Source organism: Acomys russatus, chromosome 26 (genome assembly GCF_903995435.1).
Source record: "Acomys russatus chromosome 26, mAcoRus1.1, whole genome shotgun sequence".
In the NCBI taxonomy this organism is placed as follows: domain Eukaryota; kingdom Metazoa; phylum Chordata; class Mammalia; order Rodentia; family Muridae; genus Acomys; species Acomys russatus.
In genome coordinates this window covers 38159797-38448154 of record NC_067162.1, presented here as the reverse complement: position 1 = coordinate 38448154, position 288358 = coordinate 38159797, and the positions used below count along the sequence as shown (strand labels likewise).

The following is a 288358-nucleotide window of genomic DNA, read 5'->3' as shown; positions in this document are numbered from 1 at the left end:
TGAGGCAGGGGAGTTTCTTGGGCAATTCAGTGAGAGCCTGTTTCAAAATCTTTAGAAATCTCTGAGAATACACCTTGGTGGTTTGGTATTGTGCTCACTCACCATGCGTTGAGGGTTCAGGTTCAATTCTTAGCACCAAGAGATATAAATCTATACAGTATCGGGGGATTGATGAATATGGGGGGACCTATAATTGACAGCTTTGTTTTAGTCAGATTGCCCTTGTCCTGTGGTTAGGTGAATAATGACCCCTGCGGAGGGGGTTGGGGTGGGGGGGGGAGGGGGAAGTTCATATCAACCCCTCAGAACCTGCGAGGCTAGGACATGGAAGCGGGCTATTGGTCCAGATATTTGGTGTGATCTCAGCACTTTTTGTAAGGCAGTGGATGTACAGTAGAAGAAACTGAGGAACAGTCGAAGATCCCCCTAGAAACCAGATACATCAGGTAAGAAAATTGTCTCCTGGATCCCCTAGAAGGCGTACAGCTCTAGGGACACCTTGCCTTTAGGACTGCATAGATGGAGGGTCTTATGTATGTGCCAGGCTGACGTCACACCAGCTGTGTGTGTAGCCAACCATGACATTGAACTTCTGATTCGTCTGCCTCCACCCTCTGAGTGATGAGCGATGATGGCATTTGAGCTGGGCACGGCCGTGTCCAGTTTTATGCTGTACTAGGGGTTGAACCTGGGCATTTGTTCCTGATAGATAAACACTCTTATCGACTGGGTTACATCCCCGACCCGTGACTTTAGGGCTTCTGACTTTCAGGCCGCGCACCTGTCCTTCCTGCTTTCAGCCACTGTCGATGGCAGCCACGGTAGCAAGCAAGTCCACCTGTATTGGGTTTGTACTGTGAGTTTGTCCTCTTCACTCAGGGGAGGGCTTTAGTGATGCTTGAAGGTCACTGGGATGGGTGGCGCTTGAGGTCGATTTCAGTTCCAAATAATTAATGATTTCTTACTATCAAAAGACAATTCAAGGGACAATGAACATGGATGTTTTTCACATGGTAACTCACGTAGCATGCTTGCATGTCCTGAACTCGCTTAGTCACACCCTTCTCTGCAAAGTCTGTCAACTTTCCCAAAACACTGCAAGCTGCAGGAAGGCAGATGGCTGTCCCTTCTACTTCAAAGTGTTCCCTATGCTGGGCCTACCATAAATGCTCAGGCATTCTTTTTAAACTGAATGAGTAAAATAAATACATAAATGGCCAGTGGCTTTCATACAAATGCAAAATTAGAAGGTGACTTTGTAATTTCTTACAAAAAAAGTAAACATAACCTTACCATGTGATCCAAGCATCACACTTTTAAAAATTCAGCCATTAATCCACAAAAACATAAGAAAGTACCTTAAGGGCATGTTATCAGATGAAAAGGCTACCCTAGTCAGGGTTCTCTGGAGGAACAGAACTGTCACCCTCCAATAGGCCTTCCCTCCATGTTCTTACCTACTCAACAGTCCTGCCTTGCTATTTGCAGCTCTGCTGAGGCCCCCCAGGCCTGCCCTCTCCATTGTTATCCAGTCTGTCCTGTGTTATCTCTTCCTTGGTACCTCCTTAGCTAACCTTTTTCTTACCACAGATCCACACTTGCCACAAACAAACCCTTGCCACAAATTGATGCTTGTCATAGACCCGTGCTCACAACAGATTCATGCTTGCTACAGATCCACACTTGCCACAGACCCACGCTTGCCACTGATCCATGCTTGTAACAGATCCATGCTTGCCACAGATCCATGCTTGTGACAGATGCATGCTTGTCACAGATCTGTGCCTGTAGCAGATCCATGCTTGCCACAGATCCATGCTTGTGACAGATGCATGCTTGTCACAGATCTGTGCTTGTAACAGATCCATGCTTGCCACAGATCCATGCTTGTGACAGATGCATGCTTGTCACAGATCTGTGCCTGTAGCAGATCCATGCTTGTCACAGATCCACACTTGCCACAGACCCATACTTGTAGCAGATCCATACTTGCCACAGATCCACGCTCAACCATCACTGTCATACTTACTCATGAGACCTGGTAGTCTGGAAGCTCCTGAGGGAGACAAAGAGCTCTTTTATGTGTGAGCTCTGAATTTCCAGGCAATTTCCAGGTGATTCTTCACGTGTGACAGATCCCCATATGTGTTTACTGGCTGGGTGGTTGAAATAAAAAGACACAAATGTGCATTGCAACCTCTGTCCAGCTTTGCCTAAACTGCTCCAATCTTTTCTTTTTCAAGTTGCTGCATCTCTTCCACAGTTATTCCCTCTCTCCGTGCATGTCAGACTCTTCTCTTCCAGTTCTGAGGCAGAGAGCAGTGGTTTCTGTTCTCTACCAAGATAGGCTCCAGCTTCGAGAGTCTGGAAGACATTGCGGTGGCTACTTAAAAGACTGTGTCTCTTAGTTGTATTACGCTTGGTGCTGACGTGAGTATTTGGCTTTTCCTACTTGTTTTGGGCTCCTTCCTTTTAGTCTTCATCCTTGCGAATTGTATTTGCAACTTTAAACAGAAACAGATCCTTCTGGAGTTATTTGCAATGCCTGCATACCCAGGCAAGAAGAGAATACAGGTGCCCTTTCGGGGGTACATGACTGATGGTGAAGCATGGGATATAACCCCATGAGAACACTGAAGGACTGAGGATTCTAAGTTGGGGACACTACTTTTACTAGCCTGTGAGAAATGGGAAACAGTTGTGTTAAAGGATGGGCAGACATCTCCTCATGGGGCTTTTTGTTGCATAGAACTCATTTCCTCTTGTTATGGATGGATGGTTAACTCTTCACCAAGGGCAGCCATCATATCATCTACAGCCCTTTCTTCCAGTAGTTACACAACTGTCTTCTCAAAGTATTCAGAAAACAGTGGTCACCTGTAATATTTTGGTTTTTATAATTTTCCCCTCCTTCTTTACTTCCTTCTTTCTTTCCTTCCTTCTTTTTCCTCTCTCTCTCTGTCTCTCTCTCTGTGTCTCTGTCTCTGTCTCTCTCTGTCTCTGTCTCTCTCTGTCTCTCTCTGTCTCTGCCTCTCTCTCTCTCTCTCTCTCTCTCTCTCTCTCTCTCTCTCTCTCTCATTTGTGTCCATATTTTTGTGACTAGAAAGAATAAGAAAAGAGAAGAGCCGGGAACAGTTAGAAAAGGATTTAAGAAAGCAAAGTTTAAAGCACACTGATTTCTGTTAACGTGCTTTTGATTCCGTTGGTCTAGAATGCTATGGAAAGAGTGAGATCTCATGTTCCTGTCACTCAGTGATGCCACAGCATCTAAAACGTGGACCATGATGAAGACTGAGGCTGATGTTCACACAAGTGACTGGGATGAGCTTTCTCTGATAGGCTGTGTTTGACATGCCACCGACAGTGTGAAACTGTGAAAGATATGGCCACGAGGAACCTGGAGCCCTTCCAGAGGGAGGAGATACAGACAGCTCTCTGCTGACAGTTGAGGGAGACAGCAGATGTGTGGGGTGTGACTCCAGAGAGCAGAATGGGTCTGGTAGTTGGGAAAGGATTCCAGATCTTTGTAAGGCGTGGCTTTCTCTGACAGGATACCATGGATGGCTGTTTACTGGAGATGTCCATGCTGATGTTGAGGTCAGAGCCAAATATCAAGGGGCTGGAGAGCTTGGGACCATCTTTTAATTATATGTTCTCACAAGGTGTGCTGTGCAAGTGGTCTAGACAGGATCTTAGGGACAAGACTCAATTTCATCTCCAGAAACTGACCATGCACTGCCTTTATACATCTGAGAGTGCCCATACTTTAGAGTCAGGCAATGCGAGTTTCCAATTGTGACTCCTCTGGATGCCATCTCAAGTAACTGAGGGAACCAGGGCCAGGAACGTTAACTAGCATGGATTGTGTGAATGGGAGGGGAATGCGCAAGTATAAACACATGCCTACTGCACAGTAGTTCCTTAAAGTCAGTTTCCTTGATGCTTCACAGAGCACCTGCTGTATGCCTGGAGCGTTCGTGTGACCCTGCCTCTTGAGGGACTCACATATGAGGGTCCCAAACTGGTAAAGCTTCATTTCTTGTAATGAATGAAGAGTGCAGGCATGGGGGAAGAAGGCTGAGCCAGGGTCTTAACCCAGCACGGTGCCTTCAACAAATAGTGTACACCTCAGCTTTATCTATCTGTGTTTCTTCAAGCCACTACTTGCTGTTACTTTAAGAGATAAAAAGTAACCTCTTATAGGTCTCTATTCTAATGCAATATATTTAATTTTTAAAATGTAAGTGTGTGTGTGTGTGTGTGTGTGTGTGTGTGTGTGTGTGTGTGTGTGTGTGTGTGTGTATACCTGAGTGTAAGGACCACTGGATGGGACTGATCTTTGTAGGGGAAATACACACTTATTTTACTGCTGAGCCATCACCCCTTAACTTGCTTATTTTAGACAAGCTTTCATGAAGCCCATGCTGGTCATGATCTCACTATGTAATAAGGGCTGTCCTTGAACTCCAGATCCTCCTGCCTCAACATTCCAAATGCAAGGATTACAGGCCTAAGGCATCATTCCTGACCATTTTAATTCTTTAGTAGGATCAAAAGACAAGCTTAAGCATTTGACATATTTTTGGCAGAGCATAGGGCTGATTTTTTTTTCCTGGTAAACTTTTTAACTAAAATGTTCTGTATTTCTAATTTCGTAATAACACACTTGTCTGTCTGTGTCTGTCTGTCTTTCCCTCTCCCTTGTCTCCTACAGAAGTATCACACATAGGTCTTTCCCATTGCTTTCTGCTATGTCTCAAGGACACAGTGTGTAAACAGATTTAAAATAAATGCAGCCGGACATGGCAGTGCTTTAATCCCAGGACTCAGGAGGCAGAGGCAGGTGATCTCTGTGAGTTTGAGGCCAACCTGATCTTCATTACATAATGAATTCTAGGACAGCTAGGGCTATATATAGAGACCCTGTCTCAAAATACCAAAGTAAATAAATATAAATAAATACATGCTAAGACACTTTCATTGTCCTTTCTACTTTGTGATACCTACTAAATACTGAAAAGCATTTTATAGATTGGAATTTGGCTCTTTACATAAACTCACACTGAATCCCATTTGTAAAACATCTTTCCCCACTACAAATACAAGCAATTTTAAAATCTCAATATGACAATACTAAAACTAAATATCTTGATTTTTCCTGTTCCTTCCAGAAAACGCTGAGGAATCTCTCAGCTTTGTGTCCTTATTCTCCTTCTCTCAATCTGTTTTAAACTTCGATCTGCAGACTGTAGCATGTGAACAGCATGCGCAGTTCTGCCGCCCTAACCTGTGACCTGAGCATGCGCAGTTCTGCTGACCTAACCTTTTAGGTTCAGTGGCTAATGTTAGGTTGGTTTTGTTGATACAGAGCTCACCATGTAGCTCAGGTTTTGCCTCAGCCTTCCAGGTGCTGGGATTCCAGCTGTATCCTTCTAGGCCCAGCTCTATCTTAATATTTGGCATGTTGTAAAGAAATTATTTAAAAGAAATTTAGAAAAAGAAACAATGGGCATTACAAGCTCACACGTATTCAATGATAATAATGTAATTTTGTTTCTCTTGTGTAAGAGTAGGGCTACTAGTAGGGACAACAGGAAAATATGCATGGCTGGATGCAGTAAGGGGTTGATATCCATAATGAGGTCAAAGGGCCACAAGCAATTGGAGGTAACTAATCAAAACTACTGAACTAGAGCCTTGTAGAGAGATTAGGATATCTGATGGGATGTGGGACCAGGGAGGTCACTAAAGTTCTCTCCATTCCTGAGAGTCTACAATCCTAATAAAACATCTGTCCAATCCAGAGACTAGAACACTCAGATAGGATACTTCTCAAAGTACTTGACCCTCATAACCACAGCAGTTCTTGTCTTTTAGGACTTTATTAGCCTAATTCCATCCAGGTGTGTGTGTGTGTGTGTGTGTGTGTGTGTGTGTGTGTGTGTGTGTGTGTGTTTTAATGGAGCTTTTATGATTCCAATTCAAAGCACATTGGGAAAAGCCAAGTCTTTGCTGGGCTTGAGAGTGTAACTAGGAAAAAGGCCGCTGCGCTGAGATTGCCAAGCAAAAGAAGTCTCTGATACCAAATCTAATGGGAGAAACTATAAAGATAGAGTCCTGTCCTTTTGAGAGGAACATAAGGCTTTCTTCACACTCTTGCAGGAAGGCCCTTGCAGAGCTTAGCAGTGGCTTTTAAAAAAGAAACAGCTATTCACCAATCAGAAGAACCTTCTCCCTCTGCCAGTGAGAGGTCATTCTCTTTTTCCCTGGGACCATGCAAAAAGAGGTGGCCTCTCAATGTTAAATGTCCTTTGGCAGCCAATGAAACTTTTAATCCCATTGAGAAACCTAAACCCAACAATGGGGTCTCCAAGGCAATAGTGAGGTGCCACAGTGAGGCTGTCACAAGTCACGAGGGTTAGGCACATGCCACCTTTTCGTCACCTGGACTGTTACTTCTCCATGTCCCACTCTAGTCAAGGCCTACAAGGGCAGGTGAACAGGGTCCCTTTCCAGGAGGTCTAAGAGGAAGCCCATGAGACAGAGAACCCACCTGCCCATTTCCCTTGTAAAGTGAGGAGTCATTTTTGCCAAATAGGAGGTCATTCCTGTATCTTTGCCTTCTGAGTACCAAAGAGTCACAGAACTGTGCACAGTTGTGCACATGAATGCCCCAGGTAAATTCATGCGAGTCACAGTTCCTTCATGAAATGTATGGAGTCTACAGAATAGTCGTGGGCTGCCTAGAGACCTCGAAGCTATCATCTGTTCCTGGTTGAAATATAGATCCTCTTCCTATGGCTTTAGGATGATTTTCTCTTCAGGTGTCTTTTAGTGTCTCACACCTGCCCTGCTTCCTCCATCTGCATAAAGGATTTCTCATTCACAGGCCTCCACTCACCTGCACCATTCCTCCTCTTCACTGATCAGCAGGTGTTTACTCTTCAAACATAAAGTCAGATCCCCACACCCATAAAATGTATGCACCTTGCTGTAGGAGGACCACATACATCTATGAAAGCATTTTCTATTCTTCTGACTGACAGGTTGCATTTCAGCTATGCTGTGATTGACACAAAGGCACCTCTCATGTGTATCTTTTTTTCTTCCTATACCTATATTGCATTCAGCATATCCTCAAGATTAATAAATATTCTTTCTTGAATGGAAGAAAGAAGGAGTGAGCAAATGCATGGGTGTTATAGTCTCATTTCTGTCACTGTCATCAACTGATTGATTGACAGTTTCTTCCTACAAAATAAGGATAATAGTCTGTTCAGGAAGTTGTCTCCTATGCCAATGAGTTCAAGGTTCCTTCCCACTTTCCCTTTTAATATATTTATTGTTTCTGGTTTTATGTTGAGGTATTTGATCCACTTAGACTTGAATTTTGTTCAGAGTGATAAATATGGATCTACTTGCATTTTTCTACATGTGGACACCTAGTTAGACTGGCACCATTTATTGAAGATGCTGTCTTTTTTCCATTGTATGGCTTTTGCTCCTTTGTCAAAAATCAAGTGTCCAAAGGTGTGTGGATTTATTTCTGCATCTTCAGTCTGATTCCATTCATCCACCAGTGTATGCCCATGCAAGTACTATACCGTTTTTATTACTATGGGTCTGTAGTACAGCTTGAAGTCAGGGATGGAGATACCTCCAGAATTTCTTTTATTATATAATATTGTCTTAGCTATTCTGGATTTTTTGTTTTTCCATATGAAGTTTAGAATTATTCTTTAGGATTTGTAAAAAGATTGTGTTGGTTTTTGGTGGGATTGCATTGAATCTGTAGATTGGTTTTGGTAAGATGGCCATTATTACTATGTTAATCCTACTGATCTATGATCTTGAGAGATCTTTCCATCTTCTGATATCTTCTTCAATTTCTTTCTTCAGAGACTTGAAATTCTTGTCATACAAGTCTTTGACTTGCTTGGGTAGAGTTACACCAAGACACTTTATATTATTTATATGGCTATTGTGAAGGGTGTAGTTTCCCTAATTTCTTTCTCAGACCATTTGTCATTTGTATACGGGAGTGCTACTGATATTTTAAAATTAATCTTGTATCCAGTCACTTTGCTGAGGGTGTTTATCAGCTGTAGGAGTTCTCTGCTAGAATTTTTGGGGTCACTTGTGTATACTATCATGTCATCTGCAAATAGCGAAACTTTGACTTCTTCCTTTCCAATTTGTATCCCCTTGATCTCCTTTAGTTGTCTTATTGCTCTAGCTAGAACTTCTAGTACTATATTGAAGAGATATGGAAGAGTGGACAGCCTTGCCTTATTCCTGATTTTAGTAGAATTTCTTTGAGTTCTCTCCATTTAACTTAAAGTGAGTGGGGGCATCTCTGACGACATGGGAACCTAAGTCAGGGTAGGCTTCTGGGAGGATATGAGGAGCACTCTAGTTGAGACTCCTAGTAGCAGGGGCCATGGACACTAAAGAGGACACCATCTAACTAGACAAGACTCCTAGTGGATGGAGAAGAACACCAACACACTCACAAAAACTTCAACCCAGAATTTACCCTGCCTGCAAGATGTGCAGGGATACAGAATTTACCCTGCCTGGAAGATGTGCAAGGCTAAAGATAGAGCAGCTAGAGCAGTGATGGAGGGAATATCCAACCAATGCCTGGCCCAACCCAAGACCCACCCCATGGAAGAGAGCCAATCCCATAACAAGAGCCTAGCATCGCTGTCCTCTGAGAGGGTCCACCCAACAGCATTTCAAAACAGATGTTGAGACTCACAGCCAAACACTGAGTGAATTACAGGGTGTCTTGTGGAAAAGTAGAGGGGGAAATGAAAGGAACTGGAGGTGACAGGAGCTTTACAAGAAGACAAACAGAGCCAACTAACCAGGGCCCAAAGAGGCTTGTGGGGCTGAAACATCAACCAAGGACATGCATGGACCAAACTTAGGCTATCTATATAGATGTAGCCAATGGGCAACTGAAGCTTCATGTGGGCCGTCTAGTAAGGGGAGTGGAGGCTGTCTCTGACATGGATTTTTTTTTTTTGCCTGCTTTTTGATAATTTCTACCTGATGGGACTGCCTTGCCAGGCCACACAGGAAGAGGACATGCTCCATCCTGGTGTGATGTGATGAGCTGGGGGTGGGTGGGGAGTTTCTCTCCTCTCTGCAGGCCTTCTGATCTCCTGCCCTGCTCTCCCCAGGTTTGATCTCAACCCTCATTTCTCTCATTGTCTCCCCTCAACCACTGCTGCTGTCTATTCTATTTCCCCCTCTGAGTGGGATTTAAGCATCCTCCCTTGGGTCCTCCTTGTTACTTATCTTCTTTGGGTCTGTAAAATGTACTATAGTTATCCTGTACTATATGACTAAAATCCACTTACAAGTGAGTACATATCATGTTTGTCTTTCGGGGTCTGGGTTGCCTCTGACAGGATGATCTTTCCTAGTTCCATCTATTTGCCTGAAAAATTCATGATTCCTTTGTTTTTAGTTGAGTAGTAATCCATTGTGTAAATGTACCACAGTTTCTTTATACATTCTTCAGTTGAGGGACATCTGGGTTGTTTCCAGTTTCTGGCTAACACAAATAAATCTGCTATGAATATAGTTGAGAAAATGTCCTTGTTGTACGGTGAGACATCTTTTTGGTATATGACCAGGAGTGGTATAACGGGGTTTGAGATAGAGCTATTTCCAACTTTCTGAGAAAGTGCCAGATTGATTTCCAAAGTGGTTGTACAAGTTTGCACTTCCAGCAATAGAGGAGTGTTCTCCTTTCTCCACATCCTTGCTAGCATGTGCTGTCACTGGAGTTTTTGATCTTAGACATTCTGATAGGTGTAAGATGAAATCTCAGAGTCCTTTTGATTTTCATTTCCCTGATGACTAAGGGCATTGAACATTTCTTTAAGTGTTTCTCAGTCATTTGACATTCCTCTGTTGAGACTTCTATTTAGCTCTGTGCCTTATTTTTAAAATTGGATTATTTTCTTTGTTGGTATTACATTTTTGAGTTCTTTATATATCTTGGATGTTAGTCCTTTGTCAGATGTAGGACTGGTAAAGATCTTTTCCCAGTCTGTAGGCTTCCCAGTTTTGTTCTGTTGACAGTGTCCTTTGCCTTACAGAAGCTTTTCAGTTTCATGAGGTCCCGTTTGTTAATTATTGATCTTAGAGCCTGAGCTGTGGGTGTTCTATACAGGAAGTTGTCCTCTGTGCCCATGAATTCAAGGCTCTTCCCACGTTTTTCTTTTCACTCCCAGTGACACAGCTCTTTTGACAAGGCTACTCCTACCTTAATAAGGCCATACCTCCTAATCCTTCCCAAATAGTTCATCAACTAAGGACTGAGCTTGCAAATATATGAGCCCATGGGGGCCATTTTTATTCAAACGACCACACATAGGAGGCTTTAACATCTCAACTTTCACCCCCCAGTTATGTACTTTCTCCAGTAAGGCCACACTTCCTAACCCTCTCCAAATACCGCCACCAAGTGACCACTAAGTATTCAAATATTAGAGCCTATGGGGGACATTTCTCACTCACTCTGCCACATGCCTCAATGGAGTGTTTACAAACTGCTTTTCACTTTTCGGATATACATGTATGTGACATTTTGTATGTATGTGTAGGTATGTGTGCACATGTGTGTATGGAGGACAGAGATTGATGACAGTTGTCTTCCTTATCACTCTCTTTGTATAAGAAGCAAGGTCTTTTAGTTGAGCTCAGAGCTCACCGATCAGTTAGTCTAGCTAAGGACTTGGCCTTTGAGATACACTGTGTTTGTGTCCTGAATGCTAGGATTACTAGTGGAGTACTACACCCACTTAGTGTTTGTATGGATACTGTGGATGCAAAGTTCCTTCCTCGTGCTCTCATGGCAAATTCTTTATCCACCAAGCCACCCCAGCCCCTCTGCTTTTCCAAACATGATTTGATCTAATCTCTACCTCAACTCTGGGGAATTGCTAGGCCAAGCACTTTTGACTCAATCTTGGAGAATAAAGTTATATTTGGAGAGTAAACGCTTTCATGGAGCTAACATCTACAGCGCGTGTTTCAGCTGAGATTAAAAGTCAGTTTTTGTTTTTTGTTTGTTTGTTTTTTGGCTGTTGTTATAGATCTCTTTCTGATAGACTGCAACATCCTCACTAGGTAGCAAGACACTTTTAAAATGTGCACATCTAGAGACTCAGAAGTGGAATGAAAGTCAAAAAGCTTAGGGAGTTACTTAAAATCTGAAGGATTCATTTTGGGGAGACTTCTTGCTGGACACCAAAGGCCACACTATGTAGGTGGCCATTTGGTTTGAGGCCTCTTTTCTAGTTGGACTAGAGTAAAAAGGTATGTGTGATGAACTGGTCTTTTCCCTTACACCCCCACCCCACATGAGTTCTGATAGCTGCATAGAGAGCACCCAATGAGTCCCAAAGACAGGAGCAGTGATGTTGAAGACATAGTCAAAGCAGGACACATTGTAGCACATGTTCAACATCTGGAGCCACTCTAGCATAGCCGGGCAAGCCTCCTCCGACGAGCGGATTCTGTCTGTTCCATATCCCATGCGCTAATCCTTGCAATGGGAAGACAGAGCCGTGGCTCACACCTCATCACCCGGCATTTAATAGGGGAGATGAGATTTAGCAAGGCTCTTTAAAAACACGAGGGGCGTGGGGGTTGATGGGAAGAAAAAGGTTCCAGATGTAAGTTCACTGCAGGAGTGGTCAGGTTCACAGGAAAACTAGTTACAGGGTTCCACAGGTTCACAATGCATATAAAGGGGGCAGAAATCACAGTAGGAGTTTGCCTCTGAAGGCAGAAAATGAGATTTTACTTAAGGCATACAGTCTGAGCCTATCAGCTACAGGGGTAGAGCCTTTTATCCTCAGAACAGTGAGGTCCACTTAAATAATCAGCCATGTGACCTCAGGTGAGACATCATACCTTTCTGAGCATGGGCCACACAGATGCCATCCTGCTGGTGCACTAGAACCTGTGGTCATGGCCCTGGTGGATTTGATAATGTATCTTAGCAACCGAGGTCTTGTTTGTGGATGGGAACTAGAAAAACAAGTCGGAGGACTCACTAGAGTATGTTCTACCAAACATTCCGCACTGCTTTTGTAAAACTCACCGCAAGATATCCGACACGTCACATCTTTATGGAACCCTCGTTAAAGATAAGTGCATGACATTCTTTGGGCTCTCTCCTTTTGGAAATTAGGACTTTTATTTGCTTCAGCATTGTTTGGTTTTCTTACTGTTTCTGAAGTTACATCGTGTCCTGGAATTTGATTTGGACCCATTTTCTGCAAGTTGGTTGTTTTGAAGATATATATATGTATATATATATATCTTCACATGTATGTACATATGGAAATATATGTATATTGGAAAATTGACATTTATTAACATAGTGTTTTATTTTCCAAATAAAATACCCCCAAATCTATATCTTGGTTTTATTTTCATATATTTTTGCCAATCTTTGTCTACCTTAAAATATTCTCTGTGCTAAAGAAAAAATGTGCCAACACCTCTCACCAAAGTTTGCTCACCAGAGCTCATCTCCTTTTCACACGAATGTTCCAATCTGCCAGGCTTGCAGTATGCTTAGAGCAGCCCGTCATGTGCTGTGTGGACATTCGTCTTCTGTTTGGGGCAGGATACCGGAGCGCTTGTCTGTAAGTGTCACATGCCTCAGAGCCTGTGCTTGCACCTCTGGATGCCTTCAATCACCATGATGCACACAAAGGCACTGGCTGCTGAAAGTGGGCTCCCCTCCCGTGGACCACTGTTTATTTTGGACTCGCTTCTCCCTTGCAGGCTCATATTTTATGAAGTGCATAATTTTCTATCAGCTTCAGACACCAGCGTCATCAGTTCAGTGAGACTGGGGAGGACGGGGTTTGACAGTGGTAAATTTGACTGTGCTTTAAAAAAAAAGAAAAACCTTAGCCAACACACACCATGTGCTGCCATGCAGAGGGAGACCTATTTCATGGTTTCGACTTTATGGCCTTAGATTTTAGCATGACATGACGGATGCAAAAGGGAAGTGTGTTTGCATGATAAAATGGGGATAATTTGCTCTGGGAAATTATTTGGAATTGTGATAAATAATCCCTGGCACACAATAACAGAGAAAGTTCAAACCTCAGACTGGATTATATATGTTTGTGTCTCATAAACAAGGTAGAAAATACATTTTTTAAAAAGCCGTGTTTTCAAAGTCCTTTCACGTCCAAGCCACCCTCGTTAACAACCATAAAGAAACACATTTCCAAGCTCAGCCTCACATTAATCTCTCTGCACGTGACCTGATCGTGCACTTTGGGGAGAATGGATGGAAGGCAGTTGCCTTCGTGTGTACTCTGCTTTTCCTCGTTTTCTTAGTAGATAGCTTAGAAACTCAGAGTCTAGTGGCCAGCAAAGGCACTCAGTGGGTAAAGGCACTTGCTGCCACACCTGACAGCTTGAGTTGGATCCCTGAGTCCTACTTGGTGAAAAGAGATAAGCGGCTCTTGCAAGGCATCCTTTGACCTTCATGTGTGTAGTATGGCAAGAACATACATACATACATACATACATACATACATACATACACACACACACACACACACACACACACACACACACACACACACAAGCACCAGTTAATACATTTTTAGAGAAAAATGTAGAGTCTGGGAGAATAATGGAAATCCAATAAAATTTAAAATGTCTCAGGAATATTAGACTTTTTGAGGTTTATCAGTGAAATAATGATGGAATGAAGGGTTTTCTTTTTCTTGTCTCTTTCCTTTCTTTCTTTCTTTTTCTTTTTGCCTTCCTTCTTCCTACACTTAGAGAAGTTAGGGTTTCTGTTCCAACTCATGAACCATGCCATCATATCTGGAAGTTAATGGAGGAGACCTGACAGGGCTTTCCTTCTGGAAGCCTGTGCTTATGAATGTTACAGAGATGGCTTTTCCACCAGGGGGAGGTTATCCAAGGGTTGGTGCATTCGGGAATGGTTGTTTACAGGGGGGAATGTGAGGACCCTTCCAGAGGGAAGCAAGGGCATTAATGGGGAAGGAGAAAGGAGGACAGAAGGAGAAGAAAGATGAGCTAAACAGGCAACGTGGGACCATGTCTCTTTTTAAGGCTACCTCCTACAGGAAATAGGCTGTGATGGTCAGGTGAGAATCGTAGCAGTTGGACAAGAGTTTGGGACCTTGAGTGATATAAGCGAAGGTTCTTTGAGGTCAAATGTGCTCAGCAGAGAGTCTTTTGAAAGGTCATTTCTGCTAGCCATCTGCCTGATGCTTACCAATAGCAGCACATATGACCTAGCAGAACAAAGGAGCAGTGGCGATCATGGATGCAGTGGTGACAGATGAAAGCAGGTGAGGGACCCACCACCCAAGTGCCACATACCCACCCACCACCGCCCCTCTGCTGTGGGAACTCTCCTGTCATCTGTTTATTATGTGAAAGTTCCGGGTTAAATTCTGCCTTTGGAAGAGATTCTTTTAATAAAAGCCAAACTTGGAAAACCATTGATAGGGTTTAATCTCTCTGGGGTCTTGGGATACAGAAGACTGAGGCTGAAAATGACCATTCCTTATCTTTACAGAGGGTCACTGGGGTGGAGGAGGATCAGGAGAAAATGAAGGGAGTAGGTGGAGAGACCTAGAAAGACATGTGACATCATCTTGATCTCTCAAGGCTTTTTAAAATTATTGATTTAAAAAAATGTGTGTATGTGTCTGCTTGTTTATATGTGCACTATGTGTGTGCAGGAGCCCACAGAGGCCAAGGGATATTACCCACTGAGCCCCTTTATTTTATTTGTTGGAGATAGGGTCTCATTACATAGTCTAGGCTGGCTTCAACTCCTGACAATCTCCTACCTCTGCCTCCAGAGTCCTGGGATTACAACCATAAGCCACAGTGCCCAACTCTTCGTGGGTTGTTATTAGGGTCAGAAAACATTAAGAGTATGAAGTAACTGGGTACACACCCAAGTTTTATTTCCTCTGGCGTAATGCCGCCGAGCAAGCTTATTCAACGTGTATTTATTAAGTATTTACAACTATTGTATAATCTGTTTTGAGTGACCAGAAAGAGCTGACACAATAGAATTCCTACTTCAGGGAATTTAGGGTGAAATGTTTTGGAACTGAAGTCCACAAACAGACCCCCCCAAAAAATATATATATATATGGGATTATTCTGGGGCCAGTGTACAACTGAAGGCCCTAGAATTCTCCAGAACACAGTCACCAGTAAGTAGAAGACAAGGAAAGACTCAGGCCATCTTGGACGAGAGGAGGATTGAACGGCACCCTGAAGAACTGCTGACTGTGTCTAAGCTCTGGAGTGCTGGATTTAGAAGACGGTCTGCCAGCCTGCAGTCCACCTTCTGCTCAGCTGTAGACATTTCCTGGGTGTTCACGGCATGGCCCATCTGTTTCACTTCCTTCAGCTTTTGGACGGAGCCAGACGGAGCCTGGGTTTGCTGGTGCGGGAAATGGGGGCGGGGCTTATTATCTACCCAGAGAAGACTTACCGTTAGACTTGACTTTGACCTATTGGACAGTGCTGGGAAGCATGTGGAAATGTGTTTAGTGCGGTGAGTGGTTAATCCATGACCACTGACGTGATTTTTTTAAGTATTAGGGAAGAGGGAGATTATGTCGACGCCACTGGTCACATGGGGCCATGAGGAAGGAAGTGCTGCCGTCATAAATGGGATCCTAGATTGGATGCTAAGCAGTTAGCAGTGAGCTCACCTCTGTCCATTCTTTGTTCAGTGTCACTCAGCTTTAGCAATATCGATATTTATTTGAGCCTGGGTTAATCCCTTTCAGGGGTTCAGGATGGTGACATTGCAGGATATGTATTTCTTTACCCATTAGAGGAGTCGCTTTTTACCAATCAGCAACCCCGCACCCCTCCCCAACTGTGACAGTCATAACTATCCTCGGATTCTGTTGAGTGTCCAAGAGGGAACAAAGCTTACAAGGCTCAGAAACACTAGATTAGCCATCGTCTCGGCTCTCTTCCTCCACTGCTGCTCGCATGCATGCATCCTGGCTCAGCCAGCAGCAGCTCACAGCTGGAAAAGGCTGGCAGGACTTCACCAAGAACACATAGTAACACAATCCAAGACTGCCTCCTCCCGCCCCCCCCCCACCCCCAGTTCCCATGAGTTTGCAATGTTTCTCTTTAGCTTTCAGCTCTGGGAATTTGTCTCTTCTCGCTCTCCAAAGCCCACAGCTCAGAGTAACCATCAGAAGATGATTACCACCGTCTCTCAGTGCCGAAGCTGCCGGGACATCACAAGGCATATCTGTCCCTGTACAGGTTGAACTTACTATGCAATCCCTGTTAAAGATGAACAGAGTTTATACTTTCACCTTATGGATTTTTGTGTGTGTGTGTGTCGGGGGGGGAATGTTTTTTTTCCTCACTTTTATTTTTTATTTTTTCCAGCAGCTAGAAAAACTCACAATCTTTGTCTTCACAGCCTGTCATTGTTTTCATGGGGGTCATTTAAGACAATCATTGGGAATTTCAAGAAGGGTTTGGTCGGGGAAGGGGAGTCTGGGTGAGGTCACCTGAGTCAGGTGTGTCTGTGGGAACACAGAACACAGCAAACTTGTGGAGTGTGTGGAGAGGTGCCTGTCGGGGTCTAGTTGTCTGGATATGAAATCTCAGAAAGGAGAAGAAAACGTGAAGGGACATCACCGAAGGAGATGGAGACCTGATCTTCATTAAGCACTAAGTGAGGCATCTCCCAGTGCTTCCTTATTGAACTCTCTTGAAGGTCCTGTGTGATGGGGATGATGGTGGTCCCACTGCAGAAAAAGCCAACACAGCTCAGGACAGCTGCCTCCTGTTGCTTATAATCCCAGCTTGGAGTCAAACTCTGGTGCCAAAGCTCGTCTCTTTTGCAGGAAGAAATGGGAGGTTCTCTCTCCACAGAGAGAAGGACTTACTTGTACAGATTTTTATCCAATTAGCTCATGCCACTGCTTCCAACGTACGTTAATCACACAAATATCTAAATCTACAAGTATGAGCTAGAGAGATGGCTCGGTGGTTAATTACAGGTTGATTGTCCAGAAGACCCTTGCTCGCTTCCCAGAACTCACTCTAGGTGACTCACAAACATCTCTAGGTCTAGCTCTAGCGGATCCAATGCCTTCCCCATGCCACCATAGACACTTGCACGCGCGTGCACACACACACACACACACACACACACACACACACACACACACACACACACACACAATCTTAGAAACAAAAAAATATCTCTAAGTAGACTTTCTGTGATGGCTGGCCAGGAAGATCAAACAGGAAGTTTAGCTTGTATACAGGAAATTTGAAAATGATTACGCAAGCAGGTCAAGGCTTACCTCATGTCAGCTGACATTGTCTGCTACAGCTATGCTCCATGTCCGGGGTGCTCTGACAATGAATGACCTTGGGATGTGCAACGTCGACAGAAAAGTAAGATCTCGGAATAGGATTGCAGTATAACTTCGGACTTTATATCTCTCAGACTTTAAATAAGAGATGAGTCCATTACATGAGCCTGGAGAGTTCCCAGCACAAAAAGAAACCTTCCACACATGGGTCTACATCTCTTCCCACAGCACCTCACTGTTTTTATGAGACACCTTTGTAGGTATCGCCATCCACCTCCTCACACTCAGTCCCTCAACCTGGGCAGGTCAGGCACCCTGCATTTTCCCCTCGTTGTGTCATTGTCATTGTTGATGACACCAGTAACTCCCAATGCTCCCAGAAGCCAGCTCATTCCCTTGGCATCCTGCCCTCCCAAATTGTCTCCCATTCCAAGTACAGAAGACCTGGTCTCTCCCAACGTCAGTCGCTACTCTTCTGGGATCTTCTCTCAATCTCTGCTTAGTAGTCTTCTGTATGTGAGCTTCCTTTACCTGGGTGCTGAGATCACCAAAACCTACGTTAACAATAATTGTACTTTAAAAATTATTTATATTTGAGTTAACAAACAGAATTTTTTTTGCTTTGTTTTATGGTAGTGGTAGTGTTCATTTCTTTTCTTATCAACATGGGCAAATGCTTGACAAGAAGCAAGTCGAGGAAGAAGGCGTTGGAAGGCAGCAGCATCCCTAGTGGTGAGAGATGGTAGCACAGCTAGTTCACATCTCAGCCTGCCAGGAAGCAGAGAGCTCAGGCTAGAAGCAGAGTGGGTCTAGAACCAGAATCTCCGCCCCTACAGGCCTAAGCCTACCAGGTAGACCCCATGGCTACTCCCCCAAAATAGTATCATCTCTTGTTAAAACACAGGAGCCTACGGGGGATAGTTCACATTCAAGCTATAACAGCATTCCATATAACATGGATCCCAAAGATTGGTTTCTGGTTTATTTTGCACTACTGGGTTCTAGGCACTGTTCTGAACACCCAATATATTTTCACTTTTGTACTCCTCAGAAGAAAGCCAAAAAGGCAGGTCTTCTGATCTGCATTTTGAGGAAGCATCCAGAAGAGAGGAAATGGCTATCTGAGGCCATATAGTTAGATTGGAACAGACAGTCAAGTCTAGGACCCAGACCTCTGTGTGCACGTGGGCCCACAGAAGACAGTCCCTTGAAAAGTCCTGAAATGCCATGAAGGCTACCAACTCACTACTAGATATAAAACACAATTTAATAGCGTTAGTTTTAATTAGCTTATTTATTGTTCTCTTTCCACCATTTTGTCAGGCTTGGTGACAAGCACCTTTACCCAATGGGTCATCTTACTGGCCTGATAACATTACTATATTTTAATTGGCCAGTGACACAGCTCGGCAGTGGGTAAAGGTACTTGCCATGCAAACCTGATGATCTGACTCCAACCCCCGAGCTTTCAAGTCTCCCTCTAGTCCCTCCTCTGCCTGGCCAGAGCTCCTCAAACAGATGTGTGGCTGCTGTCCTTGGATCTAATTAGTTGGCCATTTGGATGCAAGACATCCAAAGCAATTCAGTACTTCAGTAGAACAAAAGAAAATTATGAAACATTTACTTTTTCTTTTATAGGTGGCAGCCTCATTGTAAATGGTTGAAGAAATATCAAAGGGTCCAAGAAAGTGAAACTTAAGTGTAGTTTAAGGAATCAGAACTAGTCTCCATTAGAGTGTGGGAGTCAATCTCCCTGTTATTTTCTTCCTCCTATTCTCTTCTTACGGCCCCCCTGCCCCCCTTGGTCTACATTGTGTGTGTGCTATACAGATTTAATTGTACAATCTTGCTTCAGTTCTACCTCTTAAACGCAATTTTTTTCTTTCTAAATTAATTTTACTAATTTATTCATATTACATCTCGATTGTTAGCTCTTCCCCTGTTTCCTCCCATTCTTCCCTCCCTCCCACTTCTCCCCTTCTCCCCTCCCCTATGTCTGTGATTGAGGGAGACCTCCTCCCCTTATATATGCTCTTAGAACATCAAGTCTTTTCTTGGTAACTTGCTATCCTTCCTCTGAGTGCCACCAGGTCTCCCCATCCAGGGGACGTGGTCAGAAAAGGGGCACCAGAGTTCGTGTGAGAGTCAGATCTCACTCTCCACTCAACGGTGGAGAATATTCTGTTTGTCGGCTAGGTCTTGGTAGGAGTTCGAAGCTTACTGCCTATATTCTTTTTTTTATCAACCACAACTCTTCATTTCATTGACTCATCTCTTAAAACACCCTTTGAGGATGGTGGAAGAGAGTCCAGTGTGCAAAGTACTTGCCAGAGCTGGGAAAGCAGAGAAAGGTGGATCCCCAGGGCTCACTGGGCAGCCGGCTAGTTTCCTCAGGGAGTTCCAGGCCAGTATGTATCAAAAAACCACTGTGGATGGTACCCGAGGAACACCTGAGGTTGGTGTCTGGCGTCTACACACACATGTACTCATACCCACACACACGTGCACTGACACCAATACACACACGTAAAAAGGGAAAACAGCACACTTTTGGATGGCTGAATCACAATTTTTGTTAAACCTTTGCTCATCTGTTGGATGTCTAGTTTATTTCCTATGTTTATACCCGAATAGTAAACATTTTTCTACATAAGTTTCTGCCCGTGCTCTTTTTAATTCCTTTTTTTTTTCCATCCGTATAAATATTTTTGTTATAAATTACATTGAAGGAGATCTAAGTTTTATTTTCTTAGGAGAGCCAGGCCAGGAGGTTTTTTTTTTTTTTGTTTTGTTTTTTTTTTTTGAAGAAGTTTCTGTGTATTTTGAAATCATTTTTCCACATAATTTGTACCAGTGTGCACTTCTCTGAGACCAACAGTGTCTGGTAGGGTGTTCCTTTGCCAAAATGAACCATTTCAACCTTTAAAAACTTAATTTATTTGGTAAATAAGAAAGAGTCTCACTGAGAAATTTGATTTTCTAGAAATTACTGGTAAGGTTTATATATTTATTTGTGTCAAATACCTCTTATATTTTCTATGTAATCTTTACTTTTTATTTAATAATGTTTATTTATATGTGTTCTGAGTTTAGATTTTTGCTGGGGTTTTTTTTCCATTGAGATTCTGAGTGTTTTCTCAATGTCAACATATATACTTCCTTGCTTTACTTTGTTGATTACTTTTTACATTTATTTAGTGTGTGTGTGTGTGTGTGTGTGTGTGTGTGTGTGTGTGTGTGTGTGAGCATACACTAGGCATGCATGCCAGTATACACGTGGAGGCTGGTGGACAGCTGTGAGGATTGGTTCTTCCATTCTACCATGTGGGTCCTTGAGATTGAATTCAGGTCATCTAACTTGGTAACAAATACCTTTACCCTCTGAGTACCTTGCTGGCATTTTATCTGTTATTCTTAAATACATGTTTCTAGATTTTAAAAAATGCCCACTGATAGCCTCTTATAGTGAACTATCATGACTTGGTTAAATGTAGAACCAATAAAGGTATTTCTGAGTATGGATAATTCTATTTTCTCAATCCTTGAAGGATTTCTTTATTCTCTATAATATTTTGTATAATTTTCATGGATAATATGTATGACCAAACCTTTCCAAAATATTAACAGGGATTTGCTTTCTATGTTATTTTATGTTCCCTGCATTAGATCTACTTCTTCTGGGGTAAATTCTTATGAAGTTTCTTTTCTCTGGATTTTATACTGGTTGTTGACCTCTCTAATGATCAATATTTAACATAGATTAAGAGTTCTGTGTGTTGGGATGGGATTTGTGATGAGATTGGCTTTTCTTCCATGGGGGGTTAGCTATTCTACTGAAAGGTGCTGGAACATTAAGTTTTGCTACATAGGACAGATGGTGTCTGAATACAATATTTAAATTAAAGTCACTTTCCACCACATGCCTGTCCTTACAGTTTCCACTCATCTTTTGGTTTTATTTTTGAAACAGCATCATGCAGCCCAAACTGGCCTCAAACTTGCCACGGCCGTAAGCTTCTGACCCTCTCCATATTTGGTGACCACAGGTGGAGAGCGTCATGCTCACTATGCAGAGCACTAGGGTCCAAATCCAGGGCTTCGCAAATGTGAGATAAGCACTCCACCAAGTGAGGTACGCCTCCAGCTCCTCAATTCATCTTTTTTCTCCCCATCCCTTAATCAGACTTGATATTTACAAGTTACAAGACTCCATAAGGTTTTCCAACGCCAGCAGGCACCCTTCTCTTCTGGTGCCTGGGCACACAATAGGGTGGAATGTTCTTAATTGATTATTAATTAATTAAAAAATAATTAACAAGGAGCACACAGCAGGTGCTCCTGATCCGTGGCTTCTTGGCCTCGGTGCTGAATTCATGCCTCCTGTGAATTCTGTGAATTCTGTGAATTTAAGCTTCTTTCACACAGTTAGTGAGTGAGTCATCTCAAACACATACAAATAAATTTCACATTTTTTTCCTAGAGTGAGTGACTCGTTATTTGCAGGTGCAGGCACCATTCATTAGGCAGTGGTGAGATGTCCATGAGTTTATGGAAAATAATGTGTCCATGGTTAGAACTGGTCCTTCTATTGGTCAGTCTTGACAATAAAGTAAGTCTACACCAAACTCCAAAGATTTGGGTAGGATTGAGTTTTTACTCTACAAGTTATACCTTGATATCATTTTAACCTACTCATTTACTGGCTTTCTCTTTCCCTTCTCTTTCTCTCTTCCTCGCTTCTTTTCTCTGACCTCTCCATCTTATTTTCAGCATAATCCACAATCTTCAATACCCATCCTCTCCTCTACTTGTTCTTTGGTCTTTTCTGAGGCCCCCTCCCCCACCCCCATGTTAATTTGCTGTTGCCGCTGCCGTGATAAATGTCTGCGAGAATAACTTAAAAGGAAGAAAGTTTTATTTGAGGTAATTAATTAAGAGGTGTGGTTCATGGTCAGAGGGCTCCATTGCTGTGGGCCTTTGGTGAGGCAAAGCACCACAGCAGTGCACCTCCCCCACTTAGATAACCCTCCCTGGAAATGCCTTCACAGACACTTCCAGAAGTGCACTTTACAAATCTCCTAGGTGGTTCTTAGTGCAGCCATGTTGACAATCAAGGCTGGCACATCTCCTCTCTCCTTCTGTTCAGTGTATCTAATTGCACTCAGAAGTTGTGTGCGCTTTGATTTGGGTATGAACTTAGCAGTTGGAGCTTTGAACATGTATGTTATTAAGCCTCTTGGTATTTTCTCATTGTGTTTCTTAAATTTCTTTCCTATTCACCTTTTATAGGTGTTCATATCAGTTTCTACAGAGAAAGCCAAGTTCACTGATGTAACTCAGAAATCATCACCAAATACCTAGTCTCACTGCTCTTCCAAGACCACCAGAAACACACTGATCACGTACAAAGTTCAGTTTTCTAAAGTGCTCATCAGGGAGACTGGGTAGTCTTGCTAACTTTTCATAGTATGATAAAATACTCAGAGAGATACAGCTTAAGGTAGGAAGTACTTATTTTAGCTCACAGTTTGAAGGTGCAGTCTATTATGGTAGAGAAATCAAACCATCAAGAGCTTGAAGCAGCTTGTCACATGGCATCTGTAGTCAGGAAGGGGAGAGCAATGAGTGCTGGCACTCAGCTCACTTTCTCCCTTTTTCATAAAGGATCCTAGCTCAAGGAATGATGCAACTCACTATGGGCAGGTATTCCCACCTCAGTTATCCCAACCAAGGTAACAACCAACAGGCATATCTCCTATGGTTGAGGCATCATCAGGTTGACAACTGAGAGTAACTGTCCTGCCATCCAAAAAGTAATTTTTTTTTTTTTTGGTAAGAAGGTAGCCTTATTTCATTGCTGTCACTGTGATAAAATACCCTGACAAAAATCCAGTTTATGGAAGAAATGGACTTATTTCACCTTGCAATTCCAGATTACGGTCTACCATTGTAGAGAAACCTAGGCAAGAAACTCAATACAGCTGGCCACATCGCATTCACATCCAAGAATCGAGAAAAAGGAACATGTGCACATTTGTTTATTTATTTATTTATTTATTTATTTATTTATTTATTTATTTGTGCTCATCTTAGTTTCTCCCTTCCTATAAAGTTCAGGACCCCCTGTCTAGGGAATGGCACCACCCATGGTGGGCAGTACATTTCCCCATCAATTAGATGGGTTAGGACAACCCCCCTCCCCCACAGACATACTCACGAGACAACCCCCATGTAGACATCCCTCATTGAGACTGTCTTCCCATGTGATTCTAGGTTGTATAAAATTGACAACTTAAGCTAGCCATCACAGCGTGTATGTGGAAAGCCCTGCTGTTAGTTTAGGTGGCTCCGGGGGGAAAGTTAGAAGTAGTTGCTGTCACACCAGTTTGATCTTCTCAGGAAGTCAAGGGAACTCAGTGATAATTATCTTCAAGATCCTCATCTGCACCACATATAGGGCAGTGCAGTGCTTGAGCTGAAGTGGACAAAGAAGTTGAAGTAACAGTTATTGTTGCCAGCATAAGATTTTTTTAAATGATCTTTTTAATGAATTTTTAATGAATTATTACTGAGTTTGTACTTTGCACCTTAAAAAGAAATATTTCCTCAATCAGAATTGGAGAATAATCTTATCTTTTGTTGCTTTAATCTGTTCATGTTTCTATCATTACTTTCCCCAAATATTGATGGTCTTTGACATTGTGTTTGACATGAAAATATTACAGGGTGGCCATGAGTGCTGGGTTTTCTTTACCAATGCTGAGACATGGCTGATATAGCCAAGCTAGTCCCCAAGTGTCATAACCTGCCTTTTGGTCTCTCAACCTCACTGAATGCTTCTTTTTGGATTTACAAGATGTCTCAGTGAGTTTCTGCCAAGCCTGGAAACCCGAATTGATAGTTAGGACCTACATGATGGAAGGAGAGAACAGACTTCCACAGGTTGCCCTCTGACCTCCATGCCTCCTCACCTGAAATAAAACAGTTATAAAAGTTAAAAGAAAAGAAAGCTCCTTGCAAACCATAATGTAGTGAAATATTCGTCCCCTTTATATTCTAAGGTCAATAGTAATAAATAAGTTAAGGAGAACCAATGATACTGCAAATCTCAAGAAACTGCAACCTGTTTTCCTTTTTTTTTTTTTTTTTTTTTTTTTTTTTTTTTTTTTTGTAGCAAAGTAAGTTCATTTAACCTCTTTAACATTCAGAAAGTGGTACAGAAAAATCGGAAAGGAAACAAGGTTTAAATCAATGATCTTCCCCTGCACTGGTTGCGTGGTGCAGCCCCTTGCTCCCTTCTCAGGCAACAACTAGATATCAAGGGCTGTGTGTACAAAGATGATATATCTGTCACCACTTTCAATTGCTCAGAATAGAAGGCAACAATTGCAAAGGACCACTAGTGGGCTGGGGGGAAGTGACTGAGATAAAAGACCTTGATTTTATTCTACTGAAATCTGTTCTGATAAGATGGCTCCATGGATAATTTCAAGTACATCAATCCTAGGGACCAGTATTCTTTTGGATAGTCTTTGAGCATGGTCATTGATGAGTAATCACCCTCCTCTTTCTTTCTCTGTCACCGGTTTGAGATACCATTTAAGTTGTAGCCAAAGGAACCTTCTAGTACGACTGTTGCTAATGGTTTAGCAGTTACTCCTTTTACTACTGCTAATACTGGCTCTGTGAATGAAGAAGATGATGTTGGTGGTGATGGTGGTGGTGGTGGTGATGATGATGATATTGGTATAACCATGAATAGACTAGATATTTCTACTGCTGCTACTAATATGGAGTACGGTGGCAATGCTGTTATGGCTGCTACTAATGTTGTAGCTAGAACCACGGATGCTACTAGTACTACTGATGCTGATACTGGATGATGACAATCATTACTCCTACTATTGTGAGTGGTAAAACTGCTCCTTCTATTTGTAGTCTGCTACTACCAATGTTGCTACTGATACGGTAATTACTTTTGCTTCTAATTCTGCTATTGCTGCCGCTGCCACCACTTCTCATTGTGCTGGTGCTGGTTGTAGGTAATGTGTGCAAACTATCTGTGTTTGGAGTGTTTAGCATCAAAATAATATTAGGGAGATGTCACTGTGTTTGGTCTATTTCACAGGCAAGGGGCCAGTCACTCACGAGCCCATTATCAAGAGGCAGAATTGGAATTTAATTTTTAGTTTGCTTGATGACCATACTGTGTGTGTGTGTGTGTGTGTGTGTGTGCTTGCATGTATGTGTACATGTGTATGTGTGAGTGCATATAAGTAATATGTGGGTGTAGGTGTGGATGTAGGTGTTCAGGTATTACGGAATACATGGAAAGGTCAGAGGACAACCTCTGCTGTCAGTTCTCACCTCCTACCTTGCTGAGAAAGGGTCTCTTTTTTACTGCAGTTCTGTGTGTACAGGAATAGCTGACCTTCAAGCTCCTAAGGATCCTTTTGTCTTAGCTTCCCATCTGGGATTACAGACACATGCTACCACACTGTCTTCTATGTGGGTGTTGGGGTAAAACTCACGTCCTCGTGTTTGCACACAAACTTTCCCCACTAGTATCCCCCACCCCCAAGTCTCCATGCTTAGTTTTAAGTGCACTGAGACTGGTGTTGGTGGTGTGACTCGTGACACTTATTGCTCATTTAACTACAGAACAATAAGGAATGTGGCTATAGTGGTAGCAACAGGGAAGGTGCACCAACAGCAAAAAGCAAAGGCTGGCAAAGCAACACAGCTTCCCCCGCTCTCAAATTGCTTTATCTAGGCCTCTAGTAAAAGCTGATGCCCACTCTGAGGGACAGACTTCTAAATTAATCCTTGCTGGCATGGGAAGACCACAGTGTTCCTAAGTATGGTCAATTTGGACCTCTGCTTTCTCTTGGTTAAATCTCTTCACTTCTCTGGACCCCAGTCATCCAGATCCATCATCATGAAATAACATGTGACTTGCAGATTTGCCCTATTGATCACAAGGACGAAGCCCCAACCCCCTGTGAAACCATTCTGTAAACTGTAATCATTCGCACTGTAAGCTGTTACCACTCTAGTAGCTGCCTGCTGACTAAACCAAACCTTGTTAAGTGGAGCTCATAAAAGACAACTCCAGGAGAAGAACGGATAGAGAAACTGTGGTACATCTATACTATGGAATACTACTCAGCTATTAAAAACAAGGAATTCCTGAAATTCGTGGACAAATGGATTGAACTAGAAATGTTCATAATGAGTGAGTTAACCCAGAAGCAGAAAGACTCAAATGGTATATACTCACTTACAACTAGACACTAGCCCAAGGGACATGTCCCATGAAAGTCTTCACCTACCAGGAAAGTGGGATAAATGCGAGGACATCCTTTTGGGACTCTAGGTGAGAGAAGCATGGGAGAATGGGGAAATAGAAGGATCCAGAGGGTCCTAGAAACCTACAAGTAGAACATTATGATGGGCAGATGTGGGTCCAAGGTTTCTGCACAAACTATGGCACCAACCAAGGACAATGCGTGCAGTAAACATTGAACCCCTACCCAGATCTAGGTCGTTATCTACAGATGAGTGAAGAGTGGGGACTGACTTTCACATGAACTCTGGTGCCCCATATTTGACCATGTCCCCTTGATGAGGAGGCCCGGTGGCACTCAGGAGAAGTATAGCAGGCTACCAAGAAGAGACTTTATACCCTATGATCATATACAAGGGGAGGAGGTCCCCCTCAGTCACAGTTGTAGGGGAGGCAAATAAGGAGGAGGGAGGGAAGAATGGGAGGATAGAAGGGAAGGAATAACAATTGAGATGTAATATGAATGGATTAATAAATAAATTAATTAAAAAAGACAACTAAGTGCTAACTCAAAACAGATGGTTTTATTTTTGTTATTTTGTTTGTCATTCCAAGGTCAGTTTTTACATGGCGACCCATGGTACCTGTCATCTTATGCTAGTTGTGGTTATGCCCAGATCGAGTTTAGCTTATGGTTTGCATATGGAATGTGGTTCTCCACAGGCCCAGGTATTGGGAATGTGGCTTTCAGAGTAAGATGGGTTAAGGAAGTCATTGGAGCATGAAGGCTCCAACCAGATCAATGGTTGATGCCTTGAGGGATTCCTAACATAGCCACATCATAAAGAGGTGGTAAAGAGAGATAAGAGTTAGCTGGAGAAAGACAACCCTGGGGATTTGCCCTGGAAAGGCTATCATGGCCCTAACTGATCCTATCCTACCTCTCTGTCTTCTGGCCCACCTTGATGTAAACTGTTCTGCTTTGTGACACTCTCCCCTCTTCCTTAATGAACTGAGCCAACTGAAACTGTGAAGACAACAAACCTTTCTCCTTACATTGTTTGTGCCAAGCATTTTGTCATTGTATTAGTCAGGGTCCTCTATAGGAACATAATCAATAGAACAAATATATGTTACAAAGGGTATTTATTGGATTGGTTTAGGTGAGTTGGGCTGGGTAGTCCAACAGTGGCCATCTGCACGGTTGAGAGGCCGAGAACTCAGTCTATTATACTAGATGCCTCAGCTTTCTGTCTGGTGTTGAAAACCTGTAGGAGTCCCAGAGAGCTGTTGATATTTAGCCCAAGTTGGACATCCAAAGTGGCTGGGTTCTGACATAGTGAAGAATATAACAACCACAGCATTGGGAGAAATTGGGTAGATGCACACACAGCAAGGAGTGAAGGCAGGCAATAGCAGCTCAGCTTTTCCCATGGACCACTTTGTTTCTGGGACCATGATGGAAGGTGCCATCTACTCTATGGCAGTTAATCCTTCCTGGAGGGTCCTCACATACCCACTCACAGGTATGTCTTTTAACAGCCCCCCCCCCAAATCCAGGCAAATCAACAGCCAACATTAGCCACTATAGTCCCAGTCACATATAATCTAAAGTATTCCATCTTTCCCCTAGGTGCCTACCTCATCTGTTAAGCTTCCACAGACCTCCTTATATGTAGAAATTCAGAGCATCAGGATGCTCTGGGAAGGGTGGAAGTCTGAAACACAGATCTCTGTTTCTGGTGCTTGCCCTAAACTAACTGGTTTGTTAAAAGAATCAGTATTTGTACTACTCCTTTAAAAAGAGACTTGGTATCCTCTTTTTGCCGTCACGAATAAAGCATATATTAGCTGGCTTGGTATGTATTCAGCAGTGGAAGACTGTACAGTACAATTATTTATTTCACATTCAGATCCTGCTTTCCAACTGACACAGGACCTATGGTAAAAGAGGATGAAAGTGACATGGGATAGTCTTCAGTTGACCCAAGCTTCACCTGCAAGGTTCGTGGGCCATGTGATGGATGGTCCTCGTGCGACTATCCTTTCCCCACAATCGACAGCAGAAATTTTCTAGATCATTTTAATTTTCTCCCCAGTTTTACTTCTATGACCAAATGGACTACCAAGTTATCCAGTTCCTCTTCATGGAATTCCACACTTAGGTGGGTTTTCTGTCATCTGCTTTCACTTTGGGTAGACTTGTGTTGGGGTAGAAAGCGAGACCTATACAAGTTCCAGGAAGAATGCTGAACATCTTCACTGTCATGCCCATCTTCCCTTCTTGAGGTAAAAGCATCATCTGTTTGATACCAGAGAGTTGAGTCTGTGGTCAAGAGCACTGGCTAACCTTCCAAAAGAACCAGGTTCAACTCCCAGCACTTACATGGCAGCTTCTGATCATTGGGCACCAGGCATGCAGGTACCCAGACATTCATGCAGGTAAAACACTCATACACATAAAATAATAAAATAAAATAATTTAAAATAGAGATCTTACAGCTAAGATATGGTTATATGTTTAGACTTTCTTGTTGACCTTGAGTGACATTTTTATAGGGAATGCTAAAAGAAACACAACAACATTTAAAATAATATTCCATGAAAAAGCCACTTAAGAAAAATGTCCCTTATATAAGTTGACATCTCAGCTTTATCCTCAAATACTTCAATGTGGGAGAGCCTAGCTTTTAAAATAAATGTAGACCTGAAACTCAAGGGTATGCATGTAGCAGAGAGTCATGAAAAAAAAAATAATGTTTGGGTTTTCTTTTTACTCCTCTGAATTAATTTCACAGATGAGCGATCTAAATTTTGTGTGTAGTCCTGACATTGTCTTACAAATACTTTTAGTGCTGATAGATAAAACTGGCCAAGCACTTTAGTGATCGTTTTCCCAAATCTGCTGATGTATAGGCTGAGGCACCTACTAAGCATTTCCCTCCTCTGTTCCATTCTCTGGATAAGCTTAGCTTCTGCTTCTCAAAAACAAAACAGCCCTGTGTCTCCTGTGTGGGCAGCTGGGATGGGCTCGCTTCTCGTTTCTCTCTCAGTGTCGCTCCCTCACACAGCTCCCTCACACAGCTCCCTCACTTCTGAGTTACAGCCCTGCCCCTCCACGGAGCTGTAAATCACAGGTGGGAAGTTAAAAGATCATAAGGGAAACACAAGACACAGCTCCCCCCGCCCCAGCTTCCAATTTGTCTTGTGCTTTATTGAGAGGCAGCATCTCAGAAACTCTGTGAAGATGTTGCTGGAGCTCCGGGAGGGGCTGTGGGATGCTGAAAGGCATGCCTGCCAGGAAATAGACCAGAGACTTGAGTGCACTATGGCTTAGCAGTGTTAGCAGCTCCAAATGGGAGGCCTTTCTGAGGGTCTTCCCTATTTCAACAGGTAAGGAGTTGGCTTTCAGAGACACTGGGAGTAAAGAAAGGCTTAGGGTCTCAGCAGACGTCTCACCAAGTCATGGTCTTATATGGCGACTTTCCAAGTTGCACTTAAACATGGCCCATCATGAAAACTCAAGTTTCTCCCAAACATCTTAAATGAAAGCCGTGTTAGCTAGTGCTCGGTAGTAATACTTACAATACTAAGAAAAAGGGAAACAAACAAAGAACAAAACACAGGTGACATTTATTGAATCACTTTGGGAAAAAATCATTTATTTTATTTACATGAATGTATGTGTGTGTGTGTGTGTGTGTATGTGTGTGTGTGTATGTGTGTGTGTGTGTGTGTGTGTGTGTGCGTGTGTGTATGTATGTGCCCATGGTGTGTGCTGGAGCCTGCATAGGCAAGAAGAGGACGTTGGATCTCCTGGAACTGGAGTTATAAGTGGTCCATAGCCACATTATGTGGGCGCTGGGAACTAAACCCAGGAACGCTACAAGAGCAGCCAGTGCTCCTAACCATTGAGCCATCTCACCAGCCCTGAGCCCCTGTTCATCTATCCAACCTAGTCTAAAATAAACAGTTTGCTTTGTATAAAGTCCTCACTAAAAAGGGTCAGATACCTCTTTATTTCTATTCTGTCTCTAGAAGGCAACTGAAGACATCAACATACCTACCCAAGGATACACAAGACTAGATTTCTGAGTCTACTTTATCTATGATAGCTTACATGCCCCAGTGGAAATCACAGCTCTCTTACTTTTTCACCTCTACGAGTCCCAAATCTCTGCTCTGGGATGACAGGTAACAAGCACCTCTCTTGGTTCTAACTTGCATTCTGCTCTGGTCTGTGTGTTTGCGTCCCCTCAAATTCCATATGGTAAAAATCCTAGTCCTCAGTATGATGTTAAGAAATGAGGCCTCTGTGGAGGTGATGTTTCATAGATCAGACACCCCATAGATGGGGGTCTCTTTTGACAGAAGTGGCCTCAGAGAGCTGACTTGCTTCTTCATATGCCAACACAAGGAGACGTTTCCACCTATGAATCAGAAAATAGGTTCTCTCCATATAACCAAGCAATTGGAACCTGCATTTTAGATTTTCTAGCTTCCTGAACTGTGAGAAATATATTTCTCTTCTTTATAAACTGTCTAGATTCTAGCGTTTTCTTATAGTAACTTATAGTAGACTAAGACACACTAGTTCTGGAATCTTGATAGAGCATGTCTGTATTCCAGCCCCTTTCATAGAGTATCTTGCTGAGCTTTTACAGCTAGCCTGTGAAATACATATTAATACCTTCATGTTGCAGAAATTCTGTAACTCCATTTCTCATCAGGGGTGATCAATGACTCTTAATCTAAAGGAAGGGCTAGTCTACCTCCCTCCCTCCCTCCTTCCCTCCATCCCTCCCTTTTTCCTTTATCTTCCTCTGTGTGTTCCTTTCCTTTTTAAAGATTTACTTATACATATAAGTTTTCTATTTGCACGTATGCCCAAATAATAAAAGAGGGCATCAGACCTCGTTATATATGGTTGTGAGTTAGCATGGGTTGCTGGGAATTGAACTTAGGACCTCTGGTAGAATAGCCAGTGCTTTAAACCATTGAGCCATCACTGTGGCCCTCCTTATTTTTTCAGTTGCTATGAAGAAACACAATGACTAAATCAGATTATTTTTAAAAAAAACATTTAATTGGGGTTTCTTACCATTTCAGAGGGTTAGATCATTACTGCCATGGTGGAAAGCATGGCAGCAGGTGTCAGGCATGGTGCTGGAGCAGTAGCTGAGAGCTCCTTTTAAACCTGAAAGGTTCTGGTGATGCACCTCCTCCAACAAGGCCACACCTTCTAGTCCTTCCTGAACAACTGGGAAGCAAACATTCAAATATATGATCCTTTGGAGGGAGGAGAGTCTTTTCTCCTTCAACCCACTTCCTCCTTTCTCTGCTCCTTCACCCCCCCCCCTTTCTCTCTCTCTCCTTTGCCCATTTCTTGCTTTTCTACCTCTCTTCCTCTCCCTGTCCCATCCAGTTCTCATCCAAGCTGACCTTGAACTTGTGGCCTACCTGTCTCAGCCTCCAGAGTCCTGAGATTACAGGCATGTGCCACCACAACTTGGTTCCCTTCTTTCCCACATCCCTCTTTGTTGGGCGTTTTGTATATGACTCGTTGGATACTTCATATATAAGGACTTTTACTTCCAAGAATCATGTGTGGAAGACAGAAGACATGCCCGGTCCTTTCCACACTGTGATTTAAAACTATTTCCCCCCATATCAAACTGTTTTTATTTTGATGCATGCAAATCGGATTGTCTGTAGGTATCTTTGATTGGGAGAGCAAAAAGAAAATGCTGTGATCTCCTTGCCAGCCCTGTCTCCTCTTCCTCCGTGCTGAAAGTGTGCTTATAACGTTGCTGTTGGGCTGTGCACATTCAGCTGCTTTCCCCCTCTTGTGAAACAGTGTCTGTGTGAGGCCAGCGCAGCCTTCAGAAGTTATAAGTCATTTTTTCCTACTGCTTCTCTTGGATTCCCACAGCAAGGCAAGCTAGAGGAGTTTCTGCTAAATGCAAAATTTACAGTCTTCTCACAGATGATGGATTTACAGTTTGGTGGTGAAAACAGGCCCTTCATCCTACCTACCATGCGCCTAAATGTAGCACTCTGGAGAAACGGACCTGGGTCTACAGTGATCATCAGCTTAGATTTAATGTAGCTTTGAGTTTCAAGGCTTACAAATTATTTGTATTATAATTATATTACTAGTTTACCGAAGTGATAACGTCTTAAAGATTTTGGTAACTCTTAAAGAATCTATTTGGAGCTTTTTTCTTTTTTTTTTTAACATATGACAGAGTAATAAGAAAAAAGTCCCCAAAGTGTACTTTGATCTCGTATCTGGAAGTGCTAGTATATGTAATAGTCTAGAAGGTAATCTTCTTTGATATTTTCTTGTCATCTAGTAATCTACGTTTACGTTTCTATATTCCTCATGGCATCATAGATAGGATAAATAGTCCACAAATAGGTTTCCTATTGTGTCACAGAGTCTGAGAATACCGGGTACTCAAAATTAGTAAGAAAAATGTAGCTTTAAAATGAATTTCTGAATGCTGTGGTTCAATTTTTTCTAGTCATTACCCATGTAAATATGTGAAATATATCTTAACAATCTCTTAGAAGACATTTCCTTGCTGTTTCAGAGCCGTCGGAGCCATCTTGTAAGTCTGACAATAGCAACCTATATTCCTTTTTTCCCCCTCTTTATCCCAGATGTAATTTTTCTAGACTGGATTTTTCTGAACTCCATACCATGGACACTGTGGAAGAGATAATTTGATGTTGTTATAAGGAGCTGTCTGCACTCTATAGAATGCTTAGCAGCACCTCTGGCCCCTACCCATTAGATGACAGTAGCACCTGCCTCTGAACTGTGACTACAAAGATGTCGTTAGACACTCCCACAGATGCCCACAATTCCAGAATCACCCTTGACTGAGAACCACTAGTTTACCCGCTCCTGTCCTTGCTATTTTGAATTAGCAGAGACACCATTTAGAACCCCATTCGTTGGAATTGCTGGCAAACTGAACTTTTTTTTTTTATTTAAAGCTCATGAATGAATTCTTCTTCTCTGGCTTTTGCCAAGGTGAGATGGCAATACAGCCCAGAATTTGGAAGCACATCTGCCTTATCACTCCAGAGTCCCCAGTAAACATTCTGTGTCCCTTTGGTACGTCCTTGGTGGGTGAGGCCATTGCTGACTCATTTGGTTGATTTTTTTTTTTCATCACAATGACAGGCTTGTATGTGTGTGTAGTGCAAATGAGCACCAGCAGTCGGTGTCCTTTACATAATGTAATTGTAAAAACCACACTAGTTCCCCTGTCTTTTCAGGGACTCTATTTCCTTTGCTTGAGCTCAGGGATAATAGGAATATCTCTGATATGCCATGGCTCATCGTCTGCTGCCCATGTGAATAACAGACTGCATATGAAAACTACACAAACTCTAATGTATTTCACTGATGGTCTCACGTCTAAGAAATAGAAAGGTTGTCAAAGTCAAAGGTGTAATGACAGAACACTCCTCCTGTGCTTTCAGCACTTCTTGCCAGGCCCCAAAGAAACTGTTTATGTGTGAAAATGAACCCTATATTTTTGCCACTGTGGCTCAGAAATAAACAAGCCAACCTGCATGCCTAAGAGTTGATAAAGACAGAACTCACAGAACCCTGTTGAAACAAGAAAAAACCAGGCTTGGGGAGGCACTCGTATAGTCTCAGTGTTCTGGAAGAAGAGACAGGTGGAGTACGATCTTGAGGTCAGCCTGGAAGCTTTAGTACATTTCAAGCCAGATGGGCTACACTGTGGGACCCTGTCTCCAAATGAAAGGAGCAAAGCCTGAATCTAGATATAGAGATTCAGTTCTCGGGTTCCACTTATGACTCTTATAAGTCTTCAAGTGAGTGGATGAGGCTGGGAGTGTCTAAGCCAGCCCTCAGTATTAGAAAACTGCACCTGGCACGTCACCTGAGAGGCCCCAGGTCTATGCGCTTCTACTATGCCCTTGGTAGGTAAAGTCATTTTGGATTCATTTGGTTGATTTTTTTTTTCCCTCACAATGACCAGCTTGGATGCATGTATAAAGTGTGTACTTAAGTGTACTGAGACCCTGCGGGTCTTCCTCAGAAGGTTGTGGCTACCTTCCCTTGAAACGGGGCCTGCCACTGCATCATTTCAGTTAGACTAACCTGTCTCTGCCTCCAACACTGAGATTTCAGACCGGGGATTTGAACTCAGGTCCTCATGCTTGCATGGCTAGTGCTCTTACCTGAGGAGTTCTTGCCACAGTCCAACGCCCAGCATTTTAAAAACTCTATGAGAAAGATCACCATCAGCTTCCTGGTTACAAAAAGGCAAATGGCATGAAACTTGGGATGATGTGCAATTCAGACGTAATACCAAGACTCTCGCCCCATGGTTGGTCTCCATCATGTCCTATTAAAATAATTGAAGGTAAATTAGCTCAGTTTTCTCCACTTATCAATTCATTTAAATCTTACTCTTTTGAATTTAAGGACAGGAAGTTCCTGAAAAATCAGCTGGCAGGGGGCTGGGAGCCTACAAATAAAACCACAGAAGAGAGCCCCCGTGAACTTTTTTTTTTTTCCAATTCATTTGAGCAGATTGAAGTAAATGGGTCGAAGGTAAGTGTGTAGAGATTCAACACCTAACTTGGAAGGAGTTTCAGAAGTTGGCTCAGAGGGAGCTTGTAATTTTCATGTTCCTGCGCCTTTAAGGGAGCTAGTCAGCTAAACTCAAGGCAACAAGGATGCTAATTAACTCTGATTAGAGAATTTACTTCCAGCCCTTTGTAGAGGTTTAGGTAATTATAATGTTGTAGAGAACAAATTACTTATTATCTCTCTGAGGCATTCTCAGTTGGCCAAGAGCCCTTTGATCATGAGGACAGACACACATAGGCGACGGTGTATTAGTTTTACATATGAAAGTCTTGAGTTCCTTTAATCCAGCAAGATTTATCAGTGGAAAACAGATCTGAACTCTCCTGACCTCCCCTCAACACAGAAATCCTTAATTCGGGTATAACGACAGGCTGGAAAGAGCAAATGCTTTTAACTAACGTCAACACGCTCTGGCAGTCTTTGTAATTAATCAGGGCAGAAAATTCGCAGACAAGAGAGTAGCATTGGCTGTTGCAAGTCATATTCCTGTGGACTCAGCAATAGCATACACTTCTTCTTCACTCCACTTGGCGTTTGAAAAGGACCATCATCTGAAAATGACAACCGCGATTGTTGGGAATCACTGGAAACTGGCTCAGCCTTTGAAGACCCAAAGGCTGATTGTCACAAGCCAGGAATGGTGATGGACTTGGTTTTCTGCTGGTTGTCTCGAATCATTCCATTCCCAGAAACCACAAAGTCTGGCCGTCTCACAGTGGTAGGCCCTGTCTCCATTAACTCTATGCATTATTTTATAACATGTATGCATTTATTTATATAAAGGCATGACTATGATTTGAAAATGCAAGTGTGAGAGCTGGAATGTATGAGTGAATAATTTTATGAATGCATCAGGGTGGCAGTGACGTCATAGTCCCTGCCCATGAGACAAAACTCCCTATTGTAGCGAGAAGCCATCGGGATATTATTGGCGGAAGAGTCTGGGTACTTTCATAACTTTGTCAGGAATGGGTAAATGCATTAAAAGCAACATCTTAAAAATGAAAAGTGGCTAGGATGCTAAAATGATTAGGAACAGGTAAGGATAGATCCCACACTTGTAATGGGGAATTTGTTTTTAAATACCTTTCGTTACACAAAATGGGAAAGATGACGATGATACACAATGAGGCATTAGCTGAAAGGGGTCCAGATACTGAATTAGGGGAAGTTAGTCAACCACTCTTGAGCCCCTGTCTCTTTCTTCCTTTGTAAAACACACCATTTATGGACCCCAAAGCTTACCCTGCAGGTTTATTTAGGGATTATATGAAATCGTTCTCATAAAGAGTGAGACTATGGCAGGTACTTAATAAATGCTGGAGGCCAGGAAGTTATTTTACAGCTACAGGAAGCCCACAGATGGGAGCCTAGGAAGGAGCAGGGGGACCTGGAAGTTCTCAGAAGTGCCTGTCAGGAAAGGAAACATCGCTAAAATATTTCTATAGGAAAATTGTGGTATTGAAGACAACTGGTCGGCCATGGCTACAAAGCAACATGGATAAAGGCCTGCAGGCCTGAGTTTGAAAATTGGGTACAGCTGTGCCAGGCTCTACCGCTCTGGTTGCTGGACATGTAGAAGCATTGTTGGGTATAGCTGGGCCAGCTAGAGACTTCCTAGGACAAGGGAAAACATTGGGGGAAAGGCCTGTTTTAGGAAGCCACGTGTTTTCTGTCACAAAAGAAGTATTTCAATATTTAAATGAGGACAGCAATACTTATACCTGTCAACCAGGTAGGATCATGTGATGTGCTGGGTTAGCAGAGCTCCACCCACTGGGTCCTCACAGAGCCTGAGCTCCATGTAGAACACAGAACATGAATGTCTGCTCCGGTGGGGGTGTTTGGGTTTCTGTATTTCAGAGAACTTCATAACAGATGAAGCAACACAGCCAAGGAAAGGTCTGACTTGATGTGATAATGAGTCAGGTCACAACAGAATCTGATCTGACTTCCATGTAGCATCAGCGTCCGCATTAGGGATTATAGTTCACCGTGTACAAGCATTGCAAGAATCAGGGGAGGATGCTGACAGTCATTTGAGTACATGGACCACAGTGATGAAAGGCATCCAGGTGTATGAACCGACAGTGGTAAGGGGGAAGTCTAGGTGCATTGGCTGCAGTGGTGAGGGGCATCCAGGTACATGGACCACAGTGACAAGTGTTAACAGCCTAAAGTAAGAGTGTAAGGGAAACGTAGAACAAAGCGAAGCTCCACACTATGATTAAAGAGATGCTTAATAGCATGGATGAGGTCATCTCACTCTGCTATTTACTGTGTTTGAAGTGCACTGTAGGAGAGAATTCATCTACAGTACAGGAATACTGAGTAAGGAACTCAGAGAGTTGTTTTATAAAGGACAGAGCATGTGCTACATAGAAAATGCTTCGAGAACAGAGGCTGCACAGTCCCAGGTCCAAGCTTTCAAAGAATTGAACTTGGAGCACTTTGAGAATTTCTTTTTCTTCAGTTTGGTTAGTGATGATCAATTAGAAAGCCCATGCAAGTATTTTCCAAGTCTGGAAAAAAAAAAATCCCGAATCCCATTTCAGATTTCAAATATTTTGGATAAGGAGTGCTTAACCTCTGCTAGCAGTCTCGTTTACTTCTCCCCTCATCGGTGCCCTCCCTCTCTCTTTCTTTCTTCTCCTTCCTTCCTCAGTTCCACCCACACCGTTTTCTACTTAACAGTTCTGTGCTGGTTTCTCCTTTTCACTCTGCCAGTGCTAATCATAGCCAACATGTAAATGGCCATTGTATGTCAACGTGTCTAGTCTCTGGGGTCTCTTAGTGAGGGACTCTTAAGATGAGCTGTGCTTTGACTTCATGAAGGATTGGTCTCTGGGGACAGACTTTTTCTATACAGTAGACTTTGAAAGAAAGCTGTTATTAATTAGCCCAATGTATTCTTGGCTGGGGAAATGTTATAACCATTTATTTAGTAGAAAAACAAACATAAATCTCCAGATAGGCACTCATTATTAATCAGACAAGTGGAATTTGAAGCTTTCTTCTCCGTGTTTAGTCTTTGTTGCTGGGGGTGGGGTGGGAGGGCGGCTAGGCAGCATTTGTGGAAAGAGCATCACCTTTTGAGAGAAGCAGACACTGGCTTAAATAACACCACTGGTGAGCTGTGTGGCAGGGAGCTGTTAACCTTACATTCTTGGGACAGTTTGATGTTTGAAAATGAGGCATTCAAGAGAGATGTGACCTGGCCTCAAAAGAGTTCTCATTCTAGAGTAAACGAAGATGTTTCAATCCCCTGGTAAGGTCAGAATTCTATCTGGAGCTCCAACTAACCAGGAAATATGTGGCCGTTTGAATGGATCGATGCCAGGAATCTGTTTTCATTTTTATTTCCTACTTTTTTTTTTTTTTTAAGTAAATAGAGGTATGCAAGGGACAGTCCTTGGGTAACTGCTTGGTTAGTTGGTCAATGGATGGTATTCTAGACATGCCTCAGAAATAAGTTCTAAACCTGTTGCTGTGATAAAAATACAATAACCAAAAGCCACTTAGAAGAGAAAGGAGTTGATTTTAGCTCATAATCACAGGCTAATCATCGAGGAGGGTGGTGGTGGTGGTGGTGGTGAGGGGTTTCCAGGCAGCAACTTAAAACAACTAGCCTCATCATATCCACAGTCAAAGAGAGAGAGGTTAATGCATTCATGTACATTTAACTGCTTGTATGGGTTCAGGTTGATTTCTTCACTCTTACACAGATTGGGAAGTCCTGTATAGGGAAGCCCACTTGTAAGGGCTGGGTGTTCCTGTATCAGTGAACTTAACTAAGACACTTTTCCAGAGACATGCCACAGACCAACCAAATATAGGCAGTTCCTCATGGGGACTCCATTCTCAGGTGATTTTTCCAAAGATGGTTAGAACAAAAACTCAGGAATTCTTCCGCGTTGGGATTTAAGGATACCATTCATTTGTGTTTTCAATATGCACGAACAGTTAGATGTGCATAAGAGCTGTCAAGATTCATAGCTGGGTCAGTTCTCATGGCACAGACCTGCCATCCCTGCTGCTCAGAGGCTGACACAGAATCACAATGTGAAGGCCAGCCTGGACTGCAGTTCAAGTTAGGGTTTTATTGCTGTGAAGAGGCACCAGGACCATGGCAACTCTTAGAAGGGAAAACATTTAGTTGGGGCTGGCTTACAGTTCAGAGGTTTAGTCCATTGTCATTATAGCAGAAAGCAAGGCAGGGTGCAGCAGACACAGTACTGGGGAGGGAGGTAGCTGAGAGTTCTGCATCTGGATCCACAGGCAGCAGGAATAGACAGAGACACACTAGGTCTGGCTTGAGCTTCTGAGACCTCAGAGCCTCTAGTAATTCACCTCCTCCAACAAAGCCACACCTACTCCAACAAGGCCATGCCTCTTAATAGTGCTGCTCCCTGTGGGCCTAGGTGGGCAATTTATTTATTTATTTTTTGACTGCTATTTGTTTGTTTATTTATTTTTAATATATTTTATTAATTTATTCATATTACATTTCAATTGTTATCCCATCTCTTGTATCCTCCCCTTCCTCCCCTCCCCTATGACTGTGACTGAGGGGATCTCTTCCCCCTGTATATGCTCATAGGGGATCAAGCCTCTTCTTAGTAGCCTGCTATCCTTCCTCTGAGTGCCACCAGGGCACCCCATCCAGTAGGTGGGCAATTTAATTCAAACCACCATAGCCACAAAATAAGTTCAAGGCCAGTCCCAGCAACCTAGTAACACTTTGACTCAAAATGAGAGAGCTAGAGCTACGGTTCATGGTTAGAGTGGGGTGTGTGTGTGTGTGTGTGTGTGTGTGTGTGTGTGTGTGTGTGTGTGTGTGTTTAATTTACAGGAGGCCCTAGGTTCCATCTTCAGCACCATGAAACAGTAGCTTCTTAGTGGGAAAGGATGGCTTTGTATTTTTATCCTTTTTCATTAGATGATATCTTTTTTTTTTTTTCCTCTGAAAGATGTGATATTTAGAACCATCCTTTGCCTTGTGGGTAGAGCCAAACATTTATAGGTCTGAGTGAGTCAGGTGTTAGACTCAGGTCATCTCAACTTCAGGTGCAAAAGCCTCTTTGCAAAGGGCACACAACAGAGCTTCGTGGTGGCAGCAGCCGGGCTCCTGGAACAGTGATAGGACCTGGGCGACCAGTTCTGGTATGAGGTTATGCATTTGGATATCATTTGCAGGCTTTTTATTGTTAAGTCTCTTCACCACTTACAATGACTTTCTGTGAGAAATGAAACATATAATTCCTAGTCTGTGATAATCACTCACAAATGATGACTTAGTCAACCCCGCCCCCCCGCACTCTTATTCTTTCTATATAGTAGATGGTGTCCTCTAGAACAGAACCAAGAGAATGGTGTGGTTAGTTCAACAATATCTGTCTTTACAGTGGAGATTCTAAGAACCTGGGAGCTGTGCAGTCTGAGAGGCTAGATGCCTCCCCACCCCCAGACTAGCACTGAAGGTTTGGAGGTTCCAAGAATTGTTTGTTTTCAATCTACATTTGAAACCCAAAGAAGCTTGGTTCTCATATCAGTAAAGGGATGCTGCAGCAGCAGAGGCAGCAACAGCATGGATGAAATTGCCAATGAGAGTAAATGCCAGCAGGCAAATGCAAAGGTTCTTTCTTGAACCCCGATTTTGTCTGGATGCCACTGGAAGGCGTTGTCCATACTGTGGGGTTGCCTTCCTGCCACAGATAACCTCATACTGTGGGAGTGCCTTCCCACTGCAGATAACCTACTCAAGAAAGCCCATTACAGGTGTGCCTAGTGGCTTACCTTTGAGTTGGTTGCAGATATGGTCAAATTGATAGCCAAGAGTAAACATGATGACTGTCTTAGTTAGGGTTACCATGCTGTGATGAAACACCATGACTGAAGCAATGTGGGGAAGAAAGAGTTTATTGGTCTTATACTTTCACATCACTGCTCATTATCAAAGCAAGTCAGGACAGGAACGCAAATAGGGTAGGAACTTAGAGGCAGGAGCTGATGCAGAGGCTGTGGAGGGGTGTTGTTTAGTCACTTGCTCCCCATGGCTTGCTCAGCCTGGTGATGCCAGGACCACCAGCCTAGGTTTGCTCCCACCCACAGCAGGCTGGGCCCTCCTACATCAATCACTAGTTAAGAAAATACCTTACACATTTGCCGGCAGCTAGATCTTATGGAGACATTTTCTCATTTGAGGCTCCCTCCACTCTGATGACTTTAGCTTGTGTTAAACTGACATAAAACTAGTCAGCGCACAGTGACCTCCGTACTCAATTCTTCCCCAGACTCATTGGAAGGGAAGGAAGAACCAGGAGAAGTTGACAGAGACCCATTCCTGCATTCTGTCTTGGTGAACACTAGACAGAGAGAGGTGAATACAGAAAGGGACCAGGGCAAGATATAGTCCGAAGGACATGCCGCCCGTGGCCTGCCTCCTCAAAAGACTCCACTTTCTACTTCTCACCACATACCAACGTTGCTGTCAGATTGTGATTCCATCAAATGATTAATCTACTAACCAGGTCAAAGTCTTCCTGGTGTGCTTGTCTGTAGTAACATCTGTAATGGATGCACCCAGAGATCTGCTTTTCTGGTCTCTCGGGCATTTCTTTGTCTCATCTAGTTGATAGCGAAATTAGCCATGATGGTAAATTCCCAGAGAAGGACTAAATGTATGGAGGTAGACTCATGGAAACAATATTACACGCCTAGTTTTCCTGGTGGGCTTAGGTACAATGTGTCAGTAAAAGATTTTGACCTCAGAAGTCGATGAGGAAAACTGGTGTTGAACAATATTAGTTCTTAGAGTGTCACTATGTATGCATGAGTACTTTTAATTCCTGATTTAGTTAAAATTCAATATATAACTACTATCTTGAATATTCTACTTAACTATCAGTGTGGTTGGTGCTGGATCAAGAGGTGAAGAACAATACAGAATAATTTGAGATCTTTATCTTGGCCTAGCTTGGGGAGAGCCAAGAAATACTATGGAAATCAGCAGTCTGTGCTTTAGAGTCTGGGTTTGTATAGCTTTGGCACCACTGGAATTCACTTCATGGATAAAATAGAAGAATCCAATGGAATCATAGGACTCATGACCACATCATCATCTCAGCATCCCCATCCCTGGCAGTCAGGGCTATGTCGGCCAAGCCTCAGGCTCTCAGGACAGCATCCAATCTGTACTATGATTCTCCTACATCCCTTGCCCTGTCCTCCATCACCCGTAATTCACATGCTTTCAAAATGGCATTTCAAAGCCATTGTCTAATAAATGATTTGCTGTTTATGTGGTGACTTTAGAACCTTAGTCTTGTAGCACGGGATGATGGCACACACCTGCAATCACAGAAATGAAGTGGCTAAGGCAGAAGAGCAGCAGGTTACAGGCCAGCATGGGCTACAGAATGAGATGCTATTTTTTTTTAAGCTGGATTGATGGCAGGAAGGTGGCGTAATGGGGAAAGGCCCAAACGATGCACTCTTAAGGCAGGAGGCACTGAAGGTCACATCCTTCGCTGCCTGGACTCTTCCTGCTTTCCACGTCAGCTCTCATGTCTCTTCGTTTTGTTCTCTCAGCTACACCCACTGGAAACTTCCAGAATGTTTTTTCTCAGTGTGAGGACTCTGCACCTGTGTTAACTTTGTCTGGCTGCCTGCTTCTTTCAGATTATCCTCAGCTTACTCCAATTTGTCCCTAATGATTTTCTCACTACATTTTTGGTTTAAAAGCTTTCTGGAGCCTTCCATGTGGGATGAATATTTCTCCTCCAGGTTCTGTTAATAAGCTGTTTGTACCACTATGGAAAATTGATTCAACACACTTGAGGGAAATTGCTTGTTTTTCTTTGTAAATTCTATGAATGGGACTCTGTCCTCAGAACAGAACCCTGGGAATTCTTACTGGAGAAGGTACTAGAAAAATCATGTTATGTAGCTCCAGAGTTTAGACTCCACAGCTGCCTGATCCTGGATAGATTACTGAATGTCTCTAAATCAGCTGCTTTGCTTTGAAAATAGTGTTGGCACTCACTTATCTCTGAGTGTATTGTACATAAAATGAAGAAGAAATCATTGACATAAGAAACTGACAGCCACTATTCACAAATATCGAGGAGGACCTGTTCCCGTGAAGAGAGAAGCACCATTTTAAAGTTAGTCTCTCTCGTTGTCTAGATTGTCAAACATGGGTACTGCAGAAGCTAAGCAGTAGCCCTATGAAAAATAAGTTCCCACCTGCTGCACTCTCTCATGTTTACAGCGACATGGTACAAGTGAATACCCATATTCTGTACATGATCAGAGTTGCAGTAGCCTGTGCCAATCCCAGGGCCACCAACGTTGTAGACTGAGAATCTGAATATGTTTGACTAGTTTACTATTTTACAATTAAGTGCTTGTGCCTCCTTCTAAGAGCTTTTCCCTTTGCCAGTAAATTCACATAATGATATACCCTATGAAAAATGATAGGACAGCACTAGCCCTGCCGACATTTATACATTGATAAATAAAATAAATGTGAGCTCATTGGAACTCTGGCTTGCTCGTGTGCTAAAGGTCCACTGCCAGGAACCTCGGGTGTAGGACGCATGCCAAGAGCTGTGACTAGAAGGAATACAGGCTTCCACTTCTTGTTCCATGTAGGAGCTGGTTGTACCGGAAAGTTACTAGCCTCCCAGGACTCACTGTCCACATCTGCAGAGTGAGGATATGAAACCCTATCTTGTTCATATGTTGCCTGTTCATGGGGCCATGGACATAGTGAGTGTTCAATGCTACCACTGAAGGAAAATCCTGGTGGTGACGTGTTTCACATTCTGCCTGCAAGGGACAGAAGCTCCGAAGCCTCTGCACTCCATCCCTCTCTCTACTCGCCTTCAGCAGAGTAAATGAAAGCTCTGTAGTTCATGATAGCACCTTTCCCACCCCACTCCTCTTCTACAGCATGGTGACAAATGAGGCCTCACTTGGGTGATGCTTCCTTATATATATGCCCGCCCCCCCATCTTCCCTCCAGCTTTGGAATAGAAACGTTTGGGTTTCAGTGTGTCAGAGTGGAACCCCTGCAAGGCCAAGGATGCTGAGCATATTAGGCCCCTCTGGCCTCCTGCATCTCCTCTTCTTACAGATATTAGATATTTAACTGAGCAAAAGCATCCTCTGTATTCCAGGAACGTTGCTAAGAATTTTATGTGTCTCGTTTATCATGGCCTCCAAGCAGGCATTCATCAGACTTTGGTATATGACTAGCCCCTCATTAGTTTTATGAAGCAAAATAACCCAGTTGTATCATACCGTGTACCAGAGAGGCTAAGAGTCATGGTGAAGGTACAAGGGATGGTGTAGAAAGAGTCCCCGGATGCCTCTCTGAGTAAATTCTTAACGAGGATGGAATATGGGGTATACAGCATGTAGGAATGTCATAGAGCAACCAGGGTGTATGGGCAACAGAGGTCATTCTGCAAGTGTTAGTTTTAAAGTGCATCTTCCTTTTGGCTCCTAAAAAACAAACAAAAAAACAAAAAACAAAAACAAAAAAAAACCGTCCTCTGCATATGCTCACTTGCTCATCAGGTACATACTGAACTTCTGTGTGCTCAGGTCCTGTGCTTGGCAAACACAGACTGTCTCCATATCACTAACACAGAAGATGGATGTGAGCGATGAAATACAATATGCACACGATGGATGCTACTGATGCAAGTGGGAATGAAGGGCGCTGTGTGGGAAAGCCTCAGCGAAGAGACGGTATTTATGCAGAGACCACGAAGGACAGAGATGCAGCCATACAAAGAACCAATCTGTGCAGCAAGGAGCAAAGGGCTGTAAAGCGAGAAAGATCTGGCTTTGAGGAAGTGAAAGGGGGAAGTGAGCGCAGGGCATAAAGGAGAGGATATGACGATTATGATGCTCTTGCTGTTTGGAGACTTGGTCTCCCTCTGTAGCTTCAGCTAGCTTGGAACTCACAATGTAGCTCACACTGACCTACAGCTGCGATGCCTCTGCCTCAGTTCCCAAGGGCTGGGGTTACAGATGTGTGTCACATCTGGCTTTCGTTTTTGTTTTACTATAGCAGTGCCTGGATAATTTTGTCACAGGCTTCATGTTGTATCATCAGTGAAGCTTACAGTTTGAATTTTATGCCCCGACCCCAAACCTTAAGCCTTGCAAGGTACGCGTGGCTGTGACCTTGTTGCGGGGATGGGTTTCTGAAGATATAATGCAGATGTCGTCTGAAGCGAGGTGATTCCTACTGAGGTAGGATGGACCTTTAGTTCAATGTGACCGATGTTACAAAAAGAAGAAAAGTCACAAATATAGGCCATGTGAAGGATCTGGGGGGAGAGAGACCATGTGAAGACATAAGCAGAGGAGAGATGAGTATGATGGGATGGCAGAGCTGCTAGGATGAGGCATGGCTCTATCAATGCCTTATTTTAGACTTCTAGCCTACAGGGTCATAAGAGTTTCCATTTGTCTCATCACCTACTGTTTTGTAGGGTGTTGGGGGCAGTTCTGGGAAGCAACCATGATAATTCCTTATTTCTACTTGTCACTCTTCTAGGATTTTGTGTTGGCTTTTTACTGCTGTGACAAGTCCCTGAGGGGAAAACATCAGGACCAAAGATTCACTTGGGCTCACGGATACAGAGATCTATGTATATTGTCAGTCGGTTCCAGCCAGGACCCTAAGGTGAGGCTGACCACCATGAAGCCAGGGGTGTGGGACAGAGGCTGTTCTCATGACCTCATGGCAGTGGGGAGGCAGGGGTCAGGGGATAGGAAGGATGTCAAGATGTGACGTCATGTTACTAGGGGAGAAGCCTCTTTGATCGACATCCCATAGCTTAAGGATGCTATGGAATTAGGAATTCGTCAATGGGTTTCTCCATTGAACCATTGAGTCAGAGTTCTCATTACTCAACCTCTCTAAGAGCCCCACTTCTGAATGCTTTCAAACTGCGACTGGAACCTTCATCCAACATGTGATCTTTTGAGGGTGAGCAAAAATTTTTTTTTGAGACAGGGTTTCTCTGTATAGCCTTGGCTGTCTTGGACTCACTTTGTAGACCAGGCTGGCCTTGAACTCACAGCAATCTTCTTGCCTCTGCCTCCTGAGTGGAAGAGTGATTCTTTATGTCGAATCCACAATAGACCTCCTGGCAATTTTTCCTCAAAGTGGGTTTATCAGAGAGCATCCCTCCTGGAAGAACGGAGCCATGCTTCCCTAGTAGTTACATGAGTAACCGGCTGTCCTGTATTTGCAGCCTGGCCTTTATCCCTAACGTAGTGTGAACTGAGGACTCCATGAAATTACTTGACACAGTGGAAAATATTCCCACTACTCAGGCTCACCGGAGCCGTGTCTCCCTTCCTTGCAGAGAAATGAGTGACCTGGGTCAGTCCAAGGTGCAAGGGGGAAATGGATTCCCTAAGACTCTATCCTCTCTGTGGGGGAATTTGGATTACCCCATCATGGAGTTCAGATAATTAAGGGGGAAAACAAAGTTTCCTTTCTCCCCCAAGTACTTCATTGCTTGAACAAGTCAAGTGGTCCTTGTTAACTAAACAAGGGTATCACACCCCCCCACCCCCTGCTCTTCCCCCTGACTGGTAATTACCTCTTTTTACTAAGACAAAATTCCTTGCTTAAGGAACCAAAAAGGGGTGTGTTTTGAGAATGGTGATGGAGTCTCTGGTGGCAAGAGACAGATGGAATCTCCCAAAAGCGGCCGTGATGGACATGGATTCAGAACCACTTGGGCCCTGATTCTGTGACCTTCATGAGTGTGTTACATTCCCGAGAGCACTGATGCCTCAGTCACAGAGCTGTTGTCAACTTTTGGTGAGATGATGTGGGTAAGGCTCTCAGAAATATGCACTCTTCTGAAGCCAAACTGTACCATTCAAGTTTAGCACCTACTATGGTCTAGTTACTCCCCTTCTTGCCGTGACAGAGGATGTGACAGAGCCACTTAAGAGAGGAGTTGGTGCCAGGCATGGTGGCGCATGCCTTTAATCCCAGCACTCGGGAGGCAGAGGTAGGCAGATCGCTGTGAGTTCGAAGCCAGCCTGGTCTACAAAGCGAGTCTAGGACAGCCAAGGCTACACAGAGAACCCCTGGCTTGAAAAACCAAGAAAAACGAAAAAGAAAAACGAGAGAGGAGTTGGTTTGGGCTCATGGGTTTCAAGAGTCCATCCTGGTGAAGGTCTGGTGGCTGGAACTGCTTTGTCCCCTGTAGTGGGAACTTGATAACCAGTTGGACAACAGGAAAGCAGAGAGATTCAGGTTGGAAGCAGGGCGGGGCTGTGACGTGCTTCATGGTGCCAGCTAGACCCCACGGAATGCGAAACCAGCACCAGCTGTTTGGCCAAGTGGCCAAATCCATGAACTGGTGGGGAAGCATTTAAATGTAAGCCACAGCCTGAAGAATGACTGTGCACATGCCGATGATGAGATGGGCTTGGTAGCCTCCAAGATGGTTTCTAGGTAGCTCCACCCAAAGGTACACCAGGTGTCTGCTCAAGCTTAGCACACTGTATAGGGGTATCTAGGATATATGTGAGTACCAGAGGAGAAGAAGAAGGAGGAGGAGAAGAAGAAGAAGAGGAAGAGGTGTGTGTGTGTGTGTGTGTGTGTGTGTGTGTGTATGTGTGTGTCCATTCCATGCTTTCCCAGGAAGCCTCCTGTGCTGAGGGGTGATATTTGACTCAGTTTACAAGCTAAAAGTCATCTCCTATGGCTTTGTGAATGTCAGAAGAGCAACAAAGGGCTTGATGGCTCCTGGGACAGGAAGTAACATGAGCTCAGGTTTGTGCCAGCTCCCCTTGTCTTGTTCCCCACAGGATGGTACAAAGTGGTGGGTCTGTCACAGATGAGAAAAAGGATGGGAATGGGAAGACACAAGTGAGGGGATAACAATCAGGATGTAATCTGAATAAATTATAATAAATTTAAAAAACAGAAAGGAGAAATGTAATTCTAATCTCAAAAATAAAACAAGCAAAACAAAACAAAAAAACAAAAAACCCAGAGTGAAATTGTTATAACACACAGTAAGCATGCCCACCAAATGCTCCAGAGGGAAATACTATGTCTTTTTCCTGAATCACATTATTTGTTTATTTATTAACTTGGATTTAATATTTTTTATCACATTTATCTGTGTGGTGGGGGTGTGCATGTGTGGAGGTCAGAGGACACCTATGGAAATCAGTGCTATCCCTTTACCATGTATGTCCCAGGGATGACAGGCTTGGTGGCAAGCATCCTTACTCAGTAAGCCATCTTATCAGCCTTTTTAAAAACATGTATCATATATATATATATATTTTTTTTTTATTTTATTTTTTTACATGCTACTTCAGTACATTCATATTGAGAGTGGATCAAATCCAGTCTCTCTTTATCTATCCTTATTCCCCACTATATTCAGCTCAACATTTCTTAATCATCTCTGCTTGTTTGTTTTTGTAAAACAGGCTGTCGCTGTGTAGCTCTGGCTGGCCTGGAACTTGCAATGTAGACCAGACTGGCCTGGAACTCACAGATATCCACCTGCCTCTGCTTTCTGGGCATTGGGATTAAAAATATGCACTACTACTGTGTCTGGCCTGATCAACATTTCAGCATATGGTAATAGTGTTTCTGTAGCCCGCATATTTCACTTAACATCGCGCCCTCCAGTTCCATGCCTTCGGTAACAATGACAATATCACATTTTTAGAATCACTGAGTAAAATTCCATTGCATCTATATTCTACTGTTTGTAAAAATGTATTTATTTATTCACTTCACATCCCAGTTGTAGCCCCTTTCCTCCTCTCTTCCCAGTCCTACCAACCCTCCTTCTTCCCCCTACCCCCCTTCCCTACTCCTCAGAAAAGGGGAGCCCCCCACCAACCCACCTCAGCACATCAAGTCCCATCTGGACCGAGCATCTTCTTTCCCTATGGTCTGGTGAGGTAGCCCCACCAGGGGGAAATGGTCAATAAGCAGGCAACAGAGTCCATGTCAGAGACAGCCCCCATCCCCTTATGAGGGACCCACATGAAGCCTGAGCTGTCCATCAGCTGCATCTATGTAAGGGGCCTAAGTCCAGTCCATGCACAGTCCTTGGTTGGTGCTTCCATCTCCGCAAGCCCCCCTGGGTCCTGGTTAGTTGACACTGTTGGTCTTCTTGTGGAGCTCTTGTCCCCTCCAGGTCCTTCTATTCTCACTCCTACTCTTCCACAAAGCTCTCTGCACTCTGCCCAATATTTGTCTGTAAGTCCCAGCATCTATTTCAATCCACTGCTGGGTGGAGCCTCTCAGAGAACAGCTAGGCTAGGCTCCTGTCTGCAAGCATGGCAGAGTATTTTTAATAGTATCAGGGGTTGGCTCTCTCCCATGGAGTGGGTCTCAGGTTGGGATAGGCATTGGTTGGCCATTCCCTCAATCTCTGCTCTATTTTTATGCCCACATATCTTGTAGGCCGGGTAAATTTTGGGTTGAAGATTTTGTGGGTAGGTTGGCATTCCTGTCCCTACAGTAAGAGTCCGGTCTAGTTAGAGTGTGGCCTCATCAGTCTCCATGACGCCTGCTACTAGGAACCTCAGCAAGAGTCATCCCCATACCCTCCCAGGAGTCTACCCTGTTGGATTTCTCCAGCTTGTCACAGAGATGCCCCTACTCATGGTTTCTCCTCTCTCTGCACCCTCTGTCCTCTTGCTCCTGCTCTCCCCCATCTGATCTCCACCCTCATTTTTCTCCGTTCCATCTCCTATGCTGTTCCCTCTCTTCATCCACTTCCCCTGCCTATTGTATTTCTTATTCTGGGTGAGATTTAAGCATTCTGCCTTGGGTCCTCCTTGTTACTTATCTTCTTTTGGTCTGTGAATTGGTATGGTTATTCTGTACTACATGGCTAAAATCTGCTTCTGAGTGAGTACATACCATCTTTGTCTTTCTGGGTCTGAGTTACCTCACTCGGGATATTTTCTAGTTCCATCCGTTTGCCTGTAGATTTCATGATGTCCTTGTTTTTAATAGCTGAGCATTCCATTGTATAAATGTACCACAGTTTCTTTATCCATTCTTTGGTTGAGGAAAATCTGAGTTGTTTCCAGTTTCTGACTATTACAAATAAAGCTCCTATGACCATAGCTGAGCAAATGTCCTTCTTGTGTTTTAGAGCAACTTTTGGGCATATGCCTAGGAGTGGTATAGCTGGGTCTTGAGGTAAAGCTATTTGCTTGAGAAAGCACCAGATTGGTTTCTGAAGTATTTGTACAAATTTGTACTCTCACCAGCAATGGAGATTTCCCCTTTCTGTATATCCTTGCCAGCATGTGTTGTCACTTGAATTTTTGATCTTAGCCATTTTGATGGGTATAAGATGGAATCTTAGAATCTTTTTGATTTTCATTTTGCTGATGACTAAGGACACTGAGACCAAGTGGATCAAAGACTTCAACATAAATCCAGAAATACTAAATTTATTAGACAAGAAATTGGGGAAGATCCTTGAACTCGTTGGCACAGGAAAGAACTTCCTGAACAGCTTAGGTTCTAAGATCAACAATTAATAAGTGGGACCTCATGAAATTGAAAAACTTCTGTAAGGCAAAGGACACTGTCAACAGAACAAAACAGCAGCCTACAAATTGGGAAAAGATCTTTATCAACCTTATATCTGACAAAGGGCTAATATCCAAAATATATAAAGAACTCAAAAAAAAATCAAACACCAATAAACCAAATAATCCACTTTAAAAAGGAGTACAGAGCTAAACAGAAAATTCTCAACAGAGGAATCTTGAAAGGCCAAGAAGCTCTTAAAGAAATGCTCAATGTCCATAGTCCACTGTTTTTCAAATCTATTCACATACATTTAGATACCTTGGATATTCTAAATGGTGGCCCCTCGTGGGCATAGGCGTGCAGCTACTTCCTCCTTGGTCAGCAGGTTTCTTACCTGCTTTCTTACTTTCATAGTGAGCAGTTTGGATAAATATCCAAAAGTTGAGTAGCTGCATCAAGTGATATATCTGGTTTTAGTTGGCTTTTATTTTTGTTTTTTGAGAGTCCTACCCACTATTATTCACAGCGGCTGTGCTAATTTACACTGCCACCAACAGTGTCATGACAGTTCTTTTTGGGAGGCGCTCTGTCTACCTTCTGGATCTGTTTGTAATACATGCTTGAAAACAGAGCACAGAACAAAAAAAAAAAAGAAAAGAAAAAGAAAAAAAGAAGGAAAAAGAAAAAAATCTGTGCCTGCCCTCTCAAGATGCACAGAAATGCTTAAGACCCGTGGAAAACTGTCTCAACAAAGCTACCGATGTCTGTTTCTTGTTAAAAATTAAAGCAGTAGTAGTCATTTAGAAGGCACTCTGTGTTACTTTTCTTTCCCCTCCCTTTTCTCAGTTTTCTTCTGCTTTTAATTCAGAGACCAGGCTCTGGTAGAAAGAACACGGCCTTGGAACTTGGTCCAGCTGACATGTCTGCTATCAGCTTTGGCCTGCTTGTAATTTGTTTAGAAATGTCGGGCAAATAGCTTCTTATCTCTGAGTTTAAACCTTCTCATTCATGAAACAGGGATGCAACTACTTACGTCACGGTGGGATGATCAGTTTGGCATGTATTTGGGTTACGTTTCTTCCTGCAACTTTAGGCAGAAGAAGAGGAGTATAGTAGTTCAAGCTTCAGGGAATTCAGGGCAGAATGGTGGGGGATGGCACTGTGGGGAGTGGCACCATCTCTGACTGCAACACCTTATGGCAAGGCTTGCTCACATACTACTGGGCTAGGGAACAGAGAGAAAGCTTGAGCTAGATGTAAGGGTCCTAGCTATAAGCCAAGGCCCACAGCCAGTGGCCTGCTTCTACCAGGTCTCCACTCTCAAGGGTTCAACAACCTCCACAAAGAGTGCCAGCGTTTGTGGGCAAACATTCAAGTGTGAGCCCACAAGATACATTTCCCATTCAAACCATAGCAGCACGTAAGCCCTCTGAAGACTGGTGTCTTGTGTTTATAACTCATGTGTGATTGGTGTTCTTGCCTGGGTCGGTCAAGAGGAAAGCACACATTTTGACTATCTGTGTCTCTGCAGAGATTGTGTCAGGACCGAAGATCTCCCAAAGGTAAGTGACAGGTTTTTGTGCAAAGTTGCTCAGTCAAGACCTTGCCCTCCCAAACTCTCCTTCCAGATTTCCTCAAGAAAGAGAGATGTCTGACAGTCAACAGCCCCCACCCCCCAGGAACAAACTTATTCCTCCTGAGCTGGAAGAAGGCGATTTCTTTGATTTTGCTGTAGACTCTGTATCCTGTGCTGTGTGGATATTCCTTTACCTTCCCAGTCCCACCTCCATTAATCTGATGGGCAACATCCTCCACTCATCTACCTCCTCCTCCCTGGACCACTTCCTGCATCATCTTTACTTCCAGGAGTCTGAATCTCAGGTTTTCTTCCGTAGCTGCTGCCTTTTTAGTATGGGACGCCATCGCTCGTTGTCGGCACCTCCTCCTTTGCCCTCCTTCCCAGCAATTCTTTCTTCACTTCCAAATGGGCCTTGGCCGGCTTTGGAGAAGCACATAGCGTTCAGAACAAGGGGGGGATGAATCTCTCCCTCTGAGTCTCAGTTCTGCTCAGCTCATTGCTGTTACTTTAAAGTTCTCAGGCAGGGAGAACTTTACTAAGCCTTGGCTGCTGGGAGAAGGGTCCAAAGTCAGGAGGAGCTAGAAGGCTGGATGGCTGGAAGGCCAGGGCTCTGATTCCACATACTGTGATGGGCAGCCCTGCCCCCCCCACCTTGTGTATAGCATCTGTTTCTTTAGCTTTCATATTAATATCCAGATCAGTGGCTGTGCTTGGAAAATATGATGCAGCTCCTTGAGTTGCAATCTCTCTTCTCATATTTGGCTGTTGTGTACGGTTGTATTTCTTTTATGATGACTTCTGAGTACTGGTAGTGATGGAGACAGAAAATGCTATTTCACCCAAACAAAACCAAATACCATTTATCTTGACTGTATATCCATCCACCCACCTAAATATCTTGTATCTATCTATTCACTTATCTTTCTACCCATTTATATTTTATTTATCCTGTTTGTCAGTCTATTTTATGTTATAACAAGATATTTGAGGCTTTGTGCTTTATAAAGAAGAGAGATTCCTTCAGTTTACAGTTCTGTAACTCAGGGAACTTGATACCAGGGCTCAGGGAATAAAGACACTGGTCCCAAGCCTGACACCTTGAGCTCAATCCCTGAGGTACACATGGTAGAAGGAGAGAACCAACTCTTTCACATTAGCCTCTGACCTCCACATGCATGTTGGTGATATATGTGCATGTATGTGTGCCTACACACAGTAAAAGAATATTTAAAAAACAGTATAGTGCCAGAATTCTGTGGAGGGTTCTCTAATTGTGTGATTACATGGAAAAGACATGGAAAGAAAACCAGCAGCATGCAGAAGTGTGTGGAACAAACCAGCAGCATGCAGAAGTGCATGAGTAGCCTTGTTTTTAAACAGCCTGCCTTGCCAAAACTAATTTGCTCTGACATCTAACTACTTCCCATAGAACCCAACCTCTGATGGTTCCACTCCCAACACCACCATGCTGGAGGCCCAGCTTCCAGTGCAGGATCTCTTGAAAGGCACACTCTAGTCACATCTAAACCACAGCACCTCCCTCTCTCTTTCCTCCGCTCTTATCTTATTCTGCATTCCCTGCTCCTTCGCCCTTTCCATGTCCCTGCTTTCTCCCCTTGTTCGCTCTCTCACTTTCCCGTTCTCTCACCTCCTCTCTCCCTACCTTCCTCCACCTCTTCTTCTTTTGATCTAGTAGGCATCCCGTAGGCATCTGCGCGCGCACACACACCACAATTGAAAAACTTTTTTTTTTTTTTTTTTTTTTGGGTTAAGGACAAACAGAGAGGTTATAAGTTATTTTCTCACTGTAATAAGATACCTGGCAGAAGCAACTTAAGAGAGGAGGGGCTTACTTTGGCCCGTGGTTTCATTCCATCATAGGGAAGCCAAGGTGGTGTTCATGGTAGCAGGAACATAAGCCTACACCTTGTCAAACCTTGGCAGATCAGAGTGTAGGGAGTAGGACCAGAGTGGGACAAGCTATAACAGTCAAATCTCACCTTTGTGGCGCACCTGTATGGCCCATGCTTCCTGTTCAAAGGGTCCCGAGTCTCCCACAATAACACCACCATGTGGGGCTCTGGTAGTCAGGCACATGACCCTGTGGGAGGCATTTCCTATTCAAACTGTAACAGTTCTGGTAGCAATCCTGGGGTAGTCACGTAAGTCAAAGCAGGGCCAGGCAGCAGTCTAGTTCTTAGGGCAAAGCAGAGAGTTTGTATTTTGAGAAGGGCCTCTTGGAAGGCTCAGAACATGAACCTTGTACTATGGGCTCATTGAGTCTTCTCTTTGGTGGCTCTGGCATGTTCTGTCCTGCTGTGGGCTCAAGTGATTTGGTTACACACAGAGGAAGCAGAGGAAGGTTAGAGTTCATACTAGGAAACTTTCCAGGGCTCTGCAAACTGTCACATAACTGTTTGTGTGTGTGTTTATTCTTTGCTAACAATGGATAGACCTAATAGGTAAGTTTCTTTACTTGCAAATATAGAAGCAACATGATTCGGTCATTTTAAAAAAAGATTTCTAGAAACTTCCCATTGGCTTTGCTGAAAGGTGTTTGCTGAGGTTGGCCACTTTTACCTTGTCCCATACAATGGGAAGATCCACCGAAGGGTGAAATAATGAATAGTAAAAGAGAAATGCTTTTGAATTAGTGTCTCACTGTGTAGCCCAGGGTGACCTTGAACGTGTGATAATCCTCTGTCTTAACCTTTCACATGCTAGGCTTATGAGTGTGAGCCATGTGACACCAGGAATAAAGGAGAATTGGTTGCCATCAATCTTCATTTGAACATACAGCATCCTTTGAGTGGTTTCTTTTTGAATTTTGGTGTGTGTGTGTGTGTGTGTGTGTGTGTACATGCAGGTAATCACAGAGGCCAGAGGAGTGCATAAGATCCCCTGGAGCTGGAGTTATAGGTGATTGTAAGCTGCCCACATGGTTGCTAGGAACTGATCTCAGGTCCTTGGAAGAGCACCAGGTGACCTTGACCTCTGAACTGTCTTTCCAGTTCCATTAGGGTGCTTTTCTAGAGAAGAGAGATTGTCTTTTTCTTGCTTGCTAGTCATCTTGAATTTGTGTTTTGACTCTCTAGCCATTTTTCATTCCTCTTACCACCCACTTTTAGGAATTGAAATCCATCCTCAAAAGAGACACAGTTATTGGTGCTTGCCTTCCTGTGTGAGTTACTGATTCTGCCGTCGATGGCACCTTTATTTTATCAGTCACTGATGAACAGAATGCATCATACCCAAGGGACTGCATGTGAGGACCCAGGCTGGGAAGGGTGATCTTCAACCATATAGGAGTAAAGGTCGTTTTCTGGCTTCCTAAATTCACCCTCCAAGTCTTGGAGACCACATTTTCCCATTTTCAAAACACAGATATTATCAATTGGAGATAGCGCTGACAATCAGGATAAGAGAAACAGCATGGCAGTGTCGAAAACAGGGAGTAAGGTTCTTGCCCCAGGTGGCAATTACTGATATTCCTCTCTTTTCACTAACACTCTTAACATTGCATACTAAGTTGGGACAGAAATCATCATAGACTGAGACTCCCAATATATTTAATTTTAAAGCCTTGAAAAGATGCGTCTTTAAAAAAATAACTGGGTTAGTTTACTTATTTATCTGTTTGGTGATTTATTCATTTTGTGTTGGGATAGTACATGTGCACGCCATGCTATGCATGAGGAGGTCAGGGGACAATTTAAGGGGTGACTTCTCTCTTTCTGCCTTTTTAGGTTCTGAGGATTGAACTCAAGTCATCAGGCTTAGCCAAAAAGTGTCTTTACCCACCTCCCTATGTCACCAGCCCCAGGATATGTCTTCACTAAAGTAAAATACTGAAATAGCATGGGAAATATGACTCTATGCAAGTTAGTGATGTATTGACCAGAGAGGCCCTGGCCTTCCAGTGGTTCATCTGAGAACACTGGTGATGTGGCCTAAGCGACAGTCTGGACCAAACAGATTCTTCATCTAAGAGCCTGCCTTCTGCATATGAAGACAATGCCCACCCCCGACCCACTGGCATGGTAGAACTTAAGTTCTTTTGAAGACAGATGTATCCAATTCAGACTGGGGTTCAAAGACTAAGCCAGCCTCTCTGAAGAGTCAGGGACCAGGTTTTCAGTGTCTGGGTGGGCATGTTGGAGTTTCTCACCAACTATGGGATAGCTAAAGACAATAGACATTCCTGCTGTGGTCCATTTAGTCCTAGGTTCAGGGGGACATTTCTAGCAGATGAAAGGAAAGATCAAGGTGGGAGGAGGTGCTCAGGAGGATCCAAGAAGGGCCTCCCTGCTCCTCCTTGGAGTTTTGTGGGCTCATGTATACTTCACAGATGATACTGAGAAGCTGCTGGTGCCAGCTGTGTCCTAAGGAGACAGCAGTGAAGAAGATATGGTCTGCCATCAAATGGTTCGAAATCTAATAAAAGAGTCACTTTCTCAACTGTGAGTAGCGTGGAATATCCAAGCAGGGAGATGGTGGTTATAGAAGTGATGGGGGCAGGAGGTTGTTTTATTGCTGAAAATACCCTTCTTGTCCATTGAACGTGTTGATTGGACTTACTTGTATATAGTTTCTCTGCTTCAAATAGATCCTTGACAGTCAACAGTGGGTGTGGGAAATAAACTTGGAGAAGGTCCCATGCTTTTCACGTCTGGATACCAACACCCTTGTGTAATCCACCACTGAGTGTGGGCATAGCCTGTGACCTGCTTCCTGCCAAAGGCTTATGGCAAAGGCAAGGGGATGTCATTCCCAAGATCATGATGTAGGAGACTGTGACACCAACCTGGCACCCTCTCTTTCCCTGGTGCTTCTGGACTTCTTCCTGTGAAGAAGCAAGCCACCTGCTGTGCTTTGAGTTTGCCAAAAGACAATGATCTTAAACGTCCTGTGACTCCAGGAACTCAACTCTGCCAACAACCACATGGCTTGGGAGAAATTTCAAATACAGCCCCAGCCTTAGCCTGTGCCTTCATGGCAGCCTTGGGAGAGACCCTGAAGCAAGAGGTCCAGTCCATCTGGGCCTAGACTCCTAATTCACAGGGTGTCTCTGATAATAATTGTGCATGGTCGTTTGTTGTATCGCTATTAAGAACTAATATATCATAAGGAGAGAAGCCCCAAGGTGGGTAAGGCAGGCCAACTGCTTCCTGGAGCCTTAGGCCTAGTACATTTTGAAGTGTAGCTCTACTGTGATGTTGGTGCAGACTTGCCGCAGACAACTCAGGCTTTGTGGAAACGTGGGAAAGAAGTTTCTAGAAGGCAGCATTCTGAATCTAAATCTTTGCTCCAACCCTTACAATCCTTAATAGAAACGTTGTATGGAATTTTCTGTGGTTCTCACTTATAGTCCAGTAAGGATTTCAAAGAACAACACTGCTCTCCACATTGGCCAAGAGAGTCAAAGCAAGGACTTGGCAAGCCAGAGACATGATGTTCAGGAGGAGTATCAGAGAGTTCATGACAAAAAGGTTCTGTTTTCCACTAACTGCGTCTTGGGGTCCAAACAAATATGAAGATAAATGAAGCAATTACTAGTGGCCTCTTCTCTTTCCGCTCTGTTTTGTGTCTGACACTTAGGCCCGAGGGACCAATCACAAAACGCCTCCCCTGGCTGTATCGCATGCATCTGGCTTTAAAGGAAACCACAGCCCAGTGGATACTCTAAGTATTTTCTTCTTTAATATACTTTGGAACTTCCAGAGCATATTGAGATTATTTCTGCAAATCATGTTTAACTAATGTTTTACCATTTTAATTAAGATTTATATAGAGGGCTGGTGTTTGAGTTTGCCTCCAAGCAATGCATCAGAGTCTCAATCTGTGTTTTATAGGTCCTGCAAAGGCTGTGAGGTTTCCTCCAGCTGTGTGCGCTGCTTTTGCCTGTTTTATATATCAGTGTTCTGTGTAAAATTATATTTGAGAAGCATAAAATGAGGTAGCATGAAAAACTAATGATAAGGACCAGGGAGATGGCTTAACAGGTCAGAGAAATTGATGTGCAAGCATGAAGACCTGAGTTCAAATCCCCAGCACCCTGTGAAAAGCTGGGCCTATGGAGAGATGATGATGTGGGCATTTCTGGGGCATGCTAGTCACAGCCAATCTCCAGGTACTATGAGAAACCCCGTCTCAAGAGTAATAGAGCATGGGGCTGGAAAGGTTGCTCCATGGCTAAGAGCTCTTGCTATAGAGTTATTTCAGTTCCTGGCACTCATGTGGAGTGGCTCACAACTACCTGTATCTCCAGCTCCAGGACATCCCAAGCCTCTGTACTATGTGGGCATTTGTACTGATGTGTGCATATTCACACATCTGGGATGGAGCAGGCAAGACACAGTGATCACCATGCACATTTAGAGTCACTGTGCGGGGAACATCCCTTGTCATATAACCTTTGAGAGTCCGGTTGCTTTCAGGAAGAGCTCTGTGTGGAAGATGTGCACTCTACCCTAGCTAAGACAGATAGGCTGAAAATCCCATGTCTTAAATAAAGCAAAAAACAAGAACACACTGGTAAAAATTGATCACGGTTTCTACTTGCACTTAATGTCAACAGAATTTGAGTACCAATGTGCATCTGTTTTAATTTACATCTTGGTAGCTAAGATTTGTTATGGGGATGCTCGGTGCCATAAATTATTGATGGATTTCTAATTCTCCTGACCATTATGTAAAAGTCGTTTTGCCTTACACAGGTCAAGGGAGAACAAGCCTTGGTTGACTCACTTCTTCTGTCTGGGACACTTTCCCAGTTGCCATGGATCATATTCATCCATCACAAAGCTTTCCTATATGGACACTGTGACTGCTGTGCATTTCTAGGGAGGGGACCTACCACCCACACTGTACTTTCGTTCACTTCTCATCCCTCTAAGGGATAGTAGTGAATCAGAGAAGAGCTATATGGAAATCAGAGCTGAGATAGCCTATAAATCACAGTTGTCATCATCTCCTCGAACTGTGGTTGATTTATGATACAGTCTCATGCCTCATGGCCATGGCCACATCATTCTCATGATATGAAATCACATCTCCACACCATCAGGGACCACTTACAGATCATATATAGGGAGAAGCAGAAACAAAACTAAATCAAAACTAGGGAAGGCCAAGGCATGTATGTGATAGAAAACCATTGCTGGAAAATCTAGGTTTGCGGAGAACGATAAGCAAAAGGGACAGGCATTTTTAGTCCACACTAGACTTTCTAATTTGATGGAGGAGGTGGGATAGTCAAATGCTGACATAATTGGGTGTTCATCTCCAGAGGCACAGGGGCTCCCATAATCTCATCCTTTTTTACTCTGAGCTGAAAAAGAATGATCAAGGTTAGCTTCCATCAGAGCTGAGTGAAGGTCCCTTAGACATACAGTAGGAGAATATGGTAGGAGAAAGAGTAGAGAAAAGAGTGCGATGAGGAAAGAGAATGCAAAAGATAGTGAAGCTGGCTAATGGTTCCTTCTCTTTGTTATCAGAGCTAGACATCCAGGTATGTCATCAACCTTGCTATCCCAGCCCATCTCCATGTCCAGTGAAAGTTGTATAGTGGACAGCTAACTTCCGGTATCCATTGACAAACCCTGAGGACACACATCTCTAATGAGTCAGTATTTAAGCTTGCTGCAATGGAAATGTCCATTTTACACATCTCTGTGTCCTATATATTCCAGAAATGTGCCAGGAGTTATTTTCATTTTCTAAACTATTTCAAAACACACACACACACACACACACACACAGTGATAGTCTCCGATGAAGTTACAAGAGCAGTTGGTGTGACACAGAATTGTCCTTCTTTTGGACAGTGGATTTTCTTTTCCTCCCTGGCACAGCCAGATAAAAGCGCAAGGAAGCCATGTGGGGAGTAGTGTTGGCCAGAGAGAGGCTGCGGCACTGGCTTCTTCCAGCAGCCCGTCTTTCCCAATTATGGCTGATGTCTTTGGTGGTGGTTGTTGGGAGATAATTCCTTGCTTGTAGTCTTCTCCCTCTTCATGCTCTGCCACTTAATTAGCTCCAATTTCTCTCATTACTTGTCATCACTTTGGGCTCAGAGAACAAGCTCTGGGTCAGACAGATGGGAGTTTAGGTCCTAGCCTTGTCTCTTATTCAGCGGATGACCATACAGTCTCCAATCTCATCGCTACCCTGGGTCCCATTGTTACACAAGCTGAGATTCGAGCAGAAGCCAATGGATGCTGTTTGCTGTCTGATTGACAGACATGAAGAAACAAGCACTGTGCTCTGTCACATCCTTATTTTAAAAATTCACTCATGTTCTTGTGTGAAGGTGGCTTAGCACCATCCTGAGGGCCATATGTACTTTGGTGACATCAGCAGACATTACAGCCTGAGAAGCAAAGTGAGGAAGTCAAAACTAGTGGCTCAGGATCCGCAGACAGGCTTGAGGAGCACAACCATGAGGTTGTATATAGCCAGAACTGGTGTTCATCCTGGCAAGCTGTTCCGTTCTGGATCAGAGCTATCTTTCCTTATTGGCTCCTCAACAGTGGTGTGGCTCGCTCCTGAAATAGCTCATTCTACAAAAGAATAGTTTATGATGATGGTGGGATACCGAGATGAAAAACAGGCTAAATTCCACTGAGTTCTTAGAACCCTAGAGCTGGCTTTGATTAAGAGTAGAGATGGATGTGACTTGTAGCTACTGAGTAGATAGCTATCCAGGACAATGGGTTGGGTTTGAAAGTAAAATAATTGGTTTTGGATCTTGGGTCCACCATCTCCCCTAAGTCAGTTGCCTGTGTACTACACCCCGAATAGATGCTACCTGCTGCAGTGATGAGTAGATGTACCCACGCTGCTCCTTTATAAGTCAAAGTGGCTCAATCTCGTGAATTTTCTAATTAGATGATACTGCATGGATGGCATTAAACCTAAGCAGTAAGAAAGTGTTTCTAATGTGTGAAAATATGTGAATACATGTCCCTTTGAGAAATGGACAAGCATCTTTCTATCTTTTATGCATACATAGCAAGTAAAAAATCCCTGCCCAAGACAGTGTCTGTTTTCTCTCTTTGCCTGAGTAAAAAACAAGCAGTGGGAGTCATAACTCAAAAATCATTGTAGACATTTGTTCATCTTTCAGAAAAATAAGAAAATATACTTCAGAAAGATAGTAACATAATGGTCCTTCATAAGCCCTTTCAATGGTCTACATAAGTATTAAGTGAGTGGAATGTAAACTTGGGGTGTCAGAGTTGGTATCTATTCCTTTAAAATCCCATGTAGCCACTGCACTGTGGTGTTTTCATGTTATCTACTCCACAAAGAGTTGAAGAATCATTAAGCCCACAAAAATTCCATTTGTCCACTGTGTCTACACCTTTTCCTCCTTCTTCACCCTTGCCTCAACCTCTCTGTCTTTCCTTTCTTATCAGATCCTGTTTCATACCTGAGCCCATCTCAGACTGGATGCCGGAAGGAGACTTGCAAATACATAAACAGCTGGGCCAGGTGAGTTCTCACCTCAGGCTCCCCCAAGGCTGCCTCTGTGCCCCACGTTTCCTTGGCTCCCACCAAGTGCTGCAAAAGAAACAATGGTTGTCAGTCTCAGCCAAACTGGGTCTTTCTGAGACACAGCTGAACAATCAATTACTGGGTGAGTATATCTGAATTTCCCTGGCCGCCTTCCACATGCCTGAAGACATCAAAGCTGCTCCGCCCTCCTCTCAGGCTGTCTCACTCTCTTACCATTCAACTGGATTCTCTCAGGGAGCTTCTATCCTTGCCAGCCCCCCAGTGGCTTCCTCCAGACTTCCCACAAGGTCGCTGGAAAGAAAAGCCATTGTTCCTTTTATAACCTGATCTGTTGGAAGGGAAAGTACAGATAACTGTACTTGGCGACTTGGTGGCTGAAGAAGGCAAGAGATTGTGAGCTATGAGATAGATAGTTAAGTAATCAAAGTTTCCATTTTGGTACAAGAAGTGGGAAGCGGCTGTGTTAAAAATGCAACATATAAGATAGCTAGACTGGTGAAGTCCTCCTAAGGTAAAGAAAGGGACCTTAGCTTGATCCCCAGCGAAAAGGCAAGGTGGTGCTGTGCTCGTAATCCCAGCACAGAAGGATCCATGGGGCTCACTGGCTAGCTAGTGTAGCCCACTTGGTGAACCCCTGGTCACGGTGAGACCTTGCGTCAAAAATAAGATGGCTATCTCCAGAGAAATAACACTTGAGGTTGAGGTTGAATCCTGACCTCTATCTGCCTTTGCCTCTGCTTCTCTCTCTCTCTCTCTCTCTCTCTCTCTCTCTCTCTCTCTCTCTCTCTCTCTCTCTCTCTCTCTCATCTGTCTCTGTCTCTCTCTCTCTCTCTCCAGCAAACACACCCACACTGTAAGGACCTTTTATGAGGAATCAAAAAAGTCAGACCCCCAAGCATACTCCAGTAACCCTGGACCAAAAGTCCCTCTCAGTGCACCAGTGCTGGCGGGATTTCAAAGTCTATAGTAAGCGAACTCAGGCTATCACCAACCGAGGCAGCGTGCTAGCTCTGACACCAAGCTGGGAAATAGCTTAAGAAGTTGAAACTTCTTGTCTGTGAAGATGTCCGGTTCTTTGGAGTGCTGGTCTGCATAGTTTTGTCCTTTCGGGAACGTGGTGGCGAGAGTCTGAAATGAAGGTGGCTGGCAGGCTGATCAGATAGTCGAGGCAGTGGTTCATTCTTCAATATTGTTTCTATAGCAAACAGAGCCTCAGGGCTCAGAGAAGCCCTGTGAGGACAGTATTTTCTAATAGGTAGGGATTTGCATGGCTGAGACTGAAGACTGGAGCAGACCTGTATTAGAAAGTATGTTGACGGTTCTCAAATCAAGGGTCTCGGTATGATAAGGGAGGCAAACTTGAAAGTCCCCATCTATGAAACAAGAAGTGCAGTTGGACCTTAAATATCTGCAGTGGAGACAAAATGAAAAATGACTATCGGCTAAGTCACAAGACAGTGAGGGCTTATTGCAGTATTTTATTCTGGGCTCCAAGGTAAAGTGATGACACCCACAAAGGAGTAAGAAGCATCTAGAAAAATCTCTGAAGGGGGTTTGGAACCTCTAGGCTGTCTGGTGACAGCTTACAGAGATGAGGTTTCTCTTACGGGGACAAAATATTTTAAATTTTGATTTTGGCGGTGGCTGAGAAATCCCTACAAACACACAAAGAAACATGGAATTGTATATTTAATTGTGTGACTTGAGTGACTTGTGGGTTGTGTGTTAATGAAAAGAATAGGCAGGCCAAAGCAGTCTATTAAAGGACAGAGGAAGGATGGAAAAGAAGGAGGGGGGGGGTCTTGGTGTGGGGATAAACCAGGTACCTGGGCGCTGTCCCCCTGGGAACTTAGTTCTATAGGTAGCTATGTGGTTTTTTTTTTTTTTTTTTTCTAATTGATCACATAGAGAGAAATAGCTCGCTGTGGCAGCCGTTGGTAACCACTCCACTATATAGATGCCTTTGTCATGTATCAGTCTCCCTGAGGTCAGAGGTTATGCTTGCAGGCATCCTTCTAACAGGTTTGGTCCTGTTCTGGCCAGTGGGGTATGAGCTGAGGTAATATGTATTTTCCAAGCCACGCATGCTATAGGAAACAGTTTCTTACCATGCCGTGGACTGAGAAGCCAAGTTCAATCTCACGAAGGAGGCTGTTACCTTGAGAGTGGCTTTGCCATTGGCTAAATATTTGTGTCCTCTTCAAGCTTTGAGTCATCAGGGCAGTGGCATGGGGAGGTGGTGCCCTTCTAGAGGTGAGTAGATCATCATGTTTTGAATACTCATGAACGGTATTAGTGAGAAGCCAAGAAAAGGTCTAGGCACTAGAAAGCAGGCCCTCACCAGGACAGCCAATGACTGTCATCCGTTATGAAGTTAATTTTCAATTAGTGGATATATTCCTACAAGTGCTCCTAGGATTTCTCTGCACTGCAGAGAAGGTATGTGGGAACATTTTAAGCACTCTGGGTGTCTTTGTTGTACAATTTTTAAGGCACGTCTGGGGGCGGGGTTCTCAGTCTAGCGTTGATTATTTCCTACCATTGAGGTGAGAGTTCTCTGGAGGTGCTACCAAACACCCTATGAAGTGTGGGTCATACCTGAGGGAAAGGAGGCTTTTTCCATCCCAGACAACATTCCCTTTAGTCCTTTCGAATGCTTCTCTCACTCTTATCTGGGATGGTTTCCTTACATGTCTGTATGCATGACTAAAACTGCACGCAGTAGGACCATCTGCGCATAGATCTTTGAAGCTCCCTCCACACACAGTTCTTTCCTCTCTGGGATCCTGCCCTACACACTGCAGCCACTCAGGTCTCCCAAGAGGTGGATGCTCCACTCTTCGGTTCAGTTTCCCAGGGTTCACCTGTGTCCTCGACCACCTCACACACTGCTGCAAAACCATCCGAAAAAGCAAACTGGGCTGTAGTAGTGTTGCCATCTTTCTAACATTTCACTCATAGTTTTAGGTATAAAAAGATCACTTTTTCCATACATTTGGCCTCACTTTATTTTGTTGAAGCCCTTCAGATAGTGGCATACATGTGTTTGCCTTGTTCATCTAGTTTATCTGTAAGAGACACCCTCTCTTTCTAATATTTTATAGACTCTCACCGCTAGTCTTTGCAATAGTCAGTCATTCTCTATTTTATAGTAGAGAAGAAGGAAAGATTCACACAGGCATAATGGTTCTCTGATTTCAGATAGTTTATAGTGATAGAGCGCAAAGTCTACCTTACATGTTGTCCCTAGAAAGTATAGGAATGTCAGTTTGCCTGTGTGGTTTCCTCTGCTTCGTAGTCCCTTGACTTAAATACTCTGGGTGGAGTAGGAGGTGGAGGGAGACTAGAGTGGAAAACAGGGTCCGTAATAATTCTTTGGAGCCACTGCAAGCTAGTTCCCTTGGTATGTAAAAATTAAGAGAGGGTGGAAATGTGCACATATGTCCCAGATCTCGGGGCCACACCAGGAAGAATCACTCATCTTTTCTTCCTTCTTGGCAATCTTTCTGCCAAATTGGAAGTTTCACTGAGGATCTTGTGCCTCTGCCAGCCTCAAAAACAAGCAAGCAAGCAAAAACTGTTCTGTGGGAAGAATATATACAAATCTGAGTTACAAAGCACTGTAACATGTTCAGTTCCCTCTTGTTGGCTTAGGGATGTGCCTCAGGCAGGAAAGCTGATGTACAGGCATGGATTCTTCAACACAGAGAGGGGAAAAAACATCCCTTTAATGTCCCCTTTTCTTGTGGAGATACAATTCATTCAAGCAGGGCAACTGGTTGGTTATGGAATGTAGACTCTGACAATTATTAGCATCATGGTTTCCCAAGCAAGATCGATCATATAAAGATCTTGAAGAGCTGGGGGATGGTGCTGCTCTCCTTTAATCCCCGCACTTGAGAGGCAGAGGCTGGCAGATCTTTGAGTTCGAGGCCAGCCTGGTCTACAAAGTGAGTCCCAGGACAGTCAGGGCTACACAGAAAAACCATATCTTGGAAAAAAAAAAAACCAATAACAACAAATCTTCTTGAGGGTCCCCTTTATGCGGAGCTGAAAAGGTTCTGTGTTAGGAACACAGGATTGGGAGGCAGGAATCAACATTATCTGTGAGTACGCAAGCCGTGGGAAAGAAACACCTGGCCAACAGAGAAGAGTGAGGTGAGGCAGAGCAGAAACACAGCTGAGAATCAAGAATAGACAAAGGAAGAGAGGCCATCCCCCAAAAGGAAGGAGCTTCAGAGTGCACTTACCCAGAATCCTCAAGTGTGAGTCTTGGATTTTTTTTTTTTTCATCTGAATCCAGTACCTGGACCTCTCAACTGCGTGGTTCAATAAACCTTGCTTGATCTGAGGTTCTGTCACCTGTAACCAAGCACCCTGATAAACACAGAGGAAGTAAGTTGTCCCCCTGAGTTAGCAGAGGAGCCAAGAGGAGAGTTCCATTCATTGTGTTTCAAATTCACCAGGCAGGGAGAGAATTTAAGAGTCTCTATCCAACTTGAAGTGAGAAAAGACCGCTCCATTCACACATACCAAAAAACCATAATAGTTTAGTACCAGGTGATGAAACTGTTATCACAATCTCTCCTTAAAAAAAAAAAAAAAGAATTGTCAGGCCACTCAGGAGTATTGTTATTATTAATAGTATTAGTATTAACCTTTGCTTCTATTTGGGAAAATAGGGTCATTAATGCATTCTAAGTTGGCCTTGAACTCACTGTCTGGCCCAGGCTGGCTTAATAGTCAGGACAATCTCTGTGCCTAAAGCCCCAGAGTGCTGGGATTATGTGTGTGAGCCACAGTGCCCTGCATAAAGAAACAGGGCCTGGAGAGGTTGAGCTGGGTGAACCATGTGAAGACTGAGCTGGTTTAGATTGAGGTCAGGATTCTCAGAAGAGGGCAGCCTGGCTTCTAGCAATGCCCTTGGCTAGTGTGCCTTCCTCTCCTGGGCTCATATGTCAACGCCCTTCTGTGTGTGCACCAGGGTATCCTTGAGATGATCTTCAGCCAGCTGGAAGTAGCACAGCATGAGTATTTAGTTTGTCTGTATGTTTTCATTCAGATTTCTCACTGAAGAGTGAGAGCAGATGGAAGTCTAATTTTAGGATAAAGAAATGTGTGATTTCACAGGTTTTTTTTTTTTTTAATTCAAATGATTTTCCTATCTAATCTATGTTATTTGTTCTAATTAACAGATTGTTAATAAAAGCTACTGAAGGTGAATTCTGATGCACAGGGCCTATCCTTCCGTGTGTACTCTATGCATTGAGAGCAGGCCTCCCTCTGAACCTGAAAATCACACACTGGCTTTCCTGGCCTTTCTTGGATCTCTAGTATAAGCACACACTGACATGACTCAGTTCTTAGGTGGGAGCTGGAGATCTGAACTTAGGTCCTTGTGCTTTTTCAGCGAATACTTTATCCACTGAGCCATCCCCTTAGCCCCTCCACACATGGGGAATGACCTTAACCTAAGATTGCAGAGGGACTTTCGATAGTACAGTCGGTGACCATTTATACAGAGCTCTTGCTGAATCTGGAAATCACTTCAATGAGCGTAATCCAAATCCATGCGCCTTTCAAACAAGCTTGACTTGACAGGATTCTAGTTACCATGATTAGAAAGTGTGGTGAGGGAGCCCAAAGGGTATGAATTTAGGACAGTGCAAGCTTTGAAAGCTTTGATGTCTGAAGGGGTACTGCAGCTACATGCCACCATACTGGACAGATTCCTGTTTGGACAAGTAAAGCAATTTCCCTATGGTGATCTTCTTTTTCCTTTTTTTTTTTTTTTTTTTTTTCTGTTGTTCAAAAGTTAGTAGACCTTCAATTATCAGTGGGACCAGATCCAATAAACAAAATGACACAGACACTTCTGGCATCTGGTACTCTGACTTTTGGTTTTTTTTCCCAGCAGTAGGGTTGAGTGCAGTGTTCCTAGGGTAACTGAGCAGTCCTTGGTAGGGACTGCATGTTTAGACAGGGTGGGTCTGGGAAGCATTCACAGAAGGCCCACCCTGGGCCTGGCCTGTGGAAACAGTAAACACAGGGAAGTCTATGTGATAGGAAGAAAGAGGCCATCTTCCAATTCTTTGGAAAAACAGAACTGCGTGGTCTCCTGTGGCTTGAGGCTGGTGTCATCTCATCCCCAAAGCCGTTGTCACATGGGTCTTTCTCACATACCAGATGGTCTCTGCCTTGGAATTGGCAGACTGACGCTTCTCTTGTCCCATTTGGCAACTACTTACTGGGTAGAGCGTATGGGCTGAGAGTATGGCTGCAACTGGGAAAAGTAGAATACCACCTGCAACCTGCTTCTCAGAGTCCGCAGTGGGAGCTCAGGGTGCCATGGATCCTTGCTGGGTTTGCCGCTTCCAGGACCTGGGCAGTGGCAAAGATTCTGTCTTGTCTCAGAGCCTGAGGGATTATCGAATTAAATCAAACTGTGACTCCAAAAATGAAGAGGCTCTCTAAGGAACTGTTGTTCTGTGTCTTATAGAAGTTTCAGGATATCTGAGACACTGCATGCTTGTTCTGGACTTTAGGAGGGAAAAGCACAAAAACAAAAGCAACAACAAAACAACAACAACAAACAAGGTTATAGGATGAAGTTAGGCCCTTTGCGGGGAAAATGGGTTCTGTAGGAGATTAGCATATCAAGCCAGTTAAATGCATCCCTGGAAGACAAGTAGCTCATCTCTCCCCTCACCTGTAGGCCCTAGTCCTTATAGATACACACTTATACCCATACAGGCGATATAATTAGAAGTGAAGGGAACAAATAAGACTAATGGAAGGGTGGGGCGAGGGAGAAGGCATATGGCATATGCATAAAGGATCTTTAATATTATGTGGATGAAAATTGTCTTATATAACCCTACCTAATAAAATTTATATGAAACAAAGTAACATACAGGAAAAAGTAGGTTGTAGGACAGACAGAATGATTAACCCAACTAGGAGAGCCCCCCCCCCCAACTCTCTCCAGCCAGCTCCCGAACTGACAGCCCCTTCCTCTTCGTCTTGAAGTCAATCACTGTTACCTCCCATCCCCAGATACAAGTGCATAAAAGAAGTCCTTTATGTCATTTGCCGCAAAAAGAGTTCTTCAATACTAAATTATTTTCACTGTTTGATTATTATTTTTTAATCGCTGTCTAATTAGATACTTTTGCCTGCCAATGGTTCTCCCCTGAAGCCTGCTCTTCCCCCAGTGCTCACTTAATCACCATTTTAAAAGAGAAAGATGTAAAAGACAGGCTGGGGCTGAGCCCAAGCAGAACATCCATCCCCTTGATGCAGTGGCAAGTGAGATAGCACAGTTCTCAGTTGTGTTCGGTCCCTGGGATGGCACTGTTTTTTTGTTCGGGGCAGGGAAAGCCGTCTCTAGAAACTGCTGGTAGTACTTGGTCCTCCTCTCCTGAATAGGAATGGGGGAATTGTAGGCACTCTCCTACCTGGCCAGCCACTCAGGCAAACATTTTTCTCCTGGACTGGATGAAGCCTAGCCTGTATATTGCAGAGCTTTCTTGCTAAGGGGCTGGATCTTATACTTTCGCCACTGTTGTCACTGGTGTGTTCTTCATAAGTGCTCTCCATGAAAATGAACTATTTCCTAACACTTAAGCGCCCTGTAGTCAATCATTATAACCCACATCAACCAACAGGCTTGAAGCACTAGCATATACTGAGAATCCTAGTCCTGGGGACGTGGAGTCGGCTTTCTGACTAGCCACCTAAGTCTTCTTGCCTAGCTCAAGTCATTGAGAGGCCCTGCTATAGAACATATAACATATTTGGAATAAGGAAGTTTATTTGGGGGAAGGAAAGGGGAGGGGAGTTAGGGCCTCCAGGAGGAGGAGTAGAGGCGGGTGATTGAACACATAGACAGACAGACAAACAGACTAGGGCAGAGCTGTGAGGGCAGAAAAGGCCAGAGGGAGGTGGTCAGAGTCCCTTTATCAGGCACACACCTGGGGCGCACCTGGCCCTGGAGGCAAGTGATAATGTAAGGGGTTTCTAGGACCCAGGAGGCAGGCTAGGGGGATCCTCTGTACACTAACAGACCATGCCTCTAGAGCACATGGCTAGGATCTGAGGAATAACATCCAAGGTTGTCCTCTGCCTTCTACAGGACACATACCCCAACACACACACACACGCACACACGCACGCACGCACGCACGCACGCACGCACGCACATGCATGCACTCATTGACATGTGTACCTTCGTGTATACAAACACCTACTGATTAAAGTAGGACTGAGCATTATACACTTACTCCTTGGGGTTTGGCTTGTACTTTGGTTCTGGGGCTTGAACCCATAGTGTTTGCATGCCGAACAAGCATAAGACTCCTACCACTGAACCATATGCTCGGTTCTGTTTTTACTGTTTGAGCTAGTCTCACTGAATTGGTGAGGCTGGCTTCAAGCTCCCTCTGTAGCCTCTGTTGGTCTGCAAGCTGAGACTCGATTGCCTCAGCTGCCCATGGAGCTGGAACGACAGGCATGGGTCCACTAGTCTTTGCTTATGGACTGTCCATGGAAAGCCACGCTTCTTATGAAGTGGAGAGGTCTACATTCATCTGTGACTACAGAAACCAAGCTGTTTCTGACCACACAGAATAACCCAGAACAAGTCTCTGAGGAAGAGGAAAAAGAGTATGGGGGAAATAGAAGCTGGGAAGGAGGCAAAACAAAGAAACCACCATCACCAAATGAGGCATTATGGTAAGATCAAAGGCTTGGTAGGAAAAGCTCTGGTTTTCTTTTGTTTTTCAAAGGGTTTAATATCGAGTGTTTGGTGGGCACCAATGGGAGGCAGGTGGCTGTTGAGAGTTGCACAGCTGGAAATGCCTGTCTTATAAAGAGTGATGGGCAGGTGGCCCAAGGGAATGGGTTGTGCTGTCTCTAAAGGACATGTCATCCTTTAGATCTAAGTGCTTGGGCACTACACAGACTTGAGGACCCTGATTACAGGGAAGCGCCATCCTCACTGTCACTGTTTCATGTACGTTATCACAGAGGAAATGGCGAAGGGTGGGAATTACCTAATTAACCACCAAACTTGGCTGAGATCAAAGCGAACAGGTCAAATGAGCAAATGGTCTGTGCTGGGACAGGCAGGACTCCAAGGCTCAAGGAGAGGGAGTGGACAGTGAGCTCAGCCTTCAACAGCTTTCCTTCTCCCTTGGGCTTTCTGAATCTGCAATTTCAGATGAATTCTGCCTCCCCTGCTTCTCCTGTTCCCGTATCACATGTCTTGGTTCTGGAGTAACTACAAACTGAATTGTGATCATTGACAAAAATAGGCTTTTTAAAAGTTCTGTCTCTCTCTCTCTGTCTGTCTCTGTCTCTGTCTCTGTCTCTCTATCTCTCTCTCTGTCTCTGTGTGTGTGTGTGTGTGTGTGTGTGTGTGTGTTTCCCTCCATCCTTTCCTCCATCTCTATCTCAGCTAGATATATTTGCAAGAAATGTGTTTCCTGGGGTTCTTGAGTAGAACCTTGACTACATCGTATGAACACAGTATTCTCCCTGCCCACCATGGGCATTCCAAAGAAACCCACGCTATTTTGCATACCACAGCGAAACCCACACTACTTTGAAGATGACAGCGATCTTTGTGCACACTTCACATCTGATGAGGGTGCCTTGTGAAGACAGGAAAGAAGCAGCGTGTTCTAATTAGTCAAACTGACTAGTCCCCCTAATGATCTATGTGATCTAAACTGTGGTAGTCAGTTGTGATATTCCAGAAGGAATGGGGTGCCCTAGCTACACTCACTCCTGGTGTCCTCTGACTTGGTTTTATTGAGGACCTACTGTGTGCCTCATCTTGTGCTAGAGACATCTGTGGGAATGAGCTTCATGCAGAAGACACAGGCTTCAAGGATCCCCTTTGCTGGAATCTTAACCTAGTGTAGGTGTCAAGGAAGTGTCCTCAGATGAAGTGACTTTAAAACATCCCCCAAGGACAAAGATGTACAGAGTCAGAAATCCCTGATGGACAGACATCTTTTCCAACAACTGCCTTGGGAATTTATTATTTCCTTCTCTAGGGGAAAATATTTTGAGCAATAATTTCTGTTTACTTAAATCAACTTAGCATCTTCTCGCCTCTGGCCTATAGCAACCGATGGGTGTTGACTGTTAGCCCTCTGTCCTGTAGGTTGACTGTTAGCCCTCTGTCCTGTAGGCTTTGCTAAGATGTTTAGCCATTTTGTCATGCATTCCTCAATACTACCATTATAGAAGAACTTTATTGAACCAGGCTTGGTGTCACAGATCTGCAGTCACAGCTACTGGGGAACCTGTGACATGAGGATCACAAATCTAGTCCAATCTAGGCTACAGAATAAGTTCAAAAACAACCTGAGAAACTTGGTGAGGCCATGTGCCAAAATCAAATGTTAAAAGAGCTGGGCATATAGCTCAGTGGTAGGGTTCTAGACTGGCATATAGGATGAAGCTCTGAGTTCAAACCTCAATACTTACTTCTTGCAACAAATATTGTATCATAAAAATGTCATATAGAGGGTTGGGGATTTAGCTCAGTGGTAGAGCGCTTGCCTAGAAAGCACAAGGCCCTGGGTTCAGTCCTCAGCTCTGAAAAAAAAATGTCATATAGGAAATGATAAGGACTGTCAACATAAACCATTTCTTCATTTAAATTCTGACTTTCTGTAGTAAAGATACACCTAAAGCATTAATTTTTATTATTTTATGCTTTTGAAGTATTCAGTTCAGAGTCATTAATTACATGCATAACCACCATCTAGTTCCCTTTCTTCTTAAGGTTCCTTGTAGTTTGCATTTATTTATGTATTACTTATCTATATAGTGTGGGGGGGTCAGGAGTCAATTTGTGGGAGTCACTTCTCCCTTCCCACTGTGTGGGTTCCAGGCATGGAACTCATGACATCATGCTTGCAGTAAGCACTGTTACCTAGCAGCCTACCGCCATTTCTGAGATGTGAAAAAAAAAAAAAAAAAAAAATTCCCAGCCAGAACTACTAATCATTTAAGCCCTCTATTTCTTCTCTCCCTGGGTCCACTTACTGTTCTTTTCTGTGGCTTTGCCTGTGCTAAAGACTCTGTGTTAGTGGAGTCAGGCAATACCATCCTTTAACTTACTTCATCTAGCATAATGTTATAAGGTTCATTGTGTGTTAACATATATTGTAACTTCCTGTTTTACGACTGAATGACATAACATTGTATCACTGTCACATTGTATTTGTCTCTCTGTTGACAGATACTGGGCTGTCTTCACCATTTATTTCCTGTAAATAACATTGTACAAAGAGGTGTCTAGGTTTCTCTTTTAGCTGTAAGTCTTTTGTGCATGGACTTAGGTGTGGAAATGCTGACAATTAGATATTGAGATTTTTGTGGGGGACCCCTAGACTATTTTCTACAGGAGCTATACCAATCAACATCCCAGCCAGCCATGTACAAAAGTTTTAATGTCTCCACACCTTCACCAACACTGCTCTTCCATGTTTAAAAATGCAGCCATCCCAGGTGATGTGAGATGGTATCGTACTATGGCTGGGTTTGTATCTCTTTAATAACTTATTGTCTATGTGGCTGTTAGCTATATATACATCTTAGTTTGACTATCGATTTAAATCATTTACCCATTTTTTGGAGATCAAGATACTATCAGTTTTATTCGTTTATTTATTTTTACTTTTTAAGCACATATTAATTGTACAAAATCAAGGGCTTTATTGTGACATTTTCAACATATTATACATTGTAGATCCCATCTTTGAATTGTATCACGTCTTTTTTGTTATTGGTTTGTGATTTTTATATATTCTGGGCATTAAACCCTTACCAAGCATATTGTTGGAAATATTTCTTCTCATTTTGTTGGTCATCTTTCCTTTTTCTGGAAAATACCTTTTTTTTTTGTTTTGTAAAGATTTACTTGTTTTATTAATGCATATGAGTATTTTGCCTGCATGTATGTTATGCACCATGTGCATTCAGTGTCCAAGGAAGCTACATGATGGGATTTGGGTTCTTGAGCCTCCAGGAACTGGTACTAGGGATAGTTGTGCTCTACCATGCAGATGCTGTAAACTAACCCTGGGTCCTCTGCAAGAACAAGCAGTGCTTTTAACTGCTGAGCCACCAGTCTAGCCTGGAAAATATCTTCTGATGAATGAACAGTTTGAATATGGGAGAAGCATTTCTTGCTTATTATTTTTCCTGTTGTTATAGCTTGGGCATTTGGGGGTCATACTCAAGAGCGCCTTTTTAAAAATCCCACTCACTTAACCTCACCCCCAGCAGGTATTCATTGACCATGAATGTGTGCAGCACTGAAGGTAACAAAGCTTTTGTCCATGTGGAGTCTACATTCTCGCTAAAAAGAAGCAAATAAAGGGCAATGTCTATCATGAAAAGCTAAGTCTCAGAATTTGGTGTGATAAAGAATTACTAGGTCAAGAATACGGTGTCTTTCTTCAGAAAACCCCTTTGGGAAACTGCTATTTCACCTGACAGCTGAGTGGTAGCAGGGGTCAATATTTTAAGCATGCACAAGATTATCATTGCCTGAGAAGCCGTACGCCTCCATTACTGTGGTGGGACCAACGTGTGTGTGCCCCCCATCTCCTTTGCTTTGTCTGTGTTTCATGATTAATCAGCAATGTGGAGTGGCTTAATGGGCAAACACCAGTGGGAGGAAATGGAGAAGGGGAGAAGGGGATATTATTTATATTTTATATGTGTCAAAGTTACGGACACTTTGGCCACCATGAGGGGGTAATCAAGTGACATATTAATTTGACCAGTATTTTGACAAGCTGCCCTGGAATGTAGGCTCCCACTGTTACTCAAGATCAATAAACACTGTTTCTCAAGGGGCGAGGCAGCAGGCACCCAAACAGCTATTCTAGAAAGGAATGCAGAGTATACATTCCTTTCCCCAGACCCAGGACCCGGCTGCTGCTGTGGGATTTCTGGGTGGCGGGGAGGAAAGAAGAAGCCAACGCTTGGTCTTCAGTGGGACTTGCCTGATAAATAGCAGAATGACAAATTGTCTTTCACAATCCCTAGCACTAGACGGGCAAGGCACAGCCGCAGCTCATAGGAGAAATCACATTCCATGCTTGCAAGATGAGGGGGGAAGCAAGCCCAGTTCCCAGAGTTCTTCTGGACCCCGGACCAAACTCTCCTTCTTGGGAAAACGCAACGCAAAAGCAAACACGCCCCAAACATCAGGCAGTCTCCCACAGAACGGCTCCCAGACAGTTGCGATGCTCAGCAAAATCCCGGGCTCCTAACAAACAAAGCATAGAGAAGACCTTTCCCAAGGGAGCAGACATCGTGTCTGTTTCCCTAGGAATTAGCCTTATTTGGCACGATCTTCTAATTTGAGCAGCACACCAAATATGTCTATTTGTGGGCTCAGTAAGTCTTCATCTCTCTAAACTCCATCACTCCGGCTTGCCCCAAGGAGGGAGTTAAAAGTCCCTTCTTCAACCCCCAAATGTCAAGAGTGACGTGACGGCATTTTCTACGAGTAGGCTCCTGTTTTGGTGGGGATTGCTTGTTTGCCTGGCCTATTGTTTTGGTGGAAGGTAGGGTCTTCTTCTGTAGCCAAGGCTGGTCTGAAATGTACTTTGTACAGCGAGACTGACCTTGGTGTTTTGTTTTGATTTGTCTAAAAGTATGCGAACCGCTCTCCCGCTCTGTGGTTCTATGTCTTTGAATATCCTCGCTCGTTTCTGCGTCTGTGGCGTCATCCATCACGCTTCGCAAGCGTGGGAGTGTGAATAATTATTTTACGACAGAAATATGTAGTAAAGTTTGAAAGCTGTCCCATGTTGCGTGCATTGTCACAAACCTTGAAGATATTGATAGTGTTGAAATTAAGTTAATATTACAATCAATCCTTCGATAAATGCATTAGATGACAAGGACAGGGGAAGGGAACAAAAAAAAGCAAGGACGGTTTCCAGGTTCCAGATGCTACACACGCCATTTTAATAGGAGGGATAAAACTAACAAGCCAATTCTTAGAATAATTTTTAAATCTAAATGAGAATGTTAATAAGGCAAATGTCACAACTTAAGTATTGTCTAAATAGATACAAGTCACAAATGAAGGCTTGGTGAAATTAAAAAAACAAACAAACAAACAAACAAAAACAAAAAAAGCCTTTCTTTCACAGAGACTGAACCATCAACCAGGGAACCTGCATTGGCCTGACCCCTATAGGCCTTCTGTATACATGTTACAGTTGTGTAGCTTGGTCTTCTTGTAGAACTTCTCACAGTGGGAGCAGGGGCTGTCTCTGACTCTTTTACATTTAGAACCCTTTCCCCCTACTGGGTTGCCTTGTCCAGCCTTAATAGAAGAGGAGGCGCTTAGTGTTACTGCAACGTGAGATGTCATGGCTGGTCGATATCCATAGAGGCCAGTTCTTTTCACAGAGCAACGAAGCCAGGTTACGTTACAATCCCAGCTTAAAACTTAAAAATATGCATGAATCCAGGTAGGTCAGAGGTAAATATCTTTGAGCAACATTTACTTGGATTTAGCCCTGAGATTCCTGAAGCTTGTGTAAGTCCGAAGATGAGAAGATAGGTTTCCATCTAAAGCATCACAAACGAATCAGACAAGACCTAAGGAAAGGGAGGGAAGATGAAACAGCTGGCTTCCCCTACCCACCACCCCTGACTCCGCCATCTCCCGTCACAACCGTGCTGTGCACTCCTTTCCTTGTCTATTTTAGGGTGAGGCCTGTGTTGCCTGTAACAGCAGAGAGAAGATCAAATGGGCTTTTGAGGAGCAGAAACGACTATTCTAGAAAGGAAAGAAGATGCCAGCCACACACGTAAAAGCAAAACTAGTCCGTCAGCGCTCGCAAAAACAGTTCTTGAGGTCCAAGGATTCATTAGAGAAATTCCCTAGACCTTTTGATTCTCATTAGTGTAGAGAAAGGATGCTGCTAGCTCAAGCCAGCCACACTCGTGCTTCTTAAACAAAATGTACTTCGCGAAGTCACTTGGGCCCTCCCAGATGGCTTCTTCTTTCTTTGGCAATTTATCTCTGAAGAGTAGTGTGTTTATTCTATCAGGGACTATGTATGAAAGGGAGCTGATATTAACGAGGTTTGTGTCAGAACAACTTCACATCCTGTATTGATGGTGTCACCACGAGGCTGGTAGACCAGAGGCCATATGCCTTTTGGTTTCAGAGAAGCATTTGATAATGTTTCTCTGATGGCCACGTGAGCAGGATTATGACACGGGAACTAGATGGTGGGAAGACTGGATACAATCTTAAGTGTCTGAGGAACTCCTCCTAGCCACGCTTGATTAATGATGCCTTGTCAACTCAGTGGGAGGTCCCTGGCCATTGACATAGGGCTCTTTCCCTGGCCGAGTTCTGTTTGTCATTTTTTATCAATTCCTTAGGTTGAAAGTATGCATATCATGTCTGTAGCTGCCACAAAGTGGAGGGGTATTGTTGATGCAGAGCTGACAGAACTAAGACATGGTGAGACAGACAGGCAGGAACGAACAATGGACTGAAAACTAGAGATCAGTCTTTTGTAGAGACAGGAGGTCGTTTTACTCAGTGTGTGTTTGTGTGTGTGTTGGGAGGGTTGCTAATAATTACTTCTAATCATTGTAACATGGCAGACACGAGACTTTTAATAGGAAAAAAAAAGCAAAAGATCTTATTTTTTAAAAAAGCGCTACTTCCAGAAGATAGATGCACTTTTGGATTGATGAAGGCACTGAATTCAAAACCAGAGAGTATGTATCATAGGGTCTGACATTTCTGTGTCCCTTAGCCTACAAAGATACCTAGAGTGTTATGTCTAGCTTAAAGCCCCATATCTCGAGAGAGTCACCAAAACACTAGAGAGCAATCAAAGGAGGCTTGACACAACCTTGAAGAAAAGAAAACCAATCATTAAGCTAATTGAATCAGTTTCAGAAAAGACAAATATGACATTCCCTCTCCTTTAGGGGCCCTATCCGCTATAGATATATGTAAGATATGTACTGATGACATAAAAGCAGAAGCCAGGCTGTCTGACAAACACAGGAGACTAGTGGAAATTGGAGAGGGTAAAAGTTGTAGGGTATGTGGGCATTGTGCTCAGGGTATATTATAAATGCACATGAAAAATGCCCTTAGATAGCTATGTATAATTTTTTAAAAGAAGGAAAAGAAAAAGGAATTATAAAAGAGAAGAAAAATAGAACCCAAATGGTTTTACATATTCCCTAGCAGTGAGCCATGCTAGGAAGTTGACCTCGGTTGTCATGTACCCAAAGGCATGGGTACTGTATGCATTCATTTGTTGATGGCAAGACTAGTAAGGTTCAGCATTTAAAGAACTTGCCCCAAACTGAATGACTGGAGAAAGTCCAAAATGACTTAGGATTGTAAGTTCTTAAACTCAAGATCCATCCAAACGTATTACAGAGATGCATATTGTCTTCATGTATTGCCAGCGCCACGTTATCCTACAGAACATTTGACTCTGTGGGTCTCCAGAAAGAAGAAGAACTAAAGTTTTGGGGTGCAATTTTATAGGGCAACCTATTTCGCCTGCTGCAAGGGAAAGCGTGTGATGAGTCGTAACACAGAGGTGTGCTCACATTATGTCATGGGTTCCCCTACTCAGGAGCAGTTGAAGCAAGGAACACGGGAAAGCTTCAGCTTAAGGACCTGAGCCGCACTGGACACAGTGAAAATCCCGAGCCTATAAGTCAAGCCAACAACAAGAAATCCAAATGCATTCAGAAAGTGCTAATCTGCCAGCTTTGCAGCTTACTCACTGTCGGGCCCTGCTGCTTAACTCCATGTCACATTCCAGATTGCTGGATCCCGTTTCTGGCTTTGCTACTTGCTAACTCTGTGGACTCCCTGGATCAGACACCCAAACTCTACAGCACCATCTGTCCCATGTACAAAGTGGGGGGGTGGGGTGGGGAGAAGAGGGCCAGTATTGAGTGTCTGTGTAAGTATGACACGCCACATTCACACAGACCACACGAAGCTCAGTTTCAAGAAATCCTAATAAATGCGACGGGCTGATAGAAATGCTGCCGTGGGTCATACTTGCGATAAACTCAAACATCCTTCTCTTCCATTCTTCAGTGTGTTGAGCGGGAAATAACGCTGCTCAATGAGGGAATCTGAGCCTCAGACAGGCCAAGATTTCTGAGCTTTTGCCAATCACAAGTTACCCTAGAATCCAGGAACCCTCTAACATGTCCGGCGGCTTTAGGGCAAAAAGACACAGATATGGGTTCCTCTTATTGTCACCTGGATCAGGATATAAATCATCCACCCCCCCCCAAACTTTTCCTCCTCTAAGATAAAAGAACTTGGCTGAGAAGCCGTATATAACCCTTCAAAATGTTTTTATTTTCTGAACCACAGAAAACAGGCATTTACCTCTTTCCTACAATGAGCACTTGTGCCGGATGTTGTTGCTTCACCTGACTAGACACCAAGGTCAGATAGGCAGCCTGTAGGTAGTGAGTAGCAGTCACGGCTTGGACTGTCTAAATGGTTTTTTTTTTTTTTTTTTTTTCATTTTCATTTTTCTTAATTAATTAATGTTTATCTTTTGTGCATGAGTGTTTGCCTTCATTCTTTGTGGTACCCAAAGAGGGAGTTGGATCACCCTGGGACTGAGGTTATAGGGGATTGTGAGGCATTTAGTGCAGGTGCTGGGAACCCACATCAGTTTCTCTGCAAGAGTCACAAACACTGGTAACTGATGAGCAATCTCTCTAGCCGTTAACTCAGTTGCTTTTGTTGTTCTTGAGACAGAGCTTCTCTGTGTGTGGCCCTGGCTGTCCTTGAACTCTTTTTGTAGACCAGGCTGGCCTTGAACTCACAGAGATCTGCCTGCCTTTTGAGTGCTGGTATTAAAGGCCTGTGCTACCCTTGCCCAGCTAACTCAGTTGCTTTTCATCCTTGAGACTGTTTGGACTAGTCTGAATTATGGCATAAATAACCAATGGAAAAGACCATGAAATCAGAACTTTAGTGTATCTAGTTATCCAGACTCTTCCATCACAGAGTGAACATACGTCATTGTGCCCTACTAGGAAGCATATAACCCATGCAGGTAGCACTCAGGGGTGTGTCACAACTGTTTGCTTTAGTATGAAAGGCAAAGCGAATAACACTCCTAGGTTTTTAAGAGGCAATCTACACGTTTTGATATTTTATGTGTAGAGATAAATCTTCAATTTCTAGTGAGTTTAATCTTTTCCTAGTATCAGATTTTAGGAAGTTTTAAACACTCCAGTTTAGGGGGAGAAAATGTCTCCATAATGCTTCTCCTTTAGGGGTCGTCTGTTTAATAAGAATCACTTTTTTTTTTTTCTAGGCTTGACAAATGGTCACCGGTTTGAAATCTTTTCTGATTTGATTCATTGGATGGCAGAGGACCACCACCAATGGAGACGGGCTTGATTAGATCATTTCATTTGGAAAAAGCCGAGTGTTTGGTCTTTGTGGTAATCTGTTTTGCTTTCTCTCCCCTTTCTGTGTGTGAGACCAATATATTATAAGTTCTTGAATCCACTTGTAGGAGTCACACTTATTTTGAGTCCTTCCCTTCCTGATAAGTAACTGCTTGTTTCATTTGTTTGTTTGTGAAGATGTGGAAAGGGTTAGACCTTGGTGTGGTTCAGTAGCCTTCCCATGTGACACAGTCGTGTAGCATGTGCTCAGCCCCTACAGACCAGAGTTTCCTGCCTCGTGGGGCTTCCTTGGAAGGTTGGAAGAAGATATTGAAGTGAGCTTCTTGGAGCACCCTGTCTCCCAACCATTGCTCACTTTCTTTTGTGTTCCTTTCTTCATGCCCTGCTATTCTAACCGAAGGGTGCTAGGTAAGGGAAAAGAACTCCATGTGGGTGTTCCAGAGGGTTCTCGGGGACGTGGGGAGCCTTTTAAAGTTCCAACAGCTCGATGTTTTAGCTGTTAATGCAGTCTCTTACAATAATAGCATTTCAGTTCACGGAGTGAGTCAGGTTACATAAGTAAAGAGTTCAAGTGCACCCAGATTTGTTAAAAGACACAAACATGCTCAGCTTGGCATCTCACATTGGACCATCCACAGCAGTCTCTCAGCCAGGTTTTTCTGTTTATAGTATTTTCCTTATTCCTTAACCACAGCAAGGAGAATGATATCTAACACGTTGTTTCCTTTTGAATTTGGATCTATACATCTATTTTTAATTAACTATTTATTTACTTTATATCCCAATTGTAGTCCCCTTCCTCCACTCCTCCGGGCCCTACTCTCCCTCCCTCTTCACCCATGTCTCCTCCCCTCCTCCTCTGAAAAACGGAGCCATCCCCACCACCACCAAACCACCTCAGCCCATCAAGTAGTATCAGGACTGAGTGCATCCTCTAACCCAGTGGCCTGGCAAGGCAGTCCCCACCTGGGAGAAGTAATAAAAAAAAAACAGGCAATAGAGTCCATGTCAGAGATAGCCCCGATTCCCTTACTAGGGGACCCACATGAAGCTAGGGCTGCCTGTCAGTACTCCATGCATGGCCCTTGGTTGCTGCTTCAGTCTCTACAAGCCCCTCTGGACCCTGGTTAGTTGGCTCTATTGGTCTTGTGGAGCTCCTGTCCCCTCCAGGTCCTTTTCTCCTCCCTGCCCGCCCCCCAACTCTTCCACAAAGCTCCCTACACTTCGTCGATTGCTTGTCTGGTCTGCTGTTAGGTGGAGCTTCTCAGAGGACAGCTATGCTAGGCTCCTGTCTGTAAGCATACCAGATAAAGATGGAGCAGAGATTGAGGGAATATCCAACATCTGCGTGGCCCAACCTGAGACCCACCCTATGGGAGAGAGCCAACCCCTGACACTATTATGTATCTATTTTTTTAACTTTTTTTAATCAAAGAAGAGAAGTCATTGGCTAGAGAGAGATTTATAAAACTGCTTTTTGTTTATGTTTAGAGAACAGACAAGAATCCAATAATCTTTCTCTCTCTCTCTCTCTCTCTCTCTCTCTCTCTCTCTCTCTCTCTCTGTCTTTCTCTCTGTCTGTCTCTCTGTCTCTCTCTGTCTCTCTCTGTCTCTGTCTCTGTGTGTGTATGTGAGAGACAGAGAGAGAGAGAGACAGAGAGAGACAGACAGACACACACACCACACACACACACACACACAGCGAGGAGAGAGAGAGAGGAGTGAGAGAGAGAGAGAGAGAGAGAGAGAGAGAGAGAGAGAGAGAGAGAGAGAGAGAGCTTTCTGTCAATCTCAGCTTCCTCATTCACTAGTCATATGTACATGGCCTTGGCTGAGTGGTCTCAGGTTCACATACTTCTCCCTGCACCTCAATGTATTTCTCTGTAAAACAGAGAGACCAACATAGTGAGGACTGAGTGGCTTGAACACCAAGTGTAAACACAGTTCCCAGTGAGCACCCGCTTACTTCTAGCTGCTTCTTATCCTCCTTCTGTTTCTAAGGGGCCGTCAATGATTGTGCAGTTCCTTCCTATTTTGCAGGGGTAAAATGTGGAGAGAGGCATGTTTCAGAACAGTGGTATTTGATCCCCCAACAGAAAGGTTTCTGGGCTATTCTTTGATACTTAAGACTACAGATGATACCTATTGTTTCCATAGCTTTCCTCAAGCCCAACTCCTGGTTGTTGGGTGGGGACAGCTTTGGACTTTATCTTCTCATCATTCTTTAGGGTGTGCACTTTATGACAAGCTTTGTCTCTGCTCTTGGTTGGTCAAGGAGGGTGGTATTCTTTGAATTAATCTTAAGAATTTACTTATTTCTATCCAAAGATTCAGTAGGGACATTAAGTATTTTTAGATTTTTTTGTTTGTTTTGGGTTTTTTTTCTCTTTTTTTTTCTTTTTTTTTTAATACTGATTCTGCTTTTTTCTTTCTTTTAACATATTTTTTAGTTTTTTCTTCAGTAATTCCATACATGAATACAATATGTTAGGTCATGACCACTCCCACTCTACTGTCTGCTTTCCTTCTCCAAGTCCTCCAACACTCCCTCTACATCTTCCTCTTGTCTTTATGTCTTCCATATCTCCCACTGAGTCTAATTAGTGATGCCTGTGTGCCCATGGGTACAGCGCACCAGACACTGGAGCAAGAGCTACCTACCATAGGCCAACCTTTAAAGCAAACACCCTCGCACAGTGGCCATCAAATGCAAGAGCTCCTCCATTGGCAATGGACTCCCTGAATCCCTTATTGTGCTGGGGTGTTGACTGCTTTGACCTTGTGCTGGTCTTGTTTGCCAACCACAGCTTCTTCATTGTTGAACTTTGGGCCACTTAACAGACTACTCAGTAAGATGCAAGGGCCACCATTCTCAATACCCTTCCATGACTGGCTAGGCTGTAATCCATACAGCTCTTTCATGCTGATTTATTCAGTGTTAATGCAGAGATGGCTGCTTGTGCTTCAGGGAGAGGCTCTTCTACCGCATCAGTGGACAGACTGTAAAGCTCTGTAGGAGAAGAACAAAGAAAGAAGCCAATTGGCAGAGAAAGGCTGGAAGCCCTTCTTCACCTGGGCAAAACACCGAGTATGCTCCATTGCTGTGAAACTGTCTTCTAGAAGGCCTTAAGCCTCCTGGTGGGAGCTTTTTGGACTCTTCCCTCACTGGCCCCCTCTTAATTCTTAGAAGTGCTTCTTCTTTTTAAATACACATTCTCTAATTCTATGCCCTATTTCGACGTGGAACAATGGGGTGCTGAACTCGGTCGGATCTGCAGCTGAGCACTAAGCATGTTTTTCATTTGCCTTCTCTCTCATTGCCGATACTGGCCAGAAGCCTAAACATGCTCTGAAACTCGGAGTTTTCTCTCTCCTTGTGGAAGCCCCCCTCCCTTTCCACAACACAGCTGCTTGCAGATCTCCTGGCTGAGTGTGCCAGCTTTCTCAGGCCCTGGCTCCAAGAGGCATGGCTTTCTCCCCGCTTTGCCTCCCCTCTTAGCAGCTACTCAGATTTACAACCCACCTGCCCTGTTGCCTTTCCCCTCCTCCTCCTCCTGAATTCATCTTTCCATTCTCTTATTGATGAGACCAAGAGCACAGAAGGGAAGCCCAGCTTCCCAGGTAATCGTGCTGCGGCTTTTCTTTAGTTAATTGTAAAAATGCCCATGAGATGATAGTTCTGAGAGACATGGGGCTTTGAGGGGACTATGGGCTTCTAAAAATGATGAGGTCAAATGGGGTGAGAGGGGCCAGATGGAGTAACCGGCATATTTGGTGCATGCCTCATTGGGCCATATAGGGCTACTCTCATGTTTCCTTGAGAATATAAAAACAGCAAAGATCAAGTCATCTGTCGTTTTAAAATGTGTGCCGTGTTTAAATCTTACCCCACCCTTTTCCACTTTCTTCAGTGAACTAGAAGCTCACCCCAGTGCACAAGCCAAATGGAAGACGGGGGTAGGGGCACGAAGATACCCCGTCCTCTCCACCTCTGATGCCATTATGGGAAAATTGGATTTCAGGAGAATAAATAACAAAACAGCAAGTCGGTCTCATGGATTCAATCGATGACTTGTTCAGTCGCGATCCCCATAATACCTAAGATGAGTATGTAAGCTCAGGATTATATGAGTGGCTCTTAGGAAAAGGCACATCATCTCATCCACACAGTCAATGCAGGAAGATATGGGAAACTGTGGCTGGAAGGATAAAAATGTATGTTCAGAAGGCAGAGCTATATTGTGACCCTAATGTTCTGGACTCTTCTCTCTTCTGTCTGTTCCCCTCATCTTCTTTCCTCTCTGCGTTGTTACATAAACTTTAATGAAGCTCCTGCTGCATCAGACTCACACAGGATAGATAGAGCCTTTCCTGGCTGGACTCTGAGCCCCAGCTTCTTTAATCCATTCCTTTTGGAGCCTTCATCTCCAAGGCTTAGAACCTTGCATTAGATACCTTTTAGCGTCCTCAGTCTGACATTCGGGTTTGCCAGCTTCCCAAGTCTCAAGGGAGAGAGACGACCAACCTGTGAAAAGATTAGTTCTTGGGGCTTAACCACCCACCCTTTCTGAATCCCCATGGCTTTTAGAGACGGTCCTCTAGCCATGCTAGCTAGGTGCTGGGAACCTTCTAGACACTCAGGGGAACCTTCCCAACCCCTCCCAAGTCCCTAAATCTCCACCTTCCCCATCTTGGTCTCCTTGAACTCACTGCCTCTAGCCTGGACACCTAGGATTCCTGGTTGCATTTTCTGTCCTTGATTTTTATTCTCTTCCCCACTCTGTACTCATTGTGGGATTTAGTCTCCTTGCCTTGTCCCGGCCCTTCTTCTGAACACACGTCAGCGAATGCCTGAAGGTCTCGTTACAGTGTTCAGCCTTTTAAACCCACCTCCAAGCATCTGTTGCTTCACCTCTCTCTCTCTTAAGTCACTATCCTTTAATCCCTACATCTGGCCACCCGAGTCATTTTTCTCCAAGAAGCCAATGCTGGCCAGATGCTGGGCTTTGAGGCGTGTTCCCTTTCTTTACATAAAAAAAAAAAAAAAGTCTCTGTCCAGGATTCTTCATTGCAACTCTTCCATTAATATCCATCTCAACTCAGACACCATCTGCTTCACAACAGCTCATCTTCCATTTGCTAGTATGTGAGAAACTTTGTTTGATTCAAAGCATTTTACAAATCAGTGCTTACGCAGTTAGTCATTCATTTATTGAAATAATATCAGTTTTGGTTTGGTTTTTGGTTTTTGGTTTGGTTTTGTTTTGTTTTGTTTACTAAAAATCAAGCTCTTGGAATCAGTTCTCTTTCTATTTGCTACGGTGCTCTCCTACTGTATAGCCCAGTGCATGGGAGTCATTCAATAAGCATTTGAATGAATACACCATGACAAGATATTGTAGGATCATCTCATATGGACACCCACTTGTATTATAGTTATTTGCGCTAATACAACCCAGTCTTTGTCTTTATATTATAACAGGGAAAATGGTGGCTGTGGCTGGAACTTTCAGCTTCTTTAAGAAATATGGGAGCCCACTGTCATAATCTCTGCTTTGGTAGGGGGCTTATCAAAACTACATTTCTGATGAGTTCCCTATGGTGGTGGTGGTGGTGGGCGGACCACATGTTAAGAGCTACAGCTCATCTGTGTTTTGGGGAGAGAGCTCCTAGATCTGTGTGCCCAGTATTTTGGGGAAATCACCCATTCCTCCTTTGCCACAGGTCTGGCTTTGGATGCACTGGGACACTGTGGCACTTTGAATAGGAACGGCCCCATAGCCTCATGTGTTTGAATGTTTGGCCCATAGGGAGAGGCACTATTAGGAGGTGTGACCTTGTTGGAGGAAGTGTGTCGCTGTGGGGGCGGGCTTTGAGGTGTCCTATGTTCAATCTATGCCCAGTGTAGCACACAGCCTCCTCCTGCTGCCTGCAGATCAGGATGTAGAATTCTCAGCTCCTTCTCCAGCACCATGTCTGCCTGTTTTCATGCCACCATGTTTGCCACCATGATGATAATGGACTAAACTTCTGAACTGTAAGCCAGCCTCGGTTAAATATTTTCCTTCGTAAGAGTTGCAGTGGTCATGGCGTCTCTTCACAGCAATAGACACACTAACTAAGACAGACACGGAACAATTTTGTTCTTTTCCTGAAAGACTTGTGGAGAGGGTCTCTATTTCAGCGCGGGGCATTGCTCCAGGATCTAGTTTCCCCCAAGTGATTGGCTGACTAGCAAGACTCTCCTCAGTTTCAACATGGACAAGAGCCTGCAACTGCAAATAAGATGGGGAGGGAGGCTCCGGAGGCTTAGGTTTCAGACGTCTTTCAGTGAGGAATTAATTTTAAGGAGTCGCACAACAATAAAGCATAAAATGAGCCCAGACACCATCATTCAGGGCGAGCTTACCCACTGAATCTGGCACCATGCCAGCGTGCAGCCAGGTGCCTCTCTTGGATCTGAGTCAATTGCCCTGCGGCCACCTACAGAGCACTCAGGTAGGATCCTAAAGCCCATCACCTCTGTCTACCCTGCTTGATTACTATTTCAGGCTCTACCTGAGGACTCCCAGCTGGCTGGCCATGGTCCAGCGTCCCAGGCTCAACTTTCCCGTATCCTCTGGGCCATTCTGAGGATGGGTAGTGCTATGGGATGAATGGTATCTACTTGCCGGGCTCCTTGGCTTAGGTTCACCTTAAGTGAGGTATCATTGACCTGTGACTACAGAACTTACAGTTTGAGATGGTAGGAGGAACAGTGGCCACGGAAAGAAATAGGAGGTCCATAACAGCACAATTGAGTTTTTAATATGAAACAAAGGGCAAAATGGGTGGTGGGCAACAGTGGTGAGGGTAGGGGTAGGGGAGAAGAGCTGCTGCACGGAGTAAGAGGCATTTGTAGTGTTCCCGGGGAGCAGACAAGTTTGGTGGCTTTAAACCAGTACCACAAAGGTATGCACAAATATAACCCAGAGAGTGGATTCTGTTTGAGTTAAATCAAATGCAAAGGGTTTGTGCTTAAGAAATGTAAATATTGTTATATTTATTTATTTGTGTGTGTGTGTGTGTGTGTGTGTGTGTGTGTGTGTGTGTGTGTGTGTGCTATAGTACATGCATGGAGGTCAGAGGGCAGCTTACAGGAGTCAGTTGTCTTCTTCTACCATGTGTGCTCCCAGAATTGACCTCAGATGATCAGGCTTTGTAGCGAGCACCCATCTCTCTGGCCCCAGTAAAACCTTCTTCATGCCTTGTTTTTATGGTGTCATTTGTTGTCCATCACTATAGGTTTCATAAAAAAAATTTTTTTTCAAATATGTCACCTATTTTTATCTTATTCACTCCCCATCCTGCCTTCTCACTCCTCTCTTCTGCCTCCCACTCATCAGTCCTGCTTCTGCTTTCAGCCATCCACACATGAGAGAAAATGCACATTTGCCCTTCTGAGTCTCCCTCATTTTAATTAGCATCATGATCTCCAGCCACACTCTTTCTTCCAGTCATTAGCATCCTTTCAGTCTTCTTTTGGGCTGAACAAAATTCCACTGTGTGTTTATATCACATTTCCTTTGTCCATTTATTTGTTGACGGACACCTAAGCTGATTCCATAACTTGGCTATTGTGAACAGCTTGCCACAGTAAGAGCAGATACACAGGCATCTCTGTGTTTCCTTGACTTTTAGCAAATGTTCAGCAGAGCTGGAGTTGAGTCGTGTGGACCTTTTATTTACAGTTTTATGAGGAACCTCCATTCAGAGCTCCACAGTGGCTGGATGAATTTCTATGTCGCCAGTAGTATATGAGCATACATCCTCCACGCACCCTTGTGAGTATTGATTACATTTTCTTAGGTTGCATTAAGTGTTTGAAAGTGCATAAAGTGAGACCCAACACTCAACTACAAGAAAGGCAATTTGACCAGTTGTGTATGGAGTTCCCTCCTACATCTCTGGCCAGGTCAGTCCCCAGCAGACAGATCCCAGCCATAGATTTTAAGTTTAGCCAAGATACTAAGATGGGCATCTTTCTAAGGGATGCAAAGATCTTCAATGGCTGCTGTGGCTCAAGGCTTCTTCAGTGGTTTCTAGAACCTTCCGTTGACTGGCGAGAAGGCTAATTTAAGCCTTAGTCTGTAGGTCTATTTAATGATCCTCTTCCCTTGCTGCTCTTGGAGTCAACTTATATCACAGTCTAATGGGTTTTCTGTTCCCCCGATTCCTTTCCCATTTTTCTTGCAGACAGATCCCTATGAAGCCCCCAGTGCGGATTTTCTCTTGCTCATTGGGATCCTGGTAAAGCTAGAAGCACTCCCATGTGCAAATCTACATACACTGACACAAAAGCAGTGGATGCACAGCATGAGCCACTCTCTTCAGACTCTCGTTTGCAAAACCCACCAGGGTCCCCTTTCCTGACTTTTTTCACTGCTATCTATTGAATTCTTGATCCCCTTTCTCTCCCTCATTTTCCTCTCCCTCTTCTCCATCCTCATCCCTCCCCACTTCTTCCTTTGCTGAAGATTTCCAGGAAGCCAACATCCCTCTGAACTAACTTGGCATCCGAGATCCCTAGACTCCTGGCCTCAGTAGTAGGCTTCCTGATCCTCTCCTGTCTCAAGGGACAGCCTTCTATCTCTAAGACTGTTGATACAGAGAGGCTGATAGTCTACTATATTGCTGGAATCACTCCATGCAACAAGCAAACAAACCCCAAAGCTTGGCAATCTTTTCAGCAATCCTTTGATCAGATAGTAAGATTACCAATTGCTTTTTTTTTTTTTTTTTTTTTGCTTGCCAACCACTGTGTGTGGACATTTTGAACGAGAAGCATTAAGTCTCATACTGCATCACCTTAGGAAGGTGATGCATGCTTTCTGCACTTCCATTCTATCCTGTGTTTTAAAAGGGAAAGGTGGGAAGAGAAGATAACTATGCCACAGAGCTACTATAAACATCATAGTAATAATGTTATATGTGTGAAGGAGAAAACACTTCACCCGGTTCATCCTTACTATTATTAGCCCCAAAATAGCGGTAAGGAAAAGGGTGCAGTTCCAACTCTTAGCATAAGGCAAAACACACAGAAAGTACCTAGTAAATACTTGCTACACAAGGAACTTTAAACTGGACTGAACCCACCTCTCCGTCATGGGCTCCTGCCCTGTGCAGTGTGGGACACTCAACAGCCAGTTGACCTCTACACATTCCTAGCCCAATGTAATCACTGGGCTTTGTTCCTTATCCCCATTTGGAAAATGCATCCAGTTAGAGATAAGCAGGCTACCAAGATGAGACTTGATAGCCTATGATCATATAGTGGGAGAGGAGGTCCCCTCGGTCATAGACTTAGGGGAGGGGAATAGCGTGAAAGAGGGAGGGAGCAAGGAACAGGAGGATACAAGGGATGGGATAACAATTGAGATGTAAACTGAATACATTAGTTAAATAAAAATTAATAAAGAATATCATGGAAAAAAAAAAGAACTACAGTTAAGAATGAAGGAGACAATTTGCACACGTCTTTAATCCAGGGATCTTGGGAGGCAGAGGCAGACAGATGTCCAAGAGTTCCAGGCCAACCTGGTGTACAAAGTGAATCCAGGACAACCAAGGCTACAGAGAAAGACCCTGTCTTGAAAAATCACAATAAATAATATGAAAGAAATATGAAATAAACACAGCCCTGGATCTCCAGGTCTCAAATCCATCAAGGCAGCCTTCCCATTTTACCAGTTTGGGTTTTTTAAAAAGATTATTTTATTTTAGATTGTGCTTATGTGGGCATGTGTATGTGAGGATAGGTGCCTATGGACGTCAGAAGACTTCATCCGAACCCTTGGGGCTGGAGTTACAGGCAGCTGTGAGCCATCTAACATGGGGACTGGGAAGCCAACTTAAGTCATTTGAGGAGCAGGTCACTCTTAGCGGCTGAGCCATTTTCTGCCCTATTTTTATGTTCATTTCATTTTTTATTATTTTTGGTTTTGTTGTTTGTTTGTTTGTTTGTTTTAGTTTGTTTGTTTGTTTAGTAGTCTGCTGGTTATGACAGGGAGAGGATGTCAACCCACAGGAGAAACTTGAACTCCCTGATGGCAACCCAAGTTTTCCTCTGATCGTGAGGCTCTACGGATTTCTTTTGTAAACAGACCCACTAGGTCACCTAGAATCAGAGGGGAAAACCTGAGGCTTGGGGCCTCCCTGCTCCATGGCTGAAAGAAGCCGTTTCACACTGACAATACTTAGGGGTGGTTTTTAAGCCTAAGCCGACACAACTGTTGCTTTCCAGGAGGACACTTGCCTCCTCTGGATGGCTTTCACTGTTGGACACCAGCTAAGCAGTAGGGAGATGGAAGCCCTCCGTTGACTCTCCTGCTCTGCTGAGGAAGGAGGCGAGAAATGGACCATCTTTCAGACCTTCTGAGCATTTTAACAAGCCATTTATTTACTCAGCTAGGCCTAGGACAGAACAGAAGTGGGGCTAGATCGTTCTATATAAAGTGCAAAAGAGCAGAGGGAGGGGGCAGCCTTCCGGGCCTTGGAAGCCTTAAGGCCCGTGGTGGGTGGCCAAAACACTTGAAAGGATACCTGATATTCCCTTTAAATCACTTCCCACCTGTGGGATATAAAACTCATTCCATGGCAGCGATGGTTGCACACGGCCTGGTGAATGCACTTAGCGCCACCAAACTGGATGCTCTCAAACGGTTGGAATGGCAAGTTTTATGGGTTGTGTGTTTTAGTACAATCATAAAATCAGTTGGGGCCTCCCAACTTTTGTAACAGCGTCTACCCATACACGCGCCTCCCTTGAGCACTTGGGAGCAAAGGAAGCTGGCTCCTTTGCGTATCTGGGTCGGTGCAGTCAGGGGAGGGGTATTGCTAATGGCTCAGAACAAGCCAAGGGCACATGAGAGGCTCTCTGGAGAGATCACCATCTCATAGAGATGGTTTGTTTCCATTGTGTTGCCCCTCCCCCACCTGTAAAGTGGCTTGGTTTTGCTCACAGTTTGAGGGGCCCTGTCCATCCCAGTGGAGATGGCATGGCGGCAGGAGTGGTTCCCGGCGGTCACAGTGAGAACTTAACTCACAACTAGGGGACGCATGAAGCAGAGAAAGGACAGACAGGAAGTGATGCCTCAAGGCTTACTTCCAGTAACCACTTCCTCCCGCTGGGCTCCGCCTCCCAAAAGCACCACCTTCTGGGGTTCATGTGAAGTGTGGTCATCTTCGAGGAGTGGATGTTGAGTGTCTCCGTTTCTCTTGTCGAGATAAAATACCCTGACAGAAGCTGCTTAAGGGAGAAAAGGCTTATTTGGCTCATGATTTGGCTCATGATTTGACTCAGGTTGCAATGTGTGGTGGTCTGAATAGGAAATGCGCCCCTCGCCCCCTGCGCCCCCCCCCCCACATCTACCCCCAGCATAGGCTCAAGTATTTCAACACTTGATCCACATCCAATGCTGCTGCCGCCGAGGGAGGTGATACAGCCTTGTGGAAGCACATCGCTAGGGACAGGCGTTGGGAGTGTGTAGGATAAGGTATTCCCACTTCAATGGAGGTGATGAAGACACCTCCTACAAGTATGTTCCATGGGCCAATCTAATCTAGATGAACACCCACAAAGATGCCTTTACCTGAGTCCAGTTGACAATCAGAAGTCTGCATTGCACCAGACTGCTCTCGTCACCTCTGGACTTTTCTATATTTTCAAAGGTTGCCAAAAGAGCTTATTTGGCTTTATCATGATGAAAACAAACAAACATATTTAAGGTAGATAATCACCATAGTCCTTTTCTACACCAGTCAACCCGCCCATCTTGTCATGTGTGTGTGTGTGTGTGTGGTTGTGTATTTGACTTGATCCTGAGGATTTTTTCATGTGTGTGTGTGTGTGTGTGTGTGTGTGTGTGTGTGTGTGTGTGTGTGTGTACACTTTTTGTCTTCTTCATATGCTTTCAAACCAAGTAACCATTTCATGATTAAAGCAGCATGCTCCCAGGTTGTAAGTTTGAAAGAGAGCTGCCATTTACCATGCAGTCAAGCCTCTGAGCAGAGAGATACTCAGGCAGTTCTGAAGAAGTGTGCGCACTTTTTAAACGGGGGTAGGCACTTCAATTGTAATGATTTTTCCTCTGTGTCATTTAGTAGCTTTCCAGGGCTTTTTCATTATGGTAAGGCCGGGCCATTTGACGTACCTGCTCTCTAATCAGGCCTGGCTGACTTCCAGCCAGCCTAGGCGGAAACTCACTAGGCATGGGGGTTTAATTGGGGCCACCCACCGAGGAAATGCGTCTCCTTTTCTGTCCAGAGAGATGGAAGCTCCTCGTGTCATATACATTAAATCTCCCAGGCTTTCACAGTTCAAGGTTAGCTTTCTGGACTTTTCCTTGATAATCCCCCAAATGAAGCACTCCAACCAATTGCAGAGGGAAACGGGTCTGGTAGCTGGAGGGTCATGTTATTTGACTGCTGTCTGGGCATCTCCAAGTAGATCCCAGACTGCTTTAAAAATAAGAAATACACTCTTACTCACATCTCATGCCTCTAGAACCTTGGACTCCCTAAATCAATTCCTCACATAAGCTGCCCCGAGTTCTAATCATTGGTTCGAAATATCCAATTCTTGAAACTAGCCATTGGGCCCTATGGAACAGGCAGCTTTTAGTAGAGCAGGCTCAGCAGCCACAGAACTAGTAGAAAGAAAGCCTAAATAATGGAAAACAGTCCTCATGTAACATGCTCTGTAAGATGGGGCCTGGGACACTGAGTGGACAGGGAATCAGAGAGGGCAGATCATTAGGGGAAGCTGGGTAAAGGGAACCTTTATTTTCTTCACCCTTAAAATTGGAAATGTATCATTTAGATAGGAATCTGACATCTAGAGGCCTTTTCCTTTTGGCTGTACTTCTCAGGGCACAAGTACAGCATTCTGGGACTGGAAGCTCCTGTCTCACACTGCCACAGTAGTGAGACAAGGAATATTTGGGACAGAGAAAAGATGGTAACGAGACCACTACTTAGCAAGTGCCTATCCTGGCTTGATAGCTGCGGTTATATTAATCAGAGTCTAGGTTGTTAGTCAAAGTTAAATAGCACAGAAGCTGATTTCCTTTGCTCTTTCATTCATGTGAGCCAGCACTATTTATTATCTTCATTATCTTGTTGATATGGACACGGACACTGATTGAGGACAAGAGACTTTCCATCTATACCCCAACTACTGTCAAAGTTCCATCTGTTTGATTCTAAAACAGTGGTTCTCAACCTGTGGGTCACAGCCCCTTTGGGGGCCAAATGGCCTTTTCACAGGGGTTATATATCAGATATTTACATTATGATTAATAACAGTAGTAGAATTACAGTTGTGAAGTAGTGAACGAAATCATTTTTTGGTGGGTGGGGAGGGTCACCACCACATGAGGAACTTATTAAAGGGTCTCAGGGTTAGGAAGGTTGAGAACCACAGCTCTCAAATGACACTACCCAAACTGTAATGTCCATGCATTCACTAGGAATCTAGAGCTAATGAAAGTGGGGGGCAGCAGTAGGGTGGGCGGGGCCGGGGACTGTGCCCGCCCTTCCTGAAGCACAGTGATGCTAATGCTGCTGGGGTCGGGACCATACACTGACTGTGGAGGTGCTGCTGGGTGATGACTGCTTCTCAACTGGCTGCTCCTTAGGTTCACCTGAAGCCAGGGGACTTTAAAAATCAACCCTGCTGCCCATCCGCGGCCATCAACTCATACCTCTGGGACAGGCACTTGGCCAGAGTGCACCTTAGGTGTGCACATCTTCAGTGGAGGTAGTTAAAGGAAGTCAGAGTGAGCTTCACAGACAGTTCACCTAGAAAGGGAAGGAAGCAAAAACCAGAGAACGAGTTACAGAGAACGAGTGAGGGAACGAAGGTGAGGAAAACCGGGGGGATTACAGAGGAAGTTAAAGCAAATGAAACAGCTGGATGTGGCGCACAGGCAGCTATGGAACCTACGGAGCTGTGGAAATGGTCTTTTCCAGGGAGCCATGAGTGTGCTTTCTGTTGCTCCAATACACACCCTGAGCAAAAGCAATTTGGAGAGGGTAGGGCTTATTTCATCTTATAACTTAAACCCATCTTGGGGACCAAGGCAAGAACTCAAGCAGGAACCTGGAGACAGAAATTAAAGCAGAGGTCATGGAGGAATGCTGGTTACTGACCTGTTTTCCCCACACTTGCCTGCTACCTTTTAGACAGCTCAGGCCCATCTTCCTATAAATAGCACCACCTACAGTGTGTTGGCCCTTCTTTCATCAATTAGCAATTAATCAATAGAGGTTCCTTCTTCCCAGGTGGTTCTGGGTTGTGTCCAGTTGTGGCTGCAGCTACTACCTCTAACGGTGGGTTGAGTGACTCTGTGCTAGGTTCAGTGGGCTGGATGGCGTCCCTTCTGGTTTCCATGCAGTGTGCTATGAAGGCATGTCTGTGCTCGTCCTGGTCTTGGTACTAGGAGCAGAGGCATCTCCTTCAAACAGCTGGCAGCACAGTTGGGTGGAACCTCTGGCTTCTCATGCATTGTCTTGGTGGCCTGACAGATGCCAAGGAAGGACTGGCAACTGTGGGCAGCCTTGAAAATGTTATTTCATCCAGCCTAGTCCAGTCAGAACAATCAGGGTGTTCTGCCTAGATGGGGCACCTCCATTGTTAGGCCCTACAGAGTACAGACACAAATAGCCAGGAATAAGACAGCTATGATTGGATACAGAGAGGAAACTGGGATTGCTTAAAGGGAAGATTTGGGGATTAATTGACTCCCTTTCTTTCTTTCTTTCTTTCTTCTCATTTTAAAAAGCATATATCTCCTTTACCCAAGAGTCTAGGATTCTGGGAAGATGGGACATAGAGTGTGCTTGCTGGTGTGTACTCAGTGTCTGTGACATTTCGTCCACTTCAGATACATCAGAAAAAAAAAAAAAAGTCTTCTAAATGTTTTGGGAATGTGTGTGTAGAGCACAGGAGAAATCTGAGCTGGGACAACAGTCTCGGAGTTACCAACTCATGGTGCTGCCAAAATTCCATCTCTATGAGAGACTTCAAGTCCCCTCTTGCCCCATTAAGGTCCCAGTGACAACCTGAGATGCAGTGTATCAAAGTTCACTCTGGGGAACCAGTGCTATTACTGGGTTTACAGAGCAGTGGGTGAGAGGTCACAGTCAGGAGCAGGGGTGACCTAAGAGCCGACATACTGGAGGGTGTGCACCCAACATGGATGATGGCTTTCCCACGGCCATGGAGATGGAGCCTCCTCCTTGGTCCTTCCTCGCCTGTATCCTCTAGACTCCCCCAAAGACCCAGAGACAGTGAGAAATTGTGCCCAAATTGTACACATCTGGTGTGGATGGGGAGCTGGATGCCCATGAGAGCTCCCATAAGAGAAGGTCAACAGCCAGTGGGTGCATCTGTATAATCTTTGGGGATCAGGCACAGGGAACTGCAGATGGCGGTAGTGCACTCAGGGCTTAGACTTGTATTCTGTATGGAGGTTATTCTATGAAGAAAGAGAAGAGAAGCAAGAAAGATGCGCATCTGTGGGCATCAATGTTTAAAAGACACAAAAGCAAAGACTTGATTGATACAAATTAAATGTGACAAGAGAATGAAAAGAGGGTAGTGGAGTGGGCAACTGAGGATGACAGATTTTGAGAGGGGGTAAGCAGCTTGCAGTTTCTAATGCTACAGTTCTACTTTCTAATTCTTTCATGTTTATATGTCGGGGGGGTGGGTGTGGGTGTGTACACACACATGTGCCCATCAGGAAAAGGGCATCAGATCCTTTGGAATCTGGAGCTGGAATTACTGGTTGTTGTAAGCTGCCCACCATGGTTGCTGAAAATGGAACTCGGGTCCTCTGAAAGAGGAGCAAGTGCTGTTAACCACCGAGGCTTCCTTCAAGCTTGCTCGAACCTATTCCTCTTTAAAGATGAACTGTGTCAGAGGGTGGCTCACTCTCCCTTCTTTGTCTGCTTCAACCTGTCTAGAATTTGTAATGGTTGCATTTGAACACTTTCTATTCTCTATAGTTATTCATTAATTTATAGGTTTTATTGCACTTTTATTTGAACGAAGTGTGACTATGTTTAGCACCTCATTGCAGGTAGGTGGGAAGTGAAAGGTTGTGCCTGCCTATCTTGCCCAGACTTTCCAGTGAGCCCTGAGGTCGTAGGCACACACGAAAAAGAGGCTGGTTAGCCACTGAGATGCTTCAGCGGGTTAAGGGAATTGTCCCTAAGTGTGATGACCTGAGTTTAAACTCCAGGATCCTCATATTGGTTGGAGAGAGCAGCTTGCTGCAAGCTGTCCTCTGATCTCCACACATATGTCCAACAGCCCCACAACCACCACACAGTACAAACTTGGGGAGATCAATAGGAGTGAAAGAGTATAGCAGGTCTTCCTTGGGCCCACCTGTTGGGCCAACAATTTTGTCCAACATGAAAGTGTTACTATGTAGAGATAATTAATTCCTTTAATTATAGGTTTCACTGTGACGTTTTTATACATGTCTACCCCATTTTGGCCTCTCTTATTCCCCCATGGCTCATCCCCTGAAAGTCTCACTCAAGCATTTCTTGTCATGAGCGTTCGTGTGCGTATAAACTTAGATTCTCCACATGAGAATCATGACATTCACCTCTGTCCCCAAAATAAGGTTTTCATGTCATACAGATTTAGACAGAGATAAATCCAGAAGGGAGGAAGTGATAAGCTGGAGAGTATTACTCCCTCTCTCAACTGCCAAATCAATCAAATCAAATCAAATCAAACCATAGACACCAGTCCTCACCACTCATTACTTCATGCCGCAGCAAGGATTCCATCCCATTTCCCTATATTCTACAGTGCTAGGCTTCCTTTACACGTAAAAGAGTGAAAAGGATGAATCCGGAAGCTTTACATCCTCTTCAGAAGGAAGTGGTGCTGGCATCCAAACAGAAGCGGAAGTACAGTGAGTCCCAATTACTGTTTCGTTATATATTTAGTTACATTGGAAACCCAGACACACTTAATTGGGCTATTCACAGTGATGCCAAGAATGTATAGTTACAACATTGTTCCAGGTGATTCTGATTAATGGTGGTTACCAGTTCCCACTGCTCCAGGCCCGAGGCTCAGGGGGAGCTGGTGTCTAAACTCCCCCTGGTGCATGATGGGTAAAGAAGGAGAGAATGGTGCCTGCACACAAACGTTATTTGTCCTTCCTAGGCGACTTGATATTTTCCAGAGCTTTTGAAAAGTACGGATTCCGTATTCCACTCTTCCATGAGCTCGGAACTTGGCCTTGAATTTGTTTGTGGAAATAAGTAGCCTCATTTTAATACTACTTCTCTAGCCTCTGGCAAGTAAGGAACTTTTAATAGTAGAGCTTGGGAAAGGGCTAAAAATAGAACTAGGGAAGCAGGCGTACCACACGCAGAGTAAGGTCCACGGCGGAAAACAGAGAGAGGAGACCCTCCTATATAGGTAATCAGAGTGCCCTGGCTCAATGTCTATATAATAAGAAAACAAAATGTGATGCCAAATTGAACGTGAGAAGGATCCACTGGGAATTTCTGAGTCATAGTTGATTGGAGAGTGGGGCTCTCCAGGTAGCCTCCATGGCATCGTGCATGGGAGGCAAGTGGTACCCTCTGCCCGCTCTTTACTGTTTATTTTGAGACCAAGTCTCACTAGCTCAGGCTGGCCTTGAACTTGCGGTCCCGCAAGTCAGCCTTCAGCTAGAATTACAGGCCTTTTTGCCAAGGCCTGACTTTGTAAATTGCTTTGGACAACCTCTAGTTAGAAAACTGGTTGTTAAACTCCAAAGCTCTGTCTCCTATACTTCTACTAATTTGTCGTAAAAGGCCGCTGTCGTTGGTTTGAATCTGAGCCTTTATTTTGTGTTCTTTAGCTTTCTGAGAGATGTGATTATAAAAGGAGGCAGAGTCGGGAACTCTCTTCCCTCTGCACTGATTCTGAGGACAGCTTTGCTACCTACGCCTCATTTCCGAGACGCTGAACAGGAAGCGATGCTACTTCTCAGCTCTTCTCAGCTCTGTCTCTGAGGAGGTGCATCCATGTCAGGGTGGGATTATTATGGGGTAGGAAGAATTGTTTTCTATATACTCACGTGTTGTGGAATGTTCATGGGTTTGGGTACAGCATACATGGAGAAGTCAGAGGTCAACCTTAGATGTCCCCCACCCCACCACTCTCCCCACCTTTTGTTTAGGACAGGGTCTTTCTCTGTTACCTGAAACTGTTGCTCACCTATCAGGCTAGCTGTGTAGTGTGCTTTGCGAGTTCTTCTTGTCTCCACGTCCAGTCTTAGAGTGGACAACAACAACACTGACTACAACGACAAGCATTACATTGCTTCATCTAGCTGTTTACAGGGTTTCTGGAGATCTGAAATCAGGTCACCACTCAGGAGCTCTACTAACGGTCTGCCTAGTGTCCCCTGTCTGGGTTGTCTTCTTCCTTTGGATACCAGGCTGAAATAAGTCCTGGGTTTGATTCATCCTTTTCATCACTTAGGGATGGTGGGAAAATCCCTCAAGATATGAAAGCCCAGCTGGGAGATACACACCGACCCCCTGAAACCTAGCAAGCTATCCCACACAGCTTTCGAGAGGCCGGGGAGAAGCTGTGCGCCCACTCTGTGCCTGTAGGAGAGGAGGAAAATCAAGAGGTGGCCAACTCAGAAAGCTAACCATGGTGAGAGCTAGGGAACATTCCAGTCTGTAGGAGATATGCGCATCTTTGTAGATCAGGGACAAAGGGCAACATAAGCAGAGAACAGGGTTTACCTCCTAGTTCTTGACTGGACAGGAAGAGTTAATATTCCTAAAGATATAATGCTTTGCAGAATAAGAAGGTTAAACTTGTGTCACTGGAAATAAAGTCAACACTTAGACTTTACCACTGATTTTAAATCTGGGACAATAAGAAAAAAATTTAAGTATTTCTTTTCTATATATCAAATGTTTTTGTTTTCTATTTCCTTGCTTCTAGCTCTTCCTTCCTTCTTCCTCTATATTTGAATATCATCTGCACGCCATGTTCTGAGCTACGTTCGAAGACATTTATTGACACGTTATGAACTTTAATGGTTCTTACAATGTCTTATATTACAGTTTTAAAATACGCTAAACATTTCAAAGTTTTTCCAAGTGACTCAGAAGCGCTACTAAATCCCCACCTTTAAGTCATCACTCTGATGACTCTCTGTCACCATCTAGAGGTGATACACATGTATTGCAGGCCCAGTTCTTAGGAAATTTGAGTATCTAGTCAGCCCAGAAGTTATGGCTTTGCAAATGTTTGTGTTTCAGCCCTGCGGGAGAGATTGGACACATTCACCTGTAAATGAATACAACTGGAATTTTGATTGTTATATTTATATGAGAAATGGGTCTCAGAAACTGAACCAGTTTTTTTGTTTGTTTGTTGGGTTTTTGTTGTTGTTGTTGTTTTGAAACTGAAACTTATTGAGTTACAAGAACTGGAAAGACACTTAGGGGGATGAACCACCTATGTTAGGTCCATAAGGAGGCTGAGGACCTTAATGGATGGGCACTTAATAACTCCATGTTGATGAAGAAAATATTAAGATTAGAAGTACACTTTTCATTCGTGTTCTCGGGAAACCCCTTCCTCAGCCCCACCCTCGGAACATGTGGAAATCTGTCCCAACTGTGTGTATGTTGGTAGTTAATATGGGCTGCCAATTTGACACAATCTAGAATCACCAAGAGATAAACCTCTGGGCATGTCTATGTGGTCCTTGGCAATCCAGAAGATTGGGCTAATAATTCAGGTAAAAAAAACTCACTCTGAATGTGGCTGCCACCAGTCAGTCCATGGGTTGTATCTTAGACTAAATAAAAAGGACATAGTGAGTCAAATGCCTGCATTCATCTCTCTGCTTCCTGGCTGCGGACACAATATGGCCAGCTGCCTATCTTTCCTTATGGGATGAACTGTATCCCCCTTAACGATGAGCCGAAATTAACCTTCCCTCCATTATGTCAGGTACTTCGTAGTTTGTCACAGTACTGAGAAAGGTAGCTGACCCAGAGTGCTACTGGCATGTAGTAAGGAGAGGCCAGAGGGAGGTAGCTAAACACTCTGTGTTTTTAATACACAGAGCAGTCCTCACCATAAAGAATTACCCATGTCCAAATCTCAGCAGTGCTCAATCTGAGATGGAGCACAGGGTATGTAATTTAGAGCTGTTTCCTTGGATTCTAACCTTGAACCCAGTTGCCCAAAGAGGAGACCTGAAGGCTTGTGGATACTTTCTTTCAAACTCATCTCAGTCTATGGGAAGAACATTAGCCAGGGGCACCATGAATATCAGCGGATTGTGGGCAGACCATTTGACCCTCCGGTGTCCAGTTTACTTGCTGCTGTGATTTTTTATAGCACTGTTGACCCCGGTCTCCTTCCTTGCTCAGTCTGTCGGTTAGGGACATCGTGGAGTGATGCTTTTACTGCATGTCTTTGATGTCTAATTTTCTTCAGTATCCAGTTCTTCTGTGAAGTCACCTAATGCATTACGTCACCCATCACTATCTGCTGGATGCTCATCTCTGGGTCCTATACCCAATGGATCCTGGCTCAGCATCACAGGCAGTTTTGATGCACATGTATGTTTCACATACCATGTTATACAAAGTAATGGAAATATTCTTTGTTGGTTCTTACTTTAACGCCTACTTGTGAAATGCCTAGAAAACATACTTAGTTCTTAGGGTAACCGTTAGATATATTATGATGGCCCTTGTTTAACATATTATACGACAGGGCTCTGGGAAGCCCCAGGGATTACAGAACCCTGCCTTTTTCTCCCTTTGAAGCCTTGCCTCATCCTTTCAGCAGATACGTGCCACGTTCTGCCTCTACACCCCGTGTTTACCACCCACTGTTGCATTCAACGAACTGGAATACATATACTGACCTATCAGTTTTTTTCTAAGATAGACATGGACCTGACTTAAGTGGTATTAAGGGATCTGAGCAGGGCTGTCTCCTTCTGTTGCCACCCTTTATCTTAGATCTATCATTGCACACTCTGATGCTGGCAAGAGCAGCCTAACATCCCCCTCTCCAGCTTGCCTTGGGGTATTTCCGGTCTGTCTACAATGCTTAACAGGCTTCCCATTGGCTGAGTTTTGGAGCGGATACCTCCTACCATCTACAGACAACACACATCCACTGAAATCTAACGCTTTTCGGCATCCTCTACACCTGCATGCTCTGTATGCCTCCTGCCAATGCTACAGGGCCCTTCTCATGCAGCCACTAGATGCTTTTGTCTCTGGCCTGTTTAATGCTGAAACTTTCCCACTTCAAGCTCTTCCTAGTCCCCTCTTGTAAAACGGACCTACTGTTTTGGGCCTCCCCCCCCCCCCCAGTGGCATCTCATGTCTCACAAATCTCTTTCCTTCCCTTCTCCCACCCCTTCCCTTCCCCCTCCCCCCTCTCTCTCTTTATTTATGCTGGCTTAAGAGCCTGTTTGTACTCTTTAACGATATTCGCCATCACATGTTTCTATTACAATTTTACTGTACCTGAATTACCCAATAATGGTCTTTTCCTCTAGCCTATGAGAAAGTATTTTCTCACTACAAACTGTAGAGATCAAAAGAATCAAATGCGCTTGACTAAACGGAATGGGAGGCATTGCATGGCCACACCAAAGCTGTTTCTTAGGGCCAGTATAAAGAAGTTGGGGTGTCTGGGGACAAGATTCAACATGTAGAAGAGAGGTCGTGGAGACCAACTCGGAGCAGGGCTGCAGGGGGAGGGGTCACACACCACTGCTAGTGAGTAAGTTCTTCAACCTGCCGTAGATGGGCTAGGTGCTAACCGAATAAGGCACAGGTGGGTGATCTTGAGTGTATCCAAGCTTTGTGTTCTTTATCAAAGATTCAGGATTCCCACCTGGTCAGGGCGGGGCTGGGGATGTGGCAAAAGAGCTAAACCTGCCGAAAGTTTCCTGAGAACTCTGGGTTTCTTCATCCCGTGACCAGGAGACTTGTCCAGAAGTCACGCCTCTTACCTGAGCCTCTGCCATCTCAGCTCATCTGCCTAAGCGAGGATCCCAAGGCGGCCCTGAGCGCTGCCCCCCCCCCCCCCCTTCTCCTGGCCATGCGTCTGTCCCTCCCTCTCCCCTAACTCCCACCCGGCCTCCCCGCCCCCCTCCGTCCCCTCCCTCGGAGCCCAAGCCCAGGAATCCCACGCCCTTTGCAGCACAGGAGCTGCACAGAACGAACCCGGGGAAAACTCGGGTCGCCAATCACCGCGCGAAGGAGAGGCGGGCGCTGGGCTCCGGCGCGCAATAGAAGCCAGCAGGCGCGGCTCTCAGCGAGTCGCAGACAATCACTCTGATACCAACAGGCGCGCAGACCCGGTGGCATCATCGGCAGAGCTTCCCAGCCACTGGCGCTACAGACCCGACTCTGGGAGCCCCCTGCACCCCGAAGCGCCGCAGGGCCAGGCGGCCAGAGGAGGGAGGAGGCTCATAGGCTCCAGGCCATGTGAAACGCAGCGGCGACTAGCACCTGGCGTCACACCTGGGGCTCAGCTGCCCTCGGGGGACAATGAGCGCCTCCCGCAGCCACCAAGTTCGCACCTGACCATGGAGTGCGCCCTCCTGTTCCTGTGCGCTTTCCGCGCTGCTGGTCCCGGGCCGCCGTGGGGTCCCGCAGGACTGGGGCGTCTGGCCAAGGCAGGTGCCACCACCGAGGGCCGCGCCGCACAGCCGGGACCAGGGAGGCGCCCGCCCCGTGGCGCTGCTCACACGCGGGTGTCACCCTTTTCTTTCTTGCAGGCGCTCCAGCTGTGCTGCCTCTGCTGTGCTTCAGTGGCCGTCGCCTTAGCCAGTGACAGCTGTGGCAGCGGATTAAATGATGGTTCGTATTTGCTCTCCTTGTGTGAACTCCACCGTCCCGCAAGGGCTTTTCCGCACGCAATCTGTACCCTTTGTCTGAGAGAGAAATGTTAGAAAAAGGCACACCTCCAAACCTGGCAGGTGTGTGCTGTCTCAGAAAAAGGCTCCCTGGTTGGAAAAGAGGAACGTGGCAAGCAAGGTTTGTGAGCTTATCAGAAAATCAGTGCCTCGAGCTGCGAGTCACATAGATGAGAAAATAATTTCCCTCTTTCCCAGATGGCTCATTAAGAAAAGGAATCCGAACTTAAGAAATTAGAAAGGAAGTGGGCACCACCGAGTGGGAACTTGATAAAAGGTTCCTTCATTTCCTTCCTCCTCTGGAAAAGCCACAGAAACTAATTCTAGTTGAGGCTGAGAGTGGGTGAGCTCTTTCCCCTCCTGCTACTTTCCCACTGCCCCTTGTTTCTCTCTTCAGTGCCAGGGATGCCGAAAGATGCCTTTCGGTGGAAGGTGGAAAGTGCTTGCATGGGGTGCTTTAAGTCTTTATCTCCCCACCCCCACCCCTGTCTGTTAAGTCTGGCTTCAAAGGTCCAGAGATCTCGCTTACGTTTTTTCTCATTTATTAACTCCACAGTACTTGCAGAGAGGGAAAGCCGCCTTTTCAGCGTTTCGCTAGCTGCAGGAGAACAGCTGAGGTTTGCTCAGGGCTCTTCAGTGAGACCTTACCTGCCAGCATGCATTTCTTGGGTCTCTAAACTTTTCATCTTTATAGAATTGAGTCCTCTTGTCTAGATGCAAGGGGTCATTCTCACACTGGAAACTGAGAGGACAGGAGACCCAGAAATGCCCTCATCCAGGTAGATAGATACTAAAAATTTCTCTTCTATCCCGTCAGGATCTAATGGACAGGGAGCTCTCCTTCCCAGGTGTGGCCTGTAAAGACTTCTTTGTTTTGTTTTTGGAGATGGAGTCTCCAGTAATCTAGGTATGGAGATGACCTTGACCTTAGGATCTTCCTACCCTGCCTCCCTAATGCTGTTTCACTGGCATGCTCAACACACCTGGTTTATGTAGTGATGAGGATTGAACCCAGAGTCTCATGCACGTTTAGCAAGAACTCTGCCCACTGAGGTATTTCCCAGCCACGCTGAAGGACCATCAGTAGCTAGCACAGCAAGGCATTCTTTACAGGGAACCTTTGTCTGCCCCCTTTCCTGGACAGAACTGAATATGTGTTCCTCCCTTGAATACAAACTTGTAGCAAGTGTCTGGGGTGGGTGAGGCACGGGGATGACTGGCTTAGATTCTGGCACGCTCTTCACCTAAGAGCAGGTGGAGTTTCAGATGGCTGTGCACAAGGAGGTAAGAAAAACACTAAGCCTGGTGCAGTAATGCATGCCTGTAATCCCAGCACTCAGGGAGGCAGAGGCAGGAGGATCTCTGCGTTCGAGGCCAGCCGGTCTACAGAGTGAGTTCAAGACAACCAAAGCTACACAGAGAAACCCTGTCTCAAAACACACCCAGCCAGACACACAGCCAGACACACACACACACACACACACACACACACACACACACACACATTGTAGAAACCCTGTCTGGAAAATATGTTAGAAATGACTATTATGTGTTCAGGTAAGACTCTGGTAGATAAAGAAAGAAAATGGCTTTTCTCTTTAACAGAAAGCAAGTAAGACTGGCTTTAATCAATAGCTACAGACCTGCAGAGCAACATATCAGAGATTTTTAAGACCTAAAACATGTCCCGCTCAGTTTTACGGGAAAGAGAAGGGAAACACATTTTTTGTTTTATTTTCTGAAAATATGTCATGCTAGGGTGTTTCTAGTTGAAAGGAGAGAGAGGGAGAAAATGGGGGAGCCATAAAAGATTTGGCCACGCCTTGAAAGACACAGATGGCTCAGAAAGAAACAGGCATGTCATTGTCATGTTGGGTTTCTTTGCTAATGTGAAAGCCTAATTAGAATATAATTAGAATATTGTGTATCGATCCCTACACACTGTACGACTTCCTGATTCCTTTGAGTCTTCTGTTTTCATTTCGTTGTTGTTGACTATTCAGGGAAGGGAATTTTTTCCCCATTTTTTAATTCTTCAAGCCAAGGACCCAAGTGACTCAAACATGCCTCTTAGTTGTTCTTAGTTGTTCGGAATCTCTCTAAAGACTTTCCAAATTAGTTTCCCATTCTGTGCCTAGAAAGTGGAAACCCAGAACTTTCTTTTTTTTTCTTTCCTTTTTTTTTTTTTTTTTTTTTTTTTTAATGCACACAGGGCGTGCACCACATCATCCGGGACAATGCTTTTCAATTCCAATGTTTTGTGAAAGAAAGCAGTGTACTGATTTTGCTCTTTCCCGCAGCAAATTGTTTCCTAGCTGCCCACCTCCCCCCCCCTTCCACACACACCCCCAAATCGCAAAGCAATTAGTGCTGCTTAGGGGAGCCAGGGGGAAGGCATTTTAAAACATGTCTTTCCAGGTGTCCCTGATCTGCCACACCCCCTCCAACAAGTCTGAGCAGTTCGAAACATTAGCCTCTATCTAGGATGCTTCTGATGGATTGGAGGCATGGTTGTATTTTAGACCTTAGATTAAACAAGAGAGACCTCGGTGGGAGCTGTTTGAGGCACCAGGGACAAACCAAGTGCTGGCATCCTACCCTCATGTGTAGTGGCATTGCGAGAAAGAGCTGGCTGCCCCTTTGTAATAAGCTGGGAGATCATCAAAAGCTGCACACTTTCTGAGTCATTTGCAGTTTAACCTCTGCCAGAAAAGTTTCTATTCTTAGTTCAAACTAAACAAGGCTATCAATCTCCTGGAAGAAAAATTCCCCCTTTATATTTATTGATTTGGTCAAATAATAATAATAATAATAATAATATAAACAATACATATGGATGCTCCATAGCTAATATAGGAAGAGTCTCTATATTTCTTTCAGACTGAGTATTGACCTTTCACCCAAACATCTTTGAAATGTATCAAAAGTACACTTAGCTTTTAGTGTTTGTGGGAATTATTTTTTTTAATGCTAGGCAAGCCCTATGCCACCAGCCACATCCCCAGCTGTTGTCTGTATAGTTTAAGGTGGCAAAGCCGGGTTGCACATAACGCGATGCACCTGAGCCTCTCTGAGTTCTCTTCACCGTTAGGTGCGTGCTGTGGGGCAGCCTGCTAGAAAGTGACCCTTTGGCATCTTCACCTCTGCGTGCTGACAGCTGAATTTTTCCACTACAGATTACGTCTTTGTCTCGCCAGTCGAAGTGGACTCGGGCGGTACATACATCTCACACGACATTTTGCACAACAGGAAAAGGCGATCGGCACACAGTGCCAGCAGCACCCTGCACTACCGCTTTTCAGCATTTGGACAGGATCTACACTTAGAGCTTAAGCCCTCGGCAATTCTGAGCAGTCACTTTATAATCGAGGTACTTGGAAAGGACGGGGCTTCAGAGACTCGGGAGCCTGAGGTGCAGCAGTGTTTGTATCAGGGAATTATCAGAAATGACAGCTCGTCCTCTGTTGCTGTGTCTACGTGTGCTGGCTTGGTAAGTCTGCCCCTGTCTAATGGAGCTCGCTCTTTTCGTGTTTTGTATACCTTGAATGAACAGATGTCTGAAGAATTAAGCTCTCTCTAGCCAACTCCACACATTCATACTGCCAGCTTTGATACGTATAATATTCTCAATTGAATTAATCTAATCTTGTCTCTGAAAAAAAAAAAAAAGAAAAAAGAAAATATAATAGAACTTTAACGAGCATTTAGAACATTCTTTTGATGTTTAATGGCTTGGGCCCTTTCATTCTCCGTGTTTGAGACCATCCCCAAGGAAATTAATTTGATGGATACCATTCCCTTTGCAAAGTCTTGGGAGACCAGGCATTCTATAAATCTAGCAGGCTACATGCGTCTCCATTGCTTTGAAAGGGGGAAAACTGTGGTTTAGTATAAATTTGTATTTGACTTGATGGAATGGGGGGGGTCTTTTGCTTTTCTTATGAAAATCTCTTGGGGGTGTACTACTTGCAGAAGTCATCCTCTTAGAATGTGGGGTGGTGTGTGTGGCCCGGGAGGATAAAGTGTGGCACCCAGGGAGGCAGGACTTTTAAAAGCACTCGGGACAAGCTTGATTTCCTTTCAGTATAATCTTTCTGTGTCAAACACCAGGCCAAGAATATTCATGTAAAAGATCCTCAGAATCCAATCAAATATACAAGGCAGTAAATGACATCCTTGGCTTTCATTTCACGTTGCAGTGGGAAAATGTCTCAGACTGGCAGCTGAGTTGGTATTGGAGACACATGGTGATCACACTGTGGCGTGATGAAGGAAAATGTGAGAAAGCCCAACTGGGAGTTAGTTGGTGTGGCATGCAGCTTGCCTAAGCAAGGGGTGTGGCTTTTGGGGTAGGCTGGGGTGAATGAAGGCTCCCATATTGTTCAAGGGTTAAGATTTTTCAGTTACAACTTTTTTCCCCCCACAGTGTTGTCATGAAATTCAGCCAAAACCATAACCACAGTCACCATATTCTTTAGTGTATTTAAGTTACAAAAATAAAATGAGTTAGCAATACCCAACTACTCTTGGTTCATTTGAATGATGACTGTCTCAAGGATTCCCCGTGTTAGTTATGACATGGTTACACACATGTGTGCACACACATGCATGAACACAGTTTAGTTTTTGTTCCTTGGTTTATTGTGGTGAGTCCTCTGCTAGGTTTTGGCATCCTCTTGTCTTTCCCCCTCTCTGCCTATTCAATTTCCAAAAGCCTTCAAGGGTTACTCCCTCCACCACAGACCCTTAGACCATCTCATTGCAAATGCTCACAGTTCACAGCTGGGAACTCAGCTTGTCATGGTCCAACCAGCACCAACTAGTATGGGTTTCCTTTTACCTTGGTTTCCTCATCTCTAAAAATGGCTGACGAGTTGGCTCAGTGGGTGGTAAAGGTGCTCACCGTCAAGCCTCATGACCTGAGCTCACTCCTGGGGGGACACATGATGGAAGGAGACAACCAATGCCTCTGACTTCCATATGCATGGTATGGCACACACACAACACCTCCCCCCCCCCCGCCACACACCATAACATGTGTACAAAATAAATAAAAATGTCAAATGTAATGAACATAGTAGTAACTGTAGATAGTTCACCCCAGGTTTACGGAGAAGAAATGATTTATCCTTCAGTCTGCAGCTCTTCTCATTCTTACGAAATGGCGTCTTTTCATGTTTTGAACTCAGAATTCTGCTCTTTTCCGGTGGCAGAAAGTCTGTCTGATCAGTTAGCTCATGAGTAGATATCAGGTTATCTTTTCTAGTGAAGAGGTTCGTGTTTGAAGTGGGAACCAAGCACCATGTAAGGCAGAAGAACTAAATAGGTTACAATTCTCCAGCTTTCACAAAAGTGAAATGACTAACTTGGAGGTCTGCTCAGCAGAAGACAGGTGGTCCCAGCTTTTCAACGAGCCAGGTGTATGGACTTAGTTACCTTGACCTCACTGGGCTTTGTTTTGCTCTCGGGAGCCATGTGACATGACCTCTGAGGTTTTTATAGTGTCTAGGCATCAGACTCTGAGGATCTGATGTGTTGCTCTTAGAAGAGCCTATTTGGTAAGAGGTAGGGAAGGAGCAAATTTATTTGTCCTAAGTTTTTTACCACCCCTTTCTCATCCTCCCATCAAGCACCTGTGAAATTCTTAAACTTAGTAGAATGGCAAGAAACTACGTGAGAGAGCATGGAACTCTCACTAGCAAGTGGTGACCCTGATCCATATTAATTTTGTAACCTTGTGTTGAAGAGTAATGCCTGCATAGAAATGTTAAAATGTGAAAACAGAAAAATGTAAAAAAGTAGTAGTATAACTTGATTAATTTGCACTGTATATGTGAGCCAAGAGGAAACAGAATATTGCTAGTGCCCTAGGAAGGGCACTCAATTGTTCCTTACCTCAGTTAGTCTTTCCTTACTGTCCATTTGAGGTAACTATTGCCCTCACAAAATTTGCAGTGTATTTATGTTTGTTGAAAATTGCTGTTTAAGAAGAATCATGATGTACTTCGTGATATGATAGTGTTTTTGTTTGTTTGTTTGGTTGGTTGGTTGTTGTTGTGTTCTCATTCTCTGGGATATATACCTAAGCGTAAAGTTGCTGTGTCCCAGGGTAGGCGTAGGTGAAGTTTTGCAGGTGTTGTGACTCGGCTTTTCAAAATGGCTGTGCCAGTCTACACTTCAATCAGTGGTCCATGGGAAAGTTTTGGATGCTTTCCATTCTCACTAACAGTTCAAAGTATCGGCCTTTTCCACCTTAGTCTTCTTATAGGTGTAAATTGGGTACCACATTGTAGCTTACGTCTTTCTGATGGTTAATGGAGTGAAGTGTGGCCTTTGTTTGCCATTTATATGCCTTCTTTCATAATCTCTTTACTATATATAGACATGTTTTCAACCTAAGTAGTGGTGTGTGCTCTGTTCTCAGTGGATAGAAACAAGAATTCTAAGCAGAACACCCTTGCTAGCTCAGCATCCTCCCTACTGTGGCTATCACTCTGATGTCATCTCTTTTGTTTATGAGATAGCACATCATGTAAGACACACTAAAGGTACCACACTAAGAGGGAAGGCCTGTCCTCCCTCTAGCTTCGTATAGGTACTGGTAAGCATCTTTGGCCAAGAGGGAGGTTCATAGTTCCCCTAAGGTTAATTGACAGCTGCAGCGAGGGATTCAGAATGTTGTAGATATTCCAAAAGGTCAGCAGATGGACTTGTGTCTAAAGGCTTGTCAGAGTGACTTGTTAAACAGTTAATGTGCCGGAGGATACAGGCAGTTCTTCATCCATTGGTGTGGATGCTAACAGGATGTGGATGGTACTGTGAGATGAAATAATTTCTTGTAAAGGGCTAGACCATTTGGCTTCGGAATCCCTTTAGATGTGATAGCCATCTCCCAGCATGCTTGCAGAATGTATTAGGAAAGTAATCAGTCACCTTTAAATGATCTGGGAAAATGCCAGCTGGAAAGCTAGCATCTACTTAGACCACTAGGGAAAACTCAGGAAAAAAAAAAAATCCCACAAAGGGTAGTGAAAGTATAGTGGTGCAATGCATTGATTCTTCTTGTAGGTGGGAAAGTAGGTGTACACACTCCAGCTGGGATGGGTTTCTGGCAGGAGATTTCCCCCGAATAATTTAAAAATTACCCAGTGTTTAAAATATTTCTAATACTTCCTTGGAATGCACACCGACCATGCCAAGCTGACAGAATTCACTTTAAGGAGTTCAGTGGGTTGTTCCATACTTTCAATACTTCACAAAACAGGAGCCAGTGAATTTTGCCTGGCATTAAGTGTGCATGTGACTCTTGGCTTTTAATACCTAATGTCTGTTCTGGGTTCCCTCTGCCCATTCCACCTGGTGACCTTAAAACTCAGTGAATGTATTGGAATTGCAGCCTTTGTCACAGATTCATGGGGTTACATATTAACCTCATCCGCAGCTGCCTGCTATATATGTCCTTTTATGTCCTTTCTACTCTACAAAGCCTCCTTCCTCCCTCTGTCCACTACTGTGATGAGGAAGAAGGCGTGCCTGCCAGCAAGCCAAGGCTTTGGAAAAAAGACCTCACCTTGCTGTCAAATTGTAACTCACTCTGGAATCTCATCTGTGTTTCTTCCTTAATTCCATTTTCTGTCAGACTTTGCCTTTCGTCAAAGATTTTAATGTTTTTAAAAATTCTACTTTAGGAATCCTTTTGTTTAAAAAAAAATTAGTGACTTAACTAGGTCTGGTGGCGCATGCCTTTAATCCCAGCACTTGGGGAGGCATAGGCAAGTGAATCTCTGAGTTTGAGGCCAGCCTGGTCTACAAAGTGAGTCTAGGCTAGCCATGGGTACACAGAGAAGTCCTGTGTTGAAAAAATAATTTGGAAAAAATAAAAATAAATGACTATAGATAATGCCCCATTTGATTAGCTCTGTCTGAGAAGGTAAAAATTTGGATTCCTTTCCTTAAAACTGGAACTTGAGCCCAGAAATGTATAATTTTCTGAATGATCTTGGTGTGCTTTAGTATTTGAGAACTAGGTCACTGTAAACACTTGTGTCTGGGAATGTGTGGGCAAACCATGTTGACTTATTGATTCCTTCATCCAATGGCTGTTTATTGCTTCCATCATGGCAGATACTTTTCTTAGCACAGTGGGTAAAGCTGTGACTGGGCAGGATGCAGACACCATTAACACACTGACAGAGATGTCTAGCCTTTTATTTTAAAACAGTATTTATTTTTATTTTATGTGTATTGAGTTTGTGCCTGCTTCCATATATGTACTCTGTGTGCACGCCCTGCCCAGAGAGGCCGGAAGAACATGCTGGGTTCCCTAAAACAAGAGGTACAGGCAGTCATGAGCCACCATGTGGGTGCTGGAAACCAAACCCAGGTCCTCTACAATAGCAGCAAGTGTCCTTTTCAGTTGTCTGTTGCTGAGCCATGTCTCCAGGTTAGTGTCTAATGTTTTGAGATTGTCACAGAACGTTGTCCATTTACAAAATCCGCGCTTTGCTGTGTAATCTAGTTACACACACACACACACACACACACACACACACACACACACACACACACACACACACACAGAAAACTTGGCTACATATTTAGCTCGTGGGCTGTGGATTAGACAAACTTGAAAGCGAACCAGCAACAGCTCTTAGACCCAAATATTCTCATCTTAGTTTGAACTAAGCTGTGGCTCAGAGGAGCCCAGAAGCAAAAAGCCCACAAGCTATAGCTACAGAAAAGGGAGAGGCTGGGCGAGCTGGTACCAGACGCCACCCCGCAGCCCTGCAGTGTGCACCAGCATGTTGGTGAGTCAGAAAAGGCTGCACCACTGAGAGATGTTTAATTCTGTTTAAACCTAGACTTTCTCCAGCATGTTTGGTCTCGGGCTCCCCCCCCCCCCCCCTTTGAAGAATAGCTCTGCATAGTTCCCTGGCAACAAGACAACCATGAAAAAAGTGTTGTCCCCAATTTAGTACTGTGTCCTAAGTGTGAAGAAAAAAAACCCGTTAAAATCTCTAGGGGGAAGAGCTTCGTGGTCACTAGGCTTAACGAAAGGTAAAGCACCCAGACTGTCCACAAACCACTGTGTACCTGAGGATGCCCTTGAACTTTTGATCATCCTGCCCTCATTTCCTGAGTACTGGAATAACAGACGTGCATCAGCACTGCTGGTTTTATGTAGTGTTAGGGATTAAGCTCAGGGCTTTGTGTGTGCTGGCCAGGTACTCAACAGAGCTACATCCTGAGCCATAACCCTTTCTCACCATCAATCCCATAGGTGTGTGTGAGAGACAATGGCCCAGTCTGTGCACAAACTTCCTATGAAACCAAGGATGACCTTGAAGTTCTGATCCTCCTGTCTACACCTCTGGAAGCATGCTGCTGCGTCTGGTTTTCTGTGGTACTGGGGACTGAACCCAGGACTTTATAGGAGCTAAGCATTCTATGAACCGAGCTACTCCCCTGGCCATCTCGTACCTTTTAATACACTGATGTGTGTTTTCAATCTCTAATAGGTGGAATCGACACTGGTCTGAGAAATGGACCTGTTTTGAAACTGTACTGCTGGTTGACCTATGACAGGATTCCCGGTTTCAGCATAAGACAAAAATTGCTAACTCTAATGTAAGCTCCCCTTTATTGGTACCTGACCTCTCTGATGACCGTGTCTTTGTACTGGTTGGAGATAAGTACTTTTGCTTAGTGAACTCAGCCTAGACAAGCTTCGTTCTTCACAATGTCTATCAAATGGAAACACAGGCACACAGACACACACACACACACACACACACACACACACGCACGCAGAGTCAGTTACTGACCTTCTGGATCTTCTCAGTTTTACAGTGCACGGATCTACTGAGTCTTGATAACCTCAGCAAAGACTCACTTTCTCATTGTTGTGGAACCTTCTGTCTGGTGTCGGCTTGTTGTCCAGGCTCCCCACTGTATCCGAGGCCCCCAGCAGAGTGGTTACCACAACCAAAGACTGCCTCGAGATGCCCTTCCAGCCCAGAATCCCTGGTGCGCCATCCAACTTTGTCACTTGCTTTTCTTTGCTTTCTCTTTTCTTTGTCTGCACTGTGGCCAGCTGCCCTGATGTCCCATTGAGTCTTTTCTTCAGTGGTGGCCTTTGCAGCCAGTGACTGCTACAGTGACCATTCTCAGGAGAACCTGGGTCCCTGCGAGGAGCTTTCGAAGCCATTGGATTTGAACAGGCGGCAGGGAGCTTTGATGTCTCCTTTTCAAAAGTATTTTCTAACTCAGAGCTGTCACTGTGTTGTCTGCTGCTGGTCACTGCCTGCCAAGTTATCTTTAGAAAGCTGATTTCCATTCATAAAAGGGCTGGAGTTAAATGCTCTTAGCCTGTGGGTCTGCTGCTTTGCGGGGCCTTGCTAGCTAGCAGGGGCTGTTGAATTACATCTACCCCCTTGGAACTTCATGGTCACTTGAGAGGATCATGTGAAATTACGGATTAGACTGGGTTGTATTTACATGTTTTTTAATACAGGCTGACCCAAATCAAAGATGTTTTCTTAGGCTATTATTCAATTCATCAAGGGCAAAAAGACCCTTTTATTTTCTTGGCTTTTCTCCTCTGCGTTCTCCTAAGACATGATTTGTGAAGGGAATGATTTGCTTTTAACAAGGCTCTGAGCAAAAGGCCAAGCCAAATTTGAAAAAAAAAAAAAAAAAAAAAAAATTTTTTTTTTTTTCCCCAAAGACCAAACTTCTTGCCAGGGAGTTGGACTCCAAAGTAGCTAAGGCAAGGCTGAGGGGTCTCTCAGGAGAGCTATAAGAGTCCAGCCTCCCTCTGTTCTGCCTGCCTCCTTCATGGCCACTAAGTGCCATTCCTTCTGGATCATTCTGTCAGCCATACTTGACTCCAGGGTCCTGAGCTGGTTATCCTGGGCAAACTGGGCATCCTGGGCTTGCTTCCTGAGGCCTCTGTTTTTGTTTTTTTGTTTTGTTTTGTTTTTTCATTTGTTCAGTAGAAATGGCCACTGGCAGAGGGTGAGGAGGACCTGTGGTAACAGCTGAGTTTGTCACACAGTAGCCGCTCCCTGCTGGATTGTTGACTTTGAACTAGGAGGTAGTCTGGGCAGGAAATGGCCATTGAACCCTTTTTTCCCCCAAATCCTGAACCCTTTCCAGAAAGACCTGTCAGAACAGGAAAAGAATATCTTTGGAGTTGGCAACCCTCTTGGTGTGGATGTTGGGAATCTTGTAGGGAAAGGAAACATGTTATCAAGTAAGAAGGAATAAAAGAAGGAAGCAGATTGAGGGCGGGGTGAGGAGGAGGGAGGGGAATCGTCGCAGATCACACAACGTATTTCTCTCTTCAGACTCTGAAGACCTGGCTCCTCTCTTTGCTACCTGCACAGCCGGGCAGGTCCCTCACGCAGTGAGAACTTGACTCCTGCACTGTAAGCTGATAGGACGTCACCTGTTGGGGCTCAGACGCAGTTGGTGGCAAGAAAGACCCTCTATGGATGCTAGAGACAGTGCCCACTGCAGGATCAAGTGCCCTAACCCAAAAATCAGATTTGTCAGGATCCCAGGCTTTCTTAGTGCCAGCGTGGTTGCCACACTGTCAGGTCAGAGGTTCAAAGTTAACGGTCAGCACCCGCTAGAGCCATTTTTTTTTTTTTTTTTTTTTTTTTTGAGGCTGTTTGCTTTATTAAACACAACCACCCAAGTTCTATCCAGAGCCGGCAGCTTACTCGGAAGCAGGACTTGAACCTTCTAATTACTTCCCAAGTCTTTCTGAAGTGCCTGATTAAAAAAAAAAAAAAGAAGAAGAAGAAAGAAAGAAAATGAATTGTCACTTTAGATCTTAAATTCTAGTGTGCTGACTGGCACTTAAATATTATAAAGCCTACTGGTTGCCCTGTCTTCCTTTTAATAGCCCAAGTGCAGGTGCCTTTGTAAATGAATATTTGCAATCACAGTCATTACCATGCAGTGATGGTAGGACAAGTGGTGCACACCTTACCTGAACTGCTTTGGACTGCAGTATTTAGGACGTTTTATCTCAAACGTGTATGTGTGTATTCATATGTACATTCATACATACATTTGGTGTGTGTATATATAGGCATGTGTATGTATGTAGTATTAGTTACTTTTCTATGGCTGTGATAATATGCCATGAGCAACACCACTTATAGAAAGAAAGGTTTATTTGGACTCACAGTTCCTGAGAGCTTAGCGTCTACCACGACCATGACAGAATCATGGCAGCAAGCACAGCCACTGAAACAGCTAAGAGCTCACATCTTGAACTGCAAGCAGAAAGGGTGACTTGGGAATGGCTTGAGGCTTTGAAAGTTCAAAGCCCGCCTCCAGTGATGTACTTGGCTCCTAAATCTACCCTAACAATCCCACCAACTAGGGACTAAGTCTATGAGGGCTACCTCATTCAAAGTACCACATACATACACACATAGTTATATGCACACATGTCCCACATACATGTATAGGGACACATGTACACGTATGCTTATGTATATAACTGTGTGTTTCTAGAATGGTTTTTATACATCCTTGCCTTCCATTTCCCAGCTCACTTTTTTCCTCCTCCTCTCTGGATCTTTTCTACCCTTTTCTCTTTTTTCCATCTCCCTCCCTCTTTCCTTCTCTCCCACTGGGATTGCTAGCACTCAGCTGAGTTGGGCCTAAACCACGCAGCTATACACTCACTACCCTTCTCCACTATTGTCTCAAGCGTCCACTCCTCCTCTTGGTGTCCTTCTGCAAACAGGGCCTTCTCAGTTCCAGGGGACCTCAGACACCTCATCGCACCTGGCTTATTCATCCCTGAGGCCACAGATGTGTCACGGGGCTAGGAACAAGTGTGTGGCTTTTTTGCTCTTTTTTGGTTTGTTTTGTATATTCATAGGTGAGCTAATCCAGAGGGGATCTAGTGTGACAAAGAGAAACGGAGGGCTCAGCAGGTACCATTTCGAAACCTCTCATCAGTTCATCTTATTTACGTGTGTGTGTGTGTGTGTGTGTGTGTGTGTGTGTGTGTGTGTGTGTGTTGGGGTGTTGTATTCGTGGGCACTCATATTGAGATATCTGTGTTGTTGCAGTAGAGAGATTTAAAAAGAATGCCTGTCTTTGAGGTTATTTTATTTTTAAAATTAGGATCAGTTTCCCGCCCTCTCCCAACTCCTCCAAGATCTGCCTCCATCCCCTTCTCCCCCGACCTACTGTCCTCTTACAGACACAGCAATCCAGCCCAATTTGTGCTGCCCAGATATTCTTAGGTGTGGGCATCCTTGTGACTGTGATAGATGAGATGCTTAAAGAAAACTGAAGTATCTTCTCAGCTGGGAGTTGGATTCCATGATTACCTCCTTCCTCCAACTTGGTGTTCTGTCTGGCTTGAACTTATTCAGGTCATGTTCATGTTGTCACACACAGCAGCTGTGTCATGTGTGCAACTGTCTGTTGTGCCCAGAAAACACCATTTCATTCGTCTGGCTCTTTCTACCTCCCTTTTGGAGATGATCCCCCAGGCCTTGGTTAAAATGCTGTGTCTGTCTGTGGGTTTTGTTTTGTGGTTTTGTGCCCACCCCACCCCTACACACACTCTCTCATTGTAAAAATATGCGTGCATCTTCAAGTCTCTTCTTTGCATACAGAACTGTATTTTATATGAGAAGGGTGAAAGCAGAGAGAGTCCCCTTCCTACTGACATGTCAGATACAGGATATTAGCTATGGCCAGGGATTTACATGCTTGTATTGGCATGTGCCACCAGGTGTCATTGTCACTATAATCTTTATTGTCCAATATGCAAAGCTGCCTAGAGCCCACTTCCTCCTGGCTTTGTATGGGCCCAGGACAGTGACTTCAAAGAGCTCCCTCCAGCAGAACACATGCGCTGGAAAATTGCATGGTTTCCCACCATAAGCAGTGAACAATTCAAGAGAAAATGGCACTGATCAAATCTTCAAGTCCAACTATAAACAGGCCTAAGGATAGTAGTACAACCACATTAAGGCCTTCATGACCAGAAATCCTTGTTTGGTGTTCATACACAGAACTGTCTACAAAATCAAGAGTTTCGTTACGTCAAGTTACTCCGAGGAAGAGCCTGTTCCCATGTGTTGTTTGTTTGTTGTCAGTTACAGAGCAGAATATATTCGAATGCTCTAGCCAAGATCTGGTGAGCGCCCTGCCTGGATAGAGTGCTCACCTCTCCTGAAGGGGTACCTTTGATGTGTCTAAGGATTTTAACCTTCCGTAAGATTCTTTTGATTGCTTATTCATGCCACTCAACTTTGAAATATTTGACCTGGCCTTTGTACCAGTTTCAGTCAAGGGGGCATGCCTTCAAATATAAATTAGATGTGGCCATCACTAATTTATGAGGAGCCAGCTACGTGCGCACCCTCCTTAGAGGGACAGCACTTGAAAGAGATTGAGATCAGCTGGTAAAGGGGTTTATGTCAGCCGACTTGGCCAGGTCCTGTAACAGAGTAGGCTCAATGTTGTGGGGTCATCCTGTGATCCTATGGCCCCTCGGCCCTTCGTCTGCATTTCGCATTTTACTTTACCGCTTCCAGGAGGCATGCGCAGACGAACTCAACACCGATTTCTCTGTGAGCAGGTATGGTCGCACATCTTTGGTATTGTGGATAAGTCTGGGTGTCTGTTTTATTCAGTCACAGAGAGGATTGAGGTTAAATATGGCTTACGTGCCCACTCATGTTGAAGGATGTGAATAGCCATCTCTGCAGCTTCTTAAGAGGGCAGGGTTTGCAGTCACTGCTTTACAGGAAAACTCAGCGGCATAGGCTGAATCCCCTTCATGTAAAAAGCCTTCCTTTAATGTGTAAGGCAAATATGAACTGGTGCTCAGTACCACATGTATACCACTGTCATTTGTGACTTTAAAAAAATCCTAGAACAGACAGCTGACAAAGGCCGGATGCTCACGTTCAGATCCTAGCCCTGACCTCAGAAACAGAAGGGTTGGAGATGAGAGCAGGACATCAGTATCTTAAAGATTCCCTGGGCAGTCCTAAAGCAAATCTCTGGTCTATGTAAATACCATGAATCTATACACATCAGCGCCTCACAAAATAGCTTATGTAACAGCTTAAGATGGTTAAAGTGCTGGGGCTTTTAGAAGCACCCACCCCCACACAAACACCAGTGACGCAACTCTGAGGAAATGGCTCTTTTGGATAACGTTTGATTTTCTTTTAAAGATCTTGTTTTGTGTGAGAGATGCTGGAGAGGAAGGCCATCCCCTGCACATGTGGGGGTTGGGTGACCTCCAGCTTTGGGCTTTGCTTTCGACCTTGAAGCAGGATCTCTTGTTTGTGGCTGCCTAGGCCAGGCTAGCTGTCCCTCAAGCCTGCAGGGTTTCTCCAGTCTCCACTTCCCATCTGGAAAGACAAGGGATTGGATGCCTGCTACTGCACTGGCTGTGTGTGAGATCGAGGGACCTGAGCTCAGGATCCTGAGCCATCTCTCAGCCCCAACGTTGCATTTTAAAGATGACTTCAGACTCACGGGAGTTTGCAGTAGTACTGCAGGGCCACGTGGGAATAACTGAACAGCCTGGCAATGTAGTCTCCTTGTCTGTAAAGTGGAGACTACAAAGGAAAAGAGGGCTCTTAGACTAAAGGGCAGAAGTGCAAGAGGACCCCCCATGTCCCTGGCCTCTGAGATACCTGTTCCTTCTCCATAATTTTTTGAGCAATAGTAAGATACTAATACAGAAATACCCAAGGATTATTCTGGGATAGCTGTTCAAGCACAAGGCGAATATCTTCCCTTTTCAGGTCATCTTGGTCATCTGCCACCAACCTTTGTGTAGCAGTTGAGCCGGTGGGTAGGATGACTGGTCCAGATTGTCAGCCCATTGAGATTTAAGATCACCCCGGGAGACACACCTCTGGGTGTGCTGTGAGGGAGCTTCCAGAGAGGATTCACTAAGGAGAGAAGGGCCCCCGTCAACGTGGGTGGCATCATGCACTGATGGCCCAGAGATTATTAAAAAGGCTGGAGCGAAACCTGTGTGTGCCTGTGGTCCCCATCCTCCACTGATAGCAGGCCGTCCAGTTTGATCAGCCTTCTAGTGCATATACAGCAGCAGTGACACCTTAGGCATCTTCTTGGCTTTGGGTGCAGATTTAGGACTGTGGAGGCACCTGGCTTCAGTGAGCAAGTTCTGAGTTCTGTTTCTCCAGCAGGCAGACAGTCCTTGCTGGACTACTCAGTCAAGCCAATCAAATGGGCCATGTTATCACATGTGTACACACGTGCACACATTCGATTGATTCTGTTCCTCTAGAGACTTCTGCTTCATAGCCACGGTCTAAGAGAAGCAGCCAGTTTCCCTACATACATACTTGTTTAAATTGCTTGGGAAAGTGTTATATTAATATAGATTCTCAAAACAATATTATTGGTGTTAGGATGGCTAATGCCTCCTTGAGGAAGGAATATCTGTGCTTCATAGAGTACCCAGGGGTATTTGAGGCCTTTACCTATTATGTACCATTAGCATTTCCCAATTGTGCCAGCCCAGAGTTTCTCATATTTTCCTGTGTGTCACAGTTTGATATAGCACTAACACACGGTGGCTTCCTCAAGAAAAAACATTCGGACAGAGTTGGAGTTTGGGAGTTTGCATGCTATTGATTTCGATGAGATTAAGGTTTTCAGAGAGTGTGAGAATCCTTTACCCCAAATACTCGCTACCCAGAAATGTTTCAGGTTTTGTAAGGTTTTGGTTTTGTTTTTAAATCTCAGAGCACTTGCATTGGCTTTGCCGGCTAAGCACCTCTAGCCTCCAAATCCAAAACTCAAAATGCCCCAGGATCTCGCACATTGTTCCACATCGTGCCCATGCTTTACTAGTGATTATCCAACTGGCACCACGTCTGCATTTTAGGGACGTGGCTGCTGAGGGTGTATGGATCGTGCAGTGGAGTGGGGGTTGGATGGATTGCTGATGCTGCACAGATGATGCAGGGGATCTGCCAAGGCTGCGCAAATAGTACATGGGGTCGAGGGGGCTGCTCAGGGCGTATGACTAATGTAACGAGGTTGGGGGTGGTGAAGTTGTTTGCAGCAGGGGCAAAAAACATCCAGGAATGTTTTAATTGATGAATATTTGTTTGCCACCCCAGACTTCTGCAAACAATTAGCTTTTTCAAGTAACAGAAGAATATTCGTAATTAAAATTATCCTTGCCTTCTTATGAGGAAGGACGCCTAACTGTATGACTGTAGATTAAAAGGGTGGATTCTCTTCATGTTTGTAGTTTTCCTAAGATAAAATGAAATGTCCTCTCTATTCTCTTGACGGATAAGAATGGGACAATGGGCAGTCTGGGAATGACACAGAAATATTCTGCTTGTCCCTTGACTATGTTCTTTCCTGATCCCCTAGTGGAGCTGTCCGTCAATGCATGTTAGAGGGACTTGTGCTCCCTTGCTTTCTTTGGGCTATCTCTGGTACTTGATGGGACTTGGAGCTCTGCTTTAGCTGGAATGCAGAAGCCACGGGGGCCAGTTCATTCTTACGCATAGATGCACCTGCTGACTTAATCTTTGAACTGTCTCCCCCGTCCTTGCCAGAGGTGACACACTAGTGCTTATGTAGCTCACAGCACCAGCTGATGTACTCTGTTGCTTTTTAACTCTGCCAGGTAAGGAAAGTCAAGGATTCTGGTATTTCATTCCTGGTTGCTAGTAGCTGACATTTCTCCCACCCCCCAGTACTTCTTTCATCTCATCAATCTGTCTATTCAGCCATCTCTAACATAAAAAATTTGTATTTGCAGCCATTATGTATTTAATAGATATTAGGTAATCCTGGGTATTTCCCTTTGTATTAGACCATGGAGTTATAAAATTGTATCTTTTCAAAATCCTGCAGTATTTGAACATGAGGATATAGTAGTGATGTCATGAACTTAATAGTTGCCTCTTGCTGATCCGTCTCTCCAGGCTACTGTCTAATGTTTTGAGGTTGTAATAGGGCATTGTCTATCTGCAAAGCCCATACTTTTTTCATGTAACCCAGTTACACACACACACTCACACTTACACACACATACTCATGCACACTCAACAGAAGAGTGCAAAAATTTAGCATTAAAATAAAATAAATTCTAATAAATAGTAGGACAGATGAAATGGCCCAGTAGGCAAAAGCATCTACAGCCAAGCCTGATGACATGAGTTTAATTCCAGGGACCCACAGGGCGGAAAGAGATAACAGAGTCCCACATATTGTCTTCTGACCACCACAGGGAGGCGACATCAATGAATAAACAATGAGACTAATTTTTAATGTAAGGCACTTGTTTATGAAACCTAGAAAACCCAAGAGATCTTAGCCTGGGCTCATTTTGATTTCGTCACTCACACACAGATCAATTAAAATAGGCCCAATCCAGTCTGCTTCCTTGCACCTCTGCTTCTACTCGTGTCTCTCTGTGGGCAGCCAGCACAGCAGCTCCTCCTTGATGCTTCACCTTTGTGTCTTTGTTCCCCTGTTGCAGCAGCAGCCCCCTTATCTCACTGCCCTCTTCCGGCTCCTTCACTGTCCTGTGTGATCGGGCCTCTTCCTCCAGACTCCTATCTCTTCCATCCTCGTGCACTGCAGGGCAGCTCGCCATGCCCAGGCTGCCTTTCAGCAGTCAAAGTGTCTCTGTTCCGGTGGTTTTACATTGGAGTGATCTTTGCTGCCCTTTGGTTCTCTGTGTACATGCTGCGCTGCCTGCGCTCTGCGCTCCCCTAGTACAGACTTGGCTCATTGCTTTGCATATAAACCCCTTCTCTCTTAAGTTCTAGCCTTGTGAAAGCCTCATCTCTGCTACTCATTGCCCTCACTGAGATTTAAAAATGGTCGCTGAAACTTAGGGATTATTCAGCAAATATCCTAAGACTTAAAAACAAATAAGTCATTTGCATGTCTAGAATACATAATGAATTTGATATAATTCATTCATTCACTGGGGAAAATAAAGGAGCCAGTTAGGTATCTTTCAGATAGTTCTTTAAAAATGGAATGTTTTTCCTGCCTACTATTCATTTGCAGTTTTCAAAAATGATCACATTAATTTATTTATACATGTGTGTGTCCATGTGGACACATGTAATACAGCATACATGTTGAGATCTGAGGACAACCTGTGGAAGTCTGTTCTCTCCCTCTACCATATGTGGTAGTCTGGTGATCAAACACAGGGCACGGATTGGTGACCCATATTTTTTACTATGGAGCCATCTTGGTGGCCCTCTCTGCCATCTTCTCATAAGAGCAAGCTTTCTCAAGGGACCTATCCTCCGTAACTCTACATTAAGGCCATTGGATGGTGGTGACAGTTTCCCACAGTGACATGTCAGAAGGTCAGATATCCTTGACTATAGTGATTGGTTTGGAAATAATCCAAACAGGACCAGAGATGGTAAAAATGAAATTCTGAGCCACCTGGGGTAGCAGAAAGGAGGGAATGTAAACCCACATCTGCTGATAGCCATCATGCTAGCTGAAAAGAAAGTGATCACAGTCCTAGTGCCCCGTGATGCCTGAAGGTTAGACTAGCTGTGTTTTGTTTTTGTTTTGTTTTGTTTTTCAGTGTTATTTTTAAGCTGTTCTTTTATCGTTCAAGGTCAAATTTCTTGTCTAGCTTTTTGAAATGAAAATCCAAACCATGGTAGAGATGAAAGGGCTTTGGGCATTTCCTGCAAAGAGCTGTGGCCTCACAGAGGATCTAGGCAAGCGTAGTGCACTGAGTTCATTGAGCCCAGAGCTGCTGTTGAGGCAGTGGAAAGTGACTGGCATTTCACGAGTCAAGATGTATTGGGTGTAACATCCACAGCGCAGAACATGACAGCATGCAGCTTTGTCAATATTTGCTCCTGGCATCGCATCTTGAATCTATTGTCCATCTTGTTGATCCATGACTCTCCACGTCACATGTGTGATCGCTGCATACCTCGCCCTGCCTGCCCACAGCAACTATGGGTGCTTTTGAAGCAGGAGGTAGAAGTGAGTGCATTCTCTGCTGGAGGTGGAGACTCCACGGCTGGCTTAGAGGATGACTTCACATGCTCTAACTGCTTTTAATTGATTTCTCTGAGTTGACTGGATGATGGCGTGTGGGGTAATGTTGTAAACCAAGAACGCTTATCGGCGGATGTTATGCTCAGCATTCATCTACAGTTCATGTGTGTCTTTGAAGATGCTTATTTTAGTGAATCTAATTTTAGTGTGTAGTAGCCTTTTATTTTTAAATCATGACAGCAGACATCTTTCTTCCTCCTGAACCCTTCAAGTCTTCTATTTCTTTTTTTATTTTTCTTTTCTTTTCTTTTCTTTTTTTTTTTCATTGCATGGAACTATATCTCTTCTTTCTTCTATGGAGTGCATTCTGTTTCTGTGAAAGGCAACTGTAAGTCAAAACATGTAATTTTAGACTCTCAAAATGATAACCAAAAAAGAAACGGATGAAAGGTTTGTGGTGATTACCTTTTATTTAACCTCAAACATGAAAAAAATAGAATTGTTTCAAGATATAATCTATGCATAAGTCATTAGTAAGATGCTTTGAATTTTTAAACCAGCTGATAAAGACCAGCATGTCACTTATACTGTATGCGCATTCAGCTCAGAGCAGCCTTAATGAAAGAGCCTAGCAAGGGTCCCTGCATAGGAAGGTCCAAGTTCTGAAGCTTATTAACATAGACACAGAAACCAGGAAGAAGAGCCCTCATGTAGAGACTCATTTGTTCAGTTGCTTCTCTTCCACAAAGCACTTTTTGGAGCCTTGGCAGCTCTGGTGTGGGACAGCTTGATGGTCTCAGTTTGGAAACAGTTGGTCATTATTCAATTACATAGAAAATTACCCAGTTCTGCTGATGAAAGTCAGACTTAGGGGTGCTGAACTAAATATTTCCCTTAAAGATAACTGAAAGAGATGATGTTTTGAAATTTTTTCAAATTTGTATGTAGACTCTCTTCTAATTATATGTGGCTAAAACCTGTAGTTTAATTAACTCTACTGCTGCTGCTGCTGCTGCTGCTGCTTTTTTTCTTCAGATGGAAAACTCTTTATTAGGTCTCAGCTTTATGATTTGTTTTCATAGTGACTTTCCTAGTTACACTAAATAGCATATTTAGGGAGCAAAGCAAAAATCTTGATGTAAAAAGATCCCTGTTCAGGAAATTAAGAGCTAATGTCAGAGTATTATAAATTTTCTTCCCTAATAAAGAAATTCCATGACAAAAATAATCTAGTGTAGTGGGCCACCAAACAGACATGGTGTGTTACTTAGTTTCCTCATTGTTCTAAGAAACACCTAACAAGAAGCCACTTAAAGGGAGGAAGGACTTATTTTTACTTTTTAGCTTCTTACTAGTACATTTAGTTATGTATATATATAGTTATGTATATATATATATATGTACATATGAAACTATCAATAGCTTTCATTATGACACTTGCATATATGTGCTTAATGTAGTTTGGTCATATCCCCTTTACTGCTTAGAGGCAGGGTCTCACTGTGTAGCCCTGACTTTCTTTCTTTTTTTCTTTTCCATTATTTATTTATTGTTTATATTCATATTACATCTCAGTTGTTATCCCATCACTTGTATCCTCCCATTCCTCCCTCCCTCTCTCCTGCTTTCACCCTATTCCCCTCCCCTATGTCTATGACCGAGGGGGAACCTCTTCTCCCACTATATGGTCATAGGCTATCAAGTCTCATCTTGGTAGCCTGCTTATTCTTTCTTTGAGTGTCACCAGGCCTCCCCACCAAGGGGAAGTGGTCAAATATGGGGCACCAGAGTTCATGTCAGAGTCAGTCCCCGCTCTCCACTCAACTGTGGAGAATGTCCTGTCCACTGGCTAGATCAGAGTAGGGGTTTGATGTTTACTATTTGTATTGTCCTTGGTTAGTGCCATAGTTTGAGCAGACCCCCCTGGGTCCTGATCCACCTATCACAGTGTTCTTCTTGTAGGTTTCTAGGACTCTCTGTATCCTTTTATTTCCCCATTCTTCTATATTTTTTTTACCTAGAGCCCCAGTAGGATTTCCTCACATCTATTCCAATCTCCTGGTAAGTGAAGACTTTCATGAGGCATGCGTTTTTGGGCTAGTGCCCAATTATAAGTGAGTATATACCATGTGAGTCTTTCTGCTTCTGGGTTAACTCACTCAGTAGTTGCATCCATTTGTCCACAGGTTTTGGGATTTCCTTGTCTTTAATAGCTGAGTAGTATTCCATAGTGTAAATGTACCACAGTTTCTCTATCCATTCTTCAATGGAGGGGCATTTGGGCTGTTTCCAGGTTCTGGCTATTATGAATAAGGCTGCTATGAACATGGTTGAGCACATGTCCTTGTTGTGTGGTGGAGCATTTTCTGGGTATATTCCAAGAAGTGGAATAGCTGGGTCCTGAGGAAGCCCTGGCTTTCTTAAAGCTCACTATGTAGACACAAATGGCCTCAAAGTCTTCAGAGATCTACGTGATCCCATTTCTCACGTCCTGGTATTGAAGGCGTGCACCACCGTGCCTGGCTAAGCAAACCTCCTACAGCCCTTTCTTGTGCCTTTCCCCCTTCTTTCAACCAACCCAGCTTACAGTGGAGAAAGCGTGGCAGGGGAAATTGTGGGACGAGAAGCTCAAGGTCCCTAGTCAAACTACATCGGCAGTGTGGAAGCGGAGAGTGAACAGGAAGTAGGACCCCACTTCCTCCAGCAACCTACTACTTCCAGCAAGACTCCATTTCCTGAAGGGCCCAGTACCTTCCAAACAGTGCCACCAGCAAGAGTACCAAATGTTCAAGCATAAGAGCCCACGGGGACACTTCACACTCACACAACATACTACGTCTGAGTTGGTGTCACACTGACTATCAGAAAGTTTAGTTGTCTTCTGTTTCTCCTCAAATGAGTGCTTGTGCAGGTTTTCCAGCTGCTTGGGATGCTAAGCAGAGCAGGCATGCAAAGCCTATGCGTTGGAAGGGTCTCTGTGTGTTCTGCTAAAGTGGCTTTCTCCATAGCTGGAGAGTCAGCACTAACTTAATTTCTAATTCAATATCTACTTGTTGAGTCCTGACTCCTTAAACCCAAAAGGGAGTAGGGGGTGTTCTTGAAGTAAAGAGCAGGTGACATTTCCTCCGCTCCAAGGACTCCCAGCCCAGGCAAATAGCAGTGGGTGGTTTCCACTCATGCCTCCTTCCTCTCTCTAGTCTTGCTGGTAGATTAAACATGAATAGACCTGCATTAAATAGGATTTCCCAGAGAAATGAAACCTATAGTTCTCTTGATATATGTGTGTGCATAAAGAGATTTATTTTTAAGGAATTAGCTCATTCCTTTTGGAGACAGAGAAGTCCCACAAGCTATTGTTGGTTAGCTGTAGGCCCAGGAGAAAGCCGATGTCCTGGGTCCATTCTGACTCACAACAGTGAGAAAGACAGATGGACCAGTTTAAAAGCAGCAGAGACCGTGACTTCTAACTCACTCAGCCTTTTGTTCTATCTAGGCCTTTGGGGGTTGGGATGAGGCCCACCCACATTGGAAACAGCCACCTAGTTCATCAGTTTTATCAATGCACTGTTAATTTTATACCGAAACACTTTCAAAGACACACCTGGAATGACTCTTTAAGTATCTGGACACTCCATAGTCCCATCAAGTAGATACACAAACCACCCCCGGGGTGGGGGTGGGGGTCTAGGATAAATCAGCTTTGTGTGTCTTCTCTTCTTTATACATTTGACTTGTGTGTGCTTACCTTTATTAACGTGATCGTGTCACCAAAGTCTGTCTCCTACACCAAGTAGCCAGTGTCGTAGGGGAGTGAACTTCACGGTAGTGATATGTATTCTATCTGCTTCTCTGTTGCTGTGATAAAACCATGACCCAAACCAATCTGGGGGAGGAAAGAGTTTTTTTCATCTTCTGCTTTACAGACCTTCATTGAGGGAAGCCAAGGCAAGATCTCAAGGCAGGAACTGAATCAGAGACCATGGAGAGGGATATTGCATACTGACTTGTGCTCCATCGCTCGCTCAGGCAGCTCTCTTAACACCATCCCCATGACCATCTTCCTGCCCAGGGATAGCACTAGTGGACAGTGTGCTAGGCCTTCTGATCTGGGTCATTAAACAAGAAAATGCCCCACAGACATGGCACGGCACAGGCCAATGTGATGAGGCACTCCCTTTTCTGAGGTAACGATAGGCTTTGTTAAACCGACAAAACAAAACAAAACACCTAACTAGAACAATATGTGTAACTCAGTATGCTGAACGGTGAATGGGAAAACATGTAGATAAATTTACATATTCATTACATGTATTTTGTGCATCATCAACTACTGCATCTCCAGAAGTATTTGGGGGAGCAGTTGCCCCAAATGGTCTTAATGAGTGACATTAGCATTATGCTGCATCCACTCTACTCTTTCCTATCAAAGTGACTTCACTAGTGAGCAGGCACTTGAGTAGTGATGGAAGGCAGATGCTGGGGAGCCAATGCTATGGTCTGAAGAAACGAGGAGAGGCAGGGTATGGAAGTGACTGGTGTAACCCAGGAGCTCAAAACTTCTACTAGTTACTGAGCATCAGCCACCAACGTTGAATCATTTGAGCTCCTCGTCTCTTCAGCCCATCAACCGAGCCAAGCAGCCAGTGGCTTCTTGTCCTCTGTTGGCTCTTTGCAGGCAAATAGGGGCCCATTGGACTAGAGGAACCGGTTTGAAATGGGGTACTTGTGTTGCACGGACCACCGTCTCCCTGCAGAACTGCTAGAGGAACTAGATCTGGGCCCCCCTTTCTATTCCGCTGCACCACAAGGTTTGATGGCTCAAGAGGAGGTTTTGAAAACACGTGCTGAGTGTGTTCTGTTGGGATTCCAGCTGAAGGAAGGAGGTGTTCTCAACCCTGAGCTCAGTCCTGCATCTGGACCGGCTCCTCCCTGAGGAGAAGTCTTCAGTGCTATCAATGGCTCTTCCTCCCTTCTCTCGATTGGTTTATTGTTTAGGTTAGTACCCCTTCCTCAACAGGGCCTAAAACAAGAGGAAAAGGTCCTGGAGACCAGGCATGATAGTACGGGAAGGAGACTGCGTCCTGTGAGCCAAAGAGACCTTTCCTTTCCCAAGTTGCTTTTGGTCATGGTGGGTCTTCACAGCAGAAGTAATCCCAAGTAAGACAGAGCTTAACCTTGAATCCTATGGCTTCTGTGGCCAGCACTGTCACAAAAGCTTTGTCCCCTTGTGCTTCCTAAAGGCGATATGTCTAGGCACAAATGTTTTCCACTTTCCTGTGCCTCAGTTTCCTCGCCTGAAAATGAATGAATGGCCCATGCATTTTTCTCTGCTTTTAAGAATGTTTTCATTTTACTTGGATGTGGATAGGTGTTTTGTTTGCATGTAAGTCTATGTACCGTGTATATCATGTGAATGCCTGGTATTCACAGAGGTCAGAAGAAGGTATTGGTACTCCTAGAACTAGAGTTACAGATGGTTGTGAGCTGCCAATTTAGGTGCTGGGAATTGAACCTGAATCCTCTGGAGAAGCAGTAAAAAAAAAAAAAAGAAAAGAAAAGAAAAAAGAAGAAGAAGCAGTGCTCTTAACCACTCCAACTCCGATACATTTTTCAAAGTGTCTACTTCAGCATACCCGTATAAGCATTATACAAATGCCTGTTAAAAATCAGATTTCTGGGTTGAGCAGCAGTGGCACACACCTTTGATCACAACACCTGTGAGGCAGAGGCAGGAAGATGTCTATGAGTTTGGGGCCAGCATCATCCACAGAGCGTGTTCAGATCAGCCAAGGTACACAGAGAAACCTTGTCTTGAAAAACAACAACAAAAAATCATATTTCTAAACCCCTTTCCAGACCTATTCAGTCATAGTTCCTGGAAGTGGGACCATGCTAGAATATGCAAACCAATATGTACTCTAGAGGACTTCTAGACTCAGAAAAAAAATTGACAATTTGCAACTTAAAATTAAAGGGTAACATGTATCAGATATCTAAACCTACTTTAATTGTAGACAATTTTTCAATTAGGGAGTTACAAAGCAATTAGTGGGTGATAAATCATTGTCACTCGTTATAATTGACGAAGAAATGAAACAGAGGAGCACAAAAGAAAAGATCAGGTGCTGAGGTGACAGTGGCTATGGTCACAGTGCTGGCCACAGAAGCCAGAGGACTCAAGGTTGAGCTCTGCCTTAGGTGGGATTGCTATTGCTATGATGAAACACCATGACCAAAAGCAACTTGGGAAGGAAAGGGTTTATTTGGCTTACATTTCCACATTGTAATCCATCAATGAAGGAAGCCAGGACAGGAACTCAAACAGGGCAGGAACCTGGAGGCAGGAACTGATGCAGAGGCCATGGAGGGATGCTACTTACTAGTTTGCTCATTATGGCTTCCTCAACCTGCTTTCTTATAGAACCCAGTACCATCATCCCAGGGACAGCACCACCCACAATGGGCTGGGACCTCCTCCATTAACCGCTAAATAAAAAAATGGCCCATAGGCTTGCCTACAGTCCAATCTTATGGAGGCATTTTCTTAATTTAAGTTCCTTCCTCTCAGATGAATTTAGCTCATGTCAAATTAGCTGTCAAGTAGCCAGCACAGTCTCCCAGAACACACTGAATCAAGAGGCAAACAAGGTAGAATGATCCTAAAACTGAGGATGCTGAGGCAGGTCAATTCCTGGAACTCACTCGCCAGCCAGGTTAATTGAGAGACTCTGTCTCAAAAGAGGTAAGGTGGAAAGGGATGGAGAAGGTCACCTAACATGGGTACCTAGCTTCTGTGCATTCCTGCACACACAGAAAGTTCCTGTACATATAGTAACCCATAGAAAATCATCAACTGGACAGTAACTAATTACCTAATAATACTAGAGAGGATGAACACATAATAGAATTTACAACAGACATGTGTATGCTTCCATGTTATAAAATATGGCAGTGTTGAGTTTATAAGCCATGGTTTTTATTCAATATGTTTTTTAAAACACTATTATAAAGCATCCATAGTTAATGGATATACAAAGCAATCCTTATATATCAGGAAATAGCACTGGTGAGCTGGAGATAGTTCAGCAGTTAAGAACCTGGACTTTGCTTGCAGAGGATGAAAGGTTCGGTTCCTAGCATCTAGGTAGGGTGGTTCACAGTGACTTGTAACTCAACACCAGGGGATCTGATGCCCTCTTCTAGACTTCATGGGTACCTGCATACATGTGCACAGGCACATACATACATGCATATCAATAAAAAGAAACTTTGTCCAAAAATAGTATGTGAACCACTTAATATGAATCTAAAAATCCCAAAGCCCTGTGCTAAGAACAACAGGAGGCATAGAGGCACTGGATAATAGAGGCGCTGAAGAGTCTTAATGATTACGAATCTTTCTACCCCTCTGAAGATGTCTGCCATGTTTTCCTGAGTCCTGACACGGGAGAAAGAGTCTCATTATTTGCACAGAAGTGGGCCACTTTTCATTCCCATGTTAGCAAAGGCCCAGCTTTGATAGCCCAGCTTCTAGCTGAGCTCAGACTCAAGACGAGGCTTGTTGTATAAAGCAGTCTGCTCAGAAGGGTTCGCCATAAATGCCGCAGAGCTGTTGATTTAAGGGTTTCGGGGTATACTGTAGGTCAACAAGTCCCAAACAGAGCACATGGTTTTCTATCTGAGGACTCAGCTCTCCATTGTAAATCTGTCAGCGTTGGCTGTTGAGTCAGCTACTGAGAGCAGAGTGTCTGAGATCCTGTTTATCCTGTCGTATCGGCTTAGAATAGTTTTTTTGTGGTTGTGCAGAATAAGCCAGCCTCCCCACCTCCCCAACCCCCTTTAAAAGCTATGTTTGCCTAATGCGCCTTCTTATCTCTGTGTCCATTACTGTCTGCTTCTGTGGAACAGGCTTCGGGCAAAGCAGGTTTTCAGTCTTAGCGTTTTCTGACTAAAGGTGCCACTCTGTTTATGAGGTGCTCCTGAGGTCCCGCATGCCACTTCGCTCCTCCTAAGGAAGCCTTTGGCCTCTGCTTTAAAGAGAATTGAAGTAAGGAACTGAAATGGCAGCTGTTGGGAAAGGTGTTGCTCTGTGTTGGGCAATTTACATTGTGGCTATGCCCCTGTAACCAGCCAGATGAGCCCACAGACAGCCACCAGCCTGGAGAACATTTCTTGGAGCTTCTCTTGGTTCCTCCCTTAAGCACAGCCCCTATGGAGTCTTAACTCAAAGCACCAGATTTGCCTGACTCTGAACCCGCTGAGCACATAATCAACAGGAGGCTGCTGTTTGATCCCCTTCCTTTTTCTGGGTGATACGTATGTGACAGGTGGTACATGCCTTTAATCCTAGCACTTGGGAGGCACAGGCAGGTGGATCACTGTGAGTTCGAGGCCAGCCTGGTCTACAAAGTGAGTCCAGGACAGCCAAGCCTACACAGAGAAACCCTATGTAAAGCATCCCACTGCGGAGTTTATATCCCATTCCTGGATTGATAAAGATACCAGCTGCCTCTGATTTGGGGTGATTACGGATAACACTCTGGTGAATATTCTCTTTCACATTGGCTGGTTTTGAGGTCAAACTTCTGGCTCATATAGTGTATGAAGTTCTAGTTTCTATAAAAGGCCAAGTACTGTCCTCAGCTGGTTTGTTCTCTCTCTTTCTGTCTCTGTCTCTCTTTCTCTCTGTGTGTCGTCTGTCTGTGTCTGTCTGTCTGTCTGTGTGTGTGTGTGTATTCCATACCCAACACTGTACGAGTTTCCTTTGTGTCCTAATCAATATCCTATTGCTGTGAAGAGACACCATGACCACAGCAACTCTTATAAAGGAAAATATTTAATTGGGGCTGCTTACGGCTTCACGCGCTCAGTCTGTCAGCATCGTGGCAGGACACATGGCAGCACACAGGCAAGCATAGTGCTAGACGAGGGGTTCCGCCGGGGATCAGCAGGCAGGAGGAAGAGAGGAAGATACATTGGACTTGGCTGGAGCACTTGAAACCCCACAGTCCCTCCCCTTATGGCCCCCACAGCCCCCATGTCACCCACAGCCCCTCCCCTATGCCCTCCACAGCCACCCCCTATGCGCCCCAAGACACTCTTTCTTTAACAGTGCCACATGTCCTAATCCTTTCAAATAGTGCCATTCCCTGTGAGCCTATGGGGGCCATTTTCATTCAAACCAGCACACTTTTTTCTTTCCATACCCAATATCTGACATAATTTTGTGCGTTTCTATCTTAACTCAATGTGGGTTTCATGTGTCATATGCTTGTGTGTTTCTTGGAAGCTGAATGGCTCTCATATGTTTGTCAGATATGTTTGGATATCCTCTTTCAAACATCTAAGTTGAGTTTGTATGCTTTTTTTTTTTTTTTTTTTTTTTTTTCTTTTTTTTCTGGTGGGTCACTTGGACAAGGAAAGTTTGTGGATAAATGTGTTTGAGTCACTGGCACGTGTCTTTACCCAACTAAATGTTTTTGTTATGTAGCCCTGGCTGCCATGGAACTCATTTTGTAGACCAGGCTGACCTCAAACCACAGCGACCCACCTGCTTCTGCCTCCTGTGTACTAGGATCAAAGGTGTACGTCATCAGGTCCAACTTGAAAGTTTTATTTTGATACTTATCTTGATACCTTCCAGTTCAAAAGTCTTTGGCATCTGTTTTTAAAGGTTTATTTATTATGTATACAGTGCTCTGCCTGCATGTACACCTGCAGTCCAGAAGAGTGCATCAGATCACATTATAAATGGCTGTGAGCCACCATGTGGTTGGTGGGAATTGAACTCAGGACCTCCTGATGAGCAGTCAGTATGTTTAATCTCTGAGGCATCTCTCCAGCCCGTCTTTGGCATCTTATAATAAAACTTTCTACGTCAAGGGCCATTAAAAATAGTTTCTAATGTAAATTTCTAGAAATCATACTGACCTTCACAGCTTGTCTTCCTAGAATTGACTTTTGAGGAATTGGATGCTGCTGTGTGACAGACAGACTTTTTCCTGAGGAGACTGACACACACACATCAATTCATTCCATAAAGTGAATCCACAAATACAAAGTAAAGATTATGCTTTGGGGAACCAGTGAGGTTTCTGCTGTGATTATTTACAGGGGTAAGGGTAAGAGTTAAGTACAAAGACAGGAGGGACTGGAAAGCAGGTGCATCATGGGAAAGCTCACTGCAGCACAGCAGTGACTCAGGAAAGCTGCAACCCTGGGACTCACAGCACAGCTCTCAGGCTGGAGAATCTCTTCTCTGCTGGTGACCTGGTCACAGGCTCCTCCCCCCAAACTGCTTATTCCACCTATAAAGCTGTGGAGGGGCTTTCTAGAATCTTCCAATCAGATCCATCTGAGTTTCACGAATCTCCTCTAATTCTTTTCTTCTTCTTCTTCTTGTTGCCGCCAACATTACGCCTCATCACCTCTGGATTTTGTGGGAAGGGAACACGAGGGACAGTTCAGGTTTCCTGAGCTTACAGTGTCTTCATTTTCCTTATCTGTAAGCAACACTACTAGCAGGATCTTGTAAGCTACCCTGATAATTCAGGGAGCTAATCATACTGTGAGACAAAGAAAGAGCAGTCAAAGAACGTTACCCAACTTCCACTAGCCTGCAGTGCTAAAACAGGCTCCACTGACCCCTCAGTCAATGCCTTCCCCCTGTAGTTGGGTTCTTCAGGAAAACAGAAATTCAGACAGGTATATGCAGTGAGGAATTGGCTCCTGTCCTTCAGGAGCCAGAGTATGCCATGATCTTTCATCTGGAGGCTGGAGGATGAGGAAAGCCCACGGAGCAGTTTAGGTCAAGCCTGAAGGCCTGAGAAGCAGAGGCTTCAGTAGAAGGTAGCTGGCTCAGCTTGAGTGAGAGCAGATTTTCCCTGCCTCCACCTTTTTTTCTCCCTTCTGGCTCTCCATATGTTGGGTGATTTCCCATCCACATTAGTGAAGGATTGCACTGGGCTGGCTCCAGGCTTGTAAACAGTAGTTCTACTTTAAAGGCACGTTCTATTCGATTGATAATCTCACCGTTTGTTAGTATTTTTTAAGGTCGTTTTTTTTTTTTTTTACTTTTAATTGTGTGTATACAGGTATATACATGTGAGTCCAAGTGCCATGGAGGCCAGGAGAGGGTGTCAGATCCTCTGCAGCTAGATTTGCAGGCATCTGTGAGCCTCCCAATGTTGGTTCTAGGAACCAAACATGGGTCCTCTATAACTGCAGTATGTGCTCTTAACCGGCAATCCCTCTCTCTAGCTCCTTCTTAGGAGATGTTTTTTTATTTTGTTTTGTTATAAAAGCTTTTACCTGTTTCTCTTTTGGCATATACTATCACCATATGATAATTCCACATTTTATTCCATAAATGTATGCTAAGCTAACCTCACCCCTACATAGTAAATCTAACTTAGTCAAGATACAGCATCCCTTTTGGTCAGTTCTGGATCTGATTTGCAAATATTTGCATAGGATTTCCCATGTATCTTTTTGAGAAGTGTTTGTTTACAACTTTGCTCTCTTATTGCACCCTTACTAAGTTTAGGTGCTGAGGTCTAGCTGCCTTCACAGAAGGATCTGGAAATGGCAGGGCTTTCCTTATAGCCTTCCTTGTGTTTAATTGCACATTCCTTTCTTTTTGAAAACAAAAAGATCCTAAGATCATGACTTTTTTCAGCCCTTTCTTCTTTCCTAATATGCGCTTTAGTAGCGTGTCACACATTTTAACCTGTCAACTCCGTTGCCATAGAAAATATTTCATGGTTTGCCTCTTGCTTTCCCTTTCGCCTCATAGATTAGTAAGAAGGAATTGCTTTGTTTTCAGACAGTTGGGAATATCAAATATCCAGCCATGCTTTTGTTTTTTATTTCTAGTTTAATTTAACAATGGTGAAATAATATCAACACCCTACATGTTTTTTAGCCCTTCAGAACTTAATTCTTCCATTATGGAGCTCACTATGCAGCCCCAGCTGGTCTTGAGGTTTTGGGGGTTCTCTTGTCTCATTCTCCTATGTTTTAGGATAAGGAGGTATATGCCACGGTGTCCAGCTGGATCCCAGAGTCTGTAAACTCTGGTCTGCTTCAAGCTTCCCGCCACTTCTACACTGTACCTTTTCATGTGTCCTCCTCCTCCTCCTCCTTGATCTTTAGAAATCAGTTTTTGTTTTATTCCCTTAAGGAGCGGCCAATGCCATGGGTTAGTTCTCTCAAACTTCGGCCTGAGAAGGTCCAGCTCCCCGAACCAGCATCTGTTGTGTAGCAAATTCCTCAAAGCCGAGTCGCACCCACAACCCCCCATGAATGCTGGACTTGCTTCTTCCTCCTTCTCATCTCTGCAGGGTTATCTGAGCATCCTCATCTCAGACACTTTAGTAGCCCCAAACACAAGGTCCTACCTTCCCTGTTTCTTGACTTGGTAGCAAGGTTTTCTTGATTCGGCGGAAGATAGTGGTTGGTTTTCTTTATCCGTACATTTATTTTAACCTAGACATCTCAGTCCTTATCAGATTGCCTTAAGGAGAAAATGATGTAGAATTCTCATATCCCTTCCTTTTGGGTTTTGTTTTCTGGAGTTCTCTTCTTTGGTCATCGGTACCTTGTTGCTATTTCATATGTTCCCAAGGTGGCTGAGAAGGGATTTTTTATAATGTTATCTACTTTCTGTTCAAAGAATGGGCAGGTATAGGGTAGTCCCAATATATGTCTTTATTAGCTATGCAATTGTTGGTGACATCATAGAGAAGAGAGAGAATTAAAATTTTGGAGAGGCCCAGACAATACAGATTTACATTGCACCCTCATTTCATGCCCACCACTGCAAGGACCAAAGTTGCCACACCAGCATTGATAATAGGAGTAATAAGTAATGATGGTTGTCTTCTATGTCTTGTAGTTTCCTTTCTGTTGCTGAGCCTGCGAACCAGCTTAGAAGCAGGTTTCCCATGGTTCTTGCCTCTTGAGTTGCTGCACTGATCTCCCACAGTGATGGACTGTGACCTGGAAGGCAAGCAAATCCTTTGTTCCACTAAGTTGCTTTTCAGTCACCACAATAGAAAGGGAAACATGGAACACGGGTGTTTGTGGCGTCACTTACAGACTCTCTTTCGGCTACCTTTCTTTATATATCCCAGGCCAGTGTGCTCAGGGAATGGTGCTACTCACAGCGGGCTGGACCCTCCTACATCAAATAACAACCAAGAGGATCCCTCACAGACATGCCCACAGGCCCATCTGATGGGGAAGGGGCAGTGTCTTAATTGAGACTGCCCTCTCAGGTAACTCTGGAGGCTGTGTCAAATTGACAGTGAAGCCTAAGGAGAACAGCATGTTATGATACTTTTTTTCTATAAGACAATGAATTGTATAGTATTAGCATACATAGTGAGGGAATGAAAGAGGATATTTCCTTGTCATAATTTCTTCCACATACATCTAGTGATTTTAAAAATATTTTTCCTAGTCTACATCATATATATATATATATATATATATATATATATATATATATATTTGTGTGTATGAATCCTTTGCCTGTGTGCACATACGGTGTCCACAGAGGCCAGAAGAGGGCATCAGCTGTCCTGGCACTAGAGTTATAGGCAGTTGTGAGCCACTGTGTAGGTGCTAGGAACTATACCTGGGTCCTTTGCCAAAGCAGCAAGCGTTCTTAATTGATGAGGCATCTCTCTAGCCCCTGTTTTAAGACTTTTTAAAGTCTAGTCTTGATCTTTTCTTTAAGTGTTCTATAGGTAGATTCTTTGTCATTTTATTAACTCTAATAGCAGCTGCATGGATAGTCTCTCATTACCACCTTTTTCCAGACAAAAGGAAGAAGAAGAAGAAGCAGGCACATGCAGCAGAGAATGCTCATGTCTTCTCCATCCTTGTGTGTGCTTGTTTCTGGAGAAAAGGCCTGTGGGGATGTAGGAAAGGTTAAAGCAGGCCATAAGGAAGGTCCCTAATCTAGGAGGACTGGTACCCTTTAAGAGAGATACTCCAGACAGCTTCCTCCACCATGGGAGGACACAGCTAGAGAAGGTGGCCACCTGAAAGCTAAAAAGGAACCAACGGGATGATTGGCTACCTCGAGCCCGGCCATCCGGCCCTGAATCTGAGAGAAAACACTTTGTCTTTTATGCCACCCTGTTGTCTGTGGTTCTGTGGCGCAGAAAGAAGTCCTGGCCAACTACCATAAGAGGCAAGTCACTCAAGATCGCTCATGTAGAGGACTAACCTCCACAGGTGAGGTTCTCTTTATGAAAATGGTGTCTTCCCGACCACAGCTGAAAGGGTCATTGTTTCCCATGTTGCTGCTGTTCAGCACTAAACAGAGCTGAAGCTTGCCTGCCCTCTGCATGCTCACTGAGGGCCGCGCAGCAGCTCTGCCATACCCTGGAAGCCAGCAAGCAGCACGTTGGCCCCTCTTAGTGTGAGCACTCTGCCAAGCGTAATGGAGGGAGGTGCTTAAGACGTTGACAGGAATCCCATTGTTTCCATTGGATTTTTCATTCAGGGCTGCAAAGTTTTTGGATGCATTTGACCACGAGCTTCTTGTCTGGACATGAATTTTGAATCCCCATAGCTGTCAGCGTGCCACTAAGGAGTCCAGATTTGCTCTCTGAGCCTCACACAGGGGGTGGCCAAATGGCTGCCGCTAGACAAACCCTCTCTTTGTCTGCATTTTCATGTCACTCTTAGTGAAAGCCTAATCTGCCTAAAAACATTCTGCTTTTTTTTTTCCTCGCCAGTGGCTAAGGTAATTAACAGGAGTTAAAGCAGCCACCCCCCTTCCTCCCCCCCCCCCCGCCACCCCTCTTCCCTCCCCCTCTCCCCCGCCAGCCTCTGGTCTTCCTCTCTCATGAAGACACTGTTCAAACTCCTTTCTCTTTTTTCAAGTTGATGTCTTCTCTGCTACTTCAAAAGGGAGGTAAGGCCACTTATACCCATCTCCCCCACCAGACAGGTAACGCCTACAGGAGGAACTGGCCTTAATGCTCTTTGCGTCCTCAGGATCTGGCATACATCTTTCATATTGCTATGAAGAGTCACGGCACAGGCTGTGTGCAAAATGCATCCGGACAAGTAGATAGCATGACCTTGGTTGCCCTTCGGGAAAGGAGGGGCTCTCATGACATAAATAGGAAAATAAATCAAAGACTCCAACCTTACTCACTCCACAATTATCAGGGATTTGATGATGTATTTTTTTAAAGTTCTTATTGGTGTGTATGTGTGTGGGTGTGTATGTATGTGTGTGTGGATGTGTGTGGATATATGCTTGCACCATGTGAATAAAGGTGCCGGATGAGGCCAAAAGAAGGCGGTAGACCCCCTGGAGCTAGACCTAAAGGCAGCTGTGAGCCACACAACATGGCTGCTGAGAGCAAAGCTTGGGTCCTCTGAAAAAGCAGCAAGTACTCTACCATCTCTCTAGCTCCTCCGTGTCGGGTTTTAAACACTATTTCCACACATTCACAGTGGGTTTTCTACTTGGTTTCATTTTCCTTAGAATTACATTCCTGCCATTAGTTATTTACTAATTTGTAGGAAAAAGAACCCTGGGTCCATATGATATGAGAATATGATGCAATTGACAGTCACACTGAAAATATAGTTCTCCACAAACCCTTTTTTTTTCATGGCCCCAAGAAGTTATGCCTCCCATGTCCATTTTCTTGGTGACCAGAGGAGGCCTACCTTCCTTTTGGTCATAGGCATTTGTTGTCTCGTGGAGTTTTATAATTGCTTACTCAGGAATGCAGAAATCAATCCAAGCTCTTCATTCATTCATTCATTCACATTTTTCTCTTCCCTTTTTTCCTTTAGGAAATAAATTCATCTTTAAAAGGTAGCACTTTGGATTACAAGTTAGCTATTTCATGTTTCCCAGTGTCTGGGTTTGTGAATGCGACCTGGTTGTCAAAGTAACTGCCAGTTTGCATGAAACCTTGGGGTCATTCCTAGCACCACAGAAAGCCAGGCCTCATGAATGCTGTGACCCCAGCACTTAGCGGGCAGAGGCAAGTAGATGAGGAAATCAAAGCCAGCCTCAGCTACATAGTGAGTTCGAGTCCCGATGGACTATGTGTAGGGCTTTGATCAAAAGGAACAAAACAAGAGCCAAGACGTGGAGAATGCTCAGAGGACACATATATTCTACAGGAAGCTTGGGCCACATAGAATGCTGATCATCCTTCAGCTGCTGGGTCTAAGGTTACACTCTTTTAGGAACTTGTCTTTCCATTGATCCATCTCTCCCAACCTAAATTCATTCAAGTATCTTTGTTTTTCTTTTTTTTTTTCCTTTTTTTTTTTTTTTAGTTTTATTTATGTGCAGATGTGTGTATGAGAGAGAGACAGAGAGAGAGAAAGAGAGAGAGAGAGAGAGAGAGAGAGAGAGAGAGAGAGAGAGAGAGAGACAGACAGACAGACAGACAGACAGACAGACAGAGAGACAGACAGACAGACAGACAGACAGACAGAGAGACAGACAGGCAGACATGCAGGCAGGCAGACAGACAGACAGACAGACAGAGAGACAGAGGCAGAGAGAGCATGAGACATGTGTGTGGGTCCCTGCAGAGGTCACTATAGGGCCTCAGATGCCCTAGAGCTACGCGTGTTTGTGAGCAGCCTGAGGTGGGTTCTGGGAATCAAACTCAGGTCCCCTGAGAGTGATACAGCAGGTGCTCTTCACCAGTGAGCCATCTCTCCAGCCCCAAGTCCCTTTGTATTTACTTTTACGCATCAAGGCCCTTCCTCCTAAAATACTTGTCTTACAATTATGGAACCCTCTGGTTACTGTGAGTCTATCCCCCTAGACTGTACACACTGCGATACGGGACTGCACCTGATTTTTCTCGGTAGCTCTCATGTATGCAAAGGCTCATGCATATTAAATAAAAAAGGGATAGCTCCATTTCCATTAATAGAAAGAAGCTGGCTGAAACACGCAGGCTCTTTGGATGGATTTCAGAGGCTCTGACTCACATGCTGGTGGGCTGTCATCCAAGAAAAAGGACCCAAATATCCCTAAGCCTTAATCTCCCTTTCCCAGCCTTGTGTATCTTGCATTAGTACCACGATGGGTTAGAAGCATAGGTTCTGAAGATTGGCAGTCTTTAATTTAAGCCTTGCCTCTGCCACTTCATAGAATTTTAATATTGTCATTTTTCCCTGTGTTGTGTGTACTACATGAATGTGTAATTATGTTTGTAGGGAGTACATGAGCCTACGTGTGCATGCGTGTGTGTGTGTGTGTGTGTGTGTGTGTGTGTACATCTATGTGGCAGCCCAAGATTGATGCTAGGAATTGTCCTTAGTTGCCTTTCTACCTAATTAAGGCAAGGTCTCTCAATGAAATCCAGTATTTACCAATATTTCTAGTCTTGCTTGCCATCTTTCTCTGGAGAACAGCACCCTATTGTTTCAAGGCTCAACAGACAAATATTTTAACCACGGAGCCGTTTCCCAACCTCCTCAAAAATTTGTTCAGCCCTTAATATAGTCCATATCTAAGGATGCATGTTACATGGAGTGGCTCAGAGCTGCTGCCTAAATGCTGGTGGTTATTAATAACTACCTTGGGGATTTCAAAAGTTATCTCTTGGCTTAGCGTTATTGAACCATCTCCTAATGGTGCTAATACCCTTTTCTAAGACTTATTTTTTATTTTATGTGTATGTGTGTGTGCAACATATAAGAACATTTACCACAGAGGTCAGAAGAGGATGTCAGATCTCAGGGAACTGGAGTTATATGCAGGTGTGAGCCCCTATGGGTACTAGCAAATGAAACTGGTCTTTTGCAAGATCAGTAAGTGCTCTTAACTGCTGATTCATCTCTTTAGCCCTGTTAAGACCCTCTTAATAATAAAATCATCTTCTTCACATCATTATCTATTTGCCCCTAGATAAACAGATTGATCTCTTTGGGCACTACTTGCTTTAACTATAAGGCTAACAGTATTATGATTTATCTCACAGTTACGGTTGCTATGAAATTGAATTAAGTGTGTGCTTAAAATTTTTGGCTGCTCTATGGGATAATAGGATAATTATGATGATGATCATTAATGACATACCAAATGATTGTTTCCCCAGAATTTGCTTCATGTGTATTTGATTGCTATCATACGTCTATGTTGTGGAGTGTTTCTCATGAGGAATCAGTTTGCAGATGTGAAGAATTCATGGCATTCCATATGTCTTAGTTAGGGCTTCTCCCCCGTGATAAAAAACCACCATGACCCCTGGCACGGTGGTGCACGACTGTAATCCCAGCACTCAAGGAGACCAATCTCTGTGAGCTCAAGGCCAGCCTGGTCTACAAAGCAAGTCCAGGACAGCCAAGGCTACACAGAGAAACCCTGTGGAGGAGGAGCAGAGGAAACACCATGACAAAAGCAACTTGGGGAGCAAAGCATTTATATTTCAGCTTACATATCCAGATCACAGTCTGTCATGAAGAAAAAGACAGAACAGGAACCTGGAGATGGGAACTCAAGTAGAGGCCATGGATGAGTGATAGTGCCTGGCTTGCTTCCCATGGCTTGCTCAGCCTTTTCTTCAACAACGCGGAGCCACCTGCCTGGGAGTAGCACCATCCACACTGAGCTGGGCCCTCCCGTATTAGTCATTAATCAAGAAAATGCCCCCACAAACTTGCTGTCAGGCCAATCTGAGAATGGGATTTTCCTTAGTTAATGTTCTTCTTTCTAGATGACTCTAGCTTGTGGCAAGCTGACAAAGAAAGCAAAACAACAACAACAAGAACAAAAACAAACCAAGCAGGACATCATTACAGCTAGAGTTCTTGGCCTCAAGACATCTCATAAAACTACAGAAAACTGGGTGAAAAATTATAAAACTAAAATATATGAGTGGGGGTGGGACTAACGGTTCTCATTGACCCATATTCTTGTTTGTTTTCCAAAAGGGTATCTGCCTACTGTTAGTCTTTAGGTTGAGTCTCAGTGTTGATCAAGGATGAAGTATGGGTTTTGCAATTAAGGGAGAAGGGAAATCATGTAAACAATCAACTCTATAATGTAGATTTTAAAGTCATTTATGTTATGCTTTGACCTAGAAGTTAAACTTTGCTCTTGGAGTTGTACTCCCAGCAGTCCTCAGCCCTCACTGGACAGTGGGATCAGCTCTCTGCCTCCCGTGTTCTGGTGCTCCTGGTCACACTCAGATTTGTGGTAGACCATCTGTGTAAAGAGTGCAGCCGCAGGACCGCCAGGATGTTGGCACAGGGGAGGACCAGGATTCCTGTGGGTGGGAAGCAAGGGGTGGGTAGGATTCTGAAAAAAGAAACTGAGGAATCGGTGAACCTCCTTACATCACTACAGTCTTTTTATTCCTGTGTCTTCACAACTGTTGTAGAGGGAGACTGTGTGCCACTCAGAGCTCTGCAGACAAACAGAAACAACATAGCAGGTAGATAGAGAGACCTATAGTCAGGATGTTGCTCTGACCAATACCTGATATAAACATCTTAAAGGGAGTATTTATTTTGGCTCATAGTTTCAGTGGTTTTTATCGGTGACCACTTGTTTTATATGTTTCAGAAAAACACCATGGTAGTAGAAACATGTCATGAAAGGAGGTTATGCCAGATGGTGCTGGTGGGGTGGAGGGTAGTGACACATGTACATACACACACACACACACACACACACACACACACACACACACACACACCACAGAGTAAGACCCAGAAAGACAATGTCATCATTGTAGACTGTTCCCTTTTTTAAAGTATCCCTTTATCTGGACATAAATGGTGCTACCCACACTCAGGGAAGGTCAAGGTCATTCTCTCTTGGTTTCTATAGAAATACTTTTATGGACACACTCAGGATACAGCTTTACTAATCTTCTAGATGTATATCAATCTAATCAGGTAGACCAATAGACATTCTAGATAGATAGATGATAGATAGATAGATAGATAGATAGATAGATAGATAGATAGGTAATAGGTTATAAATAGTAGATAGATAATAAAAAAGATAGATGATAGAAAGATGGGTAGATACATGATATATAGAGCTAGATAGTCAGATAATATATGATAGATGGTAGATAGTAGATAAATACTAAAATATGAACAGATGATAGAAAGATAGGTAGATAGATGGTTGATAGATAGGTATACATACATGATAAATAGATTATAGGTGTTGATGAATAGAAGATAGAAAGATGGCAGTTGATAGATATGTGAATGGATGGATAGATAGATGGTGGCTGTTATACAGGGATGTGATAGATGCCGAAGTAGATAGATGGCAGCTTATGGAGGATGCGTGCTCCTACAGTGGCACACATCAAACAGGAGAGGCAGCAAAGCTGCCACAAGTCACTCTGGCCTTGAAGGCCTGTAAGCAAGGAAAGCAGATGGTGTCACTCTAGGTCCAATATGAGAACTTGGGGTGCTGCTGTTGTCAGTCCCAGGCTCCAGAGGTTTGAGAATCTGGAATTCCAATGTCTGAGGACAGAAGATAGATGTTCCAGCTCCAGGAAGGAGAGAATAAATCATCTCCTTCCTCTACCGTTTTCTTCCGTCCTCTGTGGACTGGATGGTACCTGCCCACAGAACTGGGCGTGGGCCTGCTTTACTCAGTCTACTTGCCTACACCCTAATCCCCTCTAGGAACACACTCTGTCAGTCACACCCAGCAGTAATGTTCTGCCAGCTCCATGGACAACCCCAACCAACCAGTGGGTGCACAAAACGCACCATTCCAGAGCTATAAAATCTAGCACAAAAACAAAGGCAGACCATCTCCATGACTAAGGCTTCAGAGCAGTGGTTTTCAACGTGTAGGTCACGACTCGATTGGGGGGTTTGAATATTTTTATGAGGATCCCATATTAGATTTTTTCTGGATATCCGGTATTTACATTGCAATTCATAACAGTAGCAAAATTGCAGATATGAAGTAGCAACTAAAATAATTTTATGGTTTGGGGTTCAGCACAACATGAGGAACTTTATTAAAGGTATACAGCATTAGGAAGGTTGAGAACCACTGCCTTGGAGCCAGTTGTATCTAAGTTGCTCTCCGGTTCACAGGGTAGAATGGCAAGTGCACAGGCACTGAGATTCCAGTCTTCAATCTTACCATTTGGGAGATCTGGCTGAGGGCATTAATTCACACTTAACAAGTTTCACACCATGTACGTCCTTGCACTAGAGATGTTTCTTGTTTTTTTAATACAGAGGTCCCTGGCCAGGTGTTGAGACAAGTCCTCCGATCTTTACTGTAGATCCACATAGAATTCTCTACTGCAGAGAGCAAGTCTCTCTGAAATCAGAGGGGACAGTTAAGGAGGGACACTGCAGTTGTAGTTGTAATGGTTATCATTGCTTTTGCTGCCCAGGGACAGGGATGGCCACTGTGGTAGTAACCACATCACTTGTATACTGAATGGTACCCATGGGTGTGTGTTGAGTGCTTGGTAAAAGCCAGGCGCCATACGTGATACCTGCGCATTATTCTACCTGCAGCTTCAGATAGTATTTGGGGTGTGTGGTCTTTTCTTCTCCATTCCGTGGTTGAAATGACAGGAAATCATGGGCTCTTCAGCAAGCATCCAAGTTTAACTTCTGCCACTGTGATGAAGTATCCTAAGGAGAAAACAGCTTAGAGGAGCAAGGGCTTACTTTAACTTACAGTTCCCAGTTGAGCCCATCACACCAGGGCAATCAGAGTGGTAGGAGCCGTGCTCGTGTCACATCCGCAGAGAGCAGTGAATACGTCTATGTTGACTTTCTCAACCTTCATATAGCTTAGGGCCCCTAAACCAGGGCACAACACCTCCCACTTCCAGACTGATTCTGGATGCAGTGCAGGCTGAGCATGGTCTCCAGTGGGTACAGCTTAAATTTGTGCCTGCACTGACAACTCCTACTAAAAGGACTTGTGGGATCAGAGGCTATGAAGCTGTCACCCAGTGCGTTGCCTCCTGAAGGCTGTAACTAAAGGTTAGCATCTCCTCACTGGTGGAAATCTAGTAGGCTGCTTCCAGCTTGTGGATTTTTGGGCTTTTCACGGGGCTTCACAGTCTGGGTTGCCACCTTCCCGAGGCTTTCGGACTCCTTGGAATGTGTAATTGCTCCTGGGTTTCCTGCTACCCTCAGAACTGCTTCCTAGTTCAAATCCCAAAAACAAGGCTATCTGGATGTACATGGGAAGGTTCAGAGGAGCCCATTGAAAATGCACAGGAGATTTTCTTTCCATCTCAGAAGGAAGCCACTCGCTGCCTTCAATGCCTCAGGTGAATGGCGAAGGGTCTGGTTGGTTGGTTGGGTTGGGTTGGGTTGGGTTGGGTTGGGTTGGGTTGGTTTTTTGAGATGAGGGCTCATTGGGCCCAGTCTGGCCTTGAGCTTGCACCAGAGGCTGACTTTGAATTCCTAATTCTACTGCCTATGCTATCTCAAATGCAGATAGCACCAACATGCACCACCACACCAGGCTCAGGAAGGTGTAGTTTGGACAGTTTGCGGTTTGTTACGACCAGGCAGACAGCGTCTGGATATCATACGTCTAGCATCACCCCATGATTAGCGTGAGGAACTTGTTTGAAATTCTTGAAAAAAAAAAAAAAAACCCACTTCTATCATTTTGCAGCCATTTCTACCTTAGATATCAGTATGTTCTGATTTACTTTTTAAAGGTGCTCTATACAGCCGGCAGTTACACTCCATCCTCAGAGTAGACCAACATCAGATGCTAATGAGGTCAAATTATACAGTGTCTACATACAGTGTTCAACAAGAATCCATCAAGCTTGCTGCAGAAAAGAATATTGTCCTTAGAATGTCATTGATCATACCGTGGAGAAGATCTGGTTCATGATGCCAAGAGGAAACCCCAGAGAGGGCATCAACGTGGTAATTCGCCAGCATCACACATGGGGAGCCTGAAGGCCTCTTCCAACTTGTTCACAGAAACGTTAAAAGCAGGCGTGTCTCAGCTCTTCTCCTGAGCACATTTCCCTTTTTCTACAGGGGGGTCACTGAACACAGGTGTTATTTTTTCTCTACACACAGCTGATTTTTCTTCTTTCCCATGTCTAAATCAGACCCCCACACCATTTTGCATGCGTACTTTCCCCGTATCAATAACAGTGTTGAACACAGAATCCGAGTCTCTTTAAAAAGCAACACAGATTGGCACGTGTTTCATGAACAGAGCCGGCAGAGTCCATAACATGCCAGTCTATGAAAACAATAATGGTTTTGGCATCTGCCTGATTTCTGACTTTAGTTTACAAAATAACCAATCCCCATTTTATCTTATTTATTTATTTATTTATTTGCACGCATTCTTGGACTCTGATTTCCCCTGTGTGCCGGAATTGGGAACTTCCTCTTTGCAGTTTGGTCATAAACAGGTTTTTTTTTGCCTTCAACATTTGTTTTTTGATTAAGTTATTATCATTTTTTTAACCTTCGAAAATTTCCTGTGGTTTTGATCTAAAGTGATTTTTTTCAACCTTCTATTTCTGATAACAATTTTCTTTAAAATTTATCCCAATCATGTGAAACTGGTTCATAACCTGTGTGGCATCTGGAAAAGGTTATTTTTAAATGACTTTATGCTGAGGTGCAGTCATATTTTTGTAGGGAGGTTGTGATCTGTTTTTAATTTACAACAGTTTGAAGCCATATTGATTTTTTTTCTGCTGATAATCAACATTTCCCTTTTATGGCAAACACGGTCTGTTGATTAACCTCTTGGCTTTACTTAGCATCAGTGCCAATGGCTTTATTTACCCAAACGGAATGTCGGTAGATGAGTCAGCCTTTAATTCCAAGGAAAACTGGAGCATAGTAGAGAGCTATAAATTATTGCGGTTCCATGCTAGAATTTAGTAGTCAATGGCTAGTGAAAATTCTGGCTTTGTCATGCTAGCTGGGTGGCCTTGGGTGTGTTAACTTACATTTTTCCTTTCCTTCCCCTAACTCTTCCTATCCTTCCATCCACTCTCTCTCTCTCTGCAGTTTCTCATCTACCAAGTCTAACTGATACTAGCACTCCTCATCCCTAGAGTGCTGTTAGGAGAACTAAGCACAATTGAGTACCTTGGCACCCTGCCCACCACAGCATTGCCAGCACCACCATCATGGCTTCTTGTTGTAGCAGTGGTCATAGCAACAACGTACCCATGGCCTTCACACATAGTGATGGAATGCGAAAAGTTCTTTCCAACCCAAGGGTCTCCACAATCCTATAGACAGCGTCAGTGCGGTCCTTTGATCATTTTTCCTCTGTCTATTCAGTGACAAGGACTTTAGTAGGTTCCAAGGTTGATTGACTGTTTGAAAGGTGGGACCCTTGCCCCTCTAGAAAGTAGAACTTTCTAATCTTGTGGGTGTGGGTTTCCAACAGAGCTATGCCCTTGGAGCTGGTGTGTGTGCTGAAACAAGAAAGGTATGTAGTTGGGGCTGGAGTGATGGCTCAGAGGTTAAGGACACTGACTGCTCCTGCAGAGGTCCTGAGTTCAATTTCCAGCAACCACATGGTGGCTCACAGCCATCTATAATGTGATCTGATGTCCTCTTCTGGCCTGCAGGTGTACATGCAGGCAAGCACTGTGTATATAATAATAAATAAATACATCTTTAAAAAAACAAAAAAACAAAAACAAAAAACAAAAAAAGAAAGGTATGTAGTGAATGTTTTTCTTTGGGGGGCGGATAGGCAGCTCTGAGGATAGTTCAACTGAGAAGTGGGGGGGGGGGGGGGGTAGACACCTTAACCAGGTGAAGAGAAGGCACCCAATACACCTAAGGTGGAAGCCATGGCTAATGCCATTTCCTATAGGCTGGCACAGGCATAGCTGGAACCACGGTCCTTGGGGAACCTGCATGGGTAAGACACGGCAGAGGTCAGCACTCTCTGCTGTATTGTCCCTCCAGAGAATATTGCCTCCCTATAGATGCTCTAGCCTTCTTCAACCCCATCTTAGACTAGATGTGCTAACTGGTGACTCTGAAAGACCTGATGGTATTCCCAGAGACCTGCCCTGTGTCTCCTCGGGTCGTACTCTGGTTCACTGTGTCTTCTGGTATGGCCAGAGATGAAGTGTTATGAAGGAAGGCATCAGAGAAAACAATCCAAATATTCATTTCCACCAACAGATGCATTCTGCATGAATATGATTTTCCATGCATCAAGGACAGACAGAAGCGGGGAACTGGATAGCAATTTGCAGCCTGTGTACAACCGATCATACTGTCGTAGCGTTTAGCTGCTGGCTTCAGATACCTGTGGAGTTTATGCTAGAAAAGCAGCATCTCAGAACTGTGTTTTATTCTTGAGTGGGGGTGCACTTGGATGGATGCACACAGACCACACACACAATGCACATGTATCGTGTGCATGTATAAACTCTGTTTTTTCTTACCTTTTGCTGATAAAATATCCTGGCATTTTATTTTTGAGTTGATAGTGGAAGTTGCAATGATTATTTTTTTCAGGAAGACAATTCTGTGTTAATTTTTAATTTTAATTGCAGTTTTTATTTTCAGGTCTCATATTCCAATAATTAAGATGTTTCTCATTATCATCCTCCTCCTCCTCCTCCTCCTTCTTCTTCTTTTGGTTTTTTGAGACAGGGTTTCTTTGTGTAGCCTTAACTATTTGACTATCCTGTACTCACTTTGTAGACCAGGCTGGCTTCAAACTTACAGAGATCCAACTGCCTCTGACTCCCAAGTGCTGGGATTAAAGGCATGCGCCACCACTGCCCGGCTTCGTTATCTTTTTTCTTCTTAATGCTAAGGACTTTCTTTAAAATTGTTCTTGAACACTTTGACAGGAAATTGCTATTTCATTGTTATGCATTGGGGCAATTTCCAATGCAGTTTAAATAACTCTGTGACAGTTTTTCTTCTTTCTGTTTTTTCCTCTACACAAGCTTTGATTGTTTCGTTTTTTAAGACAGGGTTTCTCTGTGTATCCGTGGCTTGGCTGACCTGGACTCACTTTTTAGACCAGGCTGGCCTCGAACTCACAACGATCCGCCTGCCTCTGCTTCCTGAGTGTTGGGATTAAAGGTGTGCGCCACCACGCCCAGCTCCACAACTTCTTTTGATACAAATTTTCAATGACATTATATTTTATCTTCCCCTATTTTCTTGTCCAGTGACACTGGTGAAATATATTCGTGTACTATTACCAAGAAAATATCTGGTTCTCACAGCCACCCCCAAATAAAGTTCTCTCTCTCTCTCTCTCTCTCTCTCTCTCTCTCTCTCTCTCTCTCTCTCTCTCTCTCTCTCTCTCTCTCTCTCTGTCTGTCTCTCTCTCTGTCTCTCTGTGTGTGTGTGTGTGTGTGTGTATCTATGCTTGGCACAGATGGCATGTAAAGCTCCATCTTGCTTCCTGGTGATCTCTCCTCAGGATGGAATTCCTAGATTTGAGCAGGCTGGCCAGTGAGCCCCAGGGTTCTATATGTCTATCTCTGCAGTAGGGGGAATAGAAGTATGTTCCACCATCCCTGGCTTGTTAACTGTGAGAGCTAAGAATCCAACTGGTTCCTCATGCCTGCAAGGTAAGCACCTTACACACGGAGCTATTTCTGTAGCCCAAAGTTAGTCCTTTTGTATATTTTCAATGAAACCATTGAAGTGTAGAGAGATTAAGAAAGCTCAGAGTTGCCCTTTGGGCAGTGTCTAGATTTAAGGAAGTGTGTGTGGCCTGTACCTATTGTGACCTCACCTATTTCTGTTCTCTAGCTACGAAGCAAGGCAGTCTACAAGCTATTGCATTTCAGTGCCAGGAAGACCCAGACTTGCTAAGAAGTCCTTGCTAGTGAGACCGTTAGTGAGACCATTGCCATTTCACTCCCTGCCAAACAGCCGCTGAGGATTTTTCAGTGTGCTATGTTATCAAGTTCAGTAGATCCTGGTCTAATAAAGTCCTTGGTCTCTAAAAACCAAAATTCTCATTAATCACATGAAGTCCCAGTAAGCCAAATCCAACACCCAGGCAGCAATAATTCCATTAGCCATGTGATGGTTCATAGTCCAGGACAGACACAATGGGGCAAGTGGGGACTACATGAGCCTTGTTGAGTGATTATGATAGCCTCACTCCTCTTACACTTGTCAGGAGAGGTCTGAGACTTACCTAATTTTGTTTTTATTCTACGTGTATGGGTATTTCGTCTACATGTACACAGGCATACCACATGTGTGTCTGGTGCCTCCAGGGCCCAGAATTTTCTGGAGTTGGATTCATAGTTGGTTATGAGCTGCCATTCAGGGCTACTCTGCCTGAAAGTCAAGTGCTCTTAACTGCCAAGCCATGTCTCCAGCCCCTTTCAGAGGATGCTTGGAGAGATGAAAGAGTCAATAATAGAGGTGACTTGATTATCATAAGTCCATGACGTATTTCAGATAACTGGGAACTCACCCACAGAAGAACTTTATTACGTTTTCCATTATGGAGGGTGGGAGTTGGAGATGAAGGGGATAGCACGGTCGAATTCTGGAGAGGACCTTCTGGGTTTCAGAATATGGTTTCTTTATGTGTCCTCCCAGAGAAGAATGAGGTAAGGCAAGTCCTTGGGGTCCCTCCTTAAATGGTCACAAAGTCCTTCTGTGCTTTCCTCACCTAACTACCTCTTTTTAAAGGTGTGTAGGTGTGTGTGTGTGTGTGTGTGTAGGTGCCTGTGGAAGCATGCACATTTGTTACATTAACAACAACGTGAATGACCTTTCCCAAAGGCAAGATGACTCTACTTTGTCCAATTGTCACCTCCTTCCTGGGACAGAGAGGGATCCCCTGTGAGGATCCTTGCAAAGGGAAAAAGGTGAAGGGTCAGGCCACGTTTTAATCTGAATGGGGATCCCAAGGTCTCCTGGCACACCCCTTACAGAATGGAGATTATGACCCCCTTCTCTTCAGCTCAGAGTCAAGTTCAATTAGTTTTTCTTGTGTCCCTGCTGTACTAATCTCATTCCTTCCAGTCCCAGAGGAGTACCTGTCCATAAAGCTCTCAGCAATTGTAAAAGGGAGATGCTTGGCTATTGCTGACTCCTTTGTCTCCTCCCCCACCCTCACCCCGCCTGCTGGAGCTATGCCAGCAACAAAAGCTTACTAATTACTTGCTACTAGTACAAGGCCCCAGCTTGTTTGCACAGCTGTGTTCCCCCCCCCCCCCCCAAGCCTGGGTCTCATATAGCCCAGGCTGGCCTCAAACTCACCTTGAAGCCAAGTATGATCTTGAATCTATGACTCTCCTACCTTCGTATGTCAAGTGTTGGGTTTGCAGAAATGCATGGTCTTGACCCATTTATACAGTATATAGAACCCTGGGTCTCAAGCATATCAGCCAGGCACTCTAGCAACCTAAACTCTAATCCCTCGTGTAAGACCTGAGCCATTATGAGGACTTGGTTTGTAAGTCTGACATATCTTTATCCACGGCATATATGCTTTTATCTCACTCATGTGCAACGCTAGGGACCAACCCCAGAACCTTCCACAAGCCTAGGTCTCTACTACTGAAATCTCCTTCCTGAGACTTACATGTAACGTATTTTTCTGGATGCACAGAAATTCTGATTTCTAGAAACGGCTGGGTGCCTTTTAGAACTGATGGAAGCTGGTACTGTGGCAGGTAGGGTCAGTGAAGTATTTAGTGGCAGTTTGACGGGGTGCTGCCCAACAGAATCATCTATGCTGTCTAAATATGGCCACAGCTCCCTTGCAATGTGTGACAGAGGCAATCAATTATTTTTATATTCATATTAGTGACTCAGAAAAGATTTCTTTTGAGATAGTTTCTCCTGGAGCTCAGACCGGCCTCAAACTCACTATGTAGCCCAGGATAACTTCTGAAACCTCCTATCTCTACTCCCAAGTGCTAGGATTAGAGGTGTGCACCATCTCATAATATTTCATGCAGTTCTTAGGGTCCAAGATAGGGATTTGTATATGTTAGACAGCGATTCTCCCTCTACGCTGTGTCCCCAGCCTAGCTAATTGGGTGTAAGTATCAGCCTGTGGCTGGTGGCTGCTGTAGTAGGGACATTATCTGTAGGACACCCCCATCCCCATGGGTTGTGAGTCTTCACAGGTAGTTGAAGATGGGACTGGAGGCTTGGATCTGCACGTCCTCTTTCTTGCCTCTCCTCTAACCATCATGCAGAATTAAACTCTGGTGAGTCTGTCTCCTTCATTGCATCCACTCTGTCTTGAGCATCACTCATTGCTTCCCCCCACCCCCATGTTGTCATCTTTTGGAGAAACCCAAACAACCGTTTCTGACTGGTTTCCTGGATCTAGTTCCTGTCGTTTTTCATCTTCCCCCCTCACAACCACAGCTACTCTTTTTAAAGGTGTGTGTGTGTGTGTGTGTGTGTGTGTGTGTGTGTGTGTGTGTGTGTGTGTGTGTCTGTGGAGGCCAGAAGAAGGCATCCAATCCCATGGAACTGGAGTCACAGGCAGCTGTGAACCTCCCCTTCTCTGTACTGGGAACTGAACTCGGACCCTGTGAAAAAGCAGCAAGAACTCCTAAGTGCCTGACCTTACCGTCTCTTTACCCCAACAGCCACACCAAGGGATCCCCATTGTGTCTACACTGCTCTTTCACTAAACCGCAGAGCCCTTTGAAGTCAAATAAACCACAGTTTTTGGAGCCTCGCTGCCAGTTGTAGAATTCTGTCCACTTTTGCATCAGCTGGACGCAAAGGGTTTCCTAGCAATGTTATTTTTTTATTTTGAATTGCACATGACTACACAGGATGCTTTTAATAGCTAGCGTGTCTAGAAAATTCTTCTTTCCCAGTAGCAGATGGGTGCCGGTGCACATACCCTTTCTCTGCTTGACAGATCAAATAGCTGAAGGGCACCGGTGCCCCTCCACCTTTCACCTCTGCTCCTTCACCTGGAGCCCCCATTCCTCTACCCGACTTCTGGTTCACCTGGCTAACTCCAGCCTCATTAAAGGCTGTTTAAACACACACACAGGCTCTCTTTGTAAGAAATCCTCTCAAGAATTTGTTAGTGTCCCTTCATTGGTCTTACAAGCTTCCTGGTGAGGAGGAGTGGGCAGCAGGGGCTGTTGGTGGGGAGTGTGGGGGGGGGTGGAGGGTTGGGGGGTGGTGGGGTTGGTGGGGGCCCGGGGGCAGCAGTAGGGGGCGGATTTTTGTTTAACAGTAAGTCTCCCTGGTCAGGAGTCAGGCAGTGGTCAGCCCCAACCCAGGTTTCATTCCTTAAAGTAGGTGCCTCATGAGGTGTTTCATCCATTACAAACACTCAATGTTTCTTCCACAAATGAAGCTGACAATCGTGCGTCGTGAACGGAGTTTTCTAACCTCAGCTCCTAAGCAAATAATGAAAATGAGAACAAACAAGATAAAACCAAACCTTGCATAAGCAACAATCAACACAAAGTCTGGGCTACTCTGCCCTCACATTGGTTAATTTTATCCCTGACTTCCTACCTAAAGAGAGCTTCTCTTAGTTGGCTGATTGCAACCTCTTTAGAGGCTCTCGTTAGTCTGGAGTACCTCCTGGCTACTGCTCATCTGATTAGTGCCTACCTAGTCAGAATCTGCTGTTGGCCAGGCGCTGTTCTTGGCGCTGGGAAGTTGAGGTTGAAAACAGTGGGCTAGAATTTACACAGGGACCTCCTCTCTGTTCCCCCAATCAATCAAGAATCACAACATTTGGCCAAGTGATTCTGCCACAGAAGACAAGAGCACTTGTGGCTGAGGTCCTATCCCAACAATCACTGGGCTCCCTGCTCCCACAGGCCATCCTATGTCCCTGTCACCCACTGTGCTGGTCAGGAAGCCACAGGCCAATGCCATGTGTGTTGTACAGGTGCCATATGCCCTTCCTGTGAACATACTGCTGTCACTCAGCTGTTTCCCAGTCCCAGGGCTGCTGGGTGGTTTTAGATTCCTGTTTACTGTTGATATTTATTTACTGTATAAATATAATTTATTTTTGTATCATGGGAAAAATCACAATATTTTTGTCCTTCCCTGATGCAGGAAATTAAGCTGAGCTACTGAGGAGACTGAGGCAGGAGGATTACATGTTCAAAGCCAGTATGGGTGTCTTTGTGAGAGTTTATCTCAAAATCAAATATAAAATAAAGGCTAGGAGTGTAACTGAGTGATAGAGGTCGTGGCTAGGGTCAGAGAGGCCTTAGGTTTTATCCATAGAATGGGAAGAAAGAGAGGGAAAAAAAGAGAATGCCATAGCATTTTCAGACAACGAGGCAACACACAGGACTAGTGCTGGCTGAACAGAAAGTGCGTGTCTGTGTGCTTTAGATAGTTTAGTATTACTCTTTAATGTCTAGAACAAGTTGAGACCCATCACTTGGCATGCAAGCATGTTGAGGAAACTGAGACACAAACAGTAGCTCCCCCAGATCACAGTTCTTCCAAGTGGTAGAGTTAGGATGTGACTCGCAGGCTCTTGATTCAAGTTCTTGGAATGGCTGCCATGCTGCCTGGGGTTATAAGTGCTTCTGATTACCTGGTCCGAATCAAGTCTTCTGCATAGGGGGACCCAGCCTTGCAGTGCTCCAGCTGGAGAAAGCCAGAATTTAGTAAAGAACTTCAGCAAGGCTGGCCTGCCTGGAAAGTAATAAAAGGAAGGGCTGGGTGCACGGGTGAGAGGTGGCGGTGAGGAGACTATGAGAGCAGGCACCCTGCCACTTTTCATTCAAGCTGTACAGATGTCTAAAGGAGAGTGAGCATCACTGTCTGAGTAAACAAACTACTGGATAGAGTGGGCCATCTTGGTTCACAGCCTGCATGCTGAAGGACAAATATAAGATACTGGCTGTCATTTTAGGTCATGGGTTATCTTAGCTATGGCTGGAGAATCAAATAGAACCTGGTATATGGCAGATGTTAAAGAAGCCGGCATCCCAGTGCTAATGTTTTCTTTCTTTCTTTCTTCTTTTTTGTTTGTTTCTTTTTGTTTGTTTGTGTGTTTGTTGTTTTCTAAGACAAGAGTTTCTCTGTGCAGCCCTGGCTATCCTGGAACTTGCTCCGTTAGGCCAGGCTGGCCTTGAACTCAGAGAGATCTGCTTGTCTCTGCTCTCTGAGTGCTGGGATTAAAAGTGCATGCTACTACCGTCTGGCACTGCTGATTTTCTTAATATGACCATAGCAAGCCATTGATATGCAGCGTATGACTGCCCCGAAATGAGTGTTATGACAGAAGAAACAATCGCCTTCATGATATTTTATGTCAAAATATGAGGACAGGGGTTTCTGAGGAGGTGACTCAGTCTGTAAAGTACTTGTCATACAAACATGGGGACCTGAGCTCAGATCCACTGTGTCTATATGTCTAGATATGACAGGGTGTGTCTATATTCTTAGCACAAAGGAAGCAGAGACAGGAGAGTCTTCGAGCCTTGCTAGTCAGCTAGTCTTGCAGAACCAGAAAGCTCTAGGTTCAATGAGACCGTGCCTCACAAAATAAGGGAGGAATCAATAGGGGAGGATACCTACTATGCTGTTCTAGCCTCTATATGTGTTTCACACACACACACACACACACATCCCTGCACATCCACACCTTGCCTTTGTGTGCATACTCCTGTAAGTGTGTTTTGAGATTTCTTCCAAGAAATCTGGCTGCCCATTTTCTTCAGTAACCTAAAAGCCGAGACATACTGGGTGTGTTAAGATTCCATTTACCCCATGACCAGGGTGACCTGAATCATTTCATATTGAGGCGGAAGGGAAGGGAGAGGAATCATGCAAACTGAGCCACAACAGCCTAATACATAACCGTGTGGCAGGAGATGGATGTGAGCCAAAGCTTGGCAATGAAGCCACCCCTCCCCCATCCTCATCCTACTCTCTGCTTGTAACCTGAAGAGACTTTGCCTGACAGCTGAGTGAGGATGCCTTTAAAAGCAAGGATGAGAAAGAAGCCTGGAAATCCCTGCCCACAGTCAGCAGTTCCCTCACTTGCGTTAGTGACTTCGCAGCTCTGTAGTCTCCCTAATGTATGTTACTTACCTCTTCTAAACCTGAGCCCAGAGGGAGGATGCTGGTCTAATTTATTTATTTATTTATTTATTTTATTTTATTTTATTTTATTTTATTTTTTTTTTATTTTTTTTTTTTTTGGTTTTTCGAGACAGGGTTTCTCTGTGTAGCCTTGGCTGTCCTGGACTCACTTTGTAGACCAGGCTGGCCTCGAACTCACAGCGATCCGCCTACCTCTGCCTCCCGAGTGCTGGGATTAAAGGCGTGCGCCACCACGCCCGTCTTTTGCTGGTCTAATTTAATGCACGTGGCCCTTTGCTGGTTTCACCACCGAGTCCCCTCCTTACCAGCCTCTGCCAGGAGCAACAATTTTGACTTCGACAATGTACGAGTGAGTGTAGGTCACTGAACAGAACTGCTGAGTGGCTAGAGGCTGTCGTAGTCTGTTTCTGCATGAAAGCCCCTAGTATTTGCAAACACACAGACTCCACAAGGTTAAATAAACTCTGCTTCTTTTCCAGCCTTCTAGCAAGCTCTGTTTATCTGCCTGCTCCTGTTTACAGTGACCAGTCATTGATTTCATAACCCAGGCCCATTACCAAGGCACGGTGCCTTTTAGGGCTGTATGTAAATTAAAAGCCGCCATTTATGCAACTGTCACCCAGTGCCAGAGATTCTAAGGGGCAGGGTCAGAATTTGAATCTAGGTCCAGACTCAAGACCTCGGCTTCTTTTCCCTTACTTAGTATCCATTCCCTGTGTGTATGCCAAGGTGTTTTAGGAATTACATTTATATGTAACGTACCCCGGGGTGTTAGCTTTCTTCCACGTGGTCTGGCAGATGGCAGAGACAGAAAAGGAAATGCCTCCGCCTTGCCTCAGCAAGCAAGGCATGTCTTAAATGTAAGAGATTCAATACAGGGTTGAGTGAGGACAAAGGGCTGAGAGTTAAAATATCTGCAGGCACTGAAGAGGGTGGGAGGAGGGGGGCTTTGAACAGGGAGCCCCCTGCCCTATTCATGAGGCTTATTTTGTGTTATCATGTCCCCTGCTTCTGCTCCTGAGTGAAGAAAATACCAAAAGTTAAGATGGAGGTGGGCCTTTCAATTAAATCTAACATTTCTACTAAATAGGTAACAAGATTCTTCTACCGTATTGCCGGTCAGTTTTGACACGTTGCACCATTCTTTATTTCCCCCCTGTGTCTCATTTCCTGCCTCTGTGAAATCAGGGAAATGGCCTACACAATTGCAAATATCTCTTAAGCCTACGATTATTTTCCTTGGACTTACCTTTAGGCAGGGGACACAGAAGGGCAGAAGATAAATAACCGATGAAAATTAAGACCAGCCATCTTCAACATGGTGGTCATCTCAGGTCCTTCCATACCACCCATGAGGGAGCTTGGGAGTCCAGTCAATCACACTGCTCCTCTGTGCGGCTAGCCAGTGATTTAATGCCACGTGGTGGACTTCCTCCCACCTCCAACAGCTGGTTACTGGCACGGTTTCCTGCTCTAGCTGTCTGTTTAACAAATGAATGCTGTCAGTTCCAAGGGAAGCAGGGCAGGGCGGGGCGGGGAGCTTGACATAACCCATCAGTACTACAGAAACAAGTGAAAACATATGTCTTCCCAGTCATGCATCAGCAGGCAGCTGCCTTGGGAACAGGGAGCATCATTTGTTCCTAAAACAATTCTCCACTATCTTGCAAACATAGCAGATGCTATTTACAAAATTCCAGCTGAGATAAATGGTGTGTATCAACCATTCCTTCTTGAGAAGTAACTGTGGTAGGCAGCTTGTATTGACTGTGGGCCATGGGAATTCCCTTATTGTCCAAACTTTGACACTGAGTGCAATTTAAATAGCAATGATACCGACACTCAATCGCTTATTGTGAGGTGACAAGGAGTTGGAGTTTTGGTATATCCATGGCTACCAGTCTTATATGAGAGTATTCTTCTAAATTAGTGAGATGTGGCTAGTTTAAGTCAAGAGGTCATGTTTGCAATGATTAGGAATTAAAGGAGAAATCTCATGTGTGAGTGGCATCTTAAAAGGCTTGCCAAACTAGATGGTGGGTAACATGGGCTCACTGTGTAAATTTCTGTCACTTTTCATGATAGTGTCTGGTGGGATATAAAGTGTAATACTGGTATGGCCTTCATTGTTCTGGGGTGTCAGAGGATGTGCCAGGATTTTCTTTAACATAAATTAGTTCTGGCAGAATTTCAACATTTCTTGCTGGTCCCCATTGGACAAGAGTCCGGACCCTTAGAGGGGATCCTCCCTAACTTCATGTGCCCACAGAAGTCTATACATGCCATCATCCATCCAGCAAAACTGAGCATCATGCCCCAAGCTCTGTCAAACGCTAAGGCACAAAATCAACACCATTTATCTCTGTCTTGCCAGGGATTTACATTACAAGGATTAGGAAGAAACTAGAGAAATATGCCCCGCCCCCATTAGCGCATAGTGACTGGGCAGCGTGTGGGAGGAATCTGTAAATCAGGAAGATGACCCGGAAAATGGGTGCATCTGATTGAGTTTTTGTATTTGTCTCCCAGAGTAGCACAGCTTCTTAAACGTAGATATCAATGTCTTTACTTTTATCCCTCTTGTCCTTGTTTTATTTCTGTTGCTGTGATAAACACGCTGACAAAAAGGGATTGGGGGGGGGGAGGGGTGGAGATTGCATGGAATTTATTTCAGCTCATAATTCCAGATCACAACTCATTGCTTTGGGAAAGTCACAGCAACAAGGACTTATAACAACTGCTTCCTCACATCCTCATGTCGCTCGTTTGATGGCTTGCACTTAGCTTGATTCCTCTCCTCTTATAAAGCCCACCTACAGTGGGCTGGGCCCTCTTAACCCATTAACAGTCAAGGCGGCCTCCCACAGACATTTCCACAGGCCAATCTGATTTACAGAAGCCCTCAGTTGGGACGCACTTCTCAGGTGATTCTAAGCAGTGTCAAGTTGACAGGTAAAGTTGACTATGACACCTGGCTAGCTAAGGGGCTGGGCACGTATGGCTTATTCCTCCTGATTGTTCCCTGAGCTTCATTCCTTCAGAAAGGACTTACCAGATATGGTGGAGCTGTCATCAAGCAGAGTAGTCAAGTCCTGCTCTGAAAGTATCTAGAATATTCTAATAAGCAGATACTGGAGAGTGGTGTTAGATGAAATAAAAGCTAGATCTGTAATGATCATCCAGGGTGTGTTCTGGAGAACCAGTAAGCCTGATACCTCTGGGTTCATGCAGAACCTTAATGTCACTTCAACCACCCGCTGTTGTTACTTCATATCTCCTAATGGGAAAATGGCGAGGGGATAGGAAAGGCCAACCTTGCAGTTTAATCACCTCTTGACCTCACCCTTCATTTTTGACACAGAACCACCTGCACAAATCTTCCTGATTTGTTTGAAGCGGCAAAAAGAACGCCAAGTAATTAGGACTCTGTGCTGTACAACGTACAGTCCAGACATAGTTTGTTTGTTAAAGTCTGATACTTCAATGGCTGTCTCTTCCCCAAAGTCATATCCTCCAGAATTCTAAAAGGATACATGTTTAGAGCTGCTGTCTCATGCCTTTAATCCCAGCACTTGGGAGGCAAAGCAGGCAGATCTCTGAATTTGAGCCCAGCCTGGTCTACAAAGAGAGTTACAGGACAACCAGGGCTACACAGAGAAACCCTGTCTCAAAAAAAAAAAAAAAAAAAAAATAGTGGGGGTTGGGGATGGGCTGTGTAGTCACACAGCTTCCAGATACAGCAGACATCGTGGTATTATGGGAGTTGAGCGGTTGCTGTCATGAACTATTTATTCCAGTAGAAACCCATTAATCAGTGAAACAGTGAGTTTACAAGTATGTATTAAGAGCTCCTAGAATGGCCGGATCTTCACAAGTCGGATAGCTATGGCCCTGGTGCATTGAAGAAAGGGACAGAGTCTGTTCACCTTTTTGTCAGGACATGAGCTCTCCATGCAATCAAAGCCACATTTGTTAATTTTGATTTCGAGCTGCTCTTGGCTAGTGTGAAGTACTGGAAAGGATAATGGATTCTATGATGTAGTTGACTGTCCTTAGTGAAGGAAGAGAGAAAAGGCAAACCTTTGGAAGAGATGCATACAGCAGAACTTGATGCCTTTCCCCCCCCCCCTTTTTTTTCTTCTTTTCTTTGCCATTGACAGTATGGAAACTTGACCTGCAGTGGTCAGGGGTTACACGGAGAGGCCAATTTTGTCTCAGGTTGCACCTCAGTAAACTACAGGCAGCTCACCAGGTATTCCATGGAAGGGGCAGGCCTTTGCTTGTTTCATCTAAACAGGTGGCCAGCATGGGACTTAGCGTCTCTAGTGAATAGTTGTGATCTGCTTCCAAAAAAGCCCACAGTGTTCTGTTAATGTAACATTGACTCTGAACTCACTCATTCAGAATGGCCCACGGTGTCCCTTTCTCCACGATGCCAGTCAGAGTGAACAGGGACATGCCACCTCTTTCCTATGAAGGAGGATGAGAAGAGATCAGGCCTTCATAGTGCATCAAGGCTACATCTAAACATCTGGTCTCCTGAACACTGTGGATATGAAATTAGTGTTCATATTGGCCACACAAGAGAAGGAATGAACAAATTCTACCTACCACTGTCATGAAGACTTCTCCCTAGCCCCAAACCTGCCTCCCCCTAAGAAAGTACAGGAGGCATATTTTTGTTGTTGGCTCTTTTTTTTTTTTTTTTTTTTTAGATCACAACAGGAAACCTTGGGTATCTCTTCTCTCTTGGAGTGCATGTGCACACTCAAGAGTCTGTCCAGTCATCTACTCAGCAGCTTTGCGTGTGCAGATGACAGAAGTTTCTGTTTAGATCTCCTAAAATTATGTACTTTATAGAGAACGGAGTAAGCTACCCATGGTGGTCATTTTAGGGACTAACATCTGCAGATGTCCTCTTCTTGGCCTGAGCCCTGGTCCAGATGTACCCACTTGTTCTCACCTGGGATGTAGTAAACAGTTTTGATGAATCATTTCATCATCTCCTTGGGTTTCTGTTCAAGAGCTACCAGTGCTCATGTGTGTGTTTGTGCCTCTCTCTTTCTCTCTCTGTGTGTGTGTGTGTGTGTGTGACACTCATGACACAACACACTGTGGCTAAAGATTGGCTTATTTCACCTAGGGAATCCCTGAGTTCTAGTACTGCTTAGGAGATGATACTACTACTACTAGTAAAAAAAAAAAAAAAAAAAAAAAAAAAAAAAAATAATAATAATAATAATAATAAAGCAACAGACATTTAGAGTACTTATGCTTCCCCTTTCAACTCTTCCAACCTCTTGATCATTTTCCTTAACTGTTTATCTTTGTGTCATTCCACCTAATTTCCCTCAATAAATTTTGTTGCTTTTGGACAAAAATCCATAAACAGCCTCATACCACGGGCTGGGTTCCGTTGAATACTTTGGCAGCTTTTTCCCCACAGACCCATGTTACTTTCCTTCATTTTCCTCATCCCCTGTGTCAAAAATCACGGATTTTTCTTTCATACTGACCATTTTTTCTTAAGCCTTTCATCAAATCTGACATGGAGAGCTGCCTTTAGAATGGCATCACACATGGTGCAGAGTGAATCGCTTATCTATTCTTTACTGCGATGGTTTGGATAAAAGCATGTATCTTTAAAGAGAATGGCAGTATAGGCTGCTGAGGAGTTCGCCCAGGGGTTAAAAGCACTTGTTAGTCCAGCAGAAGATCCAGCTTCAGTACCCAGCACCCACGTGGCAGCTCACAAACCTCTGTAACTGCAGTCCAGGGGATCTGACGCCCTCTTCTGGCCTCCACAGAGATAACACAAACCGTGTACAGATGGCCGTTCAGGCAAAACACCCATACATATAAAACAAAACCTTTTCAAAAAGTTAGATGAGTGACAATCTTGGTTGAAGAAGCAGCACTTTAAATGTTATTGTAGCTAAGATAAAAATGTAAAAGCACAAACTAATCTGATCATCAACAACTATAAGTGCAGACAATAGGTCTTCACTAATATCTTTCCAGACAGCCTTCTGGAAGACGCCTGGTTGAATCTGTCAACTACACTTCAGTAAACACTAAAGTGCTGCGATGCTGCTGCCCAGGGGGCTGTTTTTTATTGTCATTTCAAGAGATGGCCTAGAGTTTGCAGGTTCATTTCATGTGCAGCTCTGCTTCAGCTGTAGCATGCGTCCTTAGTTCAGGAAGGTGTTTTAGGCTTGTGGGAAGGGTCGGTATTTTAAAGGCCTTGGGATACAAATTGCTGAAGGAACTTAGAACTTTCTGACTTTCATTGATCTTTAAGACCATTCGCACTGAGCTTTTAAAAATTGAATTAAGCACCCAATCACCACAAACTTTATCAGGAGTCTTCCATTTCCTCTTACCTTTAAAGCTTCTAAGAGGATTGAAATCTGATCTTTAGGGAGAGCACATATGTATTTTACCTGAAAAAAAATATGAGTGTATATATATGCGATATATATATATACACTCATATGTATGTATATACAATAGATGTGTGTGAAATATATGTAATATATAATACACATATATACATTTAGATAGACAACTGGTTCTACTGAATAAATAGTTGACTAAAATCATGAACATCACTTTAAAAAGCTATTGATGTATTTTATTAGTTTAATCACAAAATTTTTAATTGTTCTTCTTATTTTGCTTCTTTTAATTTATTTTCTTGACTAAAGAACGGTTTTATATTCATTTTGTCTAACGTAGTATTTAAAGTTTTCTAAAACTTTTATTGGATTATATAAATTATTTCAAGTAGAAAGCTGTAAAGTATCATTATAGGATATTGGCCTGTGATTAGTATGTACTTTGTTTTTTTAATTTAGTGGTTAATTCTGTCTCTTTAAAATTGGGAAAGGAAACAATACTAGAACAATCCTTGTATGCTGGTCTTCCTGCAGAGTCCAGTAGGGGGCACCACACCAAGGTCATTAATCTCCCTTGATGGAGGGAAGAGAAAGTTGGATCTTAGTAAATCTTTCTTTCCTGATTAATACTACTTTGTTTTATTTATCTTTGTTATTTTGACAAATTCTTCATCTTCAGTAGTTTATGACATCACCAACTCCATGTACTAGAACATTCTCTTTTTTAAAAATTATCTAGCATGGTACAATAATGGTATTGTGATGAAGAATTATTTTAGATGCTTTACACCAAACTGAAGTGTGCAGGTCCAGTGTATTTGTCCCATACAGACCAGTTGGCTGAAGTGGCCTTTTGGCTGGAGACAGATGGCTCGACACTGCCTCTTGAAGTAGCCTGAAGGATTCTTTACAGAAATGTCCACTCAGGAGAAGCTGGGGCCTTAACCCAGCCATAGAAAAGCATTTCAGACTCAATAGAAAGTTCAGCTGGAAGTCATTAGGAGAATATTCTAATATAAATTTAAACCTAGGGCTTGACATAAGGAGAAGTGATCAGGGAAACCGCAAGACCCACTCACATGTGGGTGTGGGCTTTTTAAGGGTGAGTCCCCACTTGAATGTCTGGGCAGCACCCACAAACTCACTTTGGGTGTCTTTTAAGTTACATCTCAAAGGGTTGCTAAGGCACACCCCTCCTCCTTTCCTTCCTCTTTCTTGATAATTGAGATTAGAAGGTGGCTCCAGGTGTGCCTTTGATGGGATTAGATCCGATAAGATAAAACCAGGGCCCTTAAGGGGGCATCAAGCATTTCTTTTAGTGTAAAAGGGGTTTGTGAGAGACTCCTGGAAACTTGAAGCTGGGGGAGGACAGGGGCCTCCAGCATGAATGTTGCTATTTTAACCCCCTTATTTACAACAGCTCTCGCTATAAAAACAGCATTGCTTCACAGCAAATGCTGTCAGTTGTGCCGTGATCCTGGCCTCTCAAGAAGCAAGAGCCTTCAACCAGACTCCAGGGAGAAGACTCCCCACCCCACCCCCCACTCCACCCTCTTTCCCCACCCCCTACTCCCCCACCCCCACTCCCCCAACCCCACTCTCCCACTCCCTCACCCCCACCCGCATTCACCCCCCACCCCCAGTCTACCGTCTTTTCCCACCTCCACTCCCCCCATCCCCCCATTCCCCACCCCGCCTCCCCTGGCCCACGTCCTTATGTCCTGCCTCAGGATGAAGATTTTATTCAACATAGAAATGCCCTTTCTGCCTTTGAGCACCTAGAGTCTTCCGAAAATAAGGAGAAAAGAGAAAACTTGCAAACTGGCCAGTCCAGTCAAGGCACTTAAAGGATATTAGTTAAACCAAGTAAGGAAGTTGGGAAAGCTGGAGGGCTTTTCAGGCATTTGTTTTTCCTTCGACTAATGCCTCTGTCTAGGGAGAGTTGTAAATGGTGCCTTTTGTCTGCATGCAGTTTAGAAGAGGGGCCTGCATGGCGTGGAGTGGAGGAGAGGGCCCTGCCCAGGAAGTGGAGACCCCTAATTCCACCTGTGTTTGCAGCTGGGCCTTCCCTCCACTTTCTAAGCCTGGTTTCCTTCCTGTCTCCTGATGGCCTGTTCTCAGCAAGGCCTCCATAATGGCGCATGTCTATTGACTAAGAAACAAACATTTGTTGTCTTTTAGCATGGCAATGGCCCTGGGGATTCCCGTGTGGCCCTTATTATCACAGATATGTTACAGTAGGTGTCAGAAGACTAGCATCTTATGTCTTTCATTGGAGAGAGAGAGGGAGACAGCAGACCACGGCTTGTGGTCATTTGGAAAGGAGACAGAGAAGTTCCCAACTTCTCTCAGGACATGGCATAGTAGTTGAGACATCAGCGCGTAGCGTAGCATTGACAAAAGAAACACAGGCTGATAACTTGCTTGTACATTCCACTAACTACCTGGATGGTTAAAAAGGAAATACAAACAAGGCAGAAAAAGTGCTGCCGTAATGTGCATGTGTGAAAGATACCTACTGTAGATATCTAAGAAGTTACTAGAAAATTTCAAAGGAAGATAATAAATACCCAGGTTGTGAGAAGAGAGTTCAAAGTGTGAACGAAGTGTTCTGTTTAGAATGGTATTGGGGAGGACAAGGGGACAGATGAAACCAGCGGGGATGATGAGAATTGGTGGAGCTGACAAAATACAGATGGCAGAGGGCACTGTGTGTGTTCATTTGACATTGGTGAGGATCTTGTTGGTGACAGGGACTAGGTCAAAACTGTCAGGATTAAAGATGGAAGTCTCTGGTAGCATTCCGTGAGCCAGATGCAGAAGGGGAGGGCACAGTTGACACATATCCAGGGAATATGATCGACAATGTTTCTGGAGTAAGTGGGATTTTGCTTATTTCAGCTTTTATATATTTGTGTGTTCATGCGTGAGAAAGTATATGTACATTCATAAGTGACCAGAGGGCAACCTCAAGTGTCCTTCCTTGTCACTGGCCTGGAACTCACTAGGCAAGACCCTAAGGATCCTCCTGGCTCTGGTCCCCTAGAACTGGGATTACAAGGGTGTGCCACCATGACTGCTGATGGTTTAATTGGAATTCTAGGGCTCAAACTCGGGTCCTCATGCTTGCATGGAGACCACTCTAAGGACTGACTTACCTTGCTAGCCTAATTAACCCTTTTAATACTATTGATCCTCCTCTATCACAGGACACAAGTGTAATATCTTTCCTATTTACTTTGTGCTCCTTTTTGTAAATGCCAGGGCCCAGATAGCATCAGGACTTAGGTGCCCAGTATGTGCCTGATGAGTGAAACCATCTCTTATGGTCCCTTGGGCTCTAGATGCATCAACATCCAGAATGTAACCTCTCAGAAGCCAGCAGACGTTTGATGGGGCAGAAAAAATCGGGACCAAATAAGGTATTCTGTGGCTTCTTTTGGGAAAGCCAAGCTGAAGGCTAACACAGGGCCAAACTCTGACACCGGATGCCCACTCCACCCCCACAGCCTGGGAGAGGCAATAGCCTTGTGTTCCCCTGTAAGCTGCCCTTGCTCCCACATCCCCACTTACCCAAGGTAGGCAATCGCAAGCCTTACAGTTCTCCTGCACTGTGGTGTGGTGTGCCCTGCACGCTGTGTGGCGCATGGCAGGTGCCCAGTGAGCATGTGTTAATTCAGTGAGTCGTCGTCACCGGAAGGGCTACAGTCTAAATGATACAAAGGACTTCTGCCATGCTGGCTTTGGTTTTTCTTGCAAGGTGAATAAGGGAGGTTGAAGTCTCCTTCATAATGTGTGAAGGTAAGGCCTCATGCCTAGATTCATAAATTGTACATTAGTCATCTAGATGATTGATAATGAAAAAAGCAGAAGCACACGTACATGTGTCTACATCTGAGAGTCCTAATGGTGCTAATGAGCAGCACAACTGAAGGCCTCAGTTGGTGCTTCTTGAACTCTAGTGGGCATTTCATAGGGAGCAGATAAAGTCCCGCATGACTGTGTGATTAACATGGACTCAGCCATGTCAAGGACTCAGTGCCTTAGACCCATGGGTACAGGTCAGACTTGGAGTTGACAAAGCCTTTCTCTGGTCTGAGTACAAGTGATGACAGTGTGTACCAGTGTGTTTACAAATGGCTGGCCAGCATGTGCAAACATTAGCAACCCTTTTCCTCCTCACAGATGACTTGCAGCCTGAAACTGCTCTCCTACAGAGGCCCCCGACCCCACCTTGCCCCCCAAGACTAGCAGGCCCCTCCTTCTTTGCCATATTTAATAAAATCTCTGAGGTTCTGGGTTGTTGGGTAGTTGGTGAGCCTCTATCTTAAGTGCACAGGGCCCACCTGACTCCAGCTTTTCAGTACCCGTGTCTCTCTGCCTGTTTTTTCTTCATTCCTTCACCACCCCAGTCATGTTTCTAAGACCTTAGCCTACAGGGTGCAGTGCATATTAATCACCTGGTGCACATAATAAGAGATGCAAATCCCGTTCAAATGAGACTGTAAAAGTTGTCTCTACTAACAACATACAGAGTTGTGGTTTTTCAACCCATGGGTCATGACCCTGTTGGGGTCAGACTCTTTCACAGGGCCACTAAGACCACCAGAAAAAAAAAATAGACATTTGTATTACAGCTCATAGCAGTAGCAAAATTAAAATTATAAAATAGCAACAAAAGTAATTTTATGGTTGCGGGGGGCGGTCACCACAGTATGAGGAACTATATTAAAGGGTCGCAGCATAAGGAAGGTTGAGAACCAATGGTCTACAGCAAAACTGAAGCTGCTGGTTCAGTTGCCACAGGTCCCTGAGCATCCTGAGTACGGGCCAAAGGAGAGAATGGCCTGTGCTGCAAGCTGAGGGCAAGTTGTGACCACATGTTTGGTACAACAGTGTGTATATTGTACCATGAGTTTGGAAGGTCGAATTGTGTGACTGTGGGCTTACAGGCATCCCTTCTTCTTAACTTCGTAAACAAGACTCTTTACGTTAGCGCAGCTCACTGGAGTTCCTAGACCTCCTCATAGGACAATTGCTCACTCCTTCCTCAGTTATTCTTACAAGGTTTCTTACCGTTGTGGCACTTAACGAAATCAACGTTGGAGGCCTTGGTCTTACTACAAAGCCATGAACTGTTTTTATATTCACTGCTCCGTCTAGGTTTCATCAGTGTCTACCAGTCAAAGCTATTCAAGCAAGGATAATCCTTAGCTCAGTCCTTCAAACACTTACTAACAGGGCAGTGGTTCTCACTCAACCTGTGGGTCACGACCCTTTTGTGGGCCGAATGACCCTTTCACCGGGGCTGCCTAAGATGATCAGAAAACACAGATACTTACATTATGATTTATAACAGTAGCAACATTACAGGCATGGAGTAGCAAGGAAAATAATTTTATGGTTGCGGTTGTCTACAACATGAGAAGCTATACTAAAGATGCAGTTTTCGGAAAGTTGAGAACCACTGGTCTAGGAGCTGGCGAGATGGTTCAGTGGGAAAGAATGCTTGCTCTCGAAGCATGAAGACAAGAGTTCAAATCCCAATACCCTTACAACAATCTGGGGATGGCTTTGTATACCTGTAATCTCAGCACTGTGAGTGCGGAGATTGGGAGGGTTTCTGGGGCCTACTGGCTGCAAGCCTCACTCCAGGTTCTGTAAGAAATCCCATCTCAGAGGAATAAGGCAGAGCCATAGAGCAAGATACCCAATATCCTTTTCCACTGGCCTGTGCATGCATGCATGGTGCATACACATACAAAGCACATGCACACATGCACCAGCACACACGTGTGTATACATCACATATATGTACACAAATAAATCAACAAAAGCGTAAAATATTCGCAGCCTACTCAGATAGCCTAAGGATACAATGGCATATTTAGCATGTGTAAGAGGCCCTGGAGTTGCTTCCTCTACTACCATAAAATACATTTAAAAAATACAATTGATTGGTTACCCATGGTTAACATTGGTTTAGGAGATGAGTGCCAGCCTACTTAGTCTTTTATTGCCCCCTTTGTAAAAATGGAGTCATAGCAGCAGCATGTAATAGTGCAGATAAAAATGACATGGCAGGGCCAATAAGATGGCTTGGCAGGTACTGGTGCTTGCCACCAAGCCTGATGACATGCGTTCAATCCCAGGGACCTATGTGGCAGAAAATTGCCTACTATAAACTGTCCTCCGACATCCACATACACTAGTGCCCGCGTGCACACACACACACACACACGTAATTTTAAAAAGCATTTTAATATGAGGCATTTTGCACGGTGCTAGCCACAGGAAGTAATCAGTGCAAAGACACCATGAGTCAACCCAGGAAAAGGTCAACGCATGGAGTCATGAGTGTGCTCTTTGTGTTTGGCTTTTTTAGTCAGGTCTGATAAGGACCCGAGACAATGAATTCCTCATCTCACCGCTACCTCAGCTGCTGGCCCAGGAACACAACTACAGCTCGCCTGCAGGCCACCATCCTCACGTCCTGTACAAAAGGACAGCAGAGAAGAGGGTCCAGCGGTACCAAGACTACCCTGGCTCCCACCGGACTTACCCTGATCACTCCCCAAGTCACACTCCCCCTGCCTCCCAGAGCCAAGAGACAGAGTACCGCCATCGAAGGTGGCAAAAGCAACATTTTTGTGGACGACGCAAGAAATGTATGTAAGGAGACTTTCCTTGTCCTGTTCTCAAGAGGGCCTCGACGGGTAGTCTTGGGGGCAGCTGGGTTCCCTGACATGGTAGGTCAGCGAGGCTGCACTAAGGTCGATCCCAAATGCTTCCTTGCAGAAGGACTGGTGGACCCCGTGCTGACGAACGGCTCTCCTAGCCTTTTAGACCTTTTAAGCATCTCCCAGTTTTAGCCAAAGGTCTCAGTCCCATCTTAGTTTCTGTCATCTTGGGAAGAGTGCCCAGCTTTCTATGGTAAAAATTAAAAAAAAAAAAAAAAATCAGAGATAAAGTCACAGGTGAACGTTCCTTCTAGAGACCCAAAGAAGAGACATCCCAGGATACATCTCAGGAAGAATGTTAGCTCCCAAAAGGAAGCTGGCAGTGAGCAGAGAAACTCTTGAGTATGCTCTATAAGCCAGTGGTGGATGCCTATAATACCAGTGCTCAGAGGGAGGAAGAGGGAGAATTATGAGGTCTAAGCTAGCTTGACCTGTATAATGATCCCATTTCAACAGAAGACATTGTTCTTCCTCCCCCCCCACCCCCACTGCTGGGATCAAGCCCAGGACCTTACATATGCTCAGTAAAGCTCTGAGCCAGCCAGCCTGCGTTTCCATTCTCTTTTGCTCTTTGTCTAGACCAGCAAAGTCCAGTAGATAAGAACAGAATGTAAGTTTACATTTTCAAACAACTGTGTTCAAAACTAGTCTCAGGAAGATAGAGGGATGTCATGTCGCCTTGTAATCCCTTGGGGAACTGAAGGCAAGAGAAGCAGCAATTCGAAGCCATCCTTGGCTATGTAAGGAATTCAAGCCCAGTCTGGGCTGCATAAAGTTCTGCCATTAAAAAAAAAATCAAAAGTAGGTGCTGCAGAAATGGCTCAGTACAATGGGCCACTTGCTGCACAGGTATGAAAACCTGGGTTCAGGCTCGTGGCACCCACGTAAGTTGTCAGGTTCCCTACCTGACAAATACCGAGTAATCTCTGGGTGGAAGGTGGAATGGGGGGGGGGTCCACTGAGAAAACATATGGGAACTAGACTAGCTGAACTCACAAGTTCTGGGTTCAACTAAGAGACCCTGTTTCCATGTGTAAGATGGAGATATGGCCACTGTCAACCTCTGGCTTCTACATGCATGTTAACACACATGCACAAACGTGGTACACAAACACACCACACACTCATTCCTAACACCTGTTAACAAAAACCCAAAATAATAAAAGTTTAAAGACAAATTGCTTTTCAGTAGCATTTAATCTAACTCGGAACACACAAATACTATCATCTCAAATTAAAAACTATATAACAAACTGTCAACGAGGGATTGCGTTTCCTCTTTCATATTATATTCTAGAAAGGTTCTTAATTTACTCATGACTCAGTGTCAATTCCAGTAACAAAAATTTCCATTGGAAGTACTTAGTTTGTATGTAGATTTCCTAAGATTTAATGCTGAAAAGGTAGATTTTTAGATACTCCATTGTTTCAGATATGTTTATATTTTTCAGGGACCAAGTTAAATATTTAATTTTTTTTATGTGATAAAGAGTTTGATCCTTATGTTCCCCAGCCACGCTTCACTAACTTGGTAGCCACAGATGACAACCCGATCCCACATAGACATGTGAGGAGTCCTCACACAACTAGGAGCTGGCACAGTTGCTTATATAAGATAGAGTTTCTGCCATTCCTATTGGCTATTGTTATTACAGAGTCAATGTATTCCATTGAAGCATAAAAATGAGATTTTTCTCCTCTCTTCATTGACATTTGCTGACCTGTCTTGTCTGCCAGCTAAAATTATACCTTGTTTTCTTTTATTTATCACTGAGATTTGTTTTTTTTAACATATTTCTGGATCTACCAGTCTATCTACCTGTCTACCAGCCCAGCCATTCATGCATCTAAGCATCTGTTGAATAAATCTCAGGTGCAGAGACGCAGGGCAGATGACAGCAGTGCCACACCCAGTGCCACCCCCCGTCCCCGTCCCCCATTTTCCCATCTCTGTCAGCCTGGGCCACCCACATTTCTTCTGCTGATCTTCCTTTCAAATGTTCTCTGTCTGCCGCAGATGCCCCCAAGCCTCCTGCAGAGGACACGTATCTACGCTTTGATGAATATGGGGGCACAGGGCGGCCCAGAAGATCAGCTGGAAAGTCACAGAAGGGTCTCAACGTGGAAACCCTTGTAGTGGCAGATGCAAAGATGGTAGAAAAACATGGAAAAGATGATGTCACCAGATACATTCTCACAGTCATGAACATGGTAAGGACCATTGTGAGGTTCCTACCCTCTCGAATCCCCCAAGACAAGATGTAGGATTCCTTGTGTGTGTGTGGGGGGGGGACAGTATGCACTTAGCAACATTTGGTTTTAATTTGAATCTTGAGAAAAATCACTCTTGCTGAAACCTGCATCCATTAAAATTGAAGCCTACACCCTTATCAATGATTCTGATTGATTCTCTCCATGCACAATTGTGTCTTTAAAAGATTTATGTTGTTTGAATTATCCCACCAGGTTTCTAGCTTGTTCAAAGATGGGACCATTGGAAGTGATATAAACATTGTGGTTGTGAGCCTAATTCTTCTGGAAGAAGAGCCTGTAAGTGGCAAATTTTACTTATTTATTCATTTGCTCTGCTGGATGGGATGCATTTATTGAAAAGCTACTTAAACTAATGCAGGAAATGGTCATTTGAATCTCCTATTTGAAAGTATGGCAACCATACTTTAATAATAATGATATGCAATCCAGTCATTGAGCCAAATCATCACAAAACAATCCTTTATAAGGTAATCTAGATAATATATCCATAAATATTTCAACAGTTGTATATAAATATTATATGTATATATATAACATAAAATTCTCAGCATACAAAGTATAAATACTCTATAAATACATCATCCTCATGATGAAGGTGAATTTGATCATCAGTTTTAGGGTTAGTTGGACTGTACAGCTCAGATATGCTGACTAATACAAAGGTGGATACATAAGCATATTTTGAGAATGCTTGTAGTAAACCTATGGTCTCCCAAGTGCCAATTTAGGACTAACAAAGAATAAACAAGGGGGTCTTAAAGCGCCTTGAATTGATTAGGGTGAGCTGCACGACACAGGAATTGGGCAAATTGCAAAAACAGAACATATAATAATGTGTTAAATTGTACAGTACTCCCTCTCTGTGGTGTTTTGATCTGTACGCTGTATTTTCCTCCTATGATCTCACCAATCAGGCAGACAATTTTTTTTAAGCCCCTGAGGCTTTCACTCTTCAACTCTAACCCCAGTAAAGCACGTGAAAAGCAGAAAGGCAGAGACAAGAAAAAGACAATGGATCTAATTGCCCAGGTGTGTAGAGTTGCAGAGGTTTGACCTTTGTGATGTTACCCTGGAATTTTAGAAAGATGTTGTGTGTGTTGTTTGGGGAACACTTGGGCTTTGGTGTGCCACTCACACACTGCTCAAAGACAGTAAAACCTGCAACACCCTGATTCACTGACAAGATCGTCGTCAAAAATATTTGGCTTGACCCAACTCATTGGCTTAAGCCTAATAAAACATTTTGATAAATGATAGTTTTTGTCTTCTCTGCTTCAATTTAATGTATGTGTGTTTTGCCTGCATGGATAGATACACATCACAGCTGTGCCTGGTTACCCACAGAGGCAAGCAGAGTGTGTTGGATCCTCCAGAGTTGTCATATCATGCTAGGAATTGAACATGGGTCCTCTGGAAAAGCAGCCAGGGCTTTTAACCTTTGGTTCATCTCTCCAGCCCTAATCTCTTAACTTTTTAGGGCCTAGTAAATGGTTCTCCATTCAGTAAACTTACATTTGTATTATTGATTGCTTGAAGCCTTTTAAGTACCAAACTTCACAGAGAACTAAAGTATGGATGCTTTATATTCTATTGAAGAAACTATTGAACTTCAATAGGAATAAATTTACCAAGAATTTAACAGTTTTTATATATTTGGAACATACATATTGAAAATTCAAGTTTCCTTTATAATTTATATTAACCAAAATTTGATTTGTTTTATTTTTATTTATTTTTTTTTTTTAGCATTTGTCTCAGTGGCCTTTTTGTACTGATATTTTCCCCTAAAACATGACGTTTCTGCATTTGCCTCCACAGCCACAATGATTCAACTTTCTCCACTCTGGCAAAATCAACGCACTTTAATCTCTGCACCTTTCCCATAGGGAGGCTTGCTCATCAATCACCATGCAGACCAGTCTCTAAATAGCTTCTGCCAGTGGCAATCTGCCCTCGTGGGAAAGAATGGCAAGAGGCACGACCACGCCATCCTCCTCACAGGATTTGACATTTGCTCCTGGAAGAACGAGCCATGTGACACACTAGGTATGGCACACCCAGATCTCGCATGCACACCTGCTAGCTGGAAGGGCAGCGTGAAAACTTTCTGATGGACAGGTGGCCCCTTGAGTCCCATCAAAGTGACCTGATAGACTCAAGTGTCTCTCACTGTCCATGACACATTCTGAAGACCGTGTCATTGGATAACAGTGTTTCTGTGTGTGGCTATCATAGAGTCTGTGATGGCTGTAACATCACTAGACACTATTTTCCCCTGAGAGCACTGTTGTGTAAACACCCCACTGTTGCATGAACTCATTATGTGGCACATGACCATATTTAAGTCTTTAAATTTGGGAATAGCTTCCTTGTTGTATGCTGAATATGTTCTACTTTATGGAATTCGTTGTGGTATGGAGTCTGTATACCAAGAAATGAGTATTTTTTTATTGCCCCAATTGACGAGTAGTGAAGTGAAGAGAGATCATTTGGCTGTGCATGTTTTTAGTCATTTTATAAGCATGATGACTACAGAACTGGGAAGCTGGAGGAAAACTATGGGATGGCCTCACACCTCACTCTGTCACTGATTATTAGTGTCTTTTTTAGCCAGGTCCTTGACTTGGAGGGACTCCATTCTCACCCCCCCCCTTTTTTTCATTTTGGTACAAGGCACCCAATATATGGCTTGCTGTATTTCCAAGCAGATTGAATTGCTCACAGTAGGGCGTGAACCTTCAGTTTGCGGCAAATTGGCTTACTCAGAGCAAGGTCTGCAAACGTTTGCAGTAGAGGGTTCTACGGTAAATATGCTCTGCTCTGCAGAGTGGCAACTGCTCGCAGCAGCTATGTTAGCGAGAAACCAGTCATAGACGGTGCATAAACCAATGAGGGAAGCTCTGTCTAATGAAGTTACACTGAGAAGACAGCCGCAGACAAAAGTATAAACAAAGGCTTGAAAAAACGGCAAGCACGCCACCAGCAATCTGCTCCATAGGTCACTCTCTTTAAGAAGGATGTCGTACGGGCTTAAACATCCACATATGCCTTGTGAGTATCCAAGCCGAGGACTGTGCTGCCCAAAGCAAATTGATTCAACATCCTGAGTCTCCGATTCTAATTTAAAATTTATAAACACACATTCCAAGTACAGTACAATATAGAAAACACCATGTATTAGAAAACACAGGACTTTTAAATATCCAGGCCCTAAAGAGGTGGGACGAGGAGCAAGACAGGAAACAGCCAGCTAGACACCTAGATACCAAATCAGTTTCACTGCGAGTCACATATTAACTAAGTACCTCCCCCCTTATCTGTCATCTCTGTGACCTCTATAACCTAGCCCACAGTCCTGCTTCCTTACCTCTGTCATGTGGCATAAGTAACATATTAGTTAAGTGATGACACATACATCTGCCTGCATATTAGACTTCCCAGAAGATCTCATGGCTCAACATTGAGGTGGGTGCAGCCAGTTCACAAGTATGGTCACCAAACCTCTTTATAATGGACATTGGCTCGCAGAGCTGGAAAGAAAGACATCCATCTACTATAAGGTTGATCATGATAGAACTGAGGGATGATGGGAGTGATTGTATAACTGTGATTGTGGGGAGAATGGGGACACTTGCCAGAGATTGTGAATGGGAGAAAAGTGAATTTGATCTATACATATTACCTGGGCATGTTGAGAGAATGATCAGGACAGAACTGGAAGGTATATCCCACACTTAGATAGCAGAGACACTCCTAAGTTAACATTATACGTCAGTGTAACTGCCATTATATCAATTTCTCCAACTCTAATAATAAACTTAAATAAGTCATACAGACTTCTGTGACAATGAAGACATTTAATACTCTTCTGAAAAAAAATCTTAAATGTACTAATCCACTAAACTATTATCTGTGTATACCCAATTAGTGTTAATACTTGAAATTGATTTTTTCAATAGGATTTGCTCCTATCAGTGGGATGTGCAGTAAGTACCGAAGCTGTACCATCAACGAAGACACAGGACTTGGCCTTGCTTTCACCATTGCACATGAGTCAGGGCACAAGTGAGTGGCTTCTCAATTCACTACTCTCTATGGAAACTGGCTAAGTAATTCTGTGGCCTTTGTTCATTGATTACTATTGATCTAAATCAAATAGATGGGATTTATCTTGTATAAAGCTTTAGATTATGGACTTCAGAAAGGGTTTAGGGGTTGGCAGAAGGTTCAGTTGCTAAGCTGTTTGCCACACGAGCCTAAGGGCATGAGTCTGATCAAAAGAACACACAGGAAGTAAAAGCCAAGTATGGCGGTGCATGCTTGTAACCCAGGTGTGTAAGTTACTACTGTTCTACTGTTGTGAAGAAACACCATGGCCAGCGTGACTTAAAAGCAAAATATTTCAGAGGCTTAGTCCACGGTTTACATGGTAGGGAGAGTGGCAGCAGGCAGGCATAACTGAAAGCTTAGCTTCTGATTGGCAGGCAGGAGCCAGGGAAAGAACAATTCTGGGCCTGGCGTGGGCTTTTGAAACCTCAAAGCCCAGCGGCACACTCCACCAAGGCCACATGTCTTAATCCTTTCCAAATAGTTCCACCAATTTGGGACCAAACATTCAGACATATGAGCTTATGGAGATCATTCTCTTTCAAACCATCACAACCAGCAATATGGAGACAGCTCCGTAACCCTAATGCTAATCCTAGGCCTAATCCTGACCCTGACCCTGACCCTGAACCAGCATCTCTCTGGCAATCTCACTAGACATCCTAATCTACTTGGAAAATTTAGGACAGTGAGAGACACTGCATCAAAGCAAAAAAGTGACCAGTGCCTAAAGAATGCTACACAAGGTTGTCTCCTGACCTCCATCATAGTTGTAAACACACACACACACACACACACACACACACAGGTCAGTAAGGATCAGTCATTGAGGTTTGTATTTTCACATCGCATGTTACATCTTTTAATGTTGCATCATTACATCATTTGCAAATGGAATGCACGTTACTCACCTGATTCTCATCCAGGTCCGTATTTTCTCTTGGGTTTTGCTTTGGTGAAGACACTTGAAGCCCATTCCACTTTCCTCCCTCGTGTAGTAAGCACATTCATTTCCATTGAGTCATATTCTTCCCTTTAGTATGTGGTCACAATCTCTCAGTATTTTTTTCCCTAGCTGGCCTTGAAATTGTCATCCCCCTGCCTCAGCCTTCCAAGTAATGTGATTGTAGGCCTATGCTACCACACCCCGGAATAGCTCATCCTTTGTACAAAACAGAATAATCATGCTAACATATAAACCCAGGCCCCGAGTGCAATGATACACTGAGCTCAGTTTTCGAACTACTGGCTGTGAGGAACTTAACTATTCTTGCTTATAGATAAAAGTTATCTGAACCCCTAATCTAATACTTTAGTTGAGGAAAACAAGACATAGTCTTCAGGAAGAGTGGGAAAGAGGTGTCAAACCTGATAGAAGACTGGGTGTTGGGAGTGGGAGGTAAGTTAATAAGGTTTGTTATGCAAACTTGAGGATTTGAGTTGGACCCTGGGTGTGGGAGTGTGTGCTGCTGGCAGTCTGCAGGCTGAGGGAGACGGAAGCAGAAGTGAGAAAGTCCCCCAGGCTCAGTGGCCAATGAGAAAACAAAGGTGGGTAGTATCTGAGGAGCCATACCAGGGCTGCATATCTGGGTTTCACAAGTATGTGTGTGTGCACATGAGCATCCCTAGGGAACGGAAGTGAAGGACATTCTCAAGATCAGGTGTTGCTATGTGGCCTTTCTGGCATGAAGTTGGTGAAGCAGATAGTTGCTGAGATTTGCGGAGGACTTTCGAAATGAGCAGGAAAAAAAAATAGAATCTTCTGAAAGGCTACTAAATTAAAGTACTTTTGGAAATGCAAAGTTCGAAATTCAAAAGTGAGTTCATATTGAGTTTCCTTTTGCCCCCCCCCCCCCCACCCCCCACTCCACCAAAAAAAAAAAAAAAAAAAAAAAAATTCTAATGAGGCTCCAATTAAGCAGTGCTCCCTTCTGGGACAATCCTTTAATCTCTGTGCATCTCATCGTCCCCTTTGGAATTCTTGCTTTTTAGTCATAGGCTTTAGCGTATTTAGAAAGAACGGCTCCCAAACACATTCCCTCTGCTCCCTGCTTAGGCAGAAAGAAACGAATGAATTTGGCAAAGCTGAGAATGCGGAAATGCTTTTGCCAAATGTCTTTTGAGATTAATAAATATACTTTTGTCAACAGTCACCTCTAAATTCAAGGGAGTCCTTTGATAACGCTCCAATGTACAGCATCCTGCACTTGCTTGATAAATGAGGAGAACTGGCTAGATGGTAGGCATAGCTCACAGCAAAATCTTGCATATGGGTATAGCACCCTCATTTTTTAGAGGCTACCTTCAAAAGATGACTATACAATGATATAACATTACCCTCTCCCCGCCAGGAACCATAACTACTTAAACAAATGTGCTCTTAAGAGGCGGATTTTATTTCTTTAATCATCAGATTAAGAACAATTAAAATTCATACAAATGTCTCTGTGAGCATTGCCTCTCTTGAACGAAAAACACAAAACATGCTCTGTTTTCTGGATATTTTCCAAAGATGGCCATAGAAGCATTTCATACCACTTCCTAAGACAGCATGAGGCAGCATATTTGCTCTGCATACTTGAGATGAGAAATCATTTAGGAACAGGGTTCATGATTCTTAGGTAATTTCAAGTTGGGCATCAGAGTTACAGGCAGCTCTGGGCCACCTGATGGCTTGAGTGCAGAGAACCAAACTTGAGTCTACTGGAAGATCAGGGAATGCTCCTAAACACTGAGCCGCCTTTCCAGCCCACCACGTAATACATTTAAAAGAGATCCATAATGCTTATTTTCTGTAAAGGAATTAATTATTCTAATGGCATAACAAAGAATGGTGCTCAGAAATCATTCACAGTGTTTTGTAACTGGCTGAGCTCTGGGATATCATGTTTTTCTCTCACGCGCTTTCAACAGTTTTCATCATCATTTATAGAGACCTTTATTTTTATGAGGAGATTCAATTTATAATCTAAATCTAGCTAGTCGGCTGATCATCTCTGGAGGGAAGATTTATATGGTGTTAGCTTTGTGAATGATACCAGTAAAGGGTAGCTTCTGAAGCCGAACTTCTGTATCAAAGCTCCAGGATTGGTGATAAGAAATCTTTTAACTTTTAGAAATTAACAATCTAAGCTTTGGGTTACTTAAGAAATCTTTTCACCGTTTATTTACTTATTTGTGTGTGTGTGTGTTAGACTTGTAGGAGTCAGTTCTTTCCTTCCATCATGTGTGTTCCGGAGGACTGAACTCAAGCAGTCAATTTTGGCCACAAGTGTCTTTAAAAGCTGCTGCACTATCTTGCTGGTCTAACCTAAGAAATCTCGACCAAGACTTCCTAGCCTTTCCATACATAGCAGACAAACCATGCTTTGGTTTTGTGGCCAATAAATAACAAAGTCTTTAGCATTCTTCAAGTTTTTTCCCCCGCAGAAATTTTACAGCAATAGCTTATAGAAACTCTTTTTTTTTTTTTTTGTCATTGACTTCTGTCTCCCACCTGTGTCTACTGAGTGTCAGTGCATTTTCTTGGTTCATGGATTCACGGAAGGCAGTCTTCCTTTCCGTTTCAGCTTTGGCATGGTTCACGATGGTGAAGGCAACCCCTGCAGGAAGGCAGAAGGCAACATCATGTCACCCACACTGACTGGAAACAACGGGGTGTTTTCCTGGTCTTCCTGCAGTCGACAGTATCTAAAGAAATTCCTCAGGTAAGATGGATACATTCCGAGGGCTGTGAACAGCTGTGTAGCAGTATTAGGTGGGTGGGAAAACAACTATTCAAGCCAGGCCTGGTGGGGTGGGCTAGTCATTGTGGCTGTTTAGGAGGCTGAGACAAAAGGATAGAAAGGCAATGGTCAACCTGGGCTACAATGTAAGTTCAAGGCCAATCTGGAAAATAAAATAGAAAAAGTAAAAAGAAGGCCTGCAGATGGAGCCCTTCAGCAGAATGCTTGCCTGGCACACCTGAAGTACTAGGCTTAACCTCTAGCAGCACAAAATACCATAGACTCCATAGAAATGTCTCATGGTGTCTCAATGAAGGGAAAGACTAAAAGCTTCCTATTGGGATGACATTGATAATTATAATGATATGGTTGTTGAAAATCTCCTGAGGACATACTGCTGTGCCAGATTCCCTCCACATATTTCCATGCTTGACTGGCAAGTAGGCCCAGTAGGCAACTGCACTTGCTATCAGGTTTGACTGTCTGAACTGCATCCTGGGAAACTCCATGATGGAAAGAGAGAACTGTCTTCTGCAAATTGCCCTCTGCCCTGCACCCTCGTGAAGTAGCAGGCAAATGCTCAGATAGGTGCAAGCATGTATGCACAAGCACACTCAAACAAATTAAAATGTAACTTAAAAAAAAAAGGCAAGGCATGGTGCCACATGCCTTTAATTGCATCACTGAGGAGGCAGAGGCAGGCAGATTGCTGTGAGTTCAAGGCCAGCCTGGTCTACAAAGCGAGTCCAGGACAGCCAGTGTTATACAGAGAAACCTTGTCTCGGAAAAAATAAAAACAAAAATAAATAAATAAAAGAAATATGTATTGTTTTATCCTTTCAGCAATCCTATTTCTATCTCTACTCCAAGGTTTAGGAAATTGAGTCTTTGAGGGGCCAGCCATGTTGCTTAATATACGACAGCTGGTACGCTGCAGGTGCAAGACTCACACTTAGGTCCACGCTGACACTTCGATCTAAAATTCATAACATCTCTCCTTTTCTAACTTCTAGGACTCCTGGATGTATAGCCTTTTTTATTGTGACTATTTTAATCTAACCCACCAGCTTGTAAGACTTAGAAGAGCCCAGTGTTTGGTTTATATTATTAAAAATGAAACCCAGGGCTGGAGAGGTGGCTCAGCATTTGCAAGTGCCCACTGCTCTTACTGAGGACCTGAGTTTGGTTTCTCAACGTCTAATGTGGGGTTGGCTCATAAACGCCTGTCACTCCAGCTCTAGAGGACCTGATGTCCTTTTCTGGCCTCTACCAAGTCCCTGCACACAGAGACATATACACTTAAGTAAAAAAATAGTAGTAAGTCTTCAAAAAAATAACACTTTGCTTAAGGGACACACATGTGTCTACATCCTTTTGGTCTCGGTTGACTCGCATAGACAGTTGGGCTCTGGTTGCTTCCTTTGACCAGATATTAGTGATGTTTCCTGACAAATTGGTGTGCCTGATAGGTTCACACCTATGCGACTGTATATGAGCTGGCAATGTTCACAGAATTATCAAGGTGTATCTGCAAGGAAGATTAAATGTGAGCATATATAGCTAGCTGACTGATGCCCAACACATAGTTAAAAAAAAAAGAAAAAGAAATAGATAACTTGGTAAGTTATCATAAGCCGCATGCTCATATATTTTCATATTAACCTAAGATTCATTGTTTGGGGATTGGCATCATCTTTTTTCCTTCATGTGAGGATGGAATCAATAAATATCACAAATCAAGATTAACTCCACATAGACTACATGTCCATCGTAACATTGCTGCAGTTCAGGGCTTTGGGCAATAATGACAGCAGCAGCAGCAGCAGCATCTGGCACTGCCTTCTCTGCCATGTTACAAATGTTACACACTTCTGTTTGAGCCACATAACAACCCTTATGCGAGCCATAATCTCTAAATAGGTTTACAAGAAGTATTATCACTATGGATGCCTGCTTGATAGTTCTCCCATGTATCTGACTCCAAAATTGCACTTACCATCACCTACTAATTAACCTCTTGGTGATTTTGTCAGTAAACTGGGAATACAATGGTTTTCTTAAAAATATCCTTACCACGTTCTCAATGTGTCTCACTTAGGCACCCTCAGGCAAGCTTTTCTGCCTCATGTCCCTGACTCTAAAGTTTATTATATGAGGTGCTCTTATTTTTTCACACAAGCTCTCTTGTATATGCTCAGGCTTGCCTGGAACATCTCAGGCTGTAGAAAAGGATGACCATAACCTCCGGATACCCCTGTTTTCTAATTCCTGTGTGCTAGGATTTAGGCCTGCAACAGCACACTTGGAACTTCTTGATTCTTTAGCTATACCTTTATTTTTGTTTGTAAAGCTTATTTGAGACAAAATGCATCTTCGTCTCCTATTAGTCCTATTTTCAAAGGGCACAGCGTGACTTAAAACCCCACAAGGACAGATATCCTCCCTGTCTGACCCAGTTTTTACTTTAATTTCTTAAGTTACTGCTTGCCCTACAAGAGGCCCTCAGTTTAAAAAAAAAAAAAAAAAAAGGCCAGTATTGTTGGAGGAGACTGTGGAAGGGGAGATTTTACTTATATTTGCACTTCCATTTTCTACCCAATCTTAACACACATTGGTCAGATGGCCAGAACTTACAGCCCCCTGTAAAACCCTTTATAACTGTATGTATGCATTCCAGCCTTTTAGACAAGACTCACTCTTTGCAATAAAATGTACTTAAAAAGAAAAAGAACTCTAAACACATGCCTGCATCTCTAAGCACTTTTCTATGTTCCTTTACATGGCTGCACTAACAGAGGTACAGTTTTAAACGGAAAGGTCACAGATGAACAGGGCTGTTAATAAGGATGTGTTATCAATGCAGTACACCACAGGCTGGCTGTCTGGTGGATGAGCCCAAGCAAACGGGGCAGTATAAATATCCGGACAAGCTCCCGGGACAGATTTATGACGCCGACACACAGTGTAAGTGGCAATTTGGAGCCAAAGCCAAGCTGTGCAGCCTTGGGGTTATGAAGGTATGTTTCCTTGTGATTTTTAACTTGCATTAAGGATGTGCCATGTGCCTGTGTACCTACCAAAAGAATAAACATTTGGTTTGCCGAGGCCAAAGGTTAGCATCTGGGTTATCTCGAAAATGTCATTTGTTTGGCATGATAATTAAGTGGTAATTTTCCTGTCAATGAATTATCCAGGCTTATCCCCCATAGACCGTGCACGCCTGGTTTGAATACCAGTTGTCTGAGTCCTTGGAAGAAAATTTCCCCCTTTTTACATGCAGGCTTTATTCCTCACAGTAAAGCTGAGAATGATCGCCCCTGCTACCCATGGCTTTTGTTGTCTTTATGTGCATTTAAAGGAATGTGCTAAAAAAAAAAAAAAAAATCACCATTACATCAATAAACACATCATGCTCTTCATAGCGTAAAAAAATGATTACAGCAGGTAACTCTCTCTGACACCAGGATGTTGACTATGTCTTTAATATTCTTAGCATAGTTTTTTGCACTGACTCTTGGAAGCAAGATTACAGCAAAGATAAGTGAGGAAATAGAAACTAGGGTGTGGAAATAAGAGAACCCGCGTTACACTCTGTCAAAGAAATGCACTCCTGACAGCTTTGTAGTCCCAACACCAATGAAACATGCCACGACTTACAAGTTAGTTTATTCCTGGTGTCTAGTGGAAAATACAATATGTAGAAACAGGGACGTCAGTAACGTCTCCTTTTTCTTACTGCTTTCCCACACCTTCTCTCCTCCTCTTCCTCATCCTCCTCCTTCTCCATCGATATCAGCAGCAACACCGCTCCCCTAAGCACTGCCATCGCCACCATCACTCCCAGTACTCTCTGCATGACCCACTGTCCCAGGAAAGGCATTCCACCGAGAGATTTATTGCACTTGACCTCCATCTTCAAAAACACTTTGAAGTAAAAGTTATTGCCCCCCCTTTCACCTACATGCCAGAGAAGGTATCCAGCTTGCCCCCCAAACCACCAAACTTTCAAATGATGAAATCTAAACAAAACAAATCATGTACCTGGAAGTTAAGCCTCCTCTTCTCTTTGTTGGACACCAGGTTTCCTCAGCCTAGCTGCTCGGCAGCCGCTAGTGTGGTATCTCTGTAGTTTTTATGCTTTCTGGTAAGATAGCTCACCTGGGAAATAGTATCTATCAAGGCACAGGTTTGACATGGAGCTATATAAGTTAATGTAATCTAAAAGCATCACTATTAAAGACTAATCCACAGCTACTCTTCATGGCACACAGGCATTACCTTGGTAAATGTTTATGTATGATAGGTTTTCAAAAAATGAGCAACTTTAGAGGTGTTTGAATTTGCCCATTAAACCACAACATGAAGTGGAATAACCCGTTCACTGTGCAGAAAGAAAGCATTTGTCTCCTGAGCAGGCCCTCCCTTCACTTCGTCCCAAGAGCCACTAGCTTTATTGATCATAGATGTGCACACTGTCAGTACAGAGCAAGCACTGACTATGGTTCCCTTTAGAAATACAGAAGGGTTCCTGACTGAGCGGCATTCCACCCGGATCACGCCTGCTCTGTGTCAGGCAGCGAGCTGGTGTCAGTGCCTTGACGGAATCATTTTCTGGTGCCACCTCATATTTTTAAAAGATGGTATCTCAGTTTCAGTCGACCCTGGAAAGCATAGCGAAGGGAAAGGAAAATTCTAAGTGAAAAGGCCTGAAATGATGAACGGCTCGGAGATGTCGGGGTGTCTGGGAGGGAGCTAGGGAGTCTGGGTTAACAGGGACTGTTTAAGATGCCGACGGATGGAGAAGGTGACATTGATTGATGGCTCCCAAGTGTGGACTTGTTTTCCCTGTGAACTAGCTTTCAGTATGTTCCTAATCTTGCTTATAACCTGAGTCATGGCCACACCTCTAATAGTCATACACAGTGTCCTGCTGTGCTGTGACACACACAGACAGATGGACAGGCACATGCGTGCGCTCATGCACGAGCATGCACATGCGCAGGAACACACACACACACTTTTTTTTTTTTTTGCATTTCTCTCCAACACCTTTATTGTGCTGCCATTGCTTTCCCTTTCTACCTTTTCCCTTCAATCTTCATGAGCTTCTCTCCTTCTCATTACTCCTACAATGCAGGTTTCCATGGTAGTTGAAAGCATGCATACAGGACTGGAGGAATGGCTCAGTGGTTAAGAATACTTCCTGCTTCTTCCAGAGGAACCTGAGCTCAATTCCCAAACTTACACGGGGCTCCTTACAACTTCCTGTACTCCAACTCCCAAGTGATCTGGCAACCTCTTCTGGCCTCTGGGAGGACCTCCCCTTCATGCAAACATACATACACACACACACACACACACACACACACACACACACACACACACACACATACACACACATACATACATACATACACACACACAGAGGGATAGGGGACAGAGGCAGACAGACAGAGAAACAGAGACAGAGAGTTTAAAAATGAAAAAAAGCTTGTATGCACACCTGCACATGCTGTGCCTTTAGGAGTTAGGCAGACCTGGAGTTAGAGTCTTATTCCAACTTTGACTGGAATGTTGAACTTCATCTTCCCTTGGCCTGTCTGTCCACATCTATAAGGAATAAGGTCATGGCTCCCTGGATAACTCATGAGGACTGGCCTCCAGGTCCAGCTGCATCCTTCTACATATGAGAGTGTCCTCTTGATCCCTTCCTCCACGCTCAGCATCACAGCCACCAGTGTACTTGACTTTTTCATAGAGATACAAGTGTCAGAGACAATTTTATTTTTTTTACTTGTGCCCACTCTCCCTCTTCTCCCAGCCTAAAATTTCCTTTGCATAGCAGATCTCACTGACCTCTGTTCCTTCCCACAGTGTTTGTATGGTCAGTTTGAGCACTGTAACACAAGTCCTAAAGCAAAGCTGCATACAGAGACAAAGAAGTTGCTTTAGGGGACAGCTAAGGGGTGGTTCATGGGTGCTGTACTGATGGTGGTCACATCTAATGAGGGTTTTCTTAATTGTGTCACATTGTGGATGATGTCTATGAAGGAAAGTAACCCCACTGCAAGTGTTAAGCCAGACAGAGATAAAGTAGAGCCAGGCCCAGGCCCAGGGTTTTATAGTGCCCCCTACTCACATGAGAACTAACCAGGCTCATGGGAGAAATACCTTAATCCCTATTGTATGAAATTTCTTGGGGAGATATAAACACATTACTATCTCCCCTCCTTCAACAGATCAAAGATGTCATCCCATCCAAGTCTAGCTTAGTGGACCGAGGAGATTTTTAGGTTTCCTTACAGGTACAGAGATGACTTGGAGACAGGAAATACCACACAACTGCCCACCTAGCATGGGCAGTCACTTGGGAAGGCTGTATCCCATTCCTGGAGCTCTCTGCACAACTTGGTGGCAATGTGGACAGTTGAAGAATCTCTTCTCCTCGGCCATTGGGTATTGCCAGTGTAACCTTGGGACATGACTCATGACTCCTAAAAATAACAGGAACTTCCAGAAAATTATGTTTCCAGTACTTCCTGGCCCCCAAGAGCCTCCCTCCAGGAAGGGGGCGTTTTAATCAGAAGGAAATGGCTGCACAGTGACCCCTGTCAAGGGCACACCTTCGCTCACCTGAAATCTTCCCTCTAGACTCCAGTTGATATGACTCCACCTTCCAGAATTGGCATACTGCTGACTGAGTTCCTAATATATGAATGCTGGGGACTCAAACCACACCCGGAGAAAAGCCGTGTGCGTGACAAGGAGTTCCTAATATGACTCAGGGCTCTATGTCATTTCGGCAAGCCTAAAAGATGGTTACTGCCCTAGCAGTCGACGAGGAGAACATTCATTCAATGATTATACACCCAAATAAGTAGCTGCTGGCTCACCAACTTGAACTGATGGTGCTTGAAACATGACGCAGGAGTCAGTGTGTGTTCGCTGGTGATTTTCCTACGTTGAACATGAGTAGAACTAAAAGAACAGCCCAGAGTTGATTCCTGGATCAGTATTCTCCCCCCCCCTTACTACCACATAACTAGGGCTCGGGCACTAAGTTGATTGGCCCAGGGAGAGAATTTGAAGCCAGATTAAAAATTGTGTGGGAGATATTTGAATATTAGTGAATGATTTAGTGCCCATCATGTCAGAGAGCATTTCTCCCAGAAGGCACTGGGATATGGGTGTATTTCTTCTAAGAACTTGACATTAGGTTTATAGAAGGGGGCTGTAATACATTCATGATCTTTCAACTTCTTCTACCTTTCCCTATAAACATACACCTCAGGTATATCAATGCCCTTAGACACCTTTAAATATTTTATTTAATATGCCCTTTCTCATGTGTAGGAACCCTTGTCTCTAGATTTCCCATTCTAGAATACTGCATAGCTTTCTGTATGACAAACATGCAATTATTCTGTACTGTTAAAGATGTAGCCCAAGAGATGCCTGTCTGTCTCCCCAAGATCTTTTTAACACTAGTTCCTCTGGGCTCCATCTTATGTATCACCATTATGAACTTGTAGTTCCACATTGTAATCATCTGTAATTGTATTTTGCCCTAGTTGGTGCAAAATCTGCTTACTATTTGTCTGATAAGGCAGTAAGTCTTCCATAACTGGGCTCGTAACAATGGCCGAGGCTCACAGCTGTAGGCACTCCCATTTTCCTAGAGTAGGTTTTGTTCTCATCTTCTCTCTCATCCTTCTTCCCTTGAGGAGGAAGCATGGATGCCTGGTGTGTGTGATAGAAATGGCCTCTCTGGCTGGGGAGACGGCTCAGAGGATAAAGTGTGAGAACTAGAGTTAAGATCTTCAGCACCCACTTAAAACCCAGTGTGTTGCAGCCAGCCTGTCATTTCAAGGCTCACAAGGCAGGACGGGGTGTCTTTGGTCTAAGCTGCTGGAATCAGTGAACTTCATCTTCAATAGGAGACCCTGTCTCAATTGAAAAAAAAAGTGTAGGGTGATTAAGGATACTGACATTGACCTCTGGCCTCTAAATGCATATGCTACACACACCCCTCCACAGTCAAGCATGCATACACACACTTATGCATGCCAAACACATGCGTGCATGCAAAAAGGGATGACATATGGCAATGCACACCGCACAGCATTCCTAGCATTGTTTGTGTTGTCTGGCTATAGGACCCACATCTCTCTTCTGACAATCTTCTAAAGATACCTTTTCTCCAACAGAGATGTTGGCTTTCCCCTCTACCTGCAAAAGGCAAAGGCAGCAACTTTTAACACTGTAGACTGTGTTAACAGATGAGCTGCCCACAGGTTGTAGCTATTTTCCAATCCTTCCTGGTCTGTAATTCATTTTTGTCCAGATCTCTCTTGACTCCAGTGTCCCATTAATTGTGGAAAATCCACGGCATTATTTATTATTTCCCTTGAACTCAGCAGTAAGGAAACTGAAGTTAAATAATTAAGCTCGCACATAGAGCGCCAACGGGAAATAAAGCAATGAATTCCCAGCTTCTGAGTCAACATGGGTTGAGTTTTTTTTTTTTTTCTGAATTTTTTTTTTGAAAATTATTTTTAATTCTTGATTATATTTTTTGAATGAACTCTTTGAACACTGTGGGAAGATAATCATTGATTTGTGTAGAAATAGCTACATCTTTAGACACAGATCTTTACTCTTGGATCCAGAAAATCCAAGTGTTCTGTCTGACAGAAACCATAGAAGCTACTTAAGACAAAAATGATTTATTCATTGGTTCCCTTAAGCTAACACTTGACTGACAAGAGTCAAAGACTGGAGGCAGCCTCAGAGTGTCCTTTAGGCAGCGACCATAAAAAAAGAAAGATGTGTTCGTTTCATTAAGAAAAAAACTATACACAGAAACACGGGAAAATAAAAACTACATGCTGGAAAAAAATGCCATGTTGAATGTAGTGGCTCACACCTGTAATCCCAGCACTCAGGGAAGCAGAAGCAGGCAGATCTCTCTGAATGGGAGGCCAGCCTGGTCTACAAAGCAAGTCCAGGACAGCCAAGGATACACAGAGGAACCCGTCTTAAAAGAGAAAAACTGCCAGGAGTCCACTTGGTACAATTCTACTGTTTGAAATTTAAAGACAGATATCTGACATGTATCAGAATGGTAGTTACCTTCAAGAGGGGCATTTTGGAGGGTGACAATAGTGTTCTGCTTTGATTGTAGTAGTGTCTACACTGGAATATATATATATACACTTTTTCAGAGCTTTGAGAACCATATGCTCAAATGGGTGCATATTATTGCAAATGATACATTAGCAAACTGAGTTCTTAAAATGATGTCAATGCCATGGTCTTTTGGTTGGTGCTTTTTAACTACTGACCCTGCTTAAAAGCTTGGGTAGTGAGATTAAATATAATGTGTTTCAGTCCCAGCCAGGAAAGACTTGCTGCTACAAATAGTTGAAGAACTACTCTGACTTTTTCTGACTCTCATTTTTCCTACTAGCACTCTGAGGAGAACAGTTGTGTTGTCATAAAGGGGGAAACTCTTAGCAACAGGACTTGGATTTCTGTTGTTTATTTCTTTTCTTTGGTTTTTTTTTTTTTTTTTTTTTCTTTTCTTTTTCAGTACTGGATTTAAATGTAGAGCTTCCTGCTTGCCAGACCAGTGCTTTCTTGGACCTATATCCCCAGCAATTCCCAATTTCATTATGTTTGTTTTAGAATATTTTTGTCAGAGCCTCATAATATTTTTGAGATGTATTCTCGCTATGTAGACCAGGCTCACTTCAAACTCACAAAGTCCCACCTGCCTCTGCCTCCTGAGTGCTGAGATTCAAAGTGTGAGCTACCACTGGCGCATTTTTAGTTCATGACTCCTCTTAAGAGTCCTAGATTCTTTGCTACCAGAGAGGATGTTTTCTAGTTATAAAGTCAGCCATTTTAATTCATATACTGATTGTTGAAAGCCTTTATTGATGTCTGCCTTGTGCCCTTACAGCAGTGGCACTGTGTTAGGAAAGAGGATGGCACTTGGAGACGATTATAAACAAATTATTGGTGAAATGACTGGGGATAGAATAGGTTGAAGGTTGATTGAATGGTAGCTGATTAGATGTTAATTAGGGATATAGAGCACTTACCTAGCATGTGTGAGGCCCTGACACACAAACACAAATTCACAAATACACACACACACACACACACACACACACACACACACACACACACACGAGGTGGAGGGGGAGAGAGAGAGGGGGAGAGAGAAGAGGGGGGAGAGATGGGGGAGGGAGAGAGACAGAGACAGAGTACTGAGTCCTCAAAGGGAGCCACTGCTAGGCATTCAGGTCACTGGGGATACAGATAGAAGAAGATGTGCAAAAGCTGGTGTTTGGTGCAACCCGGAGGTGCTTTCAGAGTGCTGAGCCAGTGTGGATGGAGGAGCTGTAAGCAGGTATGCTGGTTACTGTTAACAGTCAACTTGACACAACACAGAATCACCTGGGGAAGGGAATTATCTCTATCAGACTGGCCTGTGGTGATGTGTACAGGGTACTAGCTTTACTGTTAATTGATGGAGAAAGACCCAGCCCACTGTGAGCAGCACCATTCCCTAGCCAGGGGGTTCTGAACAGTATCAGGAAGGAGAAAGCCAGCTAAGAGCAAACAAGCATCAATGCATTGATTCTTTCTCTGATCTGACTGTGGATGAGCTATGTCTACATTCTTCAGGGTCCTGGTACTTCGACTTCTCTGCTAGAGTGAGCTATAACCTATAACTGTTATTTACAAACTCAGCTTTCCTCCTCTGATTTGCTTTTGATTGGGGGTTCTATCACAGCCAAGGGAAAGGAACTAACCACAACAGCAAGAGTTAATCTGTTAGATATGAGATCAGAGGGATAAAGAGGCTTCAGCGACTGGCTTGGAGAGGGACAAAGATCTAGATTTTCATCGAGTGAAGTGTGACAGCATCACATGATTTGAAGAGAGAAGTAACATGAACCTACTGACTTACATAGAAGGGCCCCTCCAGTGCACAAATCTGGTCCAGCAAATCTTTCTATCGTGATGGAGACTGTCTTCTGCTTTTCAGTATGATAGCCACATATCATATCTGAGTCTTGAAAACAAGAAATGTGACTAGGGCAGAAGTCATAGTCAGCTATGTGCCATTGTATCGGGTAGTGCCCTGTTGAGAATTTATTGGGTAGGGATGGAAGGAAATAAAACAACTAGGCTTGTGATAAAGGGTATGACATAAAGGCACACGCATAGTGCCTGCGAACAGGGTGGCAGCAATGGGTATGGGAGGATTGTTTAGATTCGGACGATATTTTGAAGGTAAAGTCAGCATGATGGTGCAGCTTAAGGACTGGTGAAAGTCTGGCTGTGTATACCCTCTGTAGACCTTGAGTTTTCGGAGGCTTTCTAACATTTTCAACGTGTCATATTTTACTATAAGGAAACTTGTCTTGTGGAATATAACCAGAGAGCATGGGTCAGCAAATGACAGGACCCAGTACAGCCAGCACCGCTTAAATATGTGGTCTTGTTGAGGGTGGGGGGGGGGGGCTGGGATCATATCCAGGCAACATGAGACCTTAGGGTCTCTGTGGTTATTTCTCTTTCTCTTAAATTATGACTTAAGTCCAGGTAATTATAGATAAGACAGAGTGGAGTAGACTGAAGGGGGAGAAAGAGGGAGGTGCCAGCAGAAAAGTGCAAGCTCCCATTTTTTGTTTACTTTGTAAGGGAGTTTTCTCAGAGGGTTTTTGTGGTCGTTAAAGCACGTCGTCGGCTATAATTACGTTTGACCTCTGCACTTCACCACAGGGGAAATAACATGTCCGTACAGCCTGTCTCCTTTCACTCTGGAATCCCTATGTTTTGCCTGCTCTTCTCCAGCTGCCCCTCGTCTCAGCCCTGTGGCTTGGCTTTGGCTGTGGTGTCTAGACCACCCCCCCCCCCCCAGTCCCCTTTTCTTTCTTCTTAAGGTCTCTCCTTTTCTTTGCTCTGTGCTGGGATCATTTGATGGCTGCTATAGGTATGCATCATGGCTCTCCATTGGCTGTAGAAAACAAACTTATTTATTCTTTAAAGTTACGGCTTGAACTGACACTAGGATTGGAGAAGCTCACTAGCAAAATGACCTTTGTTCCAAATGATTAGAAGATGCTTCTAGCCCAAGTCCATAGGACTGACTTGAACTGTTTCCATGGAGACCTTTGGTCCTCTGGTCTGACCTGCATTCCTCACATTGCTTGCTCAATAACTGCCTTTGACTCTACAGTACCTTGATAATGGAATTCTATATAGGTGAAAGCCCTGGTTCTGTTTGTTAAGAGGCTGCCTCAAGACTGTTTAAGTAACCTTTTAGGTGCAGTGTCAGAATTAAATCACCACAGTACTGGAAAAATCACAAGGTTAAGAGAAAGATGATGGTGGCAGTAATAGCCAACACATTAGGAACTATGTGTGCCAAGCAGCATGGTCCCTGACCATGTGGTATGTCATTTATCCTTGAGGAACCCTCTCTGTGGGGCCAGGTGAGTTTGACAACTTTTAGAGTGACAACCAGAATAAAAAGGAATCTGTAGCTTTGTAGCGATTCTAAAACATGTCAGGGACACAGACAGAATCAGGGTTGCCTTGCTGTTCTTTTTTTGTGTTGTTTTTTGTTTTTGTTTTTTTGAGACAGGGTCTCTCCGTGTAGCCTTGGCTGTCCTGGATTCGCATTGTAGACCAGGATGGCCTCGAACTCACAGCGATCTGCCTGCCTCTGCCTCCTGAGTGCTGGGATTAAAGGCATACACCACCATGCCCAGCTTGCCTTGTTGTTTTTGATCTGGTCTGCTACTCGGGCTATTGTCATTGTCATCAGAAAACAGATCTCTTAGGCCCGCTGAGATGGCTCTGAGGGTAAAGGCACTTGCCACTAAGCCTAAGACCTGGGCTTGACTGCCAGGATTTATATGCACAACACACACACACACACACACACACACACACACACACACACACACACACACGCCTACCTTTTAGATACAAACTGTCAGTGTTCTGGACATTAACTGGTGCACCACCCCCATCACTAACACACACGAGCGTGCAGGCTCCACACAGAACTTTCTGTTTATCTACTTGCTGCGCCAAATTGCTTTGTTGCCCCCCGACTTAACTTGCCAGTACTTTCTGAGGAGTCTGTCTGATTGCATCCACCCCAAGATTAAATACTGTCTCCCAAAGCTTTGACTGTTTGCATTTTGTGTGTATATATCAGTCTTACCCCCACTTTTCTCTCCTTCCTTTCAGGACATTTGCAAATCACTCTGGTGCCACCACGTGGGCCACAGATGTGAAACCAAGTTCATGCCTGCAGCAGAAGGGACCATTTGTGGCTTGAGTATGGTAACTGCACTTGTTAATCTGTAGCTCTAGAAGGGTGCTAAGGTCAAGAGAACTGTGACCTTGGCATGGTACATTTTCTTAGCTGCGTTTTTCACCCCCTCCCCCACCCAGTTCTCATTAAACTAACACACATCACCGAGCAAAGATTATAAACCAGAATTCCCATATAAAACAGTTCATTCATTTTATGGAGATTTTTAAAAAAGATTTATTTATTTATTATTATGTATACCTGTACACCTGCAGGCCAGAGGAGGGCATCAAATCACATTGTAGATGGTTGTGAGCCACCATGTGGTTGCTGGGAATTGAACTCATGACCTCTGGAAGAGCAGTCAGTGCTCTTAACCCCTGAGCCATCTCTCTAGATGTTTTTCTTGTCCTTCTCTTTTGTAAACATGGCCTTCAGTCTTAAGTGTCTCCACGGCCACTCAACCAATAGGCTTCATTGCATTCAGTTTGTGGGATAAAGTTCACATCCTATGAAAGAGCCCCAGGTGGGCAGGTGTTCCCATAGTAACGGAAGTGACCACACAGATTTTCATATTCCCTTCTGTTGTTTTTCCCAGGAAGGTCTGGCAGGAAAGGTGCCCTTGGCATAGTACTAAATGAAGCAGATTTAGCAAGTCCATTTGAAGGACCACATTAGAGTATTAACTTATAATGAGATGGTACAGGTGTGCTGACCTCTGCCATTTACTCTCTCAAAACACTCCTCACCTGGATAGAAGAATTGGTCATCGCAAGTGATTTCAATCCCTTGGTGACTATTGACCACCAACCATCAGGATAAGGCTCAAAGGATATAGAGAGGAGACAGACTGAAATGTTGGCTCTGTTTCTTAACAATTAAACTTTATTATACAACCCAACTAGCTTACACAAGAAGGAAAAAAGGTTAAAGGGACAAAAGAGTGAACCTTCGGTATCCATTCCACGGGAAGGGTCCTTAGGTGTCTCTCTGGTCTGCGTGCTGGTCCAGCCTGTTCGCTGTTCCACACGTGCTTAAGCCCGGTTTCAACCTGTTGTTCTCTCCTCCCCACCTGCCTGAGTCACGTGGGAAGGGCGGTCTCCTTCTCCCGTTGAGGGTCAATTAGAAAAACAATAGTCCAGGTGAGGTTCCCAGGTCTGCTTCCTGAATTCCAGGCCCAGGATAACTCCACTCAGTCTGTCACAAGGTATTCATGGAGTGACACAAGGGTAAAGCCCGCCAAGACTGTTTCCACCTGTGACAAAGCTTAATCTTTCCCACACTGAAAGGTCAGTTGTAATCTTCCAAGAACCCATAGCAGCAGAAGTGTTTCTGTCCTCGGTCATCTCTTCTTTGTGCACTCGTTGCTGTCACCCAAGTGAAAGAACCTTGGTTGGAATTCAGGTTGAATGTCAAGTATACTGCAATGAGTATACATAGCAAAGTGGACACTGGAGAGTCTATTGAGAGAGTGCAGAAATAGATGCAGAGTGAGACATACGAAACTAAAATGGATGAAAGTCAAGTTCTTCCATCTCAAAATGTGTCCGCCAAAAATGGGGAAGGTCTGAGAGCTGGATAGATAACCGCTGAGTCTTCCAAAGGATCCGTGTTCAATTCCCATCATCCATACGGCAGCTCACAACCATCTGTTACTCCAGTTCCCAGGGTTCTGACATCCTCACATACACATACAAGCAGGCAGAACACTAATGTACATAAACTAATATAAATCAGTTAAACATTTTTAGGGAAAAAAAGAAGGTGTGTGTTGTCATACTCTATATTAAAAGATTTTGAGGTAAGACACTAGGGCTCAGTCTGTAATCCCAGTATTTGAAACACTAAGACAGGAGGATGTCCATGACTTTGATGTCAGCCTAGGTTGTGTAGCAAACTCCATGACAGCCTCTTCCTGGTTGTAGGATCCTGATTAACAAGGGAAAGAATACATTTTAAAAGATGTACAGTGCAATTGTCATGGCTAGTTGGTACCACTGGGTATTTGAGAAACACTAGGGATGTGTGTGCTAGCTGAGGTTAGAGGGATATCATTTTAATATTTACATCCTATATGTAGAATTTTATGTGTGCATATGTATTGATGCAGCTATATGCAGAGGTCTGTAAATTCTCATTTGTCCCACAGCTTGCAAAGGCAGTCGGCCAGCAGCCTGACCTAGGACCAGGGTAAATACTGAGATCATGACATCCCAGTTCATTCAGTGCTTGAAACAGAAATAAAGATATGCATTTCCAATTAAGAAATTAGACGAAAATCGAAGGCTATTGGTCAGTAGTTTGCTTTGTCAGAAGAAACAGAATGAGTCCTTTGTAGGTATGAATCTAGACTCTACAATGGGTGTTCTATATGCGTCCCTGTGGGACAGGGCAAGGCAGAATTCCCTACTAATTTCCCATGTGCAAAGTACTCTTCGATTCCTAAATGCTTGAAGGGTGCTAGAAGACTTGGCATGCACAAGTCTCCCACTGTTCTTGGGACAACAGAGCAACTTGCTTTTCTGTGGCAGCTGCTGATGCTAATGGGACCACAGGCTATTGCTTTTTGTCCAGTAGAGCCCAGTAGAGGCTCCATGATTCCCAGTGCAAAAGATATGGCAGCAGTGGTCAAAACCCTCAGATGACCAGTTGGTTCCCCACAGCTTATGTCATCTCAAACTCTGAAATAGCAATTAACCCAGGTGAAAGAGAAGCTTGTAAGAGGGGGATTGTCTTGCGCATGGCAAGAATTTAAAGGCAGGAAGAACTGTAACTGAGACAAAGCCTTACAGTGAACAGCCATGGAGGGAGAGTGGAAAGCTGCAAGTCAACAGCCCCCCTGTAATTCTGCAACCAAACCCCACTTCTCAGTAGAACCTGACATCACCTCACCTCCAGCCCTTTGGATTGCAGGCCAGAGGTTTCTCAGCAAAGTGTACAGTTCTGCCAAGTCTTGCGGGCCTTGCTCGAAGTGAAAACACATCAAGGAAAAAGAAAAGGCAGTATTAGCAGAGACAGACACAAGCCCTAGATAAAGAGCAGGAATGGCGGTGGGGAGCGAGCGCTAGCAAAACCTGAGCTTGCTATAAAGGAAGAACTCACATTGGAGGCTAACAGAGAAAACAACCCTTCCCTGCCCCACCTTGTGTGAATCACAGCCAAACAAGAGACTTGACCCAAATCCATCTAAGACCTTGAAGATGACCAGTCATCAGAGGGTCCGAAATGGGCACCTTCTAGGAATAGAATTTGTTCACTCACACAGAAAGTTACTAATTTCGTATGAGATTAGGATATGATGGTTGAAAGAGGCAAATCACATGTACAGTCAGCTGTATCCTACATCTGCTTTGATAGTGGAATCATCACAATGATCAACTCCTGAATGCATTAAAATTGTTCCATAAGTAGCACTGTCTCCACAGAGCAAGGATGTATCCTTGTAACTCAGTCTGACTACTTGAGCTACTGTACAGAATCCTCCATGTATGTTTCCCCTACATAGACAGGTTCACAAGGCCTGTGCTTCTCAGAATGAGGATGGGAAATGCCACGTCTTTTCAGAGCAGTGGTCCTCAACCTTCCTAATGCTGCAACCCTTTAATACGGTTCCTCATGTTGTGGTGTCCACTGACTATAAAATTATTTCATTACTTCTTCATAACTACAATGCACTGTAGTGTAAATACCTGATATGCAGGATGTCTGATAGGTGACCCCTGTTGGGATCGTGACCCACAGATTGAGAACCCCTGTTCCGAGGAAGACTTGAAAGTGCAGGGAGCAGCCATCACAGTTACTGAGCAATCCATAAAGTACAGCAAAGAAGGGCTATGTCACAGGGTCACCCATTGTCTCTCCTGCCTTCCCAGACCCCATTTCCCTTTTTCATTGTACAGCTGTTTGCCTCTCCCTGAGCTTTCCCAGGTAGCCTCTAATGGGAACCATGTTGCGTGTTCTTTCTGCAGTGGTGTCGGCAGGGCCAGTGTGTAAAACTCGGAGAGCTGGGGCCCCGGCCCATCCATGGCCAGTGGTCTGCCTGGTCGAAGTGGTCAGAATGTTCGCGCACTTGTGGTGGAGGAGTCAGGTACCAGGAGAGGCACTGTAGTAACCCCAAGTAAGGCTTTCCAGTGGCCTTTTCCTTCCTTCCTTCCAATTAAAAGCAACCAGCCAAGGTTTTACTGTTTACCTATAAGAGCTGAGTACACTGGGGAGTGCGGTGGGAGGAGGCGCGGTGTGTAGAATTCAGAGCACGACAGAAGAGTCACTCTGTGTAAATGTAATGATCAAAGGCTCCAGTCGTCCTCTGAACTTCTTTCTTAGTTTGAGCCAAGGCTCCTCAGCTCAAGAATCAAATATCTGAGCTATTGTACAGCCGGAAGGCTTGGCGAGTGGAATGCGTATGTCTCCAACAGATGAACTGAGGGTGCATAATGATTTTTACCTTGCAGGATAAGCTTCCATTCCCGCTGATAGACCTGTCAGGCTTCTTAAAAGATACGCGAAACAGAACCCACATGTTGTTACATGTGAAATTTCTGAATATGGGTGACACATTTTAATTTTCTCTAAAAAGAAACCAAAAGCCATTGTGAGAACTAATCAGAGCATACAGCCATGTTGAAATCGGCCTGTAGTCACCTTCAGGGACTCTGTGGTCCAGTCATTGTGGGACCTGGGAAAATACAAGGGTAACTCGGAAAGACTCAACTCAACTCGAACTCTGAGCTTGTGTTTATGTACAAAATAAGATGCTGTTTCCATCGCAGAAGATTTGAAGAAGTTAGGAGTAGTGTCTATAAAATTCCTCAGTGCCTGGGGTGGTGATGTACATTTGTAGAGGCTGATCCAGGAGGATGAAAGGTAAGAGGATGAAGGCTAATTTGGGCTGCAAGGTAAAAGAAAAAAATTAATACTGAGGTGGGGGATACTGCATAGTGTGATGTGAGGGAGAGAGAGAGAGAGAGAGACAGTGACAGAGAGAGACAGTGACAGAGAGAGACAGAGACAGATAGAGAGACAGAGACAGAGACAGAGAAAGACATAGTAAGAATATATTTTATAGAGAGAGAGGGAGGGGGAGGCAGGCAGGAAAGCAGGCAGACACCAAAAGATCTGAAAGATAAGAGGCATCCAATAGACACTGAACAAAAGTTTTTTAGGCCCATGTGGCTTTCACAGTCCCCAACCTCCCCAGGAATATAGGATCACATGTTGTCACCCCACAGAGGATGGTAGCTGCAGAAGCATCTCTAACAGAATGCTATAGAGAGGATGTTGGTTTGATGGATGGCAGGCCCCAGAGGTCAAGAACACAAGCCATGGCACCCTGCACCCTGATCCTACACTGCCAGCTATGAAGCCACCAGCAACTGGCTCTCCTTTCCCCCCAGGGTCCTCTATGCACACGAGGTCAAGATGTCACAAACACCAGCTGAGCTGAGAGTGCTCTGCAAGAGGGCCTGTCCTGCCACAGGCACTGTTTGGGGAACTGCGAATCAAAGGAGATAAGGAAATCAGTGTAGAAAGGAGACTTTTCCAAAAGAGACAAATAGCTGCTCACCTGAGTCAGCAATTGAGTGCTGTAGAGAGCTCTCTTGTTTCTTTTTCCCAAAATACAAGAGGCAGGTTGGAGATAATTAGATGCTGTCTGCTTGGTGCCTCTTGGGATATCTTAAGCCAGCAGGCCTTCCTCCTTCCTACCTCACACACAGTAATGAAGCATTCCAACCCTGAGCTATTGTCCTTTGCAAACCTTTAACTTTGTATTTTCCAGACAAGGTCCTGGCTTACCAGGAACTCTTTATCTACCCTGACTTTTATCTACACCAACCTTGAATTTGCAGTCCTACTCCCTCAGCCTTGTAAATAGCTGGAGTTACAAACCTACAGTAAGATAGTGGTCCCAGTAACCCAGAGCTATTCAAACCAGGCATTATTGCATATGTGTACAGGTGCCTGCAGAGGCCAGAAGAGGGCATCTGATCCCCTGGAGCTGGAGTTCCAGGAGGTTATGAGCTGCCAAGTGTGAGTGCTGGAGGTGTCCTGCCTTTGGTCCTTAGCAAGAGTAGAGTATTTGAGTGCTCAGCATCTCCCCACCGCCAGGGCATCTTTTTTACATTGCGAGATTATCAGCATCCAGGGCATCTTCCATCCTGGTGCTAATGGGATTACTTTCTGTGTCTTTACTCTTCACCTTGTAACAAAAGAATATGTCTTCAGGCATTGCCTCCATTCCTAAAAGGAGTAAAATGTATCTCTTACTGGGACTCCTCAGACCCAGTACCTGAATTTAATGGGAGCGAGGCTTGGAACCCATTCATGATTTACCCCAGATTATGCAAACCGACTTTCTGATACTTCAACTATAGCCAAAGTGCTGGATATCACTATTCAAAATCATGCTTATACTGAGTTTTGTAGCATATTTCCTGGGTCTGGTTTTCATATAGGACCATATTTTATAATCTCAATATTTTTCCTAAACAAGAAAGATATTACATAACTTAATAAATAGTCTGCCAGTGGAGTTCAGGAAAAACGCCCCTGGGATTTAAATGAAAGCCTTTCTCATATCTATGGGATTGAGAAATCTCTTTGTGCTAGATTGCTGCTTGTGGAAATAATGTATCTTGGTTTTGGAGATCCCTAATGAAAGAAATCATCATTAAACTATTTCTGTTCAGTGAAGTGTGTCATATTAAATAAGATGAGATTATTGGAATACTGTCTACCTCAGGGTGAGGGCACAAATAAAACAAGTGGATGATCAGTAAATCTGAAGATGGCTGAATGAATTGTCCTATCCCAGCTCTAAATTCTATTTATTGGAGCAAAGCTACTTTTATTCTTGCTCTGTCAATTTCAAGTTGTTGATTTTTTTCTTCTTCTTCTTTCAGCCAAGTTCTACCACTTGGTCTGTTTGTAGCTCTCAGCTTAACTGTGTCCATTTTCTCACACAAAAGCAGTATAAGGTTCTTATTCCATTTAGTGAGGTTCTTCCAAGGATGTGTTTTGTTTCATAAAAGAATGAAGTATGCAAGGCTAATTTGTAGACTTACCGATATTCTTAGCTTCACAATGGTTTAAAGGTCATCTGGTTCCACAACAACCTATGTAAGCATTGTAGAGTTCCACTGCACCTCAAGAGCCTTTTGAAATACTTTTCCAGATGTTTTCTTCAAGACACATCATTTCCAACCTTGTGTCATTCCATTATTTCACTGATGGGCAACCAAGGGAGACAAAGATTCCACCCCCAGCATCAGCACCTGCTTGGATATCACACTGACGATAGTACAGTCAAGCCAAGGTCCAACATTTGTCCTAACCCTTTGACCTTTCTCCTGGTCCCCTTATCTACCAAAGTATCACACTGTGACAGAGCCTAGGGATATTCCTATAAACTCTTTTAAAACCTTAACAGTGATATGCTAAGATATTCTAGAACTTTCCTAAAGCACAAGTCTATTCAGCAAAGAGTTATATACCACTCACTCTAGTGCCACCTCGCTACAGGAGTTTGAGTAGAAGCTGGGTCTTCCCAACAATCATGGATCTGACTCTCAGGCCCATTTTTTAAAACAATTATTTCTAGGTTCAATTTCTAAAATCAGCAGGGTCCTCTTCAAGGCACACTTAATTTATTTAGAAAATAAACCACACACACATACACATAAACGGACACACTCATGTGAGAACCTTTATCTATCCTCAGTTCCTACCTAGCACTGCATAAGCCAGGCTTGGTGGCACATAGCTACAATCACGCCACTGGGGACGTGGATTCAGGGAGATTTGCAATTCAGGTTTGTCTTTGGCTGCATAGCAAGTTTCAGGGCACAATGAGATACATAAGACCTTATCTGAGAGAGAGAGGGAGAAGGAGAGCGAGAGTGAGAACAAGTGTGCAAGAGTGTGTGTGCATGCCTGAGAGAGAGAGAGAGAGAGAGAGAGAGAGAGAGAGAGAGAGAGAGAGAAAGAGAGAGAGAGGATGAATATAGGAGAATGGAGAAGGGATAGAGATAGAGATAGATAGATAGATAGATAGATAGATAGATGGATAGATAGATAGATAGATAGATAGATAGATAGATAGATAGATAGAGTGCATCCATATTATATAAACTACATCCCCCCAGTGATTCTAAGTCATAACCAACTAAAACTATAAGCATCTGTGATCACATTGACTGGCACAAAAACAAATACAGTGTTGCGTGCTGAGACTTTGCTTTCTGCCTCCATTTTTTGTTTCTAATCATAGAGAACTTATCACCCTGCAGAATGTTACAGGAAAGCTTTCTGATCACTTACCCAAACCCTCATGCCAACACCATGGTAACCCGGGCATGGCAGTGCAGGCCCTGAGTCCCATCATTCAGAAGGCGTAAGCAGGAAGATTCTGGGTTTAAACTCAGTTTGTACCACCTTCTGAGGCTCTGCCGCAGACAGAATAAAAGGCTGCAGGAGAATGCGCTTGAGTTGGAACGTTTGCTAGGGAACCTCAGATTCTTGGCAGTCATTGCTTTGACCACTCTGACTTTATCCCATAATGAAAAATGAAATCTCAGCATTCTCATCATGGAGATCACAGTGTGGCTTGTAATTGGAGAGAGTGGGCTGTTTAAAATATGTATAGTTTAACTCATCTATAAAAGTCTCAAGAACATTAAGCCAGGTTTTGAAGCTGCATGGAATTAAATGCCCAGCCACCTCACTGTTAAAGACTGGCTCCCTAACCACTCTGCTTACCGGCTCTTTCTCTGTTCCCATGTGGTTTGCTAGTACCCATCTTGCTCAGATCAGTGTAATCCTTGGGAACAAGGAAGAGAGTGTGGGACAGGGCTGTCCCCCTGAGCTGTGAAACCATCATTGACAATGCTGCCTGTGCCCCACCTGCCCTTCTGTCACTCGTCTGTCTGAAGTGTAGAAAGCAGCCATGTAGGTTGGAAAGGGTACACACTGTGATGGTCACTCATTAGCCTAACTGATACAAGCAGTCCAAATGCAGCCTGTGTTTAAAAGCTCAGAGAAAGCCTGAAGCTGGAAATTTGCCCTCACATGCCTTGTAAAGAGCATTGCGGCTGTGATAACATAACCTAAGGGTTGCTAACCGCCTAGCGGATGATCATGTGAGAAGTCTGGGGGATCTGATGGGGTGCCATGCGATGCGACTGCACGTTTAGCCATTTGCTCCACAGTGTTTTGAAAAGGCATTACAAAATCTCATTTTGGCCATGAGGCTCTTTATGTGTCTGTGAAATTCATCCATAGGATCTTAGGGGGACTTGCGGGAGGACGCTGTGGTATAGAATTCAGAGATATTCTATAGTGTGCGTGCCTATCCCCACGGAGACAAAGAATTTTAAGCAAAGCAATTTATTAACCTCGAGTCTCCTTTCATGTTACCTGCTGGTAGTAGATTTTATATGAAGTGGTCCACAGTTGAGTTTTAGCTCCAGAGAAAGCCGTGGGTAGGGAGAGCAAAAGGGGTTGCTTTGTGCAAAGTGGGGTAGCTAAGTGGTTAGCGCTTGGGTGAGCAGTACTATTTTACAGTGCAGCTGCCCCTTTCCTTTAGGCTTCCTCCTGGCTTTTGCCAGCCTGAACTTACCCACTAAGATGTTAAAAGTTTTCTGTTGAGATTATAATTGTTTACATTCTCATTAGATTCTCAGCTCTGGGTAGCATTCTCCACTTCTGCTTGGCAGCAGGAAAGCAGCAGGCTACCAAAGTTAAAAAAAAAAAAATTGGTCACACTGGTGACAATGTGGCAGTGGCAATATCTCCCTTCAGAGTGGAGATTCAACTGGAGTGCTAGCTCCAGGCTGACAGGCCTGGCCTAGAGATTGTGGCACATGAGACCTTCCATTCCGTCTTTGGCATGCCACGACCTTCATGGCGGCAGGTGCACGGGGAGTGCAGAAGGGCGTTTATGGTATAATGAGATGAGGGCAGAGAACCTGGAGACACCGGTTCTATTGCGGAGAATATATCCGTGCTTCCAGAATACCCGACACATGAAGTACCAAGAATACTTCTGTCATCAATTGTTAAAGGAAGTTGCAGAATACAAAAATTAGATCAGAGATGTGAAATGAGTTTGATTTTTTTTTCGATAGTTTTTTTTAAATGTACTTCTTTTGCTTTTGAGATTATAATATAGTTACATGGCCCTTTTTCCTCTTCCAAACCCTCCTTCCTAATGAATGCTCTTCTTCATTTTGAGATTATAGTGTAATCACAACATTCATCCCTTCCCTTTCCTCCCTCCAAACCTTCCCATATACCCCATCTTGTGCTCTCTCTGTCTCCACCCCCCCCCCCACACATTTGTACGTTTAACTTGTTCCGACTGTATCATGCTTCTCAGATGTGTGTTTTCAAAGCAGGCCATTTTCTTTTTCTTTTTCTATTTAAGTAATTTACTCAGGTTACATCTCAATTGTTATCCCCTCACTTGTATCTTCCCATTCCCCCTCCCTCCATCTTTCATCCTATTCCCCTCCCCTAGGTCTGTGACAGAAAGGGACCTTGTCCCACACTATACGATCAGAGCCTATCAGGTTGAAATGAGTTTGATTTTATGTGCCATTTATAACTAAACGTAGCAGCATCTGCCTTCAAGTGTGATGAAAATGACATTAAAGGAGCTCTGTCACTGATTCGTTATGTCTACATGGTAGCAGGAAGGAGCCAGGCAAATTTCAAGGCATATATTTCCAGTTGTATAATAAATTAAATATAACTGCCCACAGTACATTGATGCTCCCCTCAATTGTTCCTTCTTGCATTATTGCCTGCGAGGGAGAGTGGAGTGTTTAGTGCTAAAGCTCTTGAATTCTTGTTTTTAGGCCTCAGTATGGTGGCAGGTTCTGTCCAGGCTCTAGCCGTATCTACAAGCTGTGCAACATTAACCCTTGTAATGAGAATAGCTTGGACTTCCGTGCCCAGCAGTGCGCAGAGTACAACAAGAAGCCCTTCCGGGGATGGTTGTACCGTTGGAAACCCTATACAAAAGTCGAAGGTAATCCAGTCACCATGACACTTCAGTGCAGCCCAGGAAGAGATCTCTGCCCATGTGAAAGAGTTTTCATGTTTATTCTCTATTCCCAAGACTTGTCCTGGTTCAGTGTTTTACCAGCTCTCATAGTTATTGCTTTACCAGTTATCATTGTTGAGCATTTCTTTAAGTGTTTCTCTGCCATTTGATAGTCCTTTGTTGAGAATTCTCTATTTAGATCTGTACCCCATTTTTTAATTGCATGATAGTCCTTTGTTGAGAATTCTCTATTTAGATCTGTACCCCATTTTTTAATTGCATTATTTGGTTCGGTGGTGTTTAATTTCCTGAGTTCTTTATATATTTTGGATATTAGCCCTTTGTCACATGTAGGTTTGGTGAAGATCTTCTCCCGGTCTGTAGGCTATCATTTTGATCTGTTGACAGTGTCCTACGCCTTACAGAAGCTTTTCAGTTTCATCAGGTCCCATTTATTAATGGTTGATCTTAGGGCCTGAGCTGTTGCTGTTCTGTTTAGGAATTTGTCTCCTGTGCTAATGAGTTCAAGACTTTTCGCCATGTTTTCTTCTAACCGATTTAGTATGTCAGGTTTTAAGTTGAGGTCTTTAATCCACTTGGATTTTTGTGCAGGGTGATAAATATGGGCCTATTTGCACTTTTCTACATGTAGCCATCCAGTTAGACCAGCATCATTTGTTGAAGATGCTATTTTTTTTCCATTGTATGGATTTGGCAGCTTTGCAAGTGCCCATAGGTGTGTGGGCACCTTTATTCTGTCTTTAAAAGGCAAATTCATGCCTCTAGTATACATGGAGATGTATACTAGAAAAAAAAAGCAAAACAAACAAACAAAAGAGCAAAACCCAAGTTTTTGTTGGAGCTTTTCAATTTCTGAGACTGACACAGAAGAGAAACACACACACACACACACACACACACCATCCAACTCATTAATCTCATTTATAGAAATTAGAAAGTATTAAAGTTGTTATTTGAAAATATTGTAGCTAAGAGAAAAACGTGTTATCAACCCACACATGTATATATTTTGACCACAGTGATATATTTTGTGACACATTTAAGTTTTCCCTTTGCCTTCTATTGAAGGGTTTCATGAAACAGGACTGTTTGTGAACTGTTTACACATCTGTGTGAAACTGTTGTTAGGGCCATCGCTCAGTGTCGCCTACAGAAGGTCCCATGTGAGAAACGTCATCTGGAGTTGCTGGCCAAGGACAGCTGTGTCTATCGCAGGAATTGGCTTGCTCACTCCTTCCAGATAACGAGAACTCTATAACTATACTTTTTTTTTTCTATGATACAAGAAATTTCCCAGGGGCTTAATGGTCAACTGAAAATACTTCTTTAGTCTTTAGAATGAGCTTATTTGCTCTTTCTACTCATGACATTTCAATTTGGTATCTTTTGTAAACAGTATTGACCACATGTTTTTGTTTTCCTACTGTGTCAATGTTTACCTTTTTAGAGGCTGTATAAATAACTATGGGGATATAGTCCCAAACCAAATCATCAGACCATAGCAGTCCAGGGAGGCTGGCTGCACAACCCAGCATTCCTGTGCTTGATGATGGTTCCTAAAGATTACGAATACAGAAGTTTAGGTATCAAGCCAGTCTTAGTGACACATGCCTTTCAGCTCAGTACCTGAGAGGCAGAGGTAGGCCGAGGACTGAGTTCGAGGCCAGCCTGGTATGCATAGGCACTTTTAGGCTAGCCAGGGCTGCACAGTGAGAGTCTCTCTCAAACAAAACAAAACGCAGCCCACAGTTCTTTCGTATCAATATTTAATTGACTTTGTATGGGCTCTTAAGCTGAGTTTGTCTCTTGAAGGATAGTTCCGTACACTCACATGGGCATACTCACAAACAAAATTATATAGAATGCTGTCGGTTTTACTCACAATAGCTTTCCAAGTTGGTTAGCTGCCCTGTCTGGTGGCCACACCAGTTTGCACACAAGCTAATTTTGACCATATCCCTCTTTAATCCCTCTGCTTCTAGAGGAGGACCGATGTAAACTCTACTGCAAGGCTGAGAACTTCGAGTTCTTTTTCGCCATGTCCGGCAAGGTGAAAGATGGGACGCCTTGTTCCCCACACAGAAATGATGTCTGCATCGATGGGATTTGTGAAGTAAGAGGGACATTTCTGCCCCAGGGTGTGTAGTCAGGCTTGTGTCTCCTTGGGCGCTACCAAGATAGTTGAGAAAGTCCCTACAATACACACAAGGAAGACGGACAGAGCGTCTGGCCCTCTCTGACTTTTGCAAGACCCCTTCATTTTATTTTCCAGACACTTCCCAGCATAAAGAACGGCATACTGGCTACAGCCACACTTGCATTGCTATCAAAACTAAAGCTGGAAATGATGGTGGTGTCTCAGGGCCTGCTTACAAAGCATGTACACCTGTGCTAGGAGTGCAACGGGAACAGAACTGTCCTCTCTGTTCAGTATTTCTCTTTGGGGACTCAGTTTCCCTTGCAATTAAACTTTATTATGAGAATTCCATCCTTTTGCAGGATATATGTGTGTGTGTGTGTGTTTGTGTGTGGTTATATATGATTATGTGTGTTTGTGTGTACATGTATGTCTGTGCTTATTTGTAAGCATATAGGTAGTTTTTCATCTGTGCATGTATGTGCTTTACATATGTGTGCACATGTATGGGTACATGCCTGTGTGTGTTTGTGTGTGTATGTATATATGTACGTGGAGGGAGTCTGAATGTATACTGCTCGGCATTTTTTTTTTTTTTTTTTTTTTTTTTTTTTGCCTCATCCATATAGTTGGCCTGGAAATCGGTTAATAGTCCAGGACTCTTTATTTTTAGAGTCTTAGAATGACAGAGGTAGAATCTAAGTCTTATATCAAGTGTGCAATTTGATCACCTGTGCATCTGCATGCAGAGTCACTTTTCTTACAGGAAAGTTAGCCACCAGTAGACACAGCCCATGTCCCAGTGGTTGAGCTCACACCTGTGTGCATATGATCATCACTCTTTAGAATCCATGGGCTAAAACAATAATAATATGCAAAGTAAAGAAACCATGAAGCCAGGAGGAAGATGAACAGGGGACTTCCAGGAGAATTAGAGGCAGGAGAAATATATGCGATCAAAATACATTGTATGCATGGATGAAACTTTTTGCGGAATAAGTAAAGGTTTTTAAACAAGGAATACCAGAGGAAATCTTTGAACCCCAGTCTGACTTACGGCTCTTCGCTTTCATCCTCCCTCACATCAGCTAGTCTTCATCACGGGCTTTGCTCATCTCTGATTTCGTCCCTCTTTTTTTTTTTTTTTCATCACAGCCAGTGGGATGTGATCATGAACTGGGGTCTACGGCAGTTTCAGATGCATGTGGCGTTTGCAAAGGCGATAACTCAACTTGCAAGTTCTATAAAGGCCTGTACCTCAGTCAGCACAAAGCCAACGGTAAGAGCTGCCGCTGTTCCCGTGTCACCACTCCCAGTGCCACACTTCTGCCTCTGAATGGGGAGGGGACTGAGCTAATTTTATCTTGGCTTATCTGACACATAGCAAGATCCTTAGGGTCTGTGGCCATGTAGCTTATCTATGCTTTGTACCTCAGAAGTATGTGGAGTAGGGCCACAAAGTGGCTTGACAGAGAAAGGCACTTGCCACCAAGCCTGACAACTTGAGTTCCATCCTCGGGACCCAAGGTGTAAGGGGAGAACTGATTCTTCAAAGGTGTCCTCTGACTTTCCCATGTGTGCTGTGGCACATGGGTATACACAAATGCATGCACACACACACACACACACACACAGAGGGGGGCGGGGAATAAATCTCAAAAACAGAAAATGAAATTATTGTCCATTTTACTCCATAAAAGAGGCCTGAATATTCTCAAAGGCTCCACCATAACAGGCACTATACATCTATACATTCTGGGCATGTCTAGTCACCATTCTTTAATCTGCTGTGTTAACCTTGGGAATACCCTTCTCTGCCCACTTAGAGTATTATCCTGTGGTCACCATCCCAGCCGGGGCCCGAAGCATTGAGATCCAGGAGCTACAGCTTTCTTCCAGCTACCTTGCTGTCCGAAGCCTCAGTCAAAAGTATTACCTCACAGGGGGCTGGAGCATCGACTGGCCTGGAGACTTCACCTTCGCAGGAACCACGTTTGAATACCAGCGTTCCTTTAACCGCCCGGAACGCCTGTATGCACCAGGACCTACAAATGAGACGCTGGTCTTTGAAGTAAGTTTGATTCTAAGGCTAGGGCTCCCCTGGAGCATTGACAGCAATGGCTACCACTTGAGTAAACTCGGGGGACTCCCAGTCAGCTCATTTCCTGACAGGAAACCTCTCTGAGTGCAAGGAGGGAAGGGCAGTTAGTAACTCTGTCTTGAGGAACTAGAGACATAAATCTGATGTGCTTCCAAAAGGGTTTTCTACTTAAATAGCAGTCTTCTTTCTGGGCACTTGCCTAGGAGTGCCCAGGAATGCAAAATTAATACTCGTTAGATGATTCCATGTTGTGTCTGCTATTTGGAGAATCCACTGTAGCTATTCCCAACATTGATCTGCTGGCCCAGGAGGAGGCTTTTTGGTAGAGAAAATGCTGACCTGAGTGTCAGCGGGCATTTGGTCATACTTTTGTAGGTTGTAGCTTCCCCAGAGATTAAACAACAAGACATGTGAATGTGCAGCTTCTGATGGTTCCATGGCGGAAGCAGTGAGCATGGATTTTTCTTGCCCCATGTGGGAATTTTGATGGCATGTGTGATGAGTTATTCTAGGTGAATTTACATGACTTTTGATGTTTCCCTAATGGACCGTTAGATTTTTCCAGAACTGTAGAAGGCTGGAAAGTGAAAATACTATTAAGTTCCCACCCTGGGTATCTACTTGGTTCCTCACTTGGCTGTAGACTGGATGGAGGTATATACCTGGCAATAAAACAGTAGAAAGGAAAAGAAAAAAAAAAAAAAAAACAGCATTCTGGGAAAGAAACAGCATAATAGAAAGTACAGAGTTGTGGAGCAGCGCTATACTAACATATCAAGGAAAATGAATCTGAAGAAAGAAAACAGAGGCTCTGTCTGGATGTAGGGTTGGTAGAAGAGCCATCAAATGGAATAATTGAAGGAGCAGCCAGGTGAAGTGTACGGGGACTTCGAGACAGGAAATAGTTAAGGATTAGCTTAATGGTTCAGACTGGGAAGTTGTCCTGGAGTGTGGGTGGGTGTAATAGAGCTCCAGAGCACAGGTGATGTTATAACCCATGCCCAGTCAGTGTCCAGGTCTTACTGAAGTGGACGTGTTTAAAAAAAACAAAAAACAAAAACAAAAACAAAAACCTCACTCCAGCAGCTTTGTTGAAACATGAACTGAGAGACAAAGGAAACAGATTCACTTCTAATTCCAGGTAAGAAGTACTAAAAAATTGAAACTGAGGGTGTGAGCAGGAAGGAAGTAGACCTGCTTGTATCAGAAATTTAGGTAGAAAGTGGAAGGGAAGGTTCTAGAGATAGCTGGGCTTGTGGACTTCGAGGGAGCAGACAGTATTGAGAATGAACCTTAGCTGCTTCTTTGAGCCTCTTGCCGGTATTTTTACTGCTATAACTGTCTTAACAATAACCTTGACGTGAGGCTAGGGATGGAGAGGAACTTCCATTTTAGCCTCTTAGTATTTAAGATGCATCATCAGTATTGAAACAGCTACAAACGGGCAGTGGGCTGTGCATTAAAATACCCAAAGCACCATTTGAATGAATGTATCCCAGATCCTGAAAACCTCTAAGGTGATACCTTGATGTAGGTTAACAAACCAGAGGGTGGAGGCCCCAGCTTTCTCTGATCAGCTGCCTCTTAGGAATAGCCAAATTGTTGCCTCATCAAGACCATGTCTCACAAAGGCACTGTTGAACTGCAATTGACAACACTGAGGAGCTGGCACAAAAGGTGTGTGTACAGCTAGACTTTGACCCAAGGTTGTCACAGGGTTTTATGTATAAATGCCCTTCTGTTGATACTCTGCAATCCTGTCATGTGCTTTTGCTCTGAACCTGCCCAGACAGAAAAGTAGAGACTTCCTTAATGACAATAGAGATGGCATCTTGGCTAGTCTTTCTCCAATTGTTCCAAGTTGGTGTGTTTTCCTACGGGTTTTAAGATATTTAAAATCTGTACATGAATCCCACACTCAAAATCCCATCATCTTAGAGAAGCCTATCCTTCCCAAATATTCCCTTGGTCTCTGGAGGCAATCAGAGAAAGCCGCTTGCTTGTCAGTTCCACGGTTTTACTACCATGCTATCTGTTTGGATTTCAGAATCACAGCATTTCACCCAACATCAAGGTCTGTTTGTCTTTTCTGGGGACATTCTGAACCACAATGGGACTGACTCAAGGTTCACTCTCCACATGCCCTGGTCCCATTTCTGTTACTGTGATAAAACAGGGTGACAAATAGCAACTTGGGGGGAGGAGTGTTTATTCCATGACACCGTTATCCATGGTTGTGGAGAAGTCAAGACAGGAACTATAGACATTTAGTCTTCATGCAGGAGCAGAGAAAGAATAAAGTGAAGAATAAAATTAAGAGCAAAACAATCCATTTTCTCTACTCTCCAAACGATTCAGGGCCCAGACGTAAAGAATGGTACTGCTTAGCAGGTTGGATCTTCTCATGTTGGTGAACTCCATTAAGAAGAGTCTGCCATGGGAACACTTGATCTAGACAGCCCCGTGTTGAGATTCCCTCCCCATGTAATTCTAGGTCCTGTCAGTCGGCAATCAGTACTAACCTTCAACCCACATGGAATCTGCTGGGTGAAGCCTTAAACATTTACTAGTGGAACTAAGAAGACAGTTGATCAAAACTAACCATCTGCAACTGATCTGAAGGTTATGAGTGCAAGCTTGGCTAGCTAGTGTAACTGCGGAGGGGGACAACTTTCTTGCTTTCTCTGTCCTTTAATGTCCACATTTGTAGAACAGGTAGATCCTGCTTGCTGTTGCAGCTCTTATAAGAATTATCTGAGATAAACCTGGTGCCCACATCACTGCTTTTTTGCCTTTGCATATACGGCACACGCTCATCTTTTAAGACGCCAACCTTAAATGTCACACCACAATGAGCAAACTGGTGGCCAGAGGCCAGTTCCATCTCCCAGATCACATAGCAATAAAGCACAATGGAACAATGCCTTAATATCATGTGACTTCTTGTAAAATTGTGGATTTTATAAATCTGTTTTCAGAGACTTCTAGCATTAGTGGATATTTGAGTTTATAAGGTTGGCCATAGAACTTGGCCATGAGTTGGCCTCCTGTCATGTATGCAAGGGGATTGGTTCTTAAACATTTTGTGCTTTTGATCCAGTTTCACCTGAGAAATTTTTAAGCAACCCTAGATACATAGGTATATAAAACAGGCATGCAAGTTACACATTTACAGATAATAAATCATGATTTTATCTTAAAATAACTTTTGGCTATATACATACTTTCACTGATTATTAAAGATGAAAATAAATTTGTATGCCGTCATAGTTAGGCTTTTATCAACTCGAGTTGGCATACCTCTCTTGAGAAATTGCCTCCATCAGATCCTCAGGTGGGCGTATCTGTGGGGCATCTCCTTAATTAAGGATTAATATGGAAGGGCACAGCCTGCAGTGGGTGGTACCACTCCTAGGGAAGTGGTCCCATCCTGAGTTATATAAGAAGGGTAGCTGAGGAAGCCAGAGTGAACAAGCCAGCCACCCATGTTCCTTTATGATTTCTGCAGCTTCTTCCTTGAACTCCTGCCTTGGTTTTTTGTTGTTGTTGTTGTTGTTTGGTTGTTTGGTTTTTGTTATTGTTGTTGTTTTAATAATGGACTGTAACCTGCAAAATGAAACAAACTCTTCTTCAAGTTGTTTCAATAATGGTGCTTATCACAGCAACAGGAAGCAAACTAAGACACATATTCATGAAATGGATATGCTCATCTTTTAAAATTCTTTTCAAAAATCATTAAGTCTTTGTGAATTTCATGCAATGCATTTTGATTGAATTCACTCTCACTTCCTCCCCTTAGCCCCTTCCAGATCAACCTTACTCCCCACACTCTAAATTTGGGGTTCTTGCTTTTTAAAGAACCCACTGAGTCAGATTTGTGCTGTGCATATATTATGTTATTTATTATTAAAAATTTGATATTACGGTTTAATTTCAATAATTATCCCTTCCTTTCTTCCCTCCAAATCCCCCCATATACCCATTAACTCTCTTTCAAATTCATGGCCTCTTTTTTCACCAATTGTTATTACAGGCATTTATGTTCCTAAATATAATCAGTTCAGTCTGTATAATGCCACCCGAATATGTTTTCAGGGCTGTTTGGCACGGGATAACCAATTGGTATCTCCTTCCCTGGGGAAGACCACCTTTCCCAATTCCACCTTTCAGTTGCTTATATAGTTCTTTGCATAGGGTTGAGGCCTCATGAGCTGTTCTCCATCTGCCTTGGCGTATCCATTTGTGCCATCCTTGATAAGTTCACATTTGGGCAGTCATGTTGGTGGCGATTTATAGGTGTAGCTTATGACATTACTAGGAGACACAAACTTATAGAAAATTCCCTGATACCCTACTCTTACAATCTTTCCATCCCCCTTGACGATGTTTAGGTGCAGTAGTGTTTTGTAGATGTATCCACTGGAACTGGGCTTCACAACCTGGCATTTTGATTGGTTCTGATTTTTCTATAACGCTCTGTCTGTCACAAAGAGATTACATTTATCTATGTTTATAAAGGCAAATGTTTATAGAATGCCATTAGAGATTATGCTGATTTAGTAAATTAGTGATTCTAGCTTCTCCTTCAATAACCATGACGTCATTGAAAGGACTATAGTTTGGCGGAACATTTGGCCGTGGCAAAGTCTAGAAGATATCCAACACTGTATTTTACCTTTATACTCATCAACGCTGAGGACACTGCTTCACATAATTGCACAACATTTCAGAAGTGTAACCAGGGCCAGCTTAAAAACTGGTGGAAACTGGCTCAGTCACAAGCCAAAGCTAATGTAAGGTATAGCACCCTGAACTACGGCTTCTCTGGCTGCTCCAAAAGGCCATTGATTTATCACTCAGCAAGTTTTCACAGGCCAGATGTGACTGAAAACAAAAGAAAAGGAAGAAGCCAAGCTAAATGGCTCTCAAGGCTTCTACTATGGGCAGCCAGGAGCTAGCCTGAGTCACCCGTGATGAGAAATGATCTTTTTACTATTTCAAGACTTGCAAACAAATTTTTGAATTTCGTTTCCCTCTGCAATTTAGTTGATAAACATAAAACTGTCCCAGTTTTTCACAGTTCTGTTCGTAACTGAAGCTTCTCTCTTAAACAGTTCTGCTCGGCAGAAAATCCACAACAGAGAAATAAGATGAGAAACGGCAGGTAGGGAGAGTGGAGCGACTGTGTTGAGCCTTCCTTTCCTCTGTAAAGCCTGAGTGTGCGCTGATCAAATTAAGCAGACCTTCGATGCGCTGTTGCTAAGCATCGCACCAGCCTCGGAGGAGCCTATTGTGTGTGTGTAATCTCACCATAGCTCCAGAGCTCATTCGGCTCCATGATTTAACCCTGACAAAATCTACCCACCACTTGGCTTCTTCAGTGGAAAGAGCTTAACCACTGTCTGAATAGATTTTTTTAAGATTTATTTTTATGAATATGAATGCTTTATCTGCATGTGTGTCTGTGCACCATATGCATGCCTGGTGCCTGTAGAGGCCAAAAGAGGGCGTCAGATCCTCTGAAACTGGTGTTACAGGTGGTTGTGAGCCACCATGTGGGTGCTGAGAATCGAACCCATGTCCTCTGCAAGAGTAGCCAATGCTCCTAAGAGCTAAGCCATCTCTCCAGTCCTTCAAAAGTAATTTTCAAGAAATGAGAATGGAGGTCCCTTAAACTGATCAGATTAATCCATCCGCGTGTTCCCAAATGCAGATGGCTCTGTAAACAGCACCAGTCACCTATCAGGGCAGGGTTGACTAGAGTAGATCTGAATAAAGTCATATAAATATGTACTGTATGTTCAGATAAATCTGTATCCTGTTCTTAAAAGAATTTTTAAATTATGTGTGTGTGTGTGTGTGTGTGTGTGTGTGTGTGTGTGTGTGTGTGTGTGTGTTTGGGAGCATGCATACCACAATGCATGTATGGAGGTGAGAAGACAGCTTCCAGGAGTCAGTTCTCTCCTTCCACAGTGTGGGTTCTAAGGATTGAACTCAGGTCATCAGGTTTGGTGGCATGTGCCTTTCCCCAGTGAGCACCATACCTGCCCCATAATAAGGATTATTCCACATAGAGAGAATACAACCTCCTATGTAACATTTGTTGCCATTACAGCATTCTAGAGCCCCCGTCATAAAGTAAAATGGCATTTTCTTGCTGTTTATTTCTAAAGCCTTACCTTGGGATCCTATTCAATGAGGCTTAGCATACTCGGCTAGAAATATAAGCTGACAGGCAAACTATCTCCATGGACGACACTTCCATGACCAAGTAGACACACCTTAATTTTTAAAGCAGGTATGGGTTCATTTTATGAATATGTATGAAGTTTAAAAATAAATCTGACAACCTAATGTATTTGTTTGATCTGTTTAAAGAATCTGGGTTATTTGGGTTTTATTGTTCTCAGAGAGGATCATCACATGTATCTCTTTGATTTTTAAAGATTTACTTATTTATGCATTTTATGTATCTGAATGTTCTCTCTGCATGCCAAAAGACGGCATCAGATCCCATTATAAATGAGTGTAAGCCACCATGGGTGCTGGGAATTGAACTTAGAATCTCTAAAAGAACAGCCAGTACTCTAAACACCTGAGCCATCTCTTCAGCCCCAAACTTCTGGCTGGTTTTAATTACATTTAATTCTCTCTGAAGTTGATAGCCTAAGGTTCTTTTTTATTTATTTATTTAAAATTATATTAAGTCAGGCTGAGGAAAGGCTCAGTGGTTAAATTGTTTATGTAAGGACCTAAGTTCAGTTCACCTGAATGTCCATGAAGCTGAGTGTGACAGTGTCTGGAACCCCCAGCGGCTTCTCCAGCAGATGGGAGGCAGAGGCAGAAGAGTGTCTGGAAGTCCATAGACCAGCCACCTTGCTGTGTGCAAGGGCACATAAGAGACTGTCTCAAACAAGATGGAAGGCAAGAATCAACACCAGTAGTTATCCTCTGACCTCCACATGTGCGTCATGCCTCCGGCATCACAGGACCCACACAAATGCACAGCACACACACATATTCACATATATACACTCATGCACATGCGTGCACACACATACTCACATATACACACATACACACACGTACTTACACACAAGCATGCGAGCATGCACATACATGCCCATGTACATGTGCGTGCGTGCGTGCACGCACGCACACACACGCAGAGAAAAAGAGAGGGGGGTGGAGGAAGAGAGAGGGAAGTTATGATAAGTGATAAGTTATATTTTCCCCAAAGTAGACTTTATCTTAATGTCCAAGTGATCCATGGCATTACTCTTTAAAGGAAGTTAAGTAAAGTTCACTTTCCTTTCTATACAATGACGAGTTGAACCAAAATGAATACCCTGGGAGCCAAAAATATGTTCACTCCAATATAAAAATGTTGAATATGTTTTACAATCCTGTGCAATGCTGAAATAAGAACATGAGAATGTCCCAAAAAGGAAAATGCTGTTGCGTCCACAGAGAGAAGGCTGTGAACAAAAGTCTCTCCTGGCCGCTCAAAATCTTTGCATGTTTCTCAGTTCTTGTTACAGTGTAAAATTCAGCAGAAAGGTGTTTGCCAGGCAGATAGACAGACACTCAAAGGCATCCCGGTGAGGTTGATGCCCCTCTTTTCTTTCTTACTTATAGCCTCCCAAGATTCTAGCAATGCCCCATTTTCAACCACCTTGGGATGCATTTGTTCCCATGAGTAAAATCAAAATGACTTCTTCGTTATCCCTTCTCAATATCTGATTTTTAAAACATTAAGCACCTGTGAGCACCTATTCATTACCCAGGTCTACTTTAAATACTGAAGATGCACCAGAGATTAAAATGCAAATTATATTGTCCAACCTTTATGATCTCAAGTCTTTTATATTTTATTTATCCTTTGACCATCACTAACACATATATAATGTATCTTCATCCTATTCCCCACCCCCAAATATTCCCTTCTGCTCCCCATAGGCTGCACATTGAAAACTATCCTTCTGTCCAACCTTAGTGTCAGTCTGTTTGGTTGGGTTTTTTTTTTCCCCATTATAACCCACTGTGGATTTAAATCTTTTAAAAGTAATACTTTCTATTTATTCTTCAAAAAATTCCACATATGTCTAGAATACAATTTCATCATATAGACCCATATTTTTACATAATCCCTCCAACTTGCCCCAGCACCCCCACTCTGTCTCCATTACAACTTCACATCCCATGTTTTTTCTTTTATTAATAACTCCCTGAGTCCAAGTAGTGGCGCCCGTATGTACACGAGCATGGGGCCATCCAGTGGGACATGAGCAACCTGCCAGTGGGCTTATACTGAAATCTGAGTGACCCTCTCCCTCAGAGACCATTGGCTGGAAAAATCATAAGGAACAGATCTTTGCTCCTTGGATCCTACACCTTTGGAAAGCTTCACAGGCATGACACAACATGGTTGTGGAGGTACTTGGTGATCAGGCTTAACGATTCCTGTGTGACATCAAATGAGTCACTTTGATTTCCTAGGTCCCCGTTTGTCCTGGATGTTCTTTCAATACCTGAAACCCCACCTTATCACATGGTGACTTATTTCTCTTTGTAACTTCCCACCACCAGCATAGTATCTAGAACATTCTAGAATACGAGAAGAAAAATTTATGGAGCAAATGCCATCATGTGATAAGACTTGTGGGTTTTTTGTTTTGTTTGTTTTGTTTTGTTGCTTCCAACACCCTTCTTCACTCTCCTCCAAATTCTGAAGCATATGTTATCACCATGATATTTGATCATCTTAGACCAGCCTTGGAACCATACAGTGTAAAGTTAACTACAGTGAATAACATGTAAATTCATGTACGTCATTCTTTAAAAATTATCTATGTGTATGTGTCTGTGTGTAAGTATGTGCATATAAGTGTAGGTGCCTGAGAAGGCCAGAATAGGGTATCAGATCCTCTGGAACTGGAGTTACAGGTTATTAAGAATGACCAACATGGGTGCTGCATATAGAATGCCAGTCTTCTTTGTAGCGCTGGCTGGCTTGGAGCCGGTCTGGCTTCAATTCATAGTAATCCACCTACCTCTCCCCAGAGTGCTGAGGTTGAAGGCACGCCCCACCAAGCCCAGATGGCCAGCAGCCACTCCCTAAACACTGAGCCATCACTCTAACCCCCGCCACACACTTTGATTCCTGAAGTGCTCTTGAGGAGTCATGCGCTTGTCTGCCCTACGGTGACTATGACTGGCCCAAGTGTAAGACGCTGTTGACCAATGAGATCACAGAAGGCTCACTGCAGTGAGGGGAATGATTTTCCTTCCCCAGCATTGCGGGTTCACGGGATTGTTCCACGTATCTCTGTGCTTTTTATAATAGAAGGAACAGTAATACGATCCCAGGAGTAATTGATTGCTGTCAGTTAACCCTGAGAAATGAGTACATGGCCTGACACCAAATAAAAGTACCTTCTGCTTCTGGTTATTTTTATATGTCAAAATTTTACAGGATGTCTTCATAGGCAACTCAGAGTTTAAACTAAATGGAAAACAGACTTTCACTTGATCACAAAGTCGCGAGCCAGTCCCGTTTTGAAACACAGTCTCTATTATATAGTTTCCCCCTCTCTACATCCTTGGCACTATCTGGATTCCCCATTTACAACAGGTGGATGTCACTCCTCACAGGTCTCCGCAGTGGCCAAGGGACATTCCTGAGGCTGATGCTGGTTTTGCAGGACTGTGTCAAGCCTGCAGTAATTTTAGGCACTGTTTAAATCCATCCATCACCTTCCTGCTTTGACATGAAGACTCAGACGCATACAAACAACTTACATTTCTGCATCATCGCTCAGAGCAAAAGCCGGGCGTGCGCAAACACAAGTCCTAGCCCCCAAAGAAATCAATGCAGACTTGGCAGAGGTCTGCTTTCTCAGATCACACAGCAAATACAGTTTTTATGAAACCAGACAGTTTCCATCTATTTCGACTCATTCTCTACGGCATAAGTCTGGCAGAAAGACTGAAAACCCTCTCATTAAACTTATGACCTTGTTGGTTATCTGGAAGACTTAGAGTGAGCTTATGTTTCAGTAGGGCTGAGGGTATTGTATGTGGTTGATTGTGTTAGATGATTGGTTTTGCCTGTCTTAATTCTGCATCCCCAAATACTTCAGTGTGTGTGACTGGGGATATAAGAATTATATATTAAAATGATGGAAATAAAAAAATAATTGGTAATCAGGGTCAACATTTATACATAGCTTCTTTGGGAAAAAATTTTCATCCAAAGTAGATGGATGTATTGTGCTGGCCTTTTTTTTTTTTTTTTTTTTTTTTTTTTTTTTTTTGGCCATTGGACTATGTATGGACTACACACACACACACATAGTGTGTGTGTCTGTGTGTGTGTGTCTGTGTGTATTTGGATCATAACCATCATCTCATTACCCTTCCTTATCCTCTCCCTTTCTTCACAAAAGTCCCCCTCATCCTATTTTGTGTGTGTGAGGGTGAGCGTGTGTGTGTGTGTGTGTGTGTGTGTGTGTGTGTGTTTGTTTGTGTGTATGTTATTGCATTTAGTTAAAGTTGTTTTCATGAGTACATATATGGGGTTATTTGCTGTAGCGGTGGCTACATCACCTCCCCAAGCAACCGTTAAATGTTAAGAGCTCCTGAGGGAGATGTGTCCCTCCCCATTCCATGATGGAATGCTGATGGGCCTAATCTTGTGTTGGTTATCTGTAAGCCGTCATGGGTACTGTGAGGCCATGAGCAGGATCACATCATGTCCAGAACACAGCGTTCATCTCACGCTGCTCGTCCTCATGCTTTAGCCCTTGCGTCCTCTCTGCCTCCTTTTCCGCGATGTTCCCTGAGCCTTGGGGTAGTTGACGTAGACTCCCATTTAGGGCTGAGCACAGTCACTCTTAGCACTGCTGAGCTTTGGAGCATGGATGGAAACTTATGTGTTCCCATTTGGGGACTTAGATACAGACTATTAAAGATCAGTGACTGAGGTCTTTGATTAAGCACTGTGGAAAAGACTTGCTTAGTAGACAGCATAAGGAGACATTGGTCTAAGGATTACAGCACAAAGCCTTTCCTTTACCGACTAACGTTTTGTGGTGCTTGGGATCCACCCCAGACTCTGTGCTTTAGGCCATCTCCCTACTGCTGAACCATATCCTCCTCATCTTGGATGCATGGTGCATTAAGCTAAGGATGATTGTATGTAGTTGATCATGTTAGATGATTTTTCCCATCTTAATTCTGCATCCCCCAAAACTGTCATGCCCCCTCATTCATTTTTCTTTTTTTAATATTATTTTTTTATTAATTTATTCTTGTTACATCTCAATGTTTATCCCATCCCTTGTATCCTCCCATTTCTCCCCCCCCCCCATTTTCCCATTATTCCCCTCCCCTATGACTGTTCCTAAGGGGGATTACGTCCCCCTGTATATGCTCATAGAATATCAATTCCCTTCTTGGCAACCTGCTGACCTTCCTCTGAGTGCCACCAGGTCTCCCCCTCCAGGGGACATGGTCAAATGTGAGGCACCAGAGTACCTGAGAAAGTCATATCCCACTCTCCACTCAACTGTGAAGGATGTTCTGACCATTGGCTAGATCTGGGTAGGGGTTTAAAGTTTACCACCTGTATTGTCCTTGGCTGGTGCCTTATTTTGAGCGGGACCCCTGGGCCCAAATCTGCCTATCATAATGTTCTACTTGTAGGTTTCTAGGACCCTCTGGATCCTTCTACTTTGCTATTCTCCCATGCTTCTCTCATCTAGAGTCCCAATAGGATGTCCTCCCCTCTGTCCCAGTTTCCTGGTAAGTGAAGGCTTTCGTGGGACATGCCCCTTGGGCTAGTATGCAGATATAAGTGAGTATATACCATTTGATTCTTTCTGCTTCTGGGTTAACTCACTCATTATGATCATTTCTAGCTCAATCCATTTATCCACAAATTTTGGGAATTCCTTGTTTTTAATAGCTGAGTAGTATTCCATAGTGTATATGTACCACAGTTTCTTTATCCATTCTTCTACTGAGGGACACTTAGGCTGTTTCCATGTTCTGGCTATTATGAATAAGGTTGCTATGAACATGGTTGAGCAAATTTTCTTGTTGTGTGCTGGAGCATCTTCTGGGTATATTCCAAGGAGTGAAATAGCTGGGTCTTGAGGAAGCCCTATTCCCAGTATTCTGAGATAGCACCAGAGAGATTTCCAAAGTGGCTGTACTAGTTTGCATTCCCACCAGCAATGAAGGAGTGTTCCTCTCTCCCCACATCCTCACCAGCATGTGGTGTCGCTTGAATTTTTGATCTTACCCATTCTGATGGGTGTAAGATGGAATCTCAGAGTTGTTTTGATTTGCATTTCCCTGATGACTAAGGAGGTTGAGCATTTCTTTAAGTGTTTCTCAGCCATTTGATATTCCTCTGTTGAGAATTCTCTGTTTAGTTCCAAGCCCCATTTCTCAATTGGGTTATTTGGTTTGGTGGTGTTTAATTTCTTCAGTTCTTTATATGTTTTGGATATTAGACCTTTGTCAGATGTAGGGTTGGTGAAGATCTTGTCCCAGTCTGTACGCTGTCGCTTTGTTCTCTTGACAGTGTCTCCTGCCTTACAGAAGCTTCTCAGCCTAATGAGGTCCCATTTATTAATGGTTGACATTAAGGCCTGGGCCGTTGGTGTTCTGTTCAGGAAGTTGTCTCCTGTGCCAATATGTTCCAGGCTCTTCCCCACTTTTTCCTCTAAGTGACTTAGTGTCTCTGGTTTTATGTTGAGGTCTTTAATCCACTTAGATTTGAGTTTTGTGCAAGGTGACAAATATGGGTCCAGTTGCATTTTTTTACACATAGACCTCCAGTTAGACCAGACCATTTGTTGAAGATGCTATCCTTTTTCCATTGTATGGATTTGGCTTCTTTGTCAAAAATCAAGTGACCATATGTGTGTGGATTCATATCTGGGTCTTTGATTCGATTACACTGATCAACCAGCCTGTTGCTGTGCCAGTACCATGCTGTTTTAATTACTATAGCTTTATAGTACAGTTTGAGATCACGTACGGAGATTCCTCCGGAGCACCTTTTATTGTACAAGATTGTTTTAGCTATTCTGGGTTTTTTTGTTTTTCCATATGAAGTTCAGAATTGAACTTTCAATGTCTCTAAAAAATTGTGTAGGTATTTTGATAGGGATTGCATTGAGTCTGTAGATTGCTTTTGGTAGGATGGCCATTTTTACTATGTTAATTATCCCGATCCATGAGCAAGGAAGATCATTCCATCTTCTCAGGTTATCTTCAATCTCTTTTTTCAGAGTTTTGAATTTTTTTTCAAACAAGTCCTTCACTTGCTTAGTTAGAGTAACTCCTAGATATTTTATATTGCTTGTGGCTAATGTGAAGGGTGTGGTTTTCCTAATTTCTTCCTCTGCAAGCTTGTCATTTGTGTATAGGAAGGCTACAGACGTTTTTGAGTTAATTTTGTATCCAGCCAATTTGCTGAAGGTATTTATCAGCTTTAGGAGTTCTCTGGTGAAATTTTGAGGGTCACTCATGTACACTATCATATCATCTGCAAATAGGAATAATTTGACTTCCTCCTTTCCCATTTGGATACCCTTGATCTCCTTTTGTTGTCCTATTGCTCTGGCTAGAACTTCATTCTTCTTTACTCCTCAGGCTGTCCATCTCTGTGTCTCTCTCACACACATGCACCAACACACAGCAATGAAAGAGCCATCCTCTACCAAGCCGTCCTGCAGATGGGGGGTTGTGTTTCTCGGGAGTCTTTCCTTGTAGATGTCATGTCTGTCTCCTGAACAGAGTGATCTGATCACCCGGACTCTTGCAGCATTCCACTTTTAGGAAAACATAAACTATAAAAGGCTTTCCTTTAGATTAAAGAGTCCCTTCCTCCCCCGCCCCTCCCCTGCCCCTGATCCCCAGCAGTAGTAGGCTATGGAAAGGCATGTTTAATTCTTTGAAAGCTGATCTCTCTGAGTTCTAGGCCACCATGGCCCACATACTTCTTTTCAGGCCAGCAAGGGCTACGTAGGGTGAGACTCTGTCCGAGATAGAGGTAAAGGTATAGGGACAGAGGAGGAGAAAAGATGAATGAGATGAATTTCTATGATGAATAACCCACCCTGCACTTTATGGCAAAGGGAGACGCTGTGGGGCAAGGGACCAGGTGGATAGGCACCTTGATTATTGAGGTGACTATGTATAAGCACCCTCAATAGGCTATGCCTTTTCCATCTAGCTCCTGCCTTTGCCATGATCCTGGCTAAACCCTCCCCTATGGGTCATATTTGTAAAGTAATGGATAAAACCCTGGCGTGTCAGCCCACACTTTTGAGGCTGCTCTACAGATGACTGACTTCCCCACTTATATGACTGTGGCTTGTCTAGTCCCACTTCTCCACACACGGGAAGGTGGAGAGAACTGGATGGGTTTAAACATACTGTGGAGGTCCAGAAACCACAAACTTACAAAAAAGCTATAAAAGTTACAAAAAAGGCTCAATAGTAGTCTAGTACTCACTGTCTAGAACAGATGATGCCATGGGTTTATTCCTGAGTGTCTCTCTCTCTCTCTTTCTCTCTCTCTCTCTCTCTCTCTCTCTCTCTCTCTCTCTCTCTCTCTGTCTCCAATAGTGTGTTAAAATAATTTATTCTCAGCATTTTAAACAGATTGGTATTTCACTAATGAATTCACTGTAGTGTGCTTACCTAAACAAGACCTACATGAATTCTTTTGTAAGTTTTTTTCTTTGGGGAGGGGACAGGGTCTCAATAAATTGCCCAGGGTGGCCTTGAATTTGTATTCCATCTACTTAGCCACCAGAGTATCTAGGATTATAGGCCTATGCCACTTATTCAAACTAAAACTTCACATTGGAACCTAGATATTGTTTCAGCGCATGAGAACGGATGTCCCAAGACACTATGTTTAGAGTGTCACAACAAAACAATACCATATATTCCTTCCTTTGCCAGCTATGGCACCTGATATTACACTATTCACCTACAATCTCATGGCTAATAACGTCTTTTTACAATACTGATATCAACTTTAAATGAAAGAACGCTTGTAAATGTTTGCCTGGGCTACACCATGTACTCCAGAGGCATTGCTCACACTATGTTTAAAGGACATTATGGGGCTAGGCTCCATTGATAAAATGCTTGCTGTACACCTGTGGTGCCCAGAGTTTGGTCCCCAAAACTCACATTTTTTACAAAGCCAGCTGTGGTAGCATCACTAGGGAGGCACAGACAGGATACTGGGGTTCACTGGCTAGTTTATCCTAACTGACTTGACAAGCTCCAGACCAATGAAAGGACCCTATCCTGAAAGAACAAGATGGACAGCACCCAAGAAACAACACCCACAGTCTAATTCTGGCTTCCACATACACTTTCCCAACCCCCCCCCTACATACACATTTAGGGACACACACAATCAAACACACAATGGCAGACAAGAAACGTGTTCTCATGTATAGTAAAAGCCAGTCTTTAAAACCTATCTGTTAGCTGGGCATGGTAGCTCGCATGCCTGTAATCCCAGCACTCAGGGAGACAGAGACAGGAGGATCTCTATGAGTTCAAAGCCAACCTGGTCTACAGAGTGAGTTCCATGACAGCCGAGTCTACACAGAGAAACCCTGTCTCGAAAAACAAAAACAAACAACAAACAAAAAACCCACCTGTTAACTTGGATTTACATGAGACAATTTGGAAAACTCAAGCATTTAAAAAAAAAATGGGTTTTTAGTAATGAAACCAATATAAACCTCATAGAAGAGACTTGTAAATTTTAAACAGAAATTAAAAAGCATAAGTTAAAAAAAGGTGACCTACCCAAGATTACACTGGGTGCTCTTGGCAGAAGCTGCCAAGCTCCCTCCAACTTCAGAGCTCAGTTGGTAGATCCCAGCCTCTTCTGTGGCTTTCCAGTTTAAGAAGCTGTGAATTTTATAACCTTGCACCCTGCGGTCAGAGCTGCTGAGTGGTGTGTCTGAAGGCAGGTGGTTCATGTGTTAAAGGTAGACATTAAACAGTTCTATTAAGGACCTGGAAGTATTTAAGGGGGTCGCTTGCCAGCTGTAAATTAGAGACCCAATCCCAGTTAGCTGGAAAGTTCCCTGGACTAAGTCCAGTTAAGTAGACCGAATCACTGGCGGTCTTTCCAAATTTGCACATTGAACAGCTTGGCTCTTCAGCCTGCCACGGAGCACTGGCTGGTTCAGAAGTGGCATCAGTGTGATGGGGCTGCCGTCAAGGCAAGGATGTGATGATGCCTATGGGGCTGAGAGGGTGTCTGTATCAACCACCCCCACCCAAGTCTGAGAAAAGGAACTTATCACTGTTGACAGAGTCATGAAGAATGTTTTTAAATAGCTGTGAATGACCAGTGTTATCATTTTCAAGTGATTTATTGTCTGAGGCTCATGCCCCAGCATTCATAGGGGAAGTGGGCTCATGCACGTCTCTCCAAGGTCCCCGTGTCCCCACAGTGGCTACATGTGGTTAAGATGGTCACATTGAGATCCTTGGGTGTCATCAACAAGGTCACCAAACTGGGGGCTGTGGTTTCCCTCCACAAAGATAGAAATTGTTCATCAAATGATCATTACGAATTTTAAAGCTTTTAAGTTGTTTCTTTAAATTGATTAAGTTTGGGTTAACTTAGCTTCACAGCCATGGAACCTAAATGGTAGCAGAAAACCTTGTTCTCAAAAGGAGCCCTATGTTTGGCTTAAAGGGGTGCTGAATTCTTAATTATTTAAACCAAGAGACCTTGGATTTTTCTTTTGCACCGTGATCACAGACTCTCAAAGGTAGAATTGACTTCTTCACCAAAGTCAGGTTTTTGAAAATGGGAAAAACCTACAGGCAAAGTAAACAGTCCATTTCCAAAGAACTATTTGAAGCAGCAAATGTAAGATGGGGGGGGGGGGCACGGGGAATGGGAGATTCCTTCCCTGTGCTCCCTTGTTTGCCCTTCTCCTCCGATAAAGAAAGCGGCAGAGAGAGCCTTACTGTTGAGATGCATCCTGTGCGTGCTTTGCCCTGCTGCCCATAGAAGTCGGTCCTTCTCTCAAAGGGCTTTTAAGAGCTCATGTTAAAGTCTTCAGACTGCTCCCTCTGGCTTATGTATTTGCTTCTAACATACATGACTGCTCATATAACCGCATGTAGATTTATAGCTATGCAGACAGCAAGGTCAAGCCTTGAGCTTTTAAAGTCGGGGTGCTTTTAATTCACTTAATGCCTTTGTAAAACACACTCGCATGTTCCACAAATAAATACAAAGAATGTGTCTTATGTGTTAGTGTCTATAAAACTGATAGAACATACACAGAGAGTCACTGTGGAGGTCTGTGGCTTAGTGGTTTAAAGTGCATGCTTCCTGTGAAATTTTTCAATAGATGGTACCTTTTCTTTTTAATCTTTCTTTTTTCTTTTTTGCTTGTCTTGATAATATGGATTATATTTGCTCCTTATAGCTTTTAAATAAGTTGCTCAGTGTTCTCACCCTTAGCTCAGGTATTTTACTTCTCTGAGGCTCTTTCCATATTTTCCCTTCAGTGAGGAGGAAAGGGCGGAGGGAGGAAGAGATTTGTCTCTTCATGAGAAACAGAAAGCCTCAAGAAAGTTTGTTTTCCTTTGTTTGTTTTGTCTCACGACTCAAGTCCTCACCAAGATGCTTTGATAATTAAGTCTGGGCACGGTGATAAACACCTGGAATCCTGGCATTCAGTAGGCGGAGGCAGGAGAATCAAAAATTCAGGTCAGATTCTGCTACCTAGTAGAGCTCTAGTTCTCAAAACAACCCCAGTGCCTGGGAGACAGCGACAGAAGACTCACGAGTTTAAGGCAAGCCTCAGTAGCCTAGTGAGCTCAGTGGCAGGGTAGACCACTTGAAACTACAGTTCAATAACTAAATAAGTAAATAAACTGAACACGAAACATGGTAAAAACCCAGAGGGTTATTTTGTTGTTGTTGTTGTTGTTGTTGTTGTTGCTTTTTGGTTTGGTTTGGTTTGGTTTTTCGTTTCTCAAGATAGGGTTTCTCTGTGTAGCCTTGGCTGACCTGGACTTGCTTTGTAGACTCACAGCGATCTGCCTGCTTCTGCCTCCTCAAGTTCTGGGATTACAAGCGTGGGCCACCATCCCTGGCTTCCAGAGTTTTGATAATGTTAAATCATAGCAACTAAGGTACTTTAAGTGATCACATCGTTCTAGATGGACAAGTGACTGAGACGGTCATGTGATTTCAGATAGTCTTTCAATTACCCATAAGTTTCACGTATTTGTGTGATTTCCTCTGCGGGTTTAAAGCCCTTGGCTTTTGAGTTAGTGGATAGAATTTCTATGGTAGAGTTACTCTTACATGTACTCTGCCTCACCTTCTCTGCTGGAGAAGACCACTTCCCTCCTCCCTGTCTATGGACGTCAGGGATGATGCACTGGTGCTTAATCCAGGATAGTGTCAGCGACATGAGAGGTGCTAGGACTGAGCACACTCTGGAGGTGAAGAACCTGCCACGTTCTGGCCGGTAGCACGTGAGTTGTGAGAATAAAAAGGGTCTATGGTGAGTCCATGATGCTATGTTGGCCTGTAAACTTAGAAGGATGGGCTGACATCTCCCAAGGAGGAGAAGGTTGATGGGAAAGTAGCCTTTCCGAATATGGGGAAAGAGATTTTATCTAATGTTGGACTTGGTTATACCTCCCAACTCTTGCAAGACTGAGGCTGAATTAACAGTGGATTGACACATGTGGTGATCGGGGATCAGGATCCCATAGAGAATGGCAGCCACCAGTCACACGTGTGAGGTAAAAACTGAGGTTACTAATGACGTGGGCTGTGTTCAAAAGCCAGCTGAGGAAGCCAGTAGCAGTGTTCCGTCATGCTTTCTACCTGTGCTCCTTCTTAAGGCCCCTGCTCTGACTCCCCTGGATGGAGGAAGTATAAGACAGATTAACCCTCTCCTCCCCAAGTTGCTTTTAGTCATGAGGTTTATCACAGCAACAGAAAAGCAAACTGGAACTTGATGGGAGGGGCCTCGGGCAGCAGCCAGGCAGAGCATCTTAGTAATGGCAGGAAGGAGCTGGTTACAGAGATAGAAGCCGGCTTATGAGGGCACAGTGCAAATCTCTTCCTGTTGGCAGTGTTGACTGTACTGAAAGACCAGGCATCTGGGTTGCTTTTTCCTTGCTGTGGAGGAAGATTTTCTGTTAGTCTTACCTTTCCATGTTGCCAGGAAACTATGTTTCTGTCAGTTCCTGAAATGTATCTGAAAAGTGGAAGTAGCAGTGTATGCCCAGTGAGAACCTCTGCAGCCATTTTTTCCTTTTAGGTTGATGTGTGTGTTTGTGTGTGTGTGTGTGTGTGTGTGTGTGTGTGTGTGTGTGTGTGTGTGTGTGTGTGGTAGCTCGTGTACCCCATGGTGGCTTCAAACTCACTCTGTAGCCAAGCATGACCTCGAACTTCCTCAGACTCCTACTTTTCACCTCCCAGGTGCTAGTGTCACAGACATGGGCCTTGTTTAATGTGGGACCTGGGCTTGAACCCAAGGTTTTCTGCATGTTAGGCAAAGGCTCTGGTTTACACCCTGAGCCCTTTGCCTGCTTGCCTGATTTCCCAGTGCTGCACAGCAAACCCAGGGCATGGCACTTGTGTGGCAAGTATGCTTTACCAAGGATCTAAATCCCAAACCCTCATTAAACCGCTCAGATCACCAGAGTGTTCGTCCTTGCAGCTCAAAGTAGGCAAGAACTAACATTAACTTATATTCCTTTTTTTTTTTTTTTTTTTTTTTTTTTTTTTTTTTTTTCCTTTTCATACAAGCCCATTTCCCCATAGCAGTAGAAATCAGCAATTAGTTTGGATAAAGGGCAAGGCAACACTAGGAAATGGAGACATGTTAGCACATTCCTTTCTCTAAAGTACATGTGAATGTGCCCCTGCTATGTGCAGTTGTGTGTGACTCCACAGTGCTGTGGCATCACCCCGCTGAGGCCTTCCTTAGCTTGCCATGGCTCTTATGCATCTCACAGTTTCTTTTATCACCATTCCTGGATGTGTGGCACCCTACATTATTTCCCGTCCAAAATCTCAGAATCTCAGTCACATGAAGATGATGGCAACCAGGACTTCTGAGATCAAACACAGTAAGCAGCAAGGTCACCCTCTGTCTTAGTTTCATTTCTGTTGCTGTGATAAATACTCTGAGAAAAAGCGACTCAGGGAGAAAGAGTTTGTTTTAGCTCATAGTTCAAGATCACAGTCCATCTTTGGTGGATGGAAATCAAGGCAGAAACCCAAAGCAACTAGGTCATGTCCACAGTCGAGAACAAAGAGAGAATCATGCTTAGGGCTCAGCTAACTTTTTCTATTCTTATGTAGCCAAGGACCCAAAGCCAGGGAACGATGCTCCCTACTTTTAAGCTGGATCTTCCTATATCATTTAAGGTACTCAAGACAAGCTCCCTGCCCTCCCCCCCCCCAACACACACACACAGAGGGAGAGAGAGAGAGACAGAGACAGACAGACACACACACACACACACACACACACACACAGACACAGAGAGAAGGATAGAGAGACAAAGAAACAGAGAGATGCACACAGATCAACCTGGTGCACAGAATCCCTCGCTGAGACACTTCCCAGGTGATTCTGGGAAGTTGTGTTGAGTAGACAAAACAAACCCATCACAGTTCTTGAACCTAAATCTGCTCTTGCAATCCCAGTCTTTCTGTGAATTGCCTGTATTGACATAATCTGACACCAGAAAATTAGCAGAAACCCAGTAGAAAGGCAAGAAAGGAGGGTGGAACCTTTTTATGGGCAGCTGGTGAGAATCCAACAGTTGTTCATGCTAATGGCTCCATTTCTGATAAAGCGTGGGGACATGGGGGTGGGGGTAACACAGAGCCATCTGTTTACATGAATCTGTCTAGAAGACTCCATGATTTGCTTGGTTATACCACCAAGTGATGTTCACGCCATATTCTCCCTTCTGTAGGAAACAATACTTCTGGAGGCATTTAAGCTAACAGCAACATGAAACTCACGTGGTAGCATCCTAAAGAGCAGTGTGGTGCGGTGGGTACAGTACCACTCAAGCCAACTTTAATTGAGGTGGGATCCCAGCAGACAGAGACCAGGGGTTCCTATTTTTAACTGGCTGTAGTCTTTGCTTCTGGAGCGTGCATGCCCAGTTCTGGTGGTGAAGAATTTTCCACAAGACACATTGGGTAGGAGAAAACCAGTTATTTATAGTCATGAATTGAGCTTGAGAGAGAGAAAAAAAAAAGGGGAATAGTTTTAAAAAGAGGACACCCAGAGTGTTTGCCCACATCAAAAAGAAGGCTGTGGATGGCATTGGAAAAAGCACACAGATTTTCGGGTTGTTGGGTTTTTGTTTGTTTTGTTTTGTTTTTAGGGTTTTATTTAAATTCATTCTCTGGTCATTTGCGTGATCTTGTACACATTATTTTTGTGAAGGAGAAAAAAAAAGCACTATAGAGTTGTTGGAGGAAAGTTCTGAGTTCATATACAGAAAAGAGGTGGCAGAGCACCTGATTACTAAAGGAGACCAGCAGGCCATTGCCCATCAGGAGTCACACTGTATGTAGGGATCAGATTAGCCCTGAGTCTTAGCTGTTTTTAGGTTAAATCTTTTATACTACATATATTGACTCTATTAGGATTTATTTTACTTTTAATTATGTGGATATTTATGTGTGTGTCACATGTGTACATGCATGTGTGCGTATACATGTGTGTGTCCCTATGAATGCAGGTGCCTGCAGAAGCCAGTAAAGTGTGTTGATTCCCCTAAAGCTATTATTACTTACAGGCAGTTGTGAGCCATCCAGTGAGGATGCTGGGGACTGAGTCAGGGTCTTCTGTAAATGTTCTTAACTGCTGAGCCATCTTTCCACTCCTTGTGACTTGTCTATTTAGACATAGTGTATAGACCTTTCTCTTTGCAAACTCTATTTGAAATTTCTATTGGAACCCCATTTGGACTGTACAATAGGGGACAGGCAACTCTAACTGGGATATGCTATGATTTAGGGGTGTGCTTATTTTGTGTTGAGCTTCAGTATTAAAGGTTTATAAGTCAGTTTATGATCAGTATAGAGACACATACACTGAGTCTAACTATTATTCACGGAATACTACCTGAGTGGTTTCAGGTTGAGACCCAATGATATGAGCTTTCTTTCCTAACTCTACTCGTGGGTGTGTGTTTGTGAGAGGGGGTGTATACTCTCATGCTGCATGGGTGGTGGAGGTCAAAGGTCAGCTGTGTAGGTTCCACTATTCTGTGTCTTCCGGGCATTGCATTTAGACCACCAGGCTTGCACATCAGGTGCCTGTACCCACTGAGCCAGCATCTCGCTGCCTCATTTGTCTTCGTCTTAAAGCTCATTGGCTTTATTGATAGTGATACTTTCACTTGAGTTTTATATGATTACAGAAGGGCATCAAATTAGGTTTTTCCACATCTGTCTCCTCTAGTTTTGATCCTAGGAAGGTTAATGTTTTAAAGTGTCACGGGAGCCCCTTTTAAATCAACACACAGCATTTTTGGGAACAAGAAATGACCCTACTTTAAGACCAAAATGACATGCAAATATCTTTAAAATGTCCAACAAGATCCCTGCAGTTCCTGGGTCTGGTATGCTGATCTCCTGAGTTCTGTCTCACCTTATACAGATTTTGACACAAGGCAAGAATCCAGGGATCACTTGGAAGTATGCACTGCCCAAGGTCATGAATGTAACTCAGCCAGCCGCAAAGAGATACCACCACACCTGGCGCACAGTGCAGTCCGACTGTTCAGTCACCTGCGGGGGAGGTAACTTTCTTCCCAACTCCCTTTCCCAGCTCATCTCGGCCTTCAGGTTTTATCCAGTCTATGGAAGGACACCGTGAAATTTTCGGAACCTCAATGCAGTTTCTCCAGGAAACAACATTTTTTTTTTTTTTTTTTTAGCCTAGAAGTATATTTCGCTGATTGTCAATCCTTAAAAATGAGAGTGACATTTGAATCTTGTCTCAGACACTGTTTCAAGGAAAACCACATAAATGAAAAATAGCAATTCAAAGTCAAGGTAGTGTTCCCCGTTGTAGAAGTTAAACATGAATATTTACAAACAGTAAATTGTGACTCCAATGAGACATTTTAAACACTGGGAACCAGGCTGTATGTTTCTGCTAAAACAAATATTTGCATAAACCAGAGTCATAACATGTAGATATGAATGGATATTCAGAGTTTAAGGTTTTGCCTATATATGCATCATATGGCTATAGAAGCATTGGATGCTTCATGTGAAGTGAAATATTAAGGCTTTCACATAGAATTCACTAGTGGCTTAATATATGTGTGAGTATTTTGCCTGTATGTATGTGTGTATTCCACATGTGTGCAGTGCCCATGGAGAGCAGAAGAGGGTGTCAGAACTCCCTGGAACTGGCATTACAGACAGCTGTGAGCTGCTGTATGGATGCTGGGTATCAAACTCTGGTCCTCTAGAAGTGAGAGCAACAAGTGCTCTGAACTGCTGAGCCATCCCTCCAGCTCCTCACTAGTGGTTTATAGACACAAATATTTCCCATTTAGACCCATACAATTCATGTTAAAGCTTCCTGGGATGCTTCGTTGTACAGTTACTCTGTTTCAAATGGTATTTATCACCTGATGTTCCTAGAATCCACTTGAAAATGAAAAGCATATATTAAAATTAACTAAAGTATAAAATCTATTGTCTTGGGATAAGTGGAATTCAAGTGGGTTGAAATTGTAGCCAAAGGAACCATTTTCAGAATGTATGGGGATTCAGTGTCTTAAATAGGATACCAGAACCCTGATCAACCCCAAACTAAGCTGGGAAACCAAATTAAATGGGTTATCTGTGGTTTTCACTATGTAACTTCTGGCATCTTACTAGGTTACATAAGCGTCAAGGCCATTTGCCTACGAGATCAAAACACTCAAGTCAATTCCTCATTCTGCAGTGTAAGAACCAAGCCAGCAACAGAACCCAAGATGTGCAATGCTTTCTCCTGCCCAGCCTAGTAAGTTGTCTGCAAATGTCTCTTTGCTCGTGTGTGTCCTCCTACAGTTTTGTTACTGTTAAGAAACAATGAAAAGCCCCCTTGCCTATACATCTGATTGGAAGGGATTAAAAACTAGACACAGTGTTTAATATAAAAGGAGGGAAAAGAAAAATAGTTGAAATTGAATCATAGGACCTAAAAATATGAATTTGCCTTAGACACTCACTCATATTTTGCTGTGGAAGCTTGGGATATAACGGTGTTTGCCGCCCGAGTCTTCTTTCTCTCATGGGATACCCAGGCACCATTTCACACTGGGTGGACTACAGACTGAAGCTTAGCCAGGTGGGTGGGTTAGGAATAATCTCCATTGGTGTTACTACAGGAGAAACATCCTTCTCTGGAGACAGTTTTCAGTGAAAAAGCTCCCTTTATTGGGGGTGAAGAGGTCAAGGGCTATATAAACCTTAGGGAGTGGGTAAAGGCTTGGGGGGGGGGGATGAGTATACATTATTGGCTGAGGCGGCCAAGGTGCTGGGAGTGCTTCGTTTGCATCAAGAGGTATTCCAGGTGCTTGCTGGACATGTTTTTATAAGGAGAGAGGAAGTTTAACCTGAAACCTGGCTACCAGGCTACGTGACCACCTCAAGGGCGGCAGAAGTGGGGGTTGTAAGGCTGACACGTGCAGGAGCACGCAGTCCCAGAGCAGGAAGGAAGCAGTCCTACTCCTGCCGGTCTTGGCTTGAGATTTTTTTCTGGACTTGGAAACATTTTGACCTCACTCCTGCTCTGGACTGGTTTTCCTGGTCACGTGGTTTTTCTGGCTCAACAGGTGTCTTTTTCCCCCTGACAGTAGTAAGTATTGAACCTGGGGCCTCCTGCTTGCCAACCAAACACTGTACAACTGAGCCACAGCCAATCCTTACCCCTAATTTTAACATTTGAACAGAACACTCTCCTTCCAGAATGGACTCAAGCAGATATTTAAATGACATACAATCCTATATTAGCTCAATTTAAATGTGACTGTATGCTTAACTTTTACGTAGGTCATTCAAGAACGTAAAAATTATAATAATGCGGACCATGAAACCTAAATTGCAAATTGCACAGCAGTAAGACACAAAGTAGAGAGACGAAAGCCAAGTGGTGACTCCCCCATTGTTTATTCTCCTATTGGGGCACTCGCTGGGTTTGTGCCCTGACTCAGTTAGCCATGCCACTATTGGAAGATGAATCTTAAGTAAGCTTCCTGGCCAACTGGAGTCTCTTCTCAGGCAATTTATCTGATGCCAAATATACTTATATAGAGCAGTGGTGATGTCACCAGGGTTCACATCATTTTAATAAGTGGTACTGGCTTTGCGGTAACACCATCATGTGTGTGTACATGTATGTGTGTAAGCTAATAGTTATTTAATTTTCTCATAGTTGTTCAGGGTTTTAGATACCCACTTATCAATCCTGTACATCCACTTTCTCTCTGAGATTCTGAATCTAACTGAATCCTGACTGAACAAGAAGAAACAAACAGTGCATGGCGGGGGGGGGGGGGGGCTTCCGTGGATTTTCCTCTTTTCCCAAGAAATTAGCAGTCTTAAGAATTACCTCAATTACTAGAGTGCACTTAACAGAATGTGTTCTTGATTCTTGTGGGCCCATCTGTTCTTCAGGGGTAGTGGGTATGGTATGTGTACTAATGTACACACACGCGTGCAACACTGGTTGACAAGATGGCAGTTTCTGATTTCAGGGCTTCCTCTCCTCTCTGGTTAGAACACCTAGCCAAAGAAAGGGACTCTTTGATTTATCTATGTCTATGTAGGGAGTACACTAAGGTCACCCACAGCTTCCTGACTCCCCTGAACACTGTGGGATGTGAAGACTAAGCTTATTGTGTGGAATCAGGACAGCCCCTTGCAGGGTCTGCTGAGTGAAGCTGCATCCTGCCCAAGCTCTTCCACTCTCTCCCTTTGTCCCCCACCCATACTCAGCATCAGTATATTCAGCTAGGAGAACTGCTCTTCCCCAAGAATAGACCAGAAAGAAGGATCTTGACTCTGAGAACAGCAAGGACAGAGGAATTGCCTGGTCTGACTCTGTTACTTCTATGTGCATCAGCCATATCAGAAGGTCTCACTGAATGTCAGGCTCTGGGCTGAGCAGTGCGGTATGGAGGTGACAGGACATGGTCCCATCATCAGCAACAACCCCCAATGTGGGAATTGAAATGATGGGTAAGCACAGAAGGGCTGAGATGCAAAGCCCTGTGCTATAAAATGTTAGATATTAAAAAGCAGAAAGGGCCAAAATGGACAGCCTGGATTACAAGTAAATAAGACTGAAGTCAGTTAGACATGTAGTTTTGGAATCAAATGTGAAAGGCCAGGCATGACACCCACATGGGCCATGTGGTGCTCTTTCTAGTATATGCGCAAACACATCATATTTGTCACATAAAGAAAGAAACTTGGATTTGATAGAAATATACCATTTTTGTTAGGCAAACAACAAAACTAGTAATTCTACACTTTTTTTTTAAGATCTTGCAAGGTGTAAAAATTATATAAATATGGGGAATTATTTTCTTTGATACATTGTCTTTAAAACTCAATGGTATGGATGTTGTGATATTTTGGGGAACACATATGGGGGCCTTAATTTCACCCTCAAGGTTAATGGTGGAAACCAGAGAGAGGCGGGGAAATAAGATTAAGGACAGTGATGAAATTTTAGAGGTCTAACCAAAGCACAGTTGGCTACTGATTTGGTCTTATTTTCTAAAAACAGTCAGTACTTAGCATATTTGTATCCAACATATGTTGAAGACATCACTGCTGTAATTCAAATGTGCAGCAGCCATATCTGCTGGGTATTTTTTTTTTTTCGTATCTGTAAATCATACCATTTCAATCAGTCAGAAGTAATTCTTGAAAAGGATTCATAGTTGCCATGGATGCATTCATGCATAGTGAAAACCTTGTCTGGCAACCTTTAAATAAACGACATGAGGTCAGGTCTGTGACTCATCAGTGAAGTGTAAAGCCAGCTAGAAAAGGAGTGTGAGGAACTGCTCGCTTAGAAACAGCTTTGGCAAAGTCTCCTCCACACATCCTCCCCTCCTATAAGGACCCCCAACCTCCTCAATGCCACTCACTCTCCCACTAGCCTTGTGGTTGCAATTGGTGCTAATCGAAATCATTGCACTCATCAGCTAGCCTTGTCTTCATGCACCCAACATGTCACCGTGTCGTAGGCTTCCTTATAGGATGAATGTGACCTCGTTCACCTTTCTAACCCCAGTGCCTGGCTGGGTCCCTGACACTTAGTTAAAAGCTCAGTAACTTTGCTTGGATGAATTGCTCAGAAAGTAAAATGTGTTTCTCTCTGTGTAAAAGGCTAGAATGTATTTTTTTTTTTTTTCAGAACCTTGTGGAGATTAAATGTCTCCTCACAGTGCCCCTGCTATCCAAACAGGTGTATGATTCAACATCTATAAAAGGACATGGGGTGAGGGGCAGTTGCTCTGATTAGAGGCTTTTCCTAGGTGGTCAGTCTTTCCAGTAGCTTCAGTAGCTGCTTGAGAAATGGTACTGGGAAGCCTTGACTTTGCGGGACGTAATTTTGGTTCTCTCTGAAAGTTGGCTGCCAGGCGAATGGAGTGCATGCAGCAAGTCCTGTGCCGGGGGGCAGCAGAGCCGGAAGATACGGTGCGTGCAGAAGAGGCCCTTCCAGAAGGAGGAGGCTGTGCTGCATTCTCTCTGCCCAGTGAGCACTCCCACTCAGGTTCAAGTCTGCAACAGCCATGCCTGCCCTCCGGAGTGGAGCCCCGGGCCCTGGTCTCAGGTAACAGGCACTGCTTTGGAAGCATGGGTCTTGGTCTGCACGAGAAACCAAGGTGGTGGAAATACAGGTGCAGGCTGAAGGGCACACAGCTATGTGCATCTTCCCTGTGAATTAATGAGGCACTTCCTGGAAATCTTCACTTTAGCTAGTACCTTTTTAGCTGCTCTTATCTGACCTGAAGGTTTGGACCTCTTATACCAGAGCTTAGATTTTTTTTTCTTTAGTGGTCCAGAAATTAGCATGGAGACCATTTAGGAGAGTATATGAATACAGACAGAAAGGGACTGGTACCTAGCCCAATACTAGAGATATGGATCCCTGGGTAAAGGCACTTGCCACCAGGCCCAACCACCTGAGAACAAGCCCCAGGACCCCCACAACTCTTAAGTTATCTGCTTACCTCTATGCACACACAATGAATGAACGAATGAGATAAAAAAGAACAAGATAAAAGGGAAATTATTTAACCTCTGCTTCAGTGACAAAGATGTAGGGCTAATCATGACACAAGTGAGAATTTACAGTGGTTCTCTTAAGCCCATGTAGGACTAGATACCCCAGTTTAAGTATGAGAGGTCGCGTCTCCTTTGGTCCTTCTGAGGAGAAGAGACGACCATCGGATCAGCATGGTGCTAGAGCCCTCCAAGACAATCCCGGTGTGAACCAGAGTCTTCTCAGAGATCATGACAAGATTTCCGCTGTTCCCAGGGTGATCTTTGCCACCTTATCTAGTTCACAGAATTTGAAGGGAAGCTGATAACAAAAGATCTTAGAGGAAAAGAAAAGTAAACTGCCCAAGATAGAGATTTGGGCAAAGAAAGTTATTCAGAAATGTCTGGTGAGCACTGTGTCCAGTAGTTAGCACCATGCCCAAAGGAAGTCCTTGGGGGGAAAGAATTTGGCTCTTTATATATATATATATATATATATGTTGTACATAGCCTCCTTGAGTGTGTACATGTGTCTACTTTGTTCCTTGTGATGCGACAGCAATAACCCTTAGACAAAGGTTACAACATATCCTGTGCCTGGAAAAGCCTTTGCTTCATGATGCGCATAGCTCATCTTCAGACTCAGGGACCAAGCAGCCACTGGGTACTCATATGTTTCAAGTTGGAGCTAAATATCCCATTACTACATTCTTGGTTTTTACCAAATGTTTGCATCTGAAATGGATGTAAATGGCATTTTTTCTCTGCTTCTCAAGTGTTCCAAGACCTGTGGACGAGGAGTGAGGAAACGTGAGGTCCTCTGTAAAAACTCTGCAGCAGAGACGCTCCCCGAGAGCCTGTGTTCTGGCAGCCCCAGGCCAGAGGCACAAGAGGGCTGTGTGCTGGGACGGTGCCCCAAAAACAACCGGCTCCAATGGATCGCCTCTTCGTGGAGTGAGGTATGAGATTAGGCAGACAACTGCAGGGTGGGGAGTATTTTCATCACTGTTTGTATACGCACCTGAACCCACATGGCTTCTTTCTGTACATATATGTGCCGGGTGTAAACCTGATGATGAGCATCAACTAACCACAAGGAGCTTGGTGGCCACACACCTGTTCCTTCAGTGCACTTCAGTTCTAGTTGATAAGCGCTGGGCCTGGTCATGAATGAAATCCAACAATGTGCCCTGTCTCCTTGAAATCATTATACAGGAATTATCACCAGATAACCAAATGGAAAAGGTGCCCTCTTTGCAATCAGCCGTCAGTGTGCACTGTGTAGATGATGCTGGGCTTAGCTCCTGTTTCTTCATTTTTACAATGGCGCTAACATTCACCTTCTTAGTTAATATTAATATTAATATTGATACTGATGCATTGATAGGTTCACTTCATCAAGACCCCATATGTTACCTAATAGTTTCAAACAATCAGTTCTCTTTCAGACTTTTTTTTTTTTTTCTCTTTTGCCTCCCAGTATTAGAATATATCTGCCAAGAAAGGGACAGGTAAAAAACTAAAGAGAGGTGGTTATTCGAGTCTCAGTCTCACACATCTACACGGCACCTGCTCATTCCTGATGAACAGGGATCTCTCTTGCTAACTCATAGAAGGTCACTTCAATGCTCTGGCCTGTGATTTCCTTGTCTGTAACTGGAGCAGACTTGACCCTGGAGCTCTGCACTCTTACACCTCCTTTTCTGGGCTCCTAGTGTTCTGCAAGCTGCGGGCTGGGTGTGAGGAAGAGAGAACTGAAGTGTACCGAGAAGACCTTGCAGGGGAACCTGCTACCATTCCCAGAGCGGAGATGCCGCAACATTAAGAAGCCAAACCTGGAACTGGAAGAAACCTGCAACCGAAGGGCTTGCCCAGTGTACAGCATGGTGGCGGGCTGGTATTCGTCACCATGGCAACAGGTGGGCATGTGCACTTGTTCCTAGGGCATCAACTGACATATTCCACCCTATATGTAAGGCAGGGCAGGTACCACAGGAAATTGGAATAATAAGTCAAGTGTTGAACTAGCCAATGACATTTTGGTTGATGCCACTCTTGAATCGTCACTTTGGGCCCTGCTCCCTGGTTGTTAGAGCTTGTTTCTGAAGGACACACACACACAAAAACCCCTGAATTTTGCCAACGTCTGCCTGTGGTTTCAGTTTATGCTTGACATGTACTTTCTCATTCCATCTTTCCATTAATTTTCATATTAACCACTATTGTCCCAGTCTCGTGGGACAATACTGGATTGACATAATTGAATATTTCTAATTGACTGGCTAGGCATGCATACCCACACACACAGCTATAGGTTTCCTAAGTTTGTGACTTAATTTAACATTTAGAATTTATGGCATATGAAACCGATTACTACCCACTACTATGTATAATAAATATAAAGACCATTTTACGTGGAGGAAATCATACACTTTTATCTGAACGAGTAGATAAGAAGGCAGCCAACAGATGTTTTCCTGCTCAGACACCTGTTGTAGTACAATAAAGACTTACTGGTAGACATAAATGTTTATTGTGTATTTTAAAATATGGCAAACTCAGAGTTGGATAATTTGATGGCAATCATGCGCATCTATATTTAAATGTTGGGGTAATTCCTAAGTGCATATTCTTTCTGCCAAATTTTACTTTTTCCTCCCCAAATAGCAGGCCATACAGTAGTATTTGCAGAGAATGATTCTCTCATTGGTCTGCAGTCCATTCTAAAGCAGAACACCAATAATCTATATAAAGGGTTGCCTTTCCCCTGTTGTTATTTTGTTAAAGATCCATCAACTTCTCATATAGCCATTGGGGACAAAAAAGAAACTTAGAGCCTAGATTCTTTTTAATTGGACAGTGAAATAAATGCCTGGCTGATAGGTACCATTGCTACCTTAGAGCCTGGCTAAGCATCATCCGAAAGACTCCCTGGTTAGTGTGTCCTTTATGGCCCTTGTTTCAAGCAACCTCCATCCATTATGGCATCTGTCTGAGATTTCCTACCTCCTTATGAACCCCTTAACTGGAGACACACAGTCGCCGGTGCCACAGCCTTTGCTCAAGACTTTTCTGATAACCCACACAGCTCCCGTGAGGCTGGATAGACATGGACTGTGTTACCTGTAGGCACCTTGGTCATGAATATTGTACATCTTTCCATTTGATACTCCTGACCTCAGACAGGACACTGTCACACTGAGCAGGTGTAATTCCCTTCTCTCTCCCTCCTTGGCAGTGCACGGTCACCTGTGGGGGAGGGGTCCAGACCCGATCTGTCCACTGTATGCAGCAAGGCCGGCCTTCCTCAAGTTGTCTGCTCCATCAGAAGCCTCCCGCACTCAGAGCTTGCAATACAAACTTCTGTCCAGCTCCTGAGAAGAGAGGTAAAGGGTCTTACGCCACGTTGCTTCCAAAAGTTTTAAGAAAGCATTTCCACAGCTCACTCTGCGGCTTGTGTGTTGTACAACCTTATGGTACCCTATTCCCATCAGCAAGGCCAAACCTACTGCTGTTCCTATCAACACCATATTGTTTATATGATCTGAAGGCAACAGTTCATTCAATAGGGGTTTCCAGCCATTCATTCTTGAGAAATGGTCACGTGGCTGTTCTCCCAAATTTGAAGGTGGGAGATGTTGCTCAGTTGATAGAGTGCTTGCCTAGCATACGTGAATCCCTGGATTTGATCTCCTACCGTGACATAAAGCTAGGCATAGTTGTACACACCTATAATTCTAGCGTATGGGAAGATTAGAAGTTCAAAGTCATCGTTGGCTAAAGGGGTGAGACCAGCCTGGGCTACATGAGATCCTCCCTCAAAAAATATGTGCTTTTTACTAATCAGTGGAAGTATAAAGGGAAATAAAAATTACTACAGAGGAGCTGATATTTTAGTAGGTAAGACAGAACTTACAGCCCATTAAGATGACTGTGCATCGTCCTGTGTTCTTAGTTCAGTAGCAAGTGCTGCAGGTGGTGATGAGTAAGCCAGAGTCATGCTTAGAAAGCCAAGTCATCCTAAAGGAATCTGGCAAATACCAGGAAGTATATCTCAGTCACATCAGACTTCATTATGCTAATGAGGCTTTCTCCAGCACACAACTGCTGGTATTTCTTTTTCTGCTTAACACAATCGCAGACTTTCCAAGCCTGTGGAATCTCCCAGCCCACTTTTCCCAATTTGTGGCCTCCAGGAAGTAAGGAAGGTGAACCTTGTATGTGCTCAGCAGAGGAAGGGCAAATGCAAAGGAACACAAGATACTTGCAGTGGGAGCACTATTGAGAACTGTATAGGTGGCAGCACAGATCTCTGAGTTCGAGGCCAACCTGGTCTACAAAATGAGTCTAGGACAGTCAAGGCTACACAGAAAAACCCAGTGTTGAAAAAATCAGAGACAGAGAGAGAAAGGGAGAGAGGGGGAGAGAGAACACTGTATAGGCACAAGCCCAGAGTGGTACTGGGACCATATCAGACAGATATAAGGTGGAGAGCTATGGGGTACAGGAGACCATGACCATGGGTCACCAGGAGGAGAATGAGAACAGGACCTCCTCATGGAAATCTGGCTGCTGCCATCCAAGCAGAGATGGGAAGCTGGGCAGATTTTGTAGATTCAGCCAATGATGCCTGCTGTTTTTCTGAATGCACAGAGGAGGCAAAGGGGGGGAGGGAATCTATAGTCAACCTCCACGGTGTAAGTCAGAGTCATACGCAGACAACCAGGCATTCGTAACTGCTCTTAGCATCTTCCAAAGGATCAGGTTCAATTCCCAGCACCCACATGACATTTCATAACCATCTGTAACTCCAGTTCCAGGGCATCCGATGCCCTCTTCTGGCCTCTGTGGGCATTGCATACATATGGTGCATAGACATACATGCAGACAGAGCACTCACACACATAATTTTTAAAGACAGTACATGCATATAACCTCAATACTTAGGAGGCAGAGGCAAAAGCATAGCCATATAAGGCAAGACCTTCTCTCAAAAGAACACAAAAATAAGTGACCTTGAGGTCAGGCCATAGTTCCAATGGCCTGTATCTTGTGAAACTTCCATTGTGCCAACAGAATAATCTAGAATGAATGTAAATAAAATGATTAAAGTACAGAGATACATGCTTACTGTCCTGGGGCATCAGATAGACAAGTATATGATAATTGAACTCATGTCTAGGTGTTGGTGTATGTGTGTATATATATATATATATATATATATATATATATATATATATGTTAGGCAAATGGAATATGTAGCTGAATTTTCATTTTAATGTCTGACTTGAATCTTGAACCTAGTATATCTCAAACCAGCCTTCTGGTTCCTGATCCCAACCTGTGGGAATGCTCATTTCAGGAAATTAAACTCTATTCTTCTACATACTTGATTTAAAAATACTGTCATTGTTTTCACGTCATTTACCAAATCATAGCTGGTAAAAGTTATTGACACTGACTTCAGTGTATGTGTGGTGTCCACAGTCATTGGAAAGAATATCTGACCTCATTTTTAAACCTAAGTTCCTATGTCATATGTTTAATTATTTTATCCACTGTGGTTAATTTTTCCAAAAATATTTATCTAGACAGCACCTGTACTTCTGCTGAGCTGATAGACAGGATGTAACAAATGCAAAGCTAAATATTTTGCTACCCAGAGCTCATTTTTCTGTTCTATATGAGTTTTGAAGCCTGTGGGGGGGGGGGCACAATGCTTGTGATGATGGTATTCTAAGAGTGAGAACAGTTGATAACTTTTAAAAATATATATATGTATCTAGAAACTACTTCATGATTGGCACTATTTTAAGTATTGGGCAAGAACCCAATAAAGAGTGGTGAGCCATGGTAATGGGTGGGTCAACTGAGTGTGAAAAAGCAAGGAAGAGAGTGGGGACGCTCGATGGAAGGTCAAGAAGAGTGGGCAGAGGAGGGAAGAAACTAACTTGGAAGTTTAGGGAAAGTCTACCTGGCAGAAGGTAGGGAAAACGGTAAGTCAGAGCTCACGGGTGCATCGGGGACCAGCAAGGGGGCTAAGGTGGCAAGAGAGAAGAAGATGGCTATGGCCTCTTTTCTACCCCTGGCCTCCCCTCCCATTTAAATTTTGCTAACAGACAGTCCCTTTTGGCATCTCAATTCTACCATGACAATGTTCATATGGCTCATGAGGAGAACACACAGGGGGACAAAGCAGCAGGGCTAGGTCTCTGTTCCATAGGTCCTCATCTTAGTAAAGAGGGCTGAAGCCCTGGCTGATAGGCTAAATGCTTTGTCCTTTCAGATGATCCATCCTGTGTCGACTTCTTCAGCTGGTGTCACCTGGTCCCTCAGCATGGGGTCTGCAACCACAAGTTTTATGGAAAACAGTGCTGTAGGTCATGTACAAGAAAGAGCTGAACCAGGAGCTCCCTCATCCTTCTCAGACCAGGATCTTACCCGTCCCCCTCCAGCTCTTTCTAATCAAGACTTCAAACCACAGAGGAACTGCCACAGGGTTTGAAGAATGGACAGACAGCCTCCTTAGTCCACCTCTGGAAGCACGTGGTGCCCTAAAGCACTTGACAATGAGAAGTGATGACAAATCTAACTTTTTTTTTTTTAAGGCTTTCATTTTGATTTGCACTGCCCTTTAGAAGATGAGAGGCATAATACTGAAAAAAAATCAAATTTTTATTTTGACAAAATGGGAGTTTTACTGACTTCGGGATGGGACTTCCTTGTCCCCACATACATACTCTTGAACATAAAAGGATTCAATGGCAAAGACATCTAATTTTTAAAAGATTCTTTAAGGCTCCAGGTCAAGGACTGAGACCCATCAAATACATGGATGGAACTCTTTGCCTAACTAACAGTTGCTTGGGATTTAGTGTGTCAAAATCTGACACCAAAGGGTGCTCAATGGGTGCTTGCTGCTGGACTGGCAAGCTTCATCTTATGTTTATTTTATGTGTGTTATTGTTTATTTGGTTTCAAGTATATTCTGCCTATAGAGAGTCTCCAAGACTGAAATTAACAACTTGAAACATCTTCCCAGTAGCATTCTGAAAGCAGGGCCACATGGACAATTTAAGTTCTCCATGTAATTAAAAATCACACTTGAAGAGTCAAAAGCCCTCAAATATTGGTGCCCTTCACATGACATCAACCTCATAACTTTTGGTGCTTATTGAATGGGAACGTGGGAGGCTGGTGCCGGCTGTAGGGGAACAAGACGTGGTGACATGTTCATTTTTGGTAAAATAGCATGCTTTGAGGGGGAAAGCCCAGCATTTATAATGCTCCATACATATTATCAGAATGCTTAGAAAATTAAAGGCTGCTTGTGGTTTTTCTCCTACCAACTGACAAGTTTCAATCTGCCCCAGGACTTGATCAACAAGGAAAAAGTAGTGGCCAGAGGGAAAAAAATCCATCTGTCTTCTTGCTACATTAATAAATTACAACTCATCAAGACCCTTCCATGAATAACAGTATTTTAGAGTTTGGCCATCGGGAGCCAACTGTCGACGGGAATTAACAAGCTTAAAATTGTCCTCAATTGGAAAAACACAGCACTGTTTTGCCAAAACCAGAGAAACTTAAAAGACTATGTCCCCTCTGTAATTCTTTGAGAAGTGGGTTCTACAGGGTGTGTTTATATGATATTGCTCACCCTGCCCCCAACTTCTTTGATGAATGTACACTCATTTTTACTGCTTTTCAGAGTCTTGGTCTGTTAAATTTAACAGCATTCTTTGTCCCCATCCTAGGTAGAACCCTGAGTTCTTAGATGCCATCAAAGTTGAAGAGTAACAGCTTAGCCTTTCAGTAGGCATTTTGATATGAGGAGAGGAAGAAAAAAAAAAAAAAAAAAAGAGAGACCCACACTACCACTCCCTTGCTCTCTGAAAAGTGGGAAGTTATTTGTCTTTATATAATTATCATTTTATTATTTTATGGGAAAGAATTAATTTATTAATAGCCTATTATGTGTTCTCACTCACTTCTCTGAGTAAATGATATTCTGAGGGAAAATGTTGAATTAAAAAAAAATGTGGATTATAGAGAAAAGTCAAAGTATATGTGTAATATTTAATTATTTTATAAGTTTTATAATAAAGTATTCTGTTTCTTTATCTTTGAAACTTGTTAACTTCTTGAACAAGTTAGTGAGATGTCGGTGGTTTCCAAGTTAATTTAATTGTTGGAGACCTTCAGTTATTTCACTGACTGAAGGGGGACAGGAAGAGCTTCAAGACGATTTCTTACCTTTGTGCATAAGGAAGTCAACTGTCCACTCCTGATGCATTTGGGGCCAGTCAGATGGTGTGCCGGTAAAGACACTTGACACCAATGCTGATGACCTGTGTCCAATGCCTGGAGCCCATGCTGTGGAAGGAGAAAGGAGAGAACTGACTCCTGAAAGCCGGGTTCAGACCTCCACATATGTGCTTGACACACGCACACGTACAGCTCCACAAACATAGATGAATACATGTGAAAAAGAACCTGAGTATCTCAAGGCATGATGCTCTGCTGTATCGAGCAGATCAACATTTACATATGGAAGCCATTGAATACAAAGCCAGTAAGGCTCCTACTTCCTATTTGAAAGGCATTCTGAGAAAATATTTATATCAAAGTGAAAGGGAGAATGTATTTACAGGATGGGACAGGGCAGGGAGAAGAGAAAAAAAGAAACATTAATTAAACAGCATGTATTTTCAGGCCTTCCACAAAGAATAAAAACTTTCTGGGGAAGTAAAACCAAATAACCTGAATGTCCAGCATTTCTCTGCATTTATGATCACACTCCAGGTATAGCTCTAAAATATACTTAGGAGTATTATGGTATAAATTATTAATGTAGAAGAAAATAAAAATAAGGTTAAGAATGGAAAGTGAAAGAAAAAGCTATCGTTGTATTTTTGGGGAATAAAGTATGATTAGTAGAAATTCATCTAGGGTTTACTGGCTACCAGGTTCTATGCACAATTCATTTATCTGCATTGTCTCATTTGATGCACACAATAGTTCAATTAAGGAGATACGGGTCCCATTGCTTAAGGGGAGGTGTCCGGGACTCTGAGTGATCACATATTTGACCCTGAGAAAATGGCTAGTTTCTGATAGAGGTCAAGACTGGAACCCAGACCCCTCGGGGCTCCTTCTGTCACAAACCTGGGAGACATAAAGAAAGCAGGGGACACATAGGCCTTGGAATCATGGGCCCTAAGGTGCTTATCAATAAGACTTTAGTGATAAATGGCTTTGATGATGATGAGTTATGGGCAGAGCTGGGAATTTAACATGGGTATCAGGGTGAAAGGTAATAAATTCCTGCAAAGCCCCTCTCCTCAGCGGACGATACTTGGAGACTTGTTGCAGAGTTTACAACTCTATTCCCTGGTATTAGCTTTTCCCTGGGATTATAGTGTTTCCTGGGCAGTAGCACCAGAGTGTCTGGAGCCTGCGACTCCCAGGGATCATCAGGATGGAAGGGAAGTATGCAGTGATGCTCCTGGCATGGGCTTTCTTCTAATCATAGGCAGAGATACTCCTACCACAGTCCATATCATGCCAAGAGTGGTTTATAGCATTCAGATCGTGGAGGCCATTGCTGTAAATGTCATAGGGAAAGAAATGGTCATTTGTTTATGACCTTATCTTGAAAAACATAGAAATAATGGACTAGAGAGGTGGCTCAGTGGCTAAGAACACATATGTTGTTGCAGAGGACGTTAAGGTCAGCTTCTAACCCATGTCGGGCAGCTCAAAATAACTCAAAAATCACACTCCAGGTGTTCCTGCATGCTGGCTTTTGCAGGTACCTGCATGTGAGTGTGTAAACACACGTACACACAATTAAAAAGAATACAATATATGCCAGATGTGGGGGGTCCATGCCTTTAACCATAGTACCAGAAGGGCAAAAGCAGAGAGAGGTAGATCTCTATAAGCTTGAGGCCATCCAGGGTGGTCAGGGATACACAGTGAGACTATGGCTCAACAATAATAATAATTATTATTATTTTTAAACTATTATCATCATCATTCCCTTTAAAAGTACAGGAAGGGATCCTATGCTCTGTCTGCTTTACTTTATCTTTACCCTAAGATTTTAATTCTTCAAAAACCATGGTGGTGCACATCTTTAATCCCAGTACTCGGGAGGCAGAGGCAGGCAGATCACTGTGAGTTCGAGGCCAGCCTGATCTACAAAGCAAGTCCAGGACAGCCAAGGCTAACACAGAGAGACCCTGTGTCAAAAAAACAAAACAAAACAACAACAAAGAACAACCTTGGTGGTCTACAATGGTAGTAGATGTTTCTCTCATTGACGTGACCAAATGCCTGTCAATAAGCAGCTTATGGGAAGAAGGGACTATTTCTGCTCACTGCTGGAGGGGTCACAGTCCACCATGGTTGAGAAGGCATGGCAGCAAGCAGCTGCATGGGGCTAGAAGCCTATGGTGGTCATTTTTTTCCATGTCCAGAGTATAGCAGAGATGAGACAGGAAGAGGAATTAGGTTATATGCCTCAAAGCTTCTTCTAGTGACCCACTTCCTCCAGCTGGGCTCCCACCTTCTAAACTTTCCACAATTTCCCAGAACAGGCCCACCAGCTAGAGACCAGCTGTTCAAACGTGAGCATGTGAGGACAGTTTGTATGCAAACCATGGCAGCCCTGGTGTTCCCTTTTCATCAGTCACCCTTGTATGCATGTTCTGGAGGCTTCCTCTTCTACAGAGGCTCTGGACACGTGACTCTCAAGCCTGTCACCCATAACGCATCATCCTGAGTTTATCATCAGACTACTTCACATCTACTCACTTTTTTTCCATGTATGGGAAAATAATTATTTTCTCTGAAGAAAGTATTTTAAAAGGCAAATGTTTCATAACTCCTTCATGGAAAAATCTGTATTATATGGTATAAACAGATTATAACTAGTTAACAAAAAATAACCTTGGGGGCTAGGGAGATGGCACAGTGGCTGAGAGCACTTGTTCTCCTAGAGGCTCTGAGCTGAGTCCCCAGCACCCACACGTAACACAGCTCACATTCTAACTCCAGGGGATTTGACGCCCTCTATCTGCTACTGTACACACTACACACACACACACACACACACACACACACACACAAATAAATCCTGATGGGGATAGGGATATGGCTCAGTGACAGAGCATTTGCCTAGCATGTTTGATGTTCCATGCTCAGCTCAGGAAAAAAAAACTGATTAACATGTATATTGCATATTTAGTTTTAAAAAAACATAAAGCTGGCTTACAAATTACCATCTGAAAAGAAGAACTCCTCAATGAAGATTAAAGTGTTAGTAGGTCCTTAAAATTGTGAGGCTCTGTATCTGTATCAGAATGGATCAAGAATTATTCTGTTGGTGAGAGAATACAGAGTGCCAGTTTCCATGTGCAGAGAAAGGGTGAATGATAACCCTCTTAGGTGTCCCCTGGGGATGTCGAAAATCACTGTCTGTCCTCTGTCTAATAACTTTTTATGCTGAGAAAGCTCTCAGAGACATGTTCTGACTGTGTCCAGATATTTGTTAGTCGCTACAAAGTAGTGGTGAGCTTGCCTCTTCCCTTCCCGGTACCACCATCCAGTGTGAGCATCATAAAGTTATCACTGTTTGGCATCCCTAAGTGTATTCCTATGTTAAATAAGGAACACAGCGGGGTTTACAATCAGGTTATTTAATAATAAAAAGTACCACCATGAGTCAGGCCTGGAGAGATGGCTCTGTGGTTAAGAGCACTGGCTGCTTGCAAAGGACCTAGATTGTATTCCCAGCACCCACATGGCAGTTGATGGCCATCTATAACTTCAGTCTAGGGAATGGGACCTCCTCTCCTGGCCTCTCTGGCAGCAGGCAAGCATGTGCTTATAGAGACAAATCATCCATTATTTAAAAACAGAAAGAAACTTAAAGTACTTTATGTGATCATCAGCTGTTGGAACAGACACATGAAGTTAAACAGCTGTTCTAACATGCTAATGGGGATGAGAAAGAAGCAGCATTCTGCAGCAGCAGACAGCTGGGGGAGTCGCTTTTCTCCACTCCCCGTTCTAAACCTTTCTCATCTTCCTTCCCACAAGCCATGACACTGCCTTCTCATCTAGGTGCCTCTGCCCTACAAAAGGCAGGATGTCACTTGTCTAGTTTCTACACCTTGTTAGAAACTCTGTAAATGGCAACATTTGGTGCCCTGCAAGCATGCAACCCCGCCATTCCTAGATAATCAAAGTGGTGTGAGAATTGCAAAGAGCAGAGCCTTCGCTGCAAGGAATTTTATTGCTTGGGGAGAGGGTCTCTAAGGGTTAGCCAGACTCAGGAGCTATTTCAGGTGAGAAAAGCCCAGATATGCTTTTCCTTGTTTTCCTATCTTTACACGGTTAGAGTACAGGAAACTATTGCCAGTGTTAATGGTACCCAGCAAGCTCCTGGGGGAAAAGGGCTTCACAACACTGTGATTCCGTGCATTAGGGGTAGCATCTTCTCTTTCTGAAAGGGGCCTTCTCTCTCCTGTCCTCATGCCCTTTAAAAGGCACATTGGATGTAGAGACTCAGAAAAAATGCTTCTTAACCAAGTGGATCCATCCCCATCACCTAAGGGTGTTTAAATTCCCCAGCCTTTCTCATGAAATTGGACATGTTAATCCTGCAGATGGGGCCTGAGAATTTATAGTTTAAAAGGCTTTCAAGTTTCTCGAAGAAAAATTGGTTTTGGAACCATAGGTCTAGGATAATAAAAAGGGACTGTCCTCCCAGTTAGACAAAGAAGCCTCCTTGGAACCAGGCCACAGGGCACAGCTCCACAGAGGTTAAGCCAAATTTTGCCTAATAATACGGTGGCCTTTTGCCTAGTCTCATCTCCTCCAACTGTATTTCACCTGCACGCAGCTGGACAAGGGGAAGATTAACCAGCGGAGAACAGAGTCGACATCCTGGCCATTTTTTCTCACTTCCAGGGACACACCAGGTTTGCCTAGTGGGGACCAACAGTATGGGGGACAATTGGCCATTTATCTCAGTCAGGCACCCACAGGCAAGAGCTACAGTACAGCAGAGGACCCGGTGAAGAGCAGACCATTCACAGGGCCTCAGGTGTGTTTTTATGGACAGAGCTGCAGCACGAAGCCCTAAGATTGGCAATCGAATTAGAACAAAAGGCAGCTGTCCTGCCCACTGCCTGTCATCATGTGCCAAGGGGTGACTTAACCAAGTTTATGAATGGTACCAATGCTCACCTTCCTGACTTATTGCCCGGAATCATTGGCTTGATTTGAAAGGAAAGGGGATGGAGAGAGAGGAAGAGAGGAAGAAGGGCAGAAGGGAGGAAGGAAGAGAGGAAGGATGGAAGACAAGCAAATGGCAGGGAGACGCTGGAACAGTGCTTTGGGGTGGAGTAAAATATAAACAAGTTCCTGGTCTGAGCTCCTCCAGGACCCCAATTCTGTTTTATGGCTACATTTATTAATTCACAGCTTTCATGTTTTGTAAAAGCGGATTGGTTCCAGTTACTTAAAAATTAACATGTTGTCTATTTACACATCTGCTAAGTCCAACCCTGGTAAAGAAGGGATTACTTCTGAATTCAACAGCTTTCCTCCTTTGTTACGACGCTTTCATTGTCCACAGATTTTTATTACTTGTGGCCTGGTCTACTGAGGGGAAAGACGTTTCATATGTTCTTGAAGCTATTATGTGTTTTCAGATTCAAAGTCCCTCCGACATGCACAGCAACACTCGGTCTTTCTTAGTCTGCTCTGCCTCAGCTAAAATTATTTTTCCCACATGTCTGCTAACCAGCATACATTTATTCTTTCAACAAGAGGATTTACTGAACATCCACAAACAACAACGACAATGTGAGATCCAAACAGCAAAAAAGATCCTAGTTCTGACCCAAAGGGACTTGAACATACAGAATACACCTAGCCTGGTCATACAAAAGGCCCATCGTATCCCAGCTACCTGGGAGACTGAAGCTGGTGAGCTATGACCTCAAGGATAACCAGGAAAGCTTGGGAATTTAGAAATACCCACCCTTTACAAATTTTAAAATAGAAATATTTTGAAGGACTTGAGCCATGGCTTGGTGGTAGAGCCAGTAAGCATACAGTGCCAGAAAGTATTGGGTTTGGGGGTGGGGGGTGTGGAGGAGAGGCACAGAATGACAGTCTATGAAAATAGACATTGTTCCAAGATCACATTGTTCCAAGGTCACAGACATTGTCCTAAGGTCATAAGCATTCTCCCAATGTCATAGATTCATTTATTAAAGTCCTCACTTTTAGATTCGCCCTAGTCAACAGGTCCTTGTGCATATGCTGAGCCTGTTGCTTGCAGGAAACATGCACACCTCATCTGGATTATACAAAGCTATTTTTCATCCCCTTCAAAGACAAGAAAATCACAAAACTATAGCACTAAACAAAACATCCTGCCTGACATAGACTTTTTTTTTTTTTTTTTTTTTTTTTGGTTTTTTGAGACAGGGTTTCTCTGTGTAGCCTTGGCCATCCTGGACTCACTTTGTAGACCAGGCTGACCTCGAACTCACAGCGATCCGCCTGCCTCTGCCTCCCGAGTGCTGGGATTAAAGGCGTGCGCCACCACGCCCGGCTCTGACATAGACATTTTAAAGTGTAGGGATTTTAGGGAATTTTTTTCCTATTCCACAGACCTAGAAACTGAAAGCTTTTTAGAACCTTTCCTAAAATTAACTAGTAAACCAATGAGACCATATCAGTTCTAGTGATTTTTCAGGAACCCTCACATTTTGTTGTATTCTGAAGTATTTTTTTAGTGTTATCTTGACAGGAAAAGACTTCTTAACACTAAGGACAAATAAGGAGTAGGGGGAAAACAGAAACCTAGTCAGGAACACTCCTGAGTTCACTCACCACACATGACTGATATTAAGTCATGTTCCCTTCCGAAAAGACTCTGACACCATAGGAAGACCATAAGGATGCTGCACCCTCCCTCTTGTAGAAAAAAAGATGACCTTATGAAAGTAGCAATCTAGCCCACCCCCTTTATAAGGCTCTGGTATATCAGAGAGCTGATCTATTGCTTGCTCCAGAGCCATGAGTGAATGCTCTGCGAATATGCTGAAAGCACTTAACTGGATACTTTAAACAGGTAGACTAAGAATATGCATGCTATATTCGGTAAAGAGGTTTAAATAAAGAGAATGTTTTACAAATAAGTGTGGCTTTATTGCATCCCTGTGTCCTCAGGATCCTAACATCCTATTGCATTCCTGCAGCCTTGATGTCATAGTGTCATGACAACCTGGTCACATTCATGTATCCTTGGTAACATAGCCTTATAGCCATAAAATCTCCAGTGAGATTTTATGTTACCATATGAGGGGGATAAAAGGACCAAAAATGCAAAGAAAAGCAAGACACACCATGCTCAGGGCTCATCTTTAGATGTAAACCTGCCGAGCCAGTAGCAGCATAGGTAAGGCTACTTTCTGGCAAAAAGCCTCAGTGTTCTCTTTGTCTGAAGATCCCATTATAGTGATGTCATTTATACAGCAAAGGAAAGAATCAACAGAGTGAAAAGGTAGTCTGCAGAATTGGAGGGAAATACTTTAGACCATGGACCTGCTGACAGCTTAATATTCAAAATGTGTAAGATATTCATACAACTTAATAGCAAAGAAAAAAATCTGGACAAAGGGCAGAGGTGTTTCTCAGTGGAAGACAAACAATTGGCAACAGGTAAGTGAAAAGCTAGTCAGCAAATGCGTATCAGCATTTCAGTCAGGGAAATGCAAATTAAATCTTCGATGAGATGCCACCTTACAAATGTCAGAATAGCCACTCACAAAGGACGGAAGGCAGCCAGTGACTTATGTGGAGAAAGGAGTCCTCACTGTCAGAGAAAACGTGAACTGATAGAGTCACTAAGGAAATCAGTGTGTAAATCCCTCAAAGAATTAAAGAAAAAAATTTAACTACCAGATAGGAGATCGGGCATGCTCAATCTGCATATATATCCAAAGGGAACTCAGCCTGTACACTCACTGAAGCATTGTTCATTTGCCACTGCTATAGAATCAGCTCAGTTGGGGACACACACACACACACACACACACACACACACACACACACACACGCACACATGCATGCACATGCACACATGCACGCACACGCACACATGCAAGCACAAGGAAGTTGTGTGTATACCCCAAAGATTGACACAAACTGGAGCCATCTAGGAAGAGGACATGTGCACATGTCTGTGGGGGCATTTTTTTGATTAATGACTGATGTGGGAAAGCCCAGCCTGCTTTGGACAGTGCCACCCCTTGGGCAAGTAGCCCTGGGCTGTGTGAGAAAGCAGACTGTGCGAGCCCTGGAGAACAAACCAATAAGCCAGGCTTCCACAGGCTCTTTTCCTACCCCGCCTTCCTGTGCCTGCTTCCCTCGGTAATGGCCCCTGGCCTGCAAGTTGAAATAAATCCTTGCCTCCTCCAAGTTGCTCTTGGTCACGGTGTCCATCACAGGCACAAAAAAAGCAAACTAGAATGGAAGGACATCCTGACCCTCGCAACAACTTCAACGACACTAGAAAACATTAGTCTGAGTGAAACAAGCCAACTAGAAAAATAAAACAAAATAAAGGCTTTTCGGTAGTAAAACATGCTTTGCATAATGGGAGTGGAGAGGAGCTGATGGGGAGCTGTGGGTCAAAGTTTACACAGTCCAGGTATAAAATGAGTAACTTCCAAAAAAAAAAAAAAAACCATATAGCAAGGTGACTGCAGTAAAGGATGCCCTGTGCTTAAAATATGCTAAGAGGAAAGATAAAACGTCCTTTCATGGCAGAGGAGAAAAGACTGGGTGGCTTCTAAGGTGATAAGTATGCTAATTTGATCACAGTAATCTTTTAACAATATTCATTACCCCGTTGCATGCATTAAACGGATACAATTCCTATTTGGCAATAGTACTTTCGTAGAGCCTAAAAGGAAAAAAAAAATGCGGTTTTAAAGCTCACCAAGAGGAAAGGGGTGGTAAGTAGATTCACTCACGGCCTAGATTTCACAAGGCTGAAGCCCACCCCACCCCCCCCCCCCCCCCCCAGCTGCCAGCTTCCTGGCACAGGTGTATGTCTGGCTCCTCAAAGGGCTAAGCTGGCAGCTGGAGAGCCGCCAGCAGCCAGCTTCCTCCGCGCTCCGTAGTGGCAGGAAGTTGGTTCCTGTGTGACAATTCATTAAGCCCTGACAGGGAGGGCGCTTTCAACATCTTTGCCAGGGTCACAGTCCTTGTGAACACACTTCCCAAATGAACTGCGGGCCAGCCTCGGTGAGGAAACAGGAAACTACCTTTGGCTGGGGCCAAGAGCTCTTGTTTTCTGTCCAAAAGTAGTCACCCAGGTAGAGGTCTCAGAGGGAGATCAGCCTGCAATTCTCAATAGATCGTTGTTTCTACCTCCCTCCCCTCCGCAGTCCGGAAGACATTGAAATAGGATTGGAGGCAAAATTATTTGCTGCCGCACTAGACCGTCTATCTGGAAGGCACACGCCTGGGATTGTCCAGGAGCACAAAGAGCCTTTCAGAGGCACCTTTTAAAGAGCTGCCTTCTCGAGGATTCTGGTTTAAGGGTTAGGTGTCTTACTGTCCTCCACGGGACAAAGTGGCAGGAAGATTTAGCAGCAATCTAGATAATCTTATCAACCCAGATCATTGAGGTTTGACTTTAAGTGCCTTTAAGTGGAGTTCCCCCGCCCCCACCCCCCCCAAAAATAAAACCTGACAGCTAGCTCAATTGCCATCTGAAGAGAAAAGTGGACTGACATTACTGAGCCACAGACCCATGCCAAAAAGGGTCCAGGGATGCTTATCTGTGCTTTTTCTAATTTTCCTATGAGATCTATTATTGTCCTTTCTTCTGTTTTAAGGGGGTGGGTGGGACTAAGGCTCATTGAAGATAAATAACTATTTACGATCACATGACTAAAATAATAGTAATAAGAGGTCTAAGTGGGTTTAAGACATAGGTCTACCTTGTGCTTTCTGTCTTGTAGGTGTTTTGTTTTGTTTTGCTTTTACTTTCACTTTTTTTTTAATGTACTGTATTAAACAAAGGGCCTTTCGAGTTTTGAGATTTTAATTTTTAATTAAGTGTAAGTACATGTGGTCAGTGTGGGGGCTTGGGCACATAAGTGCAGTTCCTGAGGTGGCCAGAAGATGGTGTCAGATCCTCCAGAGCTAGAATGGTAAGAGGTTGTGAGCTGCCTTACTTGGATGCTGGGAACCAAATCTGGGTCTTCTGCAAATGTTGTACTTGTTCCTAAGAGCTGAGCCATTGTCCCCGACCCTAAGTTGCCCAGACTGGCCCTGAACTCCTTCTTCTGTGACTTTGAACTGGCTATCTTCCTGCATTAACCTTTTGACAGGCTCATATTAGAGACCTGTGCAACTGGGATTAGAAAGAAAGAAAGAAAGAAAGAAAGAAAGAAAGAAAGAAAGAAAGAAAGAAAGAAGGAAGGAAGAAAGAAAGAAAGAAGAAAACCCTACTTAAGAACTTGAGGGTTTGATTTTTTTTTTTTTAATAGGCCATTGATAAGGTATAGTTAGACATACTGTGTATCACCCACTTATCATTGGGTGGTAGATGCATCCAAACAAATTCTGAAGAGTCTGTATGAGCAATGGGCGGAAACATTCTAACTTTGATTTCAAAGCTAATCTGCACATGAAGCATCTCTAAATAGCATAAACCTGATGAGGCTCACAACTAGCTCTGTACACACTAGATCCACATCTGCCCAACCACAGGAGCCACAGCATATGTGTAACCCCACACAAAATACATAAATCAGTAAGCAAATGTAATACAAACATTTTGGTATAAGGGAGAAAAACTATACAGTCATACTTGCAACAAACTTTGACAAGATTCATCATTCACTGACGTAAGTTTGTTTTTTAAGAACCTCTCAGCAAAGAGCCCTTATTTGCAGATGGAACAATTCCATGTGCCAGACTGTAAAGATTCCTCTAGGAAACTCTTAGAGCTCATGAACACATTCAGGAACTGGCAGGATTACAAAATTAACACACAAAACTCATTAGCCTTCTTAGATACAAATAACAAACATGCTGAGAGAGAAATCAGGAAGCTGGCCCATTCACAGTTGCCTCAGAGGTAGACGCCTGGGAATAAACCTAACCAAGGAAATGAAATACTTCTACAGTAAAAACTTTTAGAAAACTTATTTTCTGTGACTGTGATTGAAAAACAAATACAAACAAACCATGACCAACAAGGACACCACAGAAAACCCACAGATGCAACTAACCTTCACTCACAGGGGCTCGCAGAGACTGACCCAACAAGCAAGGAGTCTGCATGGGTCTGATGTAGGCCCTTCTGCACATTTGTTATGGTTGTATAGCTTGGTCTTCTTCAAGGACTACTAACACTGGGAAGACAGGCTGTCTCTGGCCTCTTTTAGCTACATTTGGGACCCTGTTCTTCCTACTGGATTGCCTTGTTGAACTTTAACATGAGGGAGGTACTTAGTCTCCTTCCATCTTGATATGCATGTTTGGTTGATATCCCTGTGAGCCCTGCCCTTTTCTGAAGGGAAACATGGGAACAGTGGATGGGGTGGAAAAGAGAGGTGGGGGAGGGGCAGGGAATAAAGAAGGGAGGAAGACACTGCAGTAAGGATGTAATATATGAAAGAATAAATTTTAAACATGTCTTAAAATGAAATTCTGGGCTAGAGAGATGGCTCAGAAGGTAAGAGCACTGGCTGGTCTTCCAAAGGTCCTGAGTTCAAGTCCCAGCAACCACATGGTGGCTAACAACCATCTATAATGAGATCTGGTATGCAGGTATACATGCAGGCAGAACACTGTATACACAAAAAAGAAATAAATATTTAAAAATAAAATTATATAAAATTCTCTAAATGTCAAAATTAATATGACATATTTTGACTATATCAGATATTATATTAATCATATTTACATCTACTTATGTCCTCTGTTTTTTCACATATAATTTTGAAATTCAAATGTGTATCTTATTTATATCAATCCTTGATTAAGGCTATAAATGCAATAAATGCTGTAGCACTGATAAAGCAACAGCAACAAACAAAGAAATGACTGAAACCAACTTGAAGAGGAGAGGGTTTATTTCAACCTCATTCCATCAGAAAGGGAAGTCAGGCCAGAAACTTCAGGCAGGAAGCTGGAAGCAGGAATGGAAGTAGAGACCATGAGCTGCGCTGCTTCCTGGCTTGTTCCATGGCCTGCTCAGCCTGCTTTCTTATACACCAAGAGCCACAAGGTCAGGGGTGGCACTGCCCACAGTGGGCTGGGCCCTGCAGAATTAGTCATTAATCAAGAAAATACCCTACAGACTTGCCCACAAACCCATCTGATGGAGACAATTCCTCAACTGTGATTCCCTCTTTCCACATTTGCCTAGAGTTGTATTAAGCTGATAAAAAAAAAAAAAACAAAAACAAAAAACTAACCCCTACAAGACAGACCCAGGACCTCAAAGAAAACACTAGAAGATGGAAAGTCATTTCAAGCTCATGGATTGGAGAACTAACTGTGTAAAAATGTATATGCTATACAAATAAATATACATGTTCAATGTAATCTCTATGGAAATTCCAATGACATTATTTACATAAATAGAACAAATATTAAAATTCATATGGAAGCACAAAAGACCCCAGATAGACAAGGCACAAAGCAATCTTGAGCAAAAATAATTCTAAAAATATCGCCATAGTTGATTGCACGTTACCTTCTAGAGCCATAGTAAGGAAAATGGGTGTGGTGCTTGCACAAAACATGCACAGGTCTATCTCCGGACTGGAATAGAGGGCTCAGGTGTATGGTCATAGAATATAACACCTGAGCTTTGATAAAGATGTCAAACACACAATACAGAGAAGGCAGAGTGTTTGTTTTTGTTGGTGGTGGTGGTGGTGGTTTGTTCGTTTTATAGCCTTGGCTGTCCTCGGCTCCCTTTGTAAACCGGATGACCAGGAACTCGCAGAGATCTGCCTGCCGTTGCCTTCCTGAGTGCTGGGATTAAAGGCACATGCCACTGCACCTATCTAAGAGAAGGCAAGGTTTTCAGCAAATGGTGCTGGGTAAACTGGATGTCCACAAACAGAAGGATGAGATTAGATTGCTGCTTTTCATCCTGTTTTTTTTTTTTTTTTTTTTTTTTTTTAAAGCCTCTCAAGGGATCAAAGACCTCAGTTGAAACTCTCCAACAACTCAGCACAGGCAAGGACTTCCTGAGTAGGACTTTATTTCAGATGCTCAGAAAATAATAAGACCTTGTAAAATTCAAAGGCTTCACAGCAAAGGAAACACTCAATTGAACAGACAAGCTACAGAATTAGGGGAAAATTTTGCTAGCTATACATCTTATAGAGGAGAAATATTTAGAATATAAAAACTAGACAAATAATCAAATAGGCCAATCAATAAATGTGCCAATAGAAATATACACAGTTTTCAAAAGATAGACTATAAGTGAAAAAAGGTTCATCCTCAATAGCCATCAAAGAAATTCGAAACTACATTGAGAGGGCTGGAGAGAACACTTGCTGCTCTTGCAGAGGACCTGAGGTCTGTTCCTAGCACTCACATTCTGTGGCCCCCAACTTCCTGTGACTCTAGTTCCAAGGGATCTGACTCCCTCTTCTGGCTTCCACGGCCACTGCTCACACATGGTGCACATACACACACGCAGACAAACATTTATATGCGTAAACATACACAAATCTTTTTTTAAAAAATAACTAGTCTTTTTAAAACTACATTGAGATTCCATCTCACCTCAGAATGGCAGTCACCAAAGTAAATAAGTAAATAAAGGTAATAAATTCTGGCAGGTGTGTGTGTGGACAGCAGGAAATTCATATTCATATTCATACAGTGCTGGTGGAAATGTAAAGGAGACACTATGGAATTCAGTATGATTCCTCTGAAAAACCATAAGTGGCTCTACCCTATGTCCCAGCTCTACCACTCCTTGCTGTTGCTTACCCAAAAGCCTCCAAGTTGACACCTGCACATAGACACTTATTACAACACTAGTCACCATAGCCAAGTTATGGAACCAGCCCAGGTGTCCACCAAAGGAGGAATGGATAGAGAAAGGATGTTACACACAATAAATAAATGATGGGATGTCTTTGAGCAATAAAGAAGTATGAAGTTATGCCATGTGCAGGACATGGATTCAACTGGAGATAACCACATTAAGCAAACTGAGTCAGTCTCAGAAAGACAGGCACCACGTGTTTTCTTTCACTTGTGCTTCCTAATTTTATATAGATACACAGAGCTATGTATGTGCCTAGTACATGAAAGAAGCGATGGGATTATTTTAGGAGAATAAATGGAGTGTGGGAGGGCAGTGAGAGGGGATAGGAAAACCAAGGATTATGGCTGAGGGAAGGAAATGCACTCAAGATAATTTACCTATCTATTTGAAAGTGCCCCAGGAAACACGCTCAATATATGACATATATTTGTATGAAACTTTAACCCAGTACCATTTACAAGGAAAATAAAGCAATGAAGACATACATGTGATTTTTTTTTTAAAGGAAACACATTACAGTAGGCAGGCTACCCTAAGCAACACAAAGACCAACCTAGGCTACTCAGGGAGACCTTATTTTACAAACACCAAGCAAGAGAGGAAATATAAGAAAACAGAAATGACTATGACAGTTTTATGTTAATTGGCCTCAGTCAACCTTTAAACAGTGGATACATTCCTGCACACATACAATCTGCCAAGACTGTACTATAGAGACACAGAAAATCTGAATAGACTATTGCTAAGTATGTTAAATCAATTTTTTAAAAACTCTCAAAGAAAATCCAAGGACTCAACATTTTCATGGGTGCGTCCTGCCAAATATTCAAGACAAAACAAAACAAAAACAAAAAAACCTCAAATGGTCCTTCTCAAACTCTTTGCCAAAAAAGAAAAAAGTATGAGAGAATGCTTCTGATCTTATTTTACAAGCCTGGCATTATCTTGATAGCAAAACCATACAAGGATGTTGCAAGAAAACAAAATTATAGGCCAAGATCCCTGACAAACCTAGACACAAAAAATCCTAAAAAACACACCAAAAAATTACTACCACATTACATTAAACAGTATGTTAAAGGGCTTATTTACAATGGTTTATTCTTGGAGTTTAATAACCATAAATCAGTAAGTATAGCAACCACACTCAAAGAATAAAAGGACAAAAAAATACATATCATCTCTCCAAGAATGCAGAAAAAGCATGTTACAAGATTCAACATCTCACTATGGTGCTAAAAAAGAAAGCAACAAGTTAGATATACAAGAAATATATCTCACCATATAAAAAGCTACAGTACATCCATTAAATAGTTGAAGGCTCTTAGGTTCAAAATACTAGGGGCCTACTCTCACCTCTTCTGTTCAATACAACACAAACTGTCCAAGCAAGAGTAATTAAGCCAAAGGAATAAATTAAAAGAATACAAGTAGGAAATAAAGAACTAATTATGCCTGTTTGTTGACATATCATGTGTGTGTGTCCCTAGAAAACTGCTAAAAATAATAGTATGATCTTCTATCCACTAAGTGCATGCAATTTATGATTGTTCAATTTATAACAAAAGTTAAAATAAAAGGAATAAAGTATTGACACATCATAAAATATTATGACTTTTGAAAACATTCGAAATTAAAGAATCCAGTCACAGAATATATATATATGTATATATATATATTCATATATATTCACTCCACCAACAGTATTCAGACTATCAATAGTTTCATAAAATGTATATTTTCCAGTGTCTTTGGATATCTCAAAGTCACTGAATTGAAAACTTTAAGCGAACAAACTGTATGATACATAAACTATAGTCCAGGGAAGATATTTTATAAGGCTAATTTAGGAAGTATAATGTACACCAGCTTTTGACATCCTTTGAACAGAATATCAGTAGAGAGAGGGAGTTGGGAGGAGTACTTAGCAACAGAGGCTCTCGTCTTCTGTTCTTAGTTTATCTTTAAGTGTGTGTGCGCATGTGTGTTTGGATGGGTGGGCATGTGCATGCCCAGCATCCCAAAAAGGCCAAGAGAAGGGCTCAGATCCTCTGGAGCTGGAGATACAGGCAGTCGGGAGCCCCCTGATGTTGGTGCAGCACAGCTCTTAATCCCTGAGCTTTCTCTCTAGATCCTACTTCAGGGGTGTCCCATATGACTTGAGAATCTTCTAGATTCTCTAGACTCTTCTAGATGTGGGGGTGCCTTTGGATGGTGAACAGCAGCCACAGACTGAATGTCATCCAATGCTAATGTGTTTGGCTAGACTAAGGCAAAACAAAATGGATGCTAGGGCCCAGTTTCATACAACTTCCACTGCAATAAGCTGTCTGTGGTTTCCACTGCCTCTCACCAGTTATCAGTTCTGCCCAGTTTTTAAAATCTTATAGCACAGGCCAGCATTATAGTGACTGAGAATCTGGAATTTCCAAAGGTCACTATTTCTGTAAAGACATGTAAAGATTTATTATCTGTACTCCCTGAGCTAATTAAAAATATAACATGAATATCAATTACCTGGTACATGCTCAGAGTGCATCAGAAAAGAGGGCTTTAGTGGAAGCCAGGGAACTCTAGATTTGGGCTTTGCACTAATTTTCTGCACACATTTGATTTATTCTCATCCTCTTAGAGCCCTGGATATCATTAGATTTTGTGACTCTCAGCCCTGAGTGCACATAGATGGATATAAATCTGTGCCCGTGGCTCAACCTCACAGAAACGCTGAGTCCATCAATTTTGGCTAGAGCCGCATGGTCCACGAGATTCTGAAATTCCGCAGGACTGAAACCTATGAGTTTGGTCCCTATTATAAGACTGCAGATGAGTCCAAGGCCTATTTTATTTTATGATTATTTCCATTCTCAATGAAAAAAAAAAAAAAAAACAAACTAAGAATGACTTCAGCCTATTGTGTAAGGGTCTCAAGCCCTTTATTTATCAGCTTTGGGTAGATTTAACAAGCAAAGATTACAAACATCTGCACAGAGTATTAGTCACCAGGGTGACATGGGACACAGTGAAGAATGGGGGGAAATAGTCTTAAGGGAACTTCTTGTGACAAACTCAAACCACCAGGCATATGCCACAAACACAATGCTAACATCAAAGGCCCTGCCTATCTTAGTGGCAAGTTTGACACAACAAACAAAAAACCAACCAAACAACAACAAAACACTTTCCAATATACTTGTCTTCATACACAGACAGTCTTTTTTTTTTCCTCGCCACTTCTTCCAGTAACATCTGAAAAACCACATTACTCTTGCTGTCTATGTTGACGATGTGACCTACTTGGGCCAACTTGGGATGGCAGAGGCCACAGAGAAATAAAAAGAGGGTCTTTAAATAAACCGTGATTTAAATGGGGGAAATTTGAACTTACAAACATCAGAGCTTTCTGTGTCCTTTTTAATTCCCTTCATGTCTCCTTTTTAATTTTTTTTAAAACTTTTATTTGCATTACTGTAAGAGGCATCATCTGAGGGCATGCATGGGCCACTGCACATGTGTAGAAAGCAGAAGGTAACTTTTCTTTCATCATATGAGTCCTGGGGATTGAACTCAGGCTATCAGGCTTAGCACCAAATGCCTTTACCAGCTGAGCCACCTCACCAGCCCACACCAGCCTTTTTCAGAGGAAGCCAGTCCATCATTGAATTTGACCCCAAAGTGTTTAACAAAGACTTCACCATTACACTGACTTGGACTTTTCCAGAGAATACACAGCTGTCTCTGGCAGGCGGGATCCTGCACGTAAAACAGAGGCCAGAGAAGTCTTCAAATTTCCCCATTAATTTTAAGAGAACTTTTATGTACCTATGCCTGGGAGATACCAGATACTAAGTGCTCTTTAATGAAGTCACTTTAAAGCTATTATCCTGCTTCCCTTGTTACCTTTACTAGCTGGTTGTTTGAGAGTTACTATAGCTATGATGAAACACCATGAACAAAAAGCAAGCTGGGGAGGAAAGAAAGGGTTTGTGTGACTTACACTTCCATATTGTACTCCATCTCTGACGGAAGTCGGGACAGGAACTGGAACAGGAACAGGGCAGGAACCCGAAGGCAGGAGCTGATGCAGAGATCACGAAGGAGTGTTATTTACTGGTGTGCTCGCCATGGCTGTTCAGCCTGCTTTCTTACACAACTCAAGACCACCAACCCAGGCATGGCAACACCCACAATGGTCTGGGCCCTCCCCCATCAATCACTAATTAAGAAAATACCCTGCAGGTTTGCCTACAGCCTTATCTTATGAAGGTTATCTTCTTGATTGAGGCTCCTTCTCAAATGATTTTTGCCTGTGTCAAGTTGGCATAGAAGTAGCCAGTACAGATGCTTATGTTCTCCATGGAAGTTTAAGACTGAGATTACAAAGTATGAAAATGACAAAAAAGAGAGAGAGAGAGAGAGAGAGAGAGAGAGAGATAAGAGCAATTTCTACTCAAGCTGCTGCATTTTCCCTTTTTAAAAAGTTAATTAACACTCTTGTAGCTTGTGTCACAAAACAGTATGTTTAAAATAAAGCTTCTGTGCTTCTCCTTTGTCAAAGGGCAGGTTTGGGCAACGTGATCTCTATGGCTTCTATTTTTCTTTAATGGTTGCTAGTGTTCATTTTATCTCAATTTTCCACTGGGAAGACATTATTTCTTAAGACTAATTTGTTTTTATTTCATGTGTGTAAGTGTTTGGCCTGCAAGTGTGTCTATGCAGTACGTGTATACGTGACACCTGTGGAGTCCAGAAGAGGGCACTGGATTCCCTGGAACTAGTTACAGATGCCTGTGAGCTACCATAAGTGTGCTAGGAACCGAACCCAGGTACTAGAAGAGCAGCCAGTGCTCTTAATTATTGAGCCATTCATCTCTCCAGGCCCCAGGAAGCTGTTTTATAGATAGATAGATAGATAGATAGATAGATAGATAGATAGATAGATAGGGTCTTTAAATGAAAACATTTAAATTTTTAAAAAACGTTTGGTAGTCGCCCCCTCCTCTCTCTTTTTCCAAGGGAATGATTTGCTCTCAGCATTAATTTTGGTCCCTGAAAGAAAGTTAACAATAATGAGATGGAAGGAGATAAAGCTAATTCACTGATGTGTCCCACGGGTACCTGCATATGCCAATGTTTAGCTTAGTCTTAGAAGCACTGAAAGTGATGCGGCCCTTGCTCTCCCACGTCTCTTTATAGAAACAGCTGTTTTATAATGAGGTGTAGATTCTAATATTACATAATAGCATGTGCAAACTGCTTTGGAAGGACAGAGAAGGAAAGTTGATGCCATCTGTGCTGCTTGGTGCTGTCAACCTGCCATAAACTTAGAGTCGTCTGGGAAGAGGAACGTCAACTGAGCCATTGTCCTCATAAGACTGGCCTGTAGGCAAGTCATTGGGGGAATTTTCTTGATTAATGATGGCTGTAGGAAGGCCTAGCTCTCTGCCACCCTTGGGCAGGGAGTCCTGGGTTGTATAAGAAAGCAGGCTGAGAAAGACATAGGAAGTAAGTTGATAAGCAGCACTCTTCCGTCCGTGGTTTCTAAAGCTTTGGTTCCCTCTTCTGGGTTCCTGTCCTGCTTGAGTTCTGTCCCTGAGTCACCTCAGGCCATTTATTGCTACTTGGCATTGTAAGATGAAATAAACCCTTTCCTCCCAAAGTTTCCTTGGCCGTGGTGTTTTTGCACAGCAAGAGAACCTCCAACGAAGACAGAATCCAAGATGGTTCTGGGAATATAAATGCGTAGGTAGAGGAAAGACAAGGTTAATCAAGGCCAACAGAATGTCATGCAGATCACCATGTTGAAACTTAAGGGCATGGCAAATGGTCCCAAACAGCCCTGTTGTTATCTCTGCCTGCTGATACCCACACCTTTATGCATTTCTCCCCACCGGACCCAGAGTGGCTAGCCTGAGCCACTTATAAAATATTACCCAGTTGACAGGGTGTGGTTTCTCAGGATAGCTCAGGGCACTATCCTAGTTTGATTTCTGTTTCAAAGAGGAAGTTTATTTGACTTACAATCTCAGGCGACAGTCCGCCCATCACTGAGGAAAGAAGTCAAGGAAGTCACTCAAGCAGCTATTCGCACCAGATCCACAGAGAATCAGGAGCCTCCTCATTGCTTGTTCTCTTGTTAGCTTTCTTCCTTCTTACACATCCCAGGGCCCAGGCAGAGAATGGTGCCAAGCAGAAGCAAACCAATCTCCCCACCGACATGTCCACGTGCCAAGCTAATTACTCACCATGGTGTATTCAAGTAGCTCACTAAGGTGTCCTGATAGCAACAGGACTATATAAGACAGTGACCTTAGAGCATATTTCTCAAACCCACCATAGGCTCAGGTAATTTCAAGTCCCAGGCTAGATCCCCGCAACCAGTCACACCTGAATCACTACAAAGACAAAGGATACCTAATCGGGAAGCTTACTTGGTGAGTTTATTTGCTTCACAGCGATAGAGAATTTAGGTGGTGCCCACATGCATATCATGCCATTGGATAAGAGGATGAGCTGTGAGGAGTGGGATCTGAAGGGAAATGCGAAGATCAGATTAGAAAGGTTTAGCACTCAGGATAGGTCACAGAGAACGACCAAAGGAGATTACTGATGCCTTTGACAAAAAAAAGAAAAAAAAATTGATGTAATTATAAGTTTGAGTCAGAATGTAGGTGTGCAGATTCAAAAGCAATGGAAGGCACTAGCAAGTGAGTCACCGGCTCACATGGTAGGGAGTTACTTCCCATAGCCCACCCGTATTCAGAGCTGACTTTTGGGGTCACCAAAGAACACCCTCCCTTCTCTTTTCAGGGCCTGCCATCCACAGCTCACTTGATGGAGGGCTTGAGCACCTCTATGAATGAGGAGCATTCCTCCAGGTGAGTCCACCATCCATTTGTCACGCTGACGGTCTGGAGAGCTAAGGAGCCAGCAGACTCTGAGACTTAAAGTTATGGCATCCATGTGTACTAACGAGCAGATAGGATTCTGTCACCTGTCACCCTATTCTCCCGAGATAAGTGCCACCTTATCTCTATCCCATTGGTCGTAAATTATTCAGGTCGCCAAGCCCAGCATCCTTATTAACTCTTGGGAACTGAGAAGTCAGGTGGTGAATATCATCATGTCCAGGTCAAGACTCATATAGTCGAGCAAGAGCAAGGCTGGAGGAACAGCGGCCCCCCCCCCCCCACTCGAGCTTCTATTTGCAACTTTTAAAAAGAACTTACTGAGGTCTAGCAATGCAGCTTCGCTAGTCTCCATGTACAGAGCCTTGCGGATGATCTCCAGTGTCACACAGACCCACTGGAACGATGGTGCAGGCTGGTAGCCCCAGGGAGGCACAAGGATCATCTTTACCTTTGTAGTTAGTTCGAGGCCAACCTAGGCACCAAGAAAGCCTCTCCAAACAAACCACAGCACAAGGCCCCTGATAGGCCAGCCAGTTCCAAGTGGTCATGCCTAAATTCAAAAACTTAGGAACAACACTAAATTAGGTTTGGATTATTTACATACATGCAGGTGTGCCAGTGCTTGCACACACACACACACACACACACACACACACACAAACACACACACGCAAAGACAGACAGGTTTTGCAGTTTTGTATCTCCTTGCAGTTTTATGAATACCCCACTCCTGCGCCCAGACTGCACACTGTACCGGATCCCATGCCATCCATTGGATGGCACTCAAGTGGATATGGCTTAAAGGCTGAGGTCCCAGGATGTCTAGAATGAAGTCATACTTAATCAGGCCCTGGCACAGACTAAGCCCCAGTAGAGGAAGCCTGAGAAGCAATCCTGTTTGTATAAATCCCTCGCCTTTTCAGCCCAAGGTTACAACACTTGGCAACCATTACAGCCTATTAAGTGACTTGGATGTCTGTACAGTTGCTTAATCAGTAGGCTCAATCGTTTGGGGGTTTTAATAACTTTTAATTATTTTGTGTATTATATGATCCCTGTAGTTCCTGCCAAGACAGTTCTGAGAGAGAGGAAACAGAGTAATGGATGCAAGATTGTGAACCAGAAAGTCACCTTGCATCTTGTCGCAAATGACAGTAAGATTTAGGTCCTATTTATATCAATATCATTCTGATCTTAGTCACACTTTTCATCTTTAAAACTTTACCTTAAAATGTGTACCAGGCTCCTGGAGGCCCAGAAATGGTCACAGTGACCCGTTTTCAAGTAATGCTTCTGTGGAAACAACTCAACTCAAATTTGGCAAGGAGTCCAGGCACCAGAGAATTTTCTTTTTTCTGAGATTTTTTTTCTCAGTACTTCGGCTTCTGAACGCCACAGGGACGCTGGAGAGGGACAGTTTCAACCCAGCGTGGGGCATTCATAATGCATCCATTCTTGTCCCCAGTGCTCCTGACGAGTCAGCCAATACCTTATCAGATCTGAATCGTAGCCGTTGGCTTACCCTGGCCTCTGCTGACCCACACTGCAGCCCAGAGGATTTCCCTGCAGGAATTTTGCTCAGCTCCTTTCTATTCTTCAGAAGTGTTCCCCCAGTGACCGCTTCACACAACCAACCCCACCTTAGTACCCGCCTCCCAAAGATGCCCAACTGACACTGTGGGTTACTTAGACACCTGGAGTTACAGCTCCCCCCTCTTTCAAACAAACAGTGTCACTCACCATATACACCATCTGACTCTGGAGAGGTTAAATGAAATAAAATATCTAAAAATGTAATAATAACATTTAAAATAAAAATACCTAAAACTGGCTAAAATTAGAGATGCCCCCCCCCACCTCTTTATCTCTGTGTGTGTGCATTTCTTCCTATGACTCACTGGCAGGAGCTTTCCTTTCCTCTTTTTTTTTTTTTAATTTTATTTTAAACTACTGGTATATTGAAATCAGATCTATTTTCATGCATCTCTATTTTCATACTAGCTCCAATAATGACACTACAAGCTAGGGATATATAATCATAACTGTACCTCAGAGCATCTTGAGGGTAGGAACATTGGCTGTTTGTTTATGGGAAAATGTAAACTGAGATCTTTAAAGATAGCATCTAACCTAGAATGTCCAGAGACACTACCTGAAGAGAGCATGCCTGGCTGAGTCTGGGAGGATGACCACAGCAAATCACCAAGGCAAAGCAGAAAGTCGAGAGGTATAGTGGAGTGTGCCTACACCCTCAGAGCTCAGAAATCTGAGGTGGGAAGATCACAAGTTCAAAGGTATCCTGGCCTAGCCAGACCCTATCTGTGAGAAGGTGAGGGAAGAGGCCAAAGTCATCAAAGAACATGATGAAATCAAATAAAGTCAAAATCATCCGTCCGCATTACCCTGCGAACTAAAGAATAGAGAGGCATGTCTCAGCAGAGCACACCTGAGAGTGGGTAACAGTGGGGGAGCTTTGTCCCATTTTACAGAAAAGAACACTTAGCAAGGTCCAGTGTGTTGGGAAGTCTGGCCCAAAGTCATAAAATAGTAAAGTCTTTGAGATACAGCCCACTTTTGAGTCTCTTCCACCTGAAGGTGGTGGAGTTTAACCCTGGAGGGTCTGAGATGGCGCAGTTAGGGTCATCATGTCTTAGTCAGAGCATGTGCTTTGGGAGCAGGGAGGGGGTGCAGGCAATACCTCAAAAAGCAGTGCCTAAGGCCTTTCCTGAGAGATTCGCTGGCCTCAGTAGTTTAAGGAATGTGAGCACACTTTCAGAGAAACAGCAGCCAATGTACACATCCACAGCCTTCAATTCCCCCGAATCAATTAGGCTTAAGTGATGTTAAGGGCCTGACAGAGCCACAAAAGAAAGAACAGTCTTTAACCTCAGAATTGAAGCTGATCCTGGTCCCCTGATCTGAGCCATTGTGTCTGGCCTTCTTTGCAGGCCCGGGTCTGGTTCTCATTGACTTTGTGGATTTAAATAAAATCCTTCACATAACTTGAATTAGGGTTTGTGTCAATGACATTTCTTTTATTATAAAAATAAAAAGAAGAAACAAAGAAAACAGCCAGACCCCTTACAGTCCAACCACTGATCTAGTGGGCAAGGCTGTCCCCAATAGTTGAAGAGAGTATAAAAAAAAAAAAAAGTGAGGGTGACATCACTGTGGGCAATGGCATTCATAGGGTGAGGTCTGGCCCCATTTATAGAGCCAGAGGGGCATGAGCTGTTCTCATCTCCTGCTAGTATCTGTAGGGTTGAAGTCTTTAATGAAAACCATAAAGGACCAGACAGCTACTACGGGGGACTTGGTGACAAACTGTGGGGCTGCTGTGGAGTCAAAGTAGGGTTTTCACGCCATTTATCCAGAATGAAACCACATGCCGTGCTGGGTGAGAACACAGAAGGCCATGCGGCTCAACTCCTTTACTTTCCAGATGAAGAAATGAACACGCAAGGTTTGATTGGACAGGTGACTCTCAGCAAATCAAGGTCAAGTTCACAGCACAGGCAGAATTCTGAACGCAGACTTTCTGGTTTCCAGGCCATTGCTCTTATTTGGCTCGGCTTCTCGGAGGCAATGAAAAGCTTCTGGTTCCAAGTTTTTATTTCCATTTGGGTGAGAAAAAGGGGATAGGAGTCTAAAGAATAGGCTTCCCAGAGAATTGGGGTGGGAACAGCACTGGCCTAGTAAGAACGCTGAGAGCACAGCTTTAGACTTCACACTAACGTCATCCCCGCGTGCACACTGATCCGTGAGCTTCCTCCCCGAGTGGCTCTGGGTAACTGTCCATCTGTTGGTTGTTCTTATCGGTATTAGGGAGGCAGCTGAGGTCCACAGCTGCTTCTGTTCTCACACGTGATGCTGGAGTCGACTAAGGAAACACTAGCTGCAGGTAATGGGGCAGAAAGAAAAACAGCAGTGTTGAAAAGGCCCTCAGGAGATCAGCTTGCTCTGAGGAATAAGGTATGGGAAGGTGAGTTGCCGCTACAAAAGGAAAGAGCTGACGGGCCGAACGGAAAAGTGTGTTGTAACCCGAACACAAAAAGACCCTTGAGGCAGGGCACATCAGGGGCGAGACTGCCATAATCATAACATACACAGGGGTTTTCCAGAAGACAAGGAAAGACGGGTCTTCCCAGACTGGGCTCTTTCTCATTCAATGGATAATGTCGTAGACTAATGATTCTTAGATCATAACCTTTAAATACTGGTCATTTCCAAAATCATGTAAGAAAAAATGGTCAGACACATGACCTCTCCTGAGTCACAGAACTCCTCAGTGATGGGACAAGGACTCAAATGTTCAGTCAATAACCACAGAACCAGAGTCCCCCCTCTCTCTCGCCATCAGAGCCCTAATGCTGTGTCTCTAGAGGACTTGCCAATCAGCATCGAGGCTGGTACTAAATACAGCTTATTATTTTACCTACATTATCTTCTGAGGCCGAGTCTAAAGGCCAAGAAGACACTCTTCTGCTTACAGATTACTAAAAATGGCTTCTTAATAGAGTAGTTCCTTGGTCAAGAGGCAGATAAAGAACAACTGAAAGAGCCGCAGAGGTGGCTCGGCAGCGAAGAAAGCTCACTGGTCTATCAGAGGACCAGAGTTTAGATGTTAAGATTCACATGTGGAGCCAGGCAGGTGGTGGCGCACGCCTTTAATGTCAGCACTCACGAGGCAGAGGCAGACAGATCTCTGTGATTTCGAGGCTAGCCTGGTCTACAAAGTGAGTCCAGGATAGCCAAGACTACACAGAGAAACTCTTTGAAGAAAAAAAAAAAGATTCACATCTGGAAGCTCACAAATGTATGTACTACTCCGAGGTATCTGATGCTTCCTCCTGGCCTCTGTGGACACCTACACACATATCTGCATTTACACACACAGACACACACACACACACACACACACACACACACACACAAAATAAATCTTTGAAAAAAAAAATTAAGCCAGTCCATCATGAGACTGAGGCAGGAGGATTGTCATTTTTATGGCCAGCCTGGGTTATTTAAAAAAAAAGTGTCAGCCCATTCATGAATACATAGCAAAACCCTGTCTCCAAAACAAACCTACCACCACAAGAATAAAACAAACAAACCCTAAAAAGAAAAAAATGGGTAAATGGAGTAATAAAACGATGTGGGAGGTTTTTCCCCCTACTACTGAGAAAGACAACTAATCCAAGCGCTTCTCCAAAAAGAGGCTACAATGACAAAAGAAAGAATAACAGCGCTTTGCAGTTTCCTTGTCACCACAGCAGAGTCGTATCTCCCAAATGGGTGCTGAAGGTAAGACTTCCATCTGCACCCAGGGATCTGGGAGCTCCATAGCTCAGTCCCGTAGCCACGCCATGCACACATTAGTAATGCCAGCCTTGCCCGGAGACTTCCCATCAAAGCCTAAGAGAGCCCATCCCTGCCATTCGGAAGGCATTAGCTCAGCCCTCCCACACTTCCATTGTCTTTTTCCTGACATCACAGAAACCTCATCTCTTGGGATTTCAAATTGCTTACCATCCTTGACTTTAATTCTCTATTCCTGGCTTACAATAGAAAAACGCTTCCAAGTAAACAGTCGGGAACATGGGACTGGACTTTAGCTGCACGTGTTATGAGAGTCTGGGTATTAGCAGCAGCAACATCAGCATCATCACAAACATCATCGCCACCATATCTGTGCTTACTGCTGGCTTCAACCATTGTCAGCTATGTCAATGACATTATCAGTTGGGGTAGCTGTCCTGATTGTTGATGGTTTACAGGTAAGAAAATATGGCCCAGAAAGACTAGCTTAGTTCTTTCACTCAAGCAGATAAGAGTTTGATCGCCCCAATGGATAAAATAGCCCATCCGAAGTGGCATGATACATCTATGCACTTAAGTGTGTGTGAGCGCTCCTCTGCTGTCAGAGCCTCTGAGGCGAGGGCTGTCCATCCCTATAGGTTGAAGAGACAGAATGTCACATTCAACACCCAAGAAGAGATCTATCTTACACTGCAAAGGAGTGGGTAGTCTTGGATCTGGAACTAAGACCTGTTTGTCCCCTTAAACCCAAACTATTTTGGCTCTTCTACGGGAATCTGCCCAGGCCATGGTCTCCTTGTTCACAAACGCAGGTAATAACACTGCTCTCAAAACTGACTGCAGTGAGGATCAAAGACGACCGTGGTCTGTGAAAGATCTCATAAGCCAGGTGGTGATAAGGGTTGCCTGTTTCATCTTGGCCCTATGCAAACCTGCTTCGAGGAACGAGTCGTCTTGGGGGAGTGCCATCTGCTGTCTGGCTTCATGTGCTGGCTGGACAACAGATTCACTCACCTAATTTTTTTAGGGCCTTGTAAAAGGTATGAGGTAATTTGTCTTTGTTAGTGAAAGATTTAGAGATGAATTCACCCTGCGGTATAATTAGCCCCAGGCCTGCCTGTCCCAGAGGGGATCCCTTCATATCTTACCAAAACACAGGCAACCGGAGGCTGAGGGGCATGTCGTTCTGCCGAGTCCAGGCTAAGCTAGCAGAAAAGCTTTGAGTCAACAAGTCCTTACTCCTACCACCTCGGAAACCCTGCACTTCTCCTCAAAGCAAAACAAAAGAGCGCCTTGTACCAGCATTAAGGCTGAGTGAATGACAGAAACCCCAACTAATAACTTTGAAGAGCTGCTGGATTCTTGAGCTATGTTCTGCTGCTGAGTCCTTAGTTTCGGGGTGGGGGAGGGGAGCATGAAACAAAGGGGTGTACTTAGGAAAGCAGGGGGCACTTGTCACACCCATCCTTCTTTAGGGGATGTGCCTCTACTTGATTTTCAAAAGAGACTGAGCATAAAAGGCTAGGGGGTTGCCAGCTTACCTGAAGGAAAAAAAGAAAAAGACAGACAGACAGAAGAGTCTGCTTGAGGGAGTTTGTACCTTCCTTTTTCTTTTCAAACCCTGTTTTATTCCTGACCACAGAGCAACCAAACCTGTGAATGAGCATTTGCTGTCCCATCCCAATGGCTTAGATCAACTGACTACTTCTAAATGTCCTGGGGCCAGCTGAATGACCTCCATCCTTGGCTTTCCCAAAAGGCTAGTTGATATGTTAAGGTTTTTGTTTTGATTTTGTTTTTGTCTTGGTTTTTGAGACAGGGTTTCTCTGTGTATGTAGCCTTGGCTGTCGTGGACTCACTTTGTAGACCAGGCTGGCCTTGAACTCACAGAGATCGCCTGCCTCTGCCTCCCTGAGTGCTGGGATTACAGGTGTGCGCCACCACTCCTGGCAAGTTTTTATTTTCTCTCTTGGCTTTTCAGTAGTAAAAAGTGGTTTGCCTAATGGTTGACGAGAAATGGAAGAGAAAAACAATTCTCTGGGAGCCTGACTGACAGTGCTGGCAGGAGAGGCTCTGATGGCTTCTGCCTTGACATGCTCAAGTCCATCTAGTGACCCTGGGACTCGCTCAGTTCATTGTTCACAATGAAGCCAAACACGGTCTTTGCGGATGATCCGTTTGCAAGCAGGGTCTCTCTCCTTAACTTTGAAGGAAGCGCTGCAGGGACCAGGATTCAGAGATGATGGAACCAGAAGCCCAGCGAGTACCATAATCATGTGGTGAGCAAATTCATGGGGATGAAGAAAGTCTGGGTTTCCTCCCTGGAGGACCTCTGCAGTGATGCTTCCCAAGTACAGTGAAACCTCACTGTCTAAACCCTTGCTGGAAACATGTTCATGCTGGAGTCACATTCATCCCGGAAGGCCCCTCATGATCCAAGTGCATTGTGGGGCAGAGTGGTATAGGTGTAAGAGTGTTTCTTCCCTGCCACAACTTCTTCCCAGATTCTCTGACACTACATTTTGAGAACTTCTCTCAGTAGACCAGCCATGTTTTCTCACTTCCTCTTCCTCACAGACCCTCCCCTTCATCCTCCCAATCCTCCTAGTCCCTCAAAACTTCACTTCTTGCTGGGCAGTAGTGGTGCACGCCTTTAATCCCAGCACTCAGGAGGCAGAGGCAGGCAGATCTCTGTGAGTTCGAGGCCAGCCTGGTCTACAAACTGAGTCCAGGACAGGCAAGGCTACTCACACACAGAAACCCTGTCTCCAACACCCTCCCCCAAACAAACAAAAAAATTCACTTCTTGCAGCCACTTTGAATTGACTATAATGTGGGGGAGGGGGGCAGTTGGGGAGTGTTTGCTTGGTTTTTCCAGAAGGAAAAGAAAAGGAGGGGAGGGGGGCTGGTTTTAATGAGATGGCCACAAGATTTTACAGCACCAATCATTGAAAGTTGGAGTGTATTTCACCATTGCTCAGACCTGGGCAAGGATCAGACTTCCCTTGAACGACGGAAACTGTTTAATCGAACAGATGGACTGTTCACTCTACTCCTCAAATGTCTTCAAACACCCTCCTTTGCCCCCTTGAAAATGCTGGAGTGAGAACACAATGTAAACAAGGCCTGTCTATGCCATTTTAAGGCTGAGGACCCAGGTAGCAAATAGCCATGGTACCAAAGAATTCTAGCACCAGCTCCCAGAAACTTGAGGCCACCTGGACCACCTGCACACGTGATGGCAACTTCATAGGTGATACCAGACAGATCAAGAGAAACACCTGGCTGAGCTGACTCCAGGCTGGGAGTCTTAAGCTAACCCCAACACGGCTCCCTGTGGCAACATTATCTCTTGTTAGGTAGGGACAGACAGTTTTCCTATATGAGCTGGAAAGTTTACAAATATACAGCCCTTCACAGGTACTTTTGCTCTTGAGAAGGCAGATGGTTCCCACGAGAAAGTCCTCTTCCTCCTGTGCCCCATATCCTACTAACTCCTACTGACTACGGTTAAAATTGCAGGCAGCCATTGGAGTGGATAAGGCTCCTATGATGTCCTCACCAGACCAAACCAATGTAGACTTTAATGACAGTAGCTAAGCCCTGGCTAATTGCAGGCTGCTCTGAAGCCACCTACCTAATTAAACTGGTCCCAGTTCAGGTCTCCATGCCTAGCTCCCGCTTTAGATAAACACCATCAGACCATGCTTCAGTGGGAATTCGAAGAGCTTTCTCTTAGTTCCAGGAGCTGAGTGCTTCGTGAATTACTTTGTTTTGTTTTGCTCAAAAAACTCGCCTAAATTTAATTGGTCTGAGGAATTTTCCCTTCTTAACACTATTCAGGTCTCAAATTGGACATTGCTCCTCTGGGAATTGTTTCTGCTCTCTCCCTCAGCCACCCACCCACTCCTCAATCCTGTGAAAGCACTTTCTCATGGCCTCCTCTGGGTTTTGTTCCTTGCTCTGGGTTTTTAAAAATTATTATCGTTACATTTATTTATGTATTTTCTCTGTGTCTGTCTTTCTCTGTCTTTGTGTATGTGTCTGTCTCTCTGTCTGTCTGTCTCTGCAATAAACTACAGTGAGCATGTGACAGCCAGAGGACAGTTCGCAAGTGTCTGTTCTCTCTTCCCATGGTGTGGATCTTGGGGATCCAGATCAGGGAATCAGGCTTAGCCACAAGTTCTTTTACCTTCTGAGCCATCTCACTCGTCCTCTTTCCTACGTAATTTGCCACGAGTCTCCCCCCTGAGGCTCTACGATCAGTTTCCCTCACCAGACTGAGGTCTTGATAAAGCAAGGCCAGTACCTATCTTGCCCATTGCTGTTTTCCCAGCATCCAGCTAAGCAATGGCCACATGTGGAAGAGTCCGTGTTACATCATGATCAGCATACCGAGGCTGTCCATCAGCCCTCTCTCTCTCTCATCAGGGCGCCAATAGTGATGATGGGTTCCTGCTACGAATGTAAGGTCCTCAACCTTCCTAATGCTTTGACCCCTTAATACGGTTCCTCATGTTGTGGTGACCCCCTAACCATAAAATTGTTTTTTTACGTGAACATTTATACTATCACACATATGTAATAAACTACATGAAATTATTTTTGTTGCTAGTTCATAGCTGTAATCCTGCTACTGTTATGAATCCTGATGTAAATTCTGATATGCGACCCCCAAAGGGGTTGTGACCCGCAGGTTGAGAATCCTGAAATAAGGGCTCTGCTCTGCCTCTGTGTCCACCTTCTGTCCGTAGGTCAGTATCTGATCATACCCTCCCCTGCGTGTTAGATTACAGGTGCAAGGCTCTCCCCATCACCTCTCCCCAGCCTACACTGTAGGGAACGGCTCAAGTCTCACACTCCGTCTGCTCAGAGGCCTGCCGCAGAGTCTCAGCCAACCAGCCTGTCGCTCTTCTGACACTTTTCCACTTGCCAAACCAGATTTCCAAAGAGCTGCAACTGAATCTTAGCGCCAACCGTGGTCTGACCATGACAGGGTAGAAACAACAGACGCATGTGCAGCTTAGAACCCGATGCCTTTATCAACACTACTCAGAACTCACGCCAATTTCCTAGGCAGCCTCACTTTGCAGATTTACATGGGCCTTGTTGCCAGCAACAGCCTGCAGGAGGAAGCGACTTGACTGGCATCTCACTTCAACCTGCGGCTGTGCTAACATTAGGAGCAACCAGCATGGGCATTTTATTTAGCTTTGTTTAAAATGTATATAATTGGGCCATATATATATGTGTGTGTGTGTGTGTGTGTGTGTGTGTGTGTGTGTGTATACACATATATATGTGTGTGTGTGTATATGTATATATATATATATATATATATATATATATATATATATATATAAACTATACTGTGCAAGGCTCCTGAGAGTTTCATCAAGCCAGAATTCCACATTTCATTGGACTAGAACTGCCTTTAGCATAAACAATTTTGCTCATCATGTAGGAAAGGTTTTTGACTCAATGGCATTCCATTTAGTAAATGAAAACAAATTACAAGTGACACTAAATGTCTTTCAGATAAGCGAATATTCTCTCATGTTGAAAGGGAAGCTGAAGTTATGGAACAAATACGGGCTTGGGTACCACACAAATTGGAAATTAAATTGGTTGATGCTGCGGATCCAACCCAGGACCTCACACCTGCTATGCAGACATACAAAACTCCCGGCTCTGGAACCAAATACTTTTTTCTATTCTGTATACAATTTTCTTTTGAAAACAAATAAAGTGCCTAAGAGATGATATCAAGGCACAACTTATCACTGTGTAAGGAAATAAAGCTATATCGCTTATGCTGTCAATGTATATATCTACGTTGACAGGGATTGACACAACCTCATTTGAGACACTATCAGGGGCCACAGTCCACAGTGGCAAGTACAGAGAAGCCCGGGATTTGGTCCTAGTTCCTGATTGTTTCTCGGTTCCTGTGAGAGACAACTCTCCTTCCTGTGAGAGACTTTTTCCTCTCAGTACTCATGGCTTCTGCCATTTTAACAGGATTTGAGGACCAGGGAGGCATCTCAGTTGGTAAAGGGTGTGTACCGTTCCTGCAGGAGACCCAAGTTTGGCTCCCAGTTTCAGGTGGCTAATGTCCTCCACAGGCAACAGTACTTACTCACATGCCCAAGCACAGATGTAGGCACCCAGTGAAAAATAAATGTTAGACAGAAACAAGTATTTAATGCAGAAAGCTTTCTCTGTAGGACTGCTGCAATGCAAAAAAAAAAAGTAAAAATATGGGGTCTCCTACCTCTGCTTTTCTCCTTCTCTGTCCCTCTCCATCTCTGTCTATCTTTCCGTGATCTATCTGCCTCTGTCTCTTTGTCAGTGTCTCTGTGTCTTTGTAGCACAAACATGTGCATCAGTCACACTGGTGTAGAAAGCCACAAACACAAGGATGTTCCTACAAGGAACCTCTAAGCCAGCTCCTCCAGGCCACACCATGCACAGCCTTAGTGCTGGTGCCCTCTGCTGGTCTCTAAGCATCCGGAGGGATTTAGAGGGAACTGGTGTGTCTCTTGGGTAGATGCTGCCATCTCCTGGGCACAGGATCACTTAGCAGTTCTCTATGGTGTTTGATGTTGCAGACTAGAAGCCTATGGGACCCAGAGCTCCAAACCAGCCTGAAAAGTGTGAAAGCTTAAAGGGCAAGGAAGATGGCCACCAGGAGAGCTTCTAATGGCCTCAATGCACCTTCCTGGGGCTCTTTCCTCGGAGTTGAATACTCCTCATTGGAGGGTGCTTAGAACATGAGTCACAAAGTTCCTCTGGAAGCAGTAACAGCTGCAGCGGGTCAGGGGGACTCCACTTGAGGGCTCTCTGCAAGCTGTGCTGCTCCATGCTAGGGAAGGCTTTTCAATGACAGATGCTGCTGCCTTAAGTCACCCCTGCTGTTCTAAGTGACCCCAGCAAATGAACTAGTTTACTGGGCTGGACTTGGGTAGAATCTTTGGTGTACTGTCAGTGTCCTATCCTGGGTGAGGAGATGTTTGTCTTATCTCCCAGGGACAGTCACACAACAGTGCCACCCACATACTGAGCTAACCTCCACTCATAGTTTTCTGATCTTTGAAACAGTTCTTTGAGGAATATGAGGTTCTGAGGGATCAGTGACATGGATGGTATTGTCACTGTAGACAGGGAAAGAGGACAATTTTACCAAAAACTAATTTGTACTACATGTTATCTGCACATTACAACATACATATGTATTCACATATGTGTTATAATAATTAAAGAAGAAGAGGTCATGAATTTGGGAGGGAGTAGGGCAAACAGATATTGCAGGGGTATGAGATAGGAGAGGGAAGGGAGAAATCATATAGTTATATTTATACTTTAAAATTTTAAATGGAGGAAATAATAGGCAAATGCAGATGCATTTTAGAGTAAAATGTAATGTCAGTTAGGGTTACTATTGGTAGGATAAAACACCATGCCCCAAAGCAACTTGGGCAGGAAAGAGTTTATTTCATCTTACAATTCTCAGGGCACACTCCTTCACCAAAAGAAGTCAGAGCAAGTACTCAAGGCAGGAACCGGGAGGCAGGAACGGATACAGAAGCCATGCAGGGAATGTTGTTTATTAGCTTGCTGGCTTGCTCAGCTTGCTTTCTTACACAACTCAAGGCCACCTGCCCAGGTGTGGCACCACTAATCATAATCAAGAAATTGCTCCACAGGCTTGAGTATGCGCCAACCTGGTAGGTGCATTTTCTCAACTGAAAGGGTATGGATTTTTTCCCCCTGTGAAGAAATGACTGAGGTTCATAGTTACGCTTATCAAGATTTCAATGGCATCCAATGCATACAGGTATCCAAACGCCAGGTGACTCTCCATCATACGTGTCAATTTAGAAATTGTAAGAGGCCTGAAATCTCAGCACTCCAGAAGTAGGGTGGGGTTGCTGTAATTTTAAGGCCAGCTTGGGCTATATAACACATGCCAAGCCAGCTGGGGCTATGTAGCAAGCCCTTGTCTCAAAGAAAACAAACAAACAACAACAACAACAAATTGTAAGATATCCAGAGTACCTTATCCAAAGTAAGCATGAAGAGAAAATAAATTCTGCCTTGGGAGATTTGGAGGTGGGCAGGCAGGGAGCCAGACCAATGAGAGGTGGTGGTAAGAGGCTACTCTAGAAAGCCACACTTGCATAAGAGTAGCAGGGAGGGCCCGGATGTCTAGAATAAGGATTTGTAGCTTAAAACTGTAGACTATAGGAAACCACCAACGAAATAAAGTAGTGTAAGTTAGTTACTTCTGACCACAGTGTGGTTGATGAGTGGGCATTTGACGAGACCAGAGACAGAGTGAGAAATTAGATTCTTAGAGTACCCAGGCAAGTGACCATGACCGTCAGGGAAGACGGTGGCACTAAGAAGAAGACGACAAGAAAGTAGGTGTGAGACGCACACTCGGCAGGTAGCAGGGGGTGACCACTTAAATAAAATGTGAATTTCACTTAAATTTTAAATATTTGTCCATGCAACGTGAAGCAAGAGAACTGGGGCAAAAAGACAGGAGACCTGTGTGACCTCTTGAGAGGTGTGGCTTCCAGGAATCCATTCTAACACAGCCAAGCAGGAAGGCTGCCAGGAGGCCAGTCATTGTGGGACCTTCTGAAAAAGAGCCCTTGGTACTGTGAAAGTCAGTCATATCACAAAGCCAAAGAGTCATTGCAGCCACTTTGAAAACTGAAATGGGTGCTGTGGGGTTTCCTAGCCATGCTCCATCTCCTCGACAGTTTTACAGTATAAAAGCTCTAGCCGATTCTGATAACTGTTTCTCAATTTCACTCTGCTCCAAAGCAACCATTCAAGGGCACAGGGGTTTAGAAACAATTAAAATGGGGCAAAGATCATCCTTCTGCAGCAGACTTCCCATGGGATAATACAGAGTGCATAGCTTTTGTACCCAAGTACGCCTACCTGGATTTCTTTGTTCTGTCACTGCCTTTGGATAAAAGGTACAATGTCTCGGGAATTCAGTTTTCTTGTTCCTTTTTTTTTTTTTTTAAGTGGAAGAGGATTTGTTGGTAATGCAACAGGCGGTATCAAGATGAACATAAAAGCTGGTTGCCAGAGGAAGACTGGAGTCCCCCTCCCCCAGCTATGCACTACATATTACAAAGCAGAGCATGCCCAGAACAGCCTACTGCCTCGTCATGCCCGGTACCCAGCTGTGTTCTATTTATACCATCCAGAACCCCACCAACACGTAGGGTGAGCTTCCTACCTTAATTAACCTAGATAATCCTCCACAGATCTGCCCGGAGCCTTGTTTCCATGACAATATTAAAATATGACAAGTTCACAATCAGGATTACAAATCAGAATGATCTGGGGATCAACACACACTCACTTTTACCCAGCAGACCTTCACTTCAACATCCCAACCACTGCAGACGTCTGCTACTTGCTTGTCCAGCCGCTGCCTCCAGTTACCTCTGGTAGAGGAGCTTTTCTTATCCAACATGGCTGCAGATGCTTATGGAGTGGGTTTCAGAACAGTTCTTTACTGGCCCATGGCCTAACATCTAATCTGTTGTTCCTCCCACAGGAAAGGTGCTGCTACGGACAGCTCAGCATGGACTCAGCCTTTCAATCCCCCTGCCTCAGCTTCCATGTGATGCCATACCTGGTCTCTTGAGTTGCCCTTTTGAATAAGAGGGCCCCTGACTCAGATCAGGAACGTCTGGCTCCAAGGGCAGCCTTTTGGAACTCTTACCATGAAAATCCACATGAACAGGAAAGGCCAGAAGCTCTTTTCTGCAACTGTTCAGTTCTCAGATGTGGACATTAGAGCGACGAGGTGGGCTCGTGAAACTCAGATCGCTGTGCCCACCTGGAGCATTCTTCTCAGTGGGTCTGGGATGGAGCCAGTTCCCAGGTGCTGCTAATGCAGGCAGCCCAGATATCATTTTTCCTGGAACTTGGCCTCAATCAGCACAGCTCCTTATTTCTGGGTAAGTGTTCTGCAAGGCCAAGGACACATCATTTACTGGAAAAAAAATTTAAGTAAATCCAGTCATAGCTGGGTTAGCATCCCAAAGGGACAGAATTGTACCTTTTGAAGGTGATTCCGGCCATCCCTATTCTCACAGGGCTGCTGTTGACTTCGGCACACAACCCAATATGAAAATTAGTGGTTTGTAGAACATACCCATAAACACAAATATGCTTTGGATGGCTGGTACTTTGTTCATACTTTCTATGGACGGATAACTACAGTTTGTTTGGTTTGGGGAGGTGGTTTCTCTGTAGATTGAATATTAACTCCATCCCTTCCTAGGCATGGGGACTGGTCACAGATGTTTATGTGATGTCTTTAAAGATATTTCTTTACTGGGGTATAAGGCCTACCGAGTTCCAAAGAGGTTACACGTACTGCTGGGAGGTTTGGAGGCAGGTGGAGAGCAGAAATGGCTTTTACCCCTTCTGATTTCTCAGGAGGCTTTGGGGTGGATAATTCATAGAATACACAGAAGAGCAGGGAGTTTAGTCACATGACTTCGTGTCAATCATTCGGTGTTGTGTCACTATGAGCACCAGCTGTGAGCATCCTGGGTTTCGGATCAGTGCGGTGAAGAGCAAGAGGGCTTCTAATCACCATGGCAGGAGAGGGTGTCAGTGAGGTCAGCTGGGCTTCAAACAACCTTGGTCAGGCCTAAAACTGGGTACCTAAAAATGGTGAGCACATACACTTCTCTGTCTCCTTATGCATAGAAAGCGGGAGGGGTGCTAGAAAGAAGCAACTTGCTCACAGTTGTAAGGATAAATAGCAATTGGAAACAATAGGCCTAACCCTTCAGTACCCTGCTTTTATGTCATCTACAGAGTCCTCTATCCAACTTGTACTTTCCTTTAACTGGAGATCTGTCCTCCACCCCCCTTCCCCCCACCTCCCCAGCACTGGAGTTCCAGCTGGCTATATTTTTTTGCATATAAATGTGTTCCAAAGTAAAGAGCCACTGGCCACCTTTATGAGCCAGGAAGATCTTTGTCAAGGGCCTTGTGGCCTAGTCCCTGTGGTGGGGAAGGAGGAACTTCAGGCAGGTGCCTTCCTCCAGAACTGCCAATTGTGACTTTCACTTGTCTTTCACCGATAGAGCCAATCGCCTTAATTTGTATTAACTGCATGCGTGACAAAGTGAACAGCGCACTTACTTGAAGACCACTTGTTGCTTATAGGCTGGATCTGCTTGGTCACCAAAGGGTGACGTTTCTGTCTTTGGGATCTCTTTAGCAGTCTGCCTGGGCTGTGGCCTCACACACTGACTTAAAGATTACGTAAAGAGAAAGCTGTCTTCTTGGCTACATTTTGTGGGGAAGTCTCCTGGGTTGGCAGAGGGTTTTGTTTTCAGTTTCCTCGGCAAGGAGAGTTTTGTTTTCAGTTTCCTTGGCAAGGAAGGTCCCACAGAACTGAGTCACAAAGGAAGTGCCCAGTTGCTGGTGAGAGACTTCCCTGTTGACACCCTCACTGTCTAATACTAAGCTCTTTTCCGCCTGTTGAGTCGCTAAGCTCTGCAATGGCAGAACCAGTGAGAGGAGCATTTTCTGTGACTTCTCACCAACTAGCAAAGCACCACGCGTGTGGCGGGGAGTCAAAGCAGGTTGCACTGCTAGATTTGGGACAATGAAATGACCCTGCTATGGTCTGAGAGTCCTCCGAGTTTGTATAAGCTGAAATTTATCTCTATTGGGACTGGAGATATGGATGGCTCAGGGGTGGCATGCTTACCTGGCACACAGGAAACCCCAGGTTCCATCCCCACCACCGTCAAGTAAACAAGCTTTGTTTAACTGCTGTATGAAATTTAAGCACCATTATGAAGGAGTAAGAGGATGAACAGGTGCTCAGAGTCCAGGTCTTTGGGAAAGATTTGCTAAGATTGTTAGGCGGGACAACCGTGCTCGAACCCCCACGCTTCATAAGAACAGGAAAAGACCGGAAGTGATACATCGGATGCTTGTCTCAAGTCCTGTCACCTCGGGGCTTTGCCAGCAAGAACGCCATCAGCAGAGATGGCTTCTCAACCTTGTACATGCAGGACCATGAGCCAAAATAAACCTCTGTCTTTATAAAGTTCTCCTTTTTCAATAGAAACCAAGTGAATTGTTACAGTTACTACTGAGATGGAGGGAGAAGTGCGGGGGTGGGGGTGGCGGGGGGGGAAGGATGACTTGGGCTGGAGAGCAGGAGGTGTTCAGGAAGACCCAGCAAGAATCCTCGCTCTCTTGTGGATTCAGTTTAATTCACAGGCCACTCATTGTATAGGGAGACTGGGGTGTTGGCAAAGTGACATGAGGGTCTCCATAATAGTGATGGCCACCACCTACACCATCCCCGTAATAGGCCGAGAACTGCCATAAGCGCTCTCTATATGTCATCTGTCTAGCTCAGTGGTCCTCGACCTTCCTAACGTTGTGACCCTTGAATACAGTTCCTCTTGTTGTGGTGACCCTCCAGCCATAAAATTATTTTCACTGTTACTTCCTAACTAATTTTGCTACTGTTACGAATTGTGCTATAAATATCCAATATGCAGGATATCTGATATGTGATCCCCAAAGCGGTCTCGAGCCATAAGTTGAGAACTGCTGGTCTAGGTCTTCCACACAATAGCTGTGTTTTGTAGGTGAGGAAATTTAGACTGGGGAAAGCAATTTGCTCAGAGCCAGAGAGCCTGTGCACAGAAGGGCTGAACAGCTTGGGTTGTAGCAGAGACAGTCCAGTCTTGAATCTTTTTTTTTTTTTTTTTTGCTAAAGTGCCCAGTCTCTGAAGAGATGTACGTTATTCCCTATGGTGGCTTGAATGAGAATCCCCACCCACATACCACGTGTTCATGTATTTGGACATTTGGTCCCTAGTTAGTGGCACTGTTTGGGTAGGTTATGGGACTTCTAGGTACTACAGCCTTGCTGGAGAAAGCGTAAGACTCTGGTTGGCTTTGAGAGCTTATGGCCTGGGCCACACTTCCTTCCAGTTCTTTCTTCACTTCCTGCATGTGAGTGGAAATGTGATCTCTCAGCTTCCTGCTCAAGCCACCTGCTGCTACCGTGTCCCTGGCATTGTGGATTCTAGCCCTCTGGAATGGTGAGCCCAAATAATCGGTTTCTTCTGTAGGTTGCCTTCGCCATGGTATTTTATCACAGCAACAAAACATAATCTATCCCTGTGCCCCTTGTAAGGAAGCCCACTCTCCCAGCCTCATCCTTTCCAGTGGCTACACAGGCTGTGTGCTTAGCACTTCCCGGACTGTCTCCTCTGACGCCTTCCTTCCCTGTTTCTCACAGCTGGATTCTTTCTACCTCAGTTCTAATATATATTGACAGCCCTGTGGTGACTGCAGAAGCTGCCAGGAGACCCAGTGCCAAGGTCACTCCAGAGACCTTGCTCTGAGAAAATATTGGGTTGGAGATCTGGATGGCAAGGGAAGGCCTCTGTGGGATACGGGCCCAGCTGCAAGACTTAGCACAAGCGAGAACAACAGGTATGAGATGTCAAGGACCTTGCAGGGGAACACTAATACCTGGGGAGCCTAGAACTTCTCTGGACCACAGGAGTGCTGCCTGGATTTCTATTGGTGGATGGATACTTCTGTACCCCTGGGTGTAGCCAGGAAAATGTGGTGAGCCCTTACCACCTGACACCTGCTCACTGGACTGCTCAGGAGCATTTATTGAGTATCTGGCATACACTCATGGTTTGGCTTCTGAGTGGAGTCCAGCTGATGCTCCACCCAGAGTTGCCCTGGACACGTGCCCACCTCGTGGCTGGTGCTTCTTACTTCCAGCCACTTCATATGCACAGACTCTTGGACTCATCTTTATTTCTTGGTAGTACTGGAACGAATGTGAGCACTGCTGGGTCCTCGTGGCCTAGCAGGGCATTCCTGTCCCTGGCAGCTCTCCCAATGGCTCCAAATGATGCTGCTCCTCTTGGCCAGCCGATGGGTAGCAGGAGCAGGCTGCAGGGGCCAGGAGCTCAGACACTTTCACTCAGACATCTTCTTGTCTGTACCTGCTGGCTCCTGGTGGTTCCTTCAGTGTGTCCCAGTACTGGAGATGACAGACCGCTGTAATCACCACTCTCAGGGGACCTCTGAGTTTCTCCTGCCTCGACATACTCATTTTTTTCTAGTCTCTGCTTATATTCACCCCATGCCTAACTCTCTTCTATCATTCTGGGCTTCTGGGATGCTCTAGGCCTGCCCTCCAAAAGTCTCCAGCTCTGTTTCCAGCCTATGAGAAAAGCAGAGTAAAGAGAGCGAGTGGTGGCCCAGGGCACCAGGGAGGAGTCAAGACAGAGGATTGTAGATCGGAGACTCAGGCTCAGGGGCATGCTCCTTCTCTCACCCACAGTTCTCTGGGGTGCTATGGGCCTGTGTAGTCGCTGCTCTATCTCCTTCAGCCTGGCATACAGGAGAGTCCCTGCAGGCAGTGGTGGGGCATCAAGATGGGTCCCAGAAGCCACATGGCCCACTGCCCACCACAGCCTGAGCCTCACTCTGCACCAGCAGCTCATCTTTGCTGTGCTCCATGGTGCTCATCTCCTGGGCTGGTTGCTGCTGCAGGACCTGTGAGGATGGAGGCCCGTCTCTCTGTTCCTCTGTTTTGACTGTACCTCCAGCCTACCCCACTTTACACTTTTGACCAAGTCCTTCCCTAGATGGACTAGATCATTCAGTTTTTTAACCCTGCAGTTTCTTCTGTGGCTACAAACTACTTCACCCACTGCTTCCCATGACCCCTTGTATTACCCAGAATCCATTTCTTGCAACTTTCTCAACCTCCACTCTTATTTGCTGTTCTTCAAATGTTCTAGGAGTTCGGCCTCTCTCACGGATGCATGCACACTAACCCGCACAGCTTTTTCGCTCATGTGCTCAACGTACGTGGTCAGATGCCAACAGGTCAGAGACGGGACCCCAGGGCTACAGGATCTATCTACTTTGCTTTTTTTTTTTTTTTTTTTTTTTTGCCTGGACTCTGGACATGCATGTCCCTGACTCTAAGAAGCCTGAGGTAGGAAGGGCCTTTTGCTGTACTATTGGCCCTCCCTGTCTGGAATGCCACTGGATGCTCCTTTCTGCAGCTGAATGAAAGTATTCTCAAGGTCTCCACAGGCCTCTTTGAGGCAAACACAGAATCCACAGAAGTTACAACAACAGCCAGCAAAGAATGCTAGCTGTGAAAGTGAGGGGTGACAAAAAGTGCCTAGCTGTAAGGCCTAAGGTGACAAAGTTTATCCCAGAGCACTGGGCCTGAGCAGGGGCGGAGGCTGACCAATCACAGACCCTAAGGCCCTGGGAGGAGTGGAGGTTGGATGGGATGTCATAGCTTACATGGAACTCCCAGGGGTCCTTGTATTGACTTGTCAGATCTTCCAGCTGCTCCCCCAGTTGTTTAGCATCCAACCTGTGGAAACATCCAGCGATGAAGTTTGTAGCTCAGCTCTTCAGGTCCTGCCCAGGGCTCCCTCATGCGTCTGTAAAAGCCTCTCCTCTCCATCACCTCTTTTTCAGGCATGCCCCACTCTCACCCTACTTAGATTGCCACCCGATCCCAAGCTTAGGAATAACCCCAGCTTAATTGGTCTGAATCCTGACAGCTGGACTATATACTTCCTGGGAGGGAACAGATCATTCGCAGCCAGACTCTGACTGAGTCCCAAGACTGCTTCTCTTTCCTTTCTTTTGTTCCATGTGATCCATGGGTCCTTCCCAGGGACCACAGCCTTGTCCATCTTGTTGCCCCTACAAATGCACTTTCCCAAGAAAACTGTATGTATAAGGGCACAGTTGGGCAAACTGTTCAATTTATTCTCTCTCCACCACTTAATGGTCAGGGAACTATCCTGTCTTGATGCTCTATTTTATAGAAGCAAAAGGAGAAATGCATGTCCATGGTTCATTAGACTAGCTCCCGCTCCTGCTTCCTCTAGCTGGGGCCGAACTCAGAAGGGCACTTATTGCTGAGTCTGGAGAATCAACAGAGCATCTGTGGAGAAAGCAAACAAGATAGGGTGACAAGGGACCTTGACAGAAAGTGGTCAGACAGAGTTAGGGGCCCCACATCCTTTTGGACCTGGGAGGGCATTCACAGGACTTAGGTGCATCCGCTATATGAACAGGCTAGGGGAGAGCTGAGTGAAGTCACGCGACACAGCTTTCAGTGCGACTCCCACAGCTGCTCAGGAGGGTGGGCTCTGTGAAATAGTGAGAAGAGGGAGGAAGAACAGCAAATACCTTGCTTTTCGGACAGGACATCTTCTAGGTGCACTTCCTCTTCATTCACTGGAGAACAAGGCGGCACTTTCCGGCCCTAGAGGCTACATCCCTTATCCCCCACTGCAGTGTCATTCAGTAGACAATGTCACACAGAAAACAGGGAGGTATGCCTGTAACCATCTCCCACAGGGGCCACCCTGTTCCTTTCTGTCCTACCCACCACACATCCATGTCCTCTGTAAGTGCCAACAGTGTCACGGGAGTAACTACCCCAAAGAAAGTACAAGTTCACACTGGAAGGAAGAGTAAACTACTAAAGAGGCAAATACCACAGCAGCTAGAAATAGAGGCCCCAACAGAAAGAACTAAGCAGAGAGAAGCAGAGGGAGAGAGAACCGAGGGTGGGTGGGGGCGGGTAGGATTCTGTTTTTAGATGAGATCATCAAGAAGCGCCTGCCGGGGCTATCTGAGCTGAGAACTGCAAGATGACCTTCCAGAGTGGGCAATCGGAATTGTATGGGGTAAGAAGAGGACCACAGGTGATGGCACAGCCTGGGCAGAGGTCCCGAGTCTGGAAATGCCAGTGGCAGTTGGAGGATCCCTGGGTCCCTCTTTTGGCCCCACTCACAGGAATCTAGTTCCTGATGGATGCCATCCCAGAGTGCTTAAGACTCTCCCAGTTCCTTACTGGATCTTCTTCTTTGCTGGACCAAAGAAGGGAAGAAGGCATTGTGTGCGTGCAGCCTGGCTGTTTTTCTGCAGCTTGTGGCATGGCTCACTCTTTGTCAGACAGCCCTGGGTGGCAAGCACTCAGAGTTCATGGTCCTTCCTGCTGGTCTCAACTGGCCAGCCAAGGTTCCCAAATGTACCTTGCTGCAGCTCATTAATTTGATGAATCAGGTCCTCAGTTCGGGGCTCCAGGCTTCCCTC

The 288358-nt window shown here is 43.9% G+C and overlaps 1 protein-coding gene and 1 long non-coding RNA gene across 3 annotated transcripts; one reads left to right on the top strand and one right to left on the bottom strand.

Moving 5' to 3' along the window:
* The first annotated feature begins 102777 nt into the window (after positions 1 to 102777).
* Adamts18 (ADAM metallopeptidase with thrombospondin type 1 motif 18) lies at positions 102778 to 243288 on the top strand. 2 transcript variants are annotated; one of them, XM_051168899.1, is made up of 22 exons: positions 102778 to 103422; positions 106655 to 106968; positions 169347 to 169629; positions 171719 to 171912; positions 172168 to 172251; positions 173862 to 174021; positions 175935 to 176040; positions 179652 to 179789; positions 182671 to 182824; positions 193086 to 193181; positions 197121 to 197269; positions 204006 to 204178; positions 206197 to 206327; positions 207507 to 207630; positions 208178 to 208422; positions 231189 to 231330; positions 232427 to 232553; positions 236177 to 236381; positions 237589 to 237771; positions 238528 to 238731; positions 240051 to 240198; positions 243099 to 243288. In XM_051168899.1, exons 1-22 carry the CDS (start codon positions 103149 to 103151, stop codon positions 243212 to 243214), a joined length of 3750 nt encoding a protein of 1249 aa, XP_051024856.1. In that variant the 5' UTR covers positions 102778 to 103148; the 3' UTR covers positions 243215 to 243288. The 2 variants fall into 2 exon arrangements, with proteins under 2 accessions (XP_051024856.1, XP_051024855.1); XM_051168898.1 differs by lacking the exon at positions 102778 to 103422 and having other exon boundaries at positions 106822 to 106968; positions 169347 to 169633.
* On the bottom strand, positions 240038 to 263022 carry LOC127209310 (uncharacterized). The gene is made up of 4 exons (XR_007833190.1): positions 262939 to 263022; positions 245069 to 245188; positions 242960 to 243156; positions 240038 to 240186 (listed from the first exon to the last, which is right to left on the bottom strand). It is a non-coding gene; the product is annotated as an uncharacterized LOC127209310 (long non-coding RNA).
* Between the last annotated feature and the right edge of the window lie 25336 nt (positions 263023 to 288358).

Bases quoted from the DNA above. Each gene is read 5' to 3' on its own strand.
- Adamts18 (XM_051168899.1), top strand. From the start codon at position 103,149: ATGGAGTGCGCCCTCCTGTTCCTGTGCGCTTTCCGCGCTGCTGGTCCC. The intron at 103,423-106,654 runs GTTCGTATTTGC...TTTCCACTACAG, and splicing joins TGGCAGCGGATTAAATGATG to ATTACGTCTTTGTCTCGCCA. The intron at 174,022-175,934 runs GTATGGCACACC...TTTTTTCAATAG, and splicing joins CGAGCCATGTGACACACTAG to GATTTGCTCCTATCAGTGGG.